Source organism: Saccopteryx leptura, chromosome 4 (assembly GCF_036850995.1).
Source record: "Saccopteryx leptura isolate mSacLep1 chromosome 4, mSacLep1_pri_phased_curated, whole genome shotgun sequence".
NCBI classification, from domain to species: Eukaryota; Metazoa; Chordata; class Mammalia; order Chiroptera; family Emballonuridae; genus Saccopteryx; species Saccopteryx leptura.
In genome coordinates this window covers 217,255,658-217,512,465 of record NC_089506.1, presented here as the reverse complement: position 1 = coordinate 217,512,465, position 256,808 = coordinate 217,255,658, and the positions used below count along the sequence as shown (strand labels likewise).

The window sequence follows — 256,808 nt, the reverse complement described above, 5'->3', positions numbered from 1 at the left end:
GCGCCTGACCAGGATCCACCCGGCACGCCCACCAGGGGGCGATGCTCTGCCCCTCCGGGGCGTCGCTCTGTCACGACCAGAGCCACTCTAGCGCCTGGGGCAGAGGCCAAGGAGCCATCCCCAGCGCCCGGGCCATCTTTGCTCCAATGGAGCCTTGGCTGCGGGAGGGGAAGAGAGAGACAGAGAGGAAGGAGGGGGGAAGGGGTGGAGAAGCAGATGGGTGCTTCTCCTGTGTGCCCTGGCCGGGAATCGAACCTGGGACTTATGCACGCCAGGCCGACGCTCTACCACTGAGCCTACCGGCCACGGCCCAGTGGGATTTTTTTGTGTCAGACCACAGCACCGTCTCAGCCGCTCCTGGTTTTGAAGGGGAAGGCCCTGAGAGCGCCCTCCAGGCCTGTTGGGCTCCCTTGAGAGCGCCCTGTAGCTCAGGCCTTAGCCACCCTAGACCCAGCCGGGAAGGCCGCCTCATGTTTTAGAACTGGAAGAGATCTGAGCTTTTGCAGTTGGGGACACTGAGACAGGGGAAGGCTAAGCAACCTGCCCAGGGTCACAGACACAGAGATGGCAGGGTTCTTGGCTTCCTATTGTCTTTACCACATCTGAATTTCTTGCCAGTGTCTCAGCCAGGATTCTAGAGGCAGCTGCCCACTCCTTTTTGAGGGCACCCTGGCACTGACCGGGGCTGGGGCAGGCCAGCCCAGTGTCAGTGAAGCCAGGTCTGAGTGACAAAATGGCCACGTAGCAGACCAAGGCAAGGGAGAATCCGAACTGAGCAGCGAGTTGGGGGCAAACAAAAGTGGAGCTTGATCTTCACTCTCGAGATACTCACCATCCTGAGCCAAGGGGAGCGAGGCGCAAACACTGGGATTCGCCAGCGGGAACCAGACTCACCTAGATTCCCAAGCTCTGCACACAGTCTCCCTGTGGGACTCCATTATTCTTCTACTCTTTCGTGGTCGGAGCCAGCCTTGTCTGGGTGATGGGAGCAGCCAGCCACGGGCATCCTGACCTGCCTCTGGTCAGGATGACCCTTCACCTCGAGGAGGAGGAGGCGGGTTGTGTCCTCTGCTGGCCTGCGTACACTTGCCTCTGTACAGAACTCAGCCCCATGTCTGGCCTGGCTTAGAGAGGAAGAAACCAGATTTGTCAACCTGGAGAAACTTCTAAAGAAAGAGGTAGAAGATTTGGGGAAAAGACTCTTCAAGTGAAGTAATGAACTGACTTGATGCCAACCTCGTCTTTAAGTCTGAGGCCACCTGGAATTTTTGAGGGGGATTGGCTTGTGTACCACCTTGTCATAAAGTGGGACATGGTGTGAGAAGAGGCACTTTGTAGGTGCTACCTTTGTAACAGCTTTTAATTCCCTAGAGAAGCCAGTGTACTTACTGCTCCTCCCATCACTTAACCCTCTGGACTGTCGGGAAAGCACAGCTTGAAATACCAGTTCTCAGCTAGACTCCAAGCCAGATTTGGACCCTAGCCTCAGCTTGCCAATTAAAGGGCCGTAATTATTACTTTCTCTGAGAGCTTTGAAGTTTGCAAGGCTTGGTTAAAGCCCGGACACCAGACCCAACTCTTCTGCTTCTTGCCTTTGTGAACCAACTTTCCACCGTTAAATTTAGTGTCATAGAATGCTTAAGCTTCAGTCCCACTCCATTCTTAGCTCCTCAATTCTTGGCATGAGTACTTCCACCAAAGTCAGGGCTGTCTCTATTACTGCAAGTCTTTGAGGCTCAGAACCTGAAGCAATGAAGCCAGGAAGAGGAGTTTTCTAGAGCTTCACTGGAGAAATGCTTGTTTGTACCAGATACAATCCCATCCATATGGTCAGTGTGAGAGGTCAGGCCATGAGTACATGTCCCTAGCTTGTCCAAGTCATCTAAAAGGTATCAATTAAAAAAAAGTAAATATTGATTTGAGTTACAAAGACCCCTAAAAGTCTTAGGAATGTTTACATGCATCCTTGTAAGGACGGGATGTGTAAAGATGTTTGTAACCCAAAGAAGCTAAAACCTGCTTTGGGCCAGTATTTTTCAAAGTAAGGCCTTCCTGCCAAAAAATCACATACTATTTCTTTAAAATGTAGTTAGTCCCGTTGTCCCTGTTTCTAGCTATTAAACCTGAATCTCCAGGGATGGAATTTTATGCCTGCTAAACTTTGAGAGCCACTGCTCTCAACTAAATGTTATTTTTTAGCTGCTCTTAGCTTTGCAAGAGTAGAGGTTGGTCTCAAGACCTGTTCCAGATGCCGGGCCAGGGGACGGCTCGGCCATTAGCACAGACTCCCGTTTCCTTTGTTCTTGCCAGAGGAGCCGGTGCTGTGGCTGTTCTCTTCCTGTGTACTTAAAATCTTGAATATACTGGGGCATTTCTTGTAGCGTGACAGCTCTCTTAGCTTGTTCTTTGCACACAGGGAGGAAGCTGTCCAGTCAGGAGCCCTTCTCACACTGAAAACTTTTGTAAGGACTTGTACAAGCGTGGGCTGATCATAATAAGCCTTGGCTGCACACTGAGCAGCTCTGCCCCAGTGCTGTTGCTCCCCATGGGGTGCTGCTGCGGAGAAGGTGGCTGTTCAACTTGGGGCACACACAGGCTCCTCCTCACCAGCACACAGTGGTAGAACGAGATCAGGGTACCCCCACCTTGGATTAGTTGGTGCTAGGTCAAGTTCAGGCCTCATCAGAGGCTTCCCTGTGCTTAGAGCACACTGCTATGGGCTGGTGGCAGGTGGAAGCTGGCTGCCTCTTGAAGGCCCATTATGTAGACAGGTCTGATGCGAGTAGGCTGCCTGGAAGTCCACCAACCGCTCTTTAATTCTAGGCAGTAGTGATACTCTATTTCCTTATGCTTGAAGCCCTGGCCCAAGTTCTGCTACAGTAGGGCTTGTAGCCCATGCTGTGAAGAGTGCAGGCAGTGGATTATGTCAGACCTGTGACTGGAATCCTTACTACTCATTTTGCAGGGGCGGCTGCTGTCCTGAAAATTTTCTGGAAGGTAAGCATGTTGGAAAGTCATGTCTCATGAAAGAGACTTTTCTCACTTGTGTGTGCTTTGGAGATGACCAAGGTGTATTCCAGGTCCAGCTCTTCCCAATCACTGTGTTCATTTTTAAAAAAATGTTTATTTATTGACTTTAGAGAGAGAGAAAAGGAGAGCGAGAGAAAAGAGAGACAGGAACATCGATCTGTTTCTGTATGTGCTCTGACCAGGGATTGAACTGGCAACCTCTGTGCTTCAGGATGATGCTTCAACCAATAGTGCTACCGGGCTAGGGCTGGGTGTCCAATCTTAGCAGAGGTTTTAGGGCAGACAGACATTGGAATGGAGAGAGACATGGAGCTGGCAGCTGTTGCTTTGGAGGGCAAAAAAGTACTCCCACTCTATTTGTAGGAAGATATCTCTGATTCTATTTGTAAGCCTCTATTGAGATCATTCTCTCCAGGCTTTTACTTGGAATTCTCCAATGCTTGTTCTCATCTCTTTTCAGGAGAATGGAAGATGCCATCTTTCTCCTAACCAGTTTCTTTCCTTCATTTGGGAAGGCAACAGGAAAACACAACCATGGCTCTTGCATCACTTACACAGGAAAATTTGGCTCTTGAGTTATCAAGACGGCTAACTAGTTTTCAGCCGCAAAGTATAAGAATTGGATCCTATTGTCTCTCCAGGGTCGTTTTACCCTTGATTCAAAGCTGCACCTAGGGCAGTGTTTCTCAGGTTTCCTTTCTTTTCAAGCCCTCTATCCCAGAGAGACAGGGCTGAAGAGTTCTTAGCTGCCTTAAAGACCAGGGGGATCTCTCTGTCCACGTCCACTCCTGTTCCTGAACTCTCTCACCTCACCCTCACCTGGAAGAAATTCCCACAGGATCTTTGATTGACCTTCCTGCGAGAAAATCCAGGAACCAGGGACTAAGCTTCCCAAGGATCGCGTGAAACTCACGCTTTGGGAAATCTGTAGGGAAGGCGCAGGGTCATTGGAAAGAAAGCAGGAGGATCTCCCGACTGGCTCCACCCCCCATCTCCTGGGAAAAGGAGTGTAGGGGAGACCCGGGGAGGAAGGGTGTTTTTTTCCCTCAGATCCCTAGGCTTCCATCCTTCATAAAGATAAAACATAATGAAGGGTAAATGCGAGCGGGAAAAGTTCTGAAAGCACAGGTCCAGCAGGGAAGACCCCGAGCAGGCCCCTCCCTCTCCTCCCTCAGGCATTTTTGACGGACAAGGGAGGTGGAGCCAGCTCGTGCACCTTCCAACCAATCAGGAAGGTGCCTCCCGGACCCTGGCGACCATTTACGCAGAGCAGTCGGCGTAGTGGGAGAAGACGCGACGATGAGAGCACAAGCTTCATTGGCCAATCGCTGAGCTCTCAGAAGGAGGGGGCGGTGCCTGTGGAAACCAGAGGCGGGGCTGTTCCCTTGGCAACGATCCTAGCCCAGCCGGAGGGGGTAGGGTGGAAATGAGCAGGAGCAGAGTGGAGGGAGCCAGGAGGAATGGGGAGAGGGTACGACAGTGCAGAGTAGTGGAATTCCAGCGGTGTGTGTGTGTGTGTGTACGCGCGCGGGGGAGGCGCCCCAGAGTCTCCTCGGGCTCAAGGAAGGGTGGGGGGCCGTCCAGGTTCCCGAGGCGCGGCCGCAGCTGACCCCGAGGCCCGAGAGCGGAGGGAGCCAGACGCCGCCCCCGCTGGCGCCGGGAAGCGTCGCTCCTTCACGTTGACCTTGGTCTCGTTTGTTGCCTCGCCCTTGGCCACAGTCACTGACGGACGCAGAGACCGGCAGAAGGACAGATAGGCCCCTGGGCAGACGGAGAGCTAGGACATAGGCACACAAACTGCCCAGCCTCTCCCGCCGGCTCCAGGGTACCTTGTCCTCCCCCACCCCAACGCCGGGGCCATCCAGCCCAGGGTTAATGCCAACGAGTTTCCACCTCCAGCCGCTCCTAGAGAGGCTGCGGCGCTAGCCAAAGGGGGAAACTGGCCGCGGACGGACACTTCCTGTGCGGGGGGAGGGGGTCGGCAGCCGCAGCTCAGCCCAGGGCTGGGGGGCAGACGGCGGGGTCTTGGGTGGGGAGCGGTGTCTGAGAGCAGCAGCGAGAGTCGTGAAACCCCCCCAAACTCCCCATCTCCGAGGCCACAACGCGTGGGGGCCTGTGAGGGCCCCAGGGCAAGCCGAGACCTTGTGGGTGGGGGCGGGGCCGCGGGGAGGGGAGGGGCCCGGCCGGCCAGAGAGGCCCAGGGTCAAGACGTCCGGCCTTGGGGGCCAGGGCTGGGCAGCCGGGTCTCTGGGGCGGCGCTGAGCGGGCGGACGGCGAGGGCCCGGGTCTCAGGGCACTCAGGCCGGGTCGCAGGTTCGTCCGCCATCGCTGCAGCCGCCGCCGCCGCGCTGGGAGCCAGTGGGGATGGAACAGGAGGCGTCGCCGTGGGGCCTCGAGCCCCGGGATGTGCAAAGTCTTGACGAAATGGGGCCCGAAGAGTCCCTCAAAGGTGAGGGAGGGAGCGCCCCTCCGAGGAACGTGCCTGGGAGCGGGAGAGGGGGCTGTGGTCCTGGGGAGGGGAAGAAAGCGGGGAACTTGGACACCTGGGACTTGGAGGAGGTGGGGGCGGGGACCGGTGTCTTGGGGTTGCTGAGGGGAAGGTGGGAATTTCAGCACCTGCCCTAGGGCCAGCGACCATGTTTGAGTGAGAAAGAATTGTGGCAACTAATGGAGGGGACCCAGTGACCTTCCAGGTTCCACACAATCTGGGTTTTTTGTAATTCTCTGATCCTGCAGGCAACATGTGTGCGAATGAGGAAGAGGAAATTTCTCAGCAAGAAGGCACTGGGGACTATGAGGTTGAAGAGATACCTTTTGGGCTTGAACCCCAGAGCCCAGAGTTTGAACCACAAAGCCCCAGGTTTGAGCCTGAAAGCCCAGGTTTTGAGTCTCAAAGCCCTGGGTTTGTGCCCCCAAGCCCTGAATTTACACGCAGAAGCCCTGAATCAAATTCTCAGAGCCCCGAGTTTGAGCCACAAAGCCCTAGGTATGAGCCTCAAAGCCCTGGGTATGAACCTCGGAGCCCTGGATACGAATCCCAGAGCCTAGGGTATGAACCTCAGAACTCTGAGTTCAAAACCCAAAACCCTGAATTTGAGGCTCCAAGTTCCAAATTTCAGGAAGGTGCAGAGATGCTTCTCAATCCTGAGGAAAAGGATCCCTTGAGCATCCCCTTGGGAGTCCATCCCTTGGACTCCTTCACCCAGGGGTTTGGGGAGCAGCCCACAGGGGGCCTTCCCCTAGGGCCACCTTTTGAGATGCCCACAGGGGCTTTGCTGGCCACACCCCAGTTTGAGATGCTCCAGAGTCCTCTGGGCCTGACAGGAACCCTACGGGGTCCAGGCCGACGGGGTGGCCGGGCCAGGGGTGGGCAGGGCCCTCGGCCTAATATCTGCGGCATCTGCGGGAAGAGCTTCGGCCGTGGCTCCACTCTGATCCAGCACCAGCGCATCCATACGGGGGAAAAGCCCTATAAGTGTGAGGTCTGTAGCAAGGCCTTCTCCCAGAGCTCTGACCTCATCAAACACCAGCGCACCCACACCGGGGAGCGGCCCTACAAGTGTCCCCGTTGTGGCAAGGCCTTCGCTGACAGCTCTTACCTGCTTCGCCACCAGCGCACTCACTCTGGTCAGAAGCCCTACAAGTGCCCACACTGTGGCAAGGCCTTCGGAGACAGCTCCTACCTCCTGCGACACCAGCGCACACATAGCCACGAGCGGCCCTATAGCTGCCCCGAGTGCGGCAAATGCTACAGCCAGAACTCGTCCTTGCGTAGTCACCAGAGGGTGCACACCGGGCAAAGGCCCTTCAGCTGTGCCATCTGTGGCAAGAGCTTCTCGCAGCGCTCGGCACTTATACCCCATGCCCGCAGCCATGCCCGCGAGAAGCCTTTCAAGTGCCCCGAGTGCGGCAAGCGCTTCGGTCAGAGCTCTGTGCTGGCCATCCATGCCCGCACCCACCTGCCAGGCCGCACCTACAGCTGCCCGGATTGCGGCAAGACCTTCAACCGCTCCTCCACGCTGATTCAGCACCAGCGCTCCCACACCGGCGAGAGGCCCTACAGGTGCGCCGTGTGTGGCAAGGGCTTCTGCCGCTCCTCCACGCTGCTGCAGCACCACCGGGTGCACAGCGGGGAGCGGCCCTACAAGTGCGATGACTGTGGCAAAGCCTTCTCTCAGAGCTCAGACCTCATCCGGCACCAGCGGACCCACGCTGCTGGCCGCCGCTGACCTGGAGCTGGCAGGGGTGGGGCTGTGGCGGGCAGAGGGCAAGGAGACGGGAGCTAGAGAAACCTTTAGCATAGTGGACAAGCTGGAGGAGAAAGGAGGAGTCAAGAATTCTAGGAGAGGGGCTGGGGTGGAGGAAGTTACATGCCCAGGAGACTTACGGGAAATGGGTAACGAAGAGGGGGTGGAGGAAGGCCGAACAGGCAGCAGGAGGCTCTGGGAGAATCCAGAAGGAGGTCAGCAGAGAGCTGGCCTGGGCAGCAGGCGGCATGCCCCTTGGTGGGTGCCTGTGTGGCACAGTGCTAGATAGGATGGGGGTGGGAGGGGGGTTAATTAGAGCCGGGTAGCTTAGACGGTAGCTGCTGAGACCCTTGTTGAGGCAAGAAGGGGTGAGGGCAGGTGGGCTGGGGAATAAAGCCCAGGGTGGGGCCTGGGCCTCAGTGCAAACCCAGCCTCCCTTGTTTTCCTCAGGCTTTGGAGCCCCTGAATTTGAGTTCAATAAAAACCCTTACGTGGTAAAAGACATTTGTCCTTAAAATGTGTGCATAGATAGCACCCTGGGCCGTGGGGACACTAGATCATAACTACAGAAGCCCTGTGAAGCCACAGGGCCATGTCTGGGAAGTGCTTTCATAGTCGGGGTTTCACTGGGACCTTACTGGAGGCTTAGGAGACGGGACTTGCCCGTATCTGCCCAAGGTCATCTCCCATGCTTTGAAGCTGCACAGATGGGGCTCGTTACAGGTTTGAGAAGTCTTTCAACTTTGTGGATGTCCCTCGGCTTAAACATGAAGGGTCTGCCCTTGGGCCAGAAAACAGACCATTCTCATATTCGGGCATGGAGTGTACTGTTTCTCCCTGGCTCCCAGCGCACAGCTGTGCTACCCCCCCCCCCCCCCAGCTGGAGTCTGTAGGCATGGAGTGTACTGTTTCTCCCTGGCTCCCAGCGCACAGCTGTGCTACCCCCCCCCCCAGCTGGAGTCTGTAGCCACCACTCTGCGCAGACCCTGACTGACCAGAACCACCAGTTCCAGCCCCACCCTTGGAGTTCCTGTATCGGACCCCATATGAGGATTAGCTGCAGCCTGTAAGACCCTCCCACCATGCTGGCCACAGCTCTGCCTCCTTTCTGGGTCCCCCGTCCCTTGTGGAGGGAGCACCCCATTACCATGCCGCCTGTATCTTCCCTTCCTTTCTCACCTGAGCCTCAGCCCTCTCAGAAAAGGATGGGAAATTGATGTCATCAGTGAATTGGGGGTAGCCGGTGATACCTCTGCTGAGGGCGACAGGCCAGTCTGGGAGTCACCCAGCTGCTGGGCATGCTTTGAGATGAACTGCTAAGGGCCCCACAGTGCCCGGTGGAGGTCTATTTATTGTATTTCACAGATAAGGGAAATGGAGCTCACAAAGCTAGGTCATTGTTCAGAGTTACTCTGTGACTAAGAGGCAAGTGAGACATTGAGACCACCTTGTTGGCCTGGCTCCATCTGTCCCCAGCAGCTTGGCCTCAAGGCAGGTCCGGGTAATCAGTCTATAAGGTCTCTTGGGACTCAAGTTTCCTGACATCACCCCCAGCCCCATGTCCATCCTCAGGGCCTTGTAACTTGTCAAGAGGAAATTACTTCTTCCCCTGGCTGGATAGCTCAGTTGGTTAGAGCATGGTCCCAATACACCAAGGCTGTGGGTTTGATCCCCAGTCAGGGCACATGCAGGAATCAACCAGTGAATGAATGGGTGAGTGGAACAACAAATCAATGTTTCTCTATATATAAAATCAATTTTCTTAAGAGTAAATCATTTTTCTAAATATTTCAATCTAGCCTCTCATGATCTGCAAGCTCTGGAAAAGGCCTTAGAGATCATGTGGTTCAATAGAGTTTGGCTGTGTTTCGTGGTTTTCAAAGTTTTAATTAAAAACTTTTTGGAAGTAGAACTCTTTTTTTTTTTAAGTGTGTGCACATGCATGAGAGAGACAGGAAGGGAGAGAAATGAGAAGCATCAACTCAGCTGCGGCACCTTAGTTGCTCATTGACTGCTTTCTCACATGCGCCTTGACCAGGGAGCAACAGCTGAGTCAGTGACCGCTTGCTCAAGCCAGCGACCTTGAGCTTCAAGCCAGTGACCTTTGGGCTCAAGCTAGCAACCACGGGGTCATGTCTATGATCCCACACTCAAGTGGGTGACCCCGTGCTCAAGCTGGTGATCCTGCGCTCAATCTGGTAAGCCCATGCACAAGCTGACAACCTTGGGGTTTTGAACCTGGGTCCTCAGCGTCCCAGGCCGACGCTCTATCCACTGTGCCACCGTCGGCTCAGATGGAAGTAGAACACTTTTAAAATAAAATCTCAGTCTTTTAGAAACCTTTGTAAACTTTATGCACATTATTGTACAGACACCCTACCACACAAAATTTCAAATATTAAAATATTCTGACTACCACATTTAATGTAGTATATATATATGTATATATTGATATAAAACTGCATTTGACTACCTGAAATGATATTACATTTGTAAACACTACTTCAACATTTATTTCAATTATACAATTTAATTTTTATATTTTGGAGTTATTTTTTCAGCTTCCAAACATGTCCACAGGCCCTTGAGAGCTGGGAGGCCCTGGGCACAGTGCCTGTGGTGCTTCATTGATTAAGTAGCTTGTATGCACAGAACATTAATTAGTACAGGGTGTCCTCAGGTTACGACAGTCTCGACATAGGACATTTCGAGTTTACGACACCCTCATAAAAACTTTAAATAATTGAGACGTGTTTCTGTTTACGCCATTAGCACTGTATTTACAGACTACATGGGCAAACTAGTTTGGGTAGAAGAAGTCATCAACCTTCCAGACGAGCCTGGAACAATTCTTTAAGAGGGCAGAGAGGTCTGCACCAGATCCTGTGCCCTCTACGTCAGCTGCTTCTTGAGATGAGACACCTGTCGTACAGGTAGGATCATCTCCAGCGTCTCCTGCCTGTTCCTTAGACAATCCTGAGTCACCTGACCCAGTGTCTCCAGCACCTGCTGCAGGTTCTCCTGCCTCTCTGGCTTCCTCCTCCCCATAGGTCCCTCTCTCCCACCCTGCAATGCCCCCTCCAGTGTACAAACCAACCGCGGGAATATTTTTTTATACTCATTTTTTGTCATTTTTTCTGTTACTACAGTACAGTGTACAGGACAGTATATTTATGTCATTTGCCTTTTCCTGTGGCTTAGTTGTATTCTTATGTTCTAGAATCAGGGGCCTCAAACTCGCAGCCTTGCGGCCCGCCCACCAATTTTGTGCGGCCCGCAGACTAATCAAACTTCGTGGATTAATCTGCGGGCCAGTCTGCGGGCCGCACAAAATTGGTGGGCGGGCCGCAAGTTTGAGACCCCTGTAAGATGATCATTTTACAACTGTGTTAGAATAGGTAAGTGACTTAGGCTAGGGTGTGTTTTGATTTACACCAAAATATGGGTCATGTCACGGTTGTAGGACCAGAACTGTGTTGTAACCTGAGGACCCCCTGTATATAAAAGCTGATCAAGCGAGGATGGGCACTGGGCTGTTCAGCCCCCATCCCCTCTTGCTTTGTGACAACTCCTGAGGTACCTTCAAATCCCAGGTGGGGAAGACCAAACCCAGAAAGAGCATGTGTCTTTCCTAAGATCACGGAAGAGCTAATGGAAGAGTTAGAACACCAACACCAGGTGTCTTGACTTGTGGTCCAGGATGCTGCTTTTACCACACCATTCTGCACAGCTAAACAACCATTTCTATCTACGGCTGTTTGCAAGCATTGACGGGCTAGGCATAGTGCTCAGTGGTTTACAAGCATTATCTCACTTTCCCTTCTTTTTCCAATGAGAGGAGGAGAGATAGACTCCTGCATGCGTCCCGACAGGGATCCCCCCGGTGACCCCTCTCTGGGGCTGATGCTCTGCTCATCTGGGGTCATGCTCACAACCAAGTGATTTTTTTATAGCCTGAGGCAGAGGCTCCATGGAGTCATTCTTAGCACCTGGTGCCAATGTGCTCAAACAAATCAAGCCATGGCTGTGGGAGGGGGGGAGGGAGAGGGAGAGGGGTAGAGAAGCAGATGGGCGCTTCTCCTGTGTGCCCTCACCAGTAATCAAACCCAGGACATCCGCATGCTGGGCCGACACTCTACCACTGAGCCAACCAGCCAGGGCTATCTCATTTTTTAAGAAATTGAATTTTTTTGAGGTGATGCTGGTTTCAGGTGCCCAACTCTACAACACAGCTTTCTCCACCATATTGTGTGTTCACCCCCACCACGTCAAGTCTTTATCACCATTTATCCCGTCTACCCCACTCTACACACCCACCAAACACAAATGTTATCTCATTTAATGCTCATCACAGCTCTGAGATATATACAGAGTGGGGCAAAAGTAGGTTTACAGGTGTAAGTACATGAAACAGTTTATTCTTGTATTTTTTTTCTCTCTCTCTTTTTTTTTTTTTTTTACAGAGACAGAGAGAGAGTCAGAGAGAGGGATAGACAGGGACAGACAGATAGGAACGAAGAGAGATGAGAAGCATCAATCATCAGTTTTTCGTTGTGACACCTTAGTTGTTCATTGATTGCTTTCTCATATGTGCCTTGACCGTGGGCCTTCAGCAGACTGAGTAACCCCTTGCTCAAGACAGCGACCTTGGGTCCAAGCTGGAGAGCTTTTTGCTCAAGCCAGATGAGCCCACGCTCAAGCTGGCGACCTCGGGGTCTCAAACCTGGGTCCTCGGCATCCCAGTCTGACGCTCTATCCACTGCGCCACCGCCTGGTCAGGCGTATTATTATTTATTAACTATTGTATTATTTTCCATATGCACAACTGCAAGCCTACCTGTGTCCCACTCTGAACAGTTATTATTCCTATTTTGCACATGAAGAAATGGGTCCCAGAGAGGACAATTGCCTGCATCCCACAACAGAGCCTAAAGTCAAACCTGGCGCTGACTGGGTTTTAACTACTTTCCTAACAATACAAAGATGTGATTTACTTTTCACTGTCTTTCTCCCGTGAGTACAGTGCTTCCTAGAGGCCGCCTGATTTGTCATGGCAGAGGTCCTCACTCTGTCTGATGGCTTGCATAGAATGTAGGCTTGAGTGTCACGTTTAAAATTTTTCTCCATTTTAATTTCTAACCAAATCAACCCATCTAGCCAGTAGATCTAACCCATGTAAGCAAAAGCTCCTGGGGAATTCTCAGTGATTTTTAAGAATATAAAGGGGCCACAGGTCCTGCCTGACCAAGCAGTGGTGTAGTGGATAGACCCAGGTTCGAAACTCCGAGGTCACCAGCTTGAGCACAAGCTCATCTGGTTTGAGCAAAGCTCACCAGCTTGGACCCAAGGTCACTGGCTCGAGCAAGGGGTCACTCTCTGCTGTAGTCCCCCGGTCAAGGCACATATGAGAGAGCAGTCAATGAACAACTAAGGTGACGCAACAAAGAATTGATGCTTCTCATCTCTCTCCCTTTCTGTCTGTCTGTCCCTCCCTCTGTTTCTGTCTAAAAAAAAAAAAAAAAAGTGAGGGCCACTTTTGAACACTTCCTTTGTGCCAACCCTGGTGAGGGGTCAGTGTTGATAATATATATGAGTGAGGCCTGAGTACTGCCTTCCAGAACCTTCTTTCTACCCTTGAGACAAAAGCCCACGCAGCCAGCCTTCCGTCCCCACTGAGGTATAAAGAAAGTGGCGATGGAATGCATCGTGCTGTCCAGGAATAGTGGGACTGAGAGAAGCTTCAAAGTGCTTTGAAGCAGGAGGGTCTTCATGCATGGAGAAAGGTGGAACTGCACACGCTGGCAAGGGAGACACAGAGGTGGGAAAGGACACGGAGGCAGGCGAGGACAGGTGCTGCTGAGTGAGTTGCGGTAGAGACTCCCGGGGATGACGATGGCAGGTCTGTTCCCAGACCGAGCCTCCCAGATCTTCTGTGTTTTCCTGCTTCCAACCTGGATGCATATATCCGCTTTTTCTCCCGTGTCACAGGATATCACCTCCTTAAAGAGACTTCCTTGACCACCAGTCTAAAAGAACCCTCTCCCATCACCCTCTAACCTGTTCTGCTTTCTTTTCTCCACAGCCCTATTACTACCTGGGAACACAGTTCTACTTTTTCACTGTTTTCTCACTGAGTGAAGCTTCCCGAGGGCAGGAACGTGCCTATCATGTACATCATCATGTCCTCAGAGCACAGAACCGACTGTGGCACAAAGCACTCAAGAAATACTATGTAGCCAGGCCCGTGGTGGTTCAGTGGATAGTCTCCCTGGAATGCTGAGGCCACTGGTTCAAAACCCTGGGCTTGCCCGGTCGAGGCACATATGACAAGCAACCAATGAACAACTAAAGTAAAGCAACTCTGAAGTGATACTTCTCGAGCTTCTCCTTCTCTCTCTGTAAAATCAATAAATAAAATATTTTAAAAATTTAAAAAAGGTCCTGCTAGTTGGCTCAGTGAATAGAGTGTCAGCCCGGTGTGCAGATGTCCTGGGTTCGATCTCTGGTCAGGACACGCATGAGAAGCGACCATCTGCTTCTCTCTCTCCCTCTCCCCTTCTCTCTCTCTTCCCCCCCCACAGCCAGTGGCTCAATGGTTTGAGTATGGCCCCAGGTGCCGAGGATAGCTGGTTTGGTCTGAGCGCATCAGCCTCAGGGACTAAAAATAGCTTGGTTGATTTGAGCATCGGCCCCAGACAGGTGTTGCTGGATGGATCCTGGTCAGGTTGCATGTGGGAGTCTGTCTCTCTCATTGGAATTAAAAAAATAAAATAATAAAGAAGTACTGTATAAATAATATAACCCGACAGGGTTCATGAGACCTACAAGACACTTTCATATCCTTTTAGTAATTCTGTGATATTCCTGACAGTTAAAATTTACCACAAGAGGGCAGCAGTAGCAGCCTTGGACGTCCCTTCTAAAGGGGGTGGGGCTCAGGGTTAGAAAAGGAGGGGGGTGCAGGGGGATGTACTCCCACATCCTTGCGAATTGTCAATGCTTTCTTAACCTTCTCTCACTTTCTGTCTCTCCCCTGCTTCTCTTTTGAACTAGCCCACAGTAGCAGGTGCAGGTCACTCGCTGGCAAGAGAGAGAGACAGAAAAAGGAAAAGAAAAATGAGAGCTACTGTTTGAGTCCCACTTAGAGAAAGGTTGAGAAGGCAGTGGGGCAGTGGATAGAGTGTCGGACTGGGATGTGGAGGACCTAGGTTCGAGACCCCAAGCTCGCCAGCTTGAGCGCGGGCTCATCTGGTTTGAGCAAAGCTCACCAGCTTGGACCCAAGGTCGCTGGCTTGAGCAAGGGGTTACTTGGTCTACTGTAGCCACACGGTCAAGGCACATATGAGAAAGCAATCAATGAACAACTAAGGTGTCGCAACAAAAAACTAATGATTGATGCTTCTTATCTCTCTCCGTTCCTGTCTGTCCCTGTCTATCCCTCTCTCTTTCTGTCTCTGTAAAAAAAAAATTTTTTTTGAGCCAGGCTGGAATGTTCTACCAGCATAGAAACATCACAAAATTGGACAGAATTTCACATTTATTGGATAAATACACACAGGCAATGTGCTCGGCACTGGGAGCCAAGTGAAGGGACATGGTCCCCACCCTTAGCTCAGAGTCTCACATGGGGGCCACCACGGCCGTGGGATGGAGTCCTGGTGGGGGTTGTTGGGGGGGGAGGGCAGGCGCCTGGGGAAGACTGAGCCTTTAGGAATGTGATGCCGTGGACCCATCCAAACTTTTTTTTCCCTTTGTCCCATAGGAACCCTCATTAGTTGGGTGAGATTATGTCAAGCACCTATTATGTGTCTTAGCTGGGTGGTATCATCAGGGATCCCAAGATACAGTCTTGACCCATGGAGCTCACTGTTTCATTTGAGAAATGGATATTAGGTAACCCACTTAACAATTAACAAATACAATCCCTGCGATGACAGACAACTGCAGGCTAGTATAAGTGTGCATAATATGGGAACCTGAATGAGTCGGGGTGGGGGCTGCCCCGAGGAAGTGACGCGTGAGCCGAGATCTGAAGACTGAGTCAGCCAGGAAAGGAGTGGGGAGGAATGTTCTATACACCGGCATATTCAGGCGGTTTGCAGGTTTTGGAAGGCATTCAGGAATTTGGTCTTTCGCTGAAGAGCAGGGGGTTTGCAGCAGCAACACAGTGACACAGATCAGATTGTCCTCTGGCAGCAGGATGCAAAGCTGCTGGACTCCAGGTGGGAGAGAGTGGGGGCGGGGTTCCAGGAGGCCCAGGCCTCTGTGGACCTCCAGGGGCAGGTGGGTGCGAGGGCCGGGAGTGTCACTAGGTCCTGGGACTACGGTTTCTCCAAATTTAGATCAGATGTTCTTTTCCAGGGAAGCAAACTAAGAGGAGCTTTTAGAAGCCAGGACCATCCTATAGCTACAAGACACCCCCCCCCCCAGCCTTCCCGCCTGTCACGTCGTGGATCCCCACCACGAGCCTGCAAAGGAGGCAGGCGGCAGCGAGCTCCATGTTCACGACAGAAAAACAGGAGTCCAGGGCAGAGCCGTGACTTGCCAGAGGACACAGAGTGACTCGCAGGGAGAGGCAGACCGGCACCAGGCATCCCAAGTCCAGTCCTGGGCCCTCCGCATCCGGCCCGGGGGCTCAGTCTGTGCCGCCTCCATCCTGGGCCTCCTCCCCGTGCAGCAGGTCCTGGCAGCTCGGATCCATGGCCTCTTCCTCAGACACTGGCTTCCCACAGTCTTCTGCAGGGACTCCACTGGAGCCATCGACAGTAGCCTCCATCTTCTCCTTCAGGTTCCGTTTGAAGAAGCCGACCTGGAGGAAGACGACCATCCACTGAGCAGAAAGTCCATGGAGCACAGCTGGCCCCAGCAAACACGACGAAAGCACTCTTTATGTTAATTCATATGGGCCACAGGCACATGGCGTCCACCCCAGGGACGGGGGCGCGAGTGTCGGCCATCCCTGGTTCTTGGCAATAAGTTAAAAAGCTCTCCACTTACTAGTTCATTCTTTAGGGTCATCAAAATGTCAAGTACCAATATTTTAGGTGGGTGACTTGACAATGTCTAGTGCCACTAACAGTAAGAGCCCATGCATATATAGTGCTTAATATGTGTCACACCCTCTCTGTTGAAAGCTCAAAACCTATATATTATTTGGCTCAGCAATTCCAGACCTAGGGGTTAATTTTAAAGAATCTTTTGATAAGTGTGCGAAGATGTGGGTAACAAGAGCCTTTCTAGTCATACTGTTTGAAATAGATGTCAATTACAAACGATCTAGATGTTCATCAATAGAGAATGCGTTCAATAAAAGGGGAGGGGCAGAGAGCGGAAAACCAGCCAGGTTCCAAAGCAAGAAGCAGATCAGTTGTGCTCGGATGGAAAGACATCAAGGTCCCATATCCGGGGGAAATACAAGTTCCCAAGCAGTATATACTTTCCAATCCCATTTACATTTTCTACACCCACACTGATTTTTCTTTTTTTCTCTTTCATGCTCACACATACTCATATATGTTAACAACAAAACTAGAACCTGGAGGAATAGAAACAAAAAAGTTGTTAATGACAACCCTCTGGGGGGGTACAATAGGAAGAAGCTTTGATTTTTATGTTCTCTTTTCTGCAATATTTGCATATTTTGCATGGAACACCTGCCTTCTGGCATGCTTCATCTGGCTAACTGCCACTCATCCCAACTCAAATGCCACCTCCCAGAGTCCCCCAGCCTCAGGCAGGTTCCCACGGTAGAGGCTCCAGAGCACACGGCCCCGTGTGTTCCTGTCCGTCTCCCCCATTCGACTGTGAGCTCTACAAAGTCAGGGGCCACGGCTGTGGTCCGTGTCTCCGTATCCCAGTGCCTGACTCTGGGTATGCAGCAGAGCCCGTCTTCCTGTCCCTGGCGCCCAGTCCTGGGCCTGCCAGCGCTTGGGGGAGTGACGGGGGACAGTCTCGGTTGCCCTTTGAGCCCCAGTAGCCTTCCCTGTAGAAGGAGGGAGTAGGCGGAAGCCCCTTCTAAGCTTGGACAATCCCTGGTCTTGGCATTCTCCTTCGTGACCCCTGCCGACCCCCTCCCCAGTCCGCCTCTCTGAGCCATGCCCCCTCCCCCCAGATGCACTGACCTTGTAGAGCGCCAGGAAAATCAGCAGCAGCAGCAGCAGCCCCCCGACGCCACTCAGCACATAGAGATAGAGCATTTCCTTCTCATACACGATGTCCACCTTCATGACGACCTGGGGGAGGACAGAAGGGGGAGGTGCAGGGGAGAAGCCCCTCCCACACACACACTTCTTGTGAATCTGGCCTCCATCTCTAGATCTTCACATGTCGAGTGTAAACTGTGTCACAACACCAGGCTCTGGTCCAGGCCCCTCTCCCCGGTGTACCTCCCTCTGCAGCCTTCAGAGCAGGGGTCGGGAACCTTTCTGGCTGAGAGAGCCACGAACGCCACATATTTTAAAATGTAATTCCATGAGAGCCATACAACGACCCGTGTACCTTACGCATTATCCAATAAAAATTTGGTGTTGTCCCGGAGGACAGTTGTGATTGGCTCCAGCCACCCGCAACCATGAACATGAGGGTAGGAAATGAATGGATTGTAATCCATGAGAATGTTTTATATTTTTAACGTTATTTTTTTTATTAAAGATTTGTCTGCGATCCAGATGCAGCCATCAAAAGAGCCACATCTGGCTCGTGAGCCACAGGTTCCCGACCCCTGCTCCAGAGTGACCCAGCCAACACTCCCCATGGCCTACTCAAGCCCTTAAGTGGCTTCTGTTCGTCCCAGGAGAAAATGCCAGAATTTCATCCCAGCATGCAGTCTTCCGGAATGGGTTTCCGTGGGCCCTTTTAGCTGCAACTTCCCTCCCTCTGGGCTTTTCAACCCGCCTGGCCCACCCTCTCAGCTCTGGCCCCACACCCGCCGCTGTCACTGCTCAGAGCGTGGCCCTGTGGCGCTCTGCCTGGGGGGTGGGCACCCCTCTGCCCAGCTGCCGTCAAACCCGTCTCCACCTGACACATCTCAGACAGGTGAGCCTGTAGTCCGCTTGCCCACCGGTGGTGGGGGAAGGTGCGGGCTTCCACGGGAGCCTTTGCCAGGTCTGACGGCTCAGGCTGCGGGGCGTTCACACTGTGCTAAGCCCAAGCCTTCTCCCGCACGGCTGCCCACTGCGGGCTCTGGCTCTGCCAGCTCGGCCCTGGGCTTCCTCAGACCTCTCCGCTGACCTGTTCCCGGGGCTTTAGAGGAGGGCAGAGGTACCTGGGCCAGGGAGGCGTTGCTACCATAGAGGTGGAAGTGTTTGCTGCTGTTGAAGGAGACGGAGAGGGAGCTGCAGAGACTGATCGTGGAGGAGGCCTGTGGGCGGGGCGGCGGTGGCGTCAGCCCAGGTGCACGGGGCTGGGCGCTGCGGCCCACGTGCCCTGCCCCCTGCCCCACCGCAGCTCAGGGGGAACAGCAGAGGAGAGTGGGTCCAGCGGGCTGCCCACATCTGTGAACTCTGCATCCCAGCAGGCCACTCCCCCTCGCTGGGAGGAAAGCTTCCCTTCACAGTCTCTACAAAAGCAACCCACAGGCCCGGGAAAACGGCCCTGCACATTTCAGACAGATCATGGTTCACTTTCATCTTCCACTGAGTAAACACTCCAAGTTTTTTAATCAAGATAAAGTAAAAAATGGGCCCTGGCCAGTTGGCTCAGTGGTAGAGCGTCGGCCTGGCGTGCAGAAGTCCCGGGTTCGATTCCCGGCCAGGGCACACAGGAGAAGCGCCCATCTGCTTCTCCACCCCTCCCCCTCTCCTTTCTCTCTGTCTCTCTCTTCCTCTCCCGCAGCCGAGGCTCCACTGGAGCAAAGATGGCCTGGGCGCTGGGGATGGCTCCTTGGCCTCTGCCCCAGGTGCTAGAGTGGCTCTGGTCACAACAGAGCGACGCCCCGGAGGGGCAGAGCATCGCCCCCTGGTGGGCAGAGCGTCGCCCCCTGGTGGGCAGAGCGCTGCCCCTGGTGGGCATGCCGGGTGGATTCCGGTTGGGCGCATGCGGGAGTCTGTCTCTGACTGTCTCTCCCCGTTTCCGGCTTAAGAAAAATACAGAAAAAAAAAAAGTAAAAAATGAAGGAAGACCACGTGGTGGGGAACCCAGTCCCACCCCGCAAGGCCCCCCGAACCACTTCGCCTCTGTTGTTGCCAACAGGTGCTACCTGGATATTCCCCACCAGCTCCACGGCCCCGATCACGTGGACGAGGATCTCCTTCTTGAAGGCCACTGGGCAGCGGAACTGGGCTCCGGGCAGACAAGGCAGCTAGGAACAAGGAACAGCTGGGGCGCTGGGGAGGCCTTTCTGCCTGCATGCTGCCCAGCGCCCATCTCAGCTCACATGTTCATACCTCAGCCGTTCGGGGCGGTCTTTCGAGAATCTCATAGTAACAGTCGACAGGAGGCTCCTAGGAATGATGAGGCAGGACCCTCAGTCAGTCCAGAGCTGAGAGAGCACGCTGGCCCCTTAAGACCAGAACCTGGCATTCCTCTCCGCCACCAAGATATGACCTTGGCATCCCACTTCTCTCCCTGGTCCTTGTCAGAGTCAAACATCACTGTGTGTGGCAGGATCCGTCCACCTCGCTCCCTCCCCAAGTATTTGTTCCTCGTTGTGGGCCCACCCCCACACCCTAGGCATCCCTTCTTCCTCCGGGCAGTACTCACCATCTGCACACTCCACTTGTGGGCGATGAGCCCCTCTCTGTGAGGCTGTGGTACACCAATCAAGGCCTCCAAGGCGGGCACGTTGTGGTCATTGACAGATGGCTGAATCCTCACCTGGTACAGAGGACAAAGGGCGGCTGAGCCCTGAATGCCAGCCACCCTAACTGCCACCCCAGATCCAGTCCTCACTGGGTGAGGCCCAAGGGCCTGCTTGTTCGACTGCGGGCAGTAATCCACCACATCCTGCCCTGGTCCCCAGTGACATGTGTGAGTTACATGTGCTTCTCTGCTTTCTCCACGTGGCCAGCTCTTCTACATCCTGTAAGGCAGTGGTCCCCAACCTTTTTTGGGCCACGAACTGGTTTAATGTCAGAAAATATTTTCACGGACCGGCCTTTAGGGTGGGACGGATAAATGTATCACGTGACCGAGACAAGCGTCAAGAGTGAGTCTTAGACGGATGTAACAGAGGGAATCTGGTCACTTTTTAAAAATAAAACATTGTTCAGACTTAAATATTATATAAATAAAACGGAAATAATGTAAGTTATTTATTCTTTCTCTGTGGACCGGTACCAAATGGCCCACGGACTGGTACCAGTCTGCGGCCCAGGGGTTGGGGACCACTGCTGTACGGTACTACTCGAATATCATTCTGAAAGTCCGCCCAGGAACAGGGTTCCGCTCCGGTGTTCACCCGGCGTACATCCCCAGCGGTGGGCGGAGTGGCTGCCCGGGGTCAGCCATCTCCACTGGGCCTGGGCAGTGAGAGCGGGCCATGGCTGGTTTCACCTGCACTGCCTCCTGCTCAACACAGTAACTGGCACATAACAGGCTCAAGAAAAGTAGTTTTTTGAATGAGTAAAAGAACGAATGACATTTAACAAGTACAGCTGCCAGAATTATTTGCGCAATGCAGGTGAGGAAAGATTCATTTTGGCAAGCATCTTGAATCAATTTAAGAAATATTTCCCCAGTGCCCTTTGCACAGAAGAGCTGTCTATGCGAGGGCGGGGAGACCCGGAAACGTGTAAAATGGTGACACAGGAGGAGCACCAGTGAAAGTCTTGGGGTGGCCCAGCCAGGGACATACAGACCCAATTTGAGGTGTCTGACATGTACTCATTCAGCAGACATTTGTGGACAGTTAAGTTGAACAAAAAAGTCTAATGAAAGAGGCAGCATCTGATTTTTGTGTGTGTGTGTGTGACAGAGTCAGAGAGAGGGACAGATAGGGACAGACAGACAGGAAGGGAGAGAGATGAGAAGTGTCAATTCTTTGTTGTGGCACCTTAGTTGTTCATTGATTGCTTTCTCATATGTGCCTTGATTGGGGGCTACAGCAGAGCAAGTGACCTTGTGCTCAAGCCAGCGACCTTGGGTCCAAGCTGGTGAGCCTTGCTCAAACCAGATGAGCCTGTGCTCAAGCTGGCGACCTCAGGGTCTCGAACCTGGGTCCTCCGCATCCCAATCTGATGCTCTATCCACTGCGCCACCGCTGGTCAGGTGGCAGCATTTGAATTTAACTGTGAAAGACAAAAAATTAGTAGGTGAAGATGGGGAAAGTTACCCATAAAAAGAAAGCACAGGGAGTCCAGACAGCGCCAGGCGGGTGCGATACAGCCAGAGGTTAGGGCGCTGGCTTGCAAGGAGAGATAAGAGGTAAGTCTGGAAAGGAGACTTGGGGATGAACTGCAGACTGCGGGGCCGGAAGGCCAGGGGGCCAGGAGGCAGGAGACCATGGGCTAGACCACTGAGAGGGACCCCTCCACCGGGAAAGGCGGGACAAGACCCACCTTGGGAGCCCGTGCCGGAGGACCGGCTGCAAGAAGGCGAGTTCCACATGAGCAGCGTCGGGACAAGAGAGAGAAGAGGATGCAGACGGCAGAACGGGAGGAGGCAGCGGGCCCAGGCACATCGGAAGGAGACACTCACCCAGACTCGCAAGTTTTGCTTGAGGAAACACTGGTGTTTTTAAAGGATTTAAAGGAAGCCAGAGAAGACACTGGTACAGGAAAAGATAATAAGTTTAGAACGTGTTGGGACCAAAGTTTCAGGAGGAGCAACTGTAGTCCTAGCCAGATACCCAAGAGAAACAAAACATATGTCCACAGAAAAACACAGAGGAATGTTTAAGCAGCGTTATCCGTTATCCGTAATAGCCAGAAAGCGGAAACAGGCCAAGTACGCATGATTGGATGAATGCATCAATCCAGTGTGGCCTATCTCACAACGGGGTGTTATCTGGCAATAAAAATGAATGAAATAGCCTGACCAGGCAGTGGCGCAGTGGATAGAGTGTCGGACTGGGATGCAGAGGACCCAGGTTCGAGACCCCGAGGTCGCCAGCTTGAGCGCGGGCTCATCTGGTTTGAGCAAAAGCCCACCAGCTTGAACCCAAGGTTGCTGGCCCCAGCAAGGGGCTACTCGGTCTGCTGAAGGCCCGCGGTCAAGGCACATATGAGAAAGCAATCAATGAACAACTAAAGTGTTGCAACGCGCAATGAAAAACTAATGATTGATGCTTCACATCTCTATCCATTCCTGTCTGTCTGTCCCTGTCTATCCCTCTCTCTGACTCACTCTCTGTCTCTGTAAAAAAATAAAAAAAATAAAAAAAAATAAAAAAATGAATGAAATATTGACACATGTTACGACACGGGTGGGCCCTGGACATACCATGCTCAATGAAAGGAGCCAGTCACCAAAGACCACATGTTGTGTGATCTCAGTTATAGGTAACGTCCAGAATAGGTCACTCTCTACAGAGGGACAAAAGCTGTGGTTGCCAGGAGCTGGCAGAGGGAGGGGGAAGGGGTGACTGCAAATGGGCACAGGGTTTCTTTTCCGGAGCAGAGAGGACGTTCTGCAATTAGATTATGGCGAGGACGGCAGCACTGTGAATATACTAAAAAACCAAACTCCATTGCATTGTACACTTTCAGTGGGGAAATTGTGTGGTATGTGAATTATATCTCGATGAAGCTGTTAAAAGACCAAAACAAGAAAATAAGAAAAGGTGGTAGGGCCCTGGCCGGTTGGCTCAGTGGTAGAGCGTCGGCCTGGCGTGCAGAGGTCCCGGGTTCGATTCCTGTGAGCCAGGGCACACAGGAGAAGCGCCCATCTGCTTCTCCACCCCTCCCCCTCTCCTTCCTCTCTGTCTCTCTCTTCCCCTCCTGCAGCCGAGGCTCCATTGGAGCAAAGATGGCCCGGGTGCTGGGGATGGCTTCTTGGCCACTGCCCCAGGCGCTAGAGTGGCTCTGGTCGCAACAGAGCGACGCCCCGAAGGGGCAGAGCATCGCCCCCTGGTGGGCAGAGCGTCGCCCCTGGTGGGTGTGCCGGGTGGATCCCGGTCGGGCGCATGCGGGAGTCTGTCTGACTGTCTCCCCCTGTTTCCAGTTTCAGAAAAAAAAAAAAAAAAAAGAAAAAGAAAAGGTGGTAGGAAGACATCCCAGGGAAGGGGAGTGACAAGCTGCAGGGGCACACAAGCTGGAGAAGGAGGGACACAGTCTGGAGCTGTCAGCTGGAAGGGGGCAGTGACACTGTGGGAACCGACCCCGAGCAGGCAGGAGCCCCGCCCCAGAGCTGTGCGTGCGCCTGCATGACAGAACGGGAGCGATGATAAGGCTTTCGGCGGAGGGTCAGACCCTGTGCGTAATACCATCACTTACTGGGCGCTCGGAGTGCGAGGCCTCTTCCGATTCTCACCACGTGCATCATCTCATCTAGCCTGTCGCTGTGCCTCCGCGCTGAACAACACAACCGTCCCCATTTTCCAGATGGGAGCACTGAGGCTCAGGGAGCTGAGTTAATTTTTCTGAAGCTATCAAGTACTATAGAGCTGGCATGTTAACCCAGGTTGACTCCAGTAACAGGAATCACTATGCTCCATCAACTTCCTTGGATAACAGTGGTAATAATAATAATGCTAAAAACAAACGATGGTAATAGATACCGCACATGTCAAGTACTAGGCCAAGCTGCACCTGGCATGTATTTTCTCATTTGCTCCTCATAACCCCATAAGGTAGGTGTTATTATCCCCCTTTTATAGATTGAAAAACTGAGGCTCAGAGAGGCTAAGTAAACTGCCTAAGGCCACACAGCTTTAAGATCTCCAGGCCAGCGGACGCCGGTGCTGCTTACCAGTTAGGGGAGCAGGAGACCATGAGGAAGGAGAGCCTGTGGCCCCGCTGCCCAGCTCTCGGGTTGCCTGCCTGCCTAGCTTATAACCTCGGTTATTAGAGCTGACCTCCTTGTGGCAAAGGCGACCTGACTAACGGGACAGACTCAGGAAAGAGGGAAGCATTCATGTCCCGTCCTGTGCCGGGTTAGTGAAATCGGAGACCACAGCAGGGCCTCTAGCAAGAGTGGCTGCTGCTTAGCGGGCCGGGCAGTGGGGAGCTGGAGGGTGGTGAGACGGACGGAGCATCTAATCCTGTTATCTGGACTCTTCTGAGGGAAAGAGGAGGCTCGAGGGATGTGAGCTGGTTCTGGGCCGAGTGAGGCCAGAATGTGAGGCGGCTTCCAAAGCAGTTGGGGGATCTCAGGGCTGCGACACAACCCCCCCCCCCTCGCCCCTAGAATGACCTCCACTTCCCCAGATCCTGTGCCGGGCACTCTACAGGGAGCAAGTAACCCACTGGGCCTCAGGGCCACCTGTGGAGTTCTTATTCCAAACTCCATTTGTGACAGGGAACTGAGACCTGGACGGGTAGGTCCCTGGCCCAAGACCACACAGACTGCCAGTGGCAGAGCCGGAGTCTGGTTCTGTGCCTGCCTGGCCCACCTCCTACAAGAACCCAGCGCCCTCCCAGCGAGGAGCACCAGCTGCCAACTCAACTGGCTATTCCAAACATTCTATTTCAATGCAAATGGGCATCTGACCTTCCCAAAGACCACCCTCTCTCTCGTCACAGTCTGGAGGGGAGATGGCCCCGTCCATCTGGAAAGGGCTTAAACTGCTCTGGGTCCCTGTCCTGCTGGGCTCCCCTCCCAGTCTGGCCTGACTCCAGTGTGGCCTTAGGTGACAGTTCCTCTTTGGGCCCTCAGTTTTCTCCACAGTGCAATGAAAAGGCTCTTGACTGGTCAGTGCCTAATCCTCTCCCGAGGTCACCTCTAAGAAAGCCTGGGACTCGGGGGCGGGCGGCCTCCTTCCTCTGAGCTCCCATAATGAGGATGGACTGTTACTAGGACACTGACCGTACTGCAGGAGAACCTGAACTTCGAGGTTAGACACATGGATCTTGGTGTTCACATAAGTACCTGAGCTGAACTTTTCCCTTATTCGCTGTGTAACTTGGGCAAGTGACTTGACCGTTTACGCCACAGACCTCTCGTCTGTAAAACGGGAACGACCCCGCCTCTCACAGGTGATTAGGGCTCTCACAGGTCGGTGTGAGAATTACAGGGGTTGGGTACAGAAATACCAGGCACAGAACTTGGGTCTGCTGAGTGGACAAGGACCCTGTTTTATCAATTGCTGCCCAGAGCCTAGCAAAGTACCTGAGTTAGGAGAGTGGCTCATTAAATGTTTGAATGAAAAACTAGGTTCTCTCTCAGAGTCCTTCTCGTTCTCAAGTGTTGTGATTCTGAGTAATCTACGCAGCGGCGGGTGTGCTGCCTGGGAGCGTGTCCGCGGAGGCTGTGGAGCCGCACGGGAAGGACCGTCAGCCCCGTGGAGGGCCGGACCCACGGAGGACGGGACTGTGTCTGACTGGTCTCCGTGTCCTTGATCTCCGGGATGGGGCTGAGTGTGTGTGTGTGTGTGTGTGTGTGTGTGTGTGTGAGTGTGTGTGTGTGTGTGTGACCTTTAGGGGCCTTTCCACATTGAGGTCCATACCTGGTAGGTGTGCTCGACATGGTGGGTCTTGTCACTCTTGTGGGGGAAGCTGATATAGAGTGTGGAGTTCTCCAGGCTGTGGAGAGAGAGGAGATCGGAGGTAGAGGGTGGAGAGAAGAGCCACCCCGAGGCACCCCAGGGGCCTGGGCCAGGGGAAGCCGGCACTGTGCCAGGGACCTCGCTGGCACGGCCGCATGTACTCCTTACTGGGCCCTGCTGTTTCCGTTTGGACACTAAGGTTCGTGGAAGGGGTCGGCCTCTTGCCCAGAGCCCTGCAGTGAGGAACTGAAGGGGACATGCCTCTGGAGACACGTTCTTTCCACTCCGTCCCCCTCTCTAGGTCTGCGCTGCACTGGGCCCCTGCTCCTCCCCTGGATGATGGCACCGGCCTCTGGCTCCCTCTCCCACCTCATCTTTCTCCTGACCTTCCCAACATCACTCTTTGATCCTGCCTCTCGCCTCCACAGAATCTGGCACGGGCTCCCAGCTGCCCACAGGGCCAGGTCCTAAGCCGGGTCCCAGTCCACCTGCCTGCTCCCCACACAGACCCGACATCCCCTGCGCCGCCTGCTCCCTGCTCCCAGAAGTGCTCGACTGTCCGCTGTCTCCACGGCCTCACCGAGACTGTTCGCTCTGATGAGAATGTCCTCCCTCTGCCTTGGCCCTTGTTCTTATCCTCCAGCCCCCAGTTCAAGCCTCAGCCTCTCCGTGACCCCCTCCACCTCTCCCCTGACCCACCTCATCTTTCCCGGCTCTAACTTCATTTCACTTTATTCTTCTGACACAATCATTGTGTTTGGCATATGTGTTCAAAAGCACCAGAGACCCTGACTCAGACACTGGCCCCGTCCTGCTCTCCCTCAGCCAACTTAAAAAAACCCTCCAGGCCCTGGCCGGTTGGCTCAGTGGTAGAGCGTCGGCCTGGTGTGCAGAGGTCCCGGGTTCGATTCCCGGCCAGGGCACATAGGAGAAGCGCCCATCTGCTTCTCCACCCCTCCCCCTCTCCTTCCTCTCTGTCTCTCTCTTGCCCTCCCACAGCCGAGGCTCCATTGGAGCAAACATGGCCCGGATGCTGGGGATGGCTCCTTGGCCACTGCCCCAGGTGCTAGAGTGGCTCTGGTCGCAACAGAGCGATGCCTCGGAGGGGCAGAGCATCGCCCCCTGGTGGGCAGAGTGTCGCCCCCTGGTGGGCGTGCCTGGTGGATCCCGGTCGGGCACATGTGGGAGTCTGTCTGACTGTCTCTCCCCGTTTCCAGCTTCAGAAAAATACAAAACAAAACAAAACAAACAAACAAACAAACAAACAAAAAGACCCTCCACTTTTCTGGCTCACTCTCCTTTTTCTGTAAAAGAGAAAATCCAGCCCTGGCCGGTTGGCTCAGTGGTAGAGCATCGGCCCAGTGTGTGGAAGTCCCATGTTTGATTCCTGGCCAGGGCACACAGGAGAAGCGCCCATCTGCTTGCTTCTCCACCCTTCCCCCCTCCTTTCTCTCTACTTCTTTCTCTTCCTCTCCCGCAGCCAAGGTTCCGTTGGAGCAAAGTTGGTCTGGGCACTGAGGACGGCTCCATGCCCTCTGCCTCAGGCGCTAGAATGGCTCTGGTCCTAATGGAGCAATGGCCCAGATGGGCAGAGCATTGGCCCCTGGTGGGCATGCCGGGTGGATCCCGGTTGGGCGCATGCGGGAATCTGTCTGACTGCCTCCCCGCTTCTCACTTCAGAAAAATACATTAAAAAAAAAAAAAAAGAAAATCTAACTGGTGATCCCCATGGTCGGTCCTTCCTTCCAAAACATTCTGACAGTCACTGATTCTGTGGTGTGCATGAGTTCGGTCTCTCCCGTCTGAATACGGGCTCTGTGTGGGCCGGGGCCATGGTGAAACGTGTCTCCCGCTTCCACCCGCAGTGCTGGCCCCAGAAGGAAGGGAACCTGGCACAGCTGAAAACAGTAGAGAGCTGGCTGGGGTCTTGGGCTCAGATTCAGTTTAGGCTCCAGCGTCAGTCCTGCCTAGCTGTGCGAGTCCGCACAAGTGTCCCCCTTCTCTGAGCCTCAGATCGGTCCTCAGTAAAATGCAGAGAGGCACCGCTGCCTCCCGAGGTGTTGACAGCGCCAGGGAAAGCCAGCAGCTGTGCGGGGCAGCTGACACAGCCCCCATCCTGAGGTCAGCGTTCCATGTGCTTTCTCTTATCAGCACAAGCTGATCTGACTCAGAGCTCTTAAAGGGCCATCGCTCTTTCGGGGCTGCAGCTGGAGTGAGTTCTAATCACCCTGGTTGGGGGGGGGGGGGCTTTAGAACAGGGCAGGGGCTTAGAGGAACAGCTCAGGTAGGCTAGGCCTGGGCCCTGGGTGGGGAGGCGGAGGTGCAAGGAGAGAGTTGGGTGGCGGCTTGTGACTCACCCTTCGGTGAGGATGTTGATGGGGTAGAGGACTGAAATGCTGGTGGTGGCTGAGTTGTCTTCCAGGAGGCCCGAGTCCTCATTGTCGCTGCATGGGTGCGGGGGGAAGGGGGTGGTGAGAGGAGGGCTTGGGAGAACGGCATGGCGGGCAGTCGGAGGCCAGGGCAGGGGTGCTGGTGGGGGCCCGCTCACCAGCTCACGTTGGCACGCAGCTTGACAGAGTCCCCCCAGGAGCTGTTCCGCATCGTATGAAACATCACCTGGATGTCAGCCTGGCAGGGGAAGAGAAGGGGGCGGAGAAGGCAGGGCCTGAGCCTGGGGGAAAGCCTGAGCAGCTCAGAGCCCCCACACCTGACCACCGTAACAACAGGGACCACCTGTCGAGTGCTCACTACAGCTCAAGCACCGGGCCAGGTGTTTGATCCTCATCGCACACGGTTAAGCCCTGTGTGTAGGGTCACAAAAGAATAACCCAGCTCCAGGTTTGTCTGACTCCAAAGCCCAGGCTCTCAAACACGACACAAAACACCTGTGCACATATTCCCTTTCCGAAAGGGGGGGGGACGCTCCTCTCTGCTAACCACCTGCGGCCTTCTCCTGAGCCCGAAGCCCCGGGCTGCACGGTTCCCAGGGGCTTGAAGCACTCACCGAGCTGCCTGCTTTGAAGATGGGGGAGCTCACATTGCAGGAGAGGCTCCTCGTCAGAAGCTCAGGCTCCTCCGGAAGCTCCAGGCAGCTCACTGGCATCTGACTGTGGGGCTGGGGGCGAGGAGAGAGAGAGAGAATGAGCTTCTTAGTGGGCAAGGCTAAGGGTTCTCCAGAGGCCACCAACCTCAGGGACCACCTCCTCCCTCTCTGACACTTTCAGGACACATTCTCAGAGAGGTGGGGCCAAAGAATCAGGGGCACAGCCAGAGGGTTAGTACGAAGAGGTTCACTGCAACACTAGAATAGTGAAAATGCCCAACCGGTGGCGCTGCAGGGGACAGAGCATTGACCTGAGATACTGAGCTCCTGGTTCAAAACCCTGAGGTTGCTGCTTGAGTTTGGGATCGTTCCAAGGACATTGGCTTGAAGCCCAAGGTTACTGGCTTGAACCAAAAACTTGCTGGCTTCAGCAAGGGGTCACTGGCTTGGCTTGACCCCTCCAGTCAAGGCACATATGAGAAACAATCAATGAACAACTAAAGTGAAGCAACTATGAGTTGATGCTGCTCATCTCTCTCCTCCCCTGTCTCTCCCTTCCTGTCTCTCTCTCTTCCTTCTTGTCTCTATCTCTTTCTCTCAAACAAAACAAAACAAAACAAAACACTATAATAGTGAGAAGCTGGAGGTGCTCAAGCAGCTCAAAAAGACAGGGATGGCCCGGGAAGTTGTGATAAGGTTACAGGAGAGCGTATGGTGAGATTAACATGCTGCTCCATCGACACAGTCAGCAACCACTTTTTTTTTTTAATTTAATTTCATTTTTTTATTATTATTATTTTTTACAGAGACAGAGAGTGAGTCAGAGAGAGGGATAGACAGGGACAGACAGACAGGAACGAAGAAAGATGAGAAACATCAATCATTAGTTTTTCATTGCACGTTGCAACACTTTAGTTGTTCATTGATTGCTTTCTCATATGTGCCTTGACCGCGGGCCTTCAGCAGACCGAGTAACCCCTTGCTGGAGCCAGCGACCTTGGGTTCAAGCTGGTGGGCTTTTTTTGCTCAAATCAGATGAGCCTACTCTCAAGCTGGCGACCTCGGGGTCTCAAACCTGGGTCCTCTGCATCCCAGTCCGATGCTCTATCCATTGCGCCACCGCCTGGTCAGGCAGTGACCACTTTTTTGTATTAAAATATTTCATTTATTGATTTTTAGAGAGAAAGAGAGAGAGAGAGAGAGACAGGGTGAGAAGCAGGAGCCATCAACTCATAGTTGCTTCTCGAATGTGCCTTGCCCAGGCAAGCCTGGGGTTTCAAACCAGCGACCTCAGCATTCCAGGGAGAAACTTTACCCACTGCGCCACCAGAGGAAAGGGTCAGCAACCATTTTAAAAAGAGTTTGATCCTGGACTAAGCAGTATAAAACCATTCATCTTCATCACATTTTGTGAGGGACAGATCTCAGCCTCAGGTTGGGAAGGAATTAGAAAGTAGAGGCTCAGGGAAGTCAAGTGACTCCCCCAAGGTCTCACAACTGGGTAAGCCGGCAGGGATCTGGTAGGAACTTGAGTACAGGTTTATTCGACTCCAGACCCCAAGTGCTTTATCGCCCTTCTAGGTGCCCCTGAAGGGAGCATTGAATGTTGCTGTGTAAGAATAATTCCAGTGCCCATGGACAGATGAATGGATAAACATTCATCTGGTCTACCTGTACAATGGAATATTAATTAGCCTTAAAAAGGAATGATGGACCTGACCAGGCGGTGGCGCAGTGGATAGAGCGTCAGATTGGGATGCAGAGGACCCGGGTTCGAGACCCCGAGGTCGCCAGCTTGAGTGCGGGCTCATCTGGTTTGAGGAAAAGCCTACCAGCTTGAACCCAAGGTCACTGGGTCCAACAAGGGGTCACTCGGTCTGCTGAAGGCCCGCGGTCAAGGCACATATGAGAAAGCAATCGATGAACAACTAAGGTGTTGCAACGCGCAATGAAAAACTAATGATTGATGCTTTTCATCTCTCTCCGTTCCTGTCTGTCCCTGTCTATCCCTCTCTCTGACTCTCTCTCGGTCTCTGTAAAATAAATAAATAAATAAATAAAATTAAAAAAAAAAAGTTAAAAAAAAAAAGGAATGATGGGATAAACCTGAAGGGAAGGGGGGAGGGTGCTGTAGGGAGGGGGGTAAGGGAGATGTTGAGGGGAATAGGGGGAGGGGGGATGCATTCGAGGTGACCCTAGAATCTATGTAAACAATTAATGAAATTTAAAAACAAAAAGGAATGAAATTCATACATGCTATTACATCAACCTTATGTAGAGTGAATACAGGCACAAAAGGACAAATATGTGATTCCACTCATGAAATATCTAGAACAGGCAAACTCACAGAGAGGTGAAACAGATGAGAGGTTACCATGGGAAGAAGTAGATGAGAGGTTACCATGGGAAGAAGCAGATGAGAGGTTACCATGGGAAGAAGTAGATGAGAGGTTACCATGGAAGAAGTAGATGAGAGGTTACCATGGGAAGAAGCAGATGAGAGGTTACCATGGGAAGAAGCAGATGAGAGGTTACCATGGGAAGAAGGTGGGAAACAGGGAGTTATTGCTCAGCGGGCACGGACCTCCTATCTGAGATGATGGAAAAGTTCTGCAAATGGAGGTGAAGCTTGCGGCCCATCGTCCATGTGCTCAATGCCACTGAACTGGGTGGTTAAAATGCTAAATTTTATATTATATATATTTTATCATGATAAAAACTTAAAATTTTTTTTTTTTTTGCCTAGCCTGGGGTGGCACAGTGGATAAAGCATCAACCTGGAATGCTGAGGTCACTGGTTTAAAACCCCAGACTTGCTCAGTCAAGGCACATATGAGAAGCGACTGCTATGAGTTGATGCTTCCTGTTCCTCCCCCTTCCCTCTTTCTCTCTCAGTGGGAAAAAGCATTTTTAAAATTGTATTTAGCCTGACTAGGTGGTGGTGCAGTGGATAGAGCATCGGACTGGGATGCGGAGGACCCAGGTTCGAAACGCCGAGGTCGCTGGTTTGAGCGTGAGGTTGCTGGCGTGAAGCCCAAGGTCGCTGGCTTGAGCAAGGGGTCACTTACTCTGCTGTAGCCCCCCGGTCAAGGCACATATGAGAAAGCAATCAATGAACAACTAAGGTGCTGCAAAAAGAACAGATGCTTCTCATCTCTCTCCCTTTCTGTCTATCTGTCCCTATCTGTCCCTCTCTCTGTCTCTGTCACACACAAAAAAAATTTTTTAATTGTATTTAAAACAACCCAGGCCTCAAAAACCTGTTGATTACCTTTAGGAGGAAGGTAGCTCAATCGCACTGAACCTACGCACATCTCTGGTCACCAGGTTCCACTCCGTTTCATGAGAGCCGCTCACTGAGCCCCTGGCTGCCCCCGGCCTCACTTTCCGGTTGCGGAATCTGAGGCTCACAGAGCGCGAACCTTGTATCTCAGGTCACATAACCTGAGGGTGGCCGCAGGCTGCGAACCCAGATGTGGCCCTAAGACCTCTGCATGCCAGCTGCTGCCCAGGTCTCTGGGCCGCCCTAGTTGCCTGAGGCTCTGACAGAGGCGGCCGCTGCAGGGACAGGCAGGCCAGGCAGGCGGGCCCAGCCCTCTTCCCTACCTTGAGCATCTCCACTTTGCGGAAGGAGAGTCCCCAGGGGAAACCCAGGCTGAGCTGAACCCAGTAAGCATCTTCTCCCAAGTTCTTCAGCGTCAGGTTCACGGACAGGCTGGCAGACGGGGTCAGACGCAGGGCACTGAATGTGGGGGGAAGATCGGGGAGAAGTTATGGGGACCAAGGTGAAGGAAGCAGGACCAAAAAGGTAGGGACTTTCAGAACTGAGGAATCTGGTAATCCAGAAAAAATAAATACGCAAAACTAAGCTCCTGAGCACAGGCTCTGCGACCTCATTTCACCCTGACAGGAGTGCCACAGGGACTTGCGTCTCTCGGGGCAGGAAACTAAGGCCCAGGTAACACATCTCGTGAGTGCAGATGGGGGTCTTCTGAGTGAAGGAGGAGGAGGGACGGGGAGCCTTACAGACCTTGCGGGGAAGAAGGACAGCCCCAGGTTGGCCTCACATGTCTTGTCCTCTCCACAGTTCTTCTCGAAGGGGATCTGGAAGGACAGGAAGAAGGGCGCAGGAGGCTTGGGCCCCCGACCCGGGAGGACCAGACCCGATCTCTCTGTCTGTCACTCTTCCCCTCTTACCTCCTTGATCTCTGAGTGTGGCGAGGGTCTTAGGATGGGCTGCATGTCCTTGCCCTGCTGAACACGGAGGAGTGAGGGCCGGGAGACAGGAGGGGTTAGTTGAAGCCGCAGAGCTTGTGGAGGAGGCATGGAGTTGCTCAGGGCTTGGGGCTCAGCTGGGATAGCCGTGGTCTGTCCCTCCCAGGCGCCAGCGCCCTCCCACGGCAGGCCCCACCCTCCTGACTCAGCTCGAGGCCATCCGTGCAGTCCACCCCTGGTGGCAGCTCCTTGGAGGCTTAGGACCAGGGCGTCCATTCCCTGTCCCAGACAGGAGATCTGGGCCTTGACAAAGCCACCCCCACAGCTCCTCCTAGCCTATCTCAGCCTCAGGGCTCACCTGCCCGTGACCTCCTACTGTGCTTCTCCTCTCTGAATCCCATCTCCCCCTAGAACGCTCTCTATCAGATCAGGCCAGTGTTCGCAACATTTCCCGAGCTTCTGCTCTGGGCCAGACCCCATGCTGGGCACTGAGCATACACGAAGAACAAAACGGACACAGGAGCCCTGGCCGGTTGGCTCAGTGGTAGAGCGTTGGCCTGGCGTGCAGGAGTCCTGGGTTTGATTCCCAGCCAGGGCACACAGGAGAAGCGCCCATCTGCTTCTCCACCCCTCCCCCTCTCCTTCCTCTCTGTCTCTCTCTTCCCCTCCCGCAGCCAAGGCTCCATTGGAGCAAAGTTGGCCAGGGCGCTGAGGATGGCTCTGTGGCCTCTGCCTCAGGCACTAGAATGGCTCTGGTTGCAACAGAGCGACGCCCCAGATGGGCAGAGCATTGCCCCCTGGTGGGCATGCCGGGTGGATCCCCATCAGGCACATGCAGGAGTCTGTCTGACTGCCTCCCCGTTTCCAACTTCAGAAAAATACAAAAAAAAAAAAAAAAAAAAAAACCAAAAAAACCCCGGGACACAGGGCTTGTTCTCCCAAATGACCTGGCATCTTCAGGGTATTGAGGGGACAGGGCATCTTTAGAGCATGGAGAAGGCCATCCTGCTCCACACTTGGGGATCAGGGAAGTTTCCTTAAGGAAACCAAGCCCACCGCCATTTGCCTTGAACTTACCATCATACCTCTCCTCATCCTGTTCCCTTTGCCTCGCCTCCCTCCACCTACCCAAAGTCTACTCACTCTGCAGCATCTAGAGACAATGACACTTCCCCGGACAACTGTGGCCTCAGGTCTCTTTTATACTCTGAGATCCTATATGACACAGTTTGGCTTTTAAAAAATTAATGCCCGCCTAACCAGTGGTGGCACAATGGATAGAGCGTTGACCTGGGACACTGAGGTCCCAGGTTCAAAACCCCAAGGTCACTGGCTTGAGCGCAGGTCCATCTGGCTTGAGCACGGGCTTACCAGCTTGAGCAAGAACTCATCCAGCTTGAGCGTGGGATCATCAACATGATCCCAAGGTCACTGTCTTGATCTCAAGGTCACTGGCTTGAGCAAGGGGTCACTGGCTCAGCTGTAGCCTCCCAGTCAAGGCACAGATGAGAAAGCAATCAATGAACAACTAAGGAGCTGCAACTATGAGTTGATGCTTCTCATCTCTCTCCCTTCCTGTCTCTTTCTCTCTCTTGCTAAAATACATAAATAGAGAAGAGCCTCCGTTTTTTTAATCTGGTCACATGACCAAGTGTATTTCTCAGGCTCTCTTGTAATTAGGTGTGACCATGTGACTATGTCTGACCAATGAGATGGGTACCCTGAAGAGCCCATCCATTATTCCTTCCCCTGGAGAGGCCCCAGAGCCTCCAACCTGATTCCCCTTCTTCCTAATCTTGCTTTCCCAAATTTCTCTTAAATACAAACTCCCATAAATGCCTTTTCTGCTTACGTAAGCCATATTTAGTTTCCATTGCTTTGAGCCAAAGACTCCTCTATAATACAGTCTTGCTAAAGTGAATTTCTACTCTCCTCTTTTTCCTGTCAATTCCCCGAGCAGATCTCTCCTTACCGCCCTCTGGTCTCTCGGTGTTCCTCCTTCCTCCCAGAGAGAGAAACTGAGGGAGACGTTGATGGGCGAGATGAGGTCCTGAATGCATACCTGAGGGTGACCAGAGTACATGTCAAGGGTTTAACTTTTCCCACACTTCCAGACATGTGCACACCTTATCCATGTTTTACAAGCGCTGGAATTCTATGTATAGTAATGACCGTAGTTGTCTTCCTTACTAGTGGTGAAAATACACTTACTATATGCATCAGGGTTCAGGGCTGTGTCTCAGCACAGGTGCCGTTCCTCAGCCCCAATCCCATGGCAGACATTGCTAATCGAGCACAGCACCTCTCGCACTGAGTCCTGCCAGAAGCCCCTGAATCTTCTTCAAACTGCTCAGGGTAACCATTATCAAAGATTGCAGAGACAAGACTATTTTAGAATATCCTAGTGTCTTGAGAACAAGGGTAGGTCTTAGTCTTTTAGGTGATCACCAGTGCCCTACAGCTGTCACCTTGAAGGCACTCATTGTATTCACCTGAAGTTTCTACCAGCCTGAAGAGGTGGACATCATGACCTTCACATTACGCAGGAAGGAGATAAGGTCAAAAAGGTGACAGTTTTTCCGAGGACTAGCACCAGGAAGTGAACCCACATCTTTCCAGCTCCAAAATCTAAACTTTAGTTTTTTCCAATATAGTACGTCACAGTGCCTCCTCCTTGGCAAATTTACGTTTCAGATTTCCGAGTAGGGGGGTGGGGAGATGGTGCGAGGAGGCAATGGGGCACTGAGCTAAGTTATAAATGAAATAAAATTGAGTTGATAATTGTTGAAACTGCATGATAGGTACTTGGAGGTTCATTCAACTATTTTTTGTACTTCTGTTTGTCTGAAAACTCCCATAATAAAAAAAAAATATAAAACCAACTTCAAGATCTTAGACACCAATCATATACCAAGTCTCTTATGAAATATTCAACAGGCCATAAAAATTTTAAGTCAAACCTATTTACACAGGACCACGATGAACAAATTGAATTTGGGTGTTTTAGCAATTATTTAAATCGATGTTTAAAAACCTTTTTCTGGGATGGATATGAATAATAAATGACCTTGTGTTCCTGGCAAATAATGACACAGTATCCTGACTGAATATTCTGTAGCCGTTACAAATAATTATGAAAGCTGGGTAGCAGCAGTAATATATGATATATGAAAAGAGTAGGAAAAAATGCTAAGTACTTTTCAATCATAATCATGTGAAAAAACATCTGTGCATACAGATTAAGGACCAGAAGAAACTATGCTAAAGGTATTATTACAGCTATCAAACAGGAAAGGAAATGGTAGGAGAGCAAGGTCAAAGTGACCTGTGACTCGGCTGTGACCCGGAGCTAAGCCCTGCGCCCAGTGCCGCCTCTCACAGGGTCCGCTCATCTGTTCCTGCCCTTCCTGGAGCAGCCTCACTGGTTCTCACCGGGAAGTAGAACCAGAACTCAGTGCAGGACTTGACTGGGGTGACGGTTATGTTCCCACTGGACTCGTGTCTCCCTCCTGGAAAAATCCCCCGGCTCCTGGTCCGATGGCCATCCAGCTGCAGAGTGTAGGTGAGTTTGGTATCCCAGAGTCCTGAGGAGGTGAGGAGGCCAGAGTCACATGCTGGTGAATCCTGGGGCGTTAAGCCTGGATCTGGAGGGGGTGCAGGCGCTCTGGGGAGCAGGAAGGCAGCACTGACCTTTGAACTGGGGGTTGAGAGGCTTGAGCTGGAAACAGACCGTGATGTTAACTCCTTCCTTCTTCTTGTTGCTGGTTGAATGGGAGCACTCTACCTCGTGCACCGGGATCTCCGCCGGGTAGAAGGACATTGCAGTGAGGACGTCCACCACGGGCCGGGAGCTGTAGGGCAGAGAACAACCCACTGCATCCCTCGGCCCCAGCTGCAGCCCCAGTCAGACCTGGAGCTCCGTCTGTCAGAGTCCGGAGGGATCCTCCTTCTCTGAAGCAGACCTCACAGCAGTGTCTTCTTCCAACCACGATAATAGTGATAATTCATTAGTGCTCCCTAGTATGTGGTAGCAGCCTTCAGGCCCATTTTCCATACAGAAGAGGAAGCTTTTAAAAAGAGAAATCAGCCTGACCAGGTGGTGGCGCAGTGGATAGAGCGTCGGACTGGGATGCGGAAGGACCAGGTTCGAGACCCCGAGGTCGCCAGCTTGAGCGCGGGCTCATCTGGTTTGAGCAAAAAGCTCACCAGCTTGGACCCAAGGTCGCTGGCTCAAGCAAGGGGTTACTCGGTCTGCTGAAGGCCCGCGGTCAAGGCACATATGAGAGAGCAATCAATGAACAACTAAGAAGTCGCAACGCACAACGAAAAACTAATGATTGATGCTTCTCATCTCTCTCCATTCCTGTCTGTCTGTCCTGTCTATCTCTGCCTCTGTAAAAAAAAAAAAAAAAAAAAAAAAAAAAAGTTAGTAAAAAGAGAAATCAGCCTGGCCAGGCGGTGGCTCAGTGGATAGAGCGTCGGACTGGGATGCGGAAGGACCAGGTTCGAGACCCCGAGGTTGCCAGCTTGAGCGCGGGCTCATCTGGTTTGAGCAAAAAGCTCACCAGCTTGGACCCAAGGTCGCTGGCTCAAGCAAGGGGTTACTCGGTCTGCTGAAGGCCCGCGGTCAAGGCACATATGAGAAAGCAATCAATGAACTAAGGTGTTGCAATGCACAATGAAAAACTAATGATTGATGCTTCTCATCTCTCTGTTTCTGTCTGTCTGTCCCTGTCTATCCCTCTCTCTGACTCTCTCTCTCTTTCTGTCTCTGTTTAAAAAAAAAAAAGAGAAATCATACTGAGTTCCTTCCCTGCTTTTAACTGTTCACTGACACCTCGTGATACTCACTATAAAATTTAAACGTTTTATTATCCGTGCCATACATCCTTCCTCTCCAGTCGTCCCTCCTACCACCCTCCCCTCTAGCTGACAGTGCCCTGGCCCCGTCAGACCTGTGCCTGCCTCCCAGCCTGGGCACACCCTGAGCGGTCTCCACGGGAAGCTCTTGCCCTGGGCCCCCGCAAGCCAGCCGTCTCTCACCCAGCAAGTCCTGGCTCGAAGATCACCTCCTGAGAGCGGCCTTGTTTGGCCACTCAATCTACAGTCGGTCTCCCTGCTGCTCCCTCTCACCGTACACTGCTCATGTCCCTCCGGGCACTTACCACAATTGTAATGACATCTTGACTTGTGTAACTTTCTGTTATATGCTTCCCCCCACATACATTCCGTAGCCCAGTGGTCCCCAACCCCTGAGCCACGGACCACTACCGGTCCGCAGAGAAAGAATAAATAACTTACATTATTTCCGTTTTATTTATATTTAAGTCTGAACGATATTTTATTTTTAAAAAATGACCAGATTCCCTCTGTTACATCCATCTAAGACTCACTCTTGACATTTGTCTCGGTCACATGATACATTTATCCGTCCCACCCTAAAGGCCGGTCCGTGAAAATATTTTCTGACATTAAACTGGTCCGTGAACCAAAAACGGTTGGGGACCACTGCTGTAGCCAATTCAGCATTTAAGACATAGTGAGCGCCCAGTGATGATCTGTTCACTGTATGAGGTCACGTGATGCCGCCGATAACTCTAAGGTATGAGCAAGGCAGCAGATTTAATGATCACTTGAAAGGTGAGGCGGCCAAGGTCCTGAGGAGCTGAGTGACGGGGGTACGACCATTCCAGAAGCACACGGCGCAGCTTCGGCTTGCGTCCGGGTCACTAGGTTCTAAAGCCACCACACGCTGTAGCTTCACTAGGTTTTAACGCCAGGTAGGACAGGGTTCAGATCCTAGCCTGTCACTGAATAGCAGCTGTTTAACCTGGGGTAAGGCACAAAGCCCGTATAAAAGGAGAACCTATCTCCCCGGGTTGGAGGGAGGACCACACGAGCTAACTAACGCCTATAAGCCGTAACTCCTCAAAGGACGGGAGCTGACATTGTCATCAGGCAGGCCTCAGGAGCCCCATCTTACCTCAGCACAATCACCTGACCCTCAGCCCCCACAGCCACATCTGCCAGGCCGTCCCCTCCGAGGTCCGTCACCCCGTGGATGGAGCGTCCAAACCATCGAATTCCTGGGGACACCTGGGTCCCTTCTATCCGCTGAAACCGAGAGGGAGAAATTCATGCTAAGTTAGGAAGAGGACTGGCCACCGGGTCGGAAGGGTCGGGCTGGGGGGTGGGGTCTAGGCTTAAAGGCCCCCAGGCCCCCGGGAATGGGATTGAACTGGCAGGCCGGGTGCCTCACCTGACTCGGCTGGGGGTTCAGCTCACCACGCCCTCCATTAAAGATGTACACAGCCCCCCGCTCCTCCAGAGGGGCTCCCACAGCCACGTCCAGCAGCCCGTCGCCGTTGAGGTCTGTCAGGGCAGTGATGGCGGCTCCAAACTGCCCAAGGGGGTAGCCAGGACGCCCCTGCAGCACCGAGACCACTTCGAATCCCACCTGGGAAGGAGCAAGGCAACAGGTCCCACCTCAATCACTCGGCAAGCTTTCACAGGTGAGGCATTTCACACGTGAGGCCGGCTGTGGTTCCTCACAGGATGGGAGTGATGCCATCAGACTAACCTGGGTTCAAGTCCCAGCTCCACCTCCTGCTCCCTGTGCAACTCTAGAAAGCTCCCCGGCCTCCCTAAGCTGCAGTGTTCCCGTTTGTTAGATAAAGCTCGTAGTGCCTTGTAAGGTGATCCTGAGGATCAGATAAAGGCTCACAGATGTAAAAGGCGGGGCCCTGGGCCGGGCACAGTCAGTCTACCAGCAGTGAGTGTTGTTAGCTGGTGTTCGTCTGTTGCCCTAAAGGTCTGACTAACACATGACCAGACAGGGAAAGCCTTTCGGGATAACGAGGACCTGAGCAGGCTCGAAAATCTGTTTCTCCCGCCCCTCTGCTCAATGGCCTGGTCCTCACCTTTCTCTGGTAGATAAACACCCGGCCTCCTCTCTGCTCCCCATAGAACAGGGGGGCTCCAATCAGCAGCAGCTCTGTCTCCCCATCTTGGTCCATGTCCATGCCACACAGCTCACCTCCAAAATATGAGCCAATCTGCAGGGAGAAGAAGGCGTTGGCAGAAGGGGAGGGGCCGGGGAATAGGATCGCCATTCCCCTCGGCCGCATCCAGTGTCTCACACGACAGCTTGAGTTCTGGGTCCCACTTGGAGCCCGGATGAGGTTCAGTTTCTTCAAATGGCCAGTGGGGATGACAAAGCTTACCTGAGAGGGCTTTGTGAGGGACAGGTGTGACAGTGCTTGGCCCAGGGCCTGCCACGCAGCAGGTGGACAGGTGTTCGGAGGGCAGCAGGGAGTACTGCTAGCATCCCACATTCCCTGGCGGCAGCGCCCTGGGCCGTGCTCACCTGACTCCCCTCTATTTCCTGGATCTGGCTCCACTCTCTGTTGCCCCTTGACTCTTGGAACAATAGCACCCTCCCCACGTGCTGGTACCGGGGGGCTCCAGCTGCCAGCAGCAATGGGGGAACTTGGGAGGGCAGCCACGTCACCGTATAACCTAAGGACAGACAGAATGGGACTTGCTGTTAGCCACACGGTGACTGCAGGGAGAAGGTCAAACCCAGGGGCAAAGGGGCCGAGACTCTGGGGAACTGGGTCAGGTGCAAAGACGGCACTGAAACATCCCGGAGACCTTCTCCGAGAAGAGCCGCGTGCTCCAAGCTGTGCAAACTCTACTGCCTGGGCCCAAGGCTGCGGGCTCCCAAACTGGACAACACATGCCCAGGGAAAGCAGTCACAGGGCAACGGGAGTGTCTCTTCCCAGGCTCAGTTCACCTGAGAGTTGTTGCTAAGGGAAACTACATTCTTAAACACGTAATAAAATAAAATAGGATATATTAGTAAGAAGAATGCAAAGTTCAAACAAATATTTAAGACAAAGCAGGAGACTTGAAAATTTTCCTGTTTAAAGATACCGCTTCAACCTGACCAGGCAGTGGCGCATCTGACTGGGACGTGGAGGACCCAGGTTCGAGACCCTGAGGTCGCCAGCTTTGGGCTCATCTGGTTTGAGCAAGGCTCACCAACTTGAGCCCAAGGTCACTGGCTCGAGCAAGGGGTCACTCGGTCTGCTGTAGCCCCCCGGGTCAAGGCACATATGAGAAATCAATCAATGAACAACTAAGGAACCGCAACAAAGAATTGATGTTTCTCATCTCTCTGCCTTTCTGTCTGTCTGTCCCTATCTGTCCCTCTCTCTCTCTCTCTGTGTCTCTGCCACACACACACACACACACACACACACACACACACACACACACAAAGATACCGCGTCAGGCTATCTCCACACATCACAGCTCCCGCGGGGGGGTTCTGGCCCTTTCCGCAGCACTGAGGCCCTGTCTGTGGACAGGCCCGGGTAGCAGCTGGGGGGTAGGGCAGAGCAGCGGCCGCCCAGTAGGAACGCTCTGGCTCAGAAAGCATGAGCTGACCCAGCCGGATCTCTGCTCAGAGCAGCTGAAAGTGAGTGAGAGAAGCAGGGTGTCTGCGACTTGACTCTAGAGAGGAAGAGAGGAAGGGTGAGGAGGCTGGGCCACTCTCCTATCCGCTCGCATACATCGCCCAAGCACCAAGGCCAAGAACTGGCCCTCTGAAACCAGAGAGACAAGGTTTTAATCCCAGTGTGACTACTTCCTAGCTGTGTAATCTTGAGTTAATTGCTTTATTCAGAGCCTCAGTTTTCTCATCTAAAGAAAAAAAATGGGGATAGTACTAACTTTATAGGGTGGTTTTGAGGAGTAAATAAGACTATGGATATATTGATAAAATACTTAGCACTATACTAGTGATAACTAAACTGGGGTCGGAAAGATAATACCATAATAGGCACTCAAGATTATGTTTATTCGTGTGTGTGTGTGTGTGTGTGTGTGTGTGTGTGTGTGTGTGTGTGTGGCGGGGCAGGGGCCTAACTAGAGATTAGACTGGAGTTATTTCTTCTTTAGTGACCAACACTGCCAGCTATCTTGCAGGACGCCGAAGGACAGAAGATGACCTCTAAAGCAGCGCTACTTGGGCGGGGCTACCAGGCCTCCCCCTTCCACCCTCCCCAGTCCTGTGACCCGGGGCAAATTATTTCACCTCTCTTGTTTCTTCAGCTGTAAACTAGAGATAATGAAAGTACCTACTCACAGGGTTGTGAAGATAAAATATGTTAATACATGGCAGGCACTTAGAACAGTGCCTTGCTCATCAAAGAATGTCAAAAGAGTCTGACCAGTGGTGGCGCAGTGGATAAAGTCTTGACCTGGAACGCTGAGGTCGCCAGTTTGAAACCCCGGGCTTGCCTGGTCAAGGCACCTATGGAAGTTGATGCTTCCTGCTCCTTCCCCCTTCTCTCTCTCTCTCTCTCTCACTTCTCTACAATAAATAAAGTCTTAAAAATATATATATATATAAAGAAAATTAATAAAAAAAAGTCCTGCCAAAAAAAGAAAGAAAGAAAAGGAAGAAGAAGAAAAGAAAAAGGAAACACATCACTGGGGGCAGCCTCCCTGAGTAGGTTAGAGGCCAGGTGCATAGCACCAGTTTTTCTAAGGAAAGAATTTAATAAGCCCTCAGTGTTTTGTTTTTTAATTTATTCATTTTAGAGAGGAGGGGGGGAGACAGAGAGAGAGAGAGAGAGAGAGAGAGAGAGAGAAGAGAGAGAAGGGGGAGGAGCAGGAAGCATCAACTCCCATATGTGCTTTGACCAGGCAAGCCAGGGTTTTGAACCGGCAACCTCAGTGTTTCCAGGTTGACACTTTATCCACTGTGCCACCACAGGCTAGGCAAGCCCTCAGTGTTTTGAGAATGTAATGAAGGAGTAGCCCACCCCCAGACAGAGATCAAGGATGAGGCCGCTTGGTTCTGGATCTGTGAGAAGGTCGACCTGGAAGCAGTCCTGTCCCAGGACTCTTGGAGCCAGTCTGCGCTTGGGAAAGGCGGACTCCCTGAATATGAACTAGAAGAGCGATAACCTCTGAGCATAAGGATGAGGTCCCTCTGCGGCCTGAGACGGCCACTGCCTGCAGGGGACAAGCATCTACAGGACCGGGCAGGACAAGGCTGCCGCAGTAGCAGTCTTTAGGTGTCTATACTTGGCCCTGGGGTGGTTTAGGTCAAAGGGAACACTGGCTTGGTTTGTGGACGTCAGATAAAGGAGGCAGTTGGGCGACAGGCTGTGGACTGGCTGGGGCACACGAAGGGCCTGCTCACCGGCCTGTTCACTCCCCCTAGGAATGCGCTGGCCCTGGGAGGGGCAGTCCCTCCAGGATTAGCGAGGCTTCAAAATGTCAAGGCCTTATAAAATACAGATTACAGAAACACGACTAATACACCGGTGAGGGGTTAGTAAGAGAAAAGTTGAGAACATTATAACCATATTTAAACTCTGAGTTTGTTCATGCTGGTTGCTTAATTGCATTTATTTATTTATTTATTTATTTATTTATTTATTTATTTATTTATATTGAAAGTCAGTCTGAGTGACTCTCGGTCCCTAAAACCCAAAGAAGCGGGCATAAAAGAGAAGCACTCACCCAGGTATCCTGCTCTCGCTGCTGGTGTCAGTGGTTCATTCCCAACAAACGTATCATCCTGCAGGTCTGCACTCAGGTCTAGAAAGCCCCCGGCCCAGTCCTTGGCTCCAACTGCCCCCACGATGGCATGGTCCTGGCCGGGGAAGGACGTGCAGGGTCACCAGGTCAGCTGCATTCCCACAGCAGCCCCTCACCCTGTAAATACAGGCCCTTGCTCCGGGCCGCCACTCACCCTGCTGAGGTCAGCACTGAGGCCGCTGGAGGACAGCTCCATGTCAAAGGATGTCAGGTCCTGTTTGCTTGTCCCTACGGGGCAGAGAGAAGAAAACGAGCTGAGACCCAGGGAGCAGTGAGAACAGTGATGTGCATGAAGGGTCGGAGAGGGAAGCACAGCGTTTGCAAGGTAGGAAGAGCAGGGACTTTAGGGTCAGACCTGCTGGGAAGCGGCTGACACTCAGCGGCGCGGTGACACAACACGAGCCCAGACGGGCATCAGGCTCCCGTGATCGGCATGTGGGTAAGATGTGGCACTTGAATTCTGTTCCTGCTCAGAGTTCCCCACTGCCATGGATGGCACCCCACCCACCTCGAGAATCAGGCCGGAAACCCAGAAATAAGCCTGGATTCTTCCCTGCCCCCCGTTCTATCTCTGACCTATCACTAAATCTGTGGGTTCTACCTTCAAAATGCACCGGAATAGTCTGTGCTGCCACCACACGAGCCCACACCACTCTCATCTCCGCCCTGATGGAGGCGGTCACTTACTCGCTGGGTCTCCTCTGACTCCATTCTTCCTCTTCCCGTGCCTTGTCTTCCCACGGAGTAAGTAAGACAGAGTAATCTTTTTAAAAAACACATATCAAACCACATCTTTCCCTTTTTATTTTTTATTTATTGATTAGAGAGAGAGAAAGAAATATTGATTGGTTGTCTCATTTCATATTCATTGGTTGATTCCTATATGTGCCCTGACCGGGGATTGAACCCACAACCTTGTCATATCGGTATGATGCTCTAACATACTGAGCTACCCGGCCAGGGCCATCTTTCCCTTTCTTAATTAACCCTTTGAGTAGTGAGTTTTTTTCATGCTCACTGATTGCCGGGAGTGAGTTTTTTTTCTTTCCAAAAATGAAATTAGTTCCAGTTCTAGTTTTATTCACTTAGAATCATGTTTGTTTGACAACCCATTTATGGAAACAAGAAGGACATACATTTGCCTCTTTTTTTTTTTTTTTTGTATTTTTCTGAAGCTGGAAACGGGGAGAGACAGTCAGACAGACTCCCGCATGCGCCCGACCGGGATCCACCCGGCACGCCCACCAGGGGGCGATGCTCTGCCCACCAGGGGGCGATGCTCTGCCCCTCCGGGGCGTCGCTCTGTCGCGACCAGAGCCACTCTAGCGCCTGGGGCAGAGGCCAAGGAGCCATCCCCAGCGCCCGGGCCATCCCTGCTCCAATGGAGCCCCGGCTGCGGGAGGGGAAGAGAGAGACAGAGAGGAAGGAGGGGGGGTGGAGAAGCAAATGGGCGTCTCTCCTATGTGCCCTGGCCGGGAATCAAACCCGGGTCCCCCGCACGCCAGGCCGACACTCTACCGCTGAGCCAACCGGCCAGGGTCTTTTTTTTTTTTACATTTGCCTTTTTTTAATGTTCCTTCTACATGTACAATCGTACTCTGGACGGTCAGGAGGCACGAGGAAGTCCATGAACGTGCGTCCTACTCACAGAGTGAAAAACCCTCATTACTTCCCATTGCTCTTGAGATTAAAATTCAGAGTCCTTTTAGGGCCGCGAACATCCCTGCCTCGCTCTCCACCCTCTCTTCCCCCTCCCCACGCTCCCATTGCTGAACTTTCTTTCTATCCCCCCAACATGCCCAGCCCTCCCCCACCTCTGGCTTTAACACCCGCCCTCTTCCCTGCCTGGAGCGCTCTGTGCCCGCCTTCCTCACGTGGCTGCTTGATCCTCATCTTTCCTGTCTCAGCTCAGAACTCAGGTCTTGGCGCATTTGAACCTCATCTGAAACAAGGGCCTCTTTCCTGAAACTCCTGACTGAAGTGGCTTCCTCCAGTTAACTCTGTCTTGCCCCTTTATTCACTTTCTTTACGGCACCTGTCACAATCTTTATTGCTCCTGTTTGTTTACTTGTTTGTTCTCTTTATCCAACATGCACACAAACTCTATTTTGCCAGTATCCCTGGGCATCTGTTTCTCAGAGCATGGTACACGGTGTGGCAAGCATGAGTGGAAATGGAAATAATACCAGCAGCCTGCCAAGGACACCTTGAGGAATGACTGAAGCAGATGGTAATTATTAGGAACATTAGTCCTTCCTTGCTTCTTCCTCCTTGTGCCCGGGATAGGATGGTGGTGAGCAGACACAATGCCTGCCCTGATAGACCTCACAGTTTAGTGTGGGGAACAAACATGGAAAAAACAGGTAGAGTACCATGTCACAGGGGCTGTGGACAGGGAACACACACCCGTTATAGACGAACATAGAGAGGTCCCCTAATCCAGATCTGGGGACTAGTGAGAATTTATCAGAGAAAGTGACGTCTAAACTAAGACCCAAAGGATGAGGAAGGACAGGCCTGGGGAGAGAACAAGGACTACAGACAGCAAGAGCTACAATTTAGTGAGTGTCTACAAGGTACCAAGCACTTTGCTAAGCAGTTATTAGGGATTGAATTGTGTTCCCTAAAAAAAAAAAAGATATGTTGAGCCCTGGCTAGTTGGCTCAGCAGTAGAGCATTGGCCCGGCGTGTGGAAGTCCCGAGTTTGATTCCTGGCCAGGGCACACAGGAGAAGCGCCCATCTGCTTCTCCATACTTCCCCCTCTCCTTTCTCTCTAGCCCTCTCTTCCCCTCCCACAGCCAGGGCTCCACTGGAGCAAAGTTGGCCCAGGTGCTGAGGACAGCTACATGGCCTCTGCCTAAGGCACTAGAATGGCTCTGGTTGCAGCAGAGCAACGCTCATGATGGGCAGAGCATCGCCCCCTGATGGGCATGCCGGGTGGATCCTAGTCGGGCAGATGCGGGAGTCTGTCTCTCTGCCTCCTTACTTCTCATTTCAGAAAAACACACACACAAAAATAAAAAGATATGTTGGATTCCTAACCCCTAGTTTTTTCAGAAGATGACCTTATTTGGAAATTCGGTCTTTAAGACATAATCAGGTTAAAATGAGGTCATGAGGGTGGGCCCCAATCCAATATGACTGATGCCCTTCTAGAATGGGAAATTTGGACACAGAGACCAATGTGCACAGAGAGACAATGACGTGAAGACACACAGGGAGAAGACAGCCATACGAATGGAGCGACACAGTACAAGTGAAGGGATGCCAAGGCTGGCTAGCAAACACCAGAAGCTAGAAGAAGCAAGAAAGAATTCTCTTCTAGAAAGACCATGGCCCTGCTGACCCCTTGATTTCCCACATCCAGCCCCTGGAACTGCAGGATGATACATTTCTGTTATTTTCACCACTGGTTTTGGTACTTTGTTATTACAGACCTAGGACACTAACACAGCGGTCAAACCTCACAATCCTGTGAGACTGGTGTTATCCCAATTTAACAGAGAACAATAAGCCTCAGAGAGGGTAAATAACCTGGCTGAAGTCACACAGCCAGTCAGAGTGGATTCTTGAGCAGGTCTGTCTGGTCCTACTATATACACCACATCGCTTCTTGAACTCTCACATTCCCCTTCCTGGACACAGAACTGAGGTATTCCAGCAAGACATGGGGGCCAGGCCGGATGTCACCGAAGTGCTGGACTGAATCCCAAGGCTGTGCCCTAGCGAAGGGCCCCTCCCTGTGGGAACCACGTACTTTCCAGCAGACTAGGCTCCCTGGGGAAATACCCTCCCATAGCCAGCCCTCCATCTGTGATGCCAATCAAAACCTTCTCTTATTTTGGACCAAGGAAGATGGTCTATGGGCTACTTGCAACTGGCCCCAGCCCATTTGCCCATTTAAAGTAATTCGAGGCTCAGGATGAGTGAAAATGAGGGAGCTGAGTGAGGGGGGAGGCATAGGCATGGTAGTCATTCTGCAGGGCTCAGCTGACACCAGAAAGACAGAGGTCTGTTCTTGCACACACACATATACCCCTCCCCCCGGACCAAGCTAAACTTCAAGAGGAAGACAGAATTTCCTCAGTCACCTTCTCCTAAATTCCCACCCAAGGACTTTTTCCAGGAGAGCTCTTAGCACAGCATCAGATACTGAGTAAATGCTCATTGCTGTTACTCCGTCTATAAACTAACGTCCCGGATGACTTTCCTGAACTGTCTCCAGGGAATGCCACTCACCCTCAATGACATAGATCTTCTTCTGCAGCTCAGTGAATAGATCTTTAAGCTTCTCAAACGTGTCTAGAATCTTTACAAACTCTTTTGTGGGTTTTGAGGCAAATTTATGGAGTGACTCTTGACTTGTTTTGGTCTTAAAATACTTTCCAATCTAGAGGAGAGAGAAGAGAGAGCGCTAACGTCCCCAGGATCGCAGACCAGTTTTCCACTCTTCGCTTCAAGCTTGCAGCCCCCGAGGAAAGGGGAGGCGGGCTCAGGAACGGGAGAAGGAGGATGAGATGCAGGAGTAAGCCGGAGGCCTGGGGCCTGGGCCCATACCCCGATGATGTAGCGGATGATGTCTTCGGCTGCATCGATGTTGCCAGCATCGGTGGCTTCCCCATCAGTGATGATGATAAGCACTTTGGTGGCGTCTGGCCGGGCCCCAAGGTTCTGCTGGAATACCTGGGTCCTGTGTCCAGGAAGGGGAATGTGAGAGACTCCCCCCAAATCGTATGAAGCCTCCCCCTCTGCCCCCCTCCGTCATTATATCACTGCCCTGCTGGTTATGAGCCCTTCTCACATGTGCCAGAGAGCTACTCCCAGCCTTCCAAGTTCTCCTCTGACCTTCCTATCCTGCCCTCGTTACCGTTCCTCTCCTTCTAAACCAGTATCTTCAACTGAGTTCTGGGCAGTCAGGAAGTTGTTTCAGAGTCCGGGGTCCTAAGGGGAAGGTTTTGTGAAGCGAGATTCTGGGCTTCCTACCCTCCATTTCAACCAATGGCAACTGTCCTTCAGTCAGGTATGCCGGTGATTCCGGTGGCATTTTGATGGGGAAGAAAAATGGGTTCTACGGCCAAAGGAAACCAGACAGCCACTTGTCCAGAGCAAGCTCGCCTAGCACCTGCTCTGTGGCCCCTACCACCTCCAGGCGGCCTGTGTCTCTGCTATAGCAAGTCTCCTAAGGAAATGAAGTCACACTGCTGTATCAATTTCCCCCCAAACTCATGCGACATGGGTTCTTCAAGGATCTGATTTGCTGCTGTGGCTCTGGCTGCTGACACAGAGTCGGCGCTCCGTGCATGGGAACCAAGAGACGGAAGGGAGGACCGAGTACGGACCGCCAAGGCTCCCCATTCCCGCCCTGTCCACTGGCTCCTTGCGAAGCCAGAGAGGTTGTCCGCAGTTTTGCTGGGACAACAGCTGTGTTTGAACCATCTGATCCTTCTCTCCCCACTCCACAGCCAACCAGAGCCGGACAATCCACAACCCCCGACTATGGCAGGACCTGCCTGAGCAGTGGGAGCTGAGAGTCACGTAAAGAAGCCACAATGGGGGGTGGAGGACAGTTAGAGAGAGGAGGGTTGGAAAGTTACTTGGCAGCCGCTGAAGAGAAAAGCGCGCTGATGGGCAGGGCCAGAAACACCAGCTGGAACTATCTTGGATGCAAAACATTTCTTTAACTTCCACCCACACAGACATGGCTTATCACGGGTCCTGTTCATGGATTTCCACCCTGGTTTAGACCACTGTCACCTCTCATCTGGATTTTTCAGTAGCCTCCTAACTGGCCTCCCTGCTTCCATCCCTGCCCTCTCCACAGTCTAACATCAACCCTGCAGCCAGAGGGGTCCTTTTAAAAAACATCAATCAGATGATCACTCCTCTGCTCAAATCCTCCAATGACTTCTCATCTTACTCAGAAGAAAGTCAAAGCCCTTGCTGTGTCCTCCACGTCGTCCAGAAACCCGCGGTCTCTCTGACCTCCTTTTCCACCACGTTCTCCCCTCATTACGTCTCTCCAGCCACACAGGTGTCCTGGATTTTCGGGGAACATCCCAAGCATCTCACCTCAGGGCCTTTGCTCTGCCCTCTGCCTGGAATGGTCTTCCCCCGGGTTTCCACGTGGCTCGCTTCCCCACCTCCAACAAGTCACCGTTCGAATGTAACCTTCCCTGATCTTCCTAGTGAGTATTGATTTATTTTTTTAATCAAACTTATATCTTCTACTGTATTATCTAATTTACTAACTTCTCCTGTTTATGGAACGTTCTCCCACTACGAGAATGGTAAAGTTCAAGAGGAGGAGATTTTACTTCCTTCCGTTCACGGTATCGTCCCGGCACCTGAACATGGCCAACCGCCGCCTGCAGGCGAAGCCAGCCCACCACAGCTTGTATTTTTATGCTCCATGAGCTAAAAACGATTTTTTATAATTTTTCTGTGGCCTGACCGGGCGGTGGCGCAGTGAATAGAGCGTCAGACTGGGATGTGGAAGACCCCAAGGTCTCCAGCTTGAGCAAGGGCTCATCTGGTTTGAGCAAAAGCTCACCAGCTTGAGCCCAAGGTCGCTGGCTCAAGCAAGGGGTTACTCGGTCTGCTGAAGGCCCGCAGTCAAGGCACGTATGAGAAAGCAATCAATGAACAACTAAGGTGTTGCAATGCACAATGAAAAACTAATGATTGATGCTTCTCATCTCTCTCCGTTCCTGTCTATCTGTCCCTGTCTATCCCTCTCTCTCACTCTCTCTGTCTCTGTCTCTGTAAAAACAAAACAAAACAAAACAAAATAATAATAATTTTTCTGTGAGAGGACTACAAAAACAAAGAATATATGCAACAGATACTGTAGGTAGCCAGGAAAACCTAGAATATTTGCTATCTGGCCCCTTACAGACAACAATTTGCCAACCCCTCACCTGGCACATTGCCAGGCACCCACTCAGATGGTCAGGAAGTATTTGGGAAATACATTTACTTGACTGCTCCTTTCTGCTCCCACAGCTGACACCTTTTGGGGTGTCTTCCTGTCCTGTGGTGATCCCTTTCTCTAGGAACTGCTCCCTTCCCATGGGGGGAGGGACCCCGGAAGCCGTGTTTGTGCCATGTGACTCTACACCGTCGGGTGGAGCAAGACCACGCTGGGTGGACTGAGGGCACCTGACCCAGGCTTAGCCAGTCACCCTCTGGCCTGGAGGCTGGAATTCAGGTTGAGGAACCGAGGCTGCCATTTTGCAGTGGTCGTGTACCCAACAAAGCTGTCTACCGACAGAAAAGGACAAAGTCATTCTTTCCTCGCTTGACACGACAGGTCAAGTGAGCTCTGCAAGCAAAGAACTGGAAACACACGTGCAGAACCTTGAGATACACACATCTGTGTTTAACTTATGCAAATTCCACTATGCATGCTTGACTAGGAGATGAAAATGGGAGAAATAAATGTAACAGTAGAGGTCTTTCTGGCTACTTCACCCAACATGAGTGTATTCCAAGGGGGAGCATGGGACAGGGAATATAATTCTCTTATTCCTCAAATGGTCTCAGTTTCCATGGCCAGACTAATGTATTTTTAAAAGATACACTATGGTCCTTCAACACAAGCCAGCCATATTCACGTAGGCCTCAATTTAAACATAGCAATCTAATCCAGCTCTGGGGGGAGAAAAACTCTGCAATAAATTTAAGAAATCAAGAGATGCTAGTTTCTAGTGTGGGACTTGAATGTGTTGAATATTATGAACAATTCAAGGAATTCTTCAAGAATATTTTTGACTACCTGATCAGGTGGTGGCGCAGTGGATAGAGCGTCGGACTGGGATGCAGAAGGACCCAGGTTCGAGACCCTGAGGTTGCCAGCTTGAGGGTGGGCTCATCTGGCTTGAGCAAAAAGCTCACCAGCTTGGACCCAAGGTCACTGGCTCCAGCAAGGGGTTAGATTACTCGGTCTGCTGAAGGCCCGTGGTCAAGGCACATATGAAAAAGCAATCAATCAATGAACAACTAAGAAGTTGCAACGCGCAACGAAAAACTAATGATTGATGCTTCTCATCTCTCTCTCCGTTCCTGTCTGTCTGTCCCTGTCTATCTCTGCCTATGTAAAATAAATAAATAAATAAAAAATAAAAACGTGCGCTTTCTCTTTTTAAAAAAAAAAATATATATATATATATATATTTGACTACTCAAGACTTTTGTTTGTACACTGACTTCGGAGCTGATCCCCATCTCAGAAGTGACCCTCCCGGGGCTGCCGGGTTCAGAGTCACTTTCCAAGCCCTCGTGAGGCCTGGCAGTGCTCCCTGTCCCAGAGGCTCCTGAGCTGTCTCCGCAGCATCCCTGCAGGAGTTAGTCAATATAAAGTCACTTCCTGGTACTTACAATCCAGAACCTGGACTAAAGTTGCTCCACTCGAATTCTGAACAATAACCTGCCCATTGCTAAACCCACCTGTTGAGTCCTGCACACCAACTTGAAGAAGCTATTGCACACAGAACAACTGATGGTGGGCCCTTTCCTGCAAAAGGGAACTCACGCGACATAGTTTATGGCACGAAAGGTGTTGGTCAACCGGCCCATGTGTGTGACTTTGGCCAGCAGAGCATCAGGGTCCTTCAGTTTAACGTAATCCAAGAAATTAAACTCTGTTTGGGTTTCCGTGGAAAACTGAACAGCAGCAAACTATAAGGAGAAATGAAATGAAATGATAAATATCCCTTCTCACTTGTCTGCTCCGATCTATACTTCTTTTTTTCTCCTTTTTATTGAATTTATTGGGGCGACTGTGCTTAACAAAATTACCCAGGTTTCAGGTGCCCAGTTCTACCACACGTCATCTGTACACTGTATTGTGTGTTCAGCACCCCCCAATTTGTACTTTTTATCTGGGACCTGGGCAACTGAACTTATCCTGCCCCGTTTCAAATCATTCTTTTGAAAATAAACAAACACAAAAATAGAATTAAATAAACCTCTGGCCCTTTATATAGTCCTGCCTGCTGAGTCATGTTCTCTGGGTCTGCCTACCTCACAGGAAGAATGGTGCCCGGGAGCCATACTTCTGCTGAGTGACCCTGCTAAATAGGATATAGTTGGCTGGGCCAGAGATAGACACTTGACTGAGGCTAGGCCAGTAAGAATTTTTTCTCTGAGAATTTGAAATTTGTAGTGGGAGGGGTTGGTTGGAAGAAAGGTTAAAAAAAAAAAAAGTTGGTCCTGGCCAGTTGGCTCAGCTGAAGAACGTTTGCCTGGTGTGTGGAAGTCCCGGATTCAATTCCCAGTCAGAGCACAAAGGAGAAGCGACCATCTGCTTCTCCACCCCTCCCCCTCCCTCTCTCTTCCTCTTCCTCAGCCATGGCTCGAATGGTTTGAGCAAAGTTGGCTCCAGGTGCTGAGAATGGCTCCATGGCCTTGGCTTCAGGCACTGAAATAGCTCAGTTGCTGAGCAACAGAGCTGTGGCCCAGCCAGGCAGAGCATCGCCTGGTAGGGGCTTGCCGGGTGGATCCTGGTCAGGGCTCATGCAGGAGTCTGTCTCTCTGCCCTCTCTGCCTCCCCACCTTTCACTCAGTTAAAAAAAAAAAAGCCTGAAACTTTAACATGTGAACTTAAGAGCTTTCCAGAGGCCCACATGACCCAAAGAAGCTAAGGGAGCCATTCTACAGACAGACAGAAAGAGAGAGGATGAGAAGAGGGAAGCAAAAGCCAAAAAGAAACAGAAATGAGAACTAGAGAAAATTCTAGAAGCTTTCTATTTTTGGTTCTTTTCCTTTCCAGAAGTCCAATTATAGCCATGCCCTTAGGCTCTGGAGACACCTCCTACCAAATTTTCCTTTTATGCCTTAAACTAGCTTAGGTAGGCATCTAATACCTGTAACCAGGAATCCTAACTAACACGTTTACCTGGTAGGAAGAGTTGCTGAGTTTCTTCATCACATCCTTCATGAAGCCCAGAATTTTCTGAAATTCATCTAGATGCAAGCTCCCTGAGCCGTCAAACAGAAACACCAGGTCTACGTTGCCCTTCACACATTCTGCAGAAGCCAGACACAAAGGGACCTGGTCAGGTGTCTCTGACGGCAGACCTGCCAGTGCTGGTTCCCACGGACGGGCAGCCGCGGGCAGGTGTTTCTATCCGCTGGATCCCCCGTTCCTTACTCTGATAACCAGGCTTCCCCTGCAGCACGGGGCCCTTCAGATTCTCGCCGAAGAGGTAACACAGGCCGCTTAGGTAGACATTCTGGTCACATGTCTGGGACTGGCCGGGGTCACAGGCCTGAAGGAAGCACAGGTGAAAGGGCTACGTCTTCTCCTTGCTGTGTCTTTCGGGTGTCACCAGCCACGAACAAAAACCTTCCGAGTTACCCCTCCTCGCCTCACTCCCTACATCCAAATGGTTACCAAGCCAAAGAAACAGCCTCCAGGTCTCTGCCAATGGCCCCAGGCCTGCCCTCCCCGCCCTTTCCCAGTGGATGCTCACTGCCTAGAGGACGCAGTCTAAAATCCTTCCTTCGGCATTAATATTGTTTACAGTTGGGCACTAGCCTACCTCTCCGGGCCCATCCCTGTCCATTCCCAATGCGACATTCTCCACTTAAGCCATATCGAATTACTCGCTGTTCCCAGAATATGCAAGGGCGCGCCTTTCGTTTATGACTATCTTTCCTGCCAAGCTGCAATTTCTTGCAAGTCAGAGCTCATTCATGGTCATCTTTGTATCTCACTCCCTGTCCCCCGTCATGACCTAGCCAACTGTTGGGCACATCACAGTAGCTATGTAAACAAGCTCCAGTTACATAGTGGATCAGTGTTTCACTGTCTTCTATTTCTCCTGTTGGATGCTGCCGAGATGAATTGTAAAGAGCAATGCACTTGGAATCAAATGAGAATTTGATTCAAATCCTGGCTCTACCTCTTTAACCACATGACCTTGCCCGAGGCGCTCCCTCACGTGTGAAACGTGTAATCTACCCTGGCCAGATAGCTCGGTTGTTTAGAGCATTCAGTTGTCTCAAAGGCGCAGAGGTGGCTGGTTCGATCCCTGATCAGAGCACATACAGATGCTATTCCTGTCTCTCACTCTCCCTCTCTCTCTTCCTCTCTCTCTCAGATCAACAAAATAAATATTTTAAAAACTGTGTATACTAACCCTTAACTTGCCTGACTGTCTTGAGGGTTAAAGAGATAAAGCAGTGTTTTTTTCAAACTTTCGGTGTTTGTGTACCACTTCACAATTCTGTCACATGGTACATCATTCATATTGTTATCTATGTAATAGTTTTATTTACTTTTCTAGCCTGACCAGGCGGTAGTGCAGTGGATAGAGCTTCGGCCTGGGATGCTGAGGACCCAAGTTTGAAACCATGAGATCCCTGGTTTGAGTGCTGGCTTGTTCTGCTTGAGCGTGGGGTCGCTGGCATGAAAGCGGGGTCATAGACATGACCCCATTGTCACTTGAGCCCAAAGTCGCTGGCTTGAGCAAGGGGTCACTGGCTCTGCTGGAGCCCTCGCCAAGGCACATATGAGAAAGCAATCAATGAACAACTAAGGTGCTGCAACTACGAGTTGATGCTTCTCATCTCTCTCCCTTCCTGTCTGTCTGTCCCTCTTTCTCTCTCTCTCTTGCTAAAAAAAAAAAAAGAAAAAAATTTACTTTTGTAAAAAAACTTTAACCTCATCTTAAATGATGCAATGTAAGAAATCATGAATTTGATGCACTTGTATATTTTTTTTCTACTAAGCTAGTAAATAAATATATAACTATTAAAACACTAACTTTGTATACCACCAAAAATCACGTTGTATATCTTTTTTTTTTTTTAAAGATAGAGGAAAAGTGAGAGGGAGAGAGAGAAACACCAATTTGTTGTTCTATTTATTTATGCACTCATTGGTTGTTTATGTGCCCTACCTGGGAATTGAACCCACAACCTTGCCGTATTGGGTGAAGGCTCTAACCAACTGAGCTACCCAGCCAGGGTTCTAAATTAAGTAAGGTCTTGCAAATAGCTGGCTCATAATTTGTTCTCAATAGACAGTGATTGACTCTGAATCTCTCTGATGCCTTTAATCTTCTAAAAGATCATGAATCCATTTTTTTCTTCCTTCTTTTCAATCTGTTTCCTAGCATGGAGCTTCACAGGCTCTGATGTCACACTACAAAATTCTTACCAAAAGGCTTCCGCTTGTAAGGTCTGTTGCCAAGGTCATTCCCAAGTACTTAGAGATGTTGTTGGAACCTGTAGGCATCATAAGACCGAGAGGAATTTAGGCGACCCCGGAGCGGTGGGGCCAGCCTGGATTTCCCTGCGACCCGCTCCTCCCAGCGCCCCTGGCCGTTACTCACCACTCAGGCCCACCGGCAGGCAACTGCCAGTGTCCAGCTGGCACTGGTAGAGGTTTCCTGTGCTGGTCCCCTCACCTGGAGCTCCCACGACAACCCTGGTGAGAAATCTCACCTGTGAGACAGAGTTACCCAGGTCTTTACCTACCCACTCCTACCTACTAAGGGGCTTCCGACCCCCACCAGATATCTCACAGCAACGCAGCCTTCAGGCGCCCACCGAATTCTTCCCTGTTGAATTCCAGACAAATCACCTAATATGCCAGAATTCTAGAAAGTTAACGATCTTTTCCATCTCTAGTCTAGGAAAACAGGGCCCAGAGAGTAGACCAGAATGTTATGTTGTAAATTCATTCAATCAGTTATCAATTCCAAGTAATTTATGACCTGACTGGTGGTGGCGCCATGGATAGAGCATCAACCTGGCATGCTGAAGTCCCAGGTTCCAAACCCAGAGGTGCCCAGCTTGAGCGTGGGCTCACTAGCTTGAGGGTGGGGTTCCCGGCCTGAGCGTGGGATCATCCACATGATCCCATGGTCACTGGCTTAAAGCCCAATGTCACTGGCTAACCCCCCTCCCATCAAGGCAAATATGAGAAGCAAGCAATGAAAAACTGAAGTGTTGCAGTTACAATTTGATGCTTCTCATCTCTCTTCCTTCCTCTCTCTCTCTCTTTCTCTCTCTCTCTCTATATATACACATATATAATGTAATAAAATAATATAAAAAAATAAATTTTTAAAAAGTAATTTACAGCATAGCTACTATGTGCTAGGCTGGCGGCAGGGTCAGGGGGACCTCACTGCTGGTCAGGGAGACTTAGGAATCCAGGAAGTGTCCCAAGTGTCTTAGGGGCTGTGAGTTTCCCTTTCTATTTCAGTTATGTGGAGTTTTAAGGGTGGACGGTCCTCATCCTACTATCTGATGGCCTTGCTCCTGTTTCTGAGAAATCCCACCACGGACTCCTTGCGACCTGCGGGATTCTCTGGCCAGCCCCATGGCTGGCAGGGAGGCGCCTGGTCTGCGGCTCCGCAGGGCAGGGAGGACCTGGGCCGACAGCTCACCGGTTTCCAACCTGCAGCACACGGTACCCAAAATGCCTCCCGGCGTGTGGGAAGGACAAGTTCTGCACATGCCGCACTTCCAGGTTGTAGCCGGAGGTCAGGGCTGAGGGAAACAAGGGACATGTCAGTCACTTCTGGCCAGGGACCACCCCCGAACCCTGAATTCTGATTGGCTGCTGCCCACTAATCCAAGGGGACAGGAGACCCCTAAGGACCCTGCTCCACCCTGACCCGCTGGCCCACACCCAGGACAGAGCGGGGACCAGCCTCCCAGGACTTCCCCTCCAGGGCCTTGGCTCAGGGACATCTAGACGCAGGGACTCCACTACGCACAGCTCCCACAGGCCCCCGCCTGGGAAGCACACCACTTCCCTTTGGCCTCTCAGCAAAGCAGGGAGGGTGAGAAGGTGGAGGCCCTGTGAGATGAGCAGAGTGAAGGGCCTCTGGGGAGATGGGGATGTCCCAGGAAGGGTGCGTCTTCCCACCCGCTCATTTCTCCCTTGGACCTGGGGCCCAGGCACCCACACAACTCAGGTAATCAGCCTCAGGCTTCTCCCCACAGGCTCAGCATTCTTAGCTGCCTTGATCCCTGTGAAGCTGCTTTCTCCCTCCTGCACTCCCCGCCCCACCAGGGACCAGTCCCTTCCTTGACCCTCAGGACTCAGACCCCCCAGCTCAGGCAGCCTGGGCAGCGCCCGCCTGCCCCGCACTGTCCTTTCCAGCCCTGCTCCCCTTCCAGGCCTCAGGCTTCTCCTGGGATGTCAGAGATGAGGCCCAGCATTTGTTCAGATGTAGAGATCGGGGCCCAGCCTGACCAGGCGGTGGAAAAATGGATAAAGCATCAGACTGGGATGCGGGGGACCCAGGTTCGAGACCCCAAGGTCGCCAACTTGAGCGCGGGCTCATCTGGTTTGAGCAAAAGCTCAACCAGCTTGGACCCAAGGTCGCTGGCTCGGGCAAGGGGTTACTCGGTCTGCTGTAGCCCCACGGTCAAGGCACATATGAGAAAGCAATCAATGAACAACTAAGGTGTCGCAACGAAAAACTGATGATTGATGTTTCTCATCTCTTTCCGTTCCTGTCTGTCTGTCCCTATCTATCCCTCTCTCTGACTCTCTCTCTCTGTCCCTGTAAAAAAACAAAACAAAACAACAAACCACTATAGAGATCGGGGCCCAGAAAGAGGGAAGGACTTGCCTAAGACGGCTCAGAGAGGTGGTACCATAGGTGGCACCAGACCCCAGCCTGGCTCTGGGCGCCCATTACCATCTGCCTTCTTGGGGCCCACTCCCACGTCTCTCGCTGTTATCTCCGCCTCCCTTCTCTGTCTGGGCCTCCATACCTTGCCTATGCTTTGGACTCCGACTTGTTTTCTTTCTCTGCTCTCTCTCCCTCGAAGATTTCTGGGCCCCCACATTACCTATGGCCCATTCCACCCTGAGGGCAGCTTGTCCTTTGCTCTCATTCCCTAAAGCCTTGCCGTTTCCTGCTCACAGACACGTGTCCCTTTCTCCCCTCTCCTCCCTCGCTTACCGAGGAGAAAAGGCCCGGACAGCAGCAGCCTCAGTATGCTGATGCAGGAGTTCATCTCCACCGCCGCTGCTGGGACTCGACCCGGCTCCGGCTCAGAGGACCCTTGGGATTTGCTGGCGGCCCAGACAGGGTGAAAGAGGGAAATGATGCGTCCTGGGACCTCTTGCAGTGGGACGTTCTCAGAGGCACCAGGCTGGTGACAGTGGGTGGGGGTGAAGGAGTGGTGGTGGGGCTTCCTCAACCGCAAGGGTTCAGAGAGGAAGTGGAAGCAGGTTAGAGACATTTCCTGTGCCTGCTTGCATTTGCACATCATCCGAGGGCAGACAGCACAGTAACCAAGGCTACTGCATCGCAGTCTCTCCCCAGCACATGAGCTTAGGACGCTTTAAAGCTCAGCAGAGGAGTGGTCAGCTCAACTGTGGTCAACCATAACGGGACAGGTAGCTTTCTCAACAGTGAAAGTTGCCAACAATACTCTGTGAAAGAAAAAGAGCGAGTTACAGAAAAACATAGTTAGAAGTTAATTTTGATTCTAAAAAATGAAAAATAATTCCCACAGTGGCTCTGGCTGGTTAGTTCGGTCAGTTAGAGCATCATCCTGAAACACAACGGTTGCAAGTTCAATCCCCGGGGTCAGGGCACAGGCGGGAAGAAACCAGTGAATACACAACCAAGTGGAACAACAAGTGCATGCTTCTCTCTCTCTCCCACCCTTCCTACCTTCCTCTCTCTGTCTCTCTAAAATCAATCAATAATAAAAAATAAAAAGACCCACGGAATGAGAGAAAATATTTGCAAATTATGTGGGACTTGTGTCCAGAATATATAAAGAACCCTTGTAACTAAACAATAAAAAGACAACTCTGTTTAAGTGGACAAAAAATTTGAATAGACATTTATCTAAAAATGATATACAAATGGCCACCAAGCACATGGAAAGATGTTCAACATCGTTAGTCATTAGAATGGAAATCAAAACCAAAACAAGATACCACTACACAGTCATGAGGATGGCTAGAATAAAAGAAAAGAAAGAAAATAACAAATGTGGGTGAGAATGTAGAGAACTTGGAACCCTTGTACTTGGTCGGGGGATAGGATGTAAAATGATCCAGCTACTATGGAAAACAGTGTCTCAAAAAAAAAAAAAAAGAAATGGTCAACACAGAGTGACCATATGACCTAGCAATTTATAGATATATACCCCCCAAAATTAAAAACATATGTTTATGGCCCTGGCCGGTTGGCTCAGCGGTAGAGCATCGGCCTGGCGTGCGGGGGACCCGGGTTCGATTCCCAGCCAGGGCACATGGGAGAAGCGCCCATTTGCTTCTCCCCCCCAACCCCCTCCTTCCTCTCTGTTTCTCTCTTCCCCTCCCACAGCCGAGGCTCCATTGGAGCAAGGATGGCCCGGGCGCTGGGGATGGCTCCTTGGCCTCTGCCCCAGGCGCTAGAGTGGCTCTGGTCACGGCAGAGCAATGCCTCGGAGGGGCAGAGCATCGCCCCCTGGTGGGCAGAGCATCACCCCTGGTGGGCGTGCCGGGTGGATCCCGGTCGGGAGCATGCGGGAGTCTGTCTGGCTGTCTCTCCCCGTTTCCAGCTTCAGAAAAAAAACAAAACAAAAAAAAAACGAACAAACAAAAAAACACACATATGTTTATGCAGAAACTTATATGTGAATTCTCATAACATATTAGAAAAACTGGAAACAATGCAATGTCCATCAACTGATGAATATAGGTAAATGAAATGTAGGTTGTATCCATACAATGGAGTATTATTTGGCCATAAAAAGGAATGAAGGGCCCTGGCCGGTTGGCTCAGTGGTAGAGTGTCAGCCTGGCATGTAGATGTCCAGGGTTTGATTCCCAGTCAGGGCACACAGGAGAAGTAACCATCTGCTTCTCCACCCCTCCCCTTACCCCTTCTCTTTCTCCCTCTCTCTTCCCCTCCCACAGTCATGGCTCATTGGTTCTAGCACATAAGCTTGGGCGCTGAGGATGGTTCCATGGAGCCTCTGCCTCAGGTGCTAAAAATAGCTTAGTTACGAGCATGGGTCCAGATGGGCAGAGCATCAGCCCCACATGGGGGTTGCCGGGTGGATCCTTGTTGGGGCACAGGTGGGGGTCTGTCTCTCTATCTCCCCTCCTCTCACTTGGAAAAGAAAAATAAAAGAGCAATGAAATACTGGTACATGCTACAACATGAATGGACTTAAAAATATATATATATATATCAATATATAGACCTTGTAAACATTATACTAAGTTAAAGAAATCAGGCACAAAAGGTCACATGTTATATGCTGCAGTGAGAGTAAACTACTTGGAGACCAAATGACTTGCTCTGAGGGGTCGAGGCAACAGCCCCAGTCAGCAGACCAAAGGACTAAAGCCCCGTCCCCAGCCTCACTCAGAGATTTATTAGCAGATACAAACAACTCAAGGAAACAGACTGCAGTTTTCAGGGTGTGAAGTAAAGGACAAGGAATGTGCTGACTGTTAATCTCTGTTCTGAGAGCCTAAACATTTTCTGTTACTGAATCTTATCCTGCTGTCTGCTGTTTCCAGTAAGCACTGTTTCCAGTACGGGTCAGAGAGGCCCCTGGAATCTTGTCTGCTCAGGGCTTTTGCCCTAGGGTGCCTCACTGTCTCTAAGTGTTTTCCTAACTCTGCAGATATTCATAGCGTTTTTCTACAGTCCTATGGTTCCAGTTAAGTGAAATGTCCAGAATAGGCAAATCTATAGAGACAGAAAGCAGATCAGTAGTTGTGAGGATGGAAGGAACAGGGAATGAGTAGTGACTGCTGGTGGGTCTAGGGTTTCACTTTGGGGTAATGAAGTGTTCTGCAGTTAAAGAGTGGTGATTATTGCATAATTTTCTGAATATATTAAAAACCACCAACTTGTACACTTTAAAATGATAATTTTATGGTATGTAAATTACATCTCAAAAAATAAAAAATTAATCTGACCAGATGGTGGTGCAGTGGATAAAGCACCAATTAGGGATGTTGAGGACCCAGGTTCAAAACCTCAAGGTACTGGCTTGAGCATGGGCTCACCATCTTGAGGGCATGTTCGAAGCCCAAGGTCGCTGGCTTGAGCAAGGGGTCACTGGCTCAGCTGGAGGCCCCCCACATCAAGGCACATATGAGAAGCAATCAATGAACAATGAAAGTGCTGCAACTATGAGTTGATGTTTCTCATCTCTCTCCCTGCCTGTGTCTCTCTAAATAAATAAATAATGAAAAATAGAAGTTGAAATGATGTGTTTGTGTGTGTGTGTGTGTGTGTGTGTGTGTGTGTGTAAAACAAATCCAAAAGGGCACACATGGCCCTGGCCGGTTGGCTCAGTGGTAGAGCATCAGCCTGGCGTGTAGGAGTCCCGGGTTCGATTCCCGGCCAAGGCACACAGGAGAGGCGCCCATCTGCTTCTCCACCCCTCCCCCTCTCCTTCCTCTCTGTCTCTCTCTTCCCCTCCCGCAGCCGAGGCTTCATTGGAGCAAAGTTTGCCTGGGCGCTGAGGATGGCTCCATGGCCTCTGCCTCAGGCACTAGAATGGCTCTGGTTGCAACAGAGCATCACCCCCTGGTGGGCATGCCAGGTGGATCCCGGTTGGGCGCATGCGGGAGTCTGTCTGACTGCTCCCCCACATTTCCAACTTCAGAAAAAAATAAAAAAATAAAAAAAATAAAAAAAAGGGGGGGCACACAACCAAACTCCAAACAGAATAAGATTTATTTATTTCCATATTGCCTGGGAAAAAAAAAATGTTTACAGTGAAGATGTATAAAGGGTAGTTTTAGAAAAATAAAAATATTAAACCTGACCAGGCAGTGGCGCAGTGGGCATTGGACTGGGATGCGGATGACACAGGTTTGAAACTCCGAGGTCGCTAACTTGAGCGCGGGCTCATCTGATTTGAGCAAAAGCTCACCAGCCTGAGCCCAAGGTCACTGGCTTGAGTAAAGAGTCACTAGCTCTGCTGTAGCCCCACCCTATCAAGACACGTATAAGAAAGCAATCAATGAACAACTAAGGTGCCTCCACGAAGAGTTGATGCTTCTCATGTCTCTCCCTTTCTGTCCCTATCTGTCCCTCTCTCTGTCTCTATCACAAAAAAAAAATAAAAAAAATTAAAAACACAACAGAATAGAGGAACTATATTTATTTATGGAAAAGTGGGAAGGATGTTGAGATTCTTCCTGTGTTGTGAGGAAAGCCTGTTCAATCTGCAAGCCCATGCCCAGTGCCGCTGCCCTGAGGAGGCTTCTGCAGGAGACTGTTTATCGTCCACTGCCAGCAGCCACAGCAGGACAAGTCGAATCCTGGTACTTAGATGATGTCAGACGGTCTTTTTCAAATTCATTTAAAATTAGATAATGCAGGCCCTGGCCAGTGGCTCAGTGGATAGAACATAAGCCTGGTTTATGGATGTCCAGAGTTCAATTCCCGGTCAGGGCACGGAGGAGAGGTGACCATCTACTTCTCTCCCTCGTCCCCTCCCACAGCCAGTACCTCGATTGCTTCGAGTGCTGGCCCAGGGCGCTGAGGAGAGCTCGGCTGGTCCAAGAGCATCAGCATCAGGCGCTAAACAAAAACAGCTTGGTACTGGTGCATCGGCCCCAGACAGGGTTGCCAGGTGAGTCCCGGTCAGGGCGCATGCAGGAGTCTCTCTCGCTATCTCCCTTCCTCTCACTTAAAAAAAATCAGATAATGCAAGCTGACATTTTTTAAAAGTTTTTGTGTGTGTTTTTAATTTACTGATGTTAGAGAGAGAGGAAGGGAGAGAGAGAGAGACAGGAACATCAATCTGTTCCTATATGTGCCCTGACCGGGGATTGAACTGGCAACCTCTGTGCTTCGAGACAAAGCTCTAAACAACCAAGTCATCCAACCAGGGCCCGGCTGACTTCTTAGATTCCCTGTATAGCAGTTCCAAGTTACATCTAACCCAATTTTTTTGTTTTGTTCAGAAATTACAAAAATATACATTTAAAAACTCAAAAGCTGGCCCTGGCCGGTTGGCTCAGTGGTAGAGCATCAGCCTGGCGTGCAGGAGTCCCGGGTTCGATTCCCAGCCAGGACACACAGGAGAAGTGCCCATCTGCTTCTCCACCCCTCCCCCTCTCCTTCCTCTCTGTCTCTCTCTTCCCCTCCCACAGCCAAAGCTCCATTGGAGCAAAGTTGGCCCAGGCGCTGAGGATGGCTCTGTGGCCTCTGCCTCAGGCGCTAGAATGGCTCTGGTTGCAACAGAGCGACGCCCCAGATGGGAAGAGCATCGCCCCCTGGTGGGCATGCCAGGTGGATCCCGGTCGGGCGCATGCGGGAGTCTGTCTGACTTCCTCCCCTTTTCCAACTTCAGAAAAATACAAAAAAAAAAAAAAAAGTTATAGAGGTGTATCGAATAAAAGAATAAAGACTCTCTTTAAAAATTAAAAAAAACTCTTTTAACTACATCCACTTCCTGCTCCTAAATCTCAAAAATCACCATTGTTGGCCCTGGCTGGTTAGCTCAATGGTAGAGCATTGACCTGGTATGCAGATGTCACGTGTTCAATCCCCAATCAGGCCACACAGAAGAAGCACCCATCTGCTTCTCTTCCCCAACCTCTCCCCCCTTCTCTCTCTCTTCCTCTCTTTTTTTTTTTTTTTTTTTTTGTTTGTTTTTTTGTATTTTTCTGAAGCTGGAAACGGGGAGAGACAGTCAGACAGACTCCCGCATGCGCCCGACAGGGATCCACCCGGCACACCCACCAGGGGGCGACGCTCTGCCCACCAGGGGGCGATGCTCTGCCCCTCCGGGGCGTCGCTCTGCCCGCGAACAGAGCCACTCTAGCGCCTGGGGCAGAGGCCAAGGAGCCATCCCCAGCGCCTGGGCCATCTTTGCTCCAATGGAGCCTCGCTGCGGGAGGGGAAGAGAGAGACAGAGAGGAAGGAGAGGGGGAGGGGTGGAGAAGCAAATGGGCACTTCTCCTATGTGCCCTGGCTGGGAATCGAACCCGGGTCCCCCGCACACCAGGCCGACGCTCTACCGCTGAGCCAACCGGCCAGGGCTCTCTTCCTCTCTTATAGCTAGTGGCTCGACTGGTTCAAATGTCAGCCCTGGGTGCTGAGGATCGCTCAGTGGGTCTGAGCATCAGCCCCTGACAGGTGGATCCCGGTTGGGGCACTTGTGGGAGTCTATCTCTCTCTCTCCCCTCTTCTCACTTAAAATAAATAAATAAATAAGTAAATAAATAACCATTGTTGACAATTTGAGCCACACGGTCTTCATGACAAAAAATTGTGAGTTCTAGCCTGGCCTGTGGTGGCACAGCGGATAGAGCATGGACTTGGAAAGCTGATGTCGGTTTGAAACCCTGGGCTTACCCGGTCAAGGCACATACAACAAGCAAGCAATGAACAGCTAAAGTGAAGCAACTATGAGTTGATACTTCTTGCTCCTTCACCCCTCTCCTCTCTCTGTAAAATCAATAAATAAAATCTTAAGCCTGACCAGGTGGTGGCGCAGTGGATAGAGCATCGGACTGGGATGCGGAAGGACCCAGGTTCGAGACCCCTAGGTCGCCAGCTTGAGCGCAGGCTCATCTGGCTTGAGCAAAGAGCTCACCAGCTTGGACCCAAGGTTGCTGGCTCCAGCAGGGGGTTACTCGGTCTGCTGAAGGCCCACGGTGAAGGCACATGTGAGAAAGCAATCAATGAACAACTAAGAAGTCGCAACATGCAACGAGATACTGATGATTGATGCTTCTCATCTCTCTCCGTTCCTGTCTGTCTGTCTCTGCCTCTGTTAAAAAAATAAATAAATAAAATAAAATAAAATGTACTTTAAAATCTTAAAACAATAATTGTTAGCTCTCGTTAACCATACAGGTTTATGTGTTTGAAAAACTATAATTATCTCACCAAAGAATATCTAACCCAGAATTAACAGTCAAATCAGTATCTCCAGTGTGAAGGTTTTCCTTAGGCCATCTTCAAAATTTGTACACTTGAATTAGGGCTTAAGTTTACAGAAATTTTTTTTTCAAAGATTTTATTTATTGATTATAGAGAGGGGGGACAGAGAGAGAGAGAGAGAAGGGGGGAGGAGCAGAAAGCATCAACTCCCATATGTGCCTTGACCAGGCAAGCCCAGGGTTTTGAACCAGCAACCTCAGCGTTTCCAGGTTGACACTTTATCCACTGTGCCACCACAGGTCAGGCAGAAATTTTAAGTGTATTAGTAGCAACACTGGGGTTAAAAGGAATGCAGGAAACATCTTCAGTCTCCACTGCTTGGATTACAGATTATGTGTATGTTTTAGCAGGCAAGCATACTTATTTACATATGTATCATCTTCTATTTAAGAAAATAAGGCCTGGCCAGGCAGTGGCACAGTGGATAGAGCACCAGACTGGGACACAGAGGACCCAGGTTTGAAACCCCAGGGTGGCCGGCTTGAACGCAGGCTCACCAGCTTGAGCACGGGGTCACTGGCTTGAGCATGGCATCATAGATATGATGCCCTGGTCGCTGGCTTGAGTACAAAGATCACTGGCTGGAACCCAAGGTCACTGGCTTGAGCAAGGGGTCACTCACTCTGCTGTAGTCCCCTGGTCAAGGCACAGATGAGAATGCAATCAGTGAACAACTAAGGAGCCACAACAAAGAATTGATGCTTCTCATCTCTTCCTTCCTGTCTGTCTGTCTCTCTCTCTGTCTCTCTAGAAAGAAAATAAATAAATAAATAGAAAGGATACTTTCCTCCCTTCTTCTTAAGGACTGAAAGCTAAGGAAGCTACAAAGTACAAGTAAACCTCGAGGATTTTGGCAAATAGTCAGGAGCCCAATGCCCAGAGAGCAGGTAATTCCCCTGAAGAGTTGGGCTGCAGCGATCTCAGGCTGGGACCCTGTGGGGATGCCCTGAGGCAGGATGTGCCTTAGACACACACACACACACACACACACACACACACACACACACACACACACTCCTTCCTTGGTCAGGGTAAACTGTCTGAGTCCATCACATCTCAGACTGTCAGTTCTCCAAGGGCCCAAGCCCCCTGAACTGTCTCTCGATCCTGTTCCTACCGGTATCAGTCCCCACAGAACCATCACTGCCCCTCCAGTTCTTCTTTTCCTTGGTTGGCTCCCCCTGGAGAAGGTTCCAGCTCTCCCAGGTACTACCAAATTAACCTTGAAAAACCTGAGCGGGTCCCTCTTAGCCTTTAAAACCTCTCACGGCTCCCCTTCTGCATACACCGAATCAAGTCCAAGCTCGTTGGCACAGCTTTCGAGAGCCTTGTTGTCTCTCCCTACCCCGTGCTCTAACTTACAAATCTCTCATCAGTGTCCAAATAGACCAAGTGTCCAGAGGGCAGTGCATGAAGCTCAGGTGTTGGCCACACTGGCGGCCCCTCCGGAGGAAAGCAGCTTCCGCGGACGCTTTCCGCATGCCTTCATCTTGACTCCATCAAATGAACAGTGTGACGTTGACCTGCTGGTGAGGTGAGGGCTGACTGGACCCGAAATGAACATCCAGGGCAAAGGAGGCCACGGATAAACTGAACCCGACAGATACCAGCTCTCCTCAGGCTGGCTTGGTCGCTCCACATGTTATGAATTGTTCCATACGGTATCATGAAAATGGACTCGAACATATAATCTCACAGACACATGACAGATGTGATCCTAGTCTGGGAAACTCTGAGGAATGCAGAATCTGTGCTTCTAAGACAGAGCCAGTGGTCCGGATGCCTCAAGTCCTCTGTGTCCTTTGTAAAGTGAAATTATTTTAATAATGTCTTCTTTCTCTATAGATTCATCCAAAAACAATGACAATTAATTTTTTTTCTTACTCCACTGAAGCTAAGAAAATTCCTTGGTAAGTGGAATGGAGAAACTAAGACAGAGAACAAACTGGACAAACTGGCCGAGCAGTTTACAGCCAGATACAGAAGGTCACCTCCCTAGAGATGGCATCTAGGCCCCACTGGTGTTTTAGCTCCAGCCCCAGAAGGGCAGCAAAGCCAGGAGGGCAACGCCAGGACTGGCTGTAATGATTAAAGACCCCTTGTCCTGGGGCTGACCAATCAGTGGAGACCATGACTCTGAAATGGCACACCTGGGAAAGCTGATGAATAGTCTATTGAGCTCTCCCCTAAGACCTCCCCTAAACTCCCAGACATAAAAAACCCTCAAAACAAAAGACCCAGCATACGCTCCCTTCCAGGGGCCCAACTGCACCTTCCCCCACAGGTCTGCATCTCCTAAGCTCTACCGGTCCCCAAAAACTTGCAAGCAGGGGAGCAGAGGGCAGCAGCAGCTCGTCCCAGGCTACCCCCACAACGGGTCTCCAAGGACCCTTCTCTCTGACTTTCCAGTGGGCCAGAGCGGCACCCCCTAGGCTCTCCTGTTGCTTCTCCTGCCTCAGCCCTTCCTTGTTTACATACATACTCTCAAAACCACATGGACTCCTGTTGTGAAATCTTTCCTGCACAAAATCAAGAACCCACACACTGCTTGACCAGGCAGTGGCGCAGTGGATAGAGCATCGGACTGGGATGCGGAGGACCCAGGTTCGAGACCCTGAGGTCGCCAGCTTGAGCGCCAGCTCATCGGGTTTGAGTAGGGCTCACCAGCTTGAGCCCAAGGTTGCTGGCTTGAGCAAGGGGTTACTCGGTCTGCTGAAGATCTGCGGTCAAGGCACATATGAGAAAGCAATCACTGAACAACTAAGGTGTCACAACGAAATACTGATGATTGATGCTTCTCATCTCTCCATTCCTGTCTGTCTGTCCCTGTCTATCCCTCTCTCTGACTCTCTCTCTGTCCCTGTAAAAAAAAAAAAAAAGAACCCACACACTACCTGCTTGCCCCAGTCAGACCCACGAAGGGCCAGGTCCCCTTTCTGGTCTACCTGCTTCCAACCTTGCTCCTGCTACAGTCTATTCTCCTTTAAAAATATGTCAAACAGCCTGAGCAGGCGGTGGAGCAGTGGATAGAGCATTGGACTGGGAAGCAGAGGATCCAGGTTCAAGACCCCGAGGTCACCGGCTTGAGCACTGGCTCATCTGGTTTGAGCAAGGCTCACCAGCTTGAGTCCAAGGTTGCTGACTTGAGCAAGGGGTCACTCGGTCTGCTGTAGCCCCCATCAAGGCACATACAAGAGAGCAATCAATGAACAATTAAGATGCTGCAATGAAGAATTGCTGCTTCTCTCTCTCTCTTCCTGTCTGTCTGTCCCTATCTGTCCCTTTCTCTGTCTCTCTGTCTTTGTCACACAACCACACAAAAAAATGTCACTTTCTTACTTAAAACCCTCCATTGGCTTTCCATTTCACTCAGGCTACAAACCAAAAGTTTTCACTGTGGCCCACAAAGCCTTAAAGTATCTGATCTCTCTGACCTTGTTCTCCTCTAACTGACTTCTTATCATTCCAGCACACTTCTGCCTCAGGACCTTTGCACTGCTGCCTTTCTTGCTTGGCTTTCTCAAAAAAGCCTCATTTCTTTATCGCCTTTAGATCTTTGATTCTTAACACTTACACACTTTTGCCTATATTTTCATTCTTTTTTTAAAATTTTATGTATTGATTTTACTGGGGGGGGGGGGTGGAGTGAGAAGTATCAACTCATAGTTGTTTCACTTTAGTTGTTCATTGATTGGTTGTCCTATGTGCCTTGAGCGGGCAAGCCCAGGGTTTCAAACCAGTGATTTCAGCATTGCAAGTTGACACTTTATCCACTGCACCACCACAGGCCAGGCTATATTTTCTAATTTATTCATTTATCCTCTTTATTGTCCATCTTTCCTACTAGGATGTTAACTTCACTGAGACAGTAGAGCTATTTGTTGTTCCTCACTGCTCTATTCCCAGACCCTTACACAGTGCCTGGAGCATAGTAGGTGAGTGCATTGTCAGTAAGGGGACCAACTTTTTTACAGTGAAAAGAAGGACAAAAATATATGGAAGAAAACAATATCGTAAATAAAAGAAACATTTTATTCATTACAACAAAAATATAGTAAAATATGATAAATGCATCATAAAAATATTTATAATATTATATATTGTAATTAGGTTTTGTTGGTCAAATAAGTTTGTAAATATGATGTAAAGCCAGTATCCACGGCCAGGGCCACCATCACAGCAGCCTGGCCCGTGCAGGTTCGCATTGGATTCAGACAGTCGGTAAAGAAACAACGGAGCCAAGAACTGGTGGGCCATTAGCTTTAATCCTAGCTTGCACCTGGCGGGCAAGTAAAACACACACTGGGCTCAAAAACCCACTCACATTCAGTGCTCACAAAGCTACTGACTTATCCGAGTTTCCTAGAATCAAAGGTTTCTAGCTCACCAGACTTATTCACCTCTGTTCCCCATCTCCTTCCTTCTCCCTGCACAAACTCTGCACAAACTGGCTTCTCATTCAACACTCCGCCATTTTGGCTGCTTCTCCTGGCCTTTTCCACGTGGCCTTTCTCTGCTCTCTTCTCTGCTCTCTCCTCTCTAATGCTAATCTCAGGAACCAAGAGAGCAAGCTCCCATTCTGCCCCCATTTTATAGTGTAGAAATCAAAACTCTCAATCCAATATACAAAATAGGGAAATCTCTAATACAAAGTCGCTTATCTGGGGCATGATGGGATTGCACCACTCCACATCAAAAAGGGTGGGAAAGGCTTAGTCCTAAAACCAAGCCCCAGGCTACAAGCATCTTGCCTGCCCAAAGCCCGCCCCCAACACACATTAATATCACCTGGGCGACAGGCCTCCACATGGGCAGTGCCATCTTTAACCAAGTGAGCATAATATATTTTATCTGCGCAACACTGTCTGACAGGGGAGGGGTGTTTTTAGGGAGAAATTTGGAGGCCAACCGGGGAAAGCGAGGGAGAAACTCCTTACCTTCCTGGTCCAGCAGGGGTTCAGGACAGGGTTAGACTGCCGGCCAATTGACCTACAATCACACATCCAAACAGAATCAGGGAGTAAGCCCGGGATGAGCTGCCGCTGCCTATTGCTTCCCTGGTTGTAAGTTTGGACGGCAAAGAGGGATCGTCTAGGCAGTTAGTACCCTGTCCCGGGTTTCGGCACCAAATGTTGGAATCCATAGGAGTCTGAAAAGACCAGAGTAACCGGCTTTATTGAAAGGAAGAAAGGAACCCTGCCGGGCACTCCTCCGGGGAGAAGAGCACCGGTACAAGCTAGGGGGACGAATTTATAGGGTAAAAGGAGAGTCTTGAGCAAGTGGGTGTTGAATCAAAAGTCCTGGTATGTCCAGAATGCTCCTCCTTGGGGGGCGTGCTAGCTTCTTGGAATTCCTCTGCCTCAGGGGTGATAGTCCAGTAAGGGTGAGGTCTGACAGATAAGCGAACATCAAGAGAGCAGTTTGGAATTCACATATCTATCATGTTTGCTCACTTATAGTTTGCATTTGGGTGTGAGGGACAGGCTGTAAGCAGGCAGGGTCATTATAGCCTGAGGCTTAGTTTTAAGACTAAGCTTTTCCCCACACCCTTGACTGTTGCATGATGTGGGGTGGTACACTCTCATGAGGAATCCCATTATGCCTCAGATAAGTGACTTTGTAACAGAGACTTCCTTGTTTGTATATTGGATTAAAGGTTTTTATTTCTACACTATAAAATGGGGCAGAAGAGCCCATGCTGGAGGAGAGCAGAGAAAGGCCACGTGGAGGAGAGGAGAAGCAGCCAACATGGTGGAGTACTGAAGGAGAAGCCAGTTTGTGCAGAGAGAAGGAGATGGGGAACAGAGGTGAATAAGGCTGGTGAGGTAGAAACCTTTGATTCTAGGAAACTCAGATAAGTCAGTGGCTTTGGGAGCCCTGAATGGAAAGGGAAGTGTTTTACTGCTTTGTGTATTTTCTTGCCCGCGGGGTGCAAGCTAGGATTAAAGGTAATGGTTCAGCCTGACCTCTGGTGGCGCAGAGGATAAAGCATTGATCTGAGAACACTGAGGTTGCCGGTTCAAAACCCTGCACTTGACTGGTCAAGGCATATATGGGAGTTGATGCTTCCTGCTCCTCCCCTCTTTCTCTCTCTCTCTCTCTCCCTCCCTCCTCTCTAAAATGAATAAATAAAAAAATAAATAAATAAAATAAAAAGAAATATAGTTAAAGGTAATGGTTCACTAGTTTTTGGCTCTGCAGTTTCTTTACCATCTGTCCGAATTCAATGAGAACCTGCATGTGAATGGACACAATGGCGGCCCCTGGCCATACAGCAGGTAAGCACTTAACCTACCTTCCTTTCAAGAACATAGAGAGGATTGACCAATTTTAAATAAGCGGAGAACAGTGCAGAACTGCAGAGAAGTAGATGTCATGACCGCTTGTTGGGCGGATAAAATGTATTATGCTCACTTTGTTAAAGACGGTGCCCGCTGCCCACGTGGAGGCCGTTGCCCAGGTGATATTAATGTGTTGGGGGCGGGCTAAAGGCAGGTAGAATCCTTGTAGCCTGGGGCTTGGTTTTGGGATTAAGCCTTTCCTACCCTTTTTGATGTGGGGTGGTACAATCCAATCATGCCTCAGAAAGTGACTTTGTATTAGAGACTTCCCTATTTTGTATATTGGATTAAGGGTTTTGAATCTACACTATAAAATAGGGGTAGAACGGGAGCTGGGGCTCTTGGTTCCTGAGATTATCATTAGAAGAGAGAGCAGAGGAGAGCAGAGAAAGGCCACGTGGAGGAGGCCAGGAGAAGCAGCCAAGATGGTGAAGTGCTGAGTGAGATGCCAGTTTGTGTAGAGTTTGTATTTGGGATAAGGACGGAGATGGGGAACAGAGGAGAATAAGTCTGGTGAGCTAGAAACCTTTGATTCTAGGAAACTCGTATAAGTCAGTGGCTTTGTGAGCACTGAATGTGACTGGGTTTTGGAGCCCAGTGTGTATTTTTTACTTGCCTGCCGGGTGCAAGCTAGGATTAAAGACTATGGCCCATCAGTTTTTGGCTCCATGGTTTCTTTACCGACTGTCCGAATCCAATGCGAACCTGCATAGGCCAGAAGGCTGCTGTGATAGTGGCCCTGGCCTTGCCTGCTGGCTTTACACCGCTGAATCGTGAGGGCCTCAAATGAGGATGTAGATGGCAGCAGGAAAAGCAGGCTGACGCTTTCCCATCCTCACACCAAAAGCCTGGCCTGCCTACTTACAAACCCAGCACTAATCAGGTGTCCAGGTAAGAAACATCCAAACCTGTGGAGAATTTTTATAGGAGTTTATCTGAGTCAAACTGACAACGTGCTGGGAGCAGGATCTCAAATGCTCCAGAGAATAAGTTTTGCAGTTTCTTTTAAGCATTTGAGATTAAGGAGGGACCATAAGGAAGATGACATGGAGGTGGGAGAAAGCCAGGTGGGGATTGGATTACAGGACAGTTAAGACCATGTGCTCTCTTAAGGGTGGTCTACTTTATTTATTTAGCAAAAGAGAGAGACACAGTCAGACAAGACAGGAAGGCAGAGAGATAAGAAGCATCAATTCTTCCTTGCAGCACCTTAGTTGTTCATTGATTGCTTCTCATATGTGCCTTGACCAGGGGGCTACACCAGAGCCAGTGACCCTCTGCTCAAGCCAGCGACCTTGAGAGTCAAGCCAGAGACCTTGGGCTTCAAGTTAGGGACCTTTGGGCTTAAGCCAGTGGGCATGGGGTCATGTCTATGATCCCACGCTCAAGCTGGATGAGCCCCAACTCAAGCCGGTGACCTCGGGGTTTCAAACCTGGGTCCTCAGCATCCCAGGCCGATGATCTATCCACTGCACCACCTCCTGGTCAGGAAGAGGGTGGTCTGCTTTATTTAGAAGGAGGGGCCTGAAAGGGGACATTTCAGAGGTTTGTTAACCTAAATACATAGAAACAATGGATAGGGCTTGTTTAAGGCAAAAACAAGCCTTTGACTGAAGAAGTTATAAGCCTGGAGTGCGACTACCCACCATGACCTGTCCGCTTAGGAATTTCTGACCAGAGCACCCTGTGAGCCTGCTTTCCATCGAACCCCTGTTCTGACCACAAGGACAACGTTCTCTCTTCAGATTCGCATAGATGTGCTGGTGCAGAGGCTGCTGATTGCCATCAGCTTCTACCTCCCGGCCCAGGCTCCCCGCCCACCACTTCCTCCTGGGTACAGTGACAAAGGCTGCTTTGGTCAGGATGGTTCTGACAGTCCCCACAGTGCTCTATTCCTTTCCTCCCGCCTGCCAGGAGGGTAGGAGGAGACATTCCCCGGAGAAGGCACCTGGCCCGCAGAGGAGAGGAGGTCACTAAAGCCCACAGGGGCCCGTAGTAGGTGGGGCTTGGTGGCCACCACCCCATTCCAAGGACCTTATGATCTCATGGCCAGAGCATTCTAAAGTTCTAGAAAACTGCCTGGATCTTCTGCGGGAGGGCAGAGCTGAACGCACCACAGGTAGGGCTTTGCTAAGGAGGCACCTTGGGTATGCACCTGCAGTCCTGTCCGTGGGGTCCAGTGGTCATGAGGTGGCCTCACTCCAAGGGCTCCGTTTTCAGCTTCTAGGTACATGGTTGATTTTTGTGCCCAAAAGAGCATATAGTTCAGGGCCAGAGCCCTGGGGACCAGTTCCCGGTGTCCCAGGAGAGCCCGAGCTCTACGTGGATCAGGCGTCCCTGATTCGACTTCCCCGTGCAGTGGGACACTCCGCTTATCAGCAGGGCTGGCAGCCTCTTCAAGACTGCTCTTGAGGCGGCCATGAGGATTCTACTTATCAGTGCTGAGACCAACTGCCACTGGAGGAAAGACGTGAGACCGACACACAAGTTAGTTGCAAGAATCAGTAGCGTGGGGGGAGGGGGCGGCAAGGGGGTCTATCATGCCCGGGGCGCCACTCGCAGAGGGGCGGCAAATGGTCTCCAAGACAAACAAGAAAAGCCTAGCAGAAGGGGAGGGGGGCGCCAACAAAGTGTTGTGCCCCGGCGCCAGTCATGTTTGCCACGCCACTGGCAAGAATCACACAGGCAGTCTATTACAAATCCTTTCGGCGTGCCCGGGTACAGCTTAAGGTGGCCCCGTCAGCGTGCTCCTCTGGGCTGTCCTTGGTCAGAGTGGCAGTCCACATTCAACGCTGGAGTCTGGGCGGTTACTGCAGCAGGGGGGCCTCAGCTTTAGTACCTTTTCTGGCCAACGCCTTCTAACAGGTGTCTATCTACAGGATTATCATATCAAACCACCTTTTTGGGAGTTCCTCGCAGGGAGCCCTTTTTATGTTTATCAAAATGTCACATCAAGCCACTTTTAAGGTATTCTTAGGGAAGCTTCTTGTTTATGTTAACCTTCAGCAGGGGTCCCCAAACTTTTTACACAGGGGGCCAGTTCACTGTCCCTCAGACTGTTGAAGGGCCGGACTATAAAAAAACTATGAACAAACCCCTATGCACACTGCACATATCTTATTTTAAAGTAAAAAAACAAAACGAGAACAAATACAATATTTAAAATAAAGAACAAGTAAATTTAAATCAACAAACTGACCAGTATTTCAATGGGAACTATGGGCCTGCTTTTGGCTAATGAGATGGTCAATGTGCTCCTCTCACTGACCACCAATGAAAGAGGTGCCCCTTCCGGAAGTGCAGTGGGGGCCGGATAAATGGCCTCAGGGGGCCGCATGCGGCCCACGGGCCAGTAGTTTGGGGACCCCTGACCTCAGAGTTATGACATCAAGTCACTTCTTACCTATATATAACTTCACACACACACACACTAACTGGGCCCTGCTGGAAGTCAGAGTCTGTTTATCACATCTGCACGCACTAGATTACTTCCTATCCGGATGGCATATCCTTATTCACTTGCCTTAATGACTTTTAATATTACATCCTAACTTATTTCTATATATCTTTCATATTTTTCTATATTTCTGTATATTTAATTACTGTAACACTGGGCAATACTGTTTTTATCTCTCGGGATCTTGGCTCCTTCCTCTTTACATAGGACTTCTATAGGACTCACCAATCTGTGAGGTCAAATAGGAACATATTAATTTTTTTACTTTTATTTTTGTGAGAGAGAGAGAGAGAGACAGGGTGAGGGAGAGATAAGTATCAGCTCGTAGCTGTGGCACTTTCATTGTTCATTGATTGCTTTCACACCTGCCTTGACAGGGAAGGGGTAAAGGGGGCGCCCAGACAAGCCGTCAACCCCTTGCTCAAGCCAGCGACCTTGGGATCACGTCAATGATCCCACGCTAAAGCCAGCGACCCCACGCTCAGCTAATGAACCCATGCCCAAGCTGGCAACCTCAGTGTCCCAAGTCAACACTCTATCCACTGTGCCACCACCAGGAGGATGCTCTAAACCAGTGGTCGGCAAACTCATTCGTCAACAGAGCCGAATATCAACAGTACAACGATTGAAATTTCTTTTGAGAGCCAAATTTTTTAAACTTAAACTATATAGTTTAATTAAGTTATTAACTTAATTAGGGTACTCCTAAGTTGGCCTTTGCTAAAAAGGTCCTCAATCTGATTTAGCCGCGGTTTGCGGACCACTGCTCTAAACAACCAAGGTATCTGGCCAGGGAAGAGTTTGTTTATTGGTTTTACAGAGAGAGGAGAGAGAAGTCAGGGAATAAGAAGTATCAGCTCATAGTTGCTTCACTTTAGTTGTTCGTTGCTTGCTTTTTGCTCGTCTTAACGTACTTTGACCAGGCAAGCCCAGGGTTTTGAACCTGGGACTTCAGCGTTCCAGGTAGATGCTCTATCCACTGCACCAGCATCGTCTAGGTCAGGCATAGCCAACATCTGGGCCATGAGTTTATGCGGCCCTCGACTAAATTTTTAATATTCTTCGCTACTTTAGAATCTCAGCTTCTCAGAAGCGGAAGCGTCTTTTATTATTGGAAATCAAGATATTTAAGGAGATAGTGATACGCAGAAAAGAATTCTGCATGTGACTAATCTAGGGTTAACTTCCAATAATTGGTCGAATGGATTCGTGATACTTCTTTATTTTTAAAAAAATCCATTATAAAGATTTACAACTTTTGTACTCATCTGTACTTGATATGAACTGTTTGAAGTTTAGCGGCGATGTGAAACCCACATTCTTTTAGGCGGAGTTCACCAGTGCGCACCCAAGGTCAAACAATTTGTTATTTTTGTGGTCAAGAGTGCTGAATCAAGTGGCATTGTCACATAGACAATAGCTGCAGTTGATAACTGAAAAATGTGTCCAGGCTGTTTGTAAAATGAAATAATTGTTTTATTTGCGATATAACCCCTTCAAGCTTATTTTATTAATTAAATACTGTTTCAATTGATTGCGATACAGTTTGGATATTTATACAGTATGTAATTATCTTTTTATTAAAATATATTTTTTATTAAAATAATATTGTGCCTGACCAGGCGGTGGCACAGTGGATAGAGCATCAGACTGGGATGCAGAGGACCCAGGTTCGAGACCCCGAGGTCACCAGCTTGAGCACGGACTCATCTGGTTTGAGCAAAAGCTCACCAGCTTGGACCCAAGGTCGCTGGCTCGAGCAAGGGGTTACTCGGTCTGCTGTAGCCCCACGATCAAGGCACATATGAGGGGGCAATCAATGAACAACTAAGGTGTCGCAATGAAAAACGAATAATTGATGCTTCTCGTCTCTCTCCGTTTCTGTCTGTCTGTCCCTATCTATTCCTCTCTCTAACTCTCTCTCTGTCTCTGTAAAATAAATAAAAATATATATATTGTATATTAATTTTTTTTCACTCACACTTATTCATAAACAAAGTACTTAATAAAATTTTGTTTACTTAAATGAATTGTTTTTGTATTTAACATTTTTTAATTTTAATATTTCATCCAGCCCGTGAAAAAAGTTTTCTTTCTAATCTGGCCCAGGGGCAAAAACTGTTGGCCACACCTGGTCTAGGTGGTATTTGATTCTTTTTGTTGCAATTGCAAATGGAATTTTCTTTTTCATTTCTTTTTCTGAAGTTTCATTGTTACTATGTGGGAAAACTGGATTTTTGTACATTGATTTTTTATACTGCAACTTTATTGTATTTGTTTATTGTTTCCAAGAGTTTTTTGGTAGTGTTTTTAGGGTTTTCTATACATGGAGTCCTTGGGTGACAACACAGTTCCGTTCCTACGACAGTGACATAACCCGAATTTTGATGTAAGTCAAAACACACCCTAGCCTAACACAAAAGGAACACCTGCACTCTTAACAGTCCAAATGGCATAGGTAAGCACGCTGGGGGGATGCCGACTCCTTCACTCATATCCCATGTTACTGTGTATTGTTTGCCGCAAGCAATCAGACTAGAAATGGTTACTGTGTATTCTTCCGCGGCACGCAATCAGACTAGTTCAGCCACGTAGTCCATAAGTACACCACCAATGGCATAAGCGGAAACACTCATGTCTCCATTTTTTAAAGTTTTTATGGGATTGAGCGTTGTAAACTCGAAATGTTGTATGTTGAGACTGTCGTAACCCGAGGACCTCCTGTATACAGAATCATGTCATCTGCAAAAAGTGACAGTTTTACTTCTTCCTTCCCATTTGGATGTCTTTTGTTTCTTTCTCTTGCCTGATTGCTCTGGCTAGGACTTTCAGAACTATGTTGAATCAGAGTGGTGAAAGTAGGCATCCTTGTTCCTGATTTTAGAGGAAAAGCTTTCAGTTTTCAGCAATGAGTGCGATATTGGTTGAGAGTTGGCCATATGTGGCCTTTATTATGTTGAGGTACTTTCCTCCTGCCTTATATATTACCTTGTACTACGTCTTCAACCAGGCTCTGCTCAGACACTTCCAGAGAAGGGGTGCTCATGACTTCTCGAGGAGATCCACTGAGTCTCCAGTAGCTTCGCCTGTGGGAAAATGCTTTGTTGTATGAAATTTGTCTTCTTGTGACTCCCATGCTTTAGACTTGGTTTCCCCTGTGGAAATGTCCAGGACAAGTCTGTTCTCTTCCCCTCCTGGAAGCCCCTTCAGAAATCTGGACAGGGCTCATGTCACCCTTTCCTCTTCTCTTTCAGGCTGAACATTCTCAGCTATATCTACTATTCCCCGTAAGTCACAGTCTCAGGTCCTCTGACGCCCCAGGAAAAACACCTGTTTCAACAACCTTCCTAAAACCTGGTGTTTCAAAATAAATGCAACAAGGATGTTTCAAGAAATCTTTTAATATAAACGATAAGAAAATAAATAGCCAGCAATAATGGGAAGTTGGTTATATCAATTAATCAATTTTGTACAATACTATTCAACCTTTAACAATCTATATGTATGTAGATTTACATGTACTAACATAAAAAGATTGTCATGATATTGCAAATAGAAAAAAAATACCAAATTATAAAACAGTGTGTATTACCTCTGATTTGTCTACTAAGCAGGCAGTCTATCTTTCTCAGCCTCTTTCTCTCCCACATCTCTGTCTCTTAAACACTTTACTTTTTAGTGTACACATTAAAACAAATGGGGGAGGATTTTACTGAATTCTGCGTGGTTATTTCTAGATTCTAGAGATGTCTTGAGTTATCTCTCGAGTATAGAAGATGAGGTTTGGGAGACTTCCATGCTATGATAGATATCTATAGTGTTTATAATTTTTTATAAAGAACACATATTATTTCTATAATCTGAAAGTTGTAATAATAATAAAGGTTTGCAGTGCTTTGGTGAGCTCTCAATCTGAGGGCAATGATCTCTTTCCTCATTAACATTCTTTCCAGTTACTCACTCAACAAATGCTCTCCAAAGCCTTCTCTGCCTCAGACCCCACACTGGGTCTTGGGCTATGGCGCCCAGCTGTGAGGAGCTCCTGGCATGATAAATGCTAGAACACAGTAAATCCCAGGGTTATGGGATCCCAGGGCAGGGGGCTTCCCGGATTCTTGGAGATAATACTGTTTATTGGAAATTAAGGGCTTTTGAGTGATTAAGAACATCCCGTGCAAAGGCTCAGAGATGGGAGAGCTGTGCTGTTTTCTGCTCTCTTTTTTTTCTTTTTAGCAAGAGAGAGAGAGAGACAGGAAGGGAGAGAGGTGAAAAGCATCAACTCATAGCTGCAGCACTTCAGTTGTTCATTGATTGCTCCAGCTGAGCCAGTGACCCCTTGTTCAAGCCAGCAACCTTGGGCTCAAGTCAGCAATCATGGAATCATGTCTATGATCCCACACTCAAGACTTGTGACCCCACACTCAAGTTGGTGAGCCTGTGCTCAAGCTGGATAAGCCTGCACTCATACTGGATGAGGCTACACTCAAGCGAGCAACCTCGGGGTTTCAAACCTGGAACCTCAGTGTCCCAGGTCAACACTCTATCCACTGTGCCACCACCAGTGCAGGCTCCAGCACTGTTTCCTGTTTACCTCCCCGCCCTACTCTATTCCAGTCCACCACCCTCACTGGTCCTCTGCTGCACCCTGCCCCTCAGTTTATGTTCCGCCTAGCAGCCAGAATGACCTTTCAAAAACACAAATACAACCTTGTCATTCCCCTGCTTAAAACCAGTCCTGTGGTTTCCTCTTTTTTTTTTAGGACAAAAAATTTCAAAAATCCTTCACATGACTCATCAGACCTTGCATCCAATCAAATCAGTTGGCTCTACCTTCAAAAAATACCCAGAATCTGATCACCTCTTCCCATCTCCACTAACCACCTGGTACAAGCCACCATCTTCTCTCCCCTGGGTTTCTGCAGGAACCCCTCACTGTCTTTCCACACCCACTCCCACCCCATCCAGTCTCACCCAACAGCCAGAGTAATCATGTCACTTTTCTGTCTAAACTTTCCACTGGCTCCTATCTTAATCGGGGTCAAATCCAACAGCCTACGTAGCTGGCCTTTCATTTCCGCTGTAACATCACCTCCTCCTATTTTCTCCCTCGCCCACTTGCCGCCAGCCACACTTCCTTTCAGTTCTTCTAACACACGAGGCTTGCTCCATCTCGGCCCTTTGCTGTGGGTGTTTCTCTGCCCGGAATACTATGCCCCTGGTTATCACAGGACTTTCTCCCTCACCACCTTCAAAGCCATCCTCTCCTTCTGTATCTGTCTCCGAATCCTCTGTTCCCTGAGTGCAGACATTAATGAGTCTATTTCTCTCCTTCTCTCTCCCTCTCTCATCTCATGACCAGACATGTTTCACCAGGGTTTCTCACGTTTGCCCCAGATACAAAGCTGGAGCTTCCTGCCACTTGGGCTGGTGGGAGGTGGTTAAATGTGTGAGGGCTGGGGACATAGGTGTCATTTCTCAAGTATCCTGAGGCAGAGCTTATTGACTGAAGCCCCATGGGGCAAGCCCAGGGGAGGGGATGGTTGGAAACTGGGGTTGTGCCTGGCTTGTGTCAGGCCCAGGTCAGGGACCAGCAGTGGGAACACTCACCTGGATGACGGGCCAGAGTGGTGGGGGCTCAGACTGATGGGAAATGTTTTGGGCCTCTGGAGTTTGAATGCAAATTAAAAGTTAGAGCAAGGTCGCCTGACCTGTGGTGGCGCAGTGGATAAAGCGTCAACCTGGAAATGCTGAGGTCGCCGGTTCGAAACCCTGGGCTTGCCTGGTCAAGGCACATATGGGAGTTGATGCTTCCAGCTCCTCCCCCCCTTCTCTCTCTCTGTCTCTCCTCTCTCTCTCTCTCTCTGTCTCTCCCTATCCTCTCTAAAATGAATAAATTATAAAAAAAAAATACCAAAAGTTAGAGCAAGGTCTTACATTGGCCAGATAGCTTGGTTGGTTAGAGCATCATCCGCAAGTGCAGAGGTTGTCGGTTCGATTCCCAGTCAGGGCACATACAGGAACAGATTGGTATTCCTGTGTCTTTCTCTCCCTTCTTCTCTCACTAAAATAAATTAATGAATTTAAAAAACACTTTTTAAAGCTATAGCTAAGTTAGATTATGTCAGTCCCTCCAAAACCTATGAGGCCTGATGTCCTGTGCCACCGTCCCCCCACCCCGTGCCATGTGCCACATCTGTCTGCCCTTATCTCCTACAACATCTCCTCTCGCTGTGTCCCAGTCACCCTGGCCTCCTTGTTGTTTCTAGAACACCCAGCCACACTCCTGCCTCAGGGCTTTTGCACTGCCATCTTCTCTGCCTGAAACACCCTTTCTCAGATATCTGCATTATTTCTCTCTCCGCTGGGTTCTTTGCGTCAGTCGCTGTTTCAGTCAGGCCTAGCCTGGCCACGATCACACAATGCACATTCCTACCCTTTCTCCGGACTTCAGTCTTTCTCCTTGGTATCTATCCCTAACTAACAAATGATTGATCGTATCTATTGTTACTGCTATTAATATGTCGGCCCCATGAGGACAGGAATTTTTTGTCTGCTCTGCTCATGGCTGTAGCTCCAGTATCTAGCACAGTGACTGGCACAAGGGAATCTTCAGTAACTATTTGTGAATGAACCTGGGAAGGGTGCTGAGCACAATTATATGCCAGTTATTTTTCACCATCTAATACACAGAGCGCTCACTAGACTACTTAACACACTATGGAAGGAGTGACAGGGCGCCCCCTGGAGTTCAGTGGGAGGGGTGGCCCTCCACATGCAAGAAGAAAGCTGTCTATAAACACGCCCAGCTAAGGTGTTAATAGTATTTCTTCCCGGGAGGAGGGATTTCAAGTTATTTCAGCTTTCTTCCTTCTTACTAAGCTGCATTTTGTAGTTTTTCTACAATGACAACACAATGACTTTATAATAAGAAAAAAGTTAATTCAAAGTGTACTGAACTTACTGAAGTATTTTCAGTGGACTGAAAATATACTGAGCGTGTATTTTAGCACAATAGAAACTCTTTTTAGGGTCAGGGGACAGAGACAGACAGACAGGAAGGGAGACGAGAAGCATCAATTGTTCATTGTGGCACTTTAGTTATTCATTGATTGCTTTCTCACATGTGCCTTGACCAAGGGGCTCCAGCCGAGCCAGTGACCCCACACTCAAGCTGTGAGCCCGAGCTTAAGGTGGATGAGCCTGCACTCAAGCTGGTGATCTCAGAGTTTCGAACCTGAGTCCTCTGCATTCCAGGCAGACGTTATACCCACAGCACCACCATCTGGTTAGGCTTAAAAAAAGTGGTGGCTTTATTTATTTATTTTTTTACAACTCCAGGCCCCTTAAAAGTAGTAATTTTAGAATGCATTCAAACTTAAGTGACCATCAACTTAAAATAGACTGCTTAAAATACAGTTTCTTTTATATGAATTTTATGGCAATCACAAATCAAATACCTATAATAAATACACAAAAAATAAAGAAAAAGGAACCCGAACGAATCACTAACGCAAGTCATTAATGTACAAGAAAAGAGAAAAATAAAAGAAGAAACACAGAAGAACTATAAAAAGAAAAAAAACCCACAGAAAACAATGAAAAAAATGGCAGTAAGGGCCCTAGCCAGTTGGCTCAGCAGTAGAGCGTTGGCCTAGTGTGTGAAAGTCCCAGGTTCAGTTCTTGGTCAGGGCACACAGGAGAAGCGCCCATCTGCTTCTCTACCCCTCCCCCTCTCCTTTCTCTTGATCTCTCTCTTCCTCTCCTGCAGCCAAGGCTCCATTGAAGCAAAGTTGGCCCAGGTGTTGCGGATGGCTCCATGGCCTCTGCCTCAGGCATTAGAATGGCTCCAGTCGCAACAAAGCAGCTGCCCAGATGGGCAGAACATCACCTCCTAATGGGCTTGCTGGGTGGATCCTGGTCTGGTGCAAACAGGAGTCTGTCTGCTTCCTCGTTTCTCACTTCAGAAAAATACAAAACACATACACACACACACACACACACACACACACACACACACACACAAATGGCAGTAAGTACGAACCTATACATAATTACTTTATTACTCTGCCATAAAAAAGAATTATCTTTCTATGGCAGGCCTGTCCTCCTGGGTCTGTCACAATGCCCCATGCCAGAGCAAACTGTGACCTTGAACCACTGCCTGGCCTCTGCCCGTAGGCTGCGGGCACTGAAGCAGTTTGCACAGTGGGGGGAAAAAAAGAATGAAATCTTGTCATTTGTGACAACATGGATGGACCTATAAGGTATTATGCTCAGTGAAATAAGTCTTGGACAGAGAAAGACCAATACCATATGATTTCACTTTTATGTGGAATCTAAAAAACAAAAACAAAGAAAATGAAACCAACTCATAGAAACAGAGAACAAACTAATAGTTGCCAGAGGGAGGGTGTGGGTGATTGCACAGAAAAGAAGGGGGTTAAGAAACAAAAATTTCCAGTTATGAAATAAGTCACAGGAATATAATGTACAGCATAAGGAATAGAGTCAATAATGTTGTAATAAGTATGTATGGTGACATATGGGAACTAGACTAATTGCATTCATCACTTTGTAAGGTATATAAATGTTGTCTCACTATGTTGTAGAGCTGAAACTAATACAATGTGTGTGTAAACTATGATTAAGAATACACTTTTTTAGAATGATTTTTTAAAAGATTTTATTTATTGATTTTACATAGGTAGGAAAGAGAGGGAGGGAGCAAGAAGCATCAACTCATAGTTGCTTCACTTTAGTTGTCTGTTGCTTGCTTGTTGCTCAGCGTATGTGCCTTGACGGGGCAAGCCCAGGGTTTCAAACTTGGGACTTCAGCGTGCCAGGTCGATGCTCGATCCACTGTGCCATCACAGGCCAGGCAAGAATAAAAATTTGAATTGGAAAAATAAGTATACTGAACCTTAAAGTGTGGTGTTATAACTAAATTATTATCATAATGAGAAATAAACTGTAAATAGCTGCAGCCTCAATGCTTTAGTTGTATGTGAAAAACAAATGAGGGACTGGTACTCAGTCCTGGGCAGCTTAAAAACTTAAAAGTCTTTCTTGGCCCTGGGCAGCTGGCTCAGTGGAGAGAGCGTCGGCCTGGCGTATGCACATCCCAGGTTGATTCCCGTCAGGGCACACAGGAGAAGTGACCATCTGCTTCTTCCCCCTCCTTCTCCCCCTTCTCTCCCCCTTCTCTCCCCCTTCTCTCCCTCTTCCCTTCTTGTAGCTAGTGGCTCGGTTGGTCCAAGCATTGGCCCCAAACAGGGGTTGCTGGATGGATCCCAGTTAGGTATATGTGAGAGTCTGTCTCACTATCTCCCCTCTTCTCATTTAAAAAAACAAACTTCTTTCTTGCCCTAGTCAGGTAGCTCAGTTGGTTAAAGCATCATCCCGTTGCATCAAGGTGGTAGATTTGGGTTTGAGCCCTGGTCAGGGTACATACAAGAATCAACCAGTGAGTGCAAAACTAAGTGGAACACAAATTGATTGTTTCTCTCGCTCTCTCTAAAATCAATAAATTTAAACAACAACAAAAAAACTTTTAAAAAAATCTTTCTTCTCCTTTGTCAGCTCTACCAACCCCACCTCCAGGTTTTTACCTCTGCAATCTTTGACCCACATGCTTTACCCAAATGGTAAATGTAGATCAGTGAATCTCTCAGTAAGAAAACAAAAAAACAGCCTGACCAGGCGGTGGCACAGTGGATAGAGCGTCGGACTATGATGCCGAGGACCTAGGTTCGAGACCCCGAGGTCTCCGGCTTGAGTGTGGGCTCATCTGTTTGAGCAAAAAGCTCACCAGCTTGGACCCAAGGTCGCTGGCTCGAGCAAGGGGTTACTTGGTCTGCTGAAGGCCTGCGGACAAGGCACATATGAGAAAGCAATCAATGAACAACTAAGGTGTGGCAATGCGCAATGAAAAACTAATGATTGATGCTTCTCATCTCTCCGTTCCTGTCTGTCTGTCCCTGTCTATCCCTCTCTCTGACTCTTTCTCTGTCTCTGTAATAAAAAATAAATTAATTTTAAAAAAAGAAAACAAAACAAACAAACAAAAAAAGCCTGACCAGGCGGTGGCGCAGTGGATAGAGCATCGGACTGGGATGCAGAGGACCCAGGTTCGAGACCCCGAGGTTGCCAGCTTGAGCGCAGGCTCATCTGGTTTGAGCAAAAAGCCCACCAGCTTGAACCCAAGGTCGCTGACTCCAGCAAGGGGTTACTCAGTTTGCTGAAGGCCTGCAGTCAAGGCACATATGAGAAAGCAATCAATGAACAACTAAGGTGTCGCAACGTGCAACAAAAAACTAATGATTGATGCTTCCCATCTCTCTCCATTCCTGTCTGTCTGCCCCTGTCTATCCCTCTCTCTGACTCATTCTCTGTCTCTGTAAAAAAATAAACAAATAAAAAAAATTTTTTTTAAAAGTTTATTTTAGCCGGCCCTGGCTGGTTGGCTCAGCGGTAGAGCATCGGCCTGGAGTGTGGGGGACCCGGGTTTGATTCCCGGCCAGGGCACATAGGAGAAGGGCCCATTTGCTTCTCCACCACTACCCCCTCTTTCCTCTCTGTCTCTCTCTTCCCCTCCCGCAGCCAAGGCTCCATTGGAGCAAAGATGGCCCGGGTGCTGGGGATGGCTCCTTGGCCTCTGCCCCAGGCGCTAGAGTGGCTCTGGTCGCGGCAGAGCGACGCCCCGGAGGGGCAGAGCATCACCCCCTGGTGGGCAGAGCGTTGCCCCTGGTGGGTGTGCTGGGTGGATCCCGGTTAGGCGCATGCGGGAGTCTGTCTGACTGTCTCTCCCCGTTTCCAGCTTCAGAAAAATACAAAAAAAAAAAAAAAAGTTTATTTTAAAGGATGCTTTCAGATGTCCATGATGCAGTCATAAAAATCACCTTCAGGAGTCATGGCCAGACCTGTAGTGGCACAGTGGCTAAAGCATCAGCCTGGGACGCTGAGGTCGCTGGCCTGAAACCCTGCGCTTGCCTGGTCAAGGCACATACGAGAAGCAACTATGAGCTGACGCCTCTCATGCCCTCCTCACACACACACAGCCTTTCTCTCTCTCTCTTAAATCAATAAATAAAATCATTTAAAAAAAGTCCTCGTGAATCATCTGCACATGAAGTTGTTCTGAGTGCAGTGGGTTGGTCACTGGCCAAGACAAATTCATGACTTTCTTTGCACTGGCCCAAGTAAACATTGCTTCCAAGTAAAAGCAACAGGGAACTATATGAATGAAACGAGTTCTGCTTCCTTAAGGCAGTGATTTCCAACCTTTTTTTTTCATGGCACAAACACACACTAATTACTAAGGTCAGTGCCCCTGACTAAATACAACCATTTTCATCTCATGGCACAAAGAAATTAGTTACTAAGGAAGAAGAGGTCAGAGCCCCTTTTTCTTTAGTAATTAGTTTATGAGTACGTGAGAGACAAAGGTTGAAAATCACTGCTAAGGGACGTGATGGGGGTTGTTGGAATTATCGAGGAGGCCCCCAGGATGAGGGGTAGAATGCCAACCTTCAGTTCAAACAGACCTTGGTCTGAATTCTCACAGGTTGATTCCCCGATGGTGACCATGTGCATGACTCTTAACCTATGTGGGGCCTCCGTTTTCTCATCTGTGAAATGGAGTTAATAATGCCAATCTATGACTGCTATCAGGAGGTAAATAAATGTGAAATGTTCAACATCATGCCTGGCTCATCATATGCGCTCAGAAAAGTGTATTGTATGAAGTGATGTATTCACCTGAACTGCGGTGGCGCAGTGGATAGAGCATTGACCTGGAACACTGAGGTTGCCAGTTTGAAACCTTGGGCTTGCTGGGTCAAGGTACATATGAGAAGCAACTATGAGTTGATGCTTCCCGCTGCTCCCCTCATGCCTTTCTCTCTTTCTCTCTTCTCTCTCTAAAATCAATTTTTAAAATCCTTAAAAATATATATGTATTGCCTGACCAAGTAGTGGTGCAGTGGATAGAATATTGGACTGGGACACAGGACCCAGGTTCAAAACCGCGAGGTCGCCAGCTTGAGCATGGGCTCATCCGGCTTGAGTGTGGGGTTGCTGGCTTGAGCATGGGATCACAGGACATGACCCCATGGTCGCTGGCTTGAGCCCAAAGGTCACTGGCTTGAAGCCCAAAGTCACAGGCTTGAGCCCAAGGTCGCTGGCTTGAGCAAGAGGTCACTCACTCCGCTGGAGCACCTACTCTGGTCAAGGCACACATGAGAAAGCAATCAATGAACAATGTAAGGTGCTGAAATGAAGAATTGATGCTTCTCATCTCTCTCCTTTCCTGTCTGTCTGTCCCTATCTGTACCTCTCTTTGTGTTTCTGTCACTATATATATATATATATATAGTGGATAGAATATCGACCTGGAATGCTGAGGTCGCCAGTTTAAAATCCTGGTAGACTGTATATATTCAATCTACAGGTGTTATTGCCATGTAAAGTGCTAGAGAAACCATAGTGGACTGAACAGGGCAATCCCCGCCCTGCTGGGCTTCCAGACTGTGGGGGCAGACAGACAGACAGTCGTGGTGTAAAGAATTAGAAATGGGAGATGAAATCCACGATGGGGTGAACCTGGAGCTTTGTCACCAATAGAGCAAAATTCCTTCCCCACGCCCTCCCCTCGCCCCCTTTCCCACTCCCCTCTTTTCCCATCCTCACCCCCAACACTAGTATGGAATCTTGTTTTTAAAAAATCATGTTAATAAGGCCCTGGCAGGTTTGCTCAGCGGTAGAGCATTGGCCTGGCGAAGCGCCCATTTGCTTCTCCACCCCCTCCCCCTCCTTCCTCTCTGTCTCTCTCTTCCCCTCCCGCAGCCAAGGCTCCATTGGAGCAAAAATGGCCCGGGCGCTGGGGATGGCTCCTTGGCCTCTGCCCCAGGCGCTAGAGTGGCTCTGGTCGCAGCAGAGCGACACCCCGGAGGGGCAGAGCATCGCCCCCTGGTGGGCAGAGCGTCGCCCCTGGTGGGCGTGCCGGGTGGATCCCGGTCGGGCGCATGCGGGAGTATGTCTGACTGTCTCTCCCCATTTCCAGCTTCAGAAAAATACAAAAAAAAAAAAAAAGTCATGTTAATAAACACTTAGAAAAAAAAATGACTAATTGTGCTAAATGCTGAGAGGTAAAAGTCCAAAAGGAACAAAAGTCCAAAGAAGTAAGAGAACAAATAACCAGGGGCAGCTGATCTAGTCACTTTTTAACCCAGGGGAGGCGACTACAGGTGGAATAAAATGTCTTTGGTTTTCCATGAGTGACATGAGGATCCTTCCCCTGTACAATACGCTGAACATTTTGCATGGAACTTTTCATAGTTGAGTTTTTCATATGATCTTTCCACCGGACCCTAAGCAGAGATGATGCCCCTCATTTTACGGAAGTGGGAACTGGGGTGTAGAGAGGTTCTATAGCTTCCTCGAGGCCAGACAGCCCACTGACAGCAAAGCCAAAGGTCAGACAAAACCCAGAGGTCTTTTGCTTCCACACTTACTGCTTTTTCATGATCTCATTTTTTTAGTTTTGTATTTTTTATTCTGAAATATAACATGCTTTCTTTTTTTTAATGTTGATATGTAGCTTGCTTACAAAAAAGGTGCAGTAAAGTATATGTGTATAGTTTAAGAACACCCTGTAACTACCACCCAGCCTAAAGACCAGAATTTAACATAGCCCAGAGGACATCTATGTGCCCTTTCCCAGAAGTAATCCCTATGCTAAATTTATTCATTCACTCTTACCTTTTAAAAAAGTTTTTATCATTTCTGTATCTCTTAATTTATGATTGCTTTGCCTGGTATTAAACTTTAGATAAATAGCATATTAGTTTATGTATTATTCTGTAATTTGTTTATTACTCCCAAGATTTTGTTTTTTATATTATTCATATTGATTCATAGACCTATAATTCATTTTCCCAAATAAATAATATTACACATTTATTTATGTATTCTCCTTTTAACACATACCTGGGTTATTCCCTATGTTTTGCTGTTACAGTTATTCTTTTTTTTTTTTTTTTTTTGTATTTTTCTGAAGCTGGAAACGGGAGGCAGTCAGACAGACTCCCGCATGCGCCCGACCCACACCCACCAGGGGGCGATGCTCTGCCCATCCAGGGCGTTGCTCTGTTGTGACCAGAGCCACTCCAGCGCCTGAGGCAGAGGCCATGGAGCCATCCCCAGTGCCCGGGCCATCTTTGCTCCAATGGAGCCTTGGCTGCAGGAGGGGAAGAGAGAGACAGAGAGGAAGGAGAGGGGGAGGGGTGGAGAAGCAGATGGGCGCTTCTCCTGTGTGCCCTGGCCAGGAATCGAACCCGGGACTTCTGCACGCCAGGCCGACGCTCTACCACTGAGCCAACTGGCCAGGGCCACAGTTATTCTTTTATTTAAGGAAAATAAATTAATTTGTTTTTATAAAAACTTTCCAAGAGGCCAGCCTGTGATTGCGCAGTGGATAGAGTATCGACCTGGAATGCTGAGGTCGCCAGTTTAAAATCCTGGCATTGCCAGGTCAAGGCATGTATGATAAGCAATTGATGAACAGTTAAAGTGAAGCAACTATGAGTTGATACTTCTCGTTCCTCCCACCTTTCTCTCTCTTTATAAATTCAATAAACAAAATCTCTTTTTAAAAAAACTTTCCAAGATGTTATAAGTCTTGTGAATGTAAAATTCCAGTTCTTCCTATATCCACATTAACAGTACTATATGATAATTTCTATCACTTACTTAGAGTTTACCATCAGCCAGGGGCTGGGACTGTGTTAGGTGCTTCTCACACATTTAAAATTTTAATTCTCATAAAATTCCTATCTAGTATGTACTATCTTTAGGAGAAAGAATTATTCTATAGGCAATAGAAACTAAGGTTTCTAAAGGTTAGACAGTTCACCTAAGATCAACTCACTCAAGCCAAGATTGCAACTCAGTTTAATTCTAACATTCAAGTTTCTTTCAATTCACTGCATGCCTTAATACTGCGTTGTGTTCTAATAAAAACTAAGTGTAATGATGTACTTACTATAAGATCTACAAATAGCTCCTATATTTTTTATATTTTTAATTATGGCAAAATACACATAGCATAAAATTTACCATCTTCACCAATTTGAACTGTACAGTTCAGTAGTGTTAAGTAGAGTCCTATTGTTGAGCAGTCCCTCTCCCATGCTCTGACATCCTTGCGCATGTGTCCTGGGGCACATGTGCCAGATTTCCTGCAGGCTCTGTCCTGCGGGTAGAATTGCTGAGGGTGGAATGTATAGGTTTGCATACATTCAGCTCTATCAGTTAAGCTCTTTTCCAAAATGGTGACACAAATTTATACTCACAGAGGCAGTTACTAAAAAAAATTTAAAAATTTATTTTTTGAGAGAGGAAGGGAGAAAGTGAGAGAGAGAGACAGGAACATAGAACTATTCCTGTATGTGCCCTGACTGGTGATCTAACCTGCAACCTCTGTGCTTCAGGACAATGGTCTAACCAACTGAATTATCCAGCGAGTTACTTTATTTTTAAGTATGTAATACATTCAAATGTTTAAAATTGTTCTTTTTAAAGTTCCAAATGTTAAAGAAACAAATAGGCAATGCATTAAAAAAAATCTCCCAGGCCCTGACCGGTTGGCTGAGTGGTAGAGCGTTGGCCTGGTGTACAGGAGACCAGGGTTCGATTCCCGGCCAGGATACACAGGAGAAGTGCCCATCTGCTTCTCCACCCCTCTCCCTCTCCTTCCTCTCTGTCTCTCTCTTCCCCTCCCGCAGCCAAGGCTCCATTGGAGCAGGGTTGGCCCGGGTGCTGGGGATGGCTCTGTGGCCTCTGCCTCAGGCACTAGAATGGCTCTGGTTGCAACAGAGCGACGCCCCGGATGGGCAGAACATCGCCCCCTGGTGGGCGTGCGGGGTGGATCCCGGTCGGGCGCATGCGGGAGTCTGTCTGACTGCCTCCCCGTTTCTGGCTTCGGAAAAATACCCCCCCAAAAAAATCTCCCATCCCCTAACCACCTCTACGCTTCCCAGAAGCAATCAACATTACCAGTTTCTGATGATTACCCTTCCAGAAATATGCTGCTGAGTTCCCCCTTTTACACCAAATGGTAGCATTCTATACATTCTGTTCTGAAGCTTGTTATTTCTCTTAACATCATAGGCAGTACAAACTAGTTGTCTCTGGAGCAAATTGGATACACCTGAATAGGTCATTTAATCACTGTGCCTTATAGTCCTTATTGGTAAGGTGTGGGAAGAATTGTAACTCAAAAGATGTTATGAGAATTAAATAGTATATATGTAAAGCATTTAGAACTGTGCCTATTAGAACTGTAACTAATATCAATAAAAATACACCAATGATTTCTCATTCTTTTTTACACTTTATTGGTAGCTTATTATATAAATGTATCACAATTTATTTTAATCATAATGGATAAGCATTTAAGTTGTTTCCAGTATGTTAATATTACAAACAGCACAGCAATAACTAAGGTATCATTTCCCACTCACACTGGTGACTACATCTGCAGGATCAAGTCCTAGAACTGGAACTGCTGGATCAAAGGTATTATGTGCAATTATAATTTTAAAAGATATTGGCAACCTTCCCTTAATGGATACATCATGAGTCTCATACATTAACTTAAAGAGGTACAGAAACTTCAGAATAGAAGAGATCTAGGTAAACTACTCTGCAGTCTGAATGAGCTAATTGATGACTGCAGAGGAAAAGTGACGTAGAACAGCACCAAAACCATGAAGATGTCTGGAGTCCCCCCCCCCCCCCAAAAAAAAAAACCATTTTTTTTTCTATTGATTTGAGAGGGAAAGAGGGAGAGAAAGAAGCATCAACTCCTTGTTCCATTTACGTGCGCACTCACTAGTTGCTTCTCATATGTGCTATCTAACTTCTTACTATTCTTTCCGATTTTTTCCACTGGCTGTTTTCCTACCCTGGATTGATCATGTGCGCTGTCAAGTGACCCTTGGACAATTTTGGCCGCTTTGAGGTTTACCAAGCTGTGGATATTCCCTCGTCCTTCAAAATGCTGTACTTGGTCAACTGCCTCCAGGGGAGCAGAATTCCTCCAGCCACTCCCAAGAGATTATATAAAGTACAGCAAGGGGAGCGAACCAAACCGCTTGCTCTGTAATCGAGCCGGAACAATTTCCCAAGTTGGTGGTTGATTTGTAATACGTCTTTTAGACCAAAGGAAGCCCGCCTCCCTGTGGCCAGGTTGTTATTGGGTGAAACGGTAGTCAATCACGAGGAGGATAAATAGAGACGGCCGTCGACTCCTCCCCCAGAACGGCCCGGACCGCGCGGTGCGTTTGACCTCCGCCGGAGTGGGCCGTGCGCGTTCCAGGCTCTGCGGTAATATCTGACTGTTGCTCTGTATTGACTGGAGAAGAAAACAAAAGGTACCTCTCCTCTTCTACCCTGCCTGCCGGGCAGGCGTGATGGCAGACACCGCAGCGGCGGGCGCCAGCGGCGAGGCGATGGCGGCGGCGGAAGGCTCCGCCGGTGCGGCGGGCTTGTTTCTGGGTCACGGCTTCTCGAGCTACCGGCCCTTCGATCCCCAGGCGTTGGGCCTCAGCCCGAGCTGGCGGCTGACGGGCTTCTCCGGAATGAAGGGCTGAGGCTGCAAAGTCCCCCAGGAGACGCTGCTCAAACTCCTGGCGGGACTGACGGGGCCCGACGTGCGGCCCCCGCTGGGCCGGGGCCTGGTTGGAGGCCACGAGGAGGCGGCCCAGGAAGCCGGCCTGCCGGTCCTGGCGGAATCCAGCCCAACACTCCCAACCCTGGGCATTGGCATGGACTCCTGCGTCATACCCCTGAGACACGGAGGCCTGTCACTGGTGCAGACCACGGACTTCTTCTACCCCTTGGTGGAAGACCCCTACATGATGGGGCGCATCGCTTGTGCCAATGTGCTGAGTGACCTCTACTCCATGGGCATCACCGAGTGTGACAACATGTTAATGTTGCTCAGCGTCAGCCAGAGTATGACAGAGGAGGAACGGGAAAAGGTAACCCCCCTCCTGGTCAGAGGCTTTCGGGACGCCGCTGAGGAAGGAGGGACTGCCGTGACCGGTGGACAAACTGTAGTAAACCCTTGGATTATCGTGGGTGGGGTCGCCACTGTGGTATGTCAGCCAAATGAATTCATAATGCCTGACAGTGCAGTTGTCGGGGATGTGCTCGTGTTAACCAAACCCTTAGGAACCCAAGTCGCTGTCAATGCCTACCAATGGCTGGAGAATCCGGACAGGTGGAACAAGATCAAGATGGTGGTCTCCAAAGAAGAGGTAGAGCTGGCCTATATGGAAGCCATGTTCAATATGGCGACCCTGAACAGAACTGCTGCTGGGTTAATGCACACATTTAATGCCCATGCAGCCACAGATATCACAGGCTATGGCATTCTGGGACACTCTCAGAACCTTGCAAAACAGCAAAGAAATGAGGTGTCCTTTGTCATTCATAATCTGCCCATCATTGCCAAGATGGCTGCCATCAGCAAGGCCAGTGGGCGCTTCGGGCTCCTCCAGGGAACCTCAGCAGAAACTTCTGGGGGATTGCTGATTTGCCTGCCAAGGGAACAGGCTGCTCGCTTTTGTTCTGAAATCAAATCTTCCAAGTATGGAGAAGGTCACCAAGCCTGGATCGTCGGCATTGTGGAAAAGGGGAACCGGACTGCGCGGATCATCGACAAGCCTCGGGTTATTGAAGTCCTGCCTCGTGGGACCAGCGCTACCGCTCTTGCTCCGGACAATTCCAGTGCCTCTTCCGAGCCCAGCTCATGAGGAGGAATAGCAGAAGTTGCCTGGACCTTGGAGCCTTTGTGCACAATCATGAATGATTCTCAGGAGTTGATTTTTGGAAGAACAAACTTCCAAAGAAGGCTGCCTGCATAGTACTTTTATGGTTATCCTTTCTAGGTTCGAATCAGCCCATCGTAAGCTGCACATTCCAAGGCCAGAAGTAACATTTTGGACTTCAGGGGGAGGTTTGTTCAATATTTGCTTAGCAGAGGAGCAGAAAAGCCTGTTGCCTCTTTTCAAGAGCAAAGTGAGGCTATGCCTGTTTGAGGGAATTGCCAAAAAATAATCATAATAATAAATCAGAAATAAATAAATTTGGGCCAATACTGTTGACAAATTGTTAAGAAAGACCTTCTAATGCAATGTCAAATTCTTTATTAGATTTTCTGAAATACTGTCTCTTTCCTGCTCTGGACAAGAATTGAGCAGCTTGTCCAGTAACTGGGAAAGGAGGACCTGCAACCATCTGACTTGGTCTCTGTTAATGATGTCTCTCCCTTTAAACCCTGTAAGGACTGGGAGAGGCAGAGCAAGCCCCAGAGCCCAGGCCTTGATGGTCCTTAAAGATGTTAAAATTCCTGTTGATTTAATCAATAAAGTGATTTCTAGTGAAATAAATAATAAGGACTTTGTTGTTAGTTCTCTGGCTAATGTTTGAATCTTGGATTTCTGAGTCTTTTAGTCTTATAAAATGCATTAATCGATACATTTAGAGTCCAGCAAAGTAGAGAGTTTCTTTATATTTTCCTTGATCCTGGACCAGGGGATTGAACACCCAGATTTAGGTTTGCATCTTCCTCCGAGGGGACAGCACAGAGGACTCAGGCATAAACCCCAAGGTGAAGAAATAGCAGAAGTGTCAATAGTTCTTGGAAAATGAAAAGGAGGTGGTAGAGGGGTAACTGACTTAGCAGAATAGAGGAAGCCAAAGTCTAAATGCCCTCAGAGTCGGGACATGCTAACTGCAAGTGAGGAGATGTGCTCCAGATGTACCAGGGGAGGTGGGGTCAAGGATGAGGATGAAGATATACTGGTTGCAAGTTTATACAGTTTAATTCGATCTTTAAAGTCCTCAAAATTTTTCCCATTCACACGGCCGGAAGACTGCTCTTCACTTTGGCAGATAAAGGGAGGTTTATTTTCTGAAAAATGTGAATTTAAAAAGTACTGCAAAATCAGGGACACCAGACACAGCAGAGGAAAGGGGCCTGGCCAAAAACAGAAGAACTGGAAAGTGAGGGCCCAGACCCCGTCCTCAGCTATTAGAAACTGCAGGAAGCTTATACTGCTACTCCTGGGGAAAATGTGCCCAGAAAAAGACCTATAAACACAAACATTTAAGGAGCCCCCAGTCAGAATCCCTCCATGGGGAAGTCTCCCAGGTGAAAAGCTTCACTCAAGTACATTCTTTTTAATGCTTAATTCTTAAATATGAACAGTCATTTGCCCTTGCCAGGTAGCTCAGTTGGTCAGTGTTGTCTGGATACGCTAACGTTGTGGGTTCCAACCCTGGTCGGGGCACATACAAGAATCTACTATTGAGCCTGACCAGGCGGTGGCACAGTGGATAGAGCGTCAGACTGGGATGTGGAGGGCCCAGGTTCAAGACCTTGAGGTCATCAGCTTGAGTGCGGGCTCATCTGGTTTGAGCAAGGCTCACCAGTTTGAGCCCAAGGTCTCTGGCTTGAGCAAGGGGTTACTTTGTCTGCTGTAGCCCCTTAGTCAAGGCACATATGAGAGGAAGAAGTTTAAAGCCAATAGAAGGAAGAAAATTATCAAAGTATTCTAAAATTAAAAGTTGTGTCACATGCTTCTTAATCCCCAGCCAAATGAGTTAAAAAAGACACTAATTGTATTATTAAAATTTTAAATGTCAGGGATAAGGAGACCCTAATAATAGTAATACCAGCAAATGTCTATATAGTGCAAACTCTTTGCCAGGCACTGTTCTAAGTGTTTTATATGTATTAACTCATTTAAAATTCCAAACCCTTTCCCGACAGCTCAGTTGGTTAGAGCAGTGGTCCCCAACCCCCAGGCCGTGGACCGGTACCGGTCCGTGGGCCATTTGGTACTGGTCCGCAGAGAAAGAATAAATAACTTACATTATTTCCGTTTTATTTATATTTAAGTCTGAACGATGTTTTATTTTTTTTAAATGACCAGATTCCCTCTGTTACATCCGTCTAAGACTCACTCTTTTTTTTGTTTGTTTGCTTTTTAAATTAATTTTAATGGGGTGACATTGATAAATCAGGGTACATATGTTCAGAGAATACATCTCTAGGTTATTTTGACATTTGATTATGCTGCATTCCCATCACCCAAAGTCCAATTGTCTTCCGTCATCTTCTAACTGGTTTTCTTTGTGCCCCTCCCCGCTCCCAACCCCCTTAAGACTCATTCTTGATGCTTGTCTCGTAAATTCAACAATTATATTTAAAATACCACAGTTGGCCCTGGCCGGTTGGCTCAGTGGTGGAGCATCGGCCTGGCATGCAGGAGTCCCGGGTTCGATTCCCGGCCAGGGCACACAGGAGAAGCGCCCATCTGCTTCTCCACCCCTCCCCCTCTCCTTCCTCTCTGTCTCTCTCTTCCCTTCCCACAGCCGAGGCTCCATTGGAGCAAAGTTTGCCCGGGTGCTGAGGATGGCTCCATGGCCTCTGCCCCAGGCGCTAGAATGGCTCTGGTCGCAATAGAGCAACGCCCCAGATGGGCAGAGCATCGCCCCCAAGTGGGCATGCCTGGTGGATCCCGGTTGGGCGCATGCGGGAGTCTGTCTGACTGCCTCCCTGTTTCCAACTTCAGGAAAAAAAATTAAAATTAAAATTAAAAAAAATTTTTTTAAATAAAAAAATAAAAATACCACAGTTTTTACGCCGGTCGCATAATTTTATTTTGTGCATTTATCCGTCCCACCCTAAAGGCCGGTTCGTGAAAATATTTTCTGACATTAAACCGGTCCGTGGCCCAAAAAAGGCTGGGGACCACTGGGTTAGAGCATTGTCTCAAAGCGCAGAGGTTGCCTGTTCAATCCCCAGTCAAGGCACAGACAGGAACAGAGAGATGTTCTTGTCTCCTGCTCTCTCCCTTGCTCTAAAATTAAGAAAATAAAAAATTCCAACGGCCCTATTTTGTAAATACGGAAGCTGAGGTGCAGAGAGATCGAGAAATTGGCCCCAGGATACACAGGCAGCCTTCCAAGCAGTCTGATTTCAGAGTTCATGCCTCTAATCACTACGCTTTCCTAAATTCTTTTGGGGAGAGGGGACGATCACATACTATGGAGTTTGGGGATAAGAATGGTATCAGATTCTCAACAGCAATTTGGAAGCTAAAAGGCAATGAAGGAATGCCTTCAAAGTTCAGAGGGTAAATGATTTTCCAAGTATAATTTCATACCTAACCACAGGTTTCAAAAAGGTAGAATAAAGATATTTTTAGACATGTTAGGTATCAAAGTGGTTTTATCCTATGCACTCTTTCTCAAGGGACTATTGGAAGATGTGCTCCCAGAAAACAAGGTGGCAAACCAAGAAAGAAAAACACTGGGGTTCAGAAAATCCAGCCCAGTACAGAAGAGAGGTGAAAGGAGGTATCAAGGTACAGGCCTGGAGAGCAACAGTCCAGGCTGGAACGGGAGCCTGGAAGGTTTTCAGAAAAAGGAAAGTGGAACAGATACAGTACTGACGCATTTAATTGTGTGAAAAGTATTGGAAGGTTAATGGAAGATGTGAAAAGACTTAGTGATAATTATACAGAAAACAAGTGGGCCCTAGAGCAAATTAAGTCTGAAACATCACTAGACTCAAAAATAATAAAATTGAATCTGTCCTACTACGGGCACATTGTGAGAAAGTAGGGTTCTCGGAAAAGACAATTATGCTGGAAAAATAGAAGACAGTATGAAAAGAGGAAGACTGAATATGCCATGAATAAACTCCATAAAAGAAGCCATAGGCATGAGACTATAGAGCTGAGCAGGACCGCGGAGGACAGGACATTGTGGACCTCACTCATTTAAGCCAGCAGTTGGAGCTGACTCAGTAGTTTTAACAATATAAGAAATTAGCAAATGGAGAAAAAGAACGAAGTAGAACAACTCCAGCCAAAAATAAAACCGTATTATTCAGCAATGAATTTTTACATAGTTAATAGTGTAAATACTACCTAACAAAAATAATTCAACTAGATTGCTCATAAAAATAGAGGATATTTTATTGCTTCATATTCATTTTGAAATATCCCCTAATTTTTGTGAGCAGTAGAGTTGATTGATTGGATCAGTTTTTCTCCTGCTCAAAGCTCTTAAATAGCTTTCTGTAAAAAATTCCTATGTTGCCTGACAGTATCTCCAACTTTATTTCATGTTATTCTCCCTACCTCTCTCTCTAAATATTAGCCTTTTTGCCTTTGCATGGTGCTTCAAACAAATCAAGATCCTTTCTACTTTCTGTTCCCTTTACCTGCAAACTCACCTCAGGCTCGCGACCTGGCTGGCTCACTCTCAGTGCTGGCTCAGCTCACATAAACCCTCCTTATAATAAAAGCCCTCTCTGATCTCAGCCAACACCTACTTACTCTGCCTATCTAATGGCTTCATATAACGCTCTATCCAACTGAGCAACCCGGGCACCAGCAATCTTTTAAAGGCTTTGGAGAAGATATTTGGACCTTGACCCTAGTTGTCCTCTTACCCAGCTTTCTGACTGGTTCATTTTCTAGCTTGGGGTGGGCAGTAAAAAGGGAGGAAAATGATTGAATGCTTCCCTGGCCTGGACTTTCTTAGAACTTAGAAAGGATAGATACAGGGTTGAGAGCAAGGTAGGTATCCAACTTTTCCTTAGGGAGGGGGGCTGGGTATCAAAATGGAGGTAGCAGGGAGTGGAGGCAACAGGGCCTTAGGTGGAAACTGGAAAAGACTCACAGGTACAAACAGAGGTAAGGAAGGCAATGGAGGAAAAGGAAGAGTAAAAAAAGGGAAAAGAGGCCAAAGGAAGAAAAGAAAAAGTGAAGCTAAAACTTGAGGAAGACGAAGAGAAGGGACAGAAGAGCAGAAGCAGAGGCAGTGACTAGGTGACCTCCGCACACACCAAGCACGGATGCGTGGCCTCCTTGACTCCCCCGCGACGGGCAGGAAGATTTCTTTCAGCTGTTGAGGAGCATTGAGGAGTGCTGCTGAGCTACAGCCTATGTATCTCAGACAAGTCTCTGGGTCTCAGTTTTCTCATCTGCAAAATGGGCACAACTATACCCACCTATAGCAGGGAAGTCAGGGAGGGGATTCCATGAGATGTGTGCCTATAAATTAGTATTTATTTCATCTACTCAAATACCAGGCCCTGCAGAAACAAAAGCCAGACACTGCTTCTGTTCTGCAGGAGACCCAGTCTAGGGGGAGACTGGAACAGGGACACCAGTCACCCCAAATTAAGGTGAAAAGTGGTAGTGCCACGAGAGCTAGAGTGGATGAAGTGCTATAGAAAACAGTTATTTCCTTTTTAAAATATTTGATTGATTGATTATATAGAGAGAAGGGAGACAGAAACGTTAACTTGTTGCTCACTTAGTTGTGCACTCATTTAGCTGCTTCTCACAGATGCCCTGACAGGGATTGAACCCACAACCTGGCACGCTGTCCAGGCACACCAGTACAACATTCTACCCTCTGAGCAACCTGGCCAGGACCTCCAATTCATTCTTACCACAACAACAAGAAGGCTCAGAAATGCAAAATATGATTGTGTGACTCCCCTGCTTAAAGTGCTCCAAAGGGCTTCCATAACACTTAAAATCCAAACTAAAATAAAATTCAAGGTTAATTGATCTGATGGGGTCTCCATCTACTTTCTCCAAAACCACTCTCCCATGCTCACTACATTCCTGCCATACCGGAATTCCTTTGTCTTTAGAACACGCTAAAGCCTTCCCTGATTTAAGCATTGCTGTCCTTTCTACCAAGAACTCTATTCCCCTTGATTTTTGCTCAGCTTAAATGTCACTTTCTTAAAAACAAGTAACAGGAAAACCAACTAAAAGTGGCTTGAGCCTGAATTCTAAATTAGGGCAACTTGTAAAATTAAGAAGCCCGGCAATATCATCAAGGATCCAGGTCCTTTCTGTCTTGCTCTCTACCACTCAGCTGGTGGGCAAGCTCTCCTCACAATCCAATCCTCACATACCAACATCAAAGGTAAAAACCTACTGGGTCTTTAAAACAAATCAAAACAGACAAAATAAAGGAACTAAGACGCTTTCCCAGAAGTCTCGAACAGACTTCCTTAACCCCTCATTGTCAAGAACTAAGCCACATGCTCACCCATAAAACCATCAATGGCAGGACAATGGGGCCACAGATAAATCAAGTAGACCCTGACCAGGCGGTGGCTCAGTGGATAGACTGTCAGACTGGGATGTGGAGAACCCAGGTTCGAGACCCCAAGGTTGCCAGCTTGAGCGCGGGCTCATCTGCTTTGAGCAAAGCTCACCAGCTTGGACCCAAGGTTGCTGGCTCAAGCAAGGGGTTACTCGATCTGCTGTAGCCCCACGGTCAAAGTACATATGAGAAAGCAATCAATGAACAACTAAGGTGTCACAACAAAAAACTAATGATTGATGCTTCTCATCTCTCTCCGTTCCTGTCTGTCTGTCCCTATCTATCCCTCTCTCTGACTCGCTCTCTCTGTAAAAAAAAAAGAGAGAGAGAGAGAGAGAGAAGGGTGGTACCCAGTGTTCTGCAAAAACGGAGGCGTGAAAAGGGCAGTTGGGTAGGCAATCAACACTGCTTACTACATCTTCCCTGGACCACGCAATCTCAAGTTGCTCCTATTTTTCATACTGTTTAAATACATTTAAATTTTGCTTTCGTAGTACTTACTTATCACCATTTGAGGCAATTCAGTGTAGGCCAAACAGACTCTAGGGCCAAACTGTCCGGATCTGAAATCTGGCTACCACTTTACTAGCCTGTTTGAATTAAATTACCCAAGATCTCAGTTTCCTCATCTGTAAAATGAGGATGAGATGATGATCATTTTACCCAGCTCATAAGGTTGTCGTGAAGATTAAATAAGTGGCTGCAAGGATTAAACATGTAAAATGCTTACAACAGCTACCCGTGTTCCAGTTCGTTCCTAGAGCCCCGCTGTACAGTCTTCTGGAAATATTCTGGCTTAAATTAAACCCTCCATTTCTGCGGTTCTCCACGGAGCGCCACGCCCCCTCCCGCCCAGTCATTTCCCTTTGGCCGTCGGCGCCCGGAGGGAAGTGACGCGCCTGCGCTCTCCCCGCCCCCTCACTCTGTCTCCGCCCCCTCACTCTGTCTCCGCCCCCTCACTCTGTCTCCGCCCCTGCTGGAACCTGGTTCCTCCAGCTTTAAGATGCTTGGCCAACACTGAAGAATTCGAGGGCAGAGACCTGCGAGCGCACGCCCGAAGCCTGCTCCTATTGGTCCGGTCCGCGCCGGTCGCTAACGCCGGTGGCTGATTGGTCAGGGCCTCTGCAGACGGGCTCCGAGCGGGCGCGGGTTCTTCAGTGCGGGGTGGACCGCAGCGCCGTGGCAGCATGTCCTCTGTGGGTGGGGAGAAGCGAGGGGACACGGGAGGAGAGGGCACTGATGCGGCCGGCCCTTTCAGCTTCAGCCCGGAGCCCACGCTCGAGGACATGTAAGTCGTCCTTGCCCACGCGCTGGGGAAATAGCCCCCTTTTATTGGGGAGAGCCCCTCCACGTGGTCGGGAAGAAGGCTGGCTAGCAGCTGGGCCCCTGTCCCAGCTCTGCTGTCTGATCTCGGGCGAGCCTTCTAATCTCATGCAAAGTGGGCTTAGCAGTGCGCACCTGAGGCCCGGGAAATGGTGACGCCCGGAGGAAATACGGGGTCCGGGGCTGCTCCTGCCTCTGCCCTCCAGGGGTGGCAGGGGGCAGGCATAATTTCTTGCTGGAGGAAACCCAGAAAGGTTTCTTAGGGGAAGTGCCGGTGGACCTTGCGAAGTCTCCATAAAGATCACAGAATTTAGACATGAAGAGATAGGGATATGCCAGGTGGAGGAAACTGCAGGAGCGGTAGCAGGAGATGGGATGGAAGAGAGGGTGTTGGTAGGTTTTGATAGGGTTTAGGGTCTGTGTAGAGGCGTGCCCGTTTTATAGTCCCAGAGAACAGTCAAGATTTGTTTAAGGCCATCCAAGGAATTAGTCGCAGAATCCCATTGGAAACCCATGCCCCCACTACACACCACTGAGCTGCCTGCCTGGGCCCTACATCTATCTACTCCCCATCTCCTAACCCTGGGACCTGGGCTCCCACCCCTTTCTCCTATACCAGCCGCCGCCTCCATGCTGAGTTTGCCGCTGAAAGAGACTGGGCCCAATTCCACCAGCCTCGGAACCTCCTCCTGGCCTTGGTGGGGGAAGTGGGGGAGCTGGCAGAACTCTTGTGAGTAGATGAAAAGCTTCCTGGAAGAGTGTTTGTGTTGCGGTGGGGGTGGGAGAGTGGGAGGATTTATTTGATCAAATATGCATGGATTCCACTTCCTCTTCTCACTCACTGCCAGGCTGTCCCTGGTGCTGGGGATGCAGAGATGACCTGACAGGCCCTGCCCTCTAGGAGCACCCAGCCTTCTGGGAGAGAAATAGCAGGGCAGATCCCGGTCTAAGAAGGGTGGTGGCAGCCTTCCTTTACCTGGCTTCTGGGGTGGGAAGGAAGGTATTCCATAGAAGACCTGCCTATGACATTCCAGGAAGGAGGCTTACATGTGCATAGGTAGTGAAGTGGGAAATGGCAAGTTAAATTGAGTTTGTGTATATGTATATTTTTTTAATTGATTTTAGGGAGAGAAACATCGATTTGTTTTTCCATTTATTCATGCATTCATTAGTTGATTCTTGTATGTGTCCTGATCAGGAATCGAACACTCAACCTTGGCAATCGGGATGATGCTATAACCAACTGAGCTACCTGGGCAGGGCAGTTTGTATCTCTCTCTCTTTTTTTTTTTTTTTTTTTTTTTTTTTTTTTTTTTTAGAGAGAGAGAAGCCATGACAGATAGGAAGGTAGAGAGAGATGAGATGAGAAGCCTCAACTCATAGTTGTATCACCTTAGATGTTCACTGATCGTTCATATGTGCCTTGACGGGGGTGGAGGGATGGCTCAAGCTGAGCCAGTGACCCCTTGCTCAAGCCAGCGACTTCAAGGTTTTGAACCAGGGTCCTCAACATCCCAGGTCAATGCTCTATCCACTGTGCCACCACCAGTCAGGTAGTTTGTGTTTGTTTTATTCTGTAGTGTGTGTTCCCGTGCCTGGTACACAGTAGACAGTCAGTAGATATCTACCAAATAAGTGACCGGGCTGTGCAGCAGGGATATTGGGCTTAGGAATTGATGGAGTTTGGACAGAAGACCTGACCAGATTTGAGTGGTAGAAAGAGCACTCACTGTGTCTGCAGGACGGGTTGGATCATCCGAAGAATATGGGCAGGGAGACCAGTAAGGAGGCGGGTGTAGGTCGGGGGAGAAGTGGTGAGACCCAATGAAGTCACTGTGGGGATGGAGAAATGAGGGCACAGAGATGCGTGTCAGGGCAAGCCATCCATTTATTACAGATTTGTGGGCAACATCTGTGTGCTTGGCCTTCTAGAATCAAGAGATATGGTCTTCCACAAGATAGACATTGTTCCTACCTTCAGAATGCAAAGAGACTGAATAAATAAGCAAACTAATTTTAGAGAGAGAGACAGACAGATAGATAGATAGACAGACAGGAAGCGAGAGGGATAAGAAGCATCAACTCATAGTTGCATCACTTCCATTCATTCATTGCTTCTTATATGTACCTTGACCAAGGGACTCCAGCCAAGCCAGTGACCCCTTACTCAAGCTAGTGACATTGGGCTCAAGCCAGTGACCTTGGGATCATGTCAGTGATCCCACACCCAAACCGGATGAGTCCACGCTCAAACTGGCTACCTTGGGGTTTCAGACCTGGGACTCAGTGTCCCAAGTCAACGCTCTATCCACTGCAACAGCCCCCAGTCAGGCAATAAACAAACTGATTTTAAAAGATCAGGAATTGTGATGAGTTTTAGCAGGAAAATAAGGCAATGAGAAAGAAGGAAACGGGGAGAAGGCTTTTCTGAAGAGGTGACACCTGAGCCGAGACCTGAGCGACAGGAAGGAGCCATCTGTGGGAAAGCTCTGGGGAATCAGGGGGAGGATCACTCAGGGCAAAGGGAGCAGTAAGTGCACAGGCCCTGTGACGGTTTGACCTGTTGACAAGACAGAAAAGGCCGAGTGATTTAAGTGGACAGTTAGGGAGAGTAATGGATAATGACATTGGAAGAGGCAGAAATTGGCTCATGCAGGACCTGGAGGGCATGTTCAGGACTTCAGATTTTATTCCAACACAGCTAGGGGAGTTTTAGCAGAAGAGGGACTAAATGTGATTTGTGCTTTTAAAAGATGAAAGTGGGCAAGAGTAAATGAGGTAGCAGGCATCCCCAGTGGTCCAGGTCTGAGATTTAGTCGGGTGGCAGTGGCCAGGGCTAGAGAGAAGTAGAGTTGGGTCTTGACACATGACCAGTGGTGGCATAGTAGATAGAACATCGACCTGGAATGCTGAGGTCCCAGGTTCGAAACCCCAAAGTTGCTGGTTTGAGCCCCCCCGCCTCAAGGCACACACAAGAACTAAGCAATGAACAGCTAAAGTGAAGCAATTATGAGTTGATGCTCCTCACTCTGCCTTCTTATCTCTCTCTACCCTCGATCTCTCTCAAAATCAACAGAAAAAAAGAATTGGGTCTTAAGTGAAGTGATCCATTGCCAACCCTTTGGCTCAGGTGGGGATACAGAGGTTGAATGAGTCATCTGTTGGGGTCTCTTCCCCACCCTGATTCTACCCAGGGCCCAGGAGGGTTGAGTTGTCCCTGGAGGACATCTCTAGGAGGTGGGAGTTCATTGCTGCAAGGACAGGGGTGCTCTGAGCGGCGGAGCCCGTTGTCCTAGCTAGCACCTGTGTGTGTGCCTGTGTGTCCCACCCCCAGTCAGTGGAAGCCCGATGAGGAACCTGGCCCACAAGCCTGGCCCCCCAAGGAACGGGCAGCCCTGCAGGAGGAGCTTAGTGACGTCCTCATCTACCTGGTAGCATTAGCGGCCCGCTGCTGTGTGGACCTGCCCCAGGCGGTGCTCTCCAAGATGGACATCAACCGGCGACGCTACCCTGCACATCTGTCCCGCGGCTCTTCCCGCAAGTATACGGACCTGCCCCATGGGGCCGCCTCTGAAGGCCAGACCGTGGGGACAGCAGACCTTCCCTGTGAGTCCTCGGACCAGGTCTCAACCTAGAAACACGGGCCCAGGAGCTGCAACTCAGCATGGCATCTGAGCAACAGATGGTGGCCCGGACATGGAACCTCATCCTGGTCCTTACCTAACAGACCACCAGCCTGCGGCCTACTGAGGTCGAGGCTCAAGAACCTGTGCTAGATGGCCTCTCGGTGCTCTTCATTCAATAAAAGTTTTGTTCAGGAAACTGGATTCTTCCTGGGCGGCTGGGAGGTTCTGTGTCAGCAGGTGCCAGAGTGGGGCACAGGGCTGCCTCTGAGCCCAGCTCACGTTTCTCTGTTGTATGTCCCCTCGCAGGGCAGAGATCTGACTTCTTGCAGGTTCTCTGCTGGATCTCCTGCAGGCCTTTCCCATCAGGGCCTCTAACAGACTGGAGGCTGTGCATAGTATTAAGAGCCCAGATTTTGGAGTTAGGCTATCATGATTCAAATGCCATCTTTGACCCTTGTCACATGGATAACACTTACTAGTTTCCTCATGTAAAATGAAAATAGTAGTATCTACCTCATTTGTTTGTTTGTTTCTTTAAAAAATTTTTATTTTGGCCCTGGCTAGTTGACTCAGTAGATAAGCATTGGCCCGATATGCAGACGTCCCAGGTTCAATCCCCAGTCAGGACACACAAGAAAAGCGACCATCTGCTTCTCTTCCCCTCCCTCTCTCCCTTCTCCCTTCCCCTCTTGCAGCTGGTGGCTCACTTGGTCTGAGCATCAGCCACAAATGGGGGCTGCCAGGTGGATCCCAGTCAGGGTGCATGCGGGAATCTGTTTCTCTATCTCCCCCCTTTCACTTAAAAAAAAAGTATTTTTATTTAAGAGAGAGAGACACAGAAACACCAATCTGTTTCTGTATGTTCCGACCAGGGATTGAACCCGTAACCTATTGCCTCAGGAGGGACAACAATGCTTTTAACCGATTTGCTAAGCAACCAGGGCCTCAAGACCACTTTTTCATTCCACCTCTATACTAAAGATAGTGTTAGGCCTGACCAGGAGGTGGATAGAGCGTCAGACTGGGACACAGAGCACCCAGGTTCAAAACCCCAAGCTCGCCAGCTTGAGCGTGGGCTCATCTGGCTTGAACACGAGCTCACCAGCTTGAGTCCAACATCGCTGGCTCAAGCAAGGGGTTAGTTACTTGGTCTGCTGAAGGCCCGCGGTCAAGGCACATAAAAAAAAAAAAAAATTTACCTAACTCTGGGATGTTGAGGGTGAAAATCAGCTAATAACAATAATGAAGAACTTAAAAACTTGAACACTATTATCAAGTACTAGTGTTTGTTTCTTCACTACACTGAGCTCCATGACATTCATGGCTGTTCAACAAAGCTCTGAGGAGTGCAGTGCTTGTGTGATCACAAATGTGCTGTATTTATGGGCCCTTCCAGATCTGAGGTATGAGGACTTAACCAAGGGCTGAGTGTGGGATGACTCCACACACACTAACCTAGTTACAGAAACCCTTTGGGTTTATATCCCCACCTGATTCCCTAACAATTCATTTAAGTCACTTCAGCTTGGAGAAAACCCCAACTCTGCTCCTCTTGCCACCCAACTCATTCACAAAGCACAAGTGGGATGAGCATAGAATACTTTATTCACAGGGCCAAAAATTAGTGAGGGGAAAGTGGAAATGGTTTCCAGGGATCCCATGTAGGAGATCTGCCATGTCTCCCAGACATGGGTGATGGGGTCTCCTTGTCCAGGTTAATTCATTCAGTCCCAGGAGATCTGGGCCCTGGTGTGCCTCTTCCCAGGTGGACACTAACACCCCACAGCGGCAAATAGGGCACTCAGCTATCCTTGCATTCCGGGCAGCGCTCAGTGGCAGTGGTGGCTGAAGCACCAGGGGGCAGCTTGAAGTCTCGGCCGCAGCCTGTGCAGATGTACAGACCTCGCCGCATGTGCGAGCGACGGTGGCGGATGAAGTGAGAGCTGAGGCGGAAACGCCGGCCACACTCGCTGCACGGGTAGGGCCGCTCACCAGTGTGCGTGCGCACGTGCTCTGCCAGGTTGGAGCGTTGGCCGAAGCGTCGGCCGCACACCGCACAGCGGTGCGGCTTCTCGCCTGTGTGCACCCGCCGGTGCTTGGCCAACGCCGAGCTCTGCGCAAAGCGCATGCCGCAATCAGCGCATGCGTACGGCCGCTCGCCCGTGTGCGTGCGTCGGTGGCGCGCCAGGCACGAACTGCCGCCGAAGGTGCGTCCGCAGTCAGGGCAGGCGTACGGCTTCTCGCCAGTGTGCACGCGCAGGTGCTGCGCGTAGTTGGAGCTCTGCGCAAAGCGGCGGCCGCACTGTGTGCATGCGTACGGCTTCTCGCCAGTGTGGCGCCGCCGGTGCTGGCGTAGGTTGGAGGCAGCCGAAAAGCGCTTGTCGCACTCCGGGCACTCGTAGGGCCGCTCGCCGGTGTGCGTGCGGCCATGTTTTGTCAGCGCAGACTTCTGGGAGAAGCGCCAGCCGCACTCGGTGCACGCGAAGGGCCGCTCGCCCGTGTGCGTACGGCCATGTTTTGTCAGCGCAGACTTCTGGGAGAAGCGCCGGCCGCACTCGGTACACGCGAAAGGCCGCTCGCCTGTGTGCGTGCGCGAATGCTTGGCTAGCGTGGAGCGGCGCGCAAAAGCACGGCCGCAGTCCGGGCATGCGTGTGGGCGCGTCGGGTCGGCAGGTGGCGCTGGCGGCTCGCTCGGGACCTGCTGGGAGACAGGAGAGGTCAGCCCAGAAACCTAGGCCCAGGGCTGGAGACCTGGGTCTCCACAAGCTGCAATCCATCACTTTCCATGTGTAAAACAAGAAAGCAAGGGTGTCTGCCTCACACGATAGCTGTGCGCATTGTTAGATACTGCAAGTAAAATTTAAAAAATAAGTTAGACACTGCATTAACGCACATAGCACAATGCTCAGTGTCATTCTGTGTGTTTTTTTCAAAGATTTTATTTATTGGCTCTGGCCAGTTAGCTCAGTTGGTTAAGAGCATTGCCCAGAAATAACAAGGTTGCAGGCTCGAACCTCAGTCAGGACACAGATGGGAAGCGACTGATGGATGCACAACTGAGTAGAACAGATGGACACCTCCCTTCTCACTCTCCTCTCTCTCCCTTCCTCTCTCTGTCCCTCTAAAAATCAATAAAAATTAAGACCTGGATGTATAGCTGGGTTGGAACATTGTCCGGGGCACAGAGGTTGCCAGTTGGAAACCCTGGTCAGGGCACATACAGGAGCAGCAAGCTACATGTTCCTGTCTCCCTCTCAAAAAAAATTTTTTTCTTTGACTTTTACAGAGAGGAGAGAGGGAAGAGCAGGGGAGTGAGCAGTATCAACTTAGCTGCTTCACTTTAGTTGTCCATTGACTGCTTGTTGGTATGGGCCTTGACCCGGCAAGCCCAGGGCTTCCCACCAGTGACCTCAGCGTTCCAGGTTGAGGCTTCACCCACTGCGCCACCACAGGCCAGGCTCTAGCTATTTTTTATTAATTCAACAAATATTTATTAAGGGCATACAATGTGCCCGACTCTGTTCTAGGCACTGGGGATTCAGTATTAAATTTTTATAACTCCTTTCAGGAATGGACAAGGAGTGCAGGTATTGGGGTGGGGATGCTGCATATTTATATAAGGTTAAAGCCATGGCCGGGCAGCTTAGTTGGTTAGAACATCATCCTGATATGCCAAGGTTGCAGGTCCTATCCCCAGTCAGGGCACATACAGAAGACAGCCAAGGAATGCATAAATAAGTGGAACAATAAATGGATGTTCCTCTGTCTCTCTCCCCTTTTCTCTCTTTCTCTCTCTAAAATCAATATATAAAAATGTTTTTAAAAACGCCTGACCAGTGGTGGTGCAATGGATAAAGTGTCAACCTGGAATGCTGAGGTCACCAGTTTGAAACCCCAGGCTTGATCAGTCAAGGCACATAGGAAACTACTACAAGTTGATGCTTCTCTCTCTCTCTCTCTCTCTCTCTCTCTCTCTCTCTCTCTTTCTCCCACCCCTCAAATCACTAGGAAAAAAATTTTTTTAATTAAGAAAATGGAAGCCTTAGGTGGGTAGCTCAGTTGCTTAGAGTGTCATCCCGACCTGCCAATGTTGTGGATTCGATCCCCAACTGGGCACATACAAAAATCAACCAATGGCCCTGGCCAGATAGCTCAGTTGGTTAGAGCATGTCCTGAAGCACAGAGGTTGCCTGTTCAATCCCAGTCAGGGCACATACAAGAACAGAATGATGTTCCTGTCTCTCTCTCTCTCTCTCTCTCTCTCTCTCCCCTGCTCCCTCTCGTTAAAAATCAATCAATTAATCAAGAAATAAAAGAATCAACCAGTGAAGGCATGAATATGTAAAACAAACACAAACTGATGTTTCTTCCTCTCTAAAAATAAATAAATAAAATTAAAAAAAGAAAACAGGCTCAGGAAGATGAAATTTCCCGTAGCCAGTGGGAGTCAGGACCCTTAACTAGTAGGTTATACTGCGCTTCCCTGCACTTGCTCGGCCAAGATGGGACAGAGTCTGAACTCCAAGTCCCTGGCACTCTCCAAGAGGAATTCAAAGTTCTAATACAACCTGATACTTTATTTTTTTAATTTTTTTTAACTGAGACAGAGAGTCAGAGAGAGGGATAGATAGGGACAGAAAGAAAGGGAGAGAGGTGAGAAGCATCAATCATTAGTTTTTTGTTGCGACACCTTACTTGTTCATTGATTGCTTTCTCATATGTGCCTTGACCGTGGGCCTTCAGCAGACGGAGTAACCCCTTGCTTGAGCCAGAGACCTTGGGTCCAAAGCTGGTGAGCTTTGCTTCAACCAGACGAGCCTGCGCTCAAGCTGGCGACTTTGGGGTCTCGAACCTGGATCTTCTGCATCTGAGTCCAACACTCTATCCACTGTGCCACCGCCTGGTCAGACCAACTTGATACTTTAAATCAAGAAACTCCCCATAGCAGATCTAAAATCAAGGTCACACTTTCCAGTTTTGCCCTGGTTTTGCTATCTATTGAGTTTATTTCAACATCTCAGCCATTATGGCGAGAATTTTTCTTATTATATCTACATTTTTTTTCTGGACCTTCTTTCTTTAGCATCCCTTTTTTTGTGGCAGAGACAGAGAGAGTCAGAGAGAGGAACAGACAGAAAGGGAGAGAGATGAAAAACATCAATTCTTCGTTGCGGCTCCTTAGTTGTTCATTGATTGATTTCTCATATATGCCTTGACTGGGGGGCTACAGCAGACCCAGTGACCCCTTGCTCGAGCCAGCGACCTTGAGTCCAAGCTGGTGAGCTTTGCTCAAACCAGATGAGCCCGCGCTCAAGCTGGCGACCTCAGGGTCTCAAACCTGGTTCCTCCACATTCCAGTCTGACGCTCTATCCACTGCACCACCACCCGGTCAGGCTCTTTAGCACCCTTCTTTAAGATGACTTTGACCAGCCTGACTTCCTTATGCTGGATTCACTGACTTAGGAAGAAGAAATTCTTCACACAAGGGATCTTACTATCTGTAGCTACAAAAGGAGGGGCCTGGAGTACCCCCAAAAATCTTGGTAACAAGGGCTGAGACTAGCTCATTACACCCTGGGGCAAGTCACTCCCCTCCCAGGCCTCAATGAACCAAGGAAGATGAGGTAGGTTAGGTGAGATAAAAATTTCCCAACTAGGCCTGACCTGTGGTAGCACAGTGGATAAAGCGTCGACCTGGAATGCTGAGGTCGCCAGTTCAAAACCCTGGGCTTGCCTGGTCAAGGCACATATGGGAGTTGATGCTTCCTGCTCTTCTCCCTGTTCTCTCTCTCTCTCTCCCTCTCTCTCTCTCTCTCTCTCCTCTCTCTTAATAAAAATGAATTTAAAAAAAATTCCCAACTAAAAAAAAAAACCTGACCTGTGGTGGTGCAGTGGGTAAAGCATCAACCTGGAATGATGAGGTCACTGGTTCAAAACCCTGGCCGGTTGGCACAGTGGTAGAGCGTCGGCCTGGCGTGCGGAAGTCCCGGGTTCGATTCCCAGCCGGGCACACAGGAGAAGCGCCCATCTGCTTCTCCACCCCTCCCCTTCTCCTTCCTCTCTGTTTCTCTCTTCCCCTCCCGCAGCCGAGGCTCCACTGGAGCAAAGTTGGCCCGGGCGCTGGGGATGGCTCTGTGGCCTCTGCCTCAGGCGCCATACTGGCTCTGGTCGCAACAGAGCGATGCCCTGGATGGGCAGAGCATCGCCCCCTGGTGGGCATGCTGGGTGGATCCCAGTCAGGCGCATGCAGGAGTCTGTCTGGCTGCCTCCCCGTTTCCAGCTTCAGAAAAATACAAAAAAAAACCAAAAAAACAAAACCAAAAAACCCTGGGCTTGCCCTGTTAAGACATGTATGAGAAGCAAGTAATATGCTTCCCACTCTTCTCCCTGCACAAAAATCAATCAATAAAATCTTAAAAAAAAAAAAAAAAAAGTAGGCCCTGGATGGTGGCTTAGTGGATAGACCATCAGCTCAACGTATGGACATCCTGTGTTCAATTCTAGGTCATCTGCTTTGCTCCCACCCCCTCTCCCTTCTCTCACTCTTCCCCTCCCACAGCCAGTGGCTTAATTGGTTCAAGCGTTGGTGCTGGGTGATGAAGCCAGGACATGAAATCAGATGGCGTAGAGTAAGGGTTGGGAACCTTTTTGGCTGAGAGCCATGAACGCCACATATTTTAAAATATAATTCCATGAGAGCCGTGTACGTTATGCATTATCCAATAAAAATTTGTTGTTGTCCTGGAAGACAGCTGTGATTGGCTCCAGCCACCCACAACCATGAACATGAGCGGTAGGAAATGAATGGATTGTAATACATGAGAATGTTTTATATTTTTAACATTATTTTTTTTATTAAAGATTTGTCTGCGAGCCAGATGCAGCCATCAAAAGCGCCACATCTGGCTTGCAAGCCATAGGTTCCCTACCCCTGGTGTAGAGCTTTGAACGCTTAGGAGCTGAGACTTTATTCTGAGGGAAACAGAAAACCACTCAAAGGTTTAAGCTAGCAAAGAGAGAAGATTAGATGTGCATAGAGCCCTTTGAGAAAATCTTTGTATTCATTCAAGAGACTGGATTTTGAGAGGCAGTGAGAGAATGCTTCACCCCTGCATGCACTATAATTAAGGCCTGTTCTGGACAATGACTGGCCATGGGACTGAGTAATAACTAAAAGTTACAGGATGTCGCCTGACCTGTGGTGGCGCAGTGGATAGAGCGTCAGCCTGGAAATGCTGAGGTCGCAGGTTCAAAACCCTGGGCTTGCCTGGTCAAGGCACACATGGGAGTTGATGCTTCCTGCTCCTCCCCACCTTCTCTCTCTGTCTCTCTCTCTCCCTTTCTCTCTCCTCTCTAAAATGAATAAAATTAAAAAAAAAAAAAAAAAAATTAAAAAAAAAAAAAAAAAAAAAAAAAAGAGCGTCGGACTAAGATGCGGAAGACCCAGGTTTGAGACCCTGAGGTCGCTAGCTTGAGCGCGGGCTCATCAGGTTTGAGCAAAGCTCACCAGCTTGGACCCAAGGTCGCTGGCTCGGGCAAGGGGTTACTCGGTCTGCTGAAGGCCCACGGTCAAGGCACATATGAGAAAGTAATCAATGAACAACTAAGGTGTTGCAACAAAAAACTGATAATTGATGCTTCTCATCTCTCTCCCTTCCTGTCTGTCTGTCCCTATCTCTCCCTATCTCTCCCTCTCTCTGACTCTCTGTCTCTGTAAAAAAAAAATATATTACAGAATGTCAGCACTGGTAAGAGCTTTCGAGATCACAGTTTTCATAGAAACAGACTCAGGGAGACCACACAGCAAGTTAATAAGCTGTCTTGTGGGCACAATGCTGTGCTAAATCTACATGGATATGTGTGAGTAATCCTCATTTCTACCCTCCTCCTCCAAACCCAGGCACCCAGATGCTACTTAGACTGGCTTTTGAAAATCTTACTTTCAAAAAAAAAAAAGAAAAAGAAAATCTTACTTACTTTCATTATCTCATTTTACAGATGAGAACGCCAAGGCAAAGCTGATAAATGGTGGAGTCTACCCCTACATATGATTCATGACTAGCCAGGCCCACCCACCCTCCATTTTCCCATCCTTAGCTCCAGCCAGTTCAATAAAGGTTCTTGTCTCTCCTGCTCGCACTACCTTAGAGCAGATTACTGGCCTTACATGGGTCTGTCTGTCCCACAACGGCCAATTTCTAAGTAGAAAACTGAATGTCCCTATTCTGATCTGAGGCTTCTGATGGCACTGCATACCCTCACACTGTATGTTAAGTTCCGATGCTTTCTTTTTTTATTTTATTTTTATTTTATTTTTTATTTATTTATTTATTTGTTTATTTATTTTTTGTATTTCTCTGAGGTTGGAAACGGGGAGGCAGTCAGACAGACTCCCGCATGCGCCCGACCAGGATCCACCCGGCAGGCCCACCAGGGGGCGATGCTCTGCCCATCTTGGGGCGTCACTCTGCCACAATCCAGAGCCATTCTAGCGCCTGAGGCAGAGGCCACAGAGCCATCCTCAGAGCCCTGGCAAACTTTGCTCCAGTGGAGACTTGGCTGCGGGAGGGGAAGAGAGAGACAGAGAGGAAGGAGAGGGGGAGGGGTGGAGAAGCAGATGGGCGCTTCTCCTGTGTGCCCTGGCCGGAAATCGAACCTGGGACTCCCGCACGCCAGGCCGACACTCCACCACTGAGCCAACCGGCCAGGGCCCGATGCTGTCTTTCAATACTGTTTACTCTCTGGCCTCATCTCTTCTAAGCCTCTGCTTTTGCTGTTTACTACTCCTGGAATGCCCTTCCTCTGCCGCCATTTGCCAAATCCCTGCTAAGCTTTCTCTGGGACGTGTTCCTCACTGCCTTGAGTTGTTCGCCCTCACTCCTCTGGTTAGGCCTCCATGTTGGATTCCCTTTTCACGCCCAGCCTTGGGATTCAGCCCAAAAAGGCTTTTGATAAATATGACTTGATAAATCTCTAGAAGGATGACCAAGACCTAGGTCCTGAACTTTAGGGAGAAGAACGAGTAATAGCAGCAAATATTTACATAGTGTTATGTGACATGCAGTTCTAACTCTTTACACGTATTAACTCATTTAATCCCCAAAACCCCATGAAGTAGATGCTGTTATGTTTTTCCTTTCACAAATGAAGAAAGTAAGGCACAGGAGGTTAAGAACCTTGCCTAAGGTCGAACAGCCGGTAAATGACGGAGGTGGAAATCCACCCGAGGCTCTGCAGATCAGGAGATCCCCAGGACCAGAAGAGGCCCACTAAGCTAGGACGCTGGGCCAAGGAGGCCTGAGAACAACAAACTAGTTATTCTGACTGGAAGGAGAGGCCAAAGCAGCCAGCCCCCTCCCCCAGGGCCCACCGCATACACCAGGGGGCAGCAGAACTTTCTTTCCTGGGAACTGGCTCCTCTGCAGGAAGAAATCAGAATCTGGGCCCAGAAAACGGACCCAGCCAGAGTTCTCCAGCTATAAGCAGCGTTGCACTGGCTGAGGGTGGAGTTCTGCAGGGTTCTGGGACGTGGTGGCAGTTCGGGTCTTGAACAGGGAAATTAACTCCTATTCTGATATGAAAACTCCTCTCTTTAAACCTTCATCACCCTCAGGTGGTAGCCTGCCAAACACCCTCATCTCATTCATGATGCAGCACGGCTGACCCTGCCCTCACTCCCTTTGAGCCACTGAAAGGCCCGTTTCTTCTGCCTGGAGTAGTCACCCACTTCAGCCTTCTCTTCCCTTTGAGACCTTAGGCCAGTCACCAAACGGTCCAGTTCCCTGCGCCTCAGCTACCTCACCTGTAAAACGGGACAAATACTACCTAGGTACAGAACTGAGGTGCAGAAAACACTGTCTGGGGAACAGTAAATGCTACCAAGAGCCAGGAGTTCCTGTTGCCTAACCTGGCCCCTCCCCCACCCCAAGTCTGTATTAAGTTCCCAGCTCAGGCCTTCCACGCAGGTGCCTGCACTCCTCACGCAGGATTGTAGCTGCGTGGTTACTCAGCTGTCTCACAATGCTACACCTCACGTTCCACGGGGACCCAACCATAGCGTTTACTCTCCAGCACGCAGCACAGAGCAGAGCATGGCCCGGTAGGTGTGACATCTGTTTGATGGCAGCACGGGCAGTGGGACAGAAGGAGGGGTTGCCAACCCTCAGATTACTGATCTGAGATTCCGGGGAAATAGGAGCCGGATCCCTGGCTTCTGTCTGGTGGAGGCGGAACCCGGGCCAGGTTAGGGGAAACGGGGCCGCTGGGTGTGGGGCACGCACCTCCTTGTTGTCCACGGGGATCTTGAGTTTCACCACCTCGTACTTCTCCTCACCCTCCTCCTCCTCACTCTTCACCAGCAGCACCATCTCCTCGTGCATCTCCTCCTCCTCCTCTCTCTGCTGTTCGCCGGGCATCTTGGTGTCCTGGAGCAAGCGGCTGGGTCAGAAGCACACCATGGCCTTGGCCCAGGCAAGGCGGCGCAGCCGTGGCTTGTCTAGTTCGACCTTGGTCTCTGGGTCTGGCCTCTCCTCTCCCACCCCAGTTCGGCCCTAGGCATCAGCACTTCCCCGGCACCAGGTCTGAAGACACTCGTTCACCCCACTCATCCGGCATTCAAGGCCCAGAACAGGTCGAGTCTCCAGTCCCAGCGAGTCGCCGCCCTCCACGCGCTGAGTCACTCCCCGGCGCCTAGGTTGACGGCCCCGAGCTCTAGGGCACCCGCGGGAGGCGGGATCGGGGCGGAGACCTTGGGGGACGCGCACTCACCAGCCTCAGGTTCCGAGCTCGAGAAGCCCCCGACCAGGGCTCCCGGCGGTTGGACACTCAGCGAGGCCGCGACTCCGAAGGCGGGGCGGGGACACAGGGGCGGTGGGTCATTGGTCAGAACACTTAGCCCCGCCCCCTAGGGGAGGGATCCGGAGGATCCAGACGTCCGGTCTGTCTGCCCCAGGAAGGTGGGCAACCTAGGCACAGTTCCTTCTGCTGTCCCCCAACTCTTAGGACCTTAGGCTGCTCCACCTCGTCCCTCAAGGACCTCGCAGGCCAGTTGTAATGTACCATCAGAGGTCAACTCCTCTGCCCCGCTCGGAGGTCTCTGCGGCGGCCGAGCACATCCGCCCCGCCCAAAATAGGCCACGTGCACTGCAGCCCTGGCCTAGGCCTCTTGCTGGCGCCCCGCCTGGAGGGCGGACCCTAGTGCCTCCTCACCTTTTTTCTTTCCTCTTTTATCTCCGTTTTCCGTCTTTTCTCCTTTACCGGAATTTTGGTCTCTGGGATATCTTGCCCCTTGGACACATACTTACCAACCAACAGCCACAAAAAGCCATAGCTGCTGTGTCTTCCGTGAGCCTACTAAGCATTATGCTAACCGTTTCACACACCTGATCTCCTTTTAAAATTAAATGTATTGGGGTAAAATATCACCACTCAAAAGTCTAGTCTCCTTCCAACACCGTATATATGACCCCCTTTAACCTCCCCCTTCTCTCCCCTCCCCCTCTGTTGTCTGTACCTATGAGTTTGTTGATATGTTTTGAACTGCACAAAGGTGGGTCCATTTTACAGGTGGGCTAATTAAGTTCTGGGAAGTAAACTAACTTGCCTAAACTGTACAATAAGGGTCTCATAGCATCCCTAACAACCCAGTAGCCTAGATGGGAAATTGGTAGCTCACAGGACAAATCCAGCCCACAGAAGTATCTTGTATGACCTTAAAGGTGTTTTACATTTAAAAATTAGCTTCAAAGGCCCTGGCCGGTTGGCTCAGTGGTAGAGCGTCGGCCTGGCGTGTAGAAGTCCCAGGTTCGATTCCCGGCCAGGGCACACAGGAGAAGCGCCCATCTGCTCCACCCCTCCCCCTCTCCTTCCTCTCTCTCTCTCTTCCCCTCCCGCAGCCCAAGCTCCATTGGAGCAAAGATGGCCCGGGCGCTGGGGATGGCTCCTTGGCCTCTGCCCCAGGTGCTAGAGTGGCTCTGGTCTAGGCAGAGCGACGCCCTGGAGGGGCAGAGCATCGCCCCCTGGTGGCAGAGCGTCGACGCCCCGGAGGGGCAGAGCATTGCCCCCTGGTGGGCATGCCGGGTGGATCCCTGTCGGGCGCATGCGAGAGTCTGTCTGACTGTCTCTCCCGGTTTCTAGCTTCAGAAAAATACAAAAAAAAAAAATTAGCTTCAAGTAGCCTGACCAGACGGTGGCACAGTGGATAGAGCATCAGACTGGAATGCGGAAGACCCAGGTTTGAGACCCCCAAGGTCTCCAACTTGAGCGTGGGCTCATCTGGTCTGAGCAAAGCTCACCAGCTTGGACCCATGGTTGCTGGCTTGAGCAAGCGGTTACTCAGTCTGCTGTAGCCCCACGGTAAGGGCACATATGAGAAAGCAATCAATGAACAACTAAGGTGTCGCAAAACTAATGATTGATGCTTCTCATCTCTCTCCCTTCCTGTCTGCCCTATCTATCCCTCTCTCTGACTCTGTCTCTGTAAAAGATAAAATAAAATATAAAAATAAAAATTAGCTTCGGCCTGACCTGTGGTGGCGCAGTGGATAAAGCGTCGACCTAGAAATGCTGAGGTTGCCGGTTCGAAACCCTGGGCTTGCCTGGTCAAGGCACATATGGGAGTTGATGCTTCCAGCTCCTCCTCCCTTCTCTCTGTCTCTCCTCTCTCTCTCTGTCTCTCCCTCTCCTCTCTAAAATGAATAAATAAATTTAAAAAAAAATTAGCTTCAAGTAAGATAGAGGTCTTTTACAAAGTTTTATACCTAACATTTAAAAATTGGACTGTATTTCCCATTTCTCTTGAAAAAAAGATACCTACTTTTCCCATTTATGAATGGAGCAACTAAGAATCAGAAATGACGAAAGAAAAGAGAAATAATACTCAGTAAAGGTTTAAAATCCCTACTTTGCCTCTTTACAATAGCTCTGTGGGCATGCATCCAAAGATCTCCCTTTGACAAATGAGGGAACTAAGGCTTAGAGAGCTTAAAATAATTTGTTCTAAGTCACATAGCTGGTAAGAGTCCACAGCTCATGCTCTTTCTATTGCACCAAACTACCTCTCAGAAATGAAGTTACACCGGGAAATGGGTAGCAGAGTCAGGACTCGAACCTGAGCCTCTGTCCACAGAGGCAACAGCATAATTTGAATGTTGGGATTACTTCTGGTCAAACTTTTGTTCTTCTTTGAGAAAAGGCGGCATATGCCTGGGTACTCACACTCAAGATTCCCCAAACCATTTTGATTGTGTTCATTCATCAAGTATTTATTTAGCCCTACTATGTGCCTGGCACGATTCTAGGCATCGGAGATGCAATAGTGAACAAAACAGACAAAAATCTTCGCCTGGCCTGTGGCGGCACAGTGGATAAAGTGTTGACCTGGAACACTGAGGTCGATGGTTTGAAGCCCTGGGTTTGCCAGGTCAAGGCACATACAGGAAGCAACTACATGTTGATGCTTCCTCTCTCTGTCTCTTTTCTCTATGAATAAATAAATTAATTAAAAATATTTTTAAAAAACAACACAGAAATCTTGACTAATATGGCCCTTCTTAGGGTGTAAAAAATATAAACAATAAACAAGATAATGTTAGATACTGACAGGTGCAAGAAGGAAATAGAGCAAAATGATGCAATGGGGAGTGGTGTGTTTGGGGGCTTCTTCGAGGTGGGCAGGGAAGGCATCTCTGAGGAAATAATATTCAAGATGCCTTGAATGATGAGAAAATGTTAACCATTTGAAACTCTGGAAGAAAAGTGTTCTAAACCGAACTCCAGAGGACTTAAGGCCCACTCATCTTGGAAGGTCCTTTACATTTATGTGCTTAATGAGGCCTGTACCCAAAATGAGGGAATCCTTACTGTAAAATAAGGATCATTGTTGTGAGCCCAAGGTCTCTGGCTTGAGCAAGAGGTCACTGGCTCAGCTGGAGCCCTCCAGTCAAGGCCCATATGAGAAGCAATCAATGAACAACTAAGGTGCCACAACAAAGAATTGATGCATCTCATCTCTCTCCCTTCCTGTCTCTCTCTCCCTCTCACAGTTTGGCATGTTTGAGAAACAGAAGGCTTGTGTAACTGGAGCCAATTAAATGAGGAAAAATGTAGTGTGGGAGATGGAAGAGAGGTAGGCAGGGACCAGATGATGGCTGGAACCCCACCTCTAACAAGAGCAAGGCCTGCTTGCCCTGATTCCAAGAGTCAGTAAGAAGACTGGGCTGAGAGCAGTGAAACTTCCTACTGGAAGGGCCTTCTGCCATGGACTTGGAAGAGATGCTTTGAAAAGGAGGACAAGGGCTCCATCCAGGTTCAAGTATTTACCTAGATTGGAGCTTGTTCCTGTTATTGAGAATCTCATAGTCTAGTAGAGAAGATTGTGGTAAGAAAAAAAAATTCGTATGAATAACCTGACCTGTGGTGGTACAGTTCATAAAACATCAGCCTGGAATGCTGAGGTCGCCAGATTGAAACCCTGGGCTTGGCCAGTCAAGGTATATACAAGAAATAACTATGAGTTGATGCTTCCCACTCCTCCCTGCAACTTTCTCTCTCTAACATCAATGAATAAAACCTTTTAAAATATATATATGAATATGCATCAATAAATTTTATAAATGCATGAAAAGGAAGCAGCAGGTGTTGAGGAAGAATAGTGGGGTAAGAGAATAACTGCCTAGAAGGCAGTGGATACTGTGCACAGGCCTCATTGAGGAGAGAAATATGAAGAACCTTCAAAGATGAGTGGGCATTTCCTTGATCTGTCCTGCTGAGATCCCACTCCTCCCTGCCTTTTTTCTGTCCTCTCTCTAAAAAAATCAATAAATAAAATCTTAAAAAGAAGTTTATGGGCCCTGGCTAGTTGGCTCAGTGGTAGAGTCTTGACCTGGCATGTGGAAGTCCAGGGTGTGATAGGGCACACAGGAGAAGCGACCATCTACATCTCCATCCCTCCCCCCATCACTCTCTCTCTCTCTTCCCCTCCCACAGCCATGGCTCAATTGGTTTGAGTGTGTAAACCTCCTGAGCTGACGATGACTATGTGGAGCTTCTCTGCCTCAGGTGCTAAAAAGAGCTTGGTTGTGAGCATCAGCCCCATATGGGCAGAGCATTGGCCCCAGACAGGGGCTGCTGGATGGATCCCAGATGGGGTGCATGGGGGGATGGCTCCATGGCCTCCACCTAAGGCACTAAAAAAATGGCTCCGGTTATAACAGAGCAACACCCTAGATGAGCAGAGCATCACCTCCTAGTGGGCTTGCCAGGTGGATCTTGGTACAGGCACATGTGAGAGTCTGTCTCTGCCTCCCTTCCTCCCACTAAAAATAAATAAAAAGTTATGGTGTTGGCCTGACCTGTGGTGGCGCAGTGGATGGGGCATCAATCTGGAACTCTGAGGTCACTGGTTCAAAGCCCCGGGCTTGCTTGGTCAAGGCATATATGGATGGGAGTTGATGCTTCCTGCTCCTCCCCCCCTTCTCTCTCTTTCTGTCTCTCAAAATAAACAAATAAAATCTAAAAAAACAAAAAACGAAGACCCTTTCCCAGAAGTCTCTAACAGACTTCCTTAACCCCTCATTGTCAGGAACTAAGCCACATGGTCACCCATAAAACCATCAATGGCAGGACAACGGGGCCACAGATAAATTAAGTAGAGAAGGGTGGTCCCCAGTGTTCTGCAAAAACGGAAGTGTGAAAAGGGCAGTTGGTAGGCAGTCAATACTGCTTACCACATCTTCCCAGGACCATGCAATCTCAAGTTGCCCCTTCTTTTTTTTTTTTTTTCTAAATGTCAAAGTTTTTTTTTAATTTTTATTTATTCATTTTAGAGAGGAGAGAGAGAGGGAGAGAGAAAGACAGGGGGGAGGAGCTGAAAGCATCAACTCCCATATGTGCCTTGACCAGGCAAGCCCAGGGTTTTGAACCGGCGACCTCAGCATTTCCAAGTCGACGCTTTATCTACTGCGCCACCACAGGTCAGGCCGCCCCTACTTTTCATACTGTTTAAATACATTTAAATTTTGTTTCTGAGGTACTTATCATCATTTGAGGCAATTAAGCGTAGGCCAAACAGACTCTGGGGCCAAACTGTCCAGATTTGAAATCTGGCTACCACTTTACTAGCCTGTTTGAGTTAAATTACTCAAAGTCTCAGGTTCCTTATCTGTAAAATGAAGATGAGATGATGATCATTTTACCTAGCTCATAAGGTTGTCGTGAGAATTAAATGGCTGCAAGGATTAAACATGTAAAATGCTTACAACAGCTACCCGTGTTCCAGTTCGTTCCTAGAGCCCCGGTGTATTCTAGAAGTATTATTTTTTCTTTTTTTTTTTTAATTTTTATTTATTGATTTTAACAAGAGAGGAAGGGGGAGACAGAGACAGGAACATGAATCGGTCCCTGCATGTGCCCTGACCGGGGATCCAAGGGGCAACGTCTGTGCTTCTGGACAATGCTCCAACCAATGGAGCCATCTGGCCAGGGCTCTGGAAATATTCTTGTCCCTTCTCTGGCTTAAATTAAACCCTCCATTTCTGCGGTTCTCCACGGAGCGCCACGCCCCCTCCCGCCCAGTCATTTCCCTTTGGCCGTCGGCGCCCGGAGGGAAGTGACGCGCCTGCGCTCTCCCCGCCCCCTCACTCTGTCTCCGCCCCCTCACTCTGTCTCCGCCCCTGCTGGAACCTGGCTCCTCCAGCTTTAAGATGCTTGGCCAACACTGAAGAATTCGAGGGCAGAGACCTGCGAGCGCACGCCCGAAGCCTGCTCCTATTGGTCCGGTCCGCGCCGATCGCTAACGCCGGTGGCCGATTGGTCAGGGCCTCTGCAGGCGGGCTCCGAGCGGGCGCGGGTTCTTCAGTGCGGGGTGGACCGCAGCGCCGTGGCGGCATGTCCTCTGTGGGTGGGGAGAAGCGAGGGGACACGGGAGGAGAGGGCACTGATGCGGCCGGCCCCTTCAGCTTCAGCCCGGAGCCCACGCTCGAGGACATGTAAGTCGTCCTTGCCCACGCGCTGGGGAAATAGCCCCCTTTTATTGGGGAGAGCCCCTCCACGTGGTCGGGAAGAAGGCTGGCTAGCAGCTGGGCCCCTGTCCCAGCTCTGCTGTCTGATCTCGGGCGAGCCTTCTAACCTCATGCAAAGTGGGCTTAGCAGTGCGCACCTGAGGTCCGGGAAATGATGACGCCCGGAGAAAATACGGGGTCCGGGGCTGCTCCTGCCTCTGCCCTCCAGGGGTGGCAGGGGGCAGGCATAATTTTGTTGTATCTGGACAGCGAGGATTAAATGATCAAAATAGCCTTTATGTTTAAGCCGGCGACAGCACACAGACCTAAGTCAGTCAAATCTCGCGCCCCAAACGAACTCAGGGGTTTGCTTTTAAAGGCAAAACAAGAAGCGGGAAGTGAGCATGTAGCCAAAGCAGTTTTCCGGAGGCGAACAGGCTTTTTTTTTTTTTTTTTTTAAATTTATTTTATTTATTCATTTTAGAAAGGAGAGTGAGAAACAGAGAGAGAGAGAGAAGGGGGAGGAGCAGGAAGCATCAACTCCCATATGTGCCTTGACCAGGCAAGCCCAGGGTTTTGAACCGGCGACCTCAGCATTTCCAGGTCGACGCTTTATCCACTGCGCCACCACAGGTCAGGCCGAACAGGCTTTTTTAAGCTAAGGTTATTTTTGGAATAGTCCCAGGGACTGACTGCTCACAGAGGCATTTTACAAAAAGCAGAAGGATGTGCCCGGTTATCTGACTGACCTTTTTTTTTTTTAATTTTTTTTTTTTTGTATTTTTCTGAAGCTGGAAACGGGGATAGACAGACTCCCGCATTGCGCCCGACCGGGATCCACCCGGCACGCCCACCAGGGGGCGATGCTCTGCCCCTCCGGGGCGTCGCTCTGCCCCTCCGGGGCGTCGCTCTGCCTCGACCAGAGCCACTCTAGCGCCTGGGGCAGAAGCCAAGGAGACATCCCCAGTGCCCGGGCCATCTTTGCTCCAATGGAGCCTTGGCTGCGGGAAGGGAAGAGAGAGACAGAGAGGAAGTGGGGGGGCGGGTAGAGAAGCAAATGGGCGCTTCTCCTATGTGCCCTGGCCAGGAATCGAACCCGGGTCCCCCCGCACGCCAGGCCGATGCTCTACCGCTGAGCCAACCGGCCAGGGCCCTGACTGACCTTTTACAAAGTCTGTTGAGGCAGCATCTTGCAAAATAACGTCCTGAGAGCCTTACTAAACCTGGATACAGCTGGGAACATTTATGACCTAACATTATGGTTTTACACAACTCTTTAAATATAGATCTGCAAATCTTGCAAAACTAGCCCTGTATTCAAGGGTATGGTGTTTCTACATTTCAATTTCTTGCTGGAGGAAACCCAGAAAGGCTTCTTAGGGGAAGTGCCAGTGGACCTTGCAAAGTCTCTGTAAAGAACACAGAAGTTAGACATGAAGAGATAGGGATATGCGAGGTGGAGGACACTGCAGAAGCGGTAGCAGGAGGTGAGATGGAAAAGAGGGTGTTGGTAGGGTTTTTTTGTTTTGTTTTGTTTTGTTTTTTCTGAAGCTGGAAACGGGGAGGCAGTCAGACAGACTCCCGCATGCGCCCGACCGGGATCCACCCGGCACGCCCACCAGGGGGCGATGCTCTGCCCATCCGGGGCGTCGCTCTGTCGCGACCAGAGCCACTCTAGAGCCTGGGACAGAGGCCAAGAAGCCATCCCCAGCGCCGGGACCATCTTTTTGCTCCAATGGAGCTTCGGCTGCGGGAGGGGAAGAGAGAGACAGAGAAGAAGGAGAGGGGGAGGGGTGGAGAAGCAGATGGGCGCTTCTCCTGTGTACCCTGGCCGGGAATCGAACCTGGGACTCCCACATGCCAGGCCGACACTCCATCACTGAGCCAACCAGCCAGGGCCAGGTGTTGGTAGGGTTTGATAGGGTTTAGGGCAGGGATCGGGAACCTTTTTGGCTGAGAGAGCCATGAACGCCACATATTTTAAAATGTAATTGCATGAGCCTGACCTGTGGTGACGCAGTGGATAAAGCGTTGACCTGGAAGTGCTGAGGTCGCCAGTTCGAAACCCTGGGCTTGCCTGGTCAAGGCACATATGGGAGTTGATGCTTCCAGCTCCTCCCCCTTCTCTCTCTATGTCTCTCTCTCCCTCTCTGTCTCTCTTTCTCCTCTCTAAAAATGAATAAATTTAAATAAATAAATAAATAAATAAATAAAATATAATTCCATGAGAGCCATACAACGACCTGTGTACGTTTGGCATTATCCAATAAAAATTTGGTGTTGTCCCGGAAGACAGCTGTGATTGGCTCCAGCCACCCGCAATCATGAACATGAGCGGAGGAAATGAACGGATTGTAATACATGAGAATGTTTTATATTTTTAACATTTTTTTTATTAAAGATTTGTCTGCGAGCCAGATGCAGCCATCAAAAGAGCCACATCTGGCTCGTGAGCCATAGGTTCCTGACCACTGGTTTAGGGTCTGTGTAGAGGCGTGCCTGTTTTATAGTCCCAAAGAAAAGACAAGATTTGTTTAAAGCCATCCAAGGAGTTAGTCGCAGAATCCCATCGGAAACCCATGCCCCCACTACACACCACTGAGCCGCCAGCCTGGGCCCTGCATCTACTCCCCATCTTCTAACCCTGGGACCTGGGCTTCCACCCCTTTCTCCTATACCAGCCGCCGCCTCCAAGCTGAGTTTGCCTCTGAAAGAGGCTGGGACCGGTTTCACCAGCCTCGGAACCTCCTCCTGGCCTTGGTGGGGGAAGTGGGGGAGCTGGCAGAACTCTTGTGAGTAGATGAAAAGCTTCCTGGAAGAGTGTTTGTGTTGCGGTGGGGGTGGGAGGGTGGGAGGATTTATTTGATCAAATATGCATGGATTCCATTTCCTCTTCTCACTCACTGCCAGGCTGTCCCTGGTGCTGGGGATGCAGAGATGACTTGATAGTCCCTGCTCTCCAGGAAAAAGGGGAAGAGAGCGAGAGAAACATTGATTGGTTTGTTCCATTTAGCTGGGCATTCACTGGTTGCTTCTTGTATGTGCCCTTACTTGGGATCAAACTTGCCATCTTGAGATATCAGAATGACGCTCTAAACAACTGAGCTAATCAATCATGTCCGATAAGCAAACTAATTTTTAAAGATCAGGAATTGTGATAAGTTCTGTGAAGACAATAACATAAGGCAGTGGGAAAGAAGGAAATAGGGAAGGCTTTTCTGAAGAGGTGTCACCTGAGCTGACCTGAGCGACAGGAAGGAGCCATCTGTAGGAAAGCTCTGGAGAAGCAGGGGGAGGATCCCTCAGGGCAAAGGGAGCAGTAAGTGCACAGGCCCTGTGACGTTTGACCTGTTGACAAGACAAAAGGCCGAGTGATTTAAGTGGGGAGTTAGGGAGAGTAATGGATAATGACATTGGAAGAGGCAGAAATTGACTCATGCAGGACCTGGAGGACTTTAGATTTTATTCCAACACAGCTAGGGGAGTTTTAGGAGAGGGACCAAATGCAGTGGTGCCCTGGCCAGATAGCTTGGTTGGTTAGAGCATCATCCTGAAGCACAGAGGTTGCTGGTTCAATCCTCAGTCAAGGCACATAGAGGAACAGATTGATGTTCCTGTCCCTGTCTTTCTCTCTCTCTCTCTCTCTCTCTCTCTCTCTCTCTCTCTCTCTCTCCCCCTCCCTTCCTTTCTCTCTAAAATCAATAAATACGAATTAAAAAAAAAAAAAAAAGATGGTACTGGCAGCCTGACCCATGGTGGCGCAGTGGATAAAGCGTTGATCTGGAAATGCTGAGGTCGCTGGTTCAAAACCCTGGGCTTACCTGGTCAAGACACATATGGGAGTTGATGCTTCTTTGCTTCCTGCTCCTCCCCCCTTCTCTCCCTCTCTCTGTCCCTCTCCCTCTCCCTCTCCCTCTCTGTCTCCCTTCCTGTCTCTCCTCTCTAAAATGAATGAATGAATAAATAACACGGTACTGTGCAAGAGTAGGTGAGATAGCAGGCATCCTCAGTGGTCTCCAGGTTTAAGATCTAGTCTGGAGGGGGAGTGGCCAGGATTAGAGAGAAGAATTGAGTCTTGACAAATGAAACGATCTCTTGCCAACTCTGACTCAGGTGGGGATACAGAGGTTGAATGAGTCATCTGTTGGGGTCTCTCCCCAACCCTGATTCTACCCAGGGCCCAGGAGGGTTGAATTGTCCCTGGAGGACATCTCTAGGAGGTGGGAGTTCATTGCTGCAAGGACAGGGGTGCTCTGAGCGGCGGAGCCCGTTGTCCTAGCTAGCACCTGTGTGTGTGCCTGTGTGTCCCACCCCCAGTCAGTGGAAGCCCGATGAGGAACCTGGCCCACAAGCCTGGCCCCCCAAGGAACGGGCAGCCCTGCAGGAGGAGCTTAGTGACGTCCTCATCTACCTGGTAGCATTAGCGGCCCGCTGCTGTGTGGACCTGCCCCAGGCGGTGCTCTCCAAGATGGACATCAACCGGCGACGCTACCCTGCACATCTGTCCCGCGGCTCTTCCCGCAAGTATACGGACCTGCCCCATGGGGCCGCCTCTGAAGGCCAGACCGTGGGGACAGTAGACCTTCTCTGTGAGTCCTCGGACCAGGTCTCAACCTAGAAACACGGGCCCAGGAGCTGCAACTCAGCATGGCATCTGAGGAACAGACGGTGGCCCGGACATGGAACCCATCCTGGTCCTTACCTAACAGACCACCAGCCTGCGGCCTACTGAGGTCGAGGCTCAAGAACCTGTGCTAGATAGCCTCTCGGTGCTCTTCATTCAATAAAAGTTTTGTTCAGGAAACTGGATTCTTCCTGGGCGGCTGGGAGGTTCTGTGTCAGCAGGTGCCAGAGTGGGGCACAGGGCTGCCTCTGAGCCCAGCTCACGTTTCTCTGTTGTACATCCCCTCGCAGGGCAGAGATCTGACTTCTAGCAGGTTCTCTGCTGGATCTCCTGCAGGCCTTTCCCATCAGGGCCTCTAACAGACTGGAGGCTGTGCATAGTATTAAGAGCCCAGATTTTGACTCTAGATTTTGGAGTCAGGTCAGGAGGGTTCACATGGTATCTTTGACCCTTGTCACATTGGTAATAATTATCAGTTTCCTCATCTAAATGGGAATAAATAGTATCTATCTGATAGGGTTGTAAAGTTTTAGTGAGTTATTATCATAAGCAGAGTATACTTAGCACAGTGCCTGGCACATAGTAGGTACTTAAGTTTGTCATTATCTGTCTTCAACTCGAAACTTTCAGGGGCCCAGGGCAGGAAATGTCAACAGTTACGGTCGGTCTGGGTCCAGGACTGAGTGTCAGGCCTCAGCACAAACCAGGGTCAGGTCTCTGTGTGGAACAGAACAGGGCTTCCACTTCACTTGAGCTTGGGCCTCTTGCCCCCTCCTTGCCCTCCCAAGACCGATTTCTCATTCCACCTCTACACCTAAAGATAGTAATTCCTTTTATGAGCTTATCCCTCTTGACCAGACCTTTCTTACTTCCCAGGTAAAACTATCCAGATCGGAGCTGCTTCAACTTTGCGTTCCCAAAACCACCTGGCTTCTCCCACCCGTGATGGCTGGAGCCTTGTCCTTACCGGTGTGATTTCATTCCCACTTCTTGGTCAATATCCTCATCTCCCCTCTATAAAATCAATTTCTCTTCTATTAGCTCTTCCCACCAGCACACATAAATTGAGTCTCCTTGCTATAGACCAGGGGTCGGGAAATTTTTTGGCTGAGGCATGAACGCCACATATTTTAAAATGTAATTCCGTGAGAGCCATACAACAACCCGTGTACATTTGGCATTATCCAATAAAAATTTGGTGTTGTCCTAGAGGACAGCTGTTATTGGCTCCAGCCACCCGCAACCATGAACATGAGCGGTAGGAAATGAATGGATTGTAATACATGAGAATGTTTTATATTTTTAACTTTTTTATTAAAGATTTGTCTGTGAGCCAGATGCAGCCATCAAAAGCGCCACATCTGGCTCGCAAGCCATAGGTTCCCTACCCCTGGTGTAGAGCTTTGAACGCCAGGCTTAGGAGCTGAGACTTTATTCTGAGGGAAACAGAAAACCAGATGCAGCCATCAAAAGAGCCACATCTGGCTCGTGAGCCACAGGTTCCCGACCCCTGCTATAGACAAAACTGACAACATACTTTCAACATTCCTTTCACAGCCAAGCCTCTTAGAAGGGTTTGGTACACCCATCCACTCTGCTTCCTCATCCTCCCATTTCTACCCTAACCCACTCAAGGTTGGCATTCACCCCACCCCTCCACTGAAACTGCTCACCACTCCCCCGAACTCCTACAGTGGACACCAGAGCAGAACCTGACTGAGCTGACCACTCTCTGAAACACTTTCCTCTAGATTTCCCAACCAAAACACTTGTGGTTTTCTGCCTACCTCTGGCAGTTCTTTCACAGTTCTTGTGTACCCGTCTGGACAAGTAAGTATCAGGCATTCCAGACCTGACATCCCCAAGCTATTTCCAAATTCCTCCCTGACCCCTCCACATTTACCTCACATTCACCATGTCCACACTGGGTGTAACAATTGCTGCCACTGCCCTGGCCCAGGAGCTCAGTTGGTTCAAGTGTTGTCTCTATATACCAATGTTGTGGGTTCCAGTTCTGGTCATACAAGAGTCAACCAATGAATATATAAATGGAACAACAAATCAATGTTTCTCTCTGAAAAATCTTTTTAAAAAATCCGTGTGCATGACTAGGTGGTGGCCCAGTGAGTGGAGAGTCGGACTGGGACACAGAGGACCCAGATTCAAAACCCCAAGGTCGCCGACTTGAGTGCAGGGTTGCTGGCTTGAGCATGGAATCGTAGACATGACCCCATGGTTGCTGGCTTGAGCAAGGGGTCACTCGCTCTGCTGTTACCCCCTCCCACCTATCAAGGCATATATGAGAAAGCAATCAGTGAACAACTAAGGTGCTACAATGAATTGATGCTTCTCATCTCTCTCCCTTCTTGTCTGTCCCTCTGTCACACACAAAAAGCAATGAATGCAGAAAGAAGTGAAACAAGTTAATATTCTCTCCCTTGCCCTTTCAAATAGATTTTTAAAAAATGCTACCACTTTAACTGCCCTACTCATCCCATATCATCTCAGTGACACCAACAGCCATCATTCAAGCTAAGAAATGAAGTCAGCCTCATCTCCCTCATCCCCAGAATTTTAGCTCGTTAGTATGTCCACTCCATCCCTCCCTGTTGTCCCTTAAGGCTTCTTTGCTGCCTTGGGTCCTTTCACCTGCCTTCTACAACCCCCAGTGGTCTATCTCCTGTCAACCTTGATGTGTCCTTACCTTCCACCCCAGGGAATGTCTGCAAGCTCCAAGTCTGGCATGCAGTTTCAGGGGCTTTCTCCGGAATTCCTCAAACCCATCTCTCTTTTAGCCTTCAGGTCCAGCCTAAACTTACCACCTCCAAGGACTTCTCTAAATCCCAAGACTGAGTTAACCAACAACTTCCCCCGAGACAGTTCCAATGACAGTGGACTGCACATGCCTGTTTGCTTGCCCCTGCTCTACCATTCACTGGCCGTCGGTACCGATTTACTCATCTGCAGAAATAGATAAGATTTATCTAACTCTGGGATGTTGAGGATGAAGTTAGCTAATAAGAATATGGAGAAAAACCTTTTAACACAGTTAAAAGTTTTGTTTTTTTAATTTTTTTTTTTTTACAGAGGCAGAGATAGACAGGGACAGACAGATAGGAACGGAGAGAGATGAGAAGCATCAATCATCAGTTTCTCGTTGCGACTTATTAGTTGTTCATTGATTGCTTTCTCACATGTGCCTTGACCGTGGGCCTTCAGCAGACTGAGTAACCCCCTGCTGGAGCCAGCGACCGTGGGTCCAAGCTGGAGAGCTCATTGCTCAAGCCAGATGAGCCCCCACTCAAGCTGGCGACCTCAGGGTCTCAAACCTGGGTCCTTTTGTATCCCAGTCCGACGCTCTATCCAGTGCACCACCACCTGGTCAGGCTAAAAGTTTTTTAAGTGTAATGTTTATCTCTTCACTGAGCTCCATGATGTTCTTGGCTGCTCACAAAAGCTCTGAGGAGTGCAATGCTTGTTTGATCACAAATGTGCTGTATTTATGGACCCTTCCAGATCTGAGGTGTGAGGACTTAACCGAGTCAAATGTGAGATGACCGACCACACACACACACAAACCCAGTTCCAGGAACCCATTTAGGCATTTTTCTTTTAAGATTTTATTGATTTTTCAGAGGTGGAGGAAGGGGCTAGGGGAAGCGAGGGAGTGAGAAGCATTTGTAGATGCCTTGACCTAGGAAGCCTGGAGTTTCCAACCATATCAACCCCCCGTGTGTCAGCACAGGTCAGACCCTTTTGGACTTACATCCTTACTTGATTACGTGACAGTTAAGTCACCAAAGCCGGGAGAAAACCCAATTTGCTTTTCTTCTCACCTCATTCACAGGCACGGGTGGAGCGAGTATATAATACTTTATTCACTAACATGGGCAGAGGATTTGTAATGACAGGCAGGTGACCAGTTTCCCAGGACGCTGGTAGGGGATTCGCACGTCCCGCAGGTCCAGAACTGCCACACCTGTTATCCCCCCATTTCCTACCAGGGTAACGGGAGGGGGGGTCATTGTCCAAGTTAATTCAGTCCCTCGGGGTCAGGACCCTGGTGTGTCTCTCCCCAGCCAGACACCAGCATCCCGCTCACATTCCAGGCAGCGCTCAGGGGCAGTGATGGCTGAAGCGCCAGGGAGCAGCTTGAAGTTTCGGCCACAGGCAACGCAGATGTAGAGACCACGCCGGACATGCGAGCGACGGTGGCGGATGAAGTGAGAGCTGAGGCGGAAGCGCTGGCCGCACTCGCTGCACGGGTAGGGCCGCTCACCAGTGTGCGTGCGCACGTGCTCCGCCAGGTTGGAGCGATGGCCGAAGCGTCGGCCGCACACCGCACAGCGGTGCGGCTTCTCGCCTGTGTGCACCCGCCGGTGCTTGGCCAACGCCGAGCTCTGCGCGAAGCGCGTGCCGCAGTCAGCGCATGCGTACGGCCGCTCGCCCGTGTGCGTGCGTCGGTGGCGCGCCAGGCACGAACTGCCGCCGAAGGCGCGTCCGCAGTCAGGGCAGGCGTACGGCTTCTCGCCAGTGTGCACGCGCAGGTGCTGCGCGTAGTTGGAGCTCTGCGCAAAGCGGCGGCCGCACTGCGCGCATGCGTACGGCTTCTCGCCAGTGTGGCGCCGCTGGTGCTGGCGTAGGTTGGAGGCGGCCGAAAAGCGCTTGTCGCACTCCGGGCACTCGTAGGGCCGCTCTCCGGTGTGCGTGCGGCTGTGTTTTGTCAGCGCAGACTTCTGTGTGAAGCCCCGGCCACACTCGGTGCATGTGAAGGGCCGCTCGCCGGTGTGCGTGCGCGAATGCTTGGCTAGTGTGGAGCGGCGCGCAAAAGCACGGCCGCAGTCCGGGCATGCGTGTGGGCGTGCTGGGTCGGCAGGTGGCGCTGGCGCCTCACTTGGGACCTGCGGGGAGAAGAGGACAGGTCAATAGTGACGTATAGGCCCAGGAGCCACATGCCTGGTTCTCCACAAGCTGCATTCTGTTTCTGTGTGTAAAACAGGAAAGCAAGGGTCCCTGCCTGCCTTAAGGACAGCTGTGTGCATTAAATTAGATAATGCATTAATGCCCATATCACAATGCCCAGTGTCATTCCAGCTATTTATCAAGTCAACAGATATTTATTAATGGCACGCAATGTGCCAGCCTCTGTTCTAGCCACTAGGAATTCAGTATTAAATTTTTTAAATTCCATTTTCAGGAAGAATGAATAAGGAGTGTGCATATTGGGGAGATGCTGGACATTTAAGGTTAAGAAAATACGGATGTTACATGAGCCAGAACCTAAGGGAGGTAAGAAAGCAGGCTACAGAGGGAACAGCAGAACCCAGAAGCAGGTTTTTTACCAGTTAAGTTTCAGGAATGGGAAAAGTACTAGGGCAGAATTTATGGGAGGGAGTGGAATCGATGGGATGGTCCTGGAGGGGACAAGCCTTGTAATAGGAAAGAGATGGTGCACCACTAAAGGAGACATTAGACCGTTCTGAGCGAAAACATGACCAGATCAGGCTCATTTTAAAAGCCTCCATCTGGGGTTGAAGGAGAGAGGGCTGAAGCAGGAGCCCAGGGAGGAGGTTACTTACTGCAGCCATCTGGCAAGAAAAGACAGTGGCTCAGATCCAGGTGACGGGTGAAAAGTGAAGGGGGGGAGAAGTGTTCTGCTTCTGAATATGTTTTTGCTATTTGAGACAACAGATTTGATAAATAGATTAGATATGGGATGTAAAGAAAAGCGTCAGAATTACTCCAAGGCTTGTGGAGCTGCCCTGTGCAAACAGGATGGTGGGAGGAGCAAGCTGAAAGGTAAGATCTCTTTCCGATCATATCTACAATTCTCCATACATCTGTAGCTCAGGAGATAGGCTTAGACTAAAGATGTTCTCATTGGGAGGCCACCGGCCTATAGATGACTTTTAAAGCTTTGAGACTGAAGGAGGATCCCCAGGGAATGGGCAGAGAGAACTGCTGCCCTACGATGAGAGGCCGCCAGTGAGACAGGAGAGGATGGTGTTTTAGAAGCTCTGGCAGGACCACCCCCAAACATTTTAATAAATTTTTAATATCCAGCACCATTTTTTTTTAGCTTTTATTTATTTATTTTAGAGAGAGGGGAGAGAGAAATGGGGGGGAACAGGAAGCATCAACTCCCGTGCGTTCCTTGACCAGGCAAGCCCAGGGTTTTGAACCAGCGACCTCAGCGTTCCAGGTTAACGCTTTTATCTACTGCGCCACCACAGGTCAGGCCAGGCCAGGCCAGGCCAGCACCCACCATTTTTAAAGCTGTGATGAAGGCAAAAGTAAACCCAAATACAGTTCTGAAACCTGAACTAAAAATGAGCCAATTTCATAAAGTTTGGGCTTCTAAAGTTAAAATGAGAAAAGGAAGAGGAATGCTTTGTAAAAGGCAGGTAAAGGGAAAATGTATTGACAGTATTAACATTGTATTTGTATTAACAGTAGTAGATGGAAGAGAAATAGTGAGGACATATTGTTCCCTTCTTAGAAAAGGATCATCCCAGCAAAAGCGATGGTGAATATCTACTGTGGGCCAAGCAATTCATGACCAAATGGTTTATACCTGGTACATGTTAAGGACAAAACAAGTTAGCTTCTCCCCATATTCAATCTCCACAAAGTTATCATATTCTTATTTTATAGATAAAGAAACAGGTCCAGAGAGGGAGAATGACAGCGAGAAGGTAAGGCCTTACTTTCTTAAGTTGCAAGAAAGACAACATCGAGGCCTTGAAGATTCTTTGTAAAAAGGCAGTAAATTCAGAAATTGGCCAGAAGGCTGTGTGGGAAATTAGTGACTAGGTAAGGGAACTCTGGCTTCAACAGTATATATAATGATAACAGCGATACCGACAATACATGTAAAGCATCAACAGTGCTATTTTATGTTCATTATTGTATTAAATCTTCCTGTCACCCCCTTGAGTCAGGTGTTATCCTTTGATAATTGACAAAACTAAACTTGATCGGGAGGTGGCACAGTGGATAGAGCATCAACCTGGGACACTGAGGTTCCAGGTTTGAAACCCTGAGGTTGCTGGCTTGAGCGCAGGGCCACTGGCTTGAGTGTGGGTCATACACATGACCTCATGGTCACTGGCTTAAGCCCAAATGTCACTGGCTTAGCTGGAGAGCCCCAGTCAAGGCACATGTGAGAAAGCAATCAATGAACAACCAAGATGCTGCAACTATGAGCTTATGCTTCACATCTCTCTCCCTTCCTGTCTCTCCCTCACTCCCTAAAAAAAACCCTGAGCCTGACCAGTGGTGGTGCAGTGGATAAAGTGTCAACCTGGGATGCTGAGGTCCCAGGCTCAAGCCCCAAGGTCGCCAATGAATCTTCTAAGTTCTCAGCATCCCAGGCCAACATTCTATCTACTGTGCCACTACCTGGTCAGGCTAGAGATTTTTCAACTCATTTTTATCAGAGGTCTTTTTGGACATGAATTCTGGGGCTAGGGGTGAAAGGGGAAACCAGCCCTGGCCGGTTGGCTCAGTGGTAGAGCGTCGGCCTGGTGTGCAGAAGTCCCGAGTTCGATTCCTGGCCAGGGCACACAGGAGAAGCGCCCATCTGCTTCTCCACCCCTCCCCCTCTCCTTCCTCTCTGTCTCTCTCTTCCCCTCCTGCAGCCAAGGCTCCACTGGAGCAGAGATGGCCCGGGTGCTGGGGATGGCTCCGTGGCCTCTGCCTCAAGGCGCTAGACTGGCTCTGGTGGCAACAGAGCGACGCCCCGGATGGGCAGAGCATCGCCCCCTGGTGGGCGTGGGTCAGGCGCATGTGGGAGTCTGTCTGACTGCCTCCCCGTTTCCAGCTTCAGAAAAATACCAAAAAAAGAAAAAAGAAAAAAAAAGGAGGAAACCAACATGGAGGCCTAGCCAGCAGACTGAGGGCAAACAACTCAAAGTACTGGGAAGGCATCACCAGGAAAGCTTAGGGCCCTGGCCAGTTGGCTCAGCTATACAGCGTCAACCCAGTGTGTGAAAGTCCAGATTCAATTCCCAGTCAGGGCAACAGGAGAAGTGACCATCTGCTTCTCCACCCCTCCCCTTCCCCCTTCTCTCTCTGTCTTTCTCTTTTCCTCCCACAGCCTCGGCTTGATTGGTTCTAGCACATAGACTCCGCCTCAGGTGCTAAAAAAATAGCTTGGTTGCTAGCTAGCATCAGCCCCAGATGGGGTTGCCAGGTGGATCCCAGTCAGGGTGCATATGGTAGCCTGTCTTTGTATCTCTCCTACTATCACTTTTAAAAAAATGTACATAGTGTTTATTATGTGCTGTACACTGTTCTAACTCTTTACACGTATTAACTCGTTTAATCCTCAAAACCCCAAGAAGTAGATGCTGTTATGTTTTTCCTTTCACAAATGAGGAAAGTAAGGCACAGGAGGTTAAGAACCTTGCCTAAGGTCGAACAGCCGGTAAATGATGGAGGTGGAAATCCACCCGAAGCTCTGCAGATCAGGAGATCCCCAGGACCAGAAGAGGCCCACTAAGCTAGGACGCTGGGCCAAGGAGGCCTGAGAACAACAAACTAGTTATTCTGACTGGAAGGAGAGGCCAAAGCAGCCAGCCCCCTCCCCCAGGGCCCACCGCATACACCAGGGGGCAGCAGAACTTTCTTTCCTGGGAACTGGCTCCTCTGCAGGAAGAAATCAGAATCTGGGCCCAGAAAACGGACCCAGCCAGAGTTCTCCAGCTATAAGCAGCGTTGCACTGGCTGAGGGTGGAGTTCTGCAGGGTTCTGGGACGTGGTGGCAGTTCGGGTCTTGAACAGGGAAATTAACTCCTATTCTGATATGAAAACTCCTCTCTTTAAACCTTCATCACCCTCAGGTGGTGGCCTGCCAAACACCCTCATCTCATTCATGATGCAGCACGGCTGACCCTGCCCTCACTCCCTTTGAGCCACTGAAAGGCCCATTTCTTCTGCCTGGAGTAGTCACCCACTTCAGCCTTCTCTTCCCTTTGAGACCTTAGGCCAGTCACCAAACGGTCTAGTTCCCTGCGCCTCAGCTACCTCACCTGTAAAACGGGACAAATACTACCTAGGTACAGAACTGAGGTGCAGAAAACACTGTCTGGGGAACAGTAAATGCTACCAAGAGCCAGGAGTTCCTGTTGCCTAACCTGGCCCCTCCCCCACCCCAAGTCTGTATTAAGTTCCCAGCTCAGGCCTTCCACGCAGGTGCCTGCACTCATCACGCAGGCTTGTAGCTGCGTGGTTACTCAGCAGTCTCACAATGCTACACCTCACGTTCCACGGGGACCCAACCATAGCGTTTACTCTCCAGCACGCAGCACAGAGCAGAGCATGGCCCGGTAGGTGTGACATCTGTTTGATGGCAGCACGGGCAGTGGGACAGAAGGAGGGGTTGCCAACCCTCAGATTACTGATCTGAGATTCCGGGGAAATAGGAGCCGGATCCCTGGCTTCTGTCTGGTGGAGGCGGAACCCGGGCCAGGTTAGGGGAAACGGGGCCGCTGGGTGTGGGGCACGCACCTCCTTGTTGTCCACGGGGATCTTGAGTTTCACCACCTCGTACTTCTCCTCACCCTCCTCCTCCTCACTCTTCACCAGCAGCACCATCTCCTCGTGCATCTCCTCCTCCTCCTCTCTCTGCTGTTCGCCGGGCATCTTGGTGTCCTGGAGCAAGCGGCTGGGTCAGAAGCACACCATGGCCTTGGCCCAGGCAAGGCGGCGCAGCCGTGGCTTGTCTAGTTCGACCTTGGTCTCTGGGTCTGGCCTCTCCTCTCCCACCCCAGTTCGGCCCTAGGCATCAGCACTTCCCCGGCACCAGGTCTGAAGACACTCGTTCACCCCACTCATCCGGCATTCAAGGCCCAGAACAGGTCGAGTCTCCAGTCCCAACGAGTCTCCACCCTCCACGCGCTGAGTCACTCCCCGGCGCCTGGCTTGGCGGCCCCGAGCTCTAGGGCACCCGCGGGAGGCGGGATCGGGGCGGAGACCTTGAGGGACGCGCACTCACCGGCCTCAGGTTCCGAGCTCGAGAAGCCCCCGACCAGGGCTCCCGGCGGTTGGACACTCAGCGAGGCCGAGTCCCTGGGGACAGGGCGGGGCTTCGGGGGCGGCCAGTCATTGGTCAGGACATCTAACCCCGCCCCCTAAGGGAGGAAACCCAGAGGACCCAGGCGGCGGAATCGCACAGCTTCTGGGAGGTGGAGAGCCCGGTACCAGCGCCCTCTGCTGTCCTGTAATCCCAGGACCCCAGGCTGCGCCACCTTGTCGCTCAAGGTCCTCGCAGTCCAGTTGTAACGTACCTACCATCAAGGCTCGCCTCTATGGCCCACTGGGAGGTCTCCGCGTTGGCCAAACACAGCCGCTCCGCCCAAAATAGGCCACGTGCGCTCCAGCCCTGTGGTGGGCCTCTCGCTGGCGCCCCGCCTGGAGGGCGGACCCTGTTGCGTTCTCACCCCTTTTCTTTTCTTTTTCCCCCTCCTTTTCCGCTTTTTTCCTTCTTTGCCGGTGTCGTTTTTCCGGTCTCTTGCTCTCTGGGATATCTTGCTCCTTGAATAAATACCTTCCAAATCAACAGCCACAAAAAGCTATTAGCTGCCCTGTCGTGTAGCGTTATGCTAAGCGTTTCATGAACTTGATCTTTTAAAATTAAATGTATTGGGGTAAAATATCACCACCCAAAGTCTAGTCTCCTTCGGACACCATATATATCACTCTCTTTACCTTCTTCCTCTTTACCCCTACCCCCTTCTCCGTTTTCTGTATCTATGAGTTTTTATCTCTTTTGATCTGCATAATGATGGGTCCATTTTACAGATGGGCTAATTAAGTTCTGGGAAATAAACTAACTTACCTAAATGATACAATAAGGGTCTCAGCATCCCTGACAACCCAGTAACCTAAGTGGGAAATAGTTGCTCACAGGACAAATCCAGTCCACAGAAGTATCTTGTTTGACCCTAAAGGTGTTTTTACATTTAAAAATTCACTTCAAGTAATAAAGAGATCTTTTACAAATTTTTATACCTAACATTTAAAAATTGGACTATATTTTCCATTTCTCTTGAAAAGGATACCTATTTTCCCATTTATGAATGGAGCAACTAAGAAATGATGAAAGAAAAGAGAAATACTGTTTCGTAAAGGCTTAAAATTCCTACCTTGCCTCTTTACAACAGCTCTATGGGGATCAATAAGATAGCTCTTTGACAAATGAGGGAACTAAAGCTTAGAGAGCTTAAATAATTTACCTAAGTCACATAGCTGGTAAGAGTCGACAGCTCATATTCTTTCTATTGCACCAAACTACCTCTCAGAAATGAGGTTACACTAGCCTGACCGGGCAGTGGCGCTGTGGATAGAGCGTGGACCTGGAATGCTGAGGACCCAGGCTTGAAACCTGAGGTCACCACTTGAATGGGGAGTTTGCTGGCTTGAGTCCAAAAGTCGCTGGGTTGAAGCCCAAGGTCGCTGGCTTGAAGCCCAAGGTCACTGGCTCAGCTGGAGCCTCCTAGTCAAGGCACATATGAGAAGGCAATCAACGAACAATTTAAGGTACTGCAACTATGAGTTGATGCATTTCATCTGTCTCCATCTCTCTGTCCGTCTTTCTTGTCTCTCTCTCTCTCTCTCACTCTCTCACGGGAGGGAGGGAGGGGAGATTATACCAGGAAGCCAGGACTCGAAGTTGAGCCTCAGTCCACAGAGGCCACAACATAATTTGAAAGTTGGGATATTTCTGGTCAAACTTTTGTTCTTCCCCAGATCTGGAAAAAGGTGATAAATATCTGGATACTCACACTCAAGATCCCCAAAGCCACTTGGATTGTGTTCATTCTCTCATCAAGTAGTTATTGAGCCCTACTACGTGCCTGGCGTGATTCTAGGTTATTGGAGATTCAGTAGTGAACAAAACAGACAAAAAATTTGACTACTATGGTCCTTCTAAGGGTGTAAAAATGTAAACAATAAACAAGATAATTTCAGATTCTGACAGGTGCAAGAAGGAAATAGAGCAAGATGATGCAATGCAGAGTGGTGTTGGGGGGCTTCTTTTTTTTATTTTAGAGATGGAGGGGGATAGACAGGAAGGGGGGTGAATGAGAAGCATCAACTTGTAGTTGTGCCACTTAGTTGTTCATTGATTGTTTTCATATGTGCCTTGACTTGGGGGAGGGGGGACTACAGCTCAGCCAGTGACCCCTTGCTCAAGCCAGTGACCTTGGGCTCAAGCCAGCGACCTTGGGCTTCAAGTCAGTGACCTTTGGACTCAAGCCAGCGACCTCCGGACTTTAAATCTGGGTCTTCAGCATCCCAGGCCAACACTGTATTCACTGTGCCACCACGTGGTTAGGCTGGGGGCTTCTTTAATGTGGGCAGGGAAGGCATCTCTGAAAAAATAATATTTGAGATGCCTTGAATGATGAGAAAGTGTTAACCATTTGAATCTCTGGAGGAAGAGTGTTCTAAACAGAACTACAGCAAAGCCCTGGCCGGATAGCTCGGTTGGTTAGAACATCATCCTGAAGCACGGAGGTTGCCAGTTCGATCCCTGGTCAGGGAACATACAAGAAAAGATGGGGCCGCCTGACCAGGCGGTGGCGCAGTGGATGGAGTGTCGGACTGGGATGCAGAGGACCCAGGTTCGAGACCCCAAGGTCACCAGTTTGAGTGCAGGCTCATCTGGTTTGAGCAAAAGACCACCAGCTTGAACCCAAGGTCGCTGGCTCCAGCAGGGGGTTGCTTGGTCTGCTGAAGGCCCACGGTCAAGGCACATGTGAGAAAGCAATCAATGAACAACTAGGGTGTTGCAACGTGCAATGGAAAACTAATGATTGATGCTTCTCATCTCTCTCTGTTTCTGTCTGTCTGTCCCTGTCTATCCCTCTCTCTAACTCACTCCCTGTCTCTGTAAAAAATAAATAAATAAATAAAATTTAAAGAAAAGATGGGGCCCTGGCCAGTTGGCTCAGTGGTAGAGCGTCGGCCTGGAGTGCAGGAGTCCCAGGTTCGATTCCCAGCCAGGGCACACAGGAGAAGTGCCCATCTGCTTCTCCATCCCTCTCCCTCTCCTTCCTCTCTGTCTCTCTCTTCCCCTCCCGCAGCCAAGGCTCCATTGGAGCAAAGTTGGCCCAGGCGCTGAGGATGGCTCTGTGGCCTCTGCCTCAGGCGCTAGAATGGCTCTGGTTGCAACAGAGCGATGCCCCCGATGGGCAGAGCATCGCCCCCCGGTGGGCGTGCCAGGTGGATCCCGGTCGGGCGCATGCGGGAGTCTGTCTGACTGCCTCCCTGTTTCCAACTTCGGAAAAATACAAAAAAAAAAAAAAAAAAGATGGATGTTTCTGTCTCTCGTTCTCTCCCTTCCTCTCTAAAGTCAATAAAATAAACATTTTTTAAACAGAACCACAGAGGACTTAAGGTAAGAATAAGTTTGTCATGTTTGAGAAACAGAAGCCTAGTGTGGCTGGAGCCAAGTAAACAAGGGAAAATGTAGTGTGAGGGGTGGAAGAGAAGTAGGCAGGTACCAGATTATGGCTGGAACCCCACCTCTAACAAAAGGAAGGCCTGCTTGCCCTGATTCAGAGAATCAGTGAGAAGACTTGACTGGAAGCAGAGAAAGTTCCTACTGGAAGGGCCTTCCGCCATGGAAGGGCTTTAGAACAGATGCTTTGAAAAGGTGGACAAGGACTCCATCCATATCCTCAGCAAACATGTACAAGTAATTTTTTTTTAAGTGAGAAGTGGAAAGATAGACTTACATGAGTGCTCTGACTGGGATCTACCTGGCAACCCCATCTTGGGCCGATACCAGAATCAATGGAGCTATTTTCAGCACCTGAGGCTGATGCACTCGGACCAACTAAGCTATCGTCAGTGCCCGGGACCCATGTTCAAACTAGTCAAGCAACTGGCTGTGGGAGCAGAAGAGGGGGTGGAGAGAGAGAATGGGGAGGTAAGAAGGGGGAGAAGAAAAAAAAGGTGAAAAAGGAGGGGTAGAGAAGCATATGGTTACTTCTCATGTATGACTTGACAGAGGATCAAACCCAGGATGTCTGCACACCAGGCTGACACTCTAAACCACTGAGCAAACTGTCCAGGGCCATTTATAAGTATTTACCTAGATTGGAGTCATTTCCTGTTCTTGAGAATCTCATGGTCTAGTAGAAAAGATTATTTAAAAAAAATACATATGAATAGCCTGACCAGGCGGTTGTGCAGCGGATAGAGCGTCAGACTGGGATGTGGAAGACCCAGGTTCTCGACCCCAAGGTTGAGACCCCAGCTTGAGCACGGGCTCATCTGGTTTGAGCAAAAGCTCACCAGCTTGGACCCAAGGTCGCTGGCTTGAGCAAGGGGTTACTCGGTCTGCTGAAGGCCTGTGGTCATGGCACATATGAGAAAGCAATCAATGAACAACTAAGGTGTCGCAATGCGCAACGAAAAACTAATGATTGATGCTTCTCATCTCTCCATTCCTGTCTGTCCCTGTCGATCCCTCTCTCTGACTTTCTCTCTGTCTCTGTAAAAAATAAACAACAGCCTGACCTGTGGTGGCGCAGTGGGTAAAGCGTCGACCTGGAACCCTGAGGTCGCCGGTTTGAAACCCCAGGCTTACCTGGTCAAGGCACATATGGGAGTTGATGCTTCCTGCTCCTCCTCTGTTCTATCTCTTTCCTCTCTCTCTCTCTCTCTCTCTCTCTCCTCTCTCTCTAATAATAAAAATGAATAAATAAAATTAAAAAAAAAGAAAAGCTCTAAAAACAAACAAAAAAACCATATGAATATACATAAATACATTTTATATATACACAGAAAGGAAACAATAGGTGTTCAGGCAGAATGGTGAGTAAGTGAATAGCTCCCTTGAAGGCAGTGGATATTGGGTACAGGCCTCATTGAGGAGATAAATGTGAAGGACCTTCAAGGATGAGTGGGTGGTTGCCAGGTTGACAAAGAGGTAGCAGTTTGTGAGACTGAACACTTGTGAGAAGCAGCACATCACAGTACAAAGACACTTCACCAAAATACTTAATGAGGCCAATTTGTACCAGGCCTATTTTAGGACTCAGAGATAGCTGTATCTTACTCATTACTCTGCATTTCACTATCTGCCTTCGGCCTCACTAGGACTTCAGTTCTTGAATCTCCAAGGACTCGGTGCCTACTCATCACTCTGCCTGAAACACTCCATCGCCCATCCTATCCCCCACTTCCTCCTTTCTCAGCTTACTCCAAGCCACTCTTTAGCGCTCCTCTGCGAAGGCCCTTGGATCACAGTAGGGTTCTCTCCTGCGTGTATGCTTCCTGCGTATTCCTTAGCACACTTGAAATGACTGGTTCAGTGTCAATCTTATACACAGAGACCGAGGGTAGAAGCTTTGTCTGCCACTCTTGTCCCCAGTAACCAGCACACACTAGGTAATGCTGTTGAGTGAATATCCTCAAGAAGCTCGCAATGCCTGGCCTGTGGTTGCACAGTGGTTAGAGCGCTGACCTGGAACGCTGAGATCACGGGTTGGAAACCCTAGCTTGCCGGGTCAAGGCACTTAGGACAAGCAACCAGCAACTACTTCTTGTTCCCTGCCCCCTTCTCTCCCTGTAAAATCAGTAAATGGAATCATTGAAGAAGAAGAAAGGGAGGAGGAGGGGGGGGGAGGAGGAGGGGGAGAAAGAAGCAGCTCTCAATGTGTTAAGTGTTCAGATGAAGATTTCTAACCCAGGATGGAGGTTTTCTAGGCAGGTTTCTGGGAGGACGTAGTGCCCCACCTGTTTTGACTGGAGATGTTAATTGGGTAGTGTGTGTGTGTGTGTGTGTGTGTGTGTGTGTGTGTGTGTGTGTGGCGGGAAGCACTCGACTAAAGGGAAATATTTTAGAGGCACAGGGTTGGAACCACACAAATGGAAGTTTTGAATACTAACGAAGGACTTCTGTTTCACAGACAGGTGAAGATACGAAGATACGGCAGGGTTTTAATTGGGGAGAGACGTGGTCAGATGTAACTTTACAAAATTCACGGTAGGTCGGCTTCAAGGCTCATCTGTTAAGAAAGGGAGACAGGGCCAGCCAGCTGGGAGGACCTTCCAAAAGCCCCAAAAGGCCTCCATTTAGGCCTATGGATATTTCTGTCAATGCCTCCAAAATCCAGGTCTGAATGCAAAAGTCGAGGGTTTCAAGTGTGTATAACAACTTGGCAGCTTGGTAGTGGTGGTGGGGGCAGATCCAGGAGGAACTGCACCGCAACAAGCTTTATTGGTTTTTAGGTACACCAGTCCAGTGTTAAGATCTCCTGAGAGCTTTTATCTAGGTCCCATTACCACTGAGATGCCCAACCAGCAAAGTTGCAGTCCTATTTTTTTTTTTTAATTAGAAGCTGGGAGGCGGTCAGACTCCTGCATGCGCCCTACAGGGATCCATCTGGCATGCCCACCAGGGGGCGATGCTCTGCCCATATGGGGCGTTGCTCCATTGCAACCAAAGCCATTCTAGCACCTGAGGTGGAGGCTGTGGAGCTGTCCTCAGTGCCCGGCCAACTTTGCTCCAGTGGAACCTTGGCTACAGGAGGAGAAGAGAGAGAAAGGAGAGGAGGGAGAAGGGGGAGAAGCAGATGGGCTCTTCTCCTGTGTGCCCTGGCTGGAAATCGAACCCGGGACTTCCCCACGCCAGGCGGACACTCTACCACTGATCCAACCTGCCAGGGCCAGACCTATACTTCATTTCTAAGATGGGTGAACCGCCCTAGTCTTTCTTGTCTCTGGTCAGTTCCTCTGACGGCTTCTTCCCTATTGGCGTCCTCCCTGGATAAAGCTAGGAACTGGAGTCCTGCTCCTAATGAAGCATGGCTGCTGGGAAATATGGATACCTTTTCCAGGGGTTAAAGGGATTCCCCTTGCGATGTGCGGCCAAATGGCGTTTCTTGACAAGAAAGGAAAGGATCTAAGGGAGGTGGCGTTTCCCAGAAGGCAGAGCAACAGTATCCCCACCTTCCCCTGCCTGTACCAGAGCTGCAGGTCACAACTCCTCCCCTACTTGTCGCCATAGCCACAGCGCTCACTCAACACCCCTACCCCATGGCCTCTTGATTTGGTCACGCTGAATGGAGTGGAAGGGGTGATGCCTATAGGCTTCGAGAACTCAGGTCTGGCCCGGCCTGTGGTGGCATAATGGACAGAGCACCAACCTCAAACGCTGAGGTTGCTGATGGAAGCCCTGGGCTTGCCAGATCAAGGCACATACCACAAGCCATCCATCAATGAACAGCTGAAGTGAAGCAACTATGAGTTGATACTTCTTGTTCCCCATGCCTTCTCTCTATAAAATCAATTAAAAAAATTTTTTTAAATAAAATATTTAAAAAAGAACTCGTATCTGGGACATGTTGACAGATATGGTCTGCTTAACCAGAAGTCAAAGCTAGATAAAGGGTGACTCAATTCTTCAGGAGGCGCAGACATCAAGAGACCCATACAAGTTTACACAGGGCCTGGAGATTTTGCTTGTGGTTACCCTTCAAAACCCTTTTCACCCATCACACACACAAATCCAAGCCTCACACAAGTAGTTTATTGGCAAGAAGACACATGGAAATGCAGCTGACCTTGGAGGTTCCTGGCTTCTCCTCACCCGTCCTGCTCTCCCAGCCACTTTGTATCTGTTGATGTCCACCAGAACCTGGCCTTTGGCATGTAGTGCTCCTTCTGCCGTCTCTGGTCTAGTCTGCAGTGTCCGGGTGTCAGTGGGTTGGGGTCCTCCAGGGCTGGTAGCTCTGGGCTGTCCGAGTGCCCTTCCTGGCTACACTGTGTCCAGTGGCCTAAGGCTAGGCACTGCCTGACATACAGCAATTCATGATAATCAAGTTGCTCCAGCTTACTTCTGTCACTCTAAACTCCAAGTCTCTGTGTCACAGCTCCTATCAGCTAGACAAACCTTGATTCAGGGTGCTGGTCTTCCAGGCAAGGTTGAGAGGCAGGGGAAGTTTGGGTTTTTTAAGGGGCCTCAGGCCAAGACCAGTTTATTAATTCAACAAGTACTCGAGTGCCTGTCTACTAGGCTATGTTCTAGAAGCTGGGGTACAGACCACACTGGCACAATCCTGACTAAGCCAAGCTGACACGGCTTCTTTAGCTTCAAGGTCATTGTCTCCACTCTCCACCCGCTCCTTTCTCCCGTTTCTTACCCTCCCCCTTTCTTTCCTTCTCCCTCCCACCACCTCCAGGCCCTTTCTTTTCTGCTTAGGCAAGGTATCATCCCTTCGGTCTTCTGGGCCTCCACCCTCCCTGTACCCAATCATTCCAGTCCTGCTGGTGGCTCCTCCTTGAGGGGCCTTGCCAGACCGTCCCCTGTCCCCAAGGGCCTCAGGACCAGGTGCCCCCGCTGGTGCTTGATGCGAGCAGAGCTGTCACTGAAACCCTTGCCACACTCTGCACACTTGTACGGCTTCTCCCCAGTGTGCGTGCGCCTGTGTTTGACCAGATCTGAGCTCCGGGGGAACTCCTTCCCACAGAAGCCACACACATGGGGCTGGTTGAGTCCAGATGGCTGCGCCCGGACTCGGGGTCGAGGGGCCATGGGTACTGGGCCGGGGGGATTATGCGGCCTCAGGAGAGTGGATGGTGGAGGCGGCCGGGCTTGTTCACCTCGGTGGGTGCGGAGGTGTTTGACCCGCGCTGAGCTGTCAGCAAAACCCTTGCCACATTCAGGGCAGAGGTAGGGCTTCTCCCCCGTGTGTACACGATGGTGTTTAACCAGGTCCGAGCTACGGCGGAAGCCCTTGCCACACTCAGGGCACTTGTGGGGCTTGTCGCCCGCTAACGGTGGGGGTGGTTCCCCAGCCTGTGGGCCCCCAGGCTCCAGCTCCAAACCAGGCAGGCCAAAAGGCCCATCGCCGGAGTGTGCGGGGCTTCGAGGTGTCAGCGGGGGACTGGTACCGAGAGGAGGTGGGGGTGGGCTGGGGGTCAGCGGAGCCAGGGGGTAGCCCGGGAGACCGAAGTCCTGGGGCTCCATGTGGGTCAGGCGGTGGCGCAGAAGGGTGGAGCCAAGGCTGAAGGTACAGTCACACTCCGGGCAGGCGTGAGGCCTCTCGCCACTGTGCGTGCGCAGGTGTTTGACCCGGGCCGAGCTGTCGGCAAAGCCTTTGCCACACTCGGGGCAGAGGTAGGGCTTCTCTCCCGTGTGAACTCGAAGGTGCTTCACCAGATCTGAGCCCCTAGCGAATTCCTTTCCACACACATCGCAGCCAAAAGGTTTGGGCCCCAGGTGACTGCGCTGGTGGCTCAGAAGGCTGCAGCTGAGCACAAACCTTTTACCACAGTCGGTGCAGATGTATGGCTTGTCCTGGGCCTTGGGTCCCTGTGCAGCTGCCGGGGCAGCTCGAGAGGGCGGCTGCCGTGGCACCACGGGCCGGGGGGGCTGCTCCCCGCGGTGTGTCCGCTGGTGCTTTATGCGGGCAGAGCTGTCCCCAAAACCCTTGCCACAGATGCCACACTTGTAGGGCTTCTCACCTGTGTGTGTCCGCTGGTGTTTCACCAAGTCGGAACTCTGCCGGAAGCTCTTGCCACACTCACCGCAGATAGTGGGGCGCTCACCAGCAGGGATCCTGGACCGAGGAATCTTGGGGGGACCCTGGGCCGGAGGTCGGGCTCTGTAGGGTTTTTCACCACTGTGAGTTCTCTGGTGCTTGATCCGGGCAGAGCTGTCCCCAAAGCCCTTGCCGCACACCCCGCACTTGTAGGGCTTCTCCCCGGTGTGTGTCCGCTGGTGTTTCACCAGGTCTGACATCTGCCGAAAGCTCTTGCCACACTCACCACACACAGCCGCCCGATCGCTAGCCTGGCCCCAGCGCGGTTCTCCCAATAGCCGCGGTCCTCGATCTCGAGACTGAGATTTTCCAGGTCCCTCTCTCTGGACCCACAAGTCATCCCAGGTCTGGATGCCTTCGGGTTTGAGAGAGGCATTTCCTACTTCATGACCTGAGGCCAAATCTTCCTCTTCCTTGAACCCCAAGTCATCGTCCTGTGGGGTATGTTCAAACTCATCCATCTGAGCCATCTCCACATCTTCACCCCCTAGACCTGGGAAAGAAAAAGGAAATGCAGGCCTGCCCTTTGGCTCAGCTGGTCTTCCACTGCAACTTCCTCAGAAAGGCTTCCTTGACAATCTGTGGTCATAAGAACCTCTCTCTCCTCTGAACTTCTAAAGAACTTACTATTGTCTGTGCTTCTCATTAACAATAGTGATTTCCACCCTGGCCAGATAGCTCGGTTGGTTGGAGCATCACCCTGGTATGCAATGACTGCTGGATCAACCCCAGGTCAGGGCACATACAGAAACAGATCAATGTTTCTGTCTCTCTCCCCCTTCCTTTCTCAAAAAATCAATAAATAAAACTTCAAAATAGTAATAGTAATTTCCTGGCTTGGGCTGCATAGCTCAGTTGGTTGGAGCATCAATCCCATACACCAAGGTTGTAGGCTCAATCCCTGCTGGGGTTATATACAAGAATCAACCAACGGCCTGACCAGTGGTGGCACAGTGGATAGAGCATCAACCTAGGATGCTGACATCCCGGGTTTGAAACCCTGAGGTTAGCCTGACCTGTGGTGGCGCAGTGGATAAAGCGTCGACCTGGAAATGCTGAGGTTGCCGGTTCGAAACCCTGGGCTTGCCTGGTCAAGGCACATATGGGAGTTGATGCTTCCAGCTCCTCCCCCCGTCTCTCTCTCTCTCTCTCTCTCTCTCTCTCCCTCTCCTCTCTAAAAAAAATGAACAAAAAAAAAAAAAAAAGAAAGAAACCCTGAGGTCACCAGCTTGAGGATAGCATTATTGACATGATTCCATGGTCGCTGGCTTAAGCCAAAAGGTCACTGGTTTTGAGCAAAGGGTCACTGGCTCAGCTTGAGTCCCTCCACCCCCATCAAGGCATGTATGAGAGGCAATCAATGAACAACTAATGTGACGCAACTACAAGTTGATGCGTCCCATCATCTCTCTCACTGTCTGTCTCTGTCCCTCCCTCACATAAAATAAATAAATAAATAAGTAAATAAATAATCAGCCAATGAGTGCATAAATGGATGGAAGAGCAAACTGATGTTTCTCTCTCTTTCCCTAAAAATCAATAAATTAAAAAAATAGTAATTACCTTTTACCATGCCCTTACATATGCCAATCACTCAACTAAGCATCAGTGAACACTTGCAAACAATCCTGTGAGGTAACACTATTACTATTCTCAGTTGGAGACTCAGAGAATTTAAGTCACTTGCTCAAGGTTATAAAGGTTAGAAAGTAGTAAAACCAAGTTTCTAACTCAGGTCTGTCTGATCCCTAAGCCTGTGTTAACTGCTACACTATATTATCTCTATTGGAAAAACCTGGTATTTGCTATTTTAATTATAATTATATCTTTTTATAATAGTCCATTCTGTAATTTATTACTTTTCAGTCACTCTGTGTTTACCAGAGAGATCCCAGACACACACCTACCCCTCAAGGTTCTTAGGGTTGGTAGGATAAGGTAAAGCAAAATAATTATACTTGTGGGCTCAGAATAACTGTGCTGTCACCAGAGAGAGAGAGAAGAAATAAGGAAATAGGAATGGCCTTTCACAGCAAGAAAAAAGTAAACCATGGAGAGGACTCACGGTTAAAGCTGGAAAGGGATGCTGGGACTAGGGGGCTGTACTGAACACTCGGCTAAGGCTCTTAATTAGCAGGCAGAAGGGAGCCAGGAAGGTTTTAGAGAAGGGACACTGGATTAGATCTAGACTTAGGTCAGTGTGGCTGCACGGTGCACCAGTGGAGAGAAGAGGGCTGAGCCGACGCTCTTGCAACCGCCTAGTGAGGCAGAATGACACCCAAAGCCCGAAGTAGGGCAGAAGCAGGGAGGACGGGGAGGGGAGAGTCCTTGAGACGATTCCCCTCCTGGCCTGGCGCACAGTAGGTGCAGGAAACACCGACTCACCCCTCGGTTTTTGCGCCCCTTCCTCTCTCACCCTGTAGGCACAGTTCAGTGCCGATTTCTCTGGGTCGTGGCCAGGCGGAGCCGCGTGTCGCAGTTCTCACTCGGCTAATCACCTGCCCATGGCGGCGCGGCGCCGCGGCCCTCACCTGTTCGGGAGCCTCTCAGCGGCTCCCTCTCCTCCCGGCCGCGGAGATCCGGACCCCAGGGCTCCACCGCGCGCTCCATCGCCCGCACGCCGCCCTGAGCAAGGAGACAGACACACAACCCCACGGTCACGCAGCCCTGTGCGGCCCGCGCCCTGCCGCCGCTTCTGCGGGCCGGTGCGGGCACCGGGCAGCATCTGGGTCCGAGGCGGAGGGCGCGGCTCCCGGTGCCGCCGCTCCCCCCTCTGCCCCGCGCCCGCGCCCGCGCCGCCCCTGCACCTGCTGCTCCTTCCGGCACACAGCCGCCCGCACCTCCCGGCCGCCCCCGGCCCGGCCCGGCCCGGCCCCGCGATGCTCTCCGGGGCTCCTTGGCGGGGCTCGGTGGTCCGAGGCCCCGACGGCTCCGGGAGGGGGCTCCGCGCCCAGCGAGGAGGGGGCTCTGGCCCAGGCGTCCCGGGGCGGCCGCCGTGGGCGGGGACGGGAAGCGGAAGAGCTGGGCCGCACCGAGCCGCTCTAGGACCTGGAGGAGCCGCGCGCCTGCGGGGCCGCCCCGTCCGCCCGAGCTCGGTGGCCGGCGGGCGGCCGCTGGCCGCGGAGGGGGCCGCTCTGAGACCAGGACGGTGGCCCCAACTCGGTGGTATTAACCGTGTGCCTCCTGGGCCGGAGCTGGGTGACGAGGGCCGAAGACTCTTCCTAATTGTCGCCGTGTCGGGCCACCCGCGCCGACCTGCGGGGTCGCCTGACAACGCCAGCCACCCGGTCCCGGAGAGACAAAGAGATCTGAAGACGGACCCAGGGAAAGGGGTGGGGGGAAGACCCAGGCAGACAAAGGGCGGCGGAGACCGCAGACGGGGCGGGGGCGGGGCTCCGAGACGCAGGAAACAAAGCCGGCCGGTCGGGGAAGCCGAGGTCCGGGGTGGGTGGGGGGCGGGGTGGGGTGGGGGCTGGGCTTGGTCCCGCAGAGGGCGGTGGGCGAGACCGCGGCCGGAGGCGGGTACCTCTACGGACGTCTCCGGGAGAGGCGATCAGATGGAACCAGACCTGGGGCCGGCGACGGGGACCCTGAGCCAGAGGTTCCCAAAGTCGTAACCTGACAGCACTGAGTCGGAGAAGAGGCAAGGCTGAGGGAACCTGAGCGACAGCGGCAGACAAGAAAAAAACAAAACAAAACCCGGAGCCGCCAGAGACAGAGATGTAGAAACAGATAAGAGATAGATTATTAAGTCGTTGAAGCAGAGTCAGAGGAGCTGTAAGAAAAGGCCAGGAGACTGGGCTAGAGACAGGAGGACAAAGACAAACAGGCAGAGACAGAAAGAGGCCACGGGGAGACTTAGGGACAGGTCCACAACCCTACAAAGGCCAAGCCGGGAGAGACGGAAACTTTAAACCCTGTTTGGTTGGGCTCTGGCTGGGGCTGTGTTCCAGAGGACCGGGGACATGATCCCCAACACCTGTACTTTGGGCCAGCTTGCCTTTGGGCAGGAGGAGTGCCTCGATGTTTCTGCAGCCCATCTGGTGATGGGGAGGGATAACAATATTAATTCATATTTACTGGCAACTCAGTGCTAAGTCAAGATTTTGGGATAAAGAAATGGAACACGTAAAATTTGTCCTTGGTCTGTGTGGACGGAAAACGAGCCACATGCTGAATCTGACCAGCTTAGGGGAGGCCTGCATGGTGGCCTTGCAAACTCAGACCTAAAGTAACCACACAGGATGGTCTGGAATTAAAACTTTCTAACTAAAAGCAGTTCATGAAGGGAGGTATTTGCCTCTTACAAACGTCACTGCTTACCTTAACCTAGCCTGTCGTCTTTTGCATCTATAATAATGTACCTGATAACATGCAGGTAATCTTTTCCTGTGCCACCCCCACCCCCACTCAGGGCAGGCATCCCACCAGACCAAGAACCAACAAACCTCGTGGTTGTTATTATCATGTTAATTAACCATTGACTATCTTATACCTGCTTATGTAAAAGAAGTTTCAGTATATACATTTTTACTTTGCCTGACCAGACCGTGGCGAAGTGGATAGAGTGTCAGACTGGGACACAGAGGAGCCAGGTTCGAAACCCCGAGGTCTCCAGCTTGAGTGCAAGCTCATATGGCTTATGCAAGGGGTTACTCAGTCTGCTGTGGTCAACCTGGTCAAGGCACATATGAGAAAGCAATCAATGAACAGCTAAGGTGCCACAAGGAGGAATTGATGCTTCTCATCTCTCTCCCTTCCTGCCTGTCTGTCCCTATCAGTCCTTCTCTCTATCTCTGTCACACGCAGAAAAATTAAAAAAAAGTTAAAAAGGAGGTTTTTACTTTTTATCCAATCCCAGAGATTTCCCTTCTTTGCTTCATCTGTAATCTATCACCAATCAATTTCCTGTAACTCCCTTACCTCTTTCCTTTTGAGTCTGATGTATAAAATAAGTGATGAAACCGCCATTTTCTGGAGCACTTTCTCAATTCATTGAGACTTTGCTTCCCAGCAATTGTTGACAGTTTGACTCAAATAAAGTAATAAAAAATTCTTACAGGCTTTGAAATTTCTTATGTTGACATTATTTACCACTGTTTGACTTTGGGAAGTTACTTCTGTTTCCAGAACTGTAAAATGGAAATGGTAATACCTAATTTGAATGTGCTTCGGCAGCACATATACTAAAAAAATCAGCTATTGCTCATTTGGCTGGAGTAACCAAGGAAGATGTGGCACTTTTGAGCTGATAGTTCAAAGACAGCTAAGATTTCAAAGTCCAGAGTCAGGATGAAGGGGCCTGAATGAAGAATTCCAGACAGAGCGGATGAAATGAACAGTGGTCCCATACTGACTGAAAATCTATGTGCTAGATCTTTGAAATCCAAAGATGACTAAGACCTACCCTCAAAGAGAAAAATAGAGAATAGTCCTATATTAATGTGTTATGAGTTCACATAATAGGAAAATAGCAGAAGCTAAAGATAGCATGGTAAGTTTATTCATTTGTGCCGCAAACATTTCCTGGGAGTCTGGCATGTGCCAGGCACCGGTGCTAGCAAACAGGTAATAGGGTACTAAATCACAGAGGCAGCCCCTCTTGGAGAAGCCTTCCACCCAAAGTTGACCAGTCCACATGCCGTAGTCATTTGCAGAATTAGCTTTGACTTTGAGAAGACAAAACCTGGAGTTGCCTGACCAGGCGGTGGCGCAGTGGATGGAGCGTCGGACTGGGATGCTGAGGACCCAGGTTCGAGACCCCGAGGTCACCAGTTTGAGCACAGGCTCATCTGGTTTGAGCAAAAAAAGCCCACCAGCTTGAACCCAAGGTCAAGAGCAAGGGGTTACTCGGTCTGCTGAAGGCCCGTGGTCAAGGCACATATGAGAAAGCAATCAATGAACAACTAAGGTGTCGCAATGAAAAACTGATGATTGATGCTTCTCATCTCTCTCCGTTCCTGTCTGTCTGTCCCTGTCTATCCCTCTCTCTGACTCACTCCCTGTCTCTGTAAAAAATAAACAAAAAATTAAAAAAAAAAAACCTCCCTGGAGTTATTAAGTCTGAACCTGAATACAGGTTTAAAGATACCGAAGCTCCTCCAGAAATGCCTGGTGGGGTCATAGGTAGCTATGAAGACATGGCAAGATAAAAAAAAGAACTAATCTAGGCCTGACCTGTGGTGGCGCAGTGGATAAAGCGTCAACCTGGAACGCTGAGGTTGCCGGTTCGAAACCCTGGGCTTGCCCAGTCAAGGCAGATATGGGAGTTGATGCTTCCTGCTCCTCCCCTTCTCTCTCTCTCTTTCTCTCTCACTCTTCTCTCTCTAAAAATCAATAAATAAAATTTTAAAAATCTTTTAAAAAATCATATAAATGGAATATTGTGCCTGACCTGTGGTGTTGCAGTGAATAAGACATTGACCTGGAATGCTAAAGTTGCCAGTTTGAAACCCTGGGCTTGCCAGGTCAAGGCACATGCAAGAAGCAACAATGAGTTGACGCTTCCTGCCAGCCCCCACCCCCACCCCACCTTTCTCTCTCTTTCTCCTCTCTCTAAAATCTATTTAAAAAAATTTTTTTTGTGTGTGACAGAGACAGAGAGAGACAGAAGGACTGACAGGAAAGGAGAAAGATGAGAAGCATCAATTATTCGTTGTGGCACCTTAGTTGTTCATTGATTGCTTTCTCATATGTGCCTTGACCAGGGGCTTTAGCCAAGCCAGTGACACCTTGCTCAAGTCCACGACCTTTGGGTTCAAGCCAGTGACCATAAAGTTATATCTATATAACTATGAGCCAGCGACCTTGGGCTCAAGCCGGTGGAATTTTGCTCAAACCAGATGAGCCTGCGCTCAAGCCAGCGACCTCGGGGGTCTCGAACCTGGGTCCTCCGCGTCCCAGTCCGACGCTCTATCCACTGCGCCACCGCCTGGTCAGGCTGTAACACAGTTCTTAATGTCTCTATAATCACATGAAGTTTGCACAACTTATGTGTGTTCAGTGTGGCAGGCGTTTACAATTTCATGTGATAGACCAGACAACAAGGCCTAGAAAGGTGATTCTTCCCTAGGTTACCTGAAGGGAACAGTACCAGAATTGAGGTTGAAGAAAGGGTAAGATGTATACACATGGCAACATGGATAAACCTTAAAAAATAGGGCTGAATGAAAAAATTAACAGAGCCTGACCAGTGGTGGAGCAGTGGGTAAAGCATTGACCCAGAACGCTGAGGTCTTTGGTTTGAAATCCCAAGGTTGCCAGCTTGAGGGGGTCTTGAGCTTGAGCAAACGGTCGCTGGCTTGAACTGGGGATCTTCCAAGTGATCTCAGAGGTCACCAGCTTGAACCCAAAGGTTACTGGCTTGAGCCCAAGAAAGGGGACACTGGCTCAATTTGACCCCCTCCAATCCCTGGTCAAGGCAAGTAGGAAAGCAGTCAATGCACAACTGAAGTGAAAGCAACTATGAGTTGATGCTTCTCATTCTCTCTCCCTCCCTCCATCTCTCTCTCAAAATAAAAAATAGTAAATGAATAAGAAGAAAAGTTTAACAGAAATGTATATTCAGGCCTGACCTGTGGTGGCGCAGTGGGATAAAGCGTGGACCTGGAACATTGAGGTCCCCGGTTTGAAACCTTGGGCTTGCCTGGTCAAGGCACATATGGGAGTTGATGCTTCCTGCTCCTCCCCCTTCTCTCTCTCTCTGTCTCTCTCTCACACTCCTCTCTCTCTAAAAAAATCAATAAATAAAATAAAATTAAAATTAAAAAAATAAATGTATATTCATATATATAAAACCATTTGTATAAACATGTACTGTATACTACACATTTTTCAAAATTTATACAGACCAAAATATTACACGTTAAGCTGGTTGGAGTGTAGAGGGGAAAGGGAGGCTGCATTAATCTGCTCAGGCTGCAGTGACAGAATCCACAGACTGAATCTTTTTTCTTCTTCTTTCCCAAGTGAGAGGAGGGGAGGCAGAGAGACGGACTCCCGTATGCACCCTGACCAGAATCCACCCGGCAACCCACGTCTGGGGCAGATGCTCTGTCCATCTTGGGTCATGCTGGCAACAGAGCTATTTTTAGCGCCTGAGGTGTAGGCTCCTCGCATGCAATGCACTTAAACCAATCCAGCTGTGGCTGTGGAAGCAACAGAGAGAGAGAGAGAGAAAGGAGGGGAAAGGGTGGAGAAGCAGATGGTCGCATCTCCTGTGTGCCCTGACTGGGAATTGAACCTGGGACATACACACGCCGGCTGGTGCTCTACCGCTGAGCTGACTAGCTAGGGTCACGCAAACTGAATCTTAAAGAGACACTTATTTCCTCATAGTTCTGGAGATTAGAAGTCCAAATTCTTTTTTTTTTAATACTTTTTTTTAAATTTTATTTATTCATTTTAGAGAGGAGAGAGAAAGGGAGAGAGAGAGAGAGAGAGAGACAGAGAGGGAGAGAGAGAGGAGAGAGAGACAGAGAGAGAAGGTGGGGAGGAGCTGGAAGCATCAACTCCCATATGTGCCTTGACCAGGCAAGCCCAGGGTTTCGAACCGGCGACCTCAGCATTTCCAGGTCGACGCTTTATCCACTGCGCCACCATAGGTCAGGCAATACTTTTTTATTTATTGATTTCAGAGAGAGAGGAAGGGAGAGACAGACAGACAGAAACATCTATGTGTTTCTCTGTATGCCCTGACCGGGGATTGAACCAGCAATCTTTACTTATCAGAACGATTCTCCAACCAACGGACCTATCTGGCCAGGGTGGAAGTCTAAATTCAAGGTGCCAGCAGGGTTGGTTTCTGATGAGGCCTCTCTCCTTCAGTTGCAGACAGCCATCTGCTCGGGTGTCCTCACATGGCCTTTTGTCTGCAGAGAGAAGTCACTGGTATTTCTCTCTCTTTTTTTAAGCCACTTTTAAAAGATTTTATTTATTGATTTTAGAGAGAGAGAGGGTCTGGCATGTGGTGGCACAGAATATCAAGTGTGGAGCTGGAATGCTGAGGTCACCAGTTTGAGACCCTGGGCTCACCCAGTCAAGACATATATAAGAATGAACTACTGTGAGTTGATGCTTCCTCTCCCTTTCCTCCTCCCCTTTGTCTCTCTCTTCTCTCTCTAAAAAAATAATTCATTATATGAGCTGGCAAGAAGTAACTATTGATGACCCCTTCTACTTCCAGTCTTCTTCTTTTTTTTTTTTTTGGACAGAGACAGAGAGAGAGTCAGAGAGAGGAATAGATAGGGACAGACAAACCGGAAGGGAGAGAAATGAGAAGCATCAATTCTTCATGTGGCTCCTTAGTTGTTCATTGATTGCTTTCTCATATGTGCCTTGACCAGGGGCTACTGCAGACCGAGTAACCCCTTGCTCAAGACAGCAACCTTGGGCTCAAGCTGGTGAGCCTTGGTCAAGGCCAATGAACCCGCGTTCAAGCTGGTGAACTCGGGTTCCAAACCTGGGTCTTCTGCATCCCAGTCCAACACTCTATCCACTGCGCCACTGCCTGGTCAGGTTCACCTCCAATCTTCTTACGGGTTTTGCTCCACTCAGACATAGGACCCTTTTCTTTTAAACTATCTCTGTCAAACGGCTTCTTTCTCTTTGCCTACACCCCACCTGCCACCAGGGTGATGGACGTGACAGTGGAGCTTAGGAGAAAGGTGTACAACTGGCTGGAATAACTGAGTGAAACGGCCATTGATGTCTCTCTCTCTCTTTCTCAGATCTTCAAAAAATGGAGTTCAGAGAGGCCAAATGATTTGCCTAAGGTCACACAGTAGGTGGAAGTTCTTTCAGACTTCAAAGCAAGGCTCCTTTTACATGTTCTACACTGCCTTTGGCCCCAGCTGACTTCATTTACTCATTCTTCCACGTATAATTCATCTAGTATATTATTTATTGGCACCTTCTTTATGCCAGGCCGTGTAAGACATGGGGATATAGAAATTAGAAAAAATATGGCTCCTGCCCTTAAAAAGCTCAGCTGTGAGTAGAAGGAAGAGACATCTAGGTGGGCAAATGTGATCATTTGAGGGGCCTGTTAAAGGCGTTGGGAAGGAAAATGATTTTGCCTGGGGTATTTGAGGAAGTTTTCAGAGGAGGAAGAGCCCTTTGAGTCATACCCTTGAAGGGTAAGAGTTCACCTGGTACAGAAAAGGAAAAGGCCAGTATGGGCAGAGTCAAGGATGTGGGCACTTGCCAAAAGCAAGTGTGTAGTGGGGTGGCGAGGCCAGATGGGGAAGGCTTTGGCGGCCAGGTCAGAAGTGTGACTTCATTCTGAGGTCACTGGGGACCCCGGAAGAGATTCAAGCAGTAAAACACCTTCGCCAGGAATCTAAGGAAGTTCTCTTCTGCTGTGTTGTCCAAAGACCTGATGTTATTTGTTATTTTTTACCTAACATCTTTTTAAGAATCCATTGCATTAAAAAAAATAATCATTGTATAAGCTGGCAAGAAATATTGATGACCCCTTTCACCTCCAATCTTCTTAAGGGTTTTGATCCACTCAGACACAGGATTTTTTTTTAAACCACCTCTGTCAACCTGCTTCCTTCTCTCTGCCTACACCCCACCTCCCACCAGGGTGATGGACGTGACAGTGGGGTGTAGGAGAAAGATGTACAAAGAACAGAGCGGTTGACACTTCCCATCAAGATGACAGACAGGCAAAGGGATCTAGATGGTGAGGACCCCAGGTGTTCTTGGTCTCGGCTTTCCCCACCTCTCTGGGCCGGTTAAAGCATCTCAGCTTCCTACATGGCCCGCCCACTTGTGTGCTGCACTCAACTTCCTGCCCCACCAGAGGAAGTGGGGAGAGACAGCAGGTGCAGCACCAGCTAGCGGGGCCATGGTGAGTCTGTCTGTCCGTATGCCCAGGAGTCCAGGCATCCCTGCCCCAGTCCCCAGGGTTGCCAGGCCGAGGTCAGCCCACAACAGGCTGACTTCTAGCCCGTGAGGCCAGGCTGCGATGGGGGCTCTGTCTGCCGCTCCCAGCAGCAGCCTCCTACGGTTTACCTCCCACCAACAGGACAAGGACTATGTTGGTTTCGCAGCCCTCCCCAACCAGCTGCACCGCAAGTCCATCAAGAAGGGGTTTGACTTCACACTCATGGTGGCAGGTCTGGGGGTTTGGGAGAGCGGACTGGTGGTGATGCCTCCAGAAATCCTGCCTGTCCCCTCACCTGACCAACTGGGCCTGTCCCTTCCACAGGAGAGTCAGGCCTGGGGAAATCCACCCTCATCAACAGCCTGTTTCTCACCAACCTCTATGAGGATCGGCAACTGCCTGAGGCCAGTGGTAAGACTCCCCTCCTCCTCTCCAGGTGCTTCACGCCCCTCCTAGCTGCCTGGGCTACACCCTCTGCCTTCCCATCTGGGTCTCCCATGAAGCTCATTGTTCATCTCTGAGACTGTTGACTCTCCTGGAAAAGAATGGGTGGGGGCAACTATGATACTAAGAAAGGATATTAGTCCTGCCTCGGACCCCTACCCAGTTCCCTGATCTCTCCGTGTCCCCACAGCTCGCTTGACGCAAACGCTGACTATTGAGCGTCGGGGTGTGGAGATTGAGGAGGGGGGTATTAAGGTGAAGCTGACCCTGGTGGACACACCTGGCTTTGGGGACTCAGTGGATTGCTCAGACTGGTGAGGAGTGGGGGAAGGAACGAGGGATATGCTCCCAGTATGGCTACTCTGTGGAGACTGAGGGGTCAGTTACAGGGTGATCTGCCCTGGCCTCCTCCACACCCTGACCCAAAGGTAGGGGGTGTTTCTGGTGGTCATGTGGCCCGAAGTGCCCTGTGCTTCCTGACATCTCACTTATGACTCTGTCAGTTTCCTGATTTCTTTGGTTAGAGACAAAGAACTACTTCCCACCCCTGCAGTCCTGGCGAGCCTTGCCCCCTTCCCTGCCTTGTGGCCTCTGGCTCTGACCACATGCTCTTTCCCCTCCCCACACCTCAGCTGGCTGCCCGTGGTGCGCTTCATTGAGGAGCAGTTCGAGCAGTATCTTAGGGATGAGAGCGGCCTGAACCGGAAGAACATCCAGGATACCCGTGTCCACTGCTGCCTCTACTTCATCTCACCCTTTGGCCGGGGGTCTGCGGGGCACCCTGGGGGCTGGGGCATTGGGGAGGGTTGGCGGTGTATCTGTACCCTGAGACCAAGCCCTGACCAATCCTTGGGTGCAGGCTCCGGCCCCTAGATGTGGCCTTCCTCCGAGCAGTACATGAGAAAGTCAACATCATCCCCGTCATTGGCAAAGCAGATGCCCTGATGCCTAGGGAAACTCAGGCCCTCAAGCAGAAGGTGTGTGTGGTGACTTCTGGACTTTGGCCCCACATGAAGCCAAGAGTCATGATCAAACTGAACTCAGCTTTAACTTTTTTGATCTTGGGTTGGACGTCTTGGAGCACAATGTGTAACACTAGACTATTAAAGTTTCTGAGGAAGGTGGGTAGTAATCTGCCTGAAGGAGCCATATCTCTGGAGGCTCGGAATAGAATCCCTGGGCTGGATGCTTAGCTAGGGCCTGTCCAAGGATAGGAACATAGACCTGATGCGCCCTGATAGCCCTCCGGCCTCAGGATGCTGATAGCCCCACCCCCCAATGTCTTTGGAGCCATCTCCTGCTATTTCTGCTCATGTCTCTCTCTCTCCTGGTATTTTGGTATCTGCATCTTAGAATTTTTCCAGGTTTCTGCCTTGACTGTTAGGGTGCCTTTGTCTCAAATTTCCACTATCTCTGTCTCTGTCTCATGACCTCTGAGATTTTGTTTTTGGTCATCCTGCACATTCATGACTCACGATCTCTTTCCTGTCTTCCTATCTCTGCCCACCTGGTATCTGTGTCTGCATCTGTTTATGACCATGCCATGGCTGTGGCTCGCGGCCTCTGTGATCCTCACTGTCTGTGCGTGTACCTCCTCCCAGATCCGGGACCAGCTGAAGGAGGAGGAGATCAACATCTACCAGTTCCCTGACTGTGACTCCGATGAGGATGAAGACTTCAAGAGGCAGGACGCAGAGATGAAGGTGCAGAGGCCAGGGAGGAAGGGACAGAGAAGCAGAGGGGGGGGGGGGGGGCGGAGGCTGAGAAAGAGGTTTCTGCCCTGGAGGCCCAGTGGCGATCCCTGACTCCTGCCCCCTAGGAAAGCATCCCTTTCGCAGTTGTTGGTTCATGCGAGGTAGTGCGGGACGGCGGGACCCGCCCAGTGAGGGGACGCCGCTACACCTGGGGTACCGTGGAGGGTGAGTAAGGCCAGGCATGCACTGAGGTCAGCAGGGAGCCCAGGCCGCCTCCAAGTCAGTCGCACCTAACGTGTGAAGATGGGGCGTGCTCTGGTCCTGGAGGTCCTAGCAGTAAAATGAGCGGTCCATGAGCTGCAGACGGCAGACCTTAACCCTAGAACGGGGGTGGGGGGTGGGGTGGGGGGGACGGACTGCGGGAACACCCAACCCAGCGGGTGGGACTGGACCGGAAGCTCCCTGACGCACGTTGTCGGTCTCCCAGTGGAGAACCCACATCACTGTGATTTCCTGAACCTGAGACGGATGCTGGTGCAGACACATCTGCAGGACCTGAAGGAGGTGACGCACGATCTGCTCTACGAGGGCTACCGGGCTCGCTGCCTACAGAACCTGACGCGGCCTGGGGCGCGTGATCGAGCCAGCCGTAGGTGAGAGCCAGGTTGACTCCTGGGTACTTCCGAGGTCTTGCCCTCGCGACATCTATGACCCAGACCTCTCTCCCGAAGTCTTTCCCCACCCACTTTGCTTACGGCCCTAACCTCAAGGACTAGGGCTCACCTCCTAGAGCCCAAGCTCGGTCCAGGTCGGCCTCGCCCACACAGTCACGGGTCCCACCGTGATCCCTGCGCCCTTTCCTCGCCCACTAGTAAGCTTTCCCGCCGAAGCACCACAGAGATCCCGCTGCCCATGCTGCCTCTGGCTGAGACGGAGAAGTTGATCCGCGAGAAAGACGAAGAGGTGAGCAAGCACCTGCCTCCCCACCGACCAAAGTCCCCAGTCCTCTCCGAAGAAGTCCCTCTCTGGCCTCGCCCGGCCCCATCCCCTGAATCTTGCCCCGCACAGCTGCGTCGCATGCAAGAGATGCTGGAGAAGATGCAGGCCCAGATGCAGCAGAGCCAAGTTCAGGGCGAGCAGTCGGACGCTCTCTGAGGGTCCCGCCCGGGTACTACTTCAACTGGATCCGCCTTCGGTCCGTCTCTTGTCCAATCCCCGAGCCCCAGGCTGCCCAGTGCCTAACCCTGGAGCCCGCCCTCGCACTGGGTTCTCGGGCTAAAGTTCTCCCAATCCCAGAGGTAGCAGTGTGGCCTTTGTCCCCGCCCTGACTCCGCCCCCGCCCCGCCCTCCACCGCCTCCCCAGCCTGAGCTTCCAGCCTAGCCGCGACCACCCCATCCCCGCCCCTCTACACCCAAACGGAGTCTACTATAAAACCTAAGTTTCCTGAGGCCTCGCGTCTGCTCTTTCACAGTGGGAATCAGCAGCGGCTGTAGTGAGTGGAGCTGCCCCACCCAGGCCTTCATTCATTCACGGGGCATTCACTTTGTGCCAGGCCCCCATCTGAGTCCCTCACAATAACGCACTGGTGGCACCGTGGATAAGAAACAAAGACCAGTTAAATTTTATTAGGACTCAGGGTAGGGATCGGACTGGCAGAAAGGCGTTGGCTAGCGGAGGCCTAAAAGGGTCCTCTACTCCTGGTCCTTGGCGTCGCCATGCGTGATAACATAGCAGATGTTCTTGTAGTCTACATTGCCACCCACGTCGGGTGGGAAGGCAGCCCACATGTTCTTGATCTGGGGAAAGATTGCGAGCCTGCGTCTCCTACTGATTCCTTAGGCTCTCTCACTCCATCCCTCTGCTTCTCCCAGGCCCCTCCCCCCACTCACCTCCTCCGGGGTGAAGCGGTCACACTGGGTGGTAAGTAGCTCCTCCAAGCTGGAAAGAGGTGACGTGGGGGGAGTTGAGATTGGGCCTTGTAAATTCTTTGCACTCCAATCTCATTTTAGTTACTATTCCCAGTCTCGCCTTGAAAACCGGGCTCACTTTAGATCCCTCCAGTGATCTCCCAAACACAAAAGGCTTCCTGGTTTTTGCCCTTCTCCCATGTGTGCTGTGAACGTTGAATCCTAATCCATAGTTCGCATTTCTCCCTTCTCCCTGGTGGCGCCTAACCCTTGGTAGGAAGTTATGGAGGTTTTCTGTGGCTGAGCAGCTGGAGGGGGTCACTTACAACTGCTTCTTGATAGAACCCTTCCCCTCAGGGTCCAGGACCTTGAAGGCTCCAGTGATCACGTCCTCAGGATCAGCACCTGGGGTCAGAGGGCACAGGAAGCTGAAGGACCCCTGGAGGGTCTGTTCCTGAAAGATCTGGGAAGGGGCAGCTGGGAGCTCGGACCCAGGACACTTCATTCACCTTTGAGCTTCTCCCCAAACATGGTCAGGAAGACGGTGAAGTTGATGGGACCACTGGCTTCCTTCATCATGGCATCGAGTTCCTCATTCTTTACATTGAGGCGCCCTGGAGTGGGGGGAGGGAAGCATTGGCTGGAGTGGGGTCCTGGGGCCAGAGGGAGATGCTTCTCATAAATTCAGATTATCCCACCCGTTTTCCATCTGGGTAGACTGAGCCCCACGGTGGAGCCAGCAGGGCTGGCCCTCAAGGCTGCTGAATTCCCAGCACTCTGTAGCCCTGGATCTTGACTGGTGAGGTAGGGGCCTCACCCATGGCTGCGAAGGTGTCCCGCAGGTCTTCCTTGTCAATAATGCCATCACGGTTCTGGTCAATCACTGTGAAGGCCTGGGGAGGGCAGGGGCAGGGAGGGGTGAGGCCTCCCGTGGCCAGGCTTTCGCATCCTTACTCCAGGCAGATCAGATGCTGGCCCCCAGCCAGCTGTCCTCTTACATGCCAAGAAGGGAAGGGAGCAAGGAATTCTAAACCCTTCCCCTCCCACTAAAACAGGTGCACATTCCGGGGTGGGGGGGTGGGGAAGGCCAGCAGGGGGTGCCTTTGGTCAGCCTTCAGTATCCCCTTTCCCTGACTCACCTCCTTGAACTCCTGGATCTGAGTCTGGTCAAACATTGAGAAGACATTGGAGCTTCCACCCTCTGCTGCTGCCCTTCTCTTGGCCTTCTTGGGTGCCTGGGGGGTAAGGGGTGGGCGAAGAGATCAATGGACCAGATCCTACTCTTCTTTGGAGGCAGTGGGTTAGATTCAGGGTTCTTTGAGTCCGTTCTTGTGAAGCAACTCATCTGGCCCTAGGCTTCCCCTTCTTCATGACTTCTTTGCTGAGGGTGGTTGCTTTAGCTGTATCCGCAAGTTCCTATCTGTAACCCTGAGTCCCATCCCTTCATCCTACCCAACGAGTGGAACTTTCCTCCCCTATGTTTCATTCCTTCTGCCCTGAGCCTGCCTCCTCTGAGTCCCAGACTTCCTGTATGACCCTGATCCACTCATTCATTCTGTATGAACCTCTACTTTATCATGTATAAAATGGGAATGGGAATCTTTGCCTGCTTGGTCTTAGAGGGTTTTAGGGAGATGGCGTGCAGGGAGAGACGGAACATGCTGAGAGGACCTGGGCTCCTGTGAGCAACGTGTCCGAGTAGATTGTCCTTGTTTGGGTTCTCTAGGCTATCATTCTCTATGTTCCCCATTAGTGATACCAAGAAAAGGAGAATTCATCTTTCTTCCTCTTAATGGACTGGAAACCAGCTACGGTCTTTCAAAAGTTGAGGCTGCCCTGAGATCTGAGGCATCTGGGTAGGGGATGGGGGATTCTCACCATTTCTTCAGTCTCCTGGGGCAAGGCTGGACAGTAGCAGAGAGTCAGTCCGGAACAGTCCCTCTGGGGTTATATAGTCCTGCCCCAGGGAGCCCTTAAGATACCAGGGTAACCTTAGCCCTGCAGTTGCCCACCCCAGATACCAAAATAGCCTGGCTCAAGGCCTTTCCTTTTTGGAGTGCCTGCAGCAGCTGGAGTCCAAGGAGAGAGGGAGGAGGGAGTGAGTCTTGGGATGCAAGTCTTACTAGAATTGGGCAGGAAGGGATGTTCTTTCTCTCAAAAGGGGGCTGGAATGTGTTCCAGAGTTCAAAGAGGGCCCAAGCTGGGGCACAATGCTCAGAGAGAGAGAGAGGAACCATGCCCCTGCACCCCTGAGTGGGGTGGGCCCACATTTAAACCCGGTAAATTTATTGAGCACCTGTAGTGGTCCAGGTGCTGTGCTGTGCTTTCCGCGTGCACTTTGGCCAACACAACACCCCCTCAGTTGGAGTTCACAGTCACGTTGAATGTGTGCGTTGGGTGGGTGGGGGGTAGCGGCAGAGTTTAAAGGTGGAAGAGAGCCATCTGGGGAACCAGAGGATCAGGAAGGTCTTCTACATCCTCCTCCAGGAGAGGGAGGGTTTTGTGAGGAAAGACGCAGAGCCATGGCCAAGTAGTTCGGTTGGTTAGAGCATTGCCCCGAAGTGCAGAGGCTGCTGGTTTGATCCCCGGTCAGAGCACATACAGGAACAGATTGATGTTCCTGTCTCTCTCTCCTTCTCTCCCTCCCCCTCTCTCTAAAAATCAATAAAAATAAATATAAAAAAGATGCACAGCATGGAATCACTAGGTAAGAAGAGACTAGACAGCCTAGGGCTTTGTGCTTCAACTCCCTGGGTCTTGGTTTTCCCTTCTATAAAATGGGATGTAATTCTCATTCCTCAGAACTTGTGGATGTGAACACTACTTGGAAACGGTTTAGTGAAATAAAATAATGATTATTACTTAGGCCCTGCCGTGGTAGAACTTGCAGTCCAGTCCTGGAGACAGGATAAATACAGAAAATGACATTGAAGTAGAGGGCACAGCAGCCCTGTCTAGGAGCATCAAGATCACAGATCACGTTACGAAGACCAATGGGAGAGAGCGAGGTGAATGTGGGGGAGCGGGTGTGTGCTAAACAGAGGGCATGGATGGACAAAGCCTGGAGAAGCGAAAGATCTGAAGGGTTAGGTTGCCAGCATTGTGATGGAGTAAGAGCAAAGGACGCAAGAGGCTGAAGCCTCTAACACTGGAGGGCCTTCCATGCCTGCTGGGAGCTGAGACCTTGGGGGCCTTGAAAAGGTTTAAAACAGGAGAAGGACATGGTCTAGTGTGAGTCTAGATACTGGTGAGTTGGATACTGGTTTGAAAATTAGAACGCAGAGGAAGGGAGTCCAGGATGGAAACTAGCTGGTCACCTTCTCTTGGTTGACTGGAATGGTCAGTGGCTTCTCTCTCCTTTCTGGGCAAGAAGCAGCGTGGCTGGCTGTGTGACTGAAGTGCTCTCTTCCTGCCCCTCTAGGACCCAGTGTTCTAAGCAAGGTGCCTCCTCCCCTCCTCCTCCTCCAGCCTCATGCCAGTGCCTCTAAGACATTTTCTTTTCTGGGCACTGGGGCCCAGCCACCTGTTATCTCTAAAAGCGAAGAAGCCACCCTAAACTTAGCAGCTGCCTTTGGCCTCCTTAACTGACCCCTCCCTTCCTCATTTGACAGCTGCCTCACCTTATACGGTTACTATGGGGGTCCAGGTCCGGGGAGGAGGCCATTTATTACTGAGTTCTGCGAGGGGAGGAGACCTCTAATGACAGAAATGGGGGGAGTGTTCAGGAGGATTGGATCAACTGGAAAGTGGGGAAGTTGAGAAGATGATCAGGAGTGATATCTCAGTCAGCGAATGGGAGTTCACAGGGTCTGGTTCTGAGGAGTTTCCATGTCAGTGTCTGTATTGTTGAAGCGAGCTCCATGGAGCTCCAGAGAGAATGCAGAAACCGAGGAGGAGCTGGGGAGTTCCGTCTGAAATTTCAAGATGGGGACTCTACATGGAAATTTGACCTTCTAACCCTGGGGCTAGGGATAATGAGGGTCAGAGAGAGAAGGGGCTCAGAAACAGTGGTGAGATCCAGCCGGTTTGCACCGGTTCTGCAGAACCGATACCGAACTCTTTGTTGAGTTTGGTGAACCGGATGTTAAGATGGCACTTATAATCCAGGTTCTAAGGTGGGTGCCTGGGCAGCTGCCCAATGTGGAAATCACAAAATTACATTCTTTACTCTTTTTTAACATTCATCTGTGCAACAGCATATTCTAAGCACCTGTAGTCATGTTCATTCCGTCCGTGAGTGAAAAAATTGCTAGTGAGGGCGCCAATCAAGAGGCAATATGGAAGTATCTTAAATAACAGTTTTATTGTTTTTTTCAGGTATTATTTAATATTTTTTCATTAATATTTTAAAGCTCTTTTAACAGTTTTGTATACTTTTATAGTTCTTATTTAAGTATTAAATGCATGAAATAATAAACTACCTTTTGGTATATCATTCTTTTGTTTTATTTATTTATTTATTTATTTATTTAAATGGGGGTGACATTGATAAATTAGGGTACATATGTTTAGAGAAAACATCTCCAGGTATATCTTTTTTTATATTTAAAACGGTCATTAGAGCAGAGAACTGGTTGTAAATTATCTTAATCTCACCAGTGCTCAGAAAGTCAGGACTTTAGGTTTGTGGTCTAGGATAGGCTGGGGCGCTCATAAGATCAGGGCCTGGTTTCTTAGCAGAAAATGAAAGCCACAAAATAAAAATAAATAAAAAAGCACAGAAAAGTGTGGCAATGAGGGAATAGGAGTTGATTGAAGGGTCTTGGATTCCAAAAAGAAGAACAGAGATATGGGATTTCATGGTATTGGGAATTCCTGGGGCCCACTCAAAGAATGAGGTGTGAGGAATTGGAGCCTGGATTCTGGGAAGGAGCTCACATAAAGGGAGTTGGGGCTTGAGATTCCTGCAGGAAATGGCGGATTTAGAGAGATGAGTCACTTAGAAGATTTGGGGCTCTGGTTATAGTCGTCTGGGCTTGAAGTGTTTGGATTGGTTGCCGGCGGGGATGAGAATCAGAGACAGAGTGAAGGTAGAGAATCCTGGATCAGGCACTGAATCTGTGTTAGAGCTCAGGGTCTCACAGACCGCCGGAGTTGGGGGATCGGTAGCTGGATGAAGAATGGGGGCCCAGAAAGGACTCAGGCAGGGCAGCACGACACTCTTATTGGTTAAGAGCTTCACTAATGCCCCGGCCCCCATCTCTTCTCCGCGCTGTCCCCAACTGTCACCTCCCTCCTGCGCTAGTCTCCGGTTGTCACAGATATCCCTGGGCTGGCACCGCCTGCTGGCAGCACCCCTCCCCTTTGGGTACTGCCATTGGCTGAGACAGCTATTTCCCCCCTTGTTGCTAAAGTGAGAGAATGCGCTCATTGGCTGATGAGTCAAATTAATCATAAATTTGGCCCGACTTCCTCGGCCCCCAGCTGTCATTCCTTCTGACCTTCTTGGGAGACCTAAAGAATTCCTCAGTTCTTCCTATTGACTGCGGATGCTGTCTGTCACCGCCCAACTGGACGTCACTGTCTGTCATTTTATCCTCCTCCTATTCCCCTTTACATTGGCTGCCTTTCCACCGTTCCTATTAGCCAGGCCCGCCTCTTTTTGCACAGTACCGCCTCCTTTCGCGGTCATTCACTCTTCCGCCATTTTTATTGGCCAGAGGTTCAGCTTTCTACTTTTCTATTAGTTACTTCCTTCGTTCCGCCTCCTTTTGCCTTCACTCGCCCTCTCATTGGTCTTATACGGTTTCTCCATTTCCTCTTCCCACCTCCAGCCTCACCCACGCTTCCAACGATTGGCAGAAACCCAGTTCCCTCTCTCCTATTATTCGTCCAAACTTTCTAACAAGGCGGGAGCAAAAAAGAAGCGCGATGAGACGGCTGGCGCGCAGGCGTGAAACGCCAAAACGCTGGCCGCTTAGCCGGCACCCGGACGTGTGCGCAGGCGCGAGGTCGGCTGCTTGCCTGAAGCAGGAGGGAGGGGGCGGCCGAGACTGAGCACTAGGGGTGAGAGGGCACCAGCGAGACCCGGGCGCCGGGCGCCTCCGGAACTCAACACCGCCTGCGCGGGCCTGGCGGCCGCCCGCGCTCCGCCTCCGCCCCTGGAGCGCGCCGGGCCGCGCCCTTCATCTTCTCCCCTGCCTCGGCGGGCGGCGCGGAGCGGCCTGAGGGGCGGTGCCTTCTGCGGCCGTCCCGGCGAGGGGGATGTGAGGGGCGGCCCGCGGCCATGGAGACGGGCCCGGCGCCGCTTGTGGCCCCGCCGCGCCGTCATGGCGCCCCCGCGGCCCCCTCGCCGCCGCCCCGCGGCTCCCGGGCCGGGACCCTCGTGGTGGTGGCTCCGGGGCCGCCAGTGACCATGGCCACTTCAGCCCCGGTCACCCTGGTGGCCCCCGGAGAGGCGCGGCCCGCCCTGGTGCCGGGGCCGACCCAGACCCAGACCCCGGCGCCGGCCCCCGGCCCGGCCGTCACGGGCAGCACGGTGGTGGTGCTAACTCTGGAGGCCGCACCCGAAGCGCAGGCTTCCCCCGGCCCGGAGCCCCTGGGACCCGCGGCCGCGGTAGGAGATGAGACGTCGATGGCTCTGGCCCGAGGGGCAGACTCCCCGCAGACGGAGGAGACTAGAACCCCGCTCGCCTCTGGACCAGGTACCAAGACCGGGACCTCTACCAGCACCCCTTCCAGAACGGCTCCTGGACCCTTGACTGCCAAACCCCCGCTTGCCCCCAAGCCGGCAACTACAGTGGCCGCAGGAGTGACCGCACGGATCGCAGCAGTGACAACAGGACAGGTGACAAGTGGACCTGCAGCTGCAGCACCAGCATCAACAGGACAGGTTTCAGAGGACCCCTCAGGGTCTGGCACAGCCCCTTCAGGGACGAGTGAGGCCCTGGTAGCTGTTGTGACGGTGACCCCCGCTCCAGAACCTACGGAAAACTCTCAGGACCTGGGCTCCACGTCCAGCCTGGGACCTGGCATCTCTGGGCCTCGAGGGCAGGCCCCGGACACTCTGAGCTACCTGGACTCCGTGAGCCTCATGTCTGGGACCTTGGAGTCCTTGGCGGATGATGTGAGCTCCATGGGCTCAGACTCGGAGATAAACGGGCTGGCCCTGCGGAAGACGGACAAGTATGGCTTCCTTGGGGGCAGCCAGTATTCGGGCAGCCTGTGAGTACCAGTGGGCACCCAGTGGACTGCTTCAGGAGAGCCCAGGTTTGGGGAGGGGGAAAGAAGCACCTTGCCCAGACTCTGGCAGCCCCGTTTCCTCTGAGGAACCAGGGCCGATTAGCCAGAATGGGATACTTGGCAATTCCTATCATGTCCTAGAGCATCCTGAAGTTTCTGCGGACTCACATGTCTGTGAGTTTCAGAGCAGGTGTCAGGAGTTCTCCGTTTGAGCCTATGTTTTGTGTTTATTTGGTGTGTTGTGTGCCTTTTAGCTAGTGTCTAGGCCATTTCCGTGACTCAGTTTCCTCTATGAATTGAAAGGTTGAATGAAGTGATAACCTAAGGTCATCCACGATATGAAACCCCCCCCCCCCCCCAAATAAATAAAAAAAGGAAAGAAGTTCCAGCTTTGGGCCAGATAGTCTGGAAGGTTGGCTGGTCAAGCTCGCTAGTTCCAGGGGAAGAGAGCCTGGGAGTGAAACGGCATCCCACCTCCTTGTAGCCCCAGGTCTGGTTGATGGAGAGAAGACCCTAAGGCAGGGCTCCTCCATGAGGCAGAGAAGGGCAGTCCTATGTTTTCACTGAGGGGAACGGGGTGGGAAGGTCTCTTCCCCATTTCCTCATCTCTCCAGCCCAGCTTACTCTTTCCTAGTTCCCTCCTGGGGCCTGAGTCACTCCTGAGGTGGGGGCATGTTCACCTCAGACTTCTTCCATTTCTCTCCTTGGAGCCTGTCCGTTGTTCCTGTACCCCTCTTAACTGAGGTCAGTTCAGTATCCCCTGAGCAGCCAGGCGGCAGGCCCTGCGCAGGATGTCAGGAGTAAAATAGTCTTTTCAAGATGCTCATCATCCAGAGAGAGAAGTGTATTTAAACACTTGTTTTCAGTGTGTGTCAGGGTTAGTGAGAGATAGCACAGGATTTCGTGAGGACCTGGGGAAGGGATCTTTTGCCCAGTGTGGGAGTCTGGCTGAAGCTGATCTGAATCTTGAAGAATGAGTAGGATTTAGTCAGGCTTGGCATTTTGGGGTTGGTGGAGGGCCTGCCTGGTGTTGGAGAAAACCCTGTGAGAGTATTCTAGGCAGGGTTTATAATCCAACAGAAAAATCAGAAAACCTTTGAGCACCAGCATTCTAATCCTGTGAGAGGAAGGCAATTGAAGTTTGCTTTCCCAATGCATGAGGGATGCACTATTGTACCAAGTTTAAAGATGAGGAAGCAGTTGAGTGAATTGTCCCGCTCAATCTGGGTCTGTGTTACCAATAGTTCTCTTGTCAATACCATGCTGCCCTAAAGAGCTTGGATTGAATTGGATTTTAGTGAGCCCAGTGGTGTGCCAGGCATGCTGCTAGTTGCTGTTTCTCTGCTTTGTAGTTTTGTCCCTCTGAAATCCATCTTCTCTGCTGGAGGAACCTACTGAGGTGAGGTGACTGGGCCACATGTACCTTAAGAATTGTTAGAGCTTCCCCACTGGCCACGGGATGAAGTCCAAGTGTTTTAGTCTGCACATAGGCTCCTTATTATCGGGCTCTGCCAGCCTCTCTGGTCTTCTCTCCCACCCCTTTTCACAGTGCCCTTTGTGCTGTGGTCCTGAACTGAGTCAAACTCAGGCCAGGGATGCTTTTCTCCCCCTTCTTTTCCTGCCAAGTTCTACCCAGTCTTTTGTGGCTTACCTCAGATGTCCCCTCCTCCAGGAAGCCTTCCCTGATACCCACTTCCCCTACTCCAATTAAGTGCCTCTTCTGTGCACTTTTTATCGTTGCATTATATATTTCCCTTGGTAGCTTGTGACCTTCTTGAGGACAGGAAAATGTTTATACCCTTCTTGGCCCTTAGTAGGGCTTTTAACTGACATATGGGAGAGATTAGGGAGAGAGTTTCTCTTTTTAAGGTGCTTCTAGGACAAAAGAAGCTATTGAATGAGCCCTTCCATTAACAGTCCCTTTTATAGTATCCAATAGTCTTCTCATAACTTTGTGATGTAGGTGGTGACATCCCTTTTTACAGATGAGGAAGATACTCAGGTTAACACTTGCCAGGGCACCCCTACTTCTAAGGGACAGAACTGGGATTTGAGCTCAGGTCTGTCTGGAAACCCAAGCTCTTTCTTCCATTCCACTCACCTCCTGGTACTGGCTCCTACAAGTAACTGTTTCAAGACTGATGGGGCATCTTGGATGTGAAGCTCGGACAGAGCAGTGGGCAGACGGTGTAAGGAAAGCTTCACTTGCCTGGGAGTCGGGTGATTTCAGGGAAGAGGAGGTAGAGGGAATTGCAGGTGGCTGGAGGGATCTCAGGGGTCTGACAGGAAACTCAGTTGCTTCTAAGGAGACAGAGAAGTATGTTTGTTCTATGTTGTATTTTATGGATGATAATTACTACTGCACCCCTGCTATGTATTATTTCACCTACTCTCAGGTAGATACTGTTTTTCTCCCCATCTTATTTGAGGCTTAGAGGAATAAAGTGACTTGCCCAAGGTCACACAATGAATAAGTGGTAAAGCTAGAATGTGGATCCAGGTCTGATGCAAAGTATAGTTTTAAAGATTCTGTATTCTCTCCCCAAACTTCTATATATCAGAAGTGGGATTTAAACACACTTCTGTATAGTAGATCCAACGTGAGAACCATAATCACTGTGCAGATTCCTTGCAAAGCAAAGAAGTCTTTTCATTTCGGTGAACGGGGCCTTGGAGGGCCAAGTGGCCAGACAGCTGATGTTTGGCAGCTCACAAAATGCTTTTTTGTCCAGTCTCTTTTGAGCCTGGGAAGGTGGTTGGCCTCAGTTCCCCTAGCCATCCAGGTTCTATACTACTGATACTGACCCTGTCTGTGCCCTCCCCTCCCCTGCAGAGAGAGCTCCATTTCCGTGGATGTGGCTCGGCAGCGGGAGCTCAAGTGGCTGGAGATGTTCAGTAACTGGGATAAGTGGCTGTCACGGCGTTTCCAGAAGGTTTGAGAAGGCTAAGTGGTGGGCAGGGCAGTGGACAAGGGGTGGGCCTCTTGCTCTGGGGAAGTCCAGGAACATGATAGTGCCCTCTCTCTGGACTGTGTTATTGGGAGGTGGTACTTGGGCCTTGTGGGGAACAGTAGCTTTACAGATAGAAGGCCAGAACGGGTCTAGTGGAGTCAAGCCTGTGGCTGTGGGAAGGGAGTCCCGGAGAGCATGAGGCCTGCTGGGGAAACCCTAGAGGCCCGGCCAGCCCGGGAAGCTGTCCTCCGCCTGCCACTCTGCCGTAGGTGAAGCTGCGCTGCCGGAAGGGTATCCCCTCCTCCCTCAGAGCCAAGGCCTGGCAGTATCTGTCCAACAGCAAGGAGCTCCTGGAGCAGAACCCGGGCAAGTTTGAGGTGTGTCCAGTGGGTGGGGACATGTGACACTGCATGAAGGGTATTATCACTGCCCCCCCCAGCCTGAGGTAATTGCTGCTGTCCCCTGCAGGAGCTGGAACGGGCTCCTGGGGACCCGAAGTGGCTGGATGTGATTGAGAAGGACCTGCACCGCCAGTTCCCTTTCCATGAGATGTTTGCTGCTCGTGGCGGGCATGGGTAAGGTGGCCTGACCGTGGGTCAGTTAGCAGACATCTGTTGAAGGCCGCAGATGGTCCAGAACTGGGTTGAAAGCAGTTCCTGCTCCCTAGGACTTCTGGAAGACTGATCCTTCATGGATGGAGTGGCAGGCCACATTGAAGGAAGTGTCCTGGGAAGAAGACTGACGTGGGGGGCAGGGTAGGGGTGGAACGTGTGAGGTTGGAGGCTGTTGTGGGGGTGGGAAAGGGAGGCACATCAAGGGCTCATGGCGTTTGAGCTGGGCTTTGAAGACTAGATGGGAGCAGAGCGGCCGGCAAGTTTGTCCTGCCTGGAGGGTTCTGTAAGCTGCATGGGGTTGGGTAGAGCTAGGCTAGAAAAGCAGTTTAGGGCCACATCACCAAGGGCCCTTAAATGCTTTGCCAAGGCACTTGAATTTTTGTTCTTTATCCCAGACTTCCTTAAGGGGTGTGTGTGTGTGTGTGTGTGTGTGTATGTGTATTTATATATACACTGCTCCCCAGTAATATGCAAAATGATCTTAGGCGGTTCTCAGATGGACTTTTCTTAATAAGTTCATCCTTTCAGCAGCTTTTTTCTAAAGATTTTATTGATTTTAGAGAGAGGATAGAGAGAAAGGGGGGGAGTGAGAAGCATCAGCTCATAGTAGTTGCTTCTTGTACGTGCCTTGACTGGGCAAGCCTGGGGTTTCGAACCAGCAACCTCAGCATTCCAGGTCAGTGCTTTATCCACTGCGCCACCACTGGTCAGGCTTCAGCAAATACTTATTGAGTACATGTTATCTAATAGGCACTGTTCTAGTCACAGATGACAGCAGTAAACAAGAGACAAATTCCTGCCCTTGTGAGGCTTATTGTATTTTAATGGTGATAGGCAATAGATGAAGGAAAGTATGTTGTATGTAAAATAAATTATGGTAAGTATTAAAGGGGAATTTAAACAAAGGGGAATAGAGAATGTGAATGGAGATTGGATTTTATTTTTAAAATTTTTTATTTGTTGATTTTAGAGAAGAAGAGAGGGAAAGAAACATTGATCTGCTGCTCCACCCATTTATACATTCACAGGTTGATTTTTGCATGTGCCCCAACCTGGGATCAAACCCGTAATCCTGGCACATCGGACGATGCTCTGACCAGTTGAGCTACCCAGCCAGGGACTGAGTTGTATTTTACACTTTTTTTTTAAAGGTGAGAGGAAGGGATAGCCACATGCGCCCCAATTGAAATCCACCCAGCTACCCCATCTGGGGCCAATGTTTGAGCACTGAGCTCTTTCATTTATTTATTTATTTTTCTTTTTTACAGAGACAGAGAGAGTCAGAGAAAGGGATAGATAGGGACAGACAGACAGGAATGGAGAGAGATGAGAAGCATCAATCATCAGTTTTTTGTTGCGACACCTTAGTTGTTCATTGATTGCTTTCTCATATGTGCCTTGACCACAGGCCTTCAGCAGGCCGGGAAACCCCTTGCTCGAGCCAGCGACCTTGGGTCCAAGCTGGTGAGCTTTTGTTCAAACCAGATGAGTTCGTGCTCAAGCTGGAGACCCCGGGGTCTTGAACCTGGGTCCTTGGCATCCCAGTCTGACACTCTGTCCACTGCACCACCGCCTGGTCAGGCTCTTTTCTAGCGCATGAAGCTGACGTGCTTACGAGCTATCCTTAGTGCCCAGGGCCACGCTTGAACCAGTGAGTCACTGGCTGCAGGAGGGGATGAGGGAGAGAACGGGGAGGGGAAGGAGGAGATGGTTGCTTCTCTTGTGTGCCCTGACTGGGAATGGAACCCAGGATGTCCATACGCCAGGCCGACGCTCTATCCACTGAGTCACTGGCCAGGGTCGTGTTTTACTCTTGACCTTAGCCAAAATACCAAGAAGTGATGCTTGATTTGTGTTTTGTTTATTTATTTATTTTAAGATTTACTGATGATTTGAGAGAGGAAAGGGGGGAGAGAGAGACAGGAACATCCATCTGTTCCTGTATGTGCCCTGACCGGGGATCAAACTGACAATCTCTGTGCTTTAGGACAATGCTCTAACCAGCCAAGCTATCTGGCCAGGGTCTGATTTGTGTTTTAAAAGCATTATCCTGGCTGCTGTGCTGAGACTAACCTATAGGGAGACAAGCGCAGAAGCAGAGAGCACAGTTAGGAGACTATTTCTATAATCCAGAAGAGATGTTAATAGATAAGGATGGTAGCACTGGAACTATAGGAGAAGAGTTTGGATTCTGGTTATGTTTTTTTGGGGGGGTTTTGGTTTTTTTTTTTACAGAGACAGAGAAAGAGTCAGAGGGATAGACAGGGACAGACAGACAGGAATGGAGAGATGAGAAGCATTAGTCATTAGTTTTTTGTTGCGCATTGCAACACCTTAGTTGTTCATTGATTGCTTTCTCATATGTGCCTTGACCGCGGGCCTTCAGCAGACCGGGTAACCCCTTGCTCGAGCCAGTGACCTTGGGTCCAAGCTTTTGCTCGAACCAGATGAGCCCGCACTCAAGCTGGTGACCTCGGGGTCTCGAACTTGGGTGCTCTGCATCCCAGTCCGACACTTCTATCCACTGCACCACCGTCTGGTCAGGCTCTGGTTATGTTTTGAAGGTACAGCCATAAGGATTTGCCAATAGACTAGAGAGAGAGGATGACTCTTGGGGTTTTGGCCTGAGAAACTAGAATTAATACTGATATGGATGGGGAAACTGGACGGGGGGGGAGTAAATTTGGGGGTCATATCAGGAACTCAATTTTGGAGTATGTGGTTTGAAATGCTTATTGGAGCCTGACTGGTAGTGGCACGGTGGATAGTCAACCTGGGATGTTTAGGTCCCCAGTTTGAAATCCTGAGGTTGCCATCTAGATCACAGCTTGCCAGTTTGAGCCGTGGGGTCGCTGGCTTGAGCTCAAGGTCTCTGGCTTGAGCAAGGGGTCACTGGCTCAGCTTATGGTCAAGGCACATATGAGCAGCAGTCAATGAACAACTAAAATGAAGCAACTATGAGTTGATGCTTCTCATCTCTCTCCCTCTCTCTCCCTTCCTGTCCCCCCCTCCAAAAAAAAAATGCTTATTAGACATCCAGATGGAGGTGTCAAGTGGGTTAGATGTACAACATATATAATTATGGATTTGGGGGAGAGGTGTTTTGTTTTGTTTTTTTTTATAGATTTTATTCATTTTAGAGAGAGAGGAGAAAGAGAAAAAGAGAAAAGAAGGGAGGAGCAGGAAGTATCAACTCCCACATGTGCCTTGACCAGGCAAGCCTGGGGTTTTGAACGTGTGACCTCAGCATTCCAGGTCAATGCTTTTCCCATTGCACCACCACAGGTCAGGCTGGGGAGAGGTTTAAACTGGAAATGAATTGGAAGTTGAAGAGATGTCAGATTCTGGATGGGACTAAATCTCACCCATGTGACTGGATGAGGTTGTCAAGGCAACAAGCATATATATGAAAGGAAGCTCAGAGATGGATCGTTGCAGCTCCAACATTTCAAGAATAGTAATTGCTGCCTGGCATGTGGTGTGCAGTGGACAGAGCGTTGACCTAGAACGCTGAGGTCACTGGTTCTAAACCCTGGGCTTGCCTGGTCAAGGCACATACAACAAGCAATCAATGAACAACTAAAGTGAAGCAACTATGAGTCGATACTTCTCGCTTCCCTCCCTCCTTTCTCTATAAAATCAATAAATAAAATCTTAAAAAATTAAAAATTAATCCCGGGCCTTGTCTGGTTGGTTAAGTGGATAGAGCATCCTCCTGGAGCACCGAGGTCATGGGTTGATCCCCAGACAGGGACATACAGGAAGTGCCCAGTGAGTACACAACTAAATGGAACAACTAGGTAGAACAATAAGTCGAAGCTTCTCTATCTCTCAAATTAATGGAAAAAAGAAAAAAGAATGATAATTACTGCCCTGGCTGGGTAGCTCAGTTGGTTAGAGCATCTTCCTGATACACCAAGGTTGTGGGTTCAGTCTCTAGTCAGGGCACATAGAAGAATCAACCAATGAGCTCTGGCCGGTTTGCTCAGTGGTAGAGCCTCGGCCTGGCATATGGAGGTCCTGGGTTTGATTCCCATTCAGGGCACATAGGAGAAGCGCCCATTTGCTTCTCCACCCCCGCCCCCCTCCTTCCTCTCTGTCTCTCTCTTCCCCTCCCGCAGCGAGGCTCCATTGGAGCAAAGATGGCCCGGGCGCTGGGGATGGCTCCTTGGCCTCTGCCCCAGGCGCTAGAGTGGCTCTGGTCGCAGCAGAGCGACGCCCCGGAGGGGCAGAGCATCGCCCCCTGGTGGGCAGAGCAGAGCGTCGCCCCTGGTGGGCGTGCCGGGTGGATCCCGGTCGGGTGTGTGCGGGAGTCTGTCTGACTGTCTCTCCCCGTTTCCAGCTTCAGAAAGAAAAAAAAAAAGAATAAACCAGTGAGTCCTTGCCGGATAGCTTGGTTGGTTCGAGTGTCATCCAGAAGTGTAGAGGTTGCTGATTCGATCCCCAGTCAGGGCATATACAAGGACAGATCAATGTTCTTTCTCTCCCTCCCCCCCTGTAAAATCAATAAATTTAAAAAAAGTGTTAATTACTGAGTAGGAATCAGTAAAGGGGACTGGAAGGAGAAGTAAAACCAGGAGTGTGTGATGATTGCTGAAGGCAGAGTGAAGAGGGGTCTCAGGATCTGCTGCGTGCGATGCTGCTAGATGGGCCCAGTAATGTCAGGCTACAAATGAACCTCTGGACTTAGCTGTGAGGACACTGGTGACTTGAATAAAAGCAGTTTTGTGGAAAAGAGTGGGTTAAAGCCTGGCTGGAGAAAGGGAGGAAAGAAATTGAAGACAGTCTACTCTGGAGGAGTTGCACTGAATAGGTAAGGAAAGAAACTGGTATTTGGAGGGGAAAGTGAGGTCAAGAGACTTATTTTAAGCTAAAGGAAATAACATGTCGGTATGCCAGTGGGTCTGATTAAGTAGAGGGAGAAGAACGGGTGATGTAGGAGAGATAGGAAGGTTGCTGGGGTAGCCTTTATAGGAATGGGGCGGGATCCAGTCCCAAGTGGAAAGGCCGTGCTTGGCCAGTGTCACAGTTTACCCATAGCAACAAGGAGAAGGCAGGGCACAGAAGCAAACAGGTGTTTGGTAAGATAACTAGCGTATTAAATCTGTCACTCTGTGGGTGCTTTTGCAAAGTGGAGAATAGTCGGGGAGGAATGCAGGTAAAGCACAAGTGAATGACCTTTGGGAAACACTGTGGTAAGCAGTGGTCAGGAGTAAGTGTGTGGCTGGATGCAGGCAATAAGTCTGGGAGGTCACTTCTTCTGAGTAAGTGATGGGTCTGAGAAGTGGCTGTGGAGGTGGGAAGAAGGAACAGACTGAATGAAAGTTAGGTGGAAGTGTTGATAAGACCTGGTAATTAGGCCCAACCTGTGGTGGTGCAATGGATAAAGTGTCGACCTGGAAAACTAAGGTCGTCACTTGGACACCCTGGGCTTGCCTGGTCAAGGCACATGCAAGAAGCAACTACTATGAGTTGATGCTTCCCACTCCTCCACTCCCTCTTTCTCTCTCTCGCCTCTCAAGTCAATAAATAACATCTTTTAAAAAAAAATTTCATATTTGCCTGACCAGGTGGTGGCACAGTGGATAGAGCGTCGGACTGGGATGTGGAAGACCCAGGTTCGAGACCCTGAGGTTGCCAGCTTGAGCGCGGGCTCATCTGGTTTGAGCAAAAGCTCACTGGCTTGATTGAGCCCAAGGTCGCTGGCTTGAGCAAGGGGTTACTCGGTCTGCTGAAGGCCTGCGGTCAAGGCACATATAAGAAAGCAATCAATGAACAACTAAGGTGTTGCAGCGCGCAACAAAAAACTAATGATTGATGCTTCTCATCTCTCCGTTCCTGTCTGTCTGTCCCTGTCTATCCCTCTCTCTGACTCTAAATAAATAAATAAATAAATAAATAAATAAATAAATTTTTAATTTGTTGATTTCAGAGAGAGGAGAGAGAGAGACATCAAGCTGCTCCAGTATGTGCCTGACTGGGGATTGAACCGGCAACTTCTCTGCTTCAGAATGTTGCTCTAACCAACCAAGTTATCTGGCTAGGGGCAAATAAAATCATAAAAAAAAAAAAAAAAAGGCTCTAGCCAGTAGCTCGGTGGATAGAGCATTGACCAGCAAATGGATGTCCTGGGTTCGATTTCCAGTCAGGGCACACAGGAGAAGGAACCATCTGTTTCTCCCCCTCTCCCGTCCCCTTTCGTCCTCCTGCAGCCAGTGGCTTGAGTGGTTCTAGTGTGGCCAGAGCACAACAGCCCCAGGTCTTAAAAAGAGCTCAGTATTCGAGCATTGGCTCCAGACTGGGGTTGCCGGATCCCAGTCGGGGCACATGCAGGAGTCTCCCTTGCTTCTCCCCTCTTCTCGCCTTAAAAAAAAAAAAAGGAAGACTTGGTGATTAACCCTGGGGAGTGAAGGAAGGCTTTCTGCTTTTTGATGGGCTGAGTGGATGGAATTCCCAGACTCAATGATGGGGTGACCTCAAGGAAGAGGCGCAGGTCCAGGGCAGAGATTTTGTTCTCTTAGATGCAGAGATAGGAGAAAGGTCTGAGGCACAGCTGGTTTCCCACGCCTTGGAGAAGAACCAGGGCCCATTGGACATTCGGGCAGAGAGGAACTGAGGACATCTGTGGGACAGATAAGGCAGGCCCTGCCCTGCAGAGCTCCTGGGGTGATAAAGGACTCAGTGCTAGAGGAGGAGTGAAGCTGTGGGCAGGGAAAGCTCCCTCAAGGAGATGACCTTGAGGGTTTGCGGGATGCTGGCAGAGGAAGGCAGGAGAATGAGCAGACTGCTGGGGAATGGTAGGGAGCACATGGGGGATGCAAAGCAGGCTGGAAGTCTGCAGCCTAGAATGCTTTGATTGTATGAGTCTTCTGCTTAAACCTGATGGGCAGGACTAGGAAGGGGGATGGAGATGTGTAGCAGTAAAGCTCTGAGGGTAATCTGGAAGTAGATTTAGGAGGGTCTGGGCTGGGGCTGCTGGTGAGGCAGGTTTAGTTTGGGGCAGAGAGCTGCCAACTCTTGTGATGGCCCTCATGGTCTTTCCCGACACCCCCAGGCAACAGGACCTGTACCGAATCCTTAAGGCCTACACTATCTACCGGCCCGACGAGGGCTACTGCCAGGCCCAGGCCCCGGTGGCTGCGGTGCTGCTCATGCACATGCCTGCTGAGGTCAGCACACTCGGGTCCCGGTGGGGAGGGCACGGGAGCGCACAGTGCTGCTGGGAGGCGCTCTGCTCCGTTTCTCAGGCCCCATCCCTCTTGTTCTTGCTCTTCTCAGCAAGCCTTTTGGTGCCTGGTGCAGATCTGCGACAAGTATCTCCCTGGTTACTACAGTGCAGGGCTGGTGAGTGTCTGAGGCTTGACACAGTAGGACTGTGACTTTTCCCCAGGGCCGCAGGGAAGTCCTTGTCCTGCCCTGCCCTGCCCTCTGCCCTCTGCCCCTCTGCTCTCGGCCTCTCCCACTGAGGTGAGGATCCCTTGCCTGATCTATTTCTACCCCGAGGGGATCACCACAGCCCTCTTCTCACAGCTCCTCTCTCCTCTAGGAGGCCATTCAGCTAGATGGAGAAATCTTTTTCGCGCTGTTGCGCCGGGCCTCCCCCCTGGCTCATCGGCACCTGCGGCGACAACGCATCGACCCTGTGCTCTACATGACAGAATGGTTCATGTGCATCTTTGCCCGCACCCTGCCCTGGGCCTCCGTGCTTCGGGTCTGGGATATGTTCTTCTGTGAAGGTGTGTGTGTAGCCATTCAGGCCATACAGGGGCTGGGGTTGCCACGGTGCCTGCCTGCCGGGCGGTGCCCCACGGATAGGGTGCTTGTTGGGTTTGGCGGCTAGAAACGGGCCTGGTCTTGGCTCAGAGCCTGCTCTCCCTCTCGGGCACCTGCAGCCCACGGCAGCTCCTTTCCCTCCTTGGGGCCTCAGTTAAGGTTGGCCGTAGTTAGGGATGGGAGCTGTGAGTCTCTCCTACGTGGTAGAGGCTGAGATCCCAGGTAGGGTCACCCTGCTGTCTTTTCTCTGACCCTACAGGCGTCAAGATCATCTTCCGGGTGGCCCTGGTGTTGCTGCGGCACACGCTGGGCTCCGTGGAGAAGCTGCGCGCCTGCCAGGGCATGTACGAGACCATGGAGCAGCTGCGCAACCTGCCCCAGCAGTGCATGCAGGAGGACTTCCTGGTGCATGAGGTAGGCCTGGCCTTGGCACCCCCAGCCCACTTCAGGCCACCCCCACCTTGTCTGCATCCTGGTACCTGTTTCTTCTCCATCTAGGTGACTAACCTCCCGGTGACAGAAGCACTCATTGAGCGAGAGAACACAGCCCAGCTCAAGAAGTGGCGAGAAACCCGGGGGGAGCTCCAGTACCGGCCCTCACGGCGACTGCATGGCTCCCGAGCTGTCCATGAGGAACGGCGGCGGCAGCAGCCGCCCCTGGGCCCCTCCTCGAGCCTCCTCAGCCTCCCTGGCCTCAAGAGCCGAGGCTCTCTGGCAGCTGGAGGGGCCCCATCTCCTCCGCCCCCTGCCCACAGGGCCGGTGCCGGGCCCGCCCCAGGGCCTGTGGTCACCGCCGAGGGACTACACCCAACCCTCCCCTCGCCGACTGGGAACAGCACCCCTCTGGGTCCCAGCAAGGAGACCCGGAGGCAGGAGAAGGAACGGCAGAAACAGGAAAAGGAGCGAGAGAAGGAACGACAGAAGCAGGAGAAGGAGCGGGAGAGGCGGGAGAAGGAGCAGCAGAAGGAGCAGCAGAGGCAGCAGAAGGAGCAGCAGAGGCAGGAGAAGAAGGCCCAAGGCAGGAAGCTTTCGCTGCGTCGCAAGGCAGATGGGCCACCAGCCCCGCAGGATGGCGGGGACAGGTCCTCAGCCTCTGAGGCCCGGCAGGACGCTTACTTCTGACCGCTCCCCTGGGGCTGGACTGCATGGCCCCCTTGTCCCCCAGCCAAGAGCAGGCCCTCGGCAAGCCGCCCCTTTCCTGAGGGGCGTGGCCTGACTCCCCAGCTCCCTGCCAGCTGCGGTGCCCACACAGCCAGGACAGTGCAGGGCAGCTGCGTTTCCCGAGGCAGCTGCTGGACAGGTCTGGAGCCCCTCGCCTCCAGTGACGCCCAGCTGGGGTCTGTCACTCCTGCCCCAGTTCCCTTTGGGTACCTTCCCAGGTGCTGTCCTGATGGGCCTTTTGTCACCACAGAGGTGACTCCTGGCGATGGGAGTTAGCAATTTTCGGATTCTTACACTCCAGTTGCTGTCCTTACCTACGAAGTGGAGCTGGGTTACTTCTCTTCTTCAGTCCTGCCTGCCTCCCCCACTCCTGCTGGGGGCCACAGCGCTCCCTGCTCGACTTCTGGGCATCTCTGTGTTGCTCTGTACAAAGGACGTGGTCAGCCCAGGGTGGGGGTGTTTGCTCTATCTTCTGTCCTTCGGTTCTCCTTCCACAGTGTTCTTGCACTCTGGTTTATTTAAGGGGACATGCACTGGAACAGGAAGTGTCCCCCGCTTCACCCACCACCTCCTGACCTTCCTATTTACCTCTGTATTCTCAGGCCTCTCCTGCTTTGCCCCACCAGGACCCCCACCTTTCACCATGTTCCCTTCTAACCTCCAGCCCCTATCTGGGAAAGGGGTCTTTTCTTGAGCTCCAGGGGTGGAACCCAATGTTTACATTCTCTTCTGTATCGGCCCCCACCCCGTGCAGTGCTTTGAGGAACTAGAAAAGAACCTGCTATGTACCTGGGCCTGTCTCCTGCCTTGTTATTTGATGAAGGGGCTGAGAATAAGGACTAGGGAGGGAGGGAACAAGCGATGAGTGAGCCAGGATCTGTGGCCTGGTTTTGGCAGGTAGGTACCTCTTGGCTTTGGGTCCATCTCTGTCCTTGATCAACAATGGTTGAGCTCCTGCTCCATCTTTGCCTGGAATCAGCTACCTCTGTTGTCACTGGCTTCCTGAAGTCCTCTGTGTATCTATGTATCACCTGCAGTGTCCAGATTTCCTTCCTAAAGTGTTCATTTAACTCCTGGGAGCTGGAGGAGAGACTGAGGGTGGCTAGAAAGCCACAGTCCTAGGGGCTGGGGAGCTGGCCTCTTGGCCAGCTGTCTGGCATAGCTGCTGGTACTGGGTTTCGGGGTGGGGGGTTTGGGGGTGCAGTAGCACAGCCAGCTGCCTCCAGCTTACCTCAGCCCAAGCCCACAGCCAGGCTCCCAGCTGTTCCTGGTTTTGTGCTGCCAACTCGTAGGCCCACCCATCTTCTATGCCCTGCACCCTAGGGGTCGGAGTGGTGAAAGTTTAGGGTTCTGTGCCCCCAAGTTATGGCTGCATCTGGCAGTTATCCAACAGGAGGAGGCCTAGGATGTGAGGGCTGCCTGGTGCTCCCCGTTCAAGAGGAGGTTTCCCCAGAGGATGAACCAGTAGTGCTAATAGCTGGTACAGCAGGCCTTTTTTTTTTTTTTTTTTTTTTTTTTAAGCAAGATGTCCCCCGAGCTTGGAAACTGTGTTCTGTATCCATGGAAGAAAGTGAGCACGGACTTTCAGTGCAGTTTCATGGTAGTGCAATCTGGAGGGAACACGGGCAGGAGAGAGGAAGGGTGGTCCGTCTTGTTACCCTGGGGCCCCCATGCTGCCTTCCTGTGGTTCCAGTAGGCTCTTCCTGGGCACAGCCTTAGCTTAGTGGGGTTCAGACTCAGTGTCCTCGAAAGCTTGAGGTCTTGTCCCTACAGCACCGAGACCCACTCCTCCCACTTCCCCACCCCAGCTCTGCCTCGTGGGCCAGATTACAGAGTCTGGCTAGGGGCCAGTGGGCTGGGGCCGTTTGCTGAGGGGCTTCATTCTGTGGCTTGGGTGGAGAGAGAGCCTCTGGTGTCCTTTTCCAGGCCAACCTGACATCAGGGAATAAGAGTCTGGCCTGGGTGCTGGGCACAGGTGCCACTGCCACCTCTCCAGTGATGGCCCTTCCTACCTCACCAACGAGAAACTCGCCCAGGAGCTGGGCGTGACGTAAATGACTTTCCCTGGATCCTAATGGGAGCTGATTCGGAAATGCCCCACAGGGTCAGGGGTCTCCAGGCAGCCGGGCTTCCCCTCGGACAGGAGCGCGGCTACCCCTGACTAGGAGAGGTCAGACAACTGGACGCTGAGGGTGGGAAAGCGGGCTTTCCGGTGAGATGCAGAGGGGCGCAGCGCCCTTGGCCAGCCCTGGGGGAAGGTGACGCGCCGGAGCCCACTGGCCCATCTCGGACTTTGCTCCCCACGGTGACTGGGCGCCCCTTGAATGGGCTCCACTTTCTCCCCAGAGCCTCCACTGCTGCGGAGGGGATCAGAACCATTTCGGGCTGTCCCTCTCGACCGACGGGGGTGCATATGTTCACACGCCCCGTCTCCTCGCCGTAGTCGTCCCAACCAGCTCATGTCACTCCTGGGAGGAGGGGTCTCCCCGCTCACCACAGACTCCTGCCCGCTTTTCAGTTGATCCTCCCACTAGAGTGAAGCCACTTCCGGTCTCCGCTGGCGCTTTCCGCGGTTCTCTTCCGGGTGACGGCGGCCCGTGCCCCGGATGTTGCCCAGGGCGAAAGCGGCTCCCCTTTCCTTTCCCAGCCCTCCCTGGGTCCTTAGGTGAGCGTGCGCGGGTGCGACTCCCGAGTCCCTGCGGCTCTGCCGTCTCTCTAATTTGTACACAGAGCCTGGGACGGTCCGGGGCCACGCCGCGGAGTTAGGGGGATCGGCGCGGCCAGGGCGCTAAGCTGGGGCTCGCGGGGTCTGGGGGAGTTGCAGGGGCTCGCGGGGTCTGGGGGAGTTGCGGGTGGAGGCGGGTGTGAGCCCGCGGACCCGCGTCGCGCCCGGGACTGCTGGGGCCAGGGATGGGGGTGGTCCTGTGGGGAAGCCGGCCTTCTTTCGTCAAGGGTGGCGGTGCCCGTGGGCGCCCCTCCGCGCGCCCGCCCCGCGCAGCCTGCTCCAGCAACTCTTGGATGGCAGACCAGGTCCCCGGCGCCTCTGGGCTGCCAGTTCCCCTTTCAGTCTCCGGTTCTGTGCCCCTTCCCCTCGCAAACCGGATCTAGTACGTACCGGGGGGCATGTTTGCTCAGCCAGGGGCCCTCTCGCGGTGAGTGTCCTCTCCCAGTTCCCTCACTCTGCACCCTTTTTCAGATCAGTTTGTGGGGGAGGCCTCTCGGTTCAGTCATGTCAAAGAGGAAGGTGACCTTCCAAGGCGTGGGAAATGAGGATGATGAGGATGAAATCAGTGTCCCCAAGAAGAAGGTGAGGCTTCGCTCCTACGTTTTGGGGAAGAGTGAGGGGGAGAAAAAGGAAACTAGAAGCCAGAAGAGGGAAAAAGCGTTGGGGACAAAGAAAGGGTAGAAAAGGCCAGCTTTTCCAGAATTCTTTGAGAAATAGGTTTGGAGAATGTTCAGTTTGAGTCCAGATTCTAGAGCATTTTGCTGAATAGTGTGGGTGCTAAGAAAAAAAATACCACTTTTTCTCCCACCTTGTTTGTTCTAGCTGGAGCAAAAGTGAACAGAGAAGGGTTAACGGAGGGAAATAAAATTTTAATACGTGCATTTGGGAAATTCACATAAGCATGAAAATTTCGAAGATGGTGAGGCAATTATTAGGTATATGTGACATTTGGACGAAGGAGTAAAGGCGAGGAATGGGGTCTCAGATTGCAGAACTGAGTGGGCAATTTACAGGTAGTTGGGGAAAAGTGGAGCGGAGCATACATGGCAGGCAAATTCTTCTGGGCAACTCAGGAAACAAATCACAGGGAGTATCAGCTAAAAGGCTCCTGCATGAAGCCTTTTATTTACCGTTCTGATTTTAGATTAGGCTCAGGTGAACATGCTAAGATTTCTTTTCCACGGTAGGTTTTTCTGTCTGTATCTTTTAGGCAGGAAAGGGGGGGGGGGCAGAGGTTCTTTCCAAGTCTTGTTCTTTAGTAAACAGATTAAAACTAATATCCCAAAAAGGCAGCTTTAGGGTGGCAAAACTTTGGTTTCCTTCATAGCCAGTAACCTGAGTCTCTGGACTGTCTGACTCCTGCTCACAGCTGGTGGACCCTGTGGCTGCGACAGGAGGTCCTGGGAGCCGCTTCAAAGGCAAACACTCTTTGGACAGTGATGAGGAGGAGGAGGATGAGGAGGGATCCAGCAAATATGACATCCTGGCCTCGGAGGATGTGGAAGGTGAGCTATGCCCAAGAATTGACTCTGCTGGGGAACAAATGGGCTTCTGGGAATGTGGGCAAAGGAGGCTCCTGTCTCCTCTTTGCATGCCTCGCACGGACGGCCTGTGTTTTTGGTGCAGGTCAGGAAGCAGCCACACTCCCTAGTGAGGGAGGTGTGCGGATCACACCCTTCAACCTACAGGAAGAGATGGAAGAAGGCCACTTTGATGCTGATGGCAACTACTTCCTGAACCGGGATGCTCAGATCCGAGACAGCTGGCTGGACAACATTGACTGGGTGTGGCTTATGGGCTGGCACGGGGTGGGGGGCTGACGGCAGCACGTGCTCGGGCCCTGCTGGCGGTTTATAGAAAATAACACTCCCTGTCCCCTATTTTCACACTACAGGTGAAGATAAGGGAGCGGCCACCAGATCAGCACTCACCGTCCGAGTCAGAGGAGGAGGACAGCCTGGGCCAGACCCCACTGAGTGCCCAAGCCCTCCTGGAGGGCCTTCTGGAGCTCCTGTTGCCGAGAGAGACAGTGGCCGGGGCACTGAGGCGTCTGGGGGCCCGAGGAGGAGGCAAAGAGGGTAGCAAGGGGCCTAGGCGGCCCAGTTCCCCCCAGCGCCTGGACCGGTTGTCTGGACTGGCTGACCAGATGGTGGCTCGGGGCAACCTCGGTGTTTATCAGGAGACTAGAGAACGGTTGGCCATGCAGCTGAAGGGGTTGGGGTGCCGGACCCAGGGACCCCCTGACCCCTTACCCCAACCTTCTCTGGACATGTTTGCTGAGGACGTGGCGGAGGGAGAGCTGGAGACACCAACCCCTGTCCAGAGGGGAGGTGAGATTCAGGGGCAGGGAGAGGCGCTGTGGGCAGAGGCAGGACACTTGAGGCCCAAATGGCTTTGCTTGTTATTTTTCATTAATTACTTCTCTGCCTGTTACTTTTCCTTTATCTGTTTTGCTGTGCTTGTTTAGAAGCAGAGTCGTCGGGAGGTGTTCTGGAGGACGTGATGTGGGAGTATAAGTGGGAGAACACCAGGGAGGCTGAGCTGTACGGGCCCTTCACCAGCACCCAGATGCAGGTGAGCCGCTCTCCTCCTCTTCCCTCCCGGCCCTCACCCAGCAGTCCTTCTCCATTTCTGCCCTCTCCTCCCGCAGACCTGGGTGAACGAAGGCTACTTCCCTGATGGAGTTTATTGCCGGAAGCTGGATCCCCCTGGCGGACAGTTCTACAATTCCAAACGGATTGACTTTGACCTCTACACCTGAGCCTTCGGAGGGCCGGTGCGGTGGTCCCTGCTTTCCTGGACTCTGGAAGAGGCCCCAGCTGCCTCAGGCAGTGAGGATGTTGGGGGCCACTCTTCACTCAATTTTCCTTTCCCAATAAAAGCCTTTAGTTGTATATTAGGTCCTTGGCTGTGCTGATGGCCAAAGCCAGGGACCTCCCCAGCCCCTTTGGACTCTCCCCTGATCTTCGCTGTTTTCTCATGACGTTCCTTTGCGGGACTTTCTGGTCCCTGGGACCCTCTCATCTTTGTTTACCGCTCCTGGGGGCACAGACGGCTGTCCTGCGACCTGTGGCCTCTGCACCTGGACTCTCACCATCTAGATGTCCTTTCTCTCGTGTTCTTCTCCAGTATTGGGCCTTCCTATTTTGCTGTTCTTAGATTTTTTTATTTTTATTTTTATTTATTGATTTTAGGGGAGGAAGGGAGAGAGAGAGACAGGAACATCTGTTCCTACAGTGTGTGCCCTGACCGAAGATTGAACCAGCAACCTCTGAGCTTTGGGGTAACGCTCTAACCGACTGAGCTGGCTGGCCAGGGCTGTTCTTAGGTCTCTGGCTTATACGACCTAAGCCATACAGGATAGAGCCCCGGCAGTGGAGGTTTCAGGCCTTGAAGGGCTGGGACATCTGTTGGATATAAGCAGGAAGCCTGGTATTCATTAGTGCCCCGCTGTCTCAAGCTCCTCAGGTGAAGTGCACACTCATTAGTGGCACTTGAAGGACCCTTCAAGGCCACCTGAGGCAGCAGTCCATTGAACAGGCACTGAGAGGGGCAGTACCTCAGTGGAACTTACACAGTGAGGAGAGGGTTGGCCCGAACTCACCGGGCTCCTTCCCCAGGCTTGCTTCATACCAGGTCATTACTGCCTGGTGTTTGAGCCCCTGAAGCTTATATTTCCTGGGATCCTGCAGTTGGGAACTGAGATAACTGGGCTGATTCCCTTCTAGGAATTCAGAGTTGAGGGGGGGCAGATATAATTGTGTAGCGTGGACCTGACCACCCCCACCCAGCTGTGCTGCCTTAGGCCTCCTTATTTGCACTGTTTGGGTGATAACTTCTCACCTTGGCTGCCCATTGGAATCTCAGGGGGGCTGCAAAATGACTCATCAGAGAATCTGAATGAATTACTCTAGGTCAGGGGTCCCCAAACTTTACACAGGGGCCAGTTCACTGTCCCTCAGACCGTTGGAGGGCTGGAGTATAAAAATATGAACAAATCCCTATGCACACTGCACATATCTTATTTTAAAGTAAACAAAACGGAACAAATACAATATTTAAAATAAAGAACAAAAATTTAAATCAACAAACTGACCAATATTTCAATGGGAACTATGCTCCTCTCACTGACCACCAATGAAAGAGGTGCCCCTTCCTGAAGTGCAGCAGGCCGAATGGCCTCGGGGCCATATGCAGCCCGCGGGCTGTAGTTTGGGGACCCCTGCTCTAGGTAGTGGCCTGGAGGTTGGGTCTTCTGAAAGCCCCTGGGTGTTTCTGCTGTGTGGCCAGGTGGAGACCACGGCCTGACTCCCACGAGTTGAGAGGTTACACCTGGACAGGGCCAGTTCCTGGCCCCTACTGTGGCAGCACAGCTGAGCATGGGTGTGGCCAGGGCTCAGGGGAGCTGAGCACCAGAGCCGTGGGTCAGCTGTTAGTCCCCAGGGTGGAAGGAGCCAGGCCAGGAACTGGGGAAGATGGCTCGGGTGGGGCTGCGTGATGTTCTAGTGGGGCCTCCAGCTTGTGTGATAATTAGACCTGCACTTAATGCCAAGCCAGACCTGGTTTTCATTGACTCCAGGGTGCCTTTGGTTATAAGATGGCTTACATTATATCATTAAGAAAGGAAATCCTACCAATTACAGTTGTAAGATGTCACTGATTAGTCTTGGTCAGGTGGCAAAGTTGGTTAGAGCATTGTCTGAAAGTGCAGAAGTTGCCAATTCAATCCCTGGATAGAGCACAGATCGAAGTTCCTGTCTCTGTCTCTGGTTCTCTTAAGATAAAAAGGTATCCATTGGTTCAAAGGTGCATCCTGATTTCAGAAGTAACAGTGAAAAGCAGGTGTCTTAGGACCAGTGAAACAGTGTCACCTTCATATTGCAGTGAGTAGCTCATGGGAGGTGCTTGGGGTTTGGTGAATAGCTGGGGAGCCGAGGGCCAGCTGTCCTGGGTCCTCCAGGTGCCTCAGGCTCCACCTGTCCGGAGCTCACCCTCCCCTCAGAGCCTGCTCCTCTTCACCTCACTTAGGACACCCTGAGTGGGCAGAATAATGGCCCCCCAAAGATGTCCGCATTCTCAGCCTCAGAACCTGTAACTGACCATACGTGGCCAAAGGGACTGGGCAGAGATGATTCATGATTTTGAGATGAGATTATCACATGGGTAATTAAGGTGGACCCAATGTAACCACAAGAGCCCTACCAAGTGAAAGAGGGAAGCAGGAGGGTCAGTGTGAGAGGGGGTGCAGCTGTCACCCTGCTGCAGTCTTTGAAGACGGAAGGGCCGTGTGCCCCGGGCTGCAGCAGCCTGCGGAAGCCAGAAAAGGCGAGAAAACGGATTCCACTAAGAAACGTACCCCTATTGACAGATTTTAGCCCAGCAAAAATCATTTTGGACCTCTGACTGCTAGCCTTCTAAGATAATGTGTGGAGTTTTGTTTGTTTTTTGATGAGACAGAGTCAGAGGGACAGACAGGAAGGGAAAGAGATGAGAAGCATCAATTCTTTTTTTTTTTTTTTTTCATTTTTCTGAAGCTGGAAACAGGGAGAGACAGTCAGACAGACTCCCGCATGCACCTGACCGGGATCCACCCGGCACGCCCACCAGGGGCGACGCTCTGCCCACCAGGGGGCGATGCTCTGCCCATCCTGGGCGTCGCCATGTTGCGACCAGAGCCACTCTAGCGCCTGAGGCAGAGGCCACAGAGCCATCCCCAGCGCCCGGGCCATCTTTGCTCCAATGGAGCCTTGGCTGCGGGAGGGGAAGAGAGAGACAGAGAGGAAAGCGTGGCGGAGGGGTGGAGAAGCAAATGGGCGCTTCTCCTGTGTGCCCTGGCCGGGAATTGAACCCGGGTCCTCTGCACTCTAGGCCAACGCTCTACCGCTGAGCCAACCGGCCAGGGCAGAAGCATCAATTCTTTGTTGAGGCACCTTATTTGTTCACTGATTACTTTCTCACATGTGCCTTGGGGGGGGGGGCGCACAGCAGAGCGAGTGACCCTGACCCCTTGCTCAAGCCAGCGACCTTTGAGCTCAAGCAGGTGAGCCTGTGCTCAAGCCAGCGACCTCAGGGTTTCGAACCTGGGTCCTATGTGTCCCAGTCTGACACTCTATCCACTGCGCCTCCGCCTGGTCAGGCTAAAATGTGTGTTTTTAAAATTTTTGTTATTTCACTGATTTTAAAAGAAGGGGGAGAGAGAGAAACATCTCTCTGTTCCTGTATGTGCTGTGACGGAATTGAACTGGCAACCGCGGTGTATTGGGATGTGCCGTAGCCAACCGCGCTATCCAGCCAGGGCTAAAATGTGTCGTTTTAAGCCATTGAGTTTGTGGTCATTTGTTAATAGCCCTAATAACTAAGGCACACTCCACCCAGCTGAATGCCCCCCCTCATGAATATCACTAAGTTTTCCTGTGGCCATGTCTCTCTTTTAATCCTCTGTCAGCGCCTAACTTCCTTCGTTTTTTAAAAGCTGTATATGTGTATACGTATAAAATTTTAAAGTAAGTAGGCTTTTTTTTTTTAAGCTTATTTATTTATTTATTTATTTATTTTACAGAGACAGAGAGAGAGTCAGTGAGAGGGATAGACAGGACAGACAGACAGGAACGGAGAGATGAGAAGCATCAATCATTAGTTTTTCGTTTCGCATTGCGACACTTTAGTTGTTCATTGAATGCTTTCTCATATGTGCCTTGACCGTGGGGCTACAGCAGACTGAGTAACCCATTGCTCGAGCCAGCGACTTTGGATCCAAAGTGGTGAGTTTTTGCTCTAACCAGATGAGCCTGTGCACAAGTTGGCAACCTCAGATCTCGAACCCAGGTCCTCTGCATCCCAGTCCAATGCTCTATCCACTGCGCCACCGCCTGGTCAGGCTAAGTAAGCTTTTTATATTTTATAATAGTTTTGTAGATTTACAAAACAGTTTACCAGAGCAGTACAGAGAATTCACTCAGTGTCTCCTATTAACACCCTTCAGAGGTACCTTTGTTACAACTAACCAACAGCAGTACTATTTTTGACCTTTATTGAGATATCCACCCATGTAAGCAGTACGATTCAGTGGTTTTGAGTATTTTCAGTGTTGTGCAATCATCACTACTGTCTCATTTTAGGACATTTGGCCTACCCCGAGAGCAACCCCACCCTCAGCAGCTCCCATCACTCCACCCCCCACACACACCCTCCGGTCTCTGGCAACCACTCGTTCACTTCCTTCTCTCTAGATTTGCCTAGTGTGGACACTTCCCATAAACGGGTCATGCAGTGTATGGTCTTTTGTGTCTTCCGTGTCTGCTTCTTGCACTTAGCGTGTTTGCAGGATTCCAGCATGTACAGTAACTACTTTATTCTCTTCCATTGTTGAATAATATTCCATTGTGTGGCTGCATCATGCACTACTGTTAACTAAACCTCACACTTCAGTCGGCTCCTAATTCCAGTTTTTCCTGAATGTCCTGTGTCTGTTTCCGAACCCGTTCGAGGACGCCACGTGCCACTTCGTTGCCAGGCCTCTGGCCTCCTCTGCTCTGACAGTTCCTCAGGCTTGTTTCCGTTGACCTTGAGAGTCTGGAGGAGTCCTGGCTAGGTATTTTGTAATATATTCCTAAAATTTGGGCTTGTCTGGTGTTTTTCCCACGATTAGATTTGGGTTCTGGGTTCTGGGAAGCAAGATGCTGGAGGTGAAGTTCCTTGTCTTTTACCGAAACCTCAGATGGCTCCACGTTAGTTAACGAGCTTGACGCTGCCTGAGGTCTTCCATGTCCGGGCTGCAGCCGGTCCCTCCACTGCCTTTGTTTCCTTCCGCCCCTGCCCTCGCACGCTGGCCCCACGCCGGGCTCGGCCTGCTCCTGGTACCGGGCAGCAATCTCATCTCTCCGGGCTGGGCCGGTGCCGCCTCTCCTGACTGCCTGGGAAAACCAGCAGCTATCTGTTGTGACTCAGCTCTAGGCCTCCTTCTCCACAGGCTTCCTGACTCCCACTCCTCACGTGGGAGGAGTGACTCATCATTTTTCCCCCTGTGCCCAACGCACAGATGTCTGCCCTCACCGCAAGCCGTTTCTCCCGGTCTGTCGCCACCAGTTAGCTTGAGACGGGATCAGTGCTGATGAATGGAAAGAGAACGAGCCGGTTCTGTTCCGGTTCTGTGCGTCAGGTGGAGAGGGGGACCTGTCGGGCTGTCTGTCTTCGCTGCCTCAGAGGGGATGCGGTGTGACCTGGGTGGGACGTATACAGGTGTCTAGACCCAAGAGTCTCCCAAGGGCCAGAGCAGTGGAGTCATTAGGGTCACTCTAACCCCTGGGAGTGTCACCGAGCCACGGGCAAATTTACAGGAGGGGCTCAAGGTCAAAACTGCAGATGTTATTGCTGCACCTGGGACCCCAAACTGTCTGGCAGGCCATTTCCCAGGACGGTAGCAGGAGTAGGCGAAGGTGACTCCGGGCGCTCCTGGTTGAGGGCCAGGGTACCACACTGCCCCGGGCATTTGGTGGCTCCCAGGGCAGACAAGCACTGTGGAGGAGCCCCACAAGGGACTAGATTAACAACGGGTCAGGCTCCACAAAGCCGGAGGAGTTTGGCGAAGCCTTGAAGGCGTGGATGTATCTGCCATCCCTTCCAGACCCGCCCGGCCGACTCGCTGCCTCATTGCGCAGTTACTGAACCCAGGCTCCCAGGCAGTGGGGAGGCCCGACCCTGAGCAGCTGGTCTTCCGTTCCGCTCCCTGCTAGACCCAGCTGGGGCCTGGAGAAACCAGCTCTTTCTGATGCTGAGGCCCGAGAGGAATTTATCACCCTCTCCAGAAAGATTTTCCTGACCCCCATGTTTGAGTAAGGCCTCCTGTTACGTCAGTGGTCCCCAACCCCAGGGCCACGGACAGGTACTGGTCTGTGGGCCATTTGATACCGGTCCACAGAGAAAGAATAAATAACTTACATTATTTCCGTTTTATTTATATTTATATTTAAGTCTGAATGATGTTTTATTTTTTAAAAATGACCAGATTCCCTCTGTTACATCCGTCTACGGCTTACTTTTGACGCTTGTCTTGGTCACGTGATACATTTATCTGTCCCACCCTAAAGGCTGGTCCGTGAAAATATTTTCTGACATTAAACCGGTCTGTGGCCCAAAAAAGGTTGGGGACCACTGTGTTACATGGTCCCATAGGTCCCTGTGTTTTCCCTTTGTAACCCTTCTGGATGGCAGCAGCTGGTTCTATGAGAGCTGGAACCACGGAAGCCCGTGTATCCCCAGCACTGAGTGCCATGCCTAGCAGATAGTAGAAGGTTAATGAGTATTGGTTGGAAAGGATTTAGAAGGATGGTCCAAGGTGGAGGTCACATCGGCTTCACGCTCCCAGTCTCAGCAGATTGATAATGGCCCAAGGGAGGAAATTGAGAAGGGGGGGTGGTACAAAGGACCGTAACAAATTTAAATTGGAATACAAAGGGTCTCAACAAGACTCCTCCTGTTCCAAGTGCCATGAGCTCCGAGCCCAGCCTGAGTTTCCAACTTTGTCTCCTTTCTGTCCCCTCCTTATCCCGACTACGGCCCAGCCGGCCCGGCTCCCTCTCTTCTGTTGAGGGTGTTTCTTTCCTCTTCCTGGAATACCCACTCCAGACTCGGCCACGGAGCCCTCCACCTCCCCTCCTTCTGCCCTCCTCCTGTGAGGGTTTATTTGACCCTTTCTTAAGCTCATGGAACACAGTTTTTGTCCGCTAGTGGAAACAGACCACTGACTCATACTAGGTTATGTATGTGAAAGTGATTGTCCTGAGTCCACAGTCCTCCAAACTCAAGGGGTTGATACTAAATAACTTCTTTCTTTTTTTTTTCAAAGTGAGAGGAAGGGAGATAGAGAGACAGATTCCCTCATAAGTTCAGACCAGGATCCACCTGGCAACCTCCATCTGAGGCCAATGCTTGAATCAACTAAGCTATCCTCAGCACCTGTGGTTGATGCTCGAACCAACTGAGACACTGGCGAGAGGGAAAGAGAGAGAGGGGGGAAAAAGAGAGAGGGGGGGAGTGGGGAAGGAGGAGGAGAGGGAGAAAAGGGGGAGAGAAAGGGAAAGAGAAGCCATGACTGGGGATTGAACCCAGGATGTCCACATGTGGGGCGGATCCTATATCCACCAAGCAAATCAGCCAGGGCCTAAATAACTTCTTAAAGTAATTTTTTCAGCAGCAAACCTATCTTTTTCTTTTTCTTTTCAGTGAGAGAGGAAGGGAGAGAGAGAGAGAGACAAGCAGATGGAACATCAAACTGTTCCTGTATGTGCCCTGACTGGGGACTGAACCTGCAACCTTGGTATATTAGGATGATGCTCTAACCAACTGAGCTACCCAGCCAGGGCTACTACTACTCTTCTTCTTCTTTTATTTATATTTTTATTTATTCATTTTAGAGAGGCAGAACGGGGGAAAGGGAAGGGCAGGGGGAGGAGCAGGAAGCATCAACTCCCATATGTGCCTTAACCAGGTAAGCCCAGGGTTTCGAACCGGCAATCTCAGCGTTCCAGGTCGATGCTTTATCCACTGCGCCACCACAGGCCAGGCCCACTTCATTTCTTTTTAAAGCTGAATGTTATACCAAAAGATATACTACATTTCGTTTATCCATTTATCAGTTGGTGGACATGTAGGTTGTTTCTGCTTTGGGGCAATTATAAATAGTGCTTTGTGAACAAGTTTTTGCATGTGTATAAGTTTTTATGTTTCCAATTCTTCTGGTTATATAGCTAGAAGTGGAATTTTTGGGTCATATGGTTATGCCCATATGGTTAAAAACGTTTAGTATTTTGAGGAACTGCCAAACTTTCACAAAGTGGCTGAACCATTACATGTTTCCATCCGCAGTGTTTGAGGGTTAAACATTTTTACTTAAATGTGGGGTTTTTTTGTTTGGGTTTTTTTTTTTACTTTTCTAAAGCTGGAAACGGGGAGGCAGTCAGACAGACTCCCGCATGCGCCCGACCGGGATCCACCCAGCACGCCCACCAGGGGGCGATGCTCTGCCCATCTGGGGCGTCGCTCTGTTGTGACCAGAGCCAGTCTAGCACCTGGGGCAGAGGCCAAGGAGCCATCCCCAGCGCCCAGGCCATGTTTTGCTCCAGTGGAGCTTTGGCTGCGGGAGGGGAAGAGAGAGACAGAGAGGAAGGAGAAGGGGAGGGGTGGAGAAGCAGATGGGTGCCTCTCCTGTGTGCCCTGGCCGGGAATCAAACCAGGGACTTCCTCACGCCAGGCCGACGCTCTACCACTGAGCCAACCAGCTAAATGTGTTTATTGAAAATACCACTACAATAAATAGAATTCCAGTACCACCTGTTAAAAATAAAAGGTAGCTGGTAAAAACATACTGTTAAAATGAAACAGGGCTATAAAAGTCTGGAAACTTTCTCCACATGCCCCAAGCAAGGCCTGTTCCCTAGTAACAGGGGAAGTCAGCGTGAGAACATATTGTCACCAAGCTGAGGCTGTCTTCTGAGCATAAAAGGATTGGAAGAGAATGGAAAGGGAATCACTTTTTTACTTTGACTTTGTGTTTAACGTAGGCCTGAGACTTCTTAAAAACATCTGAAGGGAATGAGGGTATCCACCCGATACTTTGGGAATGCCAGACTGGACTCCCTCTGCATCACGCTTAACACAATGTGGAAACGTTTTCTGAGCACACCCTCAAGGGACCACAGGACCCTCTCCCCCTAGACGTGCCCCCACCAGAAGAGGTCACTGCTGACTCAGGTGGCACAGCAGGCAGCCGAGGCCCACCAGCAGCAGTCCCCCCACAGGGAGCATCTGAGCAAGAAGAGGAGCAGCACCACGGAGGTCAGGGCCTCCATGGTGTGGTTGCCGAGATAGCACTGGGGTTAGCCCAAGTTCATCAGCTTCTGGCTGAGGTCACTGAAGAGGGACTGAGCAGCACTCAGCCTGGCCCCACTCCCCAGCCCAGCTTCCGAAGACCAGGCTCCCCAGTGCTGCCCCCTGGCCCCTACTCAGAAAGCTCTGTGGAGCGGTGCAGCTCAGAGCCGGGGTAAGAGTCCGCACACAGGGTTGTCTTGGTGCGCAATCTCCCCAGTGGCCAAAATCTGCGCCATGCTCCTGCAAGCTCTGGGCTCCCTTTCCTCGGACCTCCAAAAGCCAGCAGGGGCGGCTCGCAGACTCAGGCCGGCCAGGTACTGTGCTCCCAGGCCGTTTCCTGAACACTGTGTCTCAATGTCTGTTAGAACAGTTGAGAATCAATAACAGCTGACACTGGATTCCCGAATATGTAAAGCAGATGAGAAGTTCCTTGGTTCTGCCGGATGCAGGGGCATTTACCAGTCAGTGCCGGCCGGAAACAGGAGCCAGCTCAGACGGTTCCGGAGCAGAACCTCCTGTGATGATTGAAATTTCTGTATCTGCACTCGTTGAAGTCTCTAAATATTCTAAATTGATAGCCCTGGGTCTGATTAGATCAGTGGTCGGCCAACTCATTAGTCAACAGAGCCAAATATCGACAGTACAATGATTGAAATTTCTATTTATTTATTTATTTATTTAATTTTTACAGAGACAGAGAGTGAGTCAGAGAGAGGGATAGACAGGGACAGACAGACAGGAACGGAGAGAGATGATTAGTTTTTCATTGTGTGTTGCAACACCTTAGTTGCTCATTGATTGCTTTCTCACATGTGCCTTGACCACGGGCCTTCAGCAGACCAAGCAACCCCTTGCTGGAGCCAGCGACCCTGGGTTCAAGCTGGTGAGCCTCGCTCAAACCAGATGAGCCCGCACTCAAGCTGGCGACCTCGAGGTCTCGAACCTGGGTCCTTCCGCATCCCAGTCCGACGCTCTATCCACTGCACCACCACCAGGTCAGGCTGAAATTTCTTTTGAGAGCCAAATTTTTTAAACTTAAACTATATAGGTAGGTACATTCCTTATCGAGGTAGCGCCTGCACGTGGTATTCTGTGGGAGAGCCGCACTCAAGGGGCCAAAGAGCTGCATGTGGCTCGCAAGCCGCGTTTGCTGACCACTGGATTAGATCGATCGAAGCCTACACAGACCCCTGTAAGGGAGTACTCCAAGATCTGTACCAGCGCCTGGCTTTGAGTCCTGAGTCTACCCCTCGCCAGCTGGGTGACCATAGGCAGGTCACTTGAAGTCTCCGACCCGCCATGGCTCTCTCTGTAATTGGAGTGGTACCCATGTCAGTGCTGGCCCTCTCCTCTTAATCAACACTCACTCTGGAGGTGAACTCATCCGGACTCCGGGCTTTAAACACCATCCAGGTGCTGATGTCCCCCAAATGTATATCTTGAAGTCTTCACTTGGGTATCCAATAGGCATCTAAAATTGAGCATGTCCCCAGATGGACTCTTTATCTTCCCCTCCAAACCTGCCCCACCCCAGCCTTCCCGTATCAGAAAACGACAATTCAGTTCTTACAGTTGGTCAGGCCCAGTCCGGGGTGTTGTCCTCAAACTCCTTTCTCTCTCACACCCCCGTACCCCAAATGTTAACAAACCCTGTTGGTTCTACCTCAGAAGATATTCGGCAGCCGGGCTCTTCTCTCCACCTCGCCGATCATCCCGACTCGGACCTGGGCGTCTCTCATGGGGCCCGGGGCAGAAGCCTTCTCCCCGGTCTCTGCTCCCACCCTCCTCCCCACCTCCCCAGCTTCCCTGTAGCACCCAGAAGGGGACTTTTCAAAGGCAGTGCTCTCCAACAGCTCTCCACTGACTTGGAGCAAAAGTCCTCAAGATCCTCAGCGGATCTGGCACTGTTTCCCCTCCGACCCCCTTTCCCACCCTCTCTCTGTTGTGTGTCCTGCTCCAGCCTCACCAGCCGCCTGGGGGGGTCTCCATAACGCGCCAAGCGTAACCGACCTTCCGGCCTCTGACTGCCTCGTCCTGTGGAGAGCCCTTGCCCGGGACTGCACTGTCGGCTCCGGCACTCCCCACGTTTCTGCTCACACACCACCTGCCTGTAGGAATGAAGGTTCCTCGGCCCTCCTTTCTGCCTTTTTTTTTTTTTTAATTGTAATTTCTTTTTTTTTTTTTTTTTTTTCTTTTTCATTTTTCTGAAGCTGGAAACGGGGAGAGACAGTCGGACAGACTCCCGCATGCGCCCGACCGGGATCCACCCGGCACGCCCACCAGGGGGCGATGCTCTGCCCACCAGGGGGCGACGCTCTGCCCATCCTGGGCGTCGCCATATTGCGACCAGAGCCACTCTAGCACCTGAGGCAGAGGCCACAGAGCCATCCCCAGCGCCCGGGCCATCTTTGCTCCAATGGAGCCTTGGCTGCGGGAGGGGAAGAGAGAGACAGAGAGGAAAGCGCTGCGGAGGGGTGGAGAAGCAAATGGGCGCTTCTCCTGTGTGCCCTGGCCGGGAATCGAACCCGGGTCCTCCGCACGCTAGGCCGACGCTCTACCGCTGAGCCAACCGGCCAGGGCTTAATTGTAATTTCTTAAAGACATCCATTTTTATTTATTTATTTATTCATTTTAGAGGGGAAAGAGAGAGAGAGAGAGAGAGAGAGAGAGAGAGAAGGGGAGGAGGAGCAGGAAGCTTCAACTCCCATATGTGCCTTGACCGGGCAAGCCCAGGGTTTTGAACCGGCGACCTCAGCATTCCACTGCGCCACCACAGGTCAGGCCCTTTCTGCTTTATGTTCTTCCGTGATACCTAACATTATATATTTGTGCAGAGTCTCTGTCTCATTTTGGGAGAAGGTCACCTCCAGGAGGACAGATGGCTGGCACTTTATTTGGTTCATTACTATAGCATATGCTTCACACATGTATTCAACAACATTTGTGGAATAAATGAACACATTAACAAACATTGTGAGGTAAATCTGTTCTTGTCATTCTAAAGGTCAGGACAACTAGGACTCAGAAATGTGTCCAAGTGCACATAGTTAAAGACTGGTGGTGTAGCCTGACCGGGTGGTGGCGTAGTGGATAGAGCGTCAGCCTGGGGCGCTGAGGTCCCAGGTTCAAAACCCCGAGGTTGCTGACTTGAGGGCAGGCTCCTCCGGCTTGAGTGCAGGCTCACCAGCTTGAGCTTGGGGTTGCAGGCTTGAGCGTGGGATCATAGACATGATCCCAAGGTCGCTGGCTTGAAACCCAAGGTCACTGGCTTGAAGCCCAAGGTTGCTGGCTTGAGCAAGGGGTCACTGGCTTAGCTGGAGCCCCCTGGTCAAGGCACATATAAGAAAGCAATCAATGAACAACTAAGGTGCTACAAAGAAGAACTGATGCTTCTCATCTCTCCCTTCCTTTCTGTCTGTCTGTCTCTCTCTCTCTAAAAAAAAAAAAAGAAAGACTGGTCGTGTTGCCTTCAGGCTAACGTGATGACTCCGCGGCCCAGGCCTTTACTCATGACGGACGCATTGTCCATTGGCCATTACATCCACGACATCAACTGGTGGGAACTGGTGGGAAGTATGTTCTGCATGAAAATCAATTTTAGAAGTGAGTGCCAAGAAAACACTGATTCCTTTTTTGAGAACTCATCATGCAAATTCTTCCTTCCAGGGTCAGCCCCAGGAAGCTCAGTCAGATGTGAAGTTGGTTTCTCCATTAGCCCTCTCTTCAGCTTGACTTTTTTTTTTTTTTTTTTTTTTTTTTACAGAGACAGAGAGAGAGTCAGAGGGATAGACAGGGACAGACAGACAGGAATGGAGACAGATGAGAAGCATCAATCATTAGTTTTTTGTTGCGTGTTGCGACTTCTTAGTTGTTCATTGATTGCTTTCTCATATGTGCCTTGACTGCGGGCCTTCAGCAGACCGAGTAACCCCTTGCTAGAGCCAGCGACCCTGGGTCCAAGCTGGTGAGCTTTGCTCAAGCCAGATGAGCCCACACTCAAGCTGACGACCTCAGGGTCTCTAACCTGGGTCCTTCCACATCCCAGTCCAACGCTCTATCCACTGCGCCACCGCCTGGTCAGGCCAGCTAGACTTTTAAAAAAAATTATTTACTGATTTTAGAGAGAAAGGAAGGAAGAAAGAGAGCAAGAGAGACAGGAAGGTCAGTCTGTTCCTGCGTGGGCCCTGACTGGAGACCGATCCAGCGACCTCTGCGCTGTGGGACGGAGCTCTGACCAGCCGAGCTGTCCGGCCAGGGCACACTGTATTTTCCCCACTCATCGATCGGTTGATGGATATCTGGATTGCTTCCATATCTTGACTATTGTAAATAATGTCGCAATAAACATGGGTGTTTTTGAATTAGTGTTTTCATTTCCTTTACATAAATACCCAGAAGCGGACTTCCTGAATCATATGGTGATTATGTATATATTTTTAAATTTTTGAGGAACCTCCATGTTTTTCATAATGGCTGCTCCTATTTCCATTCCCACCAATCATGCACAAGGGTTTCTTTTTCATCACATCCTCACCAACATTTGTTATTTCTTGTCCTTTTTAAAAAGATTTTATTTATTGATTTTACAGAGAGAGAAGAGAGGAGGAATAAGAAGTAGTTGCTTCCCTTTAGTTGCTCACTGCTTGCTTGCCGTATGTGCCTTGACCGGGCAACCTCAGGGTTTCGAACCGGGGACCTCGGCGTTCCAGGTTGGCACCCTACCTATCCACTGCGCCACCACAGGCCAGGCTATTTCTTTTCTTTTTAATAATAACCATTCTAATAGATGTGAGGTGATATTTCATGATGGTTTTGATTTGCATTTCCCTGATGATTATTGATGTCGAGCACTTTTTTCACGTATCTGTTGGCCATCTGTATGTCTTCTTTGAGAAAAACACCTATTCAGATCCTCTGCTTTTATTTGTTTATGAGAGAAGGGAGAGAGAGCGATAGAGATAAGAGAAAGAGAGACATCGATTTGTTGTTCCACTTATTTATGCATTTATTAGTTGAATCTTGTACATGCCCTGACCAGGGATCGAACTTATAACCTTGGCTTATTGGGACAATGCTCTAACCCACTGAGCTATCTGGCCAGGGCATCCTTGCCCATTTTGAATTCAGTTCTTTGTTTCTTTGTTATTGAGTTGTATGAGTTATTTACCTGTTTTGGATATTAACCCTTTATCAGATACATGATTTAAGAATATTTTCTCGCCTGACGAGGTGGTGGCGCAGTGAATAAAGCGTCGGACTGGGATGCGGAAGGACCCAGGTTCGAGACCCCGAGGTTGCCAGCTTGAGCGCGGGCTCATCTGGCTTGAGCCAAAAAAAGCTCACCAGCTTGGACCCAGGGGTTACCCAGGTCAAGCAAGGGGTTACTTCATCTGCTGAAGGCCCGCGGTCAAGGCACATATGAGAAAGCAATCGATGAACAACTAAGGAGTCCCAATGAAAAACTGATGATTGATGCTTCTCATCTCTCTCCGTTCCTGTCTGTCTGTCCCTATCTATCCCTCTCTCTGACTCTCTCTCTGTCCCTGTAAAAAAAATAATAATAAATAAAAAATTTTTGAAAAGAATATTTTCTCATATTTTTTAAGTTGCTTTTCCATTTGGTTGATGGTGTCCTGCTGTGAACCAGCACAGCTAGTAACTCCAGGTCCTGAGTGAGAATGATACGGAATGAAGAAAGTAGACTTAAAAAAATTGGGTGGGATTCGGAGGCATCTGCAAGCTGTTGGCAAGAACAGAGCAAAACAGCCCCTGGTTTGCTTTATTCTATAGCTATATGCAAATAAGGAAGTCGTGATACAAAGTCACACATCTGAGGCAAAAACAGGAATCCATTTAAGGCATAAACAGGAATCCCCCCACCATGCATAAGTGAAATCAACCAACATCCGAACGAAGAGTGAGAGGAAGGACATGCAAATTGCTTCTAGCAACTTAAGCAAGCAAGTGAAGTGGGGGGATGGGATGAGTGCAAATACTCAGCTTTATAGCCAATATGGAGATGGTAGCCAGGAGAACTTAGGCTTTTGCTAAGCCTCGAACTTACATCTCCCACAGTGTCTTTTGCCCTGCAGAAGTTTTAGTTTGATGTAGTCCTGCTTGTTTATTTTTTGCTTCTGTTACCTTTACTTTTGGTGTCAAATACGAAAAGCTTCACCAACACTGATGTCAAGGAACTTACCCTCTATGTTTTCTTCTAAAATTTTTATGAATTCTGGTCTTATATTCAAGTATTTAATCTATTTTGAGTGATTTTTGTGCAGTGTATGATAGGGGTCCCTTTTTATTCTTTTTCACGTTGCTCTCCAATTTTCTCAACAGCATTTATTAAAGAGACTATCTTTCTCCATTTGTATATTCTGAATTCTTTGTTGTAAGTTAATTGGCTGTATATGTGTGGGTTTACATCTAGACTGTCTAATCTGTTCCTTGGCCTATGTGTCTGTTTTTTATGCCTGCACTATACTGTTTTGATGACTACAGTTTTGTAATATAGTTGGAAATTAGGAGCCATGATACCTTTATCTTTATTTTTTCTGAAGATTGTTTTGGCTATTTGGGGTCTTTTATGTTTCCATTTAATTTTAGGATTGCTTGTTCTATTTCTGTGAAAAATTCCATTGAATTTATTTTCATTGAAGCTGTAGATTGCACTGGATAGTATGGACATTTTAACAATTTAAATTTTTCCAATCTGTGAGCACAGAATATCTTCCCATTTATTTGTGTCATATTCAATTTCTTTTCTTTTTTTTTTTTTAAGAGAGACAGAGAGAGAGAGAGTCAGAGAGAGGGATAGAGACAGAGAGAGATGAGAAGCATCAATCCTTAGTTTTTCGTTGCGCGTTGCGACTTCTTAGTTGTTCATCGATTGCTTTCTCATATGTGCCTTGACCACGGGCCTTCAGCAGACTGAGTAACCCCTTGCTGGAGCCAGCAACCCTGGGTCCAAGCTGGTGAGCTTTTGCTCAAGCCAGATGAGCCCACGCTCAAGATGGCGACCTCGGGGTATTCAATTTCTTTTATCAATATCTTGTAGTTTTTAGAGTATAAGTTTTTCACCTTCCTTGTAAAATTTATCCCTAGAATTTCATTTATTTATTATGTATGTATGTATGTATGTATGTATGTATGTATGTATTTATTAGCAAAAGAGAGAAAGAGACAGTCAGGGGCAGACAGACAGGAAGGGAGAGAAATGAGAAGCATCACCTCATAGTAGTGGCACTTTAGTTGTTCATTGATTGTTTTCTCATATGTGCCTTTCTCAGGGGGCTCCAGCCAAGCCAGTGACCTTGGGCTCAAGTCAGCAAGCTCAGTAACCTTGGGCTGCAAGCTAGTGACTTTTGGGATCAAACCAGTGACCATGGGGGTCATGTCTATGATCCCAAGCCAGCTCAAACCGGTGACCCCATGTTCAAGCTGGTGAGCCCACGCTCAAGCCAGATGAGCCCATGTTCGAGCCCATGTTCGAGCCGGCGACCTTGTGTCCTCAGCGTCCCGGGCCAATGCTCCATCCACTGTACCAGTGCCTGGTCAGGCTGGCTTGGTATTTCTTAACCATTAGATTTAGGTTACGCATTTTTTGCTAGGACTACCACAGAAGTGATGCTGTGTCCTTCTCAGGACCTCCTATCTGGAGCCACCTCATGTTGGTTTGTCCATTACTGGTGATGTTAACTTGCTCACTTGGTTAAGATTTCTCCACCTTGATGTTGCATACTTTCCCTTGGTAATGAACACACATCTTGTGAGGAGATACTTTCAGACTAAACTATCCTATATGCAACTCCCCTTGCCGCCCCAATTTCATCCAATGGTTTTTTTTCTTTTTCCTTTTTTGTTGTTTCTTATTTTATTCTTCTTTTTTAAAATTTTTTTATGGTTTTAACATCCATCCTACCTGAAGCAATGATCATTATGGTGGCTGTAAATTGGTCATTTTAAACTCTACATCCCTTTTTTAATTATTAGTTGGCTTTCCTCTGCTCTCCTTCCTCCTCCCAACCCCACCCTCCTTCATTCTGTGACTCCAATATTTTCAAAGTTAGTATGAACTCATGGGATCTTTCTTCATTCAGTGTATTAATTATTCATATTATTCATTTTGGTGCGCCGCGTCCTTGTTTTGGCCAGGGGGACCTCCTTCAGGCTGGCTCCTTGTCACCTGACACGTTACCATCATTGTCTGAGTGCTTCCTTACTTTCTAATGCGACGAGATGGCCCAGGGTCATCTGTACTTTCCCTGTCGCAGCCTTGCAATCAGCCATTTTCCAAGGAGCTCTGGTTCCTTTTCCAGGAGAATGGTACTCAGAAGCCAAGATCTGGTGTCAGGTGCTGGCCCTATTTTGAGGCCGAGAACAGAACTTGTAGATAGATTGGATGTAAAGTATAATAGAACAGAATCTCTATTCATGTTAGCTTTTTTAGACATTAGTTCCCTGAAGTCTTCCTGGACACTCCCTCAGGCTGAATCTAACCTCCATTTTAGCAAGTATTTTATTGTTTGAATTATTTATACACAAGCGTGTCTCTAAACACAGCATAGTAATTAAGTGTCAGACTGTGGTACTCTCCCAGAGATCCTTTACGCTTGGCCTTGGGCCCTTAGACCAACCTCATTTTGAAGTTCATCTCTAGCGCTTGTTAGTTGTCTGAACCTCAACACATTTCTTAACTGTTTGGTTTCTCAGTTTCTTCACCGGCAAATTAGAGTAATAATATGCACCTCACAGGGTTGTTGTAAAGAATACATGCTCTGTGAATGCGAAGTGTTTGGCACTGAGCCTGGCCCGTTCCACCTGCCTAAGGCCGGCAACCTAACCTCTTACCTCAGTTTCCGCACCTGTGTGATGAGCTGTGAGGAATAGCTGGACTCAGGCATACAGAACCTTTGGTTTGGTACCTGGAAAACTGCAGCTACCATAATTTCCAAGAGTATTTCCAAAGTTGTTTTTTTATTATTTTTTTTACAGAGACAGAGTCAGAGAGAGGGATAGGTAGGGACAGACAGAAAGGATCGGAAAGAGATGAGAAGCATCAATCATCAGTTTTTCGTTGTGACACCTTAGTTGTTCATTGATTGCTTTCTCATATGTGCCTTGACCGTGGGGCTACAGCAGACCGAGTAACCCCTTGCTCGAGCCAGCGACCTTGGGTCCAAGCTGGTAAGCCTTGCTCAAATCAGATGAGCCTGCGCTCAAGCTGGCGACCTCGGGGTCTCAAATCTGGGTCCTCCGCATCCCAGTCCGACGCTCTATCCACTGGGCCACTGCCTGGTCAGGCGAGTGTTTCCAAAGTCTTGCTCTTTGGTAATGTTTTAAGGCAACACCTCTTGTTCATATTCTCATCATCTCTCTCTCCCCCAGCAGGTCCGTAGTCTGGGCTGGTCAGACCCTGTGTACTGAGTGCTTCAGTGCAGACCCTGGATACATCTGCATCACCCCGCGTTGCCCTAGAACTGAGGTGCTGCATTGTGCCTGAGGAACATACAGCTTTGTCAGTGGAAATTTGATTGGAATGAAAATTTTGTCAAACATGAATTTTGCTTCAGAGATTTTTAAAATTTTATATTTATTGATTTTAGAGAGACTGAAAGGGAGGTGAGAGAGAGAGAGAGAGAAAGAGAGAGAGAGAAGATTGATCTGTTCCTGTATGTGCCCTGACCAGGGATCAAACCGGCAACCTCTGTGCTTCAAGTCGATGCTCTAACCAGCTGAGCTATCCAGTCATGGAGTCAGTGAATCTTTTTTTTTAGGTGAGAGGAGTGGAGATAGTGCAGACTCCTATATGTGCCCCTACTGGGATCCACCCAGCAACCCCATCTTAGGCTGACACTCGAGTACTAAGCTATTTCTGGTGCCTGAGACTGATGCACTCTAACTCAGCTATCCTCAGCGCCTGGGGCCATGTTTGAACCAATTGAGCCACTGGCTGCAGGAGGGGGGGAGCGATAAAAAGGGGTGGAGAGCCCTGGCCGGTTGGCTCAGTGGTAGAGTGTTGGCCTGGCGTGCAGGAGTCCCGGATTCGATTCCTGGCCAGGGCACACAGGAGAAGCGCCCATCTGCTTCTCCATCCCTCCCCCTCTCCTTCCTCTCTGTCTCTCTCTTCCCCTCCTGCAGCCAAGGCTCCACTGGAGCAAAGTTGGCCCGGGCGCTGAGGATGGCTCTGTGGCCTCTGCCTCAGGTGCTAGAATGGCTCTGGATGCAACAGAGCGACGCTCCAGATGGGCAGAGCATCACCCCCTGGTGGGCATGCCGGGTGGATCCCGGTCGGGCGCATGCGGGAGTCTGTCTGACTGCCTCCCCGTTTCCAACTTCAGAAAAATACAAAATAAATAAATAAATAAAATAAAGGAGGTGGAGAAGCAGGTGGTCACCTCTCTTGTGTGCCCTGACTGGGAATTGAATGCAGGATGCTCATATGCTGGGGTAACGCTCTATCCACTGAGACACCGGCTAGGGCCAATTTTTTTTTAAGATTGAAAAATTAGACATGACCAGTGGTGGTGCAGTAGATAAAACGTCAGCCTGGAATGCTGAGGTGGCTGGTTTGAAGCCCCGTCAAGGCACATATAAGAAGCAACTACTATGAGTTGATGCTTCCTGCCCCCCCCCACTTCTCTCTCCTCCCTAAATTTAATTTAAAAATAAAAAGATTAGAAAATTGGGAGCCTTTGTGCAGTCTTACAAAAAATTCTGTTGATATTTTTAGAATTATTATTATTTTTTTAGTGAGGTAGAGAGACAGAGAGAGTCAGAGACAGACAGGAAGGGAGAGAGATGAGAAGCATCAACTCATAGTTGCAGCACTTTGGTTGTTCATTGATTACTTCTCATACGTGCCTTGATTAGGGGCTCCAGCTGAGCCAGTGACCCCTTGCTCAAGCCAGCGACCTTGGGCTCAAGCCAGCAACCATGGGATCATATCTGTGATCCCACATTCAAGTCAGTGACCTTGTGCTCAAGCTGTTGAGCCTGAGCTCGAGCCAGATGAGACCGTGCTCAAGCCAGTGACTTGGGGACTTCGAGTTTGGGTCCTTAGTGTGCCAGGTGATGTTCAGTCCCCTGAACCACCGCCTGGTCAGGCGTGACTTAAATTGTTTTAACTTCCTGTTACTTTGCAGCCAATTGTTCCTACTTTACTGTTTACAATAGAAAAATGTTGAAACAATTTTAAATGTCTGACAATAGAATGGTTTCCTTCCTTCCCTCCTTCCTTCCTTCCTTCCTTCCTTCCTTCCTTCCTTCCTTCCTTTCATCCTTCCTTCCTTCCTTCCTTCCTTCCTTCCTTCCTTCCTTCCTTCCTTCCCTTCCCTTCCCTTCCCTTCCTTCCTTCCTTCCTTCCTTCCTCCTCCTCTCTCCTTCTTTCATTAGTTCAGTAAGAAAGGAAAAGTGCAGAACAGTATGTGTAATAAAATCTAATATGATGAAATACATGCATGTGTAAACACAGACATTGTTCCGGATGTTTATCCGCTGGCCGTGGGATGGAGCCTTTTCGTTGTATGGCTCCTGCTGCTGGAGACGCAATGCACGGTGGCCCTGAGCGTTCCTACGCACTCCGCTGGTAGGTCAAGAATGCCAGGTCTCAGCCACTCTATACCCAGGCCACTTCCAAGGTTTGTTTGCAGTGAGTGACTCTAAGGGATGAAGTAATGTCTCTTTTCAAGACAAACAGCAGACTTCCTTACCAGCGGCTTGAAAAGAAGGAACTTCGTCAGCTGTGGGGCAAGCCCCTGTGTCACCCCCGTGGGACTTGAGGGCAAGGGGAACCGATGAAAACGTCATGCCCCTGCTGCTCGCTGTGTGGTGACTAATGAATTCCTGTCGCTAACCCAGGAGACTCATGTTTTTGTGTCAGATTCACTTGTCAGTTTGTCAGTGCAGTAGGGTCCCAGCGCCTGACATTGGCCGGTTTCGGTCATCTGTTATTTGTACGTACATGTTTTGTTTTGTTTTTTTGTGACAGAGAAAGAGAGAGGGAAAGATAGGGACAGACAGACAGACAGGAAGGGAGAGAAATGAGAAGCATCAATTCTTTGTTGCACACCTTAGTTCATTGATTGCTTTCTCATATGTGCCTTGACCGGGGAGGGGTGGGGTAGACTCCAGGTGAGCCAGTGACTCCTTGCTCAATCCAGCAACCTTGGACTCAAGCCAGCAACCTTGGGCTCATGTCTCTGACCCCACACTTAAGCCAGTGACCCCACGCTCAAGCCAGTGACCCCACGCTCAAGCTGGTGACCCTACGCTCAAGTCGGCAACCTCGGGGTTTTGAACCTGAGTCTTCTGTGTCACAGTCTGACTCTCTACCCACTGTGCCACTGCCTGGTCAGGTGAAATCAGTTTAAAAAAAATTATTTATTGATTTTAGAAAGAGGAGTGAGAGAGAGAAAGGTTGAGATGGGGGGAGCGGGAAGCATCAACTCATAGTTGCTTCTCGTGTGTGCCTTGGCCAGGCAAGCCCAGGGTTCTGAACCGGTGACTGCAGCATTCCAAGTTGACACTTTATCCACTGCGCCACCACAGGTCAGGCAAAAAATCAGTATTGATTTTTTTTAAAAAAAGGCAAACAACAAAACCATAAGCATAGCATAAGTAAAAGCTTACAAGTTAGGGGAAAGTCAGAAACCAGCAGCCAATCAAAGAAGAAAATAAAGAACCCCCTACTCATACCTATCCTAAGAAACTTGGTTAATACCTCAGTAAATACTTTTCCAGACAGTTTTCCATAGAGATTCCCACATCTTAATTAGCTTCTACAAAAATAAGATCATAACATATGCAGTGCTCAGAACTGGGGTCACTGTGGCGACCCCCACCAGGTTCTTGAGTAGTTGTCAAGAGCTCAGCAGGGATCCATGCAGCTCTCAAAGTCAGGGGCTTCGTTTTGCCCCAGTGCTTCCCGGGAGCTCTCAGGCCAGTGCCACCCTTCTGGCCTAGCAGGTTGGGGACCACAAACACAAAGGAAACCACCCTCCCCTCCCATTTCCTCCCCTGCACCCTTTAGTTCTCTTCTCGCTCCCATCTCTGGGGTCCGACCCTCTTCCTCGTCCTGACTTCACCGCCCGCCATCCCAGCTCCCAGCCGAGACCCAGGAATCCCCGTTCCAGACTCCCGAGCCCCCCACCAGCTAGGACCCCAGAAAGGGTGAGCAATGCCGCTCTCATCACATGGCAGCGGTGTGAACGGGGTGGGTGGGGCAGGATGCTGGGGTGGGGTGGGTGGAGCCAGGGCCACTTCCTTTCCCCTTGGGGCCCTGTCCGCCCAGTCCTGCCCCAGCCTCAGGAGGAGTTGGAGCAGCTTGGCCCCAGCCCTGTGCCCTTGTCAAGTGAGCTGGTAAGGAGGTGTGACTTGGTGGGGCAGGGTCTCCGCGGACCTAGGAACGTGCCTGTGGCTTGAGAAGACCTGAACAGATGATGGGAAAAGAGGACCAGGAGCCACTGAGGCTGCACAGGGTCAGGGAAGGCCAGTGGGGCTGGCCGTTGCTGGACTGCACGCTGCCCAGGCCTTGAGAGGCCTGTGGGATAGAGTTAATGGGGAACTGCCAGCATCTGCCACCGTGTTACTTCTGATAACACTAAAGGAAAGGCGGGAGTCAGTAAGCCACAGGTCAGGTCTGGCGGTTGGCAGGGAAGTGAGCAGGAGGGAAGGGCCTGGCTGGGTCCCAGCACCTCCTCTTGACGTGTTCCCTTTCTCCACCTCCCACCCTCAGGTCCCACCTCCTGCCAGTGCCTGTTGCCATGGAAATGGCCTTGCTTCTCCTCTTCTTTGGGGGCGTCTTGGCCCAAGATGCGTTGACCTCATGGCCTCCGAAGACATCGGCACCCGGAACGTTCTCTTTTCCTGTGGTCCCAGATGTCTCTGAGACCCCAACAGTGAACTCAGTGACCTCCAATCATACTATAATAAGGGGCTCTGAGAAACATGACAGCATCTTGCAACAGACCCCTCCACCTTCCTCAGCTCCTCCGACAACCAGTGAGGGGTTCTCTCCCGAGGCTTCCACCAACGGGACAACAATCGCCCACGAAGTTTCCACCAGGAAGTCACCGGTGTTCCAGGAACTCTCCAGTGCAACCGTCACCCCTCCTGTCCCAGCGGAGAATGCTCTGGGACTTAATGCCACGACTGGTGGAACCACGGCCACCAGCTCTCTGGAACCCTTCAGTGGGGCCAGTGTGCCTCCCATCATCGTGACAACTAGCTCTCCGGAGACCTCTGATGAGACTAGTGAACCCTCTGTTCACGTAGCAACTAGCTCTTTGGAGGCCGCCAGTGGGACCAGTGGACTTCCTGTGGCCATGGCAACTAGCTCTCCAGAGACCGCTGATGGGACCAGAAGATCCTCTACCACCCTACCCACTAACTCTCCGGAGACCTCCAGGGACACAAGTGGACGCCTTGTCATCGTGCCAACTGGCTCTCTGGAGACGCCCATGGAGACCAGTGGCTCCCCCAGCGCTGGGATGAAAATATCCATCGTGACTCCCCGGGAGACCTCCACAAACGACAGCGCAAATTCAGAGAAGAGGACAAAACAGACCCTGCTGGTGGCTGTGCTGGTGGCCCTGCTGGTGGTCATTGTCCTCCTGGCGCTGCTCCTGCTGTGGCGCCAGCGGCAGAAGCGGAGGACCGGGGCCCTGACCCTGAGCGGAGGCGGAAAGCGCAACGGGGTGGTGGACGCTTGGGCCGGGCCGGCCAGGGTGTCGGACGAGGAGGCGGCCATAACAGCCACGGGGGCGTCTGGGGGCGACAGGGGCTGCGGGACCCCGGAGCGGGAGGGCCCTGGCCGCAGGCCCACGCTCACCACCTTCTTTGGGCGGCGGAAGTCCCGCCAGGGCTCCTTGGCGATGGAGGAGGTCAAGACCTGCTCGGCCAGCCTGCAGGGCGAGGAGGAGCCTCTGGTGGGCGGTGAGGGCGAGGAGGAGCCTCTGGTGGGCGGTGAGGGCGAGGACGGCGCTGGGGACGCCCCTGAGAGTGACGGGCCGCTGGCCGCAGACGCGGAGGCCCCTCAGTGCTTGTGAGGAAGAGGACTGCAGGCAGGTGGTCTCTAGCTTTGGTCGCCTTCCCAGTCTCACATCACTTCCAACCTCATCCGCCAGCATTTCCCCCAACGTCTCCGCTCTGAATCCCCAGCCACCGCAGGACCCTGGCCCGCCCGCCTCCACTCCGGCGCCCACACTAGCACCGGACAGCTGCGTCGGACCCAGCCCCGCCACCGGGCCACCCACCGAAGGCTTGAAGACCGCGTGAAACTTCCTTATCACCCCTACTTCTCTCCACCACCTTTGTCTCCATGTTTCTGTCCTCGAAACCAGAGGCGAGTCTCTATAACAAGATTTCCTTGACCTCCACGATCGCTCAGAGAGGGTTCCCCGAGGCCCCCCGAGTCTGGGAAGAAGGAGGTAACAGGCCAGCAAACTCCCGTCGCCGATTACTCTGGAGAGTCCATTGGGATCCGTCGATCAGGATGGTCACTGGGCCATCCGGGGAAACTCCTCTGGCTCCAGGCCCCAGTGCTCTGTGCCCGGCCGGGCTGGAGAAGTGACCACTAGCTGTGTTCTCAGATGTGCTCGTGACAGCACCTGGACTCGAGGCTGGCCCTGGGGACAAGCCACCTCACTCTCCCCCACCTGAGGATGGAGGCAGCCGAGGGTTTCACCACCTCTCCTCCCACAGGCAGAGGTGAGGAGAGCGCCTGGGCAGGCCTCGTTCTCGGCAGCCCTGGCCCCGGTGCGGGCGCTCACGGGTGTGGTCTGTGTGCAAGGGGCCCGGACTTGGTGGTTTGTGGGGGGCAGCGGTGAGTCCAGAGGGCGTGAGGGAGGGGGCCGCAAGGGGTGCGGCGGTTGAGGGCACGCTGTCCGAGGAACTGCGGAGAACCGCTGTGCCCCATCTCTGCTCAGATGGGTGGAGGTAGCAGAGGATTAACTGTCTGCAGCCCAATAAAAGAATGCCGGGCTTGATAAAGAGACTGCACGTGTGTCCCAGCGTGATTCTTCAGTTCAGCCCCGTGTCCCTTCTGCGCAGCCTCCCCTGCACGTGGCGGAGGGAGCGGGGACCTGGGAGCCAGGACTTGGTGACACCCCGCTGTCACAGATTTCGTGTGCTTGTCTGTTTTGAGCTCCTTTTTTTCTCCAATGGGGGTCGGGGTGTGTGAGCCAAACTGGCACAGGCTGGCAGACCAGGAGCTTCCCCTGCAGCTCTGGGGCTGGGGACAGACAGGAGAGGCCAGACCCAGCTGGCTGTCACGGAGAGGCGCTGGACCCAAGGGAGCCACATGGGCCAGAGGCCGTTGGTATTTCCCCAGGGCAAAGAGGAAATTTGCAAAGAGGAAGTTGTTGAGTCACAGGGCGCAGTGGCTGGGAGCAGACAGACTGACCTACAAAAGGACAGGCGAAGGGAACTGTGTGTGTGTGTGTCTGTGTGTGTGACTGCCATGTGGCCTGAGCTGGGGGCAGGCGGGAGACAGGGAAAGGACCCGATGGCTCAGGTCATGAGGTGAGAGAAGGGGCACAAAGTGGCTGAGGATCCACCCGGCCACATGGGGACGGGCTGCGCTGGGTTGAAACTCCAGCCTTCGCCATGCAGGCTGGGCGCCCACGAGGCTGTCTGGGCACCTCTCCTCCGTCTCACAAGGCACTCTTCGGACTGACCGTAGCCCCAGAACCACAGAAGCGAGTTCCAAAAGTCCTTAGAGATACCACACTCTTGTCTTTGACAATCAAAGTGCCCTAATTTCAGGCTTAGAAAATAGTCACTGAATTCCGAGCCTTCCTTCACCCGGCTCGTTCTGCACGGGCGGTCACTTTCTTAACCATTACTGGTTTCTGGGCCTTGGGCAGATCCTACAGGAAATGAAGAAGGGTGGGTGAGGTGCCCCATAGCACTCCTCCCGGTCCAGAAAACCAAAATGTGTGAAAAGTTTTCAAACAGAAGCACAAACAAAATTTTATGAGTGCCAAAAAAGGGAGTGACATGCTGCTCCCAGGGGAAGGTGAAGAGGCTTCCTGAGTGTTTCAAAGGGCCTTTGTCATATTCATTGCCATGTTCCTGGTGGCTATTTTGCCAGCGTGCCTTAGGTCCTCAGTAAATATCCATTTGAATAAATGAATGAATGAATGAATGAATGAGGATGACTTCTCAGAGATTATGAAGATTAAGAAGGATATCACCGGGCTGAAGTTGGGGAATGGCACTGTCAGAATAAGGACATGTGAGCAGTTTAATTTAAAAAAAATTTTTAAGCAAGAGAGAGACAGATAGACATATGGGAGTGACAGAAAGGGAGAGACAAGAAGCATCAACTCATAATTGCTACCCTTTAGTTGTTCATTGATTGCTTTCTCATGTGCCTTGACTGGGGGCTCCAGCTGAGCCAGTGACCCCTTGCTCAAGCCAGTGACCTTTGGGCTCAAGCCAGTGACCATGGGGTCATATCTATGATCTCACACTCAAGCTGGTGACCCTGTGCTCAAGCTGGCAACCTCGGTGTTTTGAATCTGGGTCCTCAGCATCACAGGCTGACACTCTAACTACTGCACTACCACCTGGTCAGGCTAGTGACACTTTTAAAAGGTCACTCTGTCCAGACAGCCCCTGCACTCCCTAAGGTTGTCAGGACAGAGCCCACTTTCCCCAGTGTGCAGTAGGTAGAAGACCCCTTCCAAATCTGACCCTCCTTTTACTCTGCCCACCCTGCCTGGTCAGTCCTGGGCCTGACGCCCTGTCCTTTTACTCTGCCCACCCTGCCTGGTCAGTCCTGGGCCCGACACCCTGGACCTCCCGCTGACCTCACCTCATTCCTTGTAGCTAGCCCCCAAACATGTCATGTGCTTTTCTTGGGGAGGGGAGGATAATTTATTATGTTGAAAATATTTTTATCCAAATAGTGAAATAACATTTTTCCTCTTTTGCAGAAGTTGATCACCAACACATTCTAACTCCTTCTTTCTTCCCTCCCTCCCTCCCTCCCTCCCTCCCTCCCTCCCTCCCTCCCTCCTTCCCTCCCTTCCTTCCTTCCCTCCTTCATTTCTTTGCAAGAGAGACAGAGAAAGGGAGAGACAGAGAGAGGGAGAGACAGACAGGAAAGAAGAGAGATGAGAAGCATCAATTCTTTGTAGCGGCACCTTAGTTGTTCATTGATTGCTTTCTCACATGTGCCTTGATGGGGGTGGGGGTGGGCTCCAGCTGAGCGAGAGATCCCTTGCTCAAGCCAGTGACCCTGGGCTCAAGCCAGCAATCTTGGGGCCATATCTATGATTCCACACTCAAGCCCGTGACCAAGCTGGTGAACCTGTGCTCAAGCCGGCAACCTTAGGATTTCGAACCTGGGTCCTCTGCGTCCCATGCCAACACTCTTTCCATTGCGCCACCGCCTGGTCAGGCACATCCTAGTTTCTTTTTTCTTTTTTTGTATTTTTCCTAAGCTGGAAACAGGGAGAGACAGTCAGACAGACTCCCGCATGCGCCCGACCAGGATCCACCCGGCACGCGCACCAGGGGGCGATGCTCTGCCCCTCCGGGGAGTCGCTATGTTGCGACCAGAGCCACTCCAGCACCTGGGGCAGAGGCCAAGGAGCCATCCCCAGCCCCTGGGCCATCTTTGCTCCAAAGGAGCCTCGCTGCGGGAGGGGAAGAGAGAGACAGAGAGGAAGGAGAGGGGGAGGGGTGGAGAAGCAGATGGGCGCTTCTCCTGTGTGCTCTGGCCGAGAATCGAATCCGGGACCCCTGCACGCCAGGCTGACGCTCTACCACTGAGCCAACCGGCCAGGGCCACATCCTAGTTTCTTAAATAATAGGATTCACGTATACACAATCATATACAGCGTATTATTCTTCATCTCATGGTCTAAGACAGTGGTCCCCAACCCCCGGGCCGCGGATTGGTTCCAGTCCGTGGGCCATTTGGCACCGGGCCGCAGAGAAAGAATAAATAACATGAAACGTTGTCAGAATAACAAATTTAAATACATCCTGAATAATGAGGACATGCTCATTCCTCCTTTAACTTAGCCCAATAAATATCGTAAGTTCGACAATTATATTTAAAAATACCACAGTTTTTATGCCAGTCACATAATTTTATTTTGTGCATATATCCGTCTCACCCTAAAGGCCGGTCTGTGAAAATATTTTCTGACGTTAAACCGGTCTGTGGCCAAAAAAAGGTTGGGGACCACTGATCTAAGATACATGTTTCTATTTTAGTCTCAAAAGTGCACCTTCAGATCATGATTACAAATAAAGCTTTGTCATCCAAAATGAGAATTCCAGCTGGAAGAGGATCTGGGTGGGAAGTCCTTGAGACGTGGACTCATTCACTTTGGCAGGCAGGAAAGGGGCCTCGGTGCACGGTTTCAAGGACATCTCATTTTGGAGAATGGACATTTACACCTGGTTTTCCTCTGCATCCCCGTGTCCGACCCGTGGCCTGGGGCAGGCGGAGCCTGTGGAGGATGCGCAGCAGCGACCCCTGTCAGCTCTGAGCACTCGGCCCTGTCAAACTCTACGAGGGTATTGGTTGAGGAGCCTACACCGTGGGTGACTGTCCGGCTCTGGGGAGGGTTGGGGTAGACATGAGACAACAGACACCGGGGTATTTTGGAAACAGTCACCACGCTCCCAACAATGAGCTGCAAATGGGTGCGTGTGCCTCAGCCTCCTAGGGTGCTCAGCACCTGCCTGCCCAGCTCGCGGCATCAGGACAGGCTAGCTGGACCATGGGCCAGATCCCAAGAGGTGCCAGCCATGGAGAAAGCCACATCCTCGCTCCTGTATTTGTGCAAACCGTGCCTGAAGCCAGCCTGCCACCAGCTCGCCCCACAACACACATACATCTTGACTTCCCGCCAAGCTCCTCCTCAACCGTCAAGATTCAACTCAAATGTCACTGGCTCTTCAAAGCCACCTTTGCTGCCTCCACCCCAAACAGGCATCATATTTTCCTCCACTCTTATAGCACCTCGTGTGACAGCACAAACAGCTGGGCTGTAATTATGTGAAGGTGTCCTTCACTCTATTAGAGCGTAGCCCCTCCAAGTCCACGTGTCATCTCTGTGGCTCCAGAGTCCAGACCCTGTCACACAGTAGCTACCTAATATGTGTTTACTGAATGGAGGGATAAATGAATTAATGAATGAACAAATGATGGCTTTTTTTTTAAGTGAGAGTAAGCGAGGTAGTGAGACAGACTCCCTCATGTGGCCCGAGCGGGATCCACCCAGCAAGCCCCCGTCGGAGGCTGATACTCGAATCAACAGAGCTACCCTCAGTGCCTGTGGCTGCCACTCGAACCAGTCGAGCCACTGGCTGGCTGCAGGAGGAGAAGAGGGAGAGAAGGGGAGAGGGAGGAGAAGAGAAGCAGATGGTCTCTTCTCTTGTGTGCCCTGACTGGGAATGGAACCGGGATGGCCATACATGGGGCCGACGCCACTGGCCAGGGCCCAAATGGTGGCTTTAAAAAAAAGTATTATTATTATTATTATTATTTTTTTTTTTTGTATTTTTCTGAAGCTAGAAACCAGGAGAGACAGTCAGACAGACTCCCGCATGTGCCCGACCGGGATCCACCTGGCACACCCACCAGGGGGTGACGCTCTGCCCCTCCAGGACGTCGCTCTGCTGCGACCAGAGCCACTCTAGCGCCTGGGGCAGAGGCCAAGGAGCCATCCCCAGCGCCTGGGCCATCTTTGCTCCAGTGGAGCCTTGGCTGCAGGAGCGGAAGAGAGAGACAGAGAGGAAGGAGAGGGGGAGGGGTGGAGAAGCAAATGGGCGCTTCTCCTGTGTGCCCTGGCCAGGAATCGAACCCGGGACTTCTACACGCCAGGCCGACGCTCTACCACTGAGCCAACCGGCCAGGGCCAAAAAATCATTATTATTATTTTTGAGAGAGGCAGGGAGAGAAACAGGAACATCAAGCTGCTCCTATACATGCCCTGATTTTGGGGGGAGGGACCAGCAACCTCTGTGCTCCAGGAGGATGCTCCACCACGAGCTATCTGGCTAGGGTGCAGATGATGGCTTTTAAGTACACATGTGGCAAGATCGGATTTGTCTTTTGAGTGAACCTGGCTTCCAGGAGGATGGCCTGAAGGCAGTGTGGCCACAAGACAAGGCTGATATTCTAGTCTGAGTTAGATATAGTGGGAGTGTCGCCTAAGGTGAAAAGAAGAGGTCAGGTCAGAAATATAATTATTGAGAGAACAGAATTTAGGACTAATTTGGCTGTTGAGGTGATGGGGAGGAATGAGGTTAGACTTCAAAGTTTCTATCTTGGGAGACTGAGGCGCTGGCATAATTATGCAGAAATGCTGAGGTGAGCATTTTGGGGGAAAACACAATGAGTTCATTTTTAGAAGTGTTAGGAGGGATGTTTAGAGATGGTTAGAAATAGGGACCTGGATCTTGGGAGGGATGTCAGAGCAAGAGATACGGGTTTAGGAGTCACCTGATTTTAGATGGCAATTTAAATAATGTTATGGATGGATAAATGCATAAACTATAGCATTCCCCATGTAGAATGAGAACAGGAGAGGGCTGTGGAGACAGTCTCGGTGTGTTAGTCAGGGCTGGCTAACTGCTATAACTAACAACCCCAAAACTCGGGGGACAACTCAAGAGAGGTTTTATTCCTTGCTTATGTATCAGTTCAGTACTGGCATTTGGAGGGTGACCTTTCATAAGGTCATTCAGGGACCCTGGCTCCTTCCATTTTGTGCGCTGTCATTCTTGGGAAGGAGAGAAAGGGGGATCATGGGAAGATTTTCATGGATCATGAGGGTCGGGAAGTGGCACAGATCACCTTTGCTATCTTGGGAGATTGAGGCGCTGGCATAATTATACAGAAATGCTGAGAGGTGAGCATTTTGGGGGAAAACACAATGAGTTCATTTTTAGAAGTGTTAGGAGGGATGTTTAGAGATGGTTAGAAATAGGGACCTGGATCTTGGGAGGGATGTCAGAGCAAGAGAGACGGGTTTAGGAATCACCTGATTTTAGATGGCAATTTAGATGGGGCAGAATTCAGTCATGTGGTCGCCTCGGTGCAAAAGAGGCAGGGAAATGTAGTTCAGCGTGCGCCCGCCAGGGAAGAAAGGAGAAACTGTCCCCTCGCACTGAGGGAACACCGAAATGTGAGGGTGTAATGTAGGAAGAAGCACGTGCCAGAGACGGCACAGAGCCTTTCAGAGAGAAACCTGGAAAAAAAGGAGAAGACAGTTTGGAGAAGGGCCGCCAGGGGGCGCTCTGGACTGCAGCGAGGCAAGCACGGTGCTGAGGTGCCAGACGGCACTTGGGCGTGAGGCTTCCTTCAGTTTCGTGCCCCAGGACCCTCCCTTGTCTCTCCCGAGTCCCAAGCCTGGCAGGGTCACGTGCTACAGACAAAGACCGGGAGGAGGCTGGGAAGATGCTTGTGGACTGACAATCAGTGGTCCCACTGACTGCGGCCAGCAAGTTCCCGCGAAGAAATGGAGGTCTGGCCGTGTTCGGACAGGAGCTTGCTTGAAGTCCCAGTCCCAGTTATGGGTGGTTTCCAGTCTTCCCGTTCAGGAATCTAGCTCTGACCTGTCCATGACCTGAAAGGGCCTCGGGAAGAGGAGAGGGAAGGGAAACGGACATCTGAGGAGTTTTTACTGTGCCTTTTCACTTGAGTCTCAGTTGAACCCATGAGGTAGGTATCATCCCGTTTTACAGCAGAGGAAACTGAAGCATAGAAAAAGGTAAAAAGGTACTTGAGATCAGAAACGCTGGAATTGAGATTTGAACCCAGGTCTAAGGCCCGGTTTCCCAGTGCACCATCAAAGAGGCTTTCCAGCCCTGGCGGGGAGCACTGGCTTGCATTCCCAGCCTCGCAGAGCTGCGTGCGCATGCGCATGGGGAGACCAGGGCCTTGGGCTCAGAGGGGGCAGTTGGCTCAGAGTTACTTAACATCTGAGTTATGCAACTGAGAGCTTTCCCCTCTGAGTATGGACAGCAGACCAGGTATGTACAGCCCCAGGGGTCCTACAAGAGGACAAGAAGGAGCCCCCCGAGAACCTGGGAAGGGTTGATCCAGGCTGGCTGGACTGGCCCTTCCCCCACGTGCATCTGGCGGCCCCACCCCCAGCCTCAGGCCTCCCAGAACGTTGGATCTGAGCAGCAGATGCGAACGGGGCAGCTCCAAGCTGTCATGGAGCCTGAAGGTAAAGGATCCCTCTCCAGACCTCTCTCCCCGGTGTTCCTGCACCACCATCTCCTCACCCTCCTGCCCCTCTCCTCATCCCAACTTATCTCGGTCCCTTATCCACCGACGCCACCAAAGACCAAGTCTCCTCTGGTTTCCACCTACTGTCTTAACCTCCCCCATCTCCCTCAAACCTCTCTGAACCCCAGGCATTCCTTTCTGTCCGCCAAAGGCCTCCTCTCACTCTTCTTTCTCCTCTATGTTGGGTCACGAGGAACTCTGGGAAGAAAGGGGCTTGAGCCCCAGGACAAGCCAGGGGTGGCTTGGAGGAGTGCGCCTCTGCTGGGGGCTCCTGGGACAGGTAGTGGGAGGCTGAATGGGGAGCAGCTCTGGACTTTGCTCCTGACCAGCAGCTTGGGAAGAGTGGAGGCAAAGTCCTGTCCCATCTGCCGTGGCTGGGGGAGGGAGCTCGAGTCCTGTGATCCCCTGCGGTTGGGTGGGGACGATGTTGCTAAGGAGGCTAGATGCAGAATAATAAATAGAGGCTAGGCTCTGGGGTCAGAGGATCCTCTTTAAATCCGGGTTCTACCAAGGAACAGGCTGTGTGACCTTGGGCAAGTCACCTGATTTCTCAGAGCCTCATTTCCTTGCCGCTGTAAAATGACAACAGTTCCCTGCTCACAACTTTGTGGGGACTACAAATGATAAGATAGATGCATAAAAGGGGTCCCATCTGTGAGCTCTCTGCAGTTTTTCTGGGCTTCTTCCCCAGCTCTGACCTCCCTCCCTGGTTTGGGGTTTCTACTGGCTTAGCTGGGGAGGCAGCTCTTGGCCCAAACACACTCTTGGTTTAAAAATAATCTGAGTCAGCCTGACCAGGCAGTGGCGCAGTGGATAGAGTGTCGGACTGGGATGCAGAGGTCCCAGGTTTGAGACCCTGAGGTCGCCAGCTTGAGCGCGGGCTCATCTGGCTTGAGCAAAGCTCACCACAGCTTAGACCCAAGGTCACTTGCTCAAGCAAGGGTCACTCAGTCTGCTGAAGGCCCACGGTCAAGGCACATATGAGAAAGTAGTCACTGAACAACTAAGGTGTCACAACGAGAAACTGATGATTGATGCTTCTCATCTCTCTCCGGTCCTGTCTGTCTGTCCCTATGCATCCCTCTCTGACTCTCTCTCTGTCTCTAAATAAATAAATAAATAAATAAAAATAATCTGAGTCAGAGCCTGGGTTCAAGTCCTATTGCTGCCACCTGCTGGCTGTGTGACCTCAGACAAGATGCTTAGCCTTGCTGTGCCTCTGCTTCCCCTTGATCAAGTGAGAACAGGGCCTTAAGTGTAGTGTGCCTATGTCGACCCTTCACATCTGTCTCTGGGGCTCTGAGCCTTCCCTGGGCTCCGCTCCATTCCTGGAAGCCCTGTATGGCCATGTCCATGTCCTTCTCCACTGGGATGTCCCCTTGCCACGCCAAACTCAGTCTTCCCTACACCAGCTCCACTTCCGTTCATGCCTCAGCGTCCTCCTACTCAGACTGGAAAGCTCAGGGTTAGCTCACTGTCCCTCGCACCCCAGTATCGAGGCCGTGTTACCCCTCCCCAGGGAGCGACCCGGTGGAGGCTGCCCTTGCATCACTGCCTTCATGCATGTGACCACACCTGCTGTTTATCTCAGGAGAGCTGGTGCTGGAACCACTGAACTCTGGGACGTAAACCAGGAGGGAGTAGACAGGTCAAGGGGGTGAGGCAAAGGCCGGGGATGGGGGAAGAAGGTGTGAGGACAGCGTTGGGGCAGAAGCAGATGGCAGGCGGGTGGGTGTAAGGCCAGTGGCCGCTGTGTGGCCAGGCAGGTTCATGCTGGATCGGAGCAGGCGGTGAAGGAACTGTGGAGCCTGAGGATGGTGGGCCATCCCGGGTATTAGAGTTTCCTAGTGGTGGGCAGACGAGCAAACAGGCAGGGGAGACCGCTTCCCTTTCTCTCTCCAGACCTCCGGACTCTCCCGGACCCACAGGCCCTCACCAGCCTCAGCACTCCCAGCCAAACAGGCCGAGCAGAAATCTCAGGGCTCCCCAACCCTTCAGCACTCTCTCTCTCTTTTTCTCCCTCTGGACCAGGGGTTGGGAACCTTTTTGGCTGAGAGAGCCATGAACACCGCATATTTTAAAATGTAATTCCGTGAGAGCCATACAATGACCTGTGTACATTATGCATTATCCAATAAAAATTTGGTGTTGCCTGACCAGGCGGTGGCACAGTGGATAGAGCATCGGACTGGGATGCAGAGGACCCAGGTTCGAGACCCCGAGGTTGCCAGCTTGAGCGCGGGCTCATCTGACTTGAGCAAAAAGCTCACCAGCTTGGACCCAGGGTCGCTGGCTCCAGCAAGGGGTTACTTGGTCTGCTGAAGGCCTGCGGTCAATGAACAACTAAGGTGTCGCAACAAAAAACTGATGATTGATGCTTCTCATCTCTCTCCTTTCCTGTCTGTCTGTCTGTCCCTATCTATCCCTCTCTCTGACTCTCTTTCTGTCCCTATAAAAAGAAAAAAAAAAGTACAAAAAAAAATTTGGTGTTGTCCCAGAGGACAGCTGTGATTGGCTCCAGCCACCCGCAACCATGAACATGAGCAGTAGGAAATGAATGGATTGTAATACATGAGAATGTTTTATATTTTAACATTATTTTTTTATTAAAGATTTGTCTGCAAGCCAAATGTAACCATCAAAAGAGCCACATCTGGCTCGCGAGCCATAGGTTCCCGACCCCTGCTCTGGACTCTCCAGCAAAACTGGCTGGGGGGAAAAACCCTTCTCCACCCACGTTGGGAGGCAATCTGCAATTTGCAATCTGCTGCCCTGAGGGCAAGCACCCACAGCCCAACATAGACTGTACACACAGGGCGCTGCCCCATGCCAATGCAAAATACAAGCGAGCAAACCTAAACAAACTTGTCTCACACTTGAAACACATTGGTTTGCCCAACCGTGAGCAAAAGCCAGGAGGTCAGACGCGGCCAAGGTGTGAATGGGGCGGGGCCAGACCCAGAGTCTGTGGACGTGGGGTGCAGGCTGTGGGTCCTTTTTCTTACAAGGGTGGGAAGGATGACCTCCCATCACACTTCACCCTGGCTTGCTGCTTCTTGCCCAGCTGTGGCAACAGTCTCCCAACTTATATATTTCGAGAATCCTAGACACACTTTAAATATATTTAAAACTCCAAACAGCCTTTTTGATGATACAGCTTCTGATGAAAAGTTTTAGTGATTTCCCACTGCCTGTTGGACAGAATCCTAACTCTTTCCTGTCATTCAAGGCCTGCTCAGTCTGGCCCTTTCCTACCGTTCGACCTTCTCTCTTGCTACTCTCTAAGCGCTCTGAAATTCTGTAGACTGTTTTACCGGTTGTATGAGAGGCAGCGACATTTGGCCCTATTGTGAGGTCATCTCTCCTATCTAGAGAGAAAAGGGGGAAGAACAGAACATTCATCTGGCAGCTGTAGTGCAAACCAGCCTCTGTCTCCATCTGGTGTTTGTCGAACGGATCAGTAAATAAATAGGCGGCAGAATGAAGCTGCGCAGTCAGACACTCAGGTTCCAAACAGCTGGGTCAGGCACTTCGCGTAGGCACTTGACGTGATTCGCCTTATTTCCTCTTCATTGCGGCCCTGGGATTTCACCGAGAAACTGACTCAGAGAGGTTAACACACCGCAGGACCTTACCTAGCGTGTGGGTGGTGAAGCTAGGTTCCAACTCAGTTGCTTCTGACTCCCCATCCAGGCTGTTCCCCCTGCACCAGGGACAGAGCCCTGGAACCCCGACTGTAGCTTACAAAACTGTGAATATTGCCGTAATAAACAGATAGTGATTTAAAGATGTAATTCAATGCTAGGTTAAATGGCAGTGCTTTGAGGTGGGGTAAGTGAGGGCACTCTGGAGCCACACTGCCTGGGCTTATGTCCCTAACGCCACACTTTCCAGCTATGTGAACTTTGGGCAAGTTACTTGCCCTTTCAGTGCCTCAGTTTCCTGACCTGTAAAGTGGGGGTAATAATAGTATGCCCATAGGGTTATCATGAGGATTAAATATATTAATAGCCTGACCAGGCGGTGGCGCAGTGGATAGACTACAGCATCAGACTGGGATGCGGAGGACCCAGGTTCGAGACCCCGAGGTCGCCAGCTTGAGCTCCGGTTCATCTGGTTTGAGCAAAGCTCACCAGCTTGGATCCAAGGTCGCTGGCTTGAGCAAGGGGTTACTCGGTCTGCTGTAGCCCCACAGCCAAGGCACATATGAGAAAGCAATCAATGAACAACTAAAGTGTCAAATGAAAAACTGATGATTGATGCTTCTCATCTCTCTCCGTTCCTGTCTGTCTGTCCCTATCTATCCCTCTCTCTAACTCTCTCTCTGTCTCTGTAAAAAAAAAAAAAGTTAATATACACTGCTCACAAAAATTAGGGGATATTTTAAAATGAATATGAAGCAATAAAAATCCCCTAATTTTTGTGAGCAGTATATATAAAATGCTTTAAATAGTGCCTAAGAAGCACAGTAAAAGTGTTAGTTATTATTTAAAAAAAATATTTAACTGGCCCTGGCCGGTTGGCTCAGCGGTAGAGCATGGGCCTGGCGTGCGGGGGACCTGGGTTCGATTCCCGGCCAGGGCACATAGGAGAAGCGTCCATTTGCTTCTCCACCCCCCCCTCCTTCCTCTCTGTCTCTCTCTTCCCCTCCCGCAGCCAGCGCTCCATTGGAGCAAGGATGGCCCGGGCGCTGGGGATGGCTCCTTGGCCTCTGTCCCAGGCGCTAGAGTGGCTCTGGTCGTGGCAGAGCGATGCCCCGGAGGGGCAGAGCATCGCCCTCTGGTGGGCAGAGCTTCGCCCCTGGTGGGCACGCTGGGTGGATTTCGGTCGGGCGCATGCGGGAGTCTGTCTGACTGTCTCCCCGTTTCCAGCTTCAGAGAAATACAAAAAAAAAAAAAATTAACTTATTAGTTTTACAGGGGAAGGATAGCAAGAAGTATCAACTCATAGTTGCTTCACTTTAGTTGTTCATTGCTTGCTTCTTGCTTGACTATGTGCCTTGACCAGGCAAGCCCAGGGTTTTGAACCGGCAACCTCAGCATTCAAGGTCGATGCTCTATCCACTGCACCACCACAGGTCAGGATGTTATTATTACACATCCTGTCATTCTGGATTCCATGACAGACAAGTTGTAGTAGGCAACAGTTTAAGAAAAATATAATTATAAAGGTAAAACCTTTAAAATATATATATTTTTTTATTAAGTGGGAAGTGGGAGGCAGGGAGGTAGAGACAGACTCTCACATGTGCCTGACAGAGATCTGCTTGACAAACCCCCTACCAGGCCATGCTCTGCCCATCTGGTGCCACTGCTCCTTTGCTTGGCAACCAAGCTATTTCAGTGCCTGAGGGGAGGCCATGGAGCCATCCTCAGCGCTGCCTCGGGCCAAATTGCTCAAACTATTCAGAGCCATGGCTGGGGGAAGGGGGAGAAAGAGAGAGAATGAGAGAGAGAAGGGGGAAGGGTGGAGAAGCAGATGGTCACTTCTCTTGTGTGCCCTGACCGGGGAATTGAACTGGGGACTTCCACATGCCGGGCTGACCCTCTACTACTGAGCAAACTGGTCAGGACCAAAACCTTTAAAATTGACAACTTCTACCTATGTTAATTTCCCTGTAAGTTGGGGAAAGCGTGATTCCCTGGTTGTAGCTGGAAAACTGTTGTCAGCCTCATGTGACACCACTGTTGCAAACACAGGCCACAGGGTCACACATACCATTGAGAACAAAGACTTACTATATTCATTTAGATCCATTGGCACAGCCTTCCTTTGTGCCCATCCATCAAAGTCATGACTGAAGGGAAGATAAGGGATGAGAGTGCTGATTGTGGCAAGGAGCCCCTGTCTCTCCCAGCAAGGAGCCACTGTCTAGTTAGGGCAACATAGAAACACAAGACAAGACCCGCAAGTGGGGAAAACCTTATAGCATGCCAGAATCTTAAGTTTATCTGTATCCTTTTACATAATTTATAGAGACTAAGGTGACGCAACAAAAAACTGATGATTGATGCTTCTCATCTTTCTCCGTTCCTGTCTGTCCCTATCTATCCCTCTATCTGACTCTCTCTCTGTCTCTGTAAAAAAAGAAAAATAATAAAATAAATAATGTTTGCTGAAGAAGTTGTGTTGGCCTCTGGTTGAGTTTTCTCTGGTCTGAATTTTGCAAGTTATATCCCTGTGGGATACTTTCATATGTTCCTCTGTCCTCCAGTTTTCTTGCAAACTGGTGGTTGCATCTAGAACTCTGATCTGACTCTGGTTCATCAGGAGCTTCTTTCTTCTTCTTCTTTTCTTTTTTAAGTGGGAGAGACAGAGACAGAGAGAGGGACAGATAGGGACAGACAGACAGGAAAGGAGAGAGATGAAAAGCATTAATTCTTTCTTTGCGGCACCTTAGTTGTTCATTGATTGCTTTCTCATATGTGCCTTGACCGTGGGCCTTCAGCAGACCGAGTAACCCCTTGCTCAGCAACCTTGGACTTCAAGCCAGTGAACTTTGGGCTCAAGCCAGCGACCCCGAGCTCAAGCTGGAGGGGTGCAGAAGCAGATCGTTACTTCTCCTGTGTGCCCTGACCGGGAACCAAACCCAGGACATCCACACTCCAGGCCAATGCTCTACCACTGAGCCAACCGACCAGGGCCGACTTCTATATCTTATTAGCTGTTAGCCCCCTAGATCCTTCCTCAGGAACAACTCTCGCCTCTGCCCTTGCTCACTGTTCCTGTGATCACTGCCCAGGGTCAGGACTCCGTCACTTTGGCCAGTTGCCTCAGCCTCCTTTTGTCCCTGTTCCCATCTCCAGTTGATAGCTGAAGTGACCCTTCTAGAAAAATCATATCATTCCCTTGCTTAAATTCTGTTGCAGCCCCTCAATCTGCCTGCCCTTTTCCATTCCGGCCTCACTTCCCACCATTTCTCCTGTGAACCCTGCTCCGCGCTCCTCCCGGCCCTCTCCCTCTCTTCTTGCCTTTGAGTCTTGAACACCTACTCTTTCAGCCTGAAATACCTGGCCCTGCCTCCTCTCTACCCTGCACCTCTGCCTGGCACACATTACTCATCCTTCAAGGCCACTGGCACCACTGCCCCTTCCTCAGGGACACTTAGTCATTTCCCCTCTACGCTCCCACCGCCCTTAGTAAATGCCTCTGCCATTCTCTTAGCAAACATGTCTACCACCAGTGCCAGACAGTGTTCCTGAGCACTTTGCAAGTATTAATATTATTGAGGTGATTATTACCATTAACCCCGTTACAGATGAGGAGACTAAGGCCCCAGAGAGGCTGAGTCACTTAGCCAAGATCACTTAGCCAAAGGTGGCAGAGCCAGTGTTGAAACCAGGCCATGTGGCTCCAGAGTCTGGGCTCTGATTCATTCTACTGTTTAGCTTAATACTCTGAGCGCAGGCTCGCCAGCTTGAGTGTGGGGTTGCCGGCTTGAATGTGGGATCATAGACATGACCCCATGGTCACTGGCTTGAGCCCAGAGGTTTCTGGCTTGAAGCCCAGGGTCACTGGCTTGAGCCCAAGGTCACTTAGTATTAAGCTAAACAGGATAAAATTTCCAACATCTGGCTGGTTTTGACCAATGAAAGCAGCACATTACGGTTCAGGGTGCTAGGCACTTGGACTACAACAGAAACTCTCTAGACCACATATCTCTGCCCCTAGAGAGGAAACAAGATTAGGGTGTGGTGGCAGGGGAGGGACAAGGAGCTGACTGAGCATGTGACCTGGTGTAGGAGTCTGTGCAAGCACCCTGAGGGGGAGGTGACAGACTAGACCTGGAAGAGGAGTCAAAGGTGAAGGGGGAGTGCGGGAGGGTAAAGGAAGGGGTTTGCAAGCAGAGGCACAACCCTGGAACAGCATAAGCTAAAGCCTGAAAGCTACGAGAAAGAGCTGCTCACTCTGTCACCCAAAATTAGTACCTGGCACACAGTTGCTCAATAAAGATTTGACAAAAGAATAAATAAAAAATGGAAAGATGTCAAAAGAACTGAAGCTAATACAATGAAAGGGGGGGTTTTGAACAGGAGAATGACCCACTCAAATTTACTTGTTTTTTGTTTAATTTATTTTTTAATTTTTTTAAGTGAGAGGAAAGGAGATAGACAGACTCCTGCATGCACCCTGAGATCCTCCCGGCAACCCCTGTCTGGGGCCAATGCTCGGACCAACTGAGCTATCTTCAGAGCCCAGGGCTGATGCTCGGACCAGTTGAGCCACCGGCTGCAAGAAGGGAAGAGAGAGAGAAGGAGGAGAGGGAGGGGAAGAGAAGCAGATGGTCACTTCTCAAGTGTGCCCTGACCCAGGATCGAATCTGGGATGTCTGCACTCTGGGCCGATGCTCTATCCACTGAGCAACCGGCAGGGCCTTGTTTTATTTTAAAGTCAGGTTTAATGAGGTATAATTATAGACGTGAAATTCACCCTTTTCTCTGTGAAGTTGTATGAGCCTTGACAAATGCACCAGTCATGTAGCCACCATCACATACAAGATCTAGAATAAATAGTTCAATCACATCCTAAAATCCTTGGTGCTGCCCCTTTGGGCCAGCCCTACCCCCATCCCCCGGGAAACTGGTCTCTTCTCTGTGGCTAGGGTTTTGCCATTTCCAGAATGTCATATGAACGGAAGCAAAGAGAATGTAGCAGAATGTAGCACTTTGAATCCACTCCTTCACTTAGAACTTGGGACTTGTCCCTATTCTGTGTATCAAGTAGCTGGTTCCCTTCTTTACTGCTGAGTAGGGTTCCATTGTATGGAGGCATCAGTTTGTTTATCTGACACCAGTTGAAGGATCCAAATTCACTTTAAAAAGCAAACATCACTGCTTGACCAGGCGGTGGTACAGTGGGTAGAGTGTGGGACTGGGACGCGGAGGACCCAGGTTCAAGGCCCTGAGGTTGCCAGCTTGAGTGCAGGCTCATCTGGTTTGAGCAAAGCTCACCAGCTTGAGCCCAAGGTCGCTGGCTTGAGCAAGGGGTTACTCGGTCTCCTGTAGCCTCACGGTCAAGTAACATATGAGAAAGCAATCAATGAACAACTAAGGTGCCGCAACAAAAAATTGATGCTTCTCATCTCTCTCCCTTCCTGTCTGTCTGTTCCTATCTGTTCCCCTCTCTGTCTCTCTCTGTCTCTGTCACACACACACACACAAAAAAGCAAACCTCACTGCACCCAGTCTGAGTGGAATGGGGCCCTTGCCTCTCTGGGGTTTGCTCACAGGCCTTTTTTTTTCCTGGCTGGACTGCAGTCCGCGGGGATGAGGACTATGACTTTGTCCCTTTTACTGACTCTGTTCCCAGCACCCAGCCAGGGCCCAGCTGGCTCTGAGTGAGGAACGGGAGCCACTTGGGACACTTGTGGGAGAGAATGTGGGGAAGTAGGACCAGGTCCAATTACAGGACTGTGGCCGAGAGTCGGAATGAGGAGTGAAGATGGGGCCCTCAGCTTTGGGGGAGGAGAGCTGGGCGGGAAGGGCCTGCTTCTGGGAACAGAGCGAGCCGGAATGTACGGCGTTAACTTCAACTGGGACCAAAAATAGGGGACACGAAACCAAACCCCACCCAGCTCCACCCAACCCAGCTCCCTCACAAGCTGTGGAGCTGCTTTCCTTTTCCCCAGAAGCTTCTAGGAGGCTGTAGATCTTCTCTGGCCGGCGGGTGGCGATGATGCACCGTGCCTGAGCTCGGCTTCCGCAGTCGGCCTCATTGATTCAACAGGCGGGAGGGGCGCGCTAGCAGATACTGGCGGCTGGGCAGGAAGGACCTTAGGGACCCCCGTCCATACTACTGTTTTACAGGCAAAGGACTCACCCACACTCCTGACGCTGCATCTCACAGAGTGAGGGCTCCAACCCCGTTTCCCTCGCACAGCTCCCGTCTCTAGAGAGATGACCGTTTGTTGAAACAGCAGGTGTGGGAGGGATCTCCAAGCTCGAGGGCACAGTCAGAGGGGCAGCCCGCCATGCCCACAGTGTCTGGCTGGCGTGACTCTGCTGAACTTCCACCTTTAAAGTGCTGGTGCTCTGGAGAAGCCTGGGATGAAAGACTTCTCAGCGCCTAGTCCAGTGGGGCCTTCTGCTCCAAAATAATGAGCCCTTCTTTTTTGTGTGTGTTTTTTTTTAATTTATTTATTCATTTTAGAGAAGAGAGAGAGAGAAGTGGGGGAGGAGCAGGAAGCATCAATTCCCATGTGCCTTGACTAGTCAAGCCCAGGGTTTTGAACCTGCGGCCTCTGCGTTCCAGGTTGATGCTTGATCCACTGCGCCACCACAAGTCAGTCAGGGGTCCCCAAACTTTTTACACAGGGGGCCAGTTCACTGTCCCTCAGACCGTTGGAGGGCCGCCACATACAGTGCTCCTCTCACTGACCACCAATGAAAAAGGTGCCCCTTCCGGAAGTGTGGCGGGGGCCGGATAAATGGCCTCAGGGGGCCGCATGCGGCCAGCGGGCTGTAGTTTGGGGACTCCTGAAAGCCCTTCTATGCAGGCAGAAAAAATAGAGGACACAGTTAAAACTTGCATTTCAGATAACCAACAAATAATTTCTAAATAGATATATGTTCTAAATATTGCCTAGGATATACTTACATTAAAAATAAGCCTTTGCCTGACCTGTGGTGGCGCAGTGGATAAAGCGTTGACCTGGAAATGCTGAGGTCGCCGGTTCAAATCCCTGGGCTTACCTGGTCAAGGCACATATGGGAGTTGATGCTTCCTGCTCTTCCCCTGTTCTCTCTCTCTCTCTCTCTCTCTCTCCCCTCTCTCTAATAAAAATGAATAAATAAAATCTAAAAAAGTAAATTAAAAAAAAATAAGCCTTCGATGTTTGTCCGGTGCTCTGTATTTTAATTTGCTCAATCTGGCAATACTGACCCGCCCACGGGATCCACCCAGCACCCTAGCCCGGCCCCCAGAGCCCCCAGATCCTCACCCTGATTGGCTAGTGCCCAATTTTGCTGGTTGTTAAGTCGAACTGACCCTTGAACAACACAGGTTTGAACTGTGCGGGCCCACCTTATATGTGCAGGGTTTTGTTCTTTTTTTCAATAAATACCTGTACCAACTGTATGCATTAAGCCACACCATTTTATAAAGGCTACGTGAGCATCTGTGAATTTTGATAACAGTGCTGGTGGGGGTCCTGGAAACAATTCCCCATGGATATCAAGGGACAACTGAAGTTTTGGGAGAGTCAAAAGTTACATGGGAATTTTATTTTATTTTATTTTATTTTATTTTATTTTATTTTATGACAGAGAGAGAGAGAGGGACAGATAAGAACAGACAGACAGGAAGGGAGAGAGATGAGAAACATCAATTCTTCGTTACGGCACCTTAGTTGTTTATTGATTACTTTCTCATATGTGCCTTGACCCGGGGGCTACAGCAGACCGAGTGACCCCTTGCTGAAGCCAGGGCTCAGGATGGTGAGCCTTGCTCAAACCAGATGAGCCTGAGCTCAAGCTGGTGACCTTGGGGTTTCTAACCTGGGTCATCTGATTCACAGTCCGACACTCTCTCCACTGCGCCACCGCCTGGTCAGGAGGGAATTTTCAATTGCACAGGGGCGGGGGTTGCCATTCCTAACCCCTGTGTTTTTCAAAAGTCAACTGTATTTGACAACCCCCTGACAATGAGAGAAGCAGCCACATTGACGCTGTTCTCTTTCCCTCACAGACCTGGCGCTCCTGCTGTCCCCTGCCACACTGGCCTCCCTGGCCGATGGCTGGCTCCGAGAGGACTGTCCAAGCTTCAACTACACAGCTTTGATCACAGGGACGGCCCCCTCACAGGCGGCACTGTGGGCCAAATCCCCCGGGGTACTGGCCGGGAGACCTTTCTTTGATGCCATCTTTGCCCAGGTCAACTGCCAGGTCTCCTGGTTCCTCCCTGAGGGATCAAAGCTGGTGCCTGTGGCCAAGGTGGCCGAGGTTCGGGGCCCTGCCCACTGCCTACTGCTGGGGGAGCGGGTGGCCCTTAACACGCTGGCTCGCTGCAGCGGCGTGGCCAGCTTGGCTGCTGTGGCTGTGGAGGCCGCCAGGGGGACCGGCTGGACTGGGCAAGTGGCAGGCACGCGGAAGACCACCCCTGGCTTCCGGCTGGTGGAGAAGTATGGACTCCTAGTGGGTGGAGCTGGTTCTCACCGCTACGACCTGGGAGGGCTGGTGATGGTGAAGGACAACCATGTCATGGCAACCGGTGGTGTGAAAAAGGTATATGTCTGGCTGAGTCCCTGCCTGGCCCTGCCCTCACCGCCCATCACAGCCCTTACCCTCCGCCAGAGACCCTGGCGAGTGATGGCCTGGGAGTCGAGGAATGAGACTCCTGACCCCTCAGTTGCTCCGTCTGTATGAGGATTGGAGTTGCTTCTTTTTTCCTTTTTTAATTAATTAATTAATTTTTTTGTGACAGAGAGAGTCAGAGAAAGGGACAGACAGGAAGGGAGAGAGATGAGAAGCATCAATTCTTCATTGAGGCACCTTAGTTGTTCATTGATCGCTTTCTCATATGTGCCTTGACTGGGGGCTACAGCAGACTGAGTGACCCTTTGCTCAAGCCAGTGACCTTGGGCTCAAGCTGGTGAGCCTTGCTCAAACCAGATGAGCCCACGCTCAAGCTGGCGACCTCGGGGTCTCGAACCTGAGTCCTCCACATCCCAGTCCGATGCTCTATCCACAGCGCCACCGCCTGGTCAGGCTGGAGTTATTTTACAAGCATTGTTCTGCTACTTGGTATCATGTTCAAGAGCCAAGGACAAACCATGGGGAACCCAATGTTGATGACTTTCCAACCTTGGGCAGGTCACTCTTGAGTCCCTGGACCTGTTTCCCATTTGTGAAAAAAAAAATTTTAAGTGAGAGGAGGGGAGATAGTAAGACAAACTCTCACATGAGCCCTGACCAGAATCTACCCAGCAACCCCCATCTGGGGTTGATGCTCAAACTATCCTCAGCACCTGGGGCCAACGCTCGAACCAATCGAGCCATGGCTGAGAGAGGGAAAGAGAGAGAGAAGGGGGAGAGGGGGAGGAGAGAAGCAGATAGTGGCTTTTCCTGTGTGCCCTGACCAGGAACTGAACTTGGACGTCAGCAAGCTGGGCGGACACTCGACCTACTGAGCCAACCAGCAGGGGCCTGTGAAAATTTTCTTCAAGACTCCTTCCAGTTTAATGTTTTGAGTCAATTGAACTCAGGTCCAAATACCAAATATTGCTGATATTTGGCCTTTTTTTTTTTTTTTTTTTTTTGTCACATAAGACTGGTAATTTCATGTGTTTTCACCTAATATGAAAGAAACCGATCCCAATGCCTGGTCTTCTCATTCACCCCAAGCTTGTTATCCATCTGGGGCCTTTGGAGAGCCAGTCCCAGCTCCCAGCGCTCCTAATGCCCCCGCCCCTCTCACTCTCGCCCTCTGGCCCACAGGCGGTGGGACGGGCCCGGCAGGCGGCCGGCTTCACCCTCAAGGTGGAGGTGGAGTGCGACAGCCTGCAGGAGGCTATGGAGGCGGCAGAGGCAGGGGCAGACCTTGTCTTGCTGGACAACTTTAGGCCTGAGGTGAGGCGGGTCCCTTTCGTCCCGGGAAGGGGCCGTGTTAGGGACTCTCACCTCCCCGCGGCTTGTCCCACAGGAGCTACACCCCACGGCTGGAGCGCTGAAGGCCCGGTTCCCGAGCGTGGGCGTGGAGGCCAGCGGGGGCATCACGCTGAGCAGCCTCCCTCAGTTCTGTGGGCCCCACATCGATGTCGTCTCTCTGGGGATGCTGACCCAGGCTGCCCCGGCCCTCGATTTCTCCCTCAAGCTGTTTGCTGATGGGGCCGCTCCAGTGCCCCGTGTCCGCCGGTCCTAAAACTGAAGAGGGTGGCTCTGGCAATGGGATAGCAGGGTTTCTTGGAACCTTCGAGGTTACGTATCTTTAAGAACAGTGATTGACGGGACATTCTCAGCGTTAGCCTGAGCTAAGGCTTGGCTCTGCCGCTTACTGCTGTGTAACCCCGAAGGGGCGACTTGACCTCTGCTCACCTCAGTTTCCTAATCTATAAAATGGGTCTAATAAATGATCAGCCATGGATTTCTTTGGGTGGTAATCAACACAGAGTAAGTGCTCAGTAAATATTAGAAATTGCCAGAGTTCATCTCTCCTAATATGCACTTTTTTTTTCACACACTGCCTTCTCTGAAGTCACAGTGTGTCTTTAATCAATGGCGTCTAATGGCCATTGTCAACCAGGCCTTGGCCATCATATAGCCGTTGTGGCCTGCACATGCAAGTTATAGATAAAATCATGATAATCTATGTTGAAATAAGTCCCAAAGAGCTTTTTCTACAAGTATTTATATAAAATAGAAATGGTGAGGGACGAGTAAGAAAGCATTGGTCAAGTGTTTAACTGATAGTTTTCTTTTTGAGTGGTAGTAGGTGTTTTACATCAATGACATTTTATATTTGAGGACATGTGACATCAACATGGTATTCAGCTGGAACATTCCACTTGGTCGATGTCCTAGTTGTACGGGTTATTAAGTCTTTGCCTCTCACATCTGGCTATGTTACCACCTCTGGTGGAGATGAGAACCTGTCTGTTCGTCACTTCTTGGGTCCCCCACAGATTTCAGCATGCATCTCCCCCAAATGAAAGTCCTCTATCTGTTTGGTGCTAAACACCTTTTAGGACCTGGTTCCATGGAATTATCAGCTGGGAGAGGACGATTGGTCCAGGGCAGCTGGGACCAGAGCGAGGGTCTGTTGAGGGAGGGAGGTTTGGGGCGGGTGAGGGTCTATGTTCAGAGGTCAGGTTTCCTTCCATGCAGAATCACGACCCAGGGGGCTAAGCAGGGAATCCGAATCCTGCTCCCAGACAGACCTGAGGTCTCGCTCACCTGGGTGGCTGCCACTACCCTTACCCCCTTACCTCGAGCCCGTGGTTCGTCTCTCTCTAACCCCTCTGGGGTGACTCTGTGAGGGACCAGCACATGAAGGCCCCCCCAGGATGAAGGTGGCCCCTGCGGTCCCTTCTCCCAGAAGAGTTCCGTCTGGAGCTGCCTCTCCCCTCCCGGAACCCCGCCTCCTCCGCCCTTTGCCAGGACAGAACCCAGCTCTCCTGCACAAAAGCTGCTTCCCTTGGAGGAACTGAAGACCCGTTCTGCCTTTAAGGGGGTATCCTTCCTCTAGCCCCTTCTCCCTCCCTGGAGACCGGTGAGGGGCCTGGCGAGGGGGCAGACCAGGAAAACAACGAGCTCGTCTCAGATGAGAAAGCCCCAGACAGTCCAAAACCTTAGTCCCCACACACCTGCCACGAGCGGGCTCTGAGAGCAAGGCGCAGGCTCACCTAGCAGAGATGCCAGCCGAAGGGGACGCTGCCTTTGGTAACACCCCAACCTGAAGCGGCCATTTCCACACGACACAGCTCGGAGGTGCCACCGCAGCTGTTCCTGTTCTCTCTAATGCACACCTCCACTCTGCACCTCCCTGTCCTTTCTCCAGGGAGAACATCAACAGCACAGCTAGGCAGCCATCCCTGCCCCAGGGGACTCAGATCCCCGAGCCCTGGCTTCTCAGGCCGGAACAGGGAGAACGGGACCCACATAGAACCGGGGGTACTTCCAGGTGTCAAGACAGGAAGTTGGGACCCACGGAAGAGTTGGGAACTGGAAAGCAAAACACGGGATCCAGGAGTCTCAACCTAAAATGCCCCCAGGACCCAAGCAGATGACGTCAACGGGGGAAGCTGGAAAAAGACAAGGGGGAGTGGAAAACTAACCCTACCAGGCTGAGTCTCCAGCTTGCCCCTGAACCCAGGAATGAGTCAGCCCCAAGTCACCTCCAGAGGAAAAGAGAATGGACCCTGGGCAGGCGAAAGCGACGCGTGCCCTCCTCGCAGGCAGAGCAGATGGCACGGGCGGAGGCTCGGGGGTAGGAACGGCTTGGGTGGTTTGGTCTAAGATTTGCGGCTGGACTCGGAGAGGTGAGATGGCTGGGAGTTGGGCAAGGTCCAGATCACAAAACAGGGTCAGAGGACTTGGACTGGGTCCCGAGAGCAGTCAGCTTGAAGCTGGAAAGCGAGGTGAGCACATTTGCAGTTGGGTCATGTGTGCTGCAGGGAGAGGGGCCGTGGCTGCAGGGAGACTGGGAGGAGGCTGGAGGGGCCCCTCGGAGGGCTGGACAGGGTGCGGCAGTGCGGCTGCAGAGGGAACGTGGGCAGAGGAAGTGGCGTCTGCCAGGGCTCAGAGGGCAGCAGGAGAAGCTGGGCATGGCCGTGGGCGAGGGGGACAGGGAGTGGGTGGCAAAGAGGACTCCCAGCCCCACCTGGCATTGCCCTATTCATCTGGCGACACTTCCGCCTTGCCTGGCCAGCACGGGACCAGCACTGGATGATTTCCTCAGTGTGAAGCCCATGCCCGTTATAACAAATGTGCCCATCAAACCAGGTGCTGCTGTCAGCACAGGACACGTCACCTGCACTGGCTCCCGAGCAGGAGGGGAGCACACTGAGTGCTCTGGCTCAGCACACCTACGTCTCTTCCCGCAGCAAACACTCCCGGGGGCTGGGTGTTAACGTCTCCATTTACCCATTAGGAAACGGGCTTGATGAAATGAAGGGAGCTGCTCAGGGTCAGACCTCAGTGAAGTGGTGGGGCAGGGCCTGCACACCTACCATGTGCTAGGCAATATTCTAGCCACCAGATGTACAACAATGACAACAGACAAAAATCCTGTCCTCACAGAGTTCATATTCTAGTGTGGGGGAGGGGTGGAGTAAGGTGAGAAGAATAGATAATAAAGAAATAAAAAAAAAAAAAAAAAGCCGGAGAATACCAAATGTCAAATCCCCTTACGGTCACCAGAGGGCACTGTGACCGCACCACCTTCCATTTCTCTCATTCCATTTCTCTTTCCAGTTTCCAAAGATAACAGCCGAGGAGGCTATGAATACTCAGTGTAGCGTCTGCTCAGGAAGGAAAGCTGAGAGGGGTGTGCAGCGGCGCCTCCTCCACCTGCTATTTCAGCTTAACCCTCCAGCAGGCCCCCATCCAGTTGCCCAAGGTATCTCAGTGACTTTTCAAGGGCCTGTGTAGTCCAGAGATCACCAAATATATTCACTCACCAATGCTTCCACCTTCTCTATTCACCCACATTCTCACTCCCCTCCATCTACCCGCCTGGCCACCCTCTCCTATGCACCCACTCAGCTTCTATCTATCCTGGTTCTCACCTACCCACCCCATACACCCACCCTCCTTCCATCCACCCATCCCTCCTGCCACACCTCCACCCACCTACCAGCTGGGGCATTCAGCCTACAGCGTCCAGGAAGGCAAGAGGTCAAACCAGACTGACAGTCAGTGAGCGCAGTGGACATGAGTTTTAGAGAGCCAAGGCCGGTGAAAGCTGAGAGCATTTAAAAGTGGCGAGACACTATTAGCCAACCAAACTATCTGAAAGCAATTTGATTTGGGATCTTTAAAAAACCGTGGTATTGTGTGGTGTAGACACATGTATTAATTTATTGGTAACCCTTCAAGACAATGTGGTAGGTAAAATTCCATAAATGTTTCAGCGCCTCAGTACTTTGTTCCAATCACTTCCTGACTAATAGATCATTTTGGCAGTTACTTGGTAACATTTAAGACCTGCTTTCTGGGGCCCTAAGTAGCTCAGCATGTAAGACCACACTACAAAGTGCTGAAGACAGGCTGTGAATGACATCTGTATCAATTGCTGTGCCCATGAGATGTACTTCACATAACATGACTTTCTTTACTCCAGGTAGTAGTGCTCTTTAGGTCACTAGAATCTAGCATGGCGCACCCAGAAACTGATCAGGGGCACAGAGATCCTTTTATATATTTCTAGCCTGGTGGGTCCCTGGGTAACCTGTTTCCTCTTTCCCAACTTAAAGATTCAGAGGCCTTAGCACTAATAGAGAGTGGTCCACAAGTCACCTGCTTCCTGAATTTGGCTCCTTTTTTTTTATTATTATTCAGTGAGAGGAGGGGAGGCAGATTCCAGCAGGTACCCAGACTGGGATCCACCCAGCCAGTGCTCAACTGCTGAGCTTGGGGCCAACTCACTCCAGTCGAACCTTGGCTGCAGGAGGAGGAGGAGGAAGAGGAGGAGGAGGAGGAGAGAGAGAGAGAGAGACAGAGAGAAGGGAGAAGTGAGAAGACAGAAAGGGGAGGGGTGGAGAAGCAGATGGGTGCTTCTGTGTGCCCTGACTGGAATCGAACCCACAACCTCGACGTATTGGGACAACACTCTGGTCTGGCTAGAGCTGACATATCTTTTTTCTATCTCTATGTTTCTGCCTAATGTTTTAAACGTATGGGATACAGTTAGCATAGCTATGTTTATGTTCTCGTCTAACATCTGTATCAGTTCTGGGTTGGTTTTCAGTGATTGATTATTCTGCTGAGTATGGATCGTGTTTGCTGCCTCTTTGCATGCGTGGTAATCTTTGCCTGCCTGCCTGACATTGTGAATTTTACCCTGTCGAACACCTGATATTTTTGTAATCTGTATGATTTGTTAGGCAGGTTCAGAGCAGTGTTCAGTCTCAGAGTTAATTATTTGCTACTACTAAGCCAAGACCTTCCTGAGTACTCCGGCCAGGGCCCTGTGACATTTTCCAGTCTGGCTGGTGGGAAAAGGCCGTGGCCTTGTGTGAACCCTGGGCACACTGCTCCAGTTTTTTTGTTTGTTTGTTTGTTTGTTTTTACAGAGACAGAGAGAGAGTCAGAGAGAGGGATAGATAGGGACAGACAGACAGGAATGGAGAGAGATGAGAAGCATCAATCATTAGTTTTTTGTTGTGACACCTTAGTTGTTCATTGATTGCTTTCTCATGTGCCTTTACCATGGGCCTTCAGCAGACCGAGTGACCCCTTGCTCAAGCCAGCGACCTTGGGTCCAAGCTGGTGAGCTTTGCTCAAACCAGATGAGTCCGCACTCAAGCTGGGGACCTCGGGGTCTCGAACCTGGGTCCTCCGCATCCCAGTCCGATGCTCTATCCACTGCTCCACCGCCTGGTCAGGCCAGTTCTTCACGTAGCTCTTGCCCTGGCCTTAGGTAGTTTCCGCACATGCGTGTGCTGACTGGTTCTCTGGGGAATACTCAGGGGGCCTCTCTACAGATCCCGGGGTTCTCTCTGGCAACTGGCTCTTCTCTACGCCCTGTTCTCCATCGCCTAGCGGTGGCGGCCTCCCTGGCTGCTCAGCTCCACTCCCTGAGCTCCAGAAGTCCTCTGGGGCCCACTTCACTCCCCCACTCTGCCTGCAGTTCGGACATTTTCAAAGCAGCGAGCTGAACCCCCTTCGAGGTCGAGCCTCATTGTTTTCCTTCCTCTCTGGACTTCATCGTCTTCAGTGCTGGGTGTCCACGGGTTTGAAAACCGTTACTTCCCGTATCTCGTCTGGTTTTGTTGTGGCTGTGGTGGCGCTTTCAAGTGGGAGGGTAAACCGGGCCCCTGCTACCCCACCTTGGAGAGAAGTGGGGGTGGGGGGTGTCGGTGTCAGTACTTGAAGCGGCTCCCCGGGTGACTCCAGTGCACAGCCAGGTGAGAACGGCTTCGCAGACCTCTTTCCTCCGCTTGAAGTGTTTTTCTCCATCAAATACAACCTTTGATTATTTCCTTCCCTATGCTGTCTCTGGAGTTTCTGTTTGACGGACAGTGAATGGAATGATTCTGCATCTCTTCACGTTTCTTTCATAGTTTCCATTTCTTTGTCGTTTTGCTCTACATCCTGAGAAAGGTTTAAGACTCTCCCCCCCTTCCTTTGATGAACTTTTCAGTTGGAGAAATTATATTTGTAGTTTCCGGAACTTCCTTTTTCTCCGGTTGCAGTGCCTCCCTAGAAGCCCCTGCTTGTTTTAGGGGTGCGTTAGCATGTTTGCGAGTTGCCTCCGGGGCTGGCTGTTTTGGCCAGTCCTTCTATTCCTTCTGGTGCCACAGTTGGAGGTAGAGACTTGGGGGGTCACCAGGGCATGAGACAGCGATAGAAGCCAAGGGCATCAGTGAGGTTGCCCAGGAAGAATGTGTCGAGGGACAGCAAGCACTCCTGGGCTGACCTCTGAGGAAGGCAGTGGCAAAAGGGCCAGAAAGGCTGGCCGGAGGGCGGGAAGGAAAGGCAGGGATGCAGCGGTGGGGTTCAGCTGCTTTGCACCGGTTCGGCAGAACCGATACCTAATTTTTTGTTGAGTTCGGCGAACCGGTTGTTAAAATGGCACTTGTAATCAGGGGTCTGTCTAAAGTGGGCCCCTGGAAAGCCACCCAATGTGGAAATCACAAATTTACATTCCTTACTCTTTTCTAACATTCATCTGCGCAACAGTGTATATTCTAAGCGCCCATAGTCATGTTCGTTCCGCCCATGGGTGAAAAAAATTGCAAGTGAGGGCGCCAATCAAGAAGCAATATGGAGATAAATCTCAAATAACAGTTATTTGTTTTTTGTCAGGTGGTTTTTTTTTCATTAATATTTTTAAACTTTCTTATAGCAATCTAGTTTTGTAGACCTCTTTTATTATTCTTATTTAAGTAGTAAGTGCATGAAATAATAAACTAACTTTTGCTATATCGGTTTTTTTTATACTTAGAACGGTCCTTAGGGCCGAGGACCGGTTGTTAAGTTCTTTGAGTCCCACCACAGCAGGTATGTGCAGCCACAGCGGGCAAGGGAAGAGGATGTGATGAGAATGGAATCAGAACGTCTAGCGCTGCCGACAGGGGGCTGAGCAGAGTCCTTGATGGAAAGGCCTCAAGGTTGGTGAAAGCGGTTGCAGTGGAATGCTCACAGCTGGACGGAAGCTGTGGCGGGCTGCAGAGTGATGGGGGATGGGAAAGTGCTAGGACGGCCAGGACAGACAGCTCTTCCCAGATGTTGGTCTGCGAAGGAGGTAAGAGGTCATGTTATGTGGTGAGAGACAGAGAATTCGTTGTTGGTTGGCTGGTTGTTTTTAAAGTGGGGGAGATTTGAACTTGTTTATAGAGGAAATAATCTGGGTTTCGGGGGAGGAAGGGGTGATATTGTGAATGTTATAACTGGACAAGCACATCCCTATCATGAAACATCTGGAAATGCTGCATAAAGTCAAGCAGACACCCTTTAAAAGGCAAAAGATTTTTGCTATCTGAAGAGAAACCAGAGTATAAGCAAACATCCTTTTAAATGCACAGCTGGGTTTAAAGAACGCAAGGGGAACCCCCAGGAGCCACACACAAAGAAGAAATTGAAAACTGAGCCTGACCCATGGTGATGAAGTGGATAAAGCACTGACCTGGAACGCTGAGGTCGCTGGTTTAAAACCCTGGGCTTGTCGGGTCAAGGCACATATGAGTAGCAACTAATATAAGTTGATGCTTCCTGCTCCTTCCCCTGATTATTTTATAATCAGTAAATAAAATCTTTTAAAAAAAAAAAAGAAATTTAAAACTGAGCTGTGTGAGCTGTTAGGTGGTTTCACATTCACCAAGCGACTGGCCTTGAGGCCTTGCCTGGGGCACTGAAAACAGAGGCCCCCATATAAAGGTGCACCCTCAGTGAAAGAGCAGGCTAGAGTCCGACCAGGCGGTGGCACAGTGGATAGAGCGACGGACTGGGACATGGAGGACCCAGGTTCAAATCCCCGAGGTTGCCAGCTTGAAGGCTTGAGTACAGCCTCACTAGCTTGAGTGCAGAGTCACTGGCTTGAGCATGGGATCATAGACATGACCCCATGGTACTGGCTTGAGCCCAAAGGTTGCTGGCTTGAGCAAGGGGTCACTCGCTCTGCTGGTGCACCCCCCCCCAGTCAAGACACAAATGAGAAGCAATCGGTGAACAACTAAGATGCTGCAACGAAGAACTGATACTTCTCATCTCTCTCCCTACCTCTCTGTCCCTATCTGTCCCTCTCTGATTCTCTGTCTCTGTCAAAAAACAAAACAAAACAAAAACAAAACAAAACAAAAAAAACAACCCACAAAAAACAAACAAACAAAAAAATGAGCAGGCTAAAGAAAAATCTCCCCATCAGCCCAGGGAGCAAAAAGAACCTTGTCTGTCCCCACCGTCCTGCTGCTGCCGAGCCTTGGGGAGCAGGCAGGTAGCTCTGAGGGCTGCCTCTCTGCCCTGTGTCCCTGGTGGACGGATCCCTCCTCAGGGGCAGAGCCCCCACCACCCAGTCCTGTCAGTTGATGGTGGTCAGAAGTGACACAGTTATCCAGCTCCTAAGTGACAGAGATGGGACAGGAGCTGTGCCTTGTATCAGTTATGTGTCCCTTCCTATCTCCCCCTCCACTCCCACCCGTGCCACTAGAGTGAGCGAGCCCCTGAAAGGCGGGGCCGCCCGCAATGCGAGGGCCACGTGCTGGATGCCGCACCTGGGGAGAAGTCCCTCCGCCCAGGCCGTCTCACCCCCTGCTGCTGCTCCAACCTCAGGCATCCCGGGGGGTGCGGGGGCGGTCCAGGCTCAAGTGCTCCCTGTAGGTGCCGAGCCCGAAGAGCCCGAAGAGCCGAGCCAAGTGTTGGCCTCTGCCCCGCAGAGCTTCCCCGCAGTGCGTGAGCTGTGGAGGGCCTTGGGGCACAAAGTAGCACCAGGTCGCTGCCCCCTGTGCAGCGCACGTCTGTCTCAGTACTTCCGAGGGAGGTGTCAGGGTGGTGGCTGCCACGCCTGACACTTGCTGACTCATCTGGTCCTTTTTCTTTCAACAAAGAAACACCATATCTTTGGGTCAGTGCCTCCAGCAGGGAACAAGGTCTACTTAGAACTTATCTTTGTTTACAGTGTATTTTCATGTTTTATCTTCTATTTATGGCAAGTGATACTGGTTTTCCATTTACAGATGTGAAACAAAAGAGTCCTTTTAAAATAAATGTATTAAGCAAATAGTAAACCAATTTAAAGAAAAATATAAAGTAAATAACAGTACAGGTGGTAAACTGATAAGGCAAAACCCCTCAGTCATCACTGCAGTTTGGAGTCAGACCTCGGAAAATGAAAACTGTGGCCTCTCGCCGGCCCCCCCCTGCTCCCAAAGAGGTCAGCTGATAGGACAGACGGCTACAGGGCCAAGGACGTTTGGGGGCTCCGTCTCTCCGGGGCGGGGTGTTGGAAGTAAGTCTGCCTGGGGGAAACTGTCTCTCCAGAACACTCCAGCAAACGGGGAGGGCAGAGGGCGGGAGGCTGCGTGTGGGAGCGGCCCAGCAGGGACTGCGCTCCTTCCCACCTCGGCTGGACGCCAGGTCTCCTTGGCCCCGCCTCCCTCACCACAGCGGGCTAAGGGTCAGAGGCCAGGGATGTGTCAGCCTTCAGCGGACGAGGACGGGCAGAGGGCTTCTTTGACTCTAGGTTCCGGCTGAAGGCAAGAGAGGGCCTCCCCAGCTTGGCTCCCCGAGGTCGCTGCTGTGAGCTGAGGGTCCAAGTCGCAGTTCAGATATAATCAGATGTTCCTTTGTCTGGTCTTGACCTCTCTTTCTGTGTGTTCCTGGAGGGATGATTGGTGGCTGTGGAAGCTGGATTCCTGCCATCTCCTCCTAGCAGAACTGACGAGCGCCATCCACACTCTCAGTCTGTTCTTCCACATCCACGGGATCCCTTCCCTGCGATCCTGGCGTCTTCGGTGCACAATGAGGGAAGGTGGGAGCCGCTGCGATGATGCTACCTCACGCTTGTCTAGTACCTTAAGTTCTTAATCAGGAAGGTGATGTTGGCAGCTCTGGCCCAGAGTGGGCCCACCTCCAGTTCCCCGCACGCAGCCCTCCCCTGCCCCGCCCCCCAGGCCGCTAAGCAGAGGCAGCTCCGCCCACACCCAGCGGCCCACACCGGGGTCCAGCTAAATTGAAGTCCAGATGTGAAAGGCCCAGGGCATTCTTCCCTGGCCTCAGGTGTGAGCTGGGTTCCCAGGCTGGAGCCTCAGGGTCTTAAGGTCTCTCTGAGGGTGGGTCTTCCTGACAGGTCTCTGGGAGGCCAGTCCTCCGGGCTCTGAGGACTCAGAAACCCACGCTGGTCCGGCCTTCACGCCTCCAGAAAGCCGAGATCTGCTCCAGGGTGACCCGAGGCTGGAGGCCCCACTCAGGGTCAGGGCTACCTGGCCGCTGCCTTTGCGCCTGGGGGCCCCCCAGGTTCACACTGGCCTCTGGCCTCTGTTCCAGCTCAGCCCAGCTCACCAAGCCCGGGGCCTGGGGCCTTCCCTCCCAGGCCTGGGGCCCCCAGAAGCTGCTTCTCGCTGGGGCCTTGGGCGGGGTTTGGGGGGCTAAGAAGCTGGCAGGAGAGCGTGGAGCTGAAGGGGCAGGTGGAGCTGTTGCCCGGGCCTCCAAGGTGCCCCCGGGGGTAGGGGGGTCTGGGGCGTGGTCCAGCAGCAGAGGGACCGCAGAGCCGTACCAGTCCTCGGAGCGCTCGCGGGGCGTGCCTGTGGGCTCGATCCACAGCTCTCCGCCAGGGCGCCAGACCAGGGTGGGCGTCTGGAGGCTGGGGTCTGGGCGCAGAGCGCGGCGGAACAGGCGCTCGGCCAGCACGGCGGTGGTGAGCAGGAAGACGGCGGCCAGGGCGGCCAGGGCCAGCATGATGGGGATGCAAGGCCCGCAGGGCAGCGGGGGCCACGGGGCTGGCTCGGTTGCAGGCGGCTCGGTTGCAGGCGGCCCCGCCATGTGCCCAGGGGGCTGCTCTGGAGTCCCAGGCATCCGCAGGGGTCCGGAGGGAGAGCGAGACCTGGAGGGGGAGAGAGGCAGCAAGTGCCCAGACAGGACTAAGAAGAGACAGGGCAGGGGCAGGGAGCCTGGCCTGAAACAGACCCAGGCAGGGACAGGAGCAGCGGGAACCCAGAAGGGGCTAGAGGAGTCAGACGGGGTGGGGGAGGGGCAGCACCCGCAGGCCTGCAGCCTGGCCCTCCGGCTCAGAACCCCCAGCCCCCTCTCAGGAGTCAGACCCCCACCCAGATTCCGGGTCATCAGACAACGCTCTGAGGATCCCAAGAGTGTCCTCCTTCTGTCCCCCCAGCCTCTCTAAGGGCCCCAGGGTTGTCTTTCCTCGGCGTCCTGAGCCGCTCAGGCCCTGCAGGCCTGCCGAGAGGAAGTGGCGGGCGCTGTTCCCGGGGCTCCCACCTGCAGGGGCTCCCGCACCCTCACCTCAGTCTTCCTGAGGGGCCTCGGCGGCTCCTCTCTGCTGTCAGCGGCTCTTCCCTTCCCCGTGCCTAGGGAGGGCGCAGGGCAGTGGCGGAGATGCGGCGGAAGGGAGGGCACCACTTGTTGCTGGCAACTGTGCCCCAACTCCCCTGCCCTGAGGAGTGTTTCCAAGGCAACCTGGGGGGATGTGGTCACTGCGGTGGGGCGGTTCCTGGCAAGAGAGGTGGGGCCGGAATGGGCAGTGGCTCTGTTGAACTCAGTGTCACTTCAGTCAGTCCCCAGAATATTAACCCAGAGGCCAAGAAAGAGGAGAAAGAGACGCGCCCCATCCGTTACCCTCCCCCACCGCAGCACCATGGCGCCTCCTTCCCATGGCCTGCTGGTGGGTGTCGCCCTGTCCCTGTCCTGCCAGCGCCCACCACAGCTGCCCCTGCCATCCTGCCTCCGCGTGCCCTCCTGCTTGGCCTAGCCTTCTCTTTTCTTTTCGTGAAAATACTCTCCATGTCTTCAGACCATTTAGCCCCAGTTTGGTTAAAACACACCTGTGAGGTGAGGCTTGGGTAGCAATAATGTCAAGGCTCTGGGAAGAGCACAGGGTCAAAAACAGGCTTGAGCATGTTTCCAAGACTCCAGACATCGGCCATCTTGGCTCCTTTCTCCTGTTGCTGAGGCTGGAAGGAGCCCGTGTCGGAAGGTGATGGAGTGTCATCAGCTCCAGGACTGGAGTCCTTTCAGATTGTCCAGTTTGACTTACTCACTGACAGATGAGCCCTAAATAAGGGAGGCGTCATGCCCAAAGTCACACAACCCATGCATGTGGGCGGGACAAGGGAAGTGTAGATATAAATTCCCGGTCTGCTCCCCGAACATAACACAACCCAAAATATGCTAATATTTTGTTTTGCAAAATGATAGCCCTTTAGTGTGAAAGACTACAAAGCTATGTGGAAATGTTACTGTCTTACAAAAGGTGGTCACAAGGGCAGGCTGACTCAGACCACTCGGCCCTGGTGGTTGTGAGAAAAAGGTCAAAGGGCACAACAGGCAAAGGGTGGGAGAAGGTGGAAATGAAGAGGCCGGTGGTTCTGGGCCTTGTGACATGCAGAATCCTGAAGACACCAGCATTTGATGAGATTATAAGGCTTAAAATAAAATCTGAACTTAATACCACTGAATTGGAGAGTTAAAAATGACTAAGACGAGCCTGGCCTGTGGTGGCGCAGTGGATAAAGGATCAGCCTGGAATGCTGAGGTCGACACTTCGAAACCGTGGGCTTGCCCGGTCGAGGCACATGCGAGAAGCAAGCAATGAACAACTGAAGTGAAGCAACTATGAGTTGATACTTCTCACTTGCTCTCCCATCTCTCTCTTCTCGCTGCAAAGTCAATAAATAAAATCTTTAAGATTTTTTAAAAATAAGAATTTAAAGATCATTAATTTGAAAAATGGTTAAAACAGTACATTTTATGGTATATATATTTATGACAATAAAAATGTTTTTTGCCCTGGCCAGTTGCTCAGTGGATAGAATGTCTGCCCAGCATATGGAAGTCCCAGGTTCAATTCCCGGTCAGGGCACACAGGAGAAGCCACCATCTGCTTCTCCTCCTTTCCCTTTCCCCTTTCTCTCTCTCTCTCTCTCTCTCTCTCTCTCTCTCTCTCTCTCTCTCTCTCCCCCCCCTCCTGCAACCATGGCTTGATTGATTCCAGCCTCTGAGGATGGCTTCCTGGAGCCTCAGACTCAGGTACTAGAAATAGCTTGGTTGCGAGCATGGCCCCAGATGGGCACAGCATCGGCCCCAGACGGGGGTCACTGGGTGTATTCTGGTCGGAGCACATGTGGGAGTCTCTCTATCTCCCCTCTTCACTTAAATTTTTTTTTTTTTTTTTAGTATTTTTCCAAAGCTGGAAACGGGGAGGCAGTCAGACAGACTTCCGCATGCGCCCAACGGGGATTCACTCGGTATGACCACCAGGGAGCGATGCTCTGCCCATCCTGGGGTGCCGCTCTGCCACAACCAGAGCCACTCCAGCGCCTGAGGCAGAGGCCACAGAGCCATCCTCAGCGCCCGAGCAAACTTTGCTCCAGTGGAGCCTTGGCTGTGGGAGGGGAAGAGAGAGACAGAGAAGAAGGAGAGGGGGAGGGGTGGAGAAGCAGATGGGCGCCTCTCCTGTGTGCCCTGGCCGGGAACTGAACCCGGGACTCCCACATGCCAGGCCGACGCTCCACCACTGAGCCAACCGGCCAGGGCCTTCACTTAAATTTTTTTAAAAAGGAAATTTTGACACATTATTATATACAACATGGATGACCCTCTAGAGTAGGGGTAGTCAACCTTTTTATACCTACCTCTCACTGTTGTATCTCTGTTAGTAGTAAAATTTTCTAACCGCCCACCGGTTCCACAGTAATGGTGATTTATAAAGTAGAGAAGTAACTTTACTTTATAAAATTTATAAAGCAGAGTTACAGCAAGTTAAAGCATATAATAATAATTACTTACCAAGTACTTTATGTTGGATTTTTACTAAGTTTGGCAGAATAAATCTTTATAAAACAACTTACTATAGTTAAATTTATCTTTTTATTTATACTTTGGTTGCTCCGCTACCGCCCATCATGAAAGTTGGAACGCCCACTAGGGGGCAGTAGGGACCAGGTTGACCACCACTGCTCTAGAGCATTCTGCTCAGTGAAATAAGCCAGTCACAAGGGACAAATACTGTATGATTCTCCTTACATGAAGTCCCTAGAGTAGTCAAACTCATAGAGACAGAAAGTGGAATAATGTTAGCCATGAGCTGGGGCCGGGGGAGGTCGGGGAGTTAGTGTTTTATGGGTGTAGAGTTTCAGTTTGAGAAAATGAAAAAGTTCTGAAGACAGATGGTGCTGATGGTTGCACGACAAGGTAGATACACTTAATGCCACTAAACTATACCGATACGTCATTAAAATGGTAAATTGTATGTTATGTATACTTAACCACATTAAGAAATTTAAATAATAATATAGAAATGGAAAGAGATAGAAGAAATTATTCCCCACCATCTCCTCACTCCCAAATAAATCTGCTCTCCTTTTATAGGCTCTGCAGGGTGGGGACCAGCACCCAGGCGGCCTGACTCCCAGGTTTCTCGCACTCCCCCACCCAAGAACGTCTGAAAAAACAAGTCAGGAAGTTACTGAAGGTGCGTGTGCAATGGAGAAGTAAGTCTCTGGGTCCGAAGCATAGGAAACAGGTGTTGAGGGGGAGTGTGCTGGATTGTGGGGGGTGCTCCTGGGCCAGGTGTTCAGGGAGGATTTGGCTGCGCCCGGAGCCAGCGAGGAAAAGCTTCCTTTCTTTGCAGGCTTGGCAGCTGGCTGTTCGCTGCCACGCAGAGTTCTGTCCCTGGTGCGCTTGGCTCTAAGTCTTTGCGGTGGTTTTAAAACATGTCTGCACATTCCTTAACTTGACACTCCTGTCCCAAGATTGGGTCTAAGTGGAGGACCCAGGTTCAAAACCCTGAGGTCGCCGGCTTGAGCACGGGGTCACTGGCTTGAGTGTGGAATCATAGCCCAAGACACCTGCAGGTGCCCTGGTTAAAGACCCAGCTAGGGTCCCAACTGACTCGCGGCCCGCCGAACAATTTTGTGCGGCCCGCAGACTAATCCACGAAGTTCAAAATATTTTGGATAAAATTAAGTAAGCCTAGGGGCCTACTTGTATTTTTCATTTCTCTAGCATCCTAGCTAGATATTAGCTTAGTTAATAGCAGTTGTGATGTGAACTACAGTTTCTGGTCGTTTTGTGACACTGAAAAGTGTTGCGTAACAGTTGCCTTTTGTAGACCTAGTGCGGCCCGCCAAACGGCTGTGATCTTGCTCTGCGGCCCACATGCTGAGTTGAGTTTGAGACCCCTGGTCTAATCTCTGCCTCTTGGGTATAGGCTGGGCTTGGTGACTCACTCCAATTGAGTACCAGCCAGAGTGACAGCATGGTTTCCAAGGCTAGGTTTTAAAAAAAGAATAGAGCTTCCACTCAACTTGGGCACTCTCCACCCCTGCCACTCGATGAATGCCCTTGGAGCCCAGTGGCCATGTGTGAGGAAGCCCAAGACACCTGCAGGTGCCCTGGTTAAAGACCCAGCTAGGGTCCCAACTGACAGTCCACCACCCAGCCTCTTCACGAGCAGCTCTTTAGATGACCCCAGCCTCAGCCTTCCAGACACTTCAGCTGATGCCAAGTGGAGCAGAAATGGGCTATCCCCCCTCCTGGGCCCTGCCTGAACATGGACTTATGAGAAAAATAAATATTTTAGGGTTGGGGCGGGTGAGGAGGAATACAGCAGCAACAAGAGCATTGGCTTGGTTAAGAAATACAGCAAAAGCCTGACCAGGCAGTGGTGCAGTGGATAGGGCATCGGACTGGGAAGTGGAGGACCCAGGTTCAAAACCCTGAGGTCGCCGGCTTGAGCACGGGGTCACTGGCTTGAGTGTGGAATCATAGACATGACCCCATGGTCACTGGTTTGAGTTCAAAGGTCACTGGCTTGAAACCCAAGGTCTCTGGCTTGAGCCCAAGGTCACTGGCTTGAGCAAGGGGTCACTCGGTCTGCGATAGCCCCCTGGTCAAGGCACATATGAGAAAGCAATCAATGAACAGCTGAAGTGCCGCAATGAAGAATTGCTGCTTCTCATCTCTCTCCCTTCTTGTCTGTCTGTCCCTATCTGTCCCTCTCTCTGTCTCTGTCACACACACACACACACAAAAGAAATACAGCAAGTGATTCAGTAATGCCTTCCCCCAGCTGAGATCCACCAGCCCTGCGCTGTCCAGTACAGAAGCCATTAGCCATATGTGGTTCTTCAAATAAAATAAAATATTCAGTTCTTCAGTCTCATTAATTACATTTCAAGTTCTTGGTCAACACATGCAGCTAGCGGCTGCTGTATTGCGGCACAGCTATGGACGTTTCCGCCACCACAAGAAGCTGCGTGGGACAGTACTGCATTAGAACCCCGCCGCCTGCCCCAGCAGGCTGAGGACGACAGGTCAGCACCCCTGGGGCGCACACAGAATGCAGACTCTCAGGCTCTGCCCACACTGCTGAATCAGAGGCTGCCTCTTATCCGGGTGTGCTGGTGATCTGTAGGCACATGAACGTTCAAAAAGCTGGGCACTAGCCTGCCTTGGAGACCCCCGGGGAGCTTTTTATTTTATTTATTTATTTTGAGAGAGAGAGAGTGAGAAAAAGGTAGGGAGAGAGATGAGAAGCATCAACTCTTCGTTGTGGCACCTTGGTTGTTCGTTGATTGCTTTCTCATATGTGCCCTCACTGTGGGTGAGGGGGTCCACGAGACAGCAACCTTTGAGCTAGCGACCATGGGGTCATGCCTATGATCCCACACTTAAGCCAGCGACCCCGCGCTTAAGATGGTGAGCCTTCACTCAAGCCAGTGGCCTCTAGGTTTTGAACCCGGTTCCCCAGCATCCAGGCTGACGCTCTATCCACTGCACCACCACCTGGTTAGGCTGAGGGAGCTTTTTAAAAAGCCTAAATCATCTGAGGTGGGATAGACATCAGTTGTCTTTAAGACTTTGCAGATGATTCCAATTTGAACCAAGATTGAGAACCATTGCTCTAGTCCATATCTCCTGGGGTCCAACAGCTTCTGCCCTGTAGTGGGCATCTGCTGGAGTATTTGACCAGCACCGCTGTTTGAGGAATTGTCTTTCTTGAATGGTTGCAGCAAGAGCTGTCACATTTGTACAATGTCACCTCCACCTAATCTTGAGTCACTAGGTTGATGCCTGAGGCATGCTGGACTAATTACCGTGGTTCTTTCGCCAGGAGTTTCGAGACTGTCTGACTCTCTGGGTGATTGAATCTGTCAGAGGTGCGCATTGGGAACTGTCAGTGGTCGCTCTCCCAGCACTCGACTCGGAGAGTGGAAGGAGCCAGCCAGCAGAAAGGAGCACTGGAGAGAGAGATTTCTGATGGTGGGTTTGTTTTTTTTGTTTTTTGGGTTTTTTTTTTTTACAGAGACAAAGAGAGAGTCAGAGAGAGGGATAGACAGGGACAGACAGACAGGAACGGAGAGATGAGAAACATCAATCATTAGTTTTTCGTTGCGCATTGCGACACCTTAGTTGTTCATTGATTGCTTTCTTATATGTGCCTTGACCGTGGGCCTTCAGCAGACCGAGTAACCCCTTGCTCGAGCCAGTGACCTTGGGTCCAAACTGGTGAGCTTTTTGCTCAAACCAGATGAGCCCACACTCAAGCTGGCGACCTCGGAGTCTCAAACCTGGGTCCTCGGCATCCCAGTCCGACTCTCTATCCACTGTGCCACTGCCTGGTCAGGATCTGATGGTGTTTTGAGTCCCTGCTTTCACTTCCTTTCCAAAGCCCAGCTTTATTCCTGTCCTTGGGTAACTGTGTCCTTATAATACATTTTCTTTTGTGCCTAATAGTTTGGGTTAAGTTTCTATGACTTGGCCCTAGCCAGTTGGCTCAGTGGTAGAGCATCAGCCTGGTGTGTGGATGCCCCAGGTTTGATCCCTGGTCAGGGCACACAGGAGAAGCATCCATCTGCTACTCCACCCCTCCCCCTCTCAGTTATCTCTCTCTCCTCTCCTCCTGCAGCCATGGCTCCATTAGAACAAGTTGTCCCAGACACTAAAGATGGCTCCATGGCCTTTGCCTCAGGCACTAAGAAGAGCTTGGTTGATGAGCAATGGAGCAACATCCCAAATAGGCAGAGTATCACCCCCTGGTGGGCTTGTTGGGTGTATCTTGGTCAAGGTGCATGCGGGAATCTGTCTATTTGCCTCCCCTTCTCTCAATGACTTACAAAAAAAGTTTTGTTACTTGTAACCCCCAAAATGCTCATTTATATAATTCTGGGTCTTTTAACTATGTTTCAGAACAGAATTTCCAACTAGATTCCAGAGGTGACTCAAAGTTAAGTAAAAAACAGCTTTATTATTATTGTACTGTATAATACATTTCTTTTTTTGTACTTTCATATATTTGTGTAATATTTTATAATAAAAGTCTTTTTTTTTGCAAAAGCCGTCTCTCCCTCTAAGCTTTTTTGTATCTATATGAACTAACAGCATCATGAGCTCCCAGTTTGCTGACCTAGAAATGTATGGACTAACCTGAAGTCTCTTCTTCTCACCCCTTTCTGAAGCCAACTGGTCTGGGTGACTCTATATGTGAAACACCCTTCTCATCCCCTCGGCCACCACCTTATTCTGGTTCTCACTCTCTGTCTTAACATCCTCCTGTTGTGGTTTCTCTTACTTTCCTTTCTCCCCCATCCTGGTTCTTTTCCAGGTTAATATTTTAAAAAGACAGTTCTGATTCTATCACCTTTTTGCTCTAAAATGTTTGAGGGAGTACTGTCATCAACAAGATCAAGTTGACATTCCTTGGCTAAGCACACAAGACCTTCCCAGTCTGGCTCCAAACCTACCTCTCTAGCCTCACACACAAACTCAGGCTCCCTGAGCCTACTGTCTGCCTTCCTCATGTGTGCTATTTGTTTATTTACTTACTCATCCACCTCCAATAAAAGCCCAGGGATGTGACACTTTACTGGGTGCTGGGAAACAGCCTCTTTCCCCTTGAGATTGGAGCCCCTCTAGCTGGCCAACTTTAACTAGTCTGTCAAGACTGTTAAAGCACCGTTTCTTTGGGAAGCCTTCTGTGACTTCTCCAAGGACTGGGGTCCTCTTTGTAGTGGGTGGAAACGGTGAGCAGGGAAGGCTTGCCAGGAGTAAATGCTGCTCATTTTTCACCCTGGATCTCCTAAAGCAGTGGTCCCCAACCTTTTTTTTTGGGCCATGGACCGGTTTAATGTCAGAAAATATTTTCACGGACCGGCCTTTAGGGTGGGACGGATAAATGTATCACGTGACCAAGATAAGAGTCAAGAGTGAGTCTTAGACGGATGTAACAGAGGGAATCTGGTCATTTTTAAAAAATAAACCATCGTTCAGACTTAAATATAAATAAAATAGAAATAATGTAAGTTATTTATTCTTTCTCTGAGGACCGGTACCAAATGGCCGACGGACCAGTACTGGTCCATGGCCTGGGGGTTGGGGACCACTGTCCTAAAGGGTGATTTCAGACCAGATCGGGCACGTTCAGGGTGGTATGGCTGTCGATCTAAAGGGTGATTTCATTTCTGGGCTCCCAAGGAAAATGGTGAAGAACCAACCAAGATGGATTGGCCTGGACTTCCAAAAACAGCAGCCACGCCAGGTCGACTAGCAGATGCATCCTGCTGGACACCTAATTTTCGGGAAGAGAAGCCAGTGTGGATTGGAGTGTGTGTAGATGGGAGTGCTCCCACGCGTGTGTGTGCGTGTGCTGTGCTCTTGTGTGCGGGCGTGTCAGAATCCCTGATGATGAGCTGAATGGAGCTGCAGTCTGGGGCACAGCTCTGATTATGTTCTGGGCAGTCTGGCTACTCTCATGTGTGGAGCCCCCTTCAGCACTGAAACACAAACTGTCCACCCTAAACTGAGTTGGGGACATTTTGGCTACTAGTTAAATTGCAAATCCAAGCAACATGTATTGAATATCTACTATGGGACACATGCAGGGATTCAACAGTGAACAGTCAGACATGAGCCCTGCACTTGTGGGGCTTGCCTGGGGAGTAAGCAACCAAACATGTGTAGACCGGAACGTTGGAGGAAAGCCAAAGCCCCGAGGGGCTTTCTGTTCCCGTCCTGAGGGAGTGAAGGTGGAGACCAAGCCCTCGTGACTGAAAGCAGTCGCGCCCAGGGAAGGCCCAAGGACGTCGTGGTGTGTGGCCCTGCTGGAGCTTTCTGCAGTCAGGAACCAGACAGCAGATGGTGTGGTGTTATGTCTCAGAAAGGGCAAGAGCAATCTAATCAGTTTTGCCAAACAATAATAAAATTGTACACTGTATTCTATTTGTTAGTTTCTTACGCATGATGTCATGTTTCTGCTTAATGAATTAGAATAGATAACTGATCTCTCCAAGGCACCTCAATCCTGGAGAGATTGGGGTCCTCCACCTGCAGTGTTGTTGCTGCCTCATTCCTTTGCGGCTCCTTTTCATGAGACCCTGAATACTAACAACACGGGATCGTGTGTGTGTGTGTGTGTGTGTGTGTGTGTGAGAGAGAGAGAGAGAGAGAGAGAGAAAGAGAGACAGACAGACAGACAGACAGGGACAGATAGATAGGAAAGGAGAGAGATGAGAAGCATCAACTCATAGTTGCAGCTCCCTAGTTGTTCACTGATTGCTTTCTCATACGTGCCTTGACTGGAGGGCTCTAGCTGAGCCAGTGACTCTATATTCAAGCCAATGACCTTAAACTTCAAGCCAGTGACCTTGGGCTCAAGCCAGAGCCCATGGGGTTATGTCTATGATCCCGTGCTCAAGCCAGCAACCCTGTGCTCAAGCTGGCAACTGCGCTCAAGGCCGCAACCTTGAGGTTTTAAACCTGGGTCCTCAGTATCCCAGGTTGATGCTCCATCCACTGTGCCACCATCTGATCAGGCAAAGATTCTAACCTCAAAAGCTGTAAAAAATGATAAGAATGAATTAAAAGGTCACCTCTTTGGGGACATCTGGGGAGGTGGAAGGCACCTGGGCTTTGGAACAGGTCAGCCCTGGGATTAAATCTGAGCTGCCTCGCTCAATAGCTGTGAGATCCTTGGCAATCTACTTAATTTGTGTCTGCATCTCTGTTTTTCACAAATCATCAACTTGAAGGACTGTTGGGAGGATAATATTAGACAGTTTTATCCAAAGCACCTCGTACAGTAGGCATTCCGCACTTGGGTCCTCTTCCACCTTCATTTACCACTGCTTCTCATCTTTGAGAGATCATAAAGGATTTGCCCCCTCATATTAGGGACCCACGTTAAATCTTGATACCATTCAAGACTGCTCTGCGTTGACCGTCAGACTCTAGGCTCTGAGCCTTACTTGTCTCCCACTCTACCTGCTGGTCCGTCTTACTGACACTTCCTCTTCCTGGCATCCATCCCTGACTACTCACCCTCCCCCACCCCACTCCACTTCCTGCATACCCTTGATTGTATACTGCATTGCTGCAGCCCCTCTCTCTCCTGCACTTGTCCACATGGTCCTTCTGCCACCCCTTCCTCATAAATCGTTTTCCCTGGACCAATATGACCACTTCCTTTGGTCCTACACCAGGTCAGTAAGTTCTGTTGGAGAAAATCACACAGCTCACCACCTTTACTGTCTCCAGTGTCACCTGGTCCCTTAGTCATCCATCCTGTAACATGGATCTGGGCAAGTTTCTCTTCCTTATGACCTAGAGTTGCTCTTCCAAACCACTCACAGCTTCCCTGAAGAGCTCTGCTCGACTCCAACAGTTCTCTCCATTAGCCAATAGCCTCTTCTCTCTCCATGAAGAAAGCAGAAGCTCTTCCTTGTTGATTCCCAGCCGCCAAGAGTGGGGTTGGCCCCCTCTACCCCTAGCCACACCCTAGCAAGTGTAGATTAGTAATCAGAAAATAAACATCGTGTTCAGCTCTTGGCTCCACTCATGGCTTGCCCGGGGAGTCTTCTTGGCCTTCTCCAGTCCCTATAGCCCTGTCTGCCCTGATACTTCCGTTCTGTAGTGAAGGAAGGTGTGTCCCACTCTGTCCCCTCTGCTGACCTTCCTTGTTCAGATATCTCTGCTCCTCCTATGCTACTGCTCCTGGCCATAATTGATTGTGCACCTTCTATATGCCTAGCAATTTGCTAAACACGTGTTTATATCTCATTTAAAGTTCTCAAATACCCTCTGAAGTGGATCTTATCCCTCCTTTACTAACAAGGCTCAGAGACTCTAAGTAACTTGTCCAAGATAAATAAATGGCAGAAGTGGACCTCAGCCAGCTTCTGTTTTCTTTTTGTTTGTTGGTTGGTTTATTTATTTTATTTATTTTATTTTTTTATTTTTTTGTATTTTTCCAAAGCTGGAAACGGGGAGGCAAACAGACTCCCGCATGCGCCTGACCGGGATCCACCCAGCACACCCACCAGGGGGCGATGCTCTGCCCATCTGGGGCGATGCTCTGTTGTGGCCAGAGCCATTCTAGCGCCTGAGGCAGAGGCCATGGAGCCATCCTCAGTGCCTGGGCCATCTTTGCTCCAATGGAGCCTCGGCTGCGGGAGGGGAAGAGAGAGACAGAGAGGAAGGAGAGGGGGAGGGAACATCTGTTCCTGTATGTGCCCTGACTGGGGATTGAACTGGCATCCTCTGTGCTTCAGGCTGATGCTCTAACCAGCCAGGGCCAGCTTCTCTTTTCACTCTGCAGTCCTGGCATCTATAACCAAGTTTCCTGGCCAGGGGCAGGCCCCTCATTCCCTGCGTGTGCCTGGCTACTTTGGAGCCGAGGGTCCAGCTCACTGGTGGCAGTCTGCAGAGCTGTGGCCGCAGGGAAGGCTGTCCCTCACGTGTGGCTCTGAGCAGCACTAGGTCAGACTTCGTCTCCATTTCCAAGTGCCCTCTAGAAGTGCCTTTGATTCTAGCTCTCTCTGCCCGTGTGTCAGTGATCTGTGGTTAGATGAGCATTTTGCCCTTATTCTTTTATGAATTGAGTGGATACGAAAAAGTGCCAGCGCTAGGGAAAAGATAGGAAATCTCTGAGGTTCGGTGCAATAGGAACAAAGTGGAGAAGTGCTACGGATGCGGAAGTCAGTGGCTCTGGCCTCAGCTGGGCCTCAGCTGGACACGCGCCGGGCCTCAGTCGCTCAGCACCGTATCCAACTGAGGAAAAAGAACACGATGGAAGCATATGTGTGGAGTGCTAGCAATTCACGAATTAGGTTGATAACTAAAACATCAGGGATGGTTTTATGGTTTTCTCGTTTCTACAGGATATCCTTGGGATTTCCACTTTCCTTAGAGTGAGACCGGTGCTCACTCAATTTGCACAGAAACAATTCGTTGGCATTCACCACAGCCACGTGCCCTGGGGCTTTGCTTAGCCTTGGCCATTCAATTCTCACAACAACCCTGAGAAGTAGGCACAGATCTCTCTCTCTCTCTCTCTCTCTCTCAAGATGAGAAGACAGGAGCAGAGAGAAATGAAGTAACTTGCCCGGGCTCCTGCACGGTGGCAGCTGGGTCCCCACACAGCCTCTGCTCTTTGCCCTCATGCCACTGGCTGGCTCAGCGCACCTGGGGGACGCCATGTGTGACAGCAGATGACTGACTTGCATGTGATAACAGAAAGGAGACCAAACCTACTGTATTTTTAGATAACTTCTTCCTGAAGGAGTGCGTCCTGGTAGTATGCTCTCAGCTCCCGCCCACTCCGGTCTCAGCTCGTCCAGCAGACAGGAGCCCTGGATCTGGCTGAGTCCAGCCAGCCCAGATGCATGGGGACTGCGTCCTTCAAAGATTACGTTGTCATAGGTTTAGAAAGCGAATATTCTTTGTGAGAAAGGAAAGCTAAA

At 50.6% G+C, this 256,808-nt stretch overlaps 15 protein-coding genes, 1 long non-coding RNA gene and 2 other non-coding genes across 30 annotated transcripts; 11 read left to right on the top strand and 7 right to left on the bottom strand.

Annotated features, from left to right (window-relative positions):
* The first annotated feature begins 4,477 nt into the window (after positions 1–4,477).
* On the top strand, positions 4,478–7,777 carry ZNF768 (zinc finger protein 768). Its single transcript, XM_066383300.1, has 2 exons — positions 4,478–5,479; positions 5,767–7,777. The coding sequence occupies exons 1-2, from the start codon at positions 5,395–5,397 to the stop codon at positions 7,257–7,259; spliced, it is 1,578 nt and encodes a 525-aa protein (XP_066239397.1). The 5' UTR covers positions 4,478–5,394; the 3' UTR covers positions 7,260–7,777.
* A 7,030-nt stretch (positions 7,778–14,807) lies between these two features.
* Positions 14,808–58,834, bottom strand: ITGAL (integrin subunit alpha L). Of its 2 annotated transcripts, none has more exons than XM_066383280.1 (31): positions 58,668–58,834; positions 57,135–57,237; positions 56,073–56,167; positions 55,898–55,965; positions 53,885–54,002; positions 53,630–53,760; positions 52,265–52,410; positions 48,292–48,424; positions 47,974–48,124; positions 43,888–43,961; positions 43,656–43,788; positions 40,482–40,633; positions 40,036–40,170; positions 39,375–39,572; positions 39,099–39,229; positions 36,806–36,966; positions 36,548–36,699; positions 35,088–35,177; positions 33,098–33,154; positions 32,931–33,004; positions 32,507–32,642; positions 28,862–28,972; positions 28,406–28,485; positions 28,215–28,301; positions 25,819–25,894; positions 19,977–20,090; positions 19,661–19,717; positions 19,474–19,575; positions 18,541–18,636; positions 17,399–17,509; positions 14,808–16,086 (listed from the first exon to the last, which is right to left on the bottom strand). In XM_066383280.1, exons 1-31 carry the CDS (start codon positions 58,720–58,722, stop codon positions 15,913–15,915), a joined length of 3,501 nt encoding a protein of 1,166 aa, XP_066239377.1. In that variant the 5' UTR covers positions 58,723–58,834; the 3' UTR covers positions 14,808–15,912. The 2 variants fall into 2 exon arrangements, with proteins under 2 accessions (XP_066239377.1, XP_066239378.1); XM_066383281.1 differs by having other exon boundaries at positions 33,098–33,151.
* Positions 58,835–83,508: 24,674 nt separating this feature from the next.
* LOC136404709 (small nucleolar RNA SNORA42/SNORA80 family) lies at positions 83,509–83,639 on the top strand. Its single transcript, XR_010751416.1, has one exon. It is a non-coding gene; the product is annotated as a small nucleolar RNA SNORA42/SNORA80 family (small nucleolar RNA).
* A 9,006-nt stretch (positions 83,640–92,645) lies between these two features.
* On the top strand, positions 92,646–94,891 carry SEPHS2 (selenophosphate synthetase 2). The gene has a single exon (XM_066383279.1). It carries the CDS (start codon positions 92,903–92,905, stop codon positions 94,247–94,249), a length of 1,347 nt encoding a protein of 448 aa, XP_066239376.1. The 5' UTR covers positions 92,646–92,902; the 3' UTR covers positions 94,250–94,891.
* A 6,825-nt stretch (positions 94,892–101,716) lies between these two features.
* Positions 101,717–105,788, top strand: LOC136403914 (dCTP pyrophosphatase 1-like). The gene is made up of 3 exons (XM_066383276.1): positions 101,717–101,931; positions 102,586–102,696; positions 105,301–105,788. The coding sequence occupies exons 1-3, from the start codon at positions 101,831–101,833 to the stop codon at positions 105,599–105,601; spliced, it is 513 nt and encodes a 170-aa protein (XP_066239373.1). The 5' UTR covers positions 101,717–101,830; the 3' UTR covers positions 105,602–105,788.
* A 1,390-nt stretch (positions 105,789–107,178) lies between these two features.
* LOC136403911 (zinc finger protein 771-like) lies at positions 107,179–116,670 on the bottom strand. 2 transcript variants are annotated; one of them, XM_066383271.1, is made up of 2 exons: positions 115,874–116,670; positions 107,179–108,293 (listed from the first exon to the last, which is right to left on the bottom strand). In XM_066383271.1, the coding sequence occupies exons 1-2, from the start codon at positions 116,006–116,008 to the stop codon at positions 107,394–107,396; spliced, it is 1,035 nt and encodes a 344-aa protein (XP_066239368.1). In that variant the 5' UTR covers positions 116,009–116,670; the 3' UTR covers positions 107,179–107,393. The 2 variants fall into 2 exon arrangements, with proteins under 2 accessions (XP_066239368.1, XP_066239369.1); XM_066383272.1 differs by having other exon boundaries at positions 107,179–108,290; positions 115,874–116,651.
* A 5,662-nt stretch (positions 116,671–122,332) lies between these two features.
* LOC136403915 (dCTP pyrophosphatase 1-like) lies at positions 122,333–127,399 on the top strand. Its single transcript, XM_066383278.1, has 3 exons — positions 122,333–122,578; positions 125,272–125,382; positions 126,908–127,399. The coding sequence occupies exons 1-3, from the start codon at positions 122,478–122,480 to the stop codon at positions 127,206–127,208; spliced, it is 513 nt and encodes a 170-aa protein (XP_066239375.1). The 5' UTR covers positions 122,333–122,477; the 3' UTR covers positions 127,209–127,399.
* Positions 127,400–130,984: 3,585 nt separating this feature from the next.
* Positions 130,985–137,705, bottom strand: ZNF771 (zinc finger protein 771). Of its 3 annotated transcripts, none has more exons than XM_066383273.1 (3): positions 137,508–137,705; positions 136,725–136,868; positions 130,985–132,115 (listed from the first exon to the last, which is right to left on the bottom strand). In XM_066383273.1, exons 1-3 carry the CDS (start codon positions 137,508–137,510, stop codon positions 131,267–131,269), a joined length of 996 nt encoding a protein of 331 aa, XP_066239370.1. In that variant the 5' UTR covers positions 137,511–137,705; the 3' UTR covers positions 130,985–131,266. The 3 variants fall into 3 exon arrangements, with proteins under 3 accessions (XP_066239370.1, XP_066239372.1, XP_066239371.1); XM_066383275.1 differs by having other exon boundaries at positions 137,504–137,704; XM_066383274.1 differs by lacking the exon at positions 137,508–137,705 and adding an exon at positions 137,212–137,461.
* A 7,035-nt stretch (positions 137,706–144,740) lies between these two features.
* Positions 144,741–150,321, bottom strand: ZNF48 (zinc finger protein 48). Of its 4 annotated transcripts, none has more exons than XM_066383268.1 (3): positions 150,303–150,321; positions 149,308–149,401; positions 144,741–147,269 (listed from the first exon to the last, which is right to left on the bottom strand). In XM_066383268.1, the coding sequence occupies exons 2-3, from the start codon at positions 149,384–149,386 to the stop codon at positions 145,486–145,488; spliced, it is 1,863 nt and encodes a 620-aa protein (XP_066239365.1). In that variant the 5' UTR covers positions 149,387–149,401; positions 150,303–150,321; the 3' UTR covers positions 144,741–145,485. The 4 variants fall into 4 exon arrangements, with proteins under 4 accessions (XP_066239365.1, XP_066239364.1, XP_066239366.1 ...); XM_066383267.1 differs by lacking the exon at positions 150,303–150,321 and adding an exon at positions 149,950–150,115; XM_066383269.1 differs by lacking the exon at positions 150,303–150,321 and adding an exon at positions 149,825–149,843.
* A 7,275-nt stretch (positions 150,322–157,596) lies between these two features.
* SEPTIN1 (septin 1) lies at positions 157,597–161,245 on the top strand. Its single transcript, XM_066380040.1, has 11 exons — positions 157,597–157,631; positions 157,809–157,899; positions 157,992–158,078; positions 158,302–158,425; positions 158,744–158,878; positions 158,971–159,088; positions 159,713–159,814; positions 159,931–160,030; positions 160,293–160,458; positions 160,678–160,768; positions 160,874–161,245. Exons 1-11 carry the CDS (start codon positions 157,629–157,631, stop codon positions 160,958–160,960), a joined length of 1,104 nt encoding a protein of 367 aa, XP_066236137.1. The 5' UTR covers positions 157,597–157,628; the 3' UTR covers positions 160,961–161,245.
* Positions 161,246–161,404: 159 nt separating this feature from the next.
* MYL11 (myosin light chain 11) lies at positions 161,405–163,715 on the bottom strand. The gene is made up of 7 exons (XM_066383266.1): positions 163,592–163,715; positions 162,853–162,948; positions 162,531–162,606; positions 162,223–162,327; positions 162,040–162,118; positions 161,696–161,744; positions 161,405–161,602 (listed from the first exon to the last, which is right to left on the bottom strand). The coding sequence occupies exons 1-7, from the start codon at positions 163,592–163,594 to the stop codon at positions 161,498–161,500; spliced, it is 513 nt and encodes a 170-aa protein (XP_066239363.1). The 5' UTR covers positions 163,595–163,715; the 3' UTR covers positions 161,405–161,497.
* A 3,847-nt stretch (positions 163,716–167,562) lies between these two features.
* On the top strand, positions 167,563–182,187 carry TBC1D10B (TBC1 domain family member 10B). Its single transcript, XM_066383265.1, has 9 exons — positions 167,563–168,877; positions 171,729–171,828; positions 172,116–172,223; positions 172,315–172,421; positions 179,515–179,629; positions 179,739–179,804; positions 180,007–180,196; positions 180,493–180,647; positions 180,732–182,187. Exons 1-9 carry the CDS (start codon positions 167,940–167,942, stop codon positions 181,353–181,355), a joined length of 2,403 nt encoding a protein of 800 aa, XP_066239362.1. The 5' UTR covers positions 167,563–167,939; the 3' UTR covers positions 181,356–182,187.
* Positions 182,188–184,011: 1,824 nt separating this feature from the next.
* On the top strand, positions 184,012–187,065 carry CD2BP2 (CD2 cytoplasmic tail binding protein 2). 2 transcript variants are annotated; one of them, XM_066383262.1, is made up of 7 exons: positions 184,012–184,059; positions 184,591–184,701; positions 185,489–185,624; positions 185,746–185,903; positions 186,014–186,449; positions 186,587–186,693; positions 186,770–187,065. In XM_066383262.1, the coding sequence occupies exons 2-7, from the start codon at positions 184,624–184,626 to the stop codon at positions 186,878–186,880; spliced, it is 1,026 nt and encodes a 341-aa protein (XP_066239359.1). In that variant the 5' UTR covers positions 184,012–184,059; positions 184,591–184,623; the 3' UTR covers positions 186,881–187,065. The 2 variants fall into 2 exon arrangements, with proteins under 2 accessions (XP_066239359.1, XP_066239360.1); XM_066383263.1 differs by lacking the exon at positions 184,012–184,059 and adding an exon at positions 184,207–184,501.
* Positions 187,066–189,946: 2,881 nt separating this feature from the next.
* TRNAS-AGA (transfer RNA serine (anticodon AGA)) lies at positions 189,947–190,022 on the bottom strand. The gene has a single exon. It is a non-coding gene; the product is annotated as a tRNA-Ser (tRNA).
* A 19,249-nt stretch (positions 190,023–209,271) lies between these two features.
* Positions 209,272–211,160, top strand: SPN (sialophorin). Its single transcript, XM_066383261.1, has 2 exons — positions 209,272–209,343; positions 209,720–211,160. The coding sequence occupies exon 2, from the start codon at positions 209,748–209,750 to the stop codon at positions 211,029–211,031; it is 1,284 nt and encodes a 427-aa protein (XP_066239358.1). The 5' UTR covers positions 209,272–209,343; positions 209,720–209,747; the 3' UTR covers positions 211,032–211,160.
* A 7,689-nt stretch (positions 211,161–218,849) lies between these two features.
* QPRT (quinolinate phosphoribosyltransferase) lies at positions 218,850–233,312 on the top strand. Of its 2 annotated transcripts, XM_066383259.1 has the most exons (5): positions 218,870–218,985; positions 219,110–219,185; positions 230,933–231,468; positions 232,681–232,812; positions 232,886–233,312. In XM_066383259.1, exons 2-5 carry the CDS (start codon positions 219,146–219,148, stop codon positions 233,102–233,104), a joined length of 927 nt encoding a protein of 308 aa, XP_066239356.1. In that variant the 5' UTR covers positions 218,870–218,985; positions 219,110–219,145; the 3' UTR covers positions 233,105–233,312. The 2 variants fall into 2 exon arrangements, with proteins under 2 accessions (XP_066239357.1, XP_066239356.1); XM_066383260.1 differs by lacking the exon at positions 219,110–219,185 and having other exon boundaries at positions 218,850–218,985.
* A 2,853-nt stretch (positions 233,313–236,165) lies between these two features.
* LOC136403903 (uncharacterized) lies at positions 236,166–251,185 on the top strand. Of its 2 annotated transcripts, none has more exons than XR_010751198.1 (3): positions 236,166–236,299; positions 247,441–247,543; positions 250,982–251,185. It is a non-coding gene; the product is annotated as an uncharacterized lncRNA (long non-coding RNA). The 2 variants fall into 2 exon arrangements; XR_010751199.1 differs by lacking the exon at positions 236,166–236,299 and adding an exon at positions 238,680–238,808.
* C4H16orf54 (chromosome 4 C16orf54 homolog) lies at positions 242,027–254,770 on the bottom strand. Of its 3 annotated transcripts, none has more exons than XM_066383257.1 (4): positions 254,580–254,770; positions 244,867–245,110; positions 244,357–244,564; positions 242,027–243,940 (listed from the first exon to the last, which is right to left on the bottom strand). In XM_066383257.1, the coding sequence occupies exon 4, from the start codon at positions 243,910–243,912 to the stop codon at positions 243,223–243,225; it is 690 nt and encodes a 229-aa protein (XP_066239354.1). In that variant the 5' UTR covers positions 243,913–243,940; positions 244,357–244,564; positions 244,867–245,110; positions 254,580–254,770; the 3' UTR covers positions 242,027–243,222. The 3 variants fall into 3 exon arrangements, with proteins under 3 accessions (XP_066239354.1, XP_066239352.1, XP_066239355.1); XM_066383255.1 differs by having other exon boundaries at positions 244,867–245,124; positions 254,590–254,770; XM_066383258.1 differs by lacking the exon at positions 254,580–254,770 and having other exon boundaries at positions 244,896–245,213.
* Positions 254,771–256,808: the final 2,038 nt, after the last annotated feature.

Bases quoted from the DNA above. Each gene is read 5' to 3' on its own strand.
- SPN (XM_066383261.1), top strand. From the start codon at position 209,748: ATGGAAATGGCCTTGCTTCTCCTCTTCTTTGGGGGCGTCTTGGCCCAA.
- CD2BP2 (XM_066383262.1), top strand. From the start codon at position 184,624: ATGTCAAAGAGGAAGGTGACCTTCCAAGGCGTGGGAAATGAGGATGAT. The intron at 184,702-185,488 runs GTGAGGCTTCGC...TCCTGCTCACAG, and splicing joins TCAGTGTCCCCAAGAAGAAG to CTGGTGGACCCTGTGGCTGC. The intron at 186,450-186,586 runs GTGAGATTCAGG...GTGCTTGTTTAG, and splicing joins AACCCCTGTCCAGAGGGGAG to AAGCAGAGTCGTCGGGAGGT.
- ITGAL (XM_066383280.1), bottom strand. From the start codon at position 58,722: ATGAACTCCTGCATCAGCATACTGAGGCTGCTGCTGTCCGGGCCTTTT. The intron at 25,895-28,214 runs GTGAGTCACAAG...CTCTCTCCACAG, and splicing joins ATCAACATCCTCACCGAAGG to CCTGGAGAACTCCACACTCT. The intron at 19,718-19,976 runs GTGAGTACTGCC...CATCATTCCTAG, and splicing joins ACAAGTGGAGTGTGCAGATG to GAGCCTCCTGTCGACTGTTA.
- LOC136403914 (XM_066383276.1), top strand. From the start codon at position 101,831: ATGTCCTCTGTGGGTGGGGAGAAGCGAGGGGACACGGGAGGAGAGGGC. The intron at 101,932-102,585 runs GTAAGTCGTCCT...CTCCTATACCAG, and splicing joins GAGCCCACGCTCGAGGACAT to CCGCCGCCTCCATGCTGAGT. The intron at 102,697-105,300 runs GTGAGTAGATGA...TCCCACCCCCAG, and splicing joins GGGGAGCTGGCAGAACTCTT to TCAGTGGAAGCCCGATGAGG.
- QPRT (XM_066383259.1), top strand. From the start codon at position 219,146: ATGCGAACGGGGCAGCTCCAAGCTGTCATGGAGCCTGAAG. The intron at 219,186-230,932 runs GTAAAGGATCCC...TTTCCCTCACAG, and splicing joins AGCTGTCATGGAGCCTGAAG to ACCTGGCGCTCCTGCTGTCC. The intron at 231,469-232,680 runs GTATATGTCTGG...TCTGGCCCACAG, and splicing joins CAACCGGTGGTGTGAAAAAG to GCGGTGGGACGGGCCCGGCA.
- ZNF768 (XM_066383300.1), top strand. From the start codon at position 5,395: ATGGAACAGGAGGCGTCGCCGTGGGGCCTCGAGCCCCGGGATGTGCAA. The intron at 5,480-5,766 runs GTGAGGGAGGGA...CTGATCCTGCAG, and splicing joins GCCCGAAGAGTCCCTCAAAG to GCAACATGTGTGCGAATGAG.
- MYL11 (XM_066383266.1), bottom strand. The intron at 162,328-162,530 runs GTGAGGCCCCTA...CCCCCACTCCAG, and splicing joins GGACACCTTCGCAGCCATGG to GGCGCCTCAATGTAAAGAAT. The intron at 162,119-162,222 runs GTGAATGAAGTG...CTCTGACCCCAG, and splicing joins GTTTGGGGAGAAGCTCAAAG to GTGCTGATCCTGAGGACGTG.
- LOC136403911 (XM_066383271.1), bottom strand. From the start codon at position 116,008: ATGCCCGGCGAACAGCAGAGAGAGGAGGAGGAGGAGATGCACGAGGAG. The intron at 108,294-115,873 runs GTGCGTGCCCCA...CCTGTCTCCCAG, and splicing joins TCCCCGTGGACAACAAGGAG to CAGGTCCCGAGCGAGCCGCC.
- SEPTIN1 (XM_066380040.1), top strand. The intron at 159,815-159,930 runs GTGCAGAGGCCA...CCTGCCCCCTAG, and splicing joins GGCAGGACGCAGAGATGAAG to GAAAGCATCCCTTTCGCAGT. The intron at 160,769-160,873 runs GTGAGCAAGCAC...TGCCCCGCACAG, and splicing joins TCCGCGAGAAAGACGAAGAG to CTGCGTCGCATGCAAGAGAT.
- ZNF771 (XM_066383273.1), bottom strand. The intron at 132,116-136,724 runs GTGCGTGCCCCA...TTCTCCCCGCAG, and splicing joins TCCCCGTGGACAACAAGGAG to GTCCCAAGTGAGGCGCCAGC.
- C4H16orf54 (XM_066383257.1), bottom strand. From the start codon at position 243,912: ATGCCTGGGACTCCAGAGCAGCCCCCTGGGCACATGGCGGGGCCGCCT.
- LOC136403915 (XM_066383278.1), top strand. From the start codon at position 122,478: ATGTCCTCTGTGGGTGGGGAGAAGCGAGGGGACACGGGAGGAGAGGGC. The intron at 122,579-125,271 runs GTAAGTCGTCCT...CTCCTATACCAG, and splicing joins GAGCCCACGCTCGAGGACAT to CCGCCGCCTCCAAGCTGAGT. The intron at 125,383-126,907 runs GTGAGTAGATGA...TCCCACCCCCAG, and splicing joins GGGGAGCTGGCAGAACTCTT to TCAGTGGAAGCCCGATGAGG.
- ZNF48 (XM_066383268.1), bottom strand. From the start codon at position 149,386: ATGGAGCGCGCGGTGGAGCCCTGGGGTCCGGATCTCCGCGGCCGGGAG. The intron at 147,270-149,307 runs GTGAGGGCCGCG...TTTCTTTCCCAG, and splicing joins GCTGAGAGGCTCCCGAACAG to GTCTAGGGGGTGAAGATGTG.
- TBC1D10B (XM_066383265.1), top strand. From the start codon at position 167,940: ATGGAGACGGGCCCGGCGCCGCTTGTGGCCCCGCCGCGCCGTCATGGC. The intron at 171,829-172,115 runs GTTTGAGAAGGC...ACTCTGCCGTAG, and splicing joins TGTCACGGCGTTTCCAGAAG to GTGAAGCTGCGCTGCCGGAA. The intron at 180,648-180,731 runs GTAGGCCTGGCC...TTCTCCATCTAG, and splicing joins AGGACTTCCTGGTGCATGAG to GTGACTAACCTCCCGGTGAC.